Source organism: Schistocerca americana, chromosome 8, assembly GCF_021461395.2.
Source record: "Schistocerca americana isolate TAMUIC-IGC-003095 chromosome 8, iqSchAmer2.1, whole genome shotgun sequence".
Classification (NCBI taxonomy): Eukaryota; Metazoa; Arthropoda; class Insecta; order Orthoptera; family Acrididae; genus Schistocerca; species Schistocerca americana.
The window spans coordinates 513,671,130-513,959,487 of NC_060126.1; the positions used below are offsets into that span (position 1 = coordinate 513,671,130).

The 288,358-nt window shown below is 41.6% G+C and overlaps 2 protein-coding genes across 6 annotated transcripts; one reads left to right on the top strand and one right to left on the bottom strand.

Annotated features, from left to right (window-relative positions):
- The first annotated feature begins 371 nt into the window (after positions 1 to 371).
- Positions 372 to 35,485, top strand: LOC124544743 (histone deacetylase 3). Its single transcript, XM_047123403.1, has 2 exons — positions 372 to 1,836; positions 33,807 to 35,485. Exon 1 carries the CDS (start codon positions 467 to 469, stop codon positions 1,763 to 1,765), a length of 1,299 nt encoding a protein of 432 aa, XP_046979359.1. The 5' UTR covers positions 372 to 466; the 3' UTR covers positions 1,766 to 1,836; positions 33,807 to 35,485.
- Positions 35,486 to 47,795: 12,310 nt separating this feature from the next.
- LOC124544671 (myotubularin-related protein 3) lies at positions 47,796 to 232,991 on the bottom strand. 5 transcript variants are annotated; one of them, XM_047123292.1, is made up of 14 exons: positions 232,935 to 232,991; positions 199,004 to 199,314; positions 195,590 to 195,961; positions 183,839 to 184,091; positions 181,462 to 181,652; positions 168,851 to 169,046; positions 168,421 to 168,606; positions 159,380 to 159,541; positions 156,424 to 156,731; positions 156,005 to 156,236; positions 143,710 to 144,189; positions 137,881 to 137,988; positions 74,625 to 74,815; positions 47,796 to 48,198 (listed from the first exon to the last, which is right to left on the bottom strand). In XM_047123292.1, exons 1-14 carry the CDS (start codon positions 232,974 to 232,976, stop codon positions 47,883 to 47,885), a joined length of 3,348 nt encoding a protein of 1,115 aa, XP_046979248.1. In that variant the 5' UTR covers positions 232,977 to 232,991; the 3' UTR covers positions 47,796 to 47,882. The 5 variants fall into 5 exon arrangements, with proteins under 5 accessions (XP_046979248.1, XP_046979247.1, XP_046979250.1 ...); XM_047123291.1 differs by having other exon boundaries at positions 143,710 to 144,192; XM_047123294.1 differs by lacking the exon at positions 232,935 to 232,991 and adding an exon at positions 212,828 to 213,004 and having other exon boundaries at positions 143,710 to 144,192.
- Between the last annotated feature and the right edge of the window lie 55,367 nt (positions 232,992 to 288,358).

Sequence of the window (288,358 nt, forward strand, 5' to 3'; positions counted from 1 at the left end):
TTCCGTTTCCGTGTATCATAATTTTCATCGTTTGTTAAAATTCCATTCTTGCTCATTTAAATCGGAATACTGTCTATTACTGATTCGTTCTTGTGCACGTGGCAGTCCTACCATTGCGTATGGCACGTCCTATCATCTACCTTGTGTACATCATTCCGTTTTCGTATGTCATATTTTTCGACACTTGTTAAAATTACACACGACGGGGTATGTATTGAAGTCACCGGCTGGCACTGAGTAGTATTGTGATTATTGAGCTCACTCGTTTCTACTCAACGGCTACCACAGACAGTATATGTCTGTGATGGCAACGAATTGACATTTTACGTCAGAGATAAAGTTATTTGTTTATTATGTTACAATATCTTTGAATGTGTGGTTTTGTGTTTGTGTTCGTATTTGTTTATGGTTTGTGATGGATAAGGAGGCTACGTTGTTATGAAAATTTTGCTCGATATTTTGCATAATGTCGAAGAAAGTAGTGTCGTACTTTTACAATCCAGATGTGGGCAATTTCCATTATGGACCAGGACATCCCATGAAACCACACAGACTTTCTGTTATTCACAGTCTTGTTCTGAATTATGGACTTTATAAAAAAATGCAGATTTATAGACCATACCGCGCGTCAGCACATGACATGTGTAGATTTCATTCTGATGAATACATAGACTTTCTCCAGCGTGTGACACCACAGAATTTGCAGGGCTACACGAAATATTTAAGTCACTTTAATGTTGGTGATGACTGTCCAGTTTTCGAAGGACTGTTTGACTTTTGCTCAATGTATACAGGAGCTTCATTGGAGGGTGCAATGAAGCTGAATAACAATTGCTGCGATATAGCAATAAACTGGTCCGGTGGTTTGCATCATGCCAAAAAATTTGAAGCTTCAGGTTTTTGTTATGTGAATGACATTGTAATAGCAATCTTAGAACTTCTGAAGTATCATGCTCGTGTGTTGTACATAGATATTGACGTTCATCATGGGGACGGCGTGCAGGAAGCGTTTTACTTGACAGATAGGGTGATGACAGTTTCTTTTCACAAATACGGAAATTATTTTTTTCCTGGTACTGGTGATATGTACGAAATAGGAGCTGAAAGTGGTCGTTATTATTCCGTGAATGTACCCTTAAAGGAGGGTATCGATGACTCGAGTTATTTTCAAGTGTTCAAACCTGTTATCTCAAGTGTAATGGAATTCTACCAACCTACTGCCATAGTTTTACAATGTGGTGCAGACTCTCTTGCAAATGACCGCCTTGGATGCTTCAGCTTAAGCACGAAAGGTCATGGTGAATGTGTAAAATTTGTGAGGGATTTAAATGTGCCTCTTTTGGCAGTTGGAGGAGGGGGCTATACATTAAGAAATGTTGCTAGATGTTGGACATATGAAACATCACTCCTTGTAGATGAACAAATTAGTAATGAACTACCATATACTGAATACTTAGAGTACTTTGCTCCTGATTTTACATTGCATCCAGAGGTTGTAACCCGTCAAGATAATGCAAATAGCAAGCAGTATTTAGAAACAATAACAAAACATGTGTATGATAATTTGAAAATGTGTCAGCATTCTCCCAGTGTACAAATGCATGATGTTCCAGGAGATGCCTTTCCATCCCAAGATGAAGTTGGACATGATGAACCAGATCCTGATGTGCGAGTAAGTCAAGCAGAAGAGGATCGGAGGATTGAGCAAAAAAATGAGTTTTATGATGGAGATGAGGATCAAGATAAGGAGAATTTAGGTCCATGAGATTCCTGATCAGGAGACATATGCATGTAGAATCATCTTTTTATAAGAGTGATCATCATACAAACTTAGATGTAAGGCTAATTGTATTTTTAACTTTTATTTTTAGTAGAAATTGAAAGAGATTTTGCCACTAAATCTTATTAACTTCTGGCAGCATTCTATTTTTACGTTTAATGTTTAGGGGTAATAACTAAAGAGATAAGGTTACTTATTATCTGACAGAATTGTTAACACATTCATTGTGTTGAGATGTGCCAGACTGTTCTTCCATTTCAGATATTCGTTTCATATTTCATGAAATTTTCAACAGTTATACTGTATAGATAACTTACTAATACTACATCAGTTTTTCAATCAAGTGCCCTCTAATGGTGTAGCAGTGGTACTTTTTGTCAGTGTGCATAAGCTGTGCTTGAATATAGCCTATAAAATTAATTTATGATGCAAACTACTAAAAATTGCTAACAGACTTAGTGTGACTCTTTAGGCTAACATTCAAAAAGATATATTTGTTTTGGTCTTACTATTTTGTTACTTTGCTTGTAGGAGGGAATGTGTACCTCTAATCAGTTTATTGTGAAGATTTTCACAAATGTTAATTTTTTGTGTGTATTTCAGTCACGTATTTTATAACACCAAACATACCAATAGGGAATTATCACAGAATGTTCACATTCTGGATGCATCTTTCAGTGTAGAATTATAAGTTAATAACATAATTCATATTCAGATAAAGGGAAAAGTGTGCATGAGCTTCCATATGTGCATTATTGTGTTTATGTACATATGCGTGCTCAAAAGTGATAAAACTTAGTTTAAAAAAATAATATATTGATAGTAACTGTACAGTCTTTCAGCAAAATACAGACATAGTCACATCAAGTAGAACACAAAAGGTCTTCCGTTATTGGCACATTATAAGTTTTAACACTTTGTTTTCATAGTACATAGCGTAATTTATTTCTTTTAGAGGTTAGAGCGAAAGCATCATCACTACCAGCAGTTTGTTTGTATTTGTGTTATTATTTTTGTTATTATTATTACTAGTACTGCTATTATGATCATCATCATTGTCATCAACTCTCAATTTGTGACAGTACGCACCAGTGTGCCTCTGATGAAAAATAATCAAAACTACAGATTTTGAGTTGTGGTATGATAGAGCTTTTGCTACAGCTAAATCAGTATAAAACAAATGTTATAGCGACACTTTTAAAATGTTCAGAATAAACATTAGAATAACATTTTAAGAAACTTCCAGGCAGATTAAAACTGTGTGCCCAGATCAAGACTCGAACTCAGGGCCTTTGCCTTTTGCAGGTAAGTGCTGTACCACATGAGCTACCCAAGCACGACTCCGACCTGTCACCACAGCTTTAATTCTGGCAGTACCTTGTCCCCTACTTTCCAGACTTCACAGAAGCTCTCTTTGCAGACCTTGGAGAACTAGCACTCCTGAAAGAAAGGATATTGCAGAGACATGGCTTAGCCACAGCCTGAGGGATATTTCCAGAACAGTTGTCTGCGAAAGGCGAAGGTCCCGAGTTTGAGTTTCGGTTGTCTTGCCTGCTTCACTGTACCACTGTGTTTGTATCATTGGACAAGAGTTCAAATATTGTAAGACTAATGTCCATCATAAATTTCAGACATATCCACAGATTCATGCTACATAATTGCTGTGCTCATACTTTGTAAGAAAGAGTACATCAGGGGGAAAACTGAGTAGAAGTAATAATAACAACAATGATGGGGTTGACAGAAGCGTCCGATCCCACGCGTCGGCTTTGACCCGTGACGTAAGGGTGTTCTCGTGTGTGACGTCATGACGGCGCGGAGTTTGGTTTGAGTGTGGCTGTCTCCAGTTCTGTTTTATCTTATTTTATTTACTTTTCTGATCTGTTGGTTCTATCTCGTGAGATTTTTTTTTAAATTTAAAAACACTTATTACTTATTTTAATTATGTTTCCTCCAATTTCTGTTTTAGTTTATTATATTTATCTTTCTGATCTGTTCATTCTATCCCGTGAGATTTTTTTTTTTTAAAGACAAAAAACACTAATCAGCTATTGAAGCATCTTTATCTTCTATGGGTTGCAGGTGTTACGACCCCTGGGGAGGTGGGTGGGTATTCATGCATGGCTGTCTTCACTTACACGTTGTAGCTACGCAAGACGTCTAAATTTGTTTGTATTTCGTTTGCCCCCCACCCAAAACACCCCATTTCCCGCGCTTGTCCCTTTAGTGTCATTAGGCTTCTTGTGGAAAGTGTGTGTGTTTGTTTTTGTTTCCGCCATATTTGTGACGTCATGGGTCAAAGCAGACGGGCGGGATCGGACGCTTCCGTATTTCCCAATAATTATAAATATCTATGTCTTTGTCAAAAATAGATTAATATTGTTCTTGTGAATGATCAATTTGGGAGCTACATGTTCAAGTGCCATAAATGTTTTAATTTTATGTATGACCTAATGCTTGGATGGAATTTGATTGAACAACTGTTAATAGAAAAATTAATTTAATGCTTGCATCCTTGAATATAGTCATTCAGATCATGCAAATTTTTAGTGTTTCCTGGAATGCATACATTTTACTTAGTCAAATTCTGGAGCTTTTAATACTCTATAATTTACAGTGAATGAAAGATTTGGGAAGTTTCGTGCAGATCTCAGAAGTTTATTATTTAATCATTAGCAAAGATTTGAGAGAGCAGATTGCTCTTAAAAATGTACTTATTTTGAATCACTAGTTAAGCCTGTGTTCATATAGCAAGTTATTTTGTTTGGACTCGATACTGTGAGGCGGCATGATGTGAATGTTAAAGGCCACAATTCTGATCAAAAAGTGTGTGGTAGAATCACATGAACAGATTAGGCTTGTATTTAGCATTTAATGGGTGTTGCGTAAGAATAAATACAAATTACAGCAGTAATGTGATGGCATATAATATTGTTTCAAGTGTTTTAAAAAAATAATAAGAATGAGAACCTAAATTTATTAAGATAAAATAATAATTTTTGCAGATCATATCACATATTTTCTATGCTTCTTAAATATAATTATTTAATTACCAGGTTAAAGAAACTTTTGTAGTATCCACTTTGTTCTTTTCATTACCAGTGTTGGCTCAAAGGAGGCAGTTTTATCATTCCTAAGATTGCATATATTCTGCGTTGGGTTTTACCCAGTCATGCTTGAGATTACTGATCTTCTTTCTATCCATACATTCCACTTCATTATAGCAGTTAATTTGAATACTGGGATATAAAATTTGTTATTAAAATAAAATTTTTATTTTCAACCTACAGACTTTTATTTAATTTGTGCAGAGATGTAATCTAACTATGACAAAAAAATTAATTGCAATATTTTTTTGAAGAATGTAGAAGACTTCAGTTTTCTTGAAATTTGGGTATTAATGAGTAAAACTGTGTAACATGTAATGTGATTTATTCATCTTGTTACGTACAATTTTCAGATCATTTTATTTGATTTATAGGAGACATTGAAGCTTAACACTAACATTTTTGAAAGAACTACAAAAGTGTATATAATTTTATATACTTTTTGAGATACCTCGTTCAAACTGTGAAACTGTCCTCAGTGAATTCTTCAGCAGAATAATTGTTTTTCCACTAGAAAAGTAAAGAGCAATCTCTTCAGTGAACCAAATTCCATGTTAAATACACTATATTACTGCCTTTTATTTTAGTGTAAATTTTTAACTCCATATACTTTGGGGTTCAGGTGCAGTATTTTAAATGATGTGTCTGAAGTTTAAAATTCTCTCTGTGGTGATTGATGTAGTTGTGATGAATATGGAGAGTGTGAAGTGTATGTTAGTTTTTGTGTAAGAAAATCAACACCTCAAATATGTTGGCCTAGAAGGAGGGGATGGATCATGTTTTTAAATTTTTTAATTGTGGGTGATTGGATACTTTTTGTTTGGTAACCGACAAGTTCCTAGAATGAAATTTTTCACTCTGCAGCAGTGTGTGCACTGATATTAACTTTCTGGCAAACTAAAACTGTGTGCTGGACCAAAACCTGAACTTGGGACTTTTCCTAGCCTGTACTACTCAAGCATGAGTCGTGACCTGTCCTCACAGCTTTCCTTCCATCACCATCCAAACTTAACAAAAGCTCACCTGCAAACTCTGCAAGACTAACATTCGTGGAAGAAAGGGTACTATGGAGACGTGGCTTAGCCACAGTCTGGTCTCAAGTTTGAGAATTGGCCTGGCACACAGCTATTGTTAATCAGCAGGGAGTTTGACATGTTCCTAACTATTTCGTTTTGTAATATTAGGAGCCTTGTGATGTTTGCTGAATTTCTCCAGAAGATTATGCTGTAACATGTAACTGACTCAGAGTAGCAATGGTAGACTAACTTATTGGCCTCTTTGTTTGTGTTACCTGACGAAATACACATTGCAAATGGCAAGCTATTCAGTTTATTTGATAAGTAAAGTGTACCTTCCAATTTAAATTTTTATCAAAATTTAGGTCTAGGAACTTGACATGGTTTGCTTCTGTGATATCCTGATCATTGAAATTTATTTTTATTTCACTCTGTTCTGATGATCTGATTTCAGATTGCATCATTTTGGTTTCAGCTACATTTAGTCCATTTTGACAGAACCTATATTCAAGCTTTCCTAAAGTATTTTGACACCTTATGGATTTTTTCAGGCACTTCATTTTCAATTAGAACTTATATATCATCAGCAAATAAAACAGATTGGATGTCAGTAGCAAGTGGCTGGTCATTTATGTAGAAAAGGAAGAAATATGACATGATATTGAACCTTTTTTTAAAAAAAATCACAAATATAGCTATTCCGAGGCAGTGAATGTGACATTTGTACATCACATAAATAAAGTATATTCCTAGTGTTATTATACAGCAAACTGCTATGGAGCAAACACTAAATTTACCTTTATACTATTTCTATAATATGTTGTGTTTTGCACTACTGGATCAAGTGTTTACATTTAGTGATACGTCTTGAGAATGGACTGATATCTTCTGGAAAATTTTTCCATTTCTTTACTTTTCTATAATCACAGGAATAGTTACTTTCTTTGTCATTCTATAATTACACACTTATACTGCACTGATGTGTCATTTCTTCCCTTATACGTCTTGAGAATGGACTGATATCTTCTGGAAAATTTTTCCATTTCTTTACTTTTCTATAATCACAGGAATAGTTACTTTCTTTGTCATTCTATGATTACACACTTATACTGCACTGATGTGTCATTTCTTCCCTTATACGTCTTGAGAATGGACTGATATCTTCTGGAAAATTTTTCCATTTCTTTACTTTTCTATAATCACAGGAATAGTTACTTTCTTTGTCATTCTATAATTACACACTTATACTGCACTGATCTGTCATTTCTTCCCTTATATAAAACATCAGAGACCAGTCTTATTTCCTATTTCTTCTTAAGCATTCTCACCCATTTATGCCCACTAAACAGCACCATGTCTAGCTCTTGCCCTCGTTTGTGCGAGACTTTCCCATTTCAGTTTCTTAATCTCTCGATGCCTGCTAGATAAATTTGCTGGAAATTACTCTAAGCAGTGCTTGCTTAGATGCCACACATTTTTCTTTCTTTTTTTTTAAATTTTAGTCTTCAACCAAATTATGGGTATGTGACAAATTTGGCACATTGGGCAATAAGGGAAATTGAACTAATTTTAGGTAGAGAAGATAGTGCTAAATACTATGGCTGTTCAATAAAGAATGATCACAATTTTTTATGGTCATAATTTCTCTCGCTAAAATTAAATCTTATGATGTTCTGTTAGCTTCATGTGCAACAAGCATGTTGTAGTAGTTTACGAGAGGCAGGCAAGTTCAGAAATGTTCAGTATCACCTACTGCTGCAATGGAGGTAATGTGCAAGGAACAATATGTGGCTTTGAAATTGTGCTTTTGTCTCAACAAATCTTCAGCTGCGGCCTATAAAATGTTACAGGAGGCCTATGGAGAGTCTATTCTTCCCTACAGCACAGCTCAAAGGTGGTTTAAAATGTTTAAAGAGTGGAGACAATCGAATTTAAAGGAAGGTGGACCCGTTACCCCAGTTACTGCTCTTACGGAAGAAAACATCAATACTGCTGCTGTCATTGTGAGAGAGGATCAATGAATTACCTTAAAATCACTTCCTGAAATACTGAACATTTCATTGTGTGCCACCTACACGCTGGCGACAGAAAAATTACAAATGACACGTGTTTGTGCGCGATGGGTTCCAAGACTGTTGATTCCCGAACAAAAGGACATTCGCGTGCAGGTCTCCATGCAGTTAAAGGTGATGTTAGAGGAAGATCCGGAGTTTCTTTCAAATGTAATGACTGCTGATGAAACTTGGTTACATCATTTTGATCTTGAGAGCAAACACCAAAGCTCAGGCTAACTAACCTAAGGACATCACACACATCCATGCCCAAGGCAGGATTCGAACCTGCGACCGTAGCGGTCGCTCGGCTCCAGACTGTAGCACCTAGAACTGCACGACCACTCCAGCCGGCCAAAAAAGCAAAAGTTGTTGCTTCTGCTGGGAAAGTTATGGTCATCTCATTCTTTGATATTCGTGGAATGGTTTATCAGCATGTTGTACCTGCACACACATCAGTAACTGGACAATACTACAGGGATGCCCTGAAAACATTGAAAGTCCATATAAGGGGCAAAAGACCACATTTCTGCGAAGCAGGCTGGATGCTGCACTTCAATAATGTGCGGCAACATATTGCCAATGTTGTTGCTGAATAGCTTATAAAAATCAGCATGAAGTGCATCCCTCACCCTCCCTGTAGTGCCCATGTGACTTTTTTCTATTCCCTAACATGAAGAAACGCCTTCGTGGGAGGCAGTAGTGAAGGCTGAGGAGGGGATTTTGAAGGACCTCTCAAAAAATGGTTTCCAGCATATATTTGAAGACTGGCAGAAACGCTGGGACAAGTGCATCGCATTCATGGGAGACTACTTTGAGGACCATCAAAATTATCAGGATGAGGAAAGGTATGTTGTCAAAAAAATTATGATCATTTTTTTATTGAACAGTCCTCATATATAAAATGTAGAATGAATATGGTAAAAGAGATACACAAATGGTTAAAACTGATAGTTCACTTCTTTAAACTGACAACTTATTTAGAGTAAGAATTCACAAAAAGTTATAAGTAGATAAATGTGTATTTTACAAATGGAAATTCACAAAGCAGTTCTTTCCTTTTTTGAGACACAAATTAAATGCATTTCTCGCACATACCAGAGGATTTCTGCTTGCAGAAGGGGTGCTTGCATCATACACATATATGACCTAGTAGATAGTGTCGGAAGTTCCATGCGGCTTTTCGCGGATGATGCTGTAGTATACAGAGAAGTTGCAGCATTAGAAAATTGTAGCGAAATGCAGGAAGATCTGCAGCGGATAGGCACTTGGTGCAGGGAGTGGCAACTGACCCTTAACATAGACAAATGTACTGTATTGCGAATACATAGAAAGAAGGATCCTTTATTGTATGATTATATGATAGCGGAACAAACACTGGTAGCAGTTACTTCTGTAAAATATCTGGGAGTATGCATGCGGAACGATTTGAAGTGGAATGATCATATAAAATTAATTGTTGGTAAGGCGGGTACCAGGTTGAGATTCATTGGGAGAGTCCTTAGAAAATGTAGTCCATCAACAAAGGAGGTGGCTTACAAAACACTCGTTCGACCTGTACTTGAGTATTGCTCATCAGTGTGGGATCCGTACCAGATCGGGTTGACGGAGGAGATAGAGAAGATCCAAAGAAGAGCGGCGCGTTTCGTCACAGGTTTATTTGGTAACCGTGATAGCATTACGGAGATGTTTAACAAACTCAAGTGGCAGACTCTGCAAGAGAGGCGCTCTGCATCGCGGTGTAGCTTGCTCGCCAGGTTTCGAGAGGGTGCGTTTCTGGATGAGGTATCGAATATATTGCTTCCCCCTACTTATACCTCCCGAGGAGATCTCGAATGGAAAATTAGAGAGATTAGAGCGCGCACGGAGGCTTTCAGACAGTCGTTCTTCCCGCGAACCATACGCGACTGGAACAGGAAAGGGAGGTAATGACAGTGGCATGTAAAGTGCCCTCCGCCACACACCGTTGGGTGGCTTGCGGAGTATAAATGTAGATGTAGATGAATACTTTAATTGTGAGTATCTTTTTGTTGTACATGTCTGCGACTCGGCATCGCCTCTGTGTGGTGAGTGGCAACATTCCCTTTCATAATATTGTTACATTCCATCCTGTATTTTCCATGTTTGATTTTTTTGATAAGGACGTTATGAAATATGAAATCTCTGCTTGTGTTGTGTATATGCGGATGGAGCATTTACCTGGGTTCCCTTGTCTATGGCCCTCCGAGTCTCGTGGACGAATAGCACGAGCTGGGTTCCACACGATTGTCTTTTTCGAAACTTTGGTAATATTAGGTAATAAATTATTATAATTTTCTTGTTAATGGCCAACTTTTGTAGTTTAATTTAGATAAGTTATATTTTAGAAATAAAAAGTAGAATTTAATTGCCACCAAATAAGGCAATCTTGTTCTTTCTGTCATGCTCAGTTACGTAATCTGGGTCCTCATCTGAGTCATCCACCAAACTAGCTTCACTCTCATCAGGAGATGCAAATGATGATGTATTGTGATGACTCCTTAGTTGACAGTGTGACATCTGAAAAGTGTAAACTTCATTGTACAAATTGCATGTGATAATTCTTAAATGTCTGATGTGTCACTTTTGGCACAAACTAAAAATACGGAGTTTTACAGTTGACGCCCACTGTGACAAATTTTGTACAAACCTAAAAAAACTCATAAAATGTAAACGGAACTTGCCTTACAAACTGAATCTACTGCAATACATAGACTATGTAAACAAGAGCATATTTTACAAAAGGTACTTACCTTCATTTTGATTTGTACAGCTGTAAAAACTTTGAGATTATGAGCAGCAAATGCTTAACTCAGATGATGTTAAGTGCTCACTGGCTGTATTCATTAAACTGCCTACATGCAACAGCACAATATGGTAGATGGTTGAAAACTGTGCAATATATGGCACTATGGGCTAATAAGTTGTTACTTCAATATTAAAAACTGGGCGCTGATGACCATGCTGTTTAGCACCCGAAAACCTCAAACCACACACACAATATTAAAAACACGTACAAATTGGGTACATGCCAAATATGGCAGTAAGAGAGTAATAATTGCTGTGACACAACTTACTTTTCTGTAGTCTCTGATTACATACCTTGCTATCCTCTGTTGTACTCGTATCTGCTCTGATAGGTATCCAGAATGCTCCAACTGGAGTCTCGCAAGGGGCGTGCAGGCTTTCCTCTTTGTGCCCACCCATGCATGAACTCTATGTGTAGGCCCCGGTGTGGCTTCCCAGCTCTCACTGCCACACACATGTACTGGCATTATGACGATGTCAGGTCCCAGCCTGTACTCGTATCTTACAGCGCTGTTGCTACTTGTGAAGGTGACCATTTGACTCGTCTCCTCTTTTGCCAACATCCCATTTCTCTGAATCCAATTTCTGATGACTTCTAGGGCTGTTTGCAGAATCTCACAGCCTCCTCTATTTTATTTTTGTTTGCTTCATTGTACACAACTAGCAAATATCGTAAAATTTGCGTACCTCCTCCCCACCACCATTGACTTAAATCAGAGAAAAACAGTGGCCCTAATTTGCTCTCTCCATATCATCACTACCTCTGAAGTGAAGTTTCCCACCTCTCTCCCTCTGTCTTCCGTCATGCAGATTTGTTGTCATCCAGAGCATTACTCTTCCGTCAAGCACCAGCCCTTGCAATTTTGTTTGTAGTACTGTGTTTTGCCCTGTCAGAAGCTGTGGGGAGATCAATGGCTATATGGTCAAAATGCCCTCTACTGTCGATCACTTCTGATATATTCCACTGAACAGCAGCTACCTGTGACTGATGTGAAAATTCTGCCCTGAATCCATGATGATGCCTACACCACCAACTCACTACTTGCAAACATCTTTTTCAATATGAGGTGTGTTTCTTAAGCGAGTACCATTTTGAAATAAAATAAAACACATAGCCTTTTCATAGCAATTTTATTTTTACATGGAAGCCTGTACTGTAATGTACTTTGCTGTGTGATTCCCACAAAATTTGGCACATTTCTTTATTTGTTTGTGAGTTTTTGAAATGCTTTCTCCTATTGGGAATCTTGCTGACTATGAAATATGTGCTGTGATTAATTTTGTTTGTGTTAAGGGTGTGAAATAAGTTGAAATTCATCATCAGATCCATAAAGTGTATGGAGAAAACATTATGAGCAATGGGGTGGTACAGAAATGGGCGAGGTTTTTTAAAGAGTTCCATTTGAATGTTCACAATGAGAAATGAAGTGGCAACCTTCAGTCATTACTGACAGTTTGGTGCAGAAAGTTGATGAAAACTGAGAGAACACATACTTTATGGTTTCAACAACATTATGTGATGAGTTTCAAGTGTCAAGAAGTGTGCTTTAATGCAGTTGTCTAATCAGGTGAAAGACTTATACAAGGATGGTATTCAAAAGTTGGTTGTATGATACAGTGGGAAGTAAATTAAAGTAAAGACTTAAAAAATAAAATTGCTAAGAAAAGTGTACTTGTTTTATTTTTATTTCAAAACTATACTTGCTGAAAAAAAAACCTGTATTTATCAACGACTCCTTCAAATGCTTTACTTACTGTACAGGTAAGTCTCCATTGCTCTTTCTCTTTTGTGTACAGCTATTACTACTGCTTCTTCCCATTCCTCAGGGAGCACACTCTTTTTCATAAAGAAGCCAAACAGGAATAGTTGGTGGCAAGGAATGGAAAAGTTGCATAGACCACAATCGTACAATCCAAAAACTCACTAGCAGCTAAGACATCTGGGTGTGAAAATGTTCCTTGTATGATCAGATAGGAATGCCAGGAAAGGGACAGTGTTCCAATCCATGATTTTTAAAATTCTCCACTTATTGTGTCCATCTTAGCTGCCTTACTCCTGCCTATTGTTTTTATAGCTATGTATCTGTCCCTGTTATGAAATGTGAGCTGTTTGACAACATCCTACTCTTATCCCTTAACTTCTCCATTCACTTTCCTGTCCATAGCCACTTTTATACTGAATTGCTGATTAAATAGCTCTCCTTTACCTGTACCCCTTACGTTACTTCCTTCCCTACATGAATGTTTGGAATTGACCTTTGTGTTCCTTTATGGCTTCTTATAACATGCTTTGCTTCACATTCTGGTATAATCTGCTTCAGTTGTGACCACAGTGTATGTGCATACTTTCCTGTATTTCCGATTACCTTAACTAAGTATTTTTCTGTTTCTGCCGTGCTTGCTTTGTAGTATTCAGAAACGTTATACTTCAACTACTACTGCAGTGTCCACACTTATTCCCTTAATTATGTCTGTTTTCTGCTGTATGTCACCCTATCAAAAAATATATCCAGTAAATAGTAACCCCTTGTATTTTCTGTGGGTCTTTTCCCAGATCAGCATGTCTGCTACAAGTTCATCCATTCCCTGTGAGTTGATTTTTCCTTCCCACACTCCTTGCGTGGTTGGGTCTTCCCCATTTATTACTGAGGAAACGGAAGTATTTCCCACAGCTAATAAAAAAGAACCTCAGCAAGGTAGTTTATACAAATAAAAATTCTGCCTAACACTGTGGGCTTGCTAAAAAATGTGCAGTGTTGCAGCTGTATCAGTTGATTTGTCATAACAAAATGAACATGTAGCAGTAACAAAATCCACAGCTGACTGACTCAGGCTATCTGTTTTGGTCTCTGTACACTGTAATATTGTGTGCCACCACACAGCCAGGTTGTTTTCTTCTCTTCTGTGCAGTTTATTTATTGTCATTGACAGTTTTAATTGCAGACTAGGCATTAAGTTTGCAGTTTTGTTATTAGAACCCATATAAAGTTGACTGTGTTGTTAGAAGTAGCAGGAATTCAATACTTCATCCTCTTCCATTTGGATATTCAACAAGGAAGAACAGCTACATGTATTCATCCACGTGCAACCTAATATTTCACCATACCATACTCTCACATTACTAATATGTCTTATCTTATTATCTTGCTCCTTGCGCGAGATTTAAAATGGAATCAGCAGAATTCTTCCACTGTTTATATCAAATGCTGGTTTCACAAATTTACCCAACAGTGTGCAGAGTCCTTGTCAGTTTCATTATATTGTTGTGCTGTATGAAATCGTTATTGGGCTGGATTGACAGAAGACATCTGAAGAGGTGGAAGTAGAGTGTCTCATTATGTACTGTTGCAAAATATGGATAAGTAAGTTATGATAGCAATGATTCAAAGAAATGCATTTTTCATTGTGGCATAATATTCTCAGAAAATTTCTTTCAACGGTTTTCTTCTTCGAAGTGCTGAAATGTTTTATTACCTCCCACTACCTAGAGAGAAATGAATGTCACAATAAACTAAGAGAGATCAAAGCTGATAGATAAGATTTAGGTACTCATTTTTTTCACATGCTATTTGACAGTGGTATAGTAAAAACACGGTTCAACAATGGTGTCACAGCACCTCTGCCAAACACTAAAATGTGAACTGCAGTGTAATCATGCAGATGTAGATGACAGCATGGTAACGTAACAGTCTAAGTGTGCTGCTGATCCTGTCTGACAACTATGAAAAAGAAATAAAAAGCATTGCTCGCATGTGAGTTAAAAACTTATAGCAGTTCCTTTATGATACATAATTTTTAATTTTGTTGGAACGTTTACCATCCACTGTAAGGCACAGGCTCTGTCATGAGGAAGTCATGTATTGGAGAAGATACCACACAGACCTTGGTTATCAGTTAACAATGTGATAGTGCTATGCTAATAGAGGGATTACAAATTGTAAAAAGTAGAACATCGAACAAGAGCTAATCCTTCCTTATTAACTGCTTTGTACAGGAATGACATGATATACATGAGTATTTTTGGGTTTGAAAAAATAGTCTGCAATGAATCTTTCCTCAGAGAGACCTTTCTTTCTTCATGACTCAAATGATGAAATAAGTGCCATGAAGGATTTCAAATCTGCCAGATCCATAAAGTCATATAAATCGATTATTTCCCACAACATGAAGAGACTGGACTTAAAACACCTAAATTTGTAATTAAAATTGAGGTCAATTGACCAACGGAAAACATACGGCTTGCTGTATTTTACTCATTTATTTATTGACCATGTGGGTTACAGAATTAAATTTTGCACATACATACATTAAATTGATACAAGATAAAATGAAGTAATGTACCCCCCCCCCCCCCCCCATCCCCCTCTCTCTCTCCCTCTCTCTCTCTCTCTCTCTCTCTCTCTCCCTCCCTCCCTCTCCCTCACACACACACACACACACACACACACACACACACATAATCAGGAAAGGAAGCTGGACAATTGGCAATAGCTAAAAGAAGCTGAGATATCCGTTTTCCTTCGTAGTTCGATACAAAAGATTCCAGCCAGTATATTGGTGCAGGTGTTACATCTGCAAAGTTTTTCCGAGTACCCATGAATTTTCTTTTTTGGCAGTTGTGCAAAATGAGGTCCAGTGTTTGTTTCAACTTTCAGCTGTCGCATTGGTCATCATCAGGTCATTCGCTATTTATGTAGCATTGCTGAGATCATGGAATGGCCAGCTCTTATACGGTAGAGTTGGTTCTCACTACTGGGGTTGGATGGTCAGATCTACTGTACCTATCTTCTCATGACCATAGTCCACTGATTAAATGGGATCCCAGCCATACGAATCAGAATTATACAAATTTCTCCCAAGATTGCCTGAGAACTATCTTTTCAGGTAAATACCTATGAAGGATAACACTGCAATCAGTCACATTTTTATTGATGAACATGTTTAATTTTTGTGAAATTAGTATTGGACCTAATACTGTCTCCAAATAGTAGCAGAAGCCATCAAAACACTCAAAACCAACAAAGTAAGTGATCATCGTCTTTGTTTCGCCTCTATCCAACATCTCGTCGGGTTGGGGTATCGCCATTTTACTCTCTTTCCACCATTCTGCTTCCACAATTTGATTCCATAGCAGGTTTCTCCTCCTTAAACTCATCTTCATTGTATCAATCCATCTTGTTCTCAGTCTGCTTCTTGGCCTCTTGCCCTCAATCCTGAACTCCATCATTCTTCCTGGTATTCTTCCCTCTCCCATCCTCTTCACATGCCCAAACCATTTTAATCTATTCTTTTCAATTTTCTCAGTCAACTTCTCCACCCCAATTTCCTTCCTAAAATCTTCATTTTTCACTCTGTCTCTCCTTGTCCTCCCTAGTATACTTCTCAGAAACTTCATTTCACTGGATTGTATCCTACTCTCTTCTCCTCTCTTCTAGTCATAGTCCAAGTCTCTGAGCCATAAATTAGTATGGGTGTGAAGTAAGTCTTGTATAGCACCAGCTTGCACCTCATTGGCACTTCCCTTCCCCACACCAAGCCCCTCACACACTGGTGAAATGTACTACTCTGTTGTATTCTTTTGCTGATGATGAAGACTCCATTACAGTGGAATTATTGAAATGGATAGGACTAAAGATTATAAGTGATCTACACTTGCATTTTGAGAATATTTGCAAACAGAACAGGTTCCCAAAGAGCGGAAAATAACATTAAACTGCCCATTACATCAAAAAAGGGAGACTAACTAACTGTCAACAATTACATCTACATCTATGCTCTCCAAATCACTGTGATGTGCATGGCAGTGGGTACACCCCATTGTACCAATCATTAGGGTTTTTTCATATTCTGTTCACGTATGGAGTGTGGTAATAATGATTGATTGAATGCCTCTGTGCGTGCAGTAATTATTCCAATCTTATCCACATGATTCCTGTATGAGTGATGCGTAAGTGGTTGTAGTATATCCCTAGAGTATTAATTTAAAACTGGTTCTTGAAACTTTGTTAACAGACTTTCTCAGGATAGTTTACATCTGTCTTCAAGAGTCTCCAGGTTCAGTTCCTTCAGTATCTCTCAGATACTCTCCCATGGATTAAACAAACCTTTGACCATTCATGCTGTCCTCATCTGTATACGTTCAATATCCTCTGTTAATCCTGTCTGGTACGGGTCCCACACACTTGAGCAAGATTCTAGGGTGGGTCGCATGAATGATTTGTAAGCAATCTATTTTGAAGACTGATTACTCTTCCCCAGTAGTATTCTACCAATAAACTGAAATCTACCACCTGCTTTACCTGTGACTGAACCTACATGATCATTGCACTTCATATCCCTATGAAGTGTATATGAATGAGTTAGCCATTTTCTGATGTGCAAATTTTATATTTCTGAGCATTTAGAGCAAGTTGCCAATCTCAGCATCATGTCGAAATCTTATCAAGATCTGACTGAATATTAATGCAGCTTCCCTCAGACAGTACTTCATTATAGATAACTGCATCATCTGCAAAAAGCCTGATTTTCCTATTAATACTGTCTGCAAGGTCATTAATATACAACAAGAACAGCAGTGGTCCCAATGCACTTTCTTGGGGCACACCCAAGGTTACTTCTTCATCTGACGATGACTTTCCATCCAAGATAACATGCCAATGCACTTTCTTGGGGCACACCCAAGGTTACTTCTTCATCTGACGATGACTTTCCATCCAAGATAACATCCTGTGTCCTCCCTAGCAAAATGTCCTCAATCCAGTCACAAATTTCACTTGATACCCTATACGATCGTACTTTTGACAATAACTGTAGGTGCGGTACTGAGTCAAATGCTTTTTGGAAATCAATAAATACTGCATATACCTGGTTGCCTTGATCCAAAACTTTCAGTATGTCATGTGAGAAAAGTATGAGTTGGGTTTCACATGATCACTGTTTTTGAAATCCATGCTGGCTGGCAATGAGGTGGTCATTCTATTCAAGATAACTCATTATGTTTGAGCTCAGAATATGTTCTAAGATTCTGCAACAAATTAATGTCAAGGATATTGGAGGGTATATTTGTGGATCACTACTACCCCTCTTGTAGATGGGTGTGGCCTATGCCTTTTTCCAAGAACTGGGTGTGGTTTTTTGTTTGGGGGATCTATGATAGATTATAGCTAGAAGAGGGGCTAACTCAGCAGCAAATTCAGTATAGAATCTGACAGGGTTTCCACTGGTGCCTGGAGCTTTGTTCAGTTTTGACAATTGCAGTTCTTTCTCAACACCATTGACACTAATACTCATTTCATTCATCGTTTCAGTGGTACAAGGATTAAATTGGGGCAATTCTCCTGGGTTTTCTTTTGTAAAAGAACTGCTTCCCTCAATTTCAGTTCCTGTCTCATTCGCAATGGGCTGGACGCTACCTTTGGTGCCACTAACGGCCTTTACATACAGCCAGAATTTCTTTGGATATCACACATTGCTCACTTGACAGCCAAACACATTTCATTCCACATCTCTCTATCTATAGCCCTATGCTTTGTTTTAATCCTATTATGCAGTAATCTCTGTTTCTTTAGAAGTTTATGTACAGTGACTGTACACCATGGAGGTTCCCTCCCATTATGTTGTGTTCTGCTGGGTACATATCCATCCAATGTGTGGTCAACTATTCTTTTAAACATGAACCAGAGTTCCTCTTACGCTTGTCATGTATGCTGAAAGTTTCAAGTTAAGCACAGAGATATAACATCACTCATTTTTTATCTAGGTTACTGAACCTATATATCATTCTGCTTCTTTTAGTTGTCTTTTGTACTTTGGTAATCATTGTTGTCACAACCGCATCATGGTCACTGATACCAGTTTTTGCCCACCACTAACAAAACTGTGATTTTCCCAATTAATTGTTGGATGATTAAAGTATCCACTGATGATTACAGTGTGATTGGGGAACTTAACGTACAAGTGAACTGAGGGTTTCTCTGAGCAGGGTGGTGGTACTTCTGCCAGTGGTGTACAGAGTTGAAGAAACTTAAACAAACAACTGAGAGAATGTCAGGGTGATTCTCGATAGGAAAGATCCAGCACAGGATAGATTTTTAACTTAAAATCAGTAATTCGCCATAGAATGTTAACCAGCAAGCCTAAAATAGTATAATTTATTAATTTAAAGAGTGCATTTGTTCTGTACATAGAGAAGCAGTAGATAAAATAACAAGAGGATTTGGTGTTAAAGCAAAGAATTAGTGAAACTCTAACAAATACAATATGTCAAATTAAATTTATGGGAGAAGTATGTGAGCCATGTTAAAAACTGGTGATAGAGAAGAGGGTGACTTTATCATTTTTGCCGTTTAGCAGCATTTAAGAAAAAGTGGTGAGGATATGAAATTAGGAACTCAAAGGTCACAGAATTGAACCAATAATTCTGAAAAGGGAATTAAGATAAACTACTTGGCTTTTGCAGATAAGTTTCCAATACTTTTAGAAAACCTGACAGAAGCAGCTCCTCAAATAAATCTTGTGAAAACAATAGCCAATAGAATCAGTCTCAAAATTTCAGCTGAAGAACACAAAATCCTTGACAAAAAAAAAAAAAAAAAAAAAAAAAAAAAGTAAGTCCCAAAATGCACATAAACACAAACAGGTAAAACAGAGTGTGTTAGTAAATTTAAACAACTTGGAGAAAACACACAGCAGAATGGACTAGAAAATTTTGTAATAGATGTAAGAGTTAATAAAATGAAAAGAGCATATGATTTAACTAAAAATATCTACAACAAGAAATGTGTATCTAGTAAAAGAAACTAAAACACTATACCACAGTGGGGTGACCAGACTGCCTTACAGAATAATGTTCTCAGTAACTCACACTTAGAAAGATCATATTGCTTACACAAAAGTGAGCAGTAAGAATAATATGTAGTGTTCATCTTTGGTCATCATGTAGATACTTCTTCAAGGAGTTAGGCATTTTAACTGCATTGTCTCAGTACATATATTCGTTAATGACATGTCTCATAGATAATCCATCACAATTTGAGAAGAATGGTGATGTCCGTACCCACAACACTAGAGGAAAAATGACCTTAATCACCAGTTACTAAAGCTGTCAGAGGCTCAGAAAGGAGAACGATATATATGAGCAAAAATATTTGATTGCCAGGTAGGAAAACAAGTTTTAAATCTAACCTTCCAATCCATGGACAAATTTATGTTTAAAAAATGGTGGTCTGGGGGACCATCGCTTGTAAGTGCAGTTGCATGAATAGGTCTAACAAGGAATATGTTCATTAATATTGACACTTATCATGTATACATAACCAATGAAGTGACTTGTTCCACATAATTTCAATAAAAGAATTGTTCAAATGATCTCTCGAACATGTACCTGGCTAACATTTGAATTCTTAAATAAGAAACATAAACTGGACAGACTAGAGACAATTGAAAGATGAATTATATAACAAATCTGTACCTTAGGGTCTTCTGTTGAACAGTAGATGACAATGCATCCTCTCATTAATGAACCCTCCAATACCATTGATTTTTTAACTATGTTTCTTCGGAAACGGCATATCTAATGTTCATGAAGAGAGCTTTAGGGATATATTTTTTATTTGGAGATGTGTATCTGAAATTTATTTCTTCCTTTATATGTTACTTCTGTAATGTTTTGGAAACCTAATTCTTTCATTTTCTGACTTTTGAGAACATTAATTATCCTATACTATTCCAGATGTTTCTCACATCAGTAACTGGCAGATATTTAAACATTTAACTTTATTTAGACACCAAAACTTCATCACAATATTATGAATGAGAATATATAACTGTTTTATATCTATAAAATTTGTTTATTACATGAACATTATTCCCTTGGTAAATATTAAGCATGTAATAAATATGCATTGTTGGTGTTTTGCATCAACAAGTTGTGATATTCTTTGTTTTACTTTAGTTAGAGAGAGTTTTTTGTAGAATGCGGTTGTGCACAGATGGTAAAAGAAAGAACTGGGACATGCTTGTAAGCAAGTAGAAGTGTAATTCTATCAGGTGTACCGACCATGATGAAAATTCCAGAATGAGATTTTCACTCTGCAGCGGAGTGTGCGCTGATATGAAACTTCCTGGCAGATTAAAACTGTGTGCCGGACCGAGACTTGAACTTGAGACCTTTGCCTTTCGCGGGCAAGTGCTCTACCAACTGAGCTACCCAAGCACAACTCACACCCTGTCCTCACAACTTTACTTCTGCCACTACCTCGTCTCCTACTTTCCAAACTTTACAGAAGCTCTCCTGCGAACCTTGCAGAACTAGCACTCCTGAAAGAAAGGATATTGGTAGATTCCTGGAAAAATAAACTGAAAATAGTGTAGATTATAGAAACAGGATAAGTACCTGAAAGAAACAATCTCTAAGAATTGGAAATAACAAAAAGAAATCTTTTTATGAATAAAATATTTAATTTAGAAGGCTTTCAAGGCAGAAGAGAGATTGAATGAGAACAATGTGGACAGAAGAAGGAAAAGACAACATGAGAGGAAAATGAAGGAGTACTGGAAAAGCAGGAAACAACAGCAAAGAAAGAAGACAAACTGAAGTAGTTAAATTGTCCTAGTTGGTCAGTATGAAGATAAAAACAATAGCACAGAGTGCAAATGGTTGCTGTATGCTGTGCTGAATCACAAGACAAATTTTATTTTCTCTGTCATTCCAGTAAGATAAATAATTCATTGAATGGAAAGTGTGGTCGCTTACAGTATTTTTTCTCATTGGTATCTCCCCCAAATGTGATTTAATTATTTTTGAAATGCTCAGTGTTGACTTGTTAGCATGTTTAAATTCGTATAACATTTAATATGACAACTCAAGTAAAATGAGATATTTTGTATTATTGGGCCCTATGTCCAAGGATACAAATTATTCAAAGTTTGAATTGAATTCTTGTGTGAAATGTATAGTCAGTAGGAGCACTGAGTCATTGATAGGCACAAAAAAAGGAATGAAAACTTTGCTAGCTTTCAGATGAATTCTTTATAAAGAACTCGAGTTCACATTTGACGCTTCTACTGTTCGGTGAGTCATGTCCTTTATTCCTAAATCAGTAGTATTTACATTCTGCCAGAACTTTTCTTACAATAAATGTGAAGTTAAAATACTTTATTTCCTGTCATCTCTGTCCACATTCCTTATATTGGGTCGTAATCATCTGGAGTCGTAGCGCCCAGTCTGTTTACATGTCTCAGCTGACTCCATTTGATTTTCAATAGAGTCATAGTTATGTCTTCTCCCACAGTTTGTTTGGTGCCCCATTTATTTATTTTTCTTCTCTCGTACAAATTCTCAACAGGTATTTCCCCATTGCCTGATGAGCAACATTCAGATTTTGAATGGTTTTCACATCAAAAGTCCCTGTCTCATTACCATAAAACTGTTGGAACTGGCTGTAAACTTCCCATTTTAGATGAATCAAAAGCTGCCTTGGAATCCTGTTTAATTTACCAAAAGCACACCAGGGCATTTTTACTCTTCTGTTTCACCCCCCCCCCCCCCCCCCTCCTCCCCAACCTCCATCCAGTCAACCTTGTCATTGTCTAAAACTAGTCCAAAGGACAACATTGGTATTTCCAGTGAGTTAGCTGTGCATTATTTTAGTCTTCATGTAATACATTTTTAAGCATATTAGACTTGCTAAGTTATGTTTCTCCACATGTTATTCACATTACTCATACTGGAGTCAAACCATACAATATTGTTGTTGTTGTTGTTGTTGTGGTCTTCAGTCCTGAGACTGGTTTGATGCAGCTCTCCATGCTACTCTATCCTGTGCAAGCTTCTTCATCTCCCAGTACCTACTGCAGCCTACATCCTCCTCAATCTGCTTAGTGTATTCATTTCTTGGTCTCCCTCTTGATTTTTACCCTCCACACTGCCCTCCAATACTAAATTGGTTGTTAAGTCCCATAGTGCTCAGAGATATTTGAACATTTGAACCACTAAATTGGTGATCCCTCGATGTCTCAGAACATGTCCTACCAACCGATCCCTTCTTCTAGTCAAGTTGTGCCACAAGCTCCTCTTCTCCCCAATTCTATTCAATACCTCCTCATTAGTTATGTGATCTACCCATCTAATCTTCAGCATTCTTCTGTGGCACCACATTTCGAAAGCTTCTATTCTCTTCTTGTCTAGACTATTTATCATCCACGTTTCACTTCCATACAAATACTTAAGAAACGACTTCCTGACATTTCTACGGGATGTTAACAAAATTTTCTTCTTCAGAAATGCTTTCCTTGCCATTACCAGTCTACATTATATATCCTCTCTACTTCGACCATCATCAGTTATTTTGCTCCCCAAATAGCAAAACTCCTTTCTACTTTAAGTGTCTCATTTCCTAATCTAATTTGCTCAGCATCACCCGACTTAATTCGACTACATTCCATTATCCTCGTTTTGCTTTTGTTGATGTTCATCTTATACCCTCCTTTCAAGACACTGTCCATTCTGTTCAACTGCTCTTCCAAGTCCCTTGCTATCTCTGACAGAATTACAATGTTATCAGCGAACCTCAAAGTTTTTATTTCTTCTCCATGGATTTTAATACCTACTCCAAACTTTTCTTTTGTTTCCTTTATTGCTTGCTCAATATACAGATTCAATAACATCAGGGATAGGCTACAACCCTGTCTCACTCCCTTCCCAACCACTGCTTCCCTTTCATATCCCTTGACTCCTATAACTGCTATCTGCTTTCTGTACAAATTGTAAATAGCCTTTCGCTCCCTGTATTTTACCCCTGTCACCTTCAGAATTTGAAAGAGAGTATTCCAATCAACATTGTCAAAAGCTTTCTCTAAATCTACAAATGCTAGAAACGTAGGTTTGCCTTTCCTTAATCTTTCCTCTAAGATAAGTCATAGGGTCAGTATTGCCTCACGTGTTCCAACATTTCTACGGAATCCAAACTGATCTTCCCCGAGGTCGGCTTCTACCACTTTTTCCATTTGTCTGTAAAGAATTCGTGTTAGTATTTTGCAGCTGTAACTTATTAAACTGATAGTTCGGTAATTTTCACATCTGTCAACACCTGCTTTCTTTGGGATTGGAATTATTACATTCTTCTTGAAGTCTGAGGGTATTTCGCCTGTCTCATACATCCTGCTCACCAGACGGTAGAGTTTTGTCAGGTCTGCCTCTCCCAAGGCTGTCAGTAGTTCTAATGGAATGTTGTCTACTCCTGGGGCCTTGTTTCGACTCAGGTCTTTCAGTGCTCTGTCAAACTCTTCATGGAGTATCATATCTCCCATTTCATCTTCATCTGCGTCCTCTTCCATTTCCATAATATTGTCCTCAAGTACATTGCCCTTGTATAGACCATCTATGTACTCCTTCCACCTTTCTGCTTTCCCTTCTTTGCTTAAAACTGGGTTTCCATCTGAGCTCTTGATATTCATACAAAAGGTTCTCTTTTCTCCAAAGGTCTCTTTAATTTTCCTGTAGGCAGTATCTATCTTACCCCTAGTGAGATAAGCCTCTACATCCTTACATTTGTCCTCTAGCCATCCCTGCTTAGCCATTTTGCACTTCCTGTCGATTTCATTTTTGAGACATTTGTATTCCTTTTTGCCTGCTTCATTTACTGCATTTTTATATTTTCTCGTTTCCATCTGAGCTCTTGATATTAATACAAAAGGTTCTCTTTTCTCCAAAGGTCTCTTTAATTTTCCTGTAGGCAGTATCTATCTTACCCCTAGTGAGATAAGCCTCTACATCCTTACATTTGTCCTCTAGCCATCCCTGCTTAGCCATTTTGCACTTCCTGTCGATTTCATTTTTGAGACATTTGTATTCCTTTTTGCCTGCTTCATTTACTGCATTTTTAAATTTTCTCCTTTCATCAATTAAATTCAATATTTCTTCTGTTACCCAAGGATTTCTACTAGCCCTCGTCTTTTTACCTATTTGATCCTCTGCTGCCTTCACTATTTCATCCCCCAAAGCTACCTATTCTTCTTCTACTGTATTTCTTTCCCCCATTCCTGTGAATTGTTCCCTTACGATCTCCCTGAAACACTGTACAACCTCTGGTTCTTTCAGTTTATCCGGGTCCCATCTCCTTAAATTCCCACTTTTTTGCAGTTTCTTCAGTTTTAATCTACAGTTCATAACCAACAGATTGTGGTCAGAGTCCACATCTGCCCCTGGAAATGTCTTACAATTTAAAACCTGGTTCCTAAATCTCTGTCTTACCATTATATAATCTATCTGATACCTTCTAGTATCTCCAGGGTTCTTCCATGTATAAAACCTTCTTTCATGATTCTTGAACCAAGAGTTAGCTATGATTAAGTTATGCTCTGTGCAAAATTCTACCAGGTGGCTTCCTCTTTCATGTCTTAGCCCCAATCCATATTCACCTACTACATTTCCTTCTCTTCCTTTTCCTACTGTCGAATTCCAGTCACCCATGACTGTTAAATTTTCGTCTCCCTTCACTACCTGAATAATTTCTTTTATCTCATCATACATTTCATCAATTTCTTCATCATCTGCATAGCTAGTTGGCATATAAACTTGTACTACTGTGGTAGGCGTGGGCTTTGTATCTATCTTGGCCACAAAAATGCGTTCACTATCCTGTTTGTACTAGCTGACATTTCACACTCCAATCCATAGAACGCCAGTTTTCTTTCTCCTGATAACAATGTCCTGAGTAGTCCCCGCCCGGAGATCCGAATGGGGGACTATTTTACCTCCAGAATATTTTACCCAAGAGGACGCCATCATCATTTAATCATACAGTAAAGCTGCATGCCCTCGGGAAACATTACGGCTGTAGTTTCCCTTTGCTTTTAGCTGTTCGCAGTACCAGAACAGCAAGGCCATTTTGGTTAGTGTTACAAGGCCAGGTCAGTCAATCATCCAGACTGTTGCCCCTGCAACTACTGAAAAGGCTGCCACCCCTCTTCAGGAACCACACGTTTGTCTGGCCTCTCAACAGATACCCCTCCGTTGTGGTTGCACATACGGTACGGCTATCTGTATCGTTGAGGCACGCAAGCCTCCCCACCAACGGCAAGGTCCATGGTTCATGAAGGGGGGGGGGGGGGGGGGGAACAATACAATATCATCATGAAATTGGATGTGGTTGAGATATGTTCCACTTGCACATATTTCTTCTTCATTGTTTTTAAAACTTTCTGTAGAACAGCTGGTGTTATTTATGCTGATATTGAACTCCTTGCTTGAATCATCTATTAATGGTGAATTCCTCATTATCCTGATGATGTCTAATGAAGATGTACCACTGACATCTTCAGTATACTAACACATTAATAGTTTTGTGGTCCTCAGTCCAAAGACTGGTTCAGTGCAGCTCTCCCTGCCAGTCTATCCCTAGTAACTCTCTCCATCTCTGCACAACTAACCACTTGAACCCATTTACAGCTGTCGAGCCTTGTTGCCCCTCTGCAATGTTTATCCCCAACACTTCCTCCCATTACTAAACCAATGATTCCCTGATACCTCAGAATGTGTCCTCTCGACCTATTTCCCATTTTACTCTAGTTCTGTTGCAAATTTATTTTCTTCCTGATTTGATTCAGCACCTCCTCACTAGTTATCTGATACATCCACTCAATCTTCAGCTCTCTTCCACAGTATAACATTTCAAAAGCTTCTATTCCCTTCTTGTCTGTACAGTATATCATACAGTTCCACTGATATACAAGGCTACACTCGAGAGAAATTCTCTCAGACAAGAGTTCCTATCACTACAATTTATGTTCAACGTGTGTCTTTTAATTCCGTCTGCAACTTAATGTGTCAGCTTTACGGTAAGTATCAGTCTATCATTTCCTTACATTTCTGAAATTCCAGACTGGAGTGTCCATTGTTTGATTTTACTTTAGCCACTGACAGTTATATTGCTGGTCAAACAGCAAAGCTGGTCTACTGCTTATTTCCTTCATATTCCTTAATACTTTATTTAACAGTCTTGCCTGTTTTGTGTATATACACTTTGCTGCAGCTACAGGTTATTTCATTGCATCTGTTTTCACTCAGAAAAAGTCTTTACGCTTTGACTCAAGAAAAAGGCCTGTATCCCATCTTTTTTGTAGAATTCTGCTTAGGCTGTCAGTGAACCACGAAACAAATGGTATCATAATAGAGCGAGAAGGTAGTTCCTCATCATTCCTATTAGCATAATTAATATTCCATTCAAAAGCCCTGTCTGTGGAAAAACTATCATAGTCATTGGCCTTCATTATCGTAAGCAACACAACTCCGATTCCTGGCGGTTGTCGTCGTCAACACAGGAGGAACGTTAATACAGTGTGTTGAACACTGCTTGCTTTTGCTGCTGGGCTGGGTGGTGGTGTGAACTGGCACCTAAATACCTATTCGTGTTTACAGGCTTCGTATACACTCCGTATCTTAGTGTTGTCGGATCTTCTGTATACCAACACATCTAAAATTGGGAGACTGACCTCACTCTCTGCCTCCAAGGTGAAGTTGTTTTTGGGTTAACCTCATTCAAGAAATTGTGTAGCATATGAAACTCTTCTTTGCTGTGTGGACATATAACAAATGTCAAACAATGGAAACTCCAAAATGTCAAACAATGGAAACTCCAGGTAGGAATATCGACAAAAAAGGGGGGCAAAAAGGAGAGGAGCTTTTTTCTTCACCCCCCTGGCCCAGAACCTCTTGACACTGTACCTGTTGACATTCTAGTCCCTGCACACTCCACCAGACAGCATTCTTCTCTCTCCCCACCTGTACACCATCCCTTCCACTTCCCTGCCCCCTCCAGATTGCTACTTGCATCCCACGTGATGTTTCATTCCGGCCCAAGATTCTGGAGTTGGCAGTCGTGTCTGCGTGAGGTGTGTTTGCATGTGTATGTGAATGGTGTGTGTGTGTGTGTGTGTGTGTGTGTGTGTGTGTGTGTGTGTGTGTCTCTTTTACTGATGAAGGCTGTGCCCAAAAGCTATATGTAAGTTTCTTTTAATTGTGCCTGTCTGCAAATTGACATGTCGCCTTAATGGTAAGTGGCAATCTGTCTTTTCCTACATATAACAAATGTGTCATCCCCATAGCGGAGCCAACAGGAAGGCTTTGAAGCAGCATCACTTAATACCTGTTGCTCAAAATGTACCATCAAAATGTCAGCTGCTACTGGAGACAAGGGTGAGCCCATAACAATACTGTCATACTGTTCATAAAATTCACCTCTACATTTGAAACAACTCCAGCAAAGACATAATTTGGTTAAGTTGCCATTCTTTATACCTGATACTGCGTTGTTAGTAAACAAAGATTTCACAATGAAGCTTACAAGGATGTCACTTGCAGAAGTCTTCACCTTGAATGTAATTTCTAAAATATGTTTTGAACCTTTGACAAAAGTATTTGTTTTTCCAGCTAGATGTCTCAGTTTTTCCAGATCAATAACTTGCTAAAAAGTAAGTTGGCAAGTTAATCTACTCACTATTGGTCTCAAAGGACACAAATCATTGTGTATCTCGGTTAGGTCATACATTCTGGGTGATAATAGAGCTATTTGATAACAGATTTTTCACCTTACGAACAATTCTGTTCATCAGGTTGCTTTTTAACTTGCAATACACAAGGTCAGCTAATAGTTGTTCAATTTCTTTTGGTATTCCAAAGTGTCTATAACAACTGTAGCGTTCCCCTCATCTGCTTTTGTCACTACAGTGCTTTCGTTTCTCATGAGGTCATTGAGAACTTCCCTTTCCTGTGCCAATGTGTTGCTTTTGTGTGGTTTCAATTTCCGTAGAATTCTCAACACATCTACATCTACATCTATACTCTGCTAGCCACCAAGTGGTGTGTGGCAGAGGGCACAATTCACGCCGAAGTCATATTCCGCCAACCCCTCTGTTCCACTGGCAGATCGCGAAACGACTGTCTGAACGCCTCAGTATGAGCTCTTATTTCCCTTATCTTTGAATAGTGATCATTGTGCGATTTGAAAAGTTGGTGGTAATAATATACGCTCTACATCCTCGGTGAAGATCGGATTTTGGAATTTAGTGAGCAGCCCCTTCTGTTCAGCGCGCAGTATATCTGCAAGTGTGTCTGTCCTCACTTATTTGGTCTGATCCTTTGGAAGAGAAAATGAGGATGCTTCAATAGCACTGATAGCTTCTTGAATGGCAATTCTCTTAGAAGTAGTAATGAAATTCAGATCTCTGCCTAGAACTGAGATGGCTGCTTGAATTGAATTTTATTGGATCTTGTAGGATTACATGGCGTACAGTGAATGTACATGTAAAATAACACGTCAAATATAGAAAACACTCATTATCACATACTTCCTAACCATTTTTCTTACATTCTAACATCAATGATTATAAGTAACAATACTTACAAATTTAATATGTTAAATACTCTTCAGGACTGTAAAATTCCTTTTCCACCAGATATTCTTTGAGGTTCTTCATACATTGATGTGCAGTTTTTTACGCGTACTTCATAGTAATTCGATACCTGAATACAGGGGATCTTTTTGAAGCATTTTCTGTTGGTGGTGTGTGCTTCGTATGTCATTCTTCCTTTGTGTGTTGTGAATGTGTACACTAGCACTTGTAGTCCACTCTGCACTATCTTTTGTGACATATATTATAGTTTTACACTGTATGCGTACAAGGATGTAAAAGTATATCTAAAAACAAGGATGATGTGACTTACCAAACGAAAGTGCTGGCAGGTCGATAGACACACAAAAAAACACAAACATACACACAAAATTCAAGCTATCGCAACCAATGGTTGCTTTGTCAGAAAAGAGGGAAGGAGAGGGAAAGACGAAAGGATGTGGGTTTTAAGGGAGAGGGTAAGGAGTCATTCCAATCCCGGGAGCAGAAAGACTTACCTTAGGGGGGAAAAAGGACAGGTATACACTCGCACACATACACATATCCATCCGCACATACACAGACACAAGCAGACATTTTGAAAAAATTATGAAAATAAATTTGAAATAATGTCTGCTTGTGTCTGTGTATGTGCGGATGGATATGTGTGTGTGTGCGAGTGCATACCAGTCCTTTTTTTCCCCTAAGGTAAGTCTTTCCGCTCCTGGGATTGGAATGACTCCTTACCCTCTCCCTTAAAACCCACATCCTTTCGTCTTTCCCTCTCCTTCCCTCTTTCCTGACTAAGCAACCGTTGGTTGCGATAGCTTGAATTTTGTGTGTATGTTTGTGTTTGTTTGTGTGTCTATCGACCTGCCAGCACTTTCGTTTGGTAAGTCACATCATCTTTGTTTTTTGATATATTTTTCCCACGTGGAATGTTTCCCTCTATTATATTCAAGGATGTAAAAGTTAAGATGTCCAGTCTTTTGAAGCAGTTTCTGCATATTTCAGAAGTCTTTCTTCTTAACATGATCCTGATTGCTTCTTTTGTAATGTGAACACCCTTTTTATTTCTTGAATGTTTGTGTTTCTCCACACTGTCACTCCATACTGAAGGTAGATTCGAAGAGTCCGTGGTATATACTGTGCACAGAAGCTATTTGTCTGCATACTGTGATAGCTGCTTCATTACAATATGATGGAGCTGAGTTTCTTACAGACAGAATTAATATGCTCCTTTCATTTCAGCTCATTATCCACAGTAACACCTAAGAATCTAGTGGATTCTACTTCTTCCAGTCTTGTTTCTTCCAGCTTCTAAACTCATGTGCACAGCCTTCTCTTCAGTTCTGTACACTGCACACATAGTCATTTTTAGGTTTATAACAGGTCCATTTTCAAGGAGCTGTTGAGCTGTGGTGTTTGCAGATGTGTATGCTCATCACTCAAGCTGTACCATCCTTCTTTTCAAGACCGATGTCATTAACAAACAGATTAAATAGCAATGGCCCCATTACAGATCCCTGTGACATTCCACATTTGATGGCTTTGGTTTCTGACTGATAAGCATTCCCTGTTGATACATGTTGTTTCCTGTTGCATAAGTATAATTCTCTCCACTCACCTGCTTGCCCTCAGATAGTTTTCCAGTTTCCTTATCAGTATATCAGGGTCAATAGTGTCAAATGCTTTGGAGAGATCCAGTAACATTGCAGATACAACTTGTTTTTCATCTAAAGACTGTATAGTATATTCTGTAATAACCTTCGTGGACTTTAAAAAAGCATATGACTGTATCCATAGACCTTCAATGTTGAATATCTTAAGAAATTTTGGGCTCCATACAAAATTAATCAAATTGACAGAACTCACCTTAACCAACACTGTACCAAAAGTCAAGTTCAGGGGGGAACTCTCTGAGTCAATCATCATAAAAACAGGTTTAAGACAAGGAGATTGCTTGGCACTCCTGCTGTTCAACTGTTCTTTAGAATACAGAATGAGGGAATTGTACAAAATTAACCCAAAGAACATCCAAATTGGAAGACCCAAAGACAACATAGGTTTCAATTGTCTAGGGTTTGCTGATGACCTCGCTCTCTTGTCCGTCAGTATTCAGGAAACCAAACAACAAATTATCTCACTACAGGAAACACCACAGAAAATTGGTCTTGGAATATCCTTTGAAAAAACAGTCATCATGTTAACTGACCCACCACTCATAAACAAAATTGTAGATAAATTTAAATATCTGGGAGAAATCATAACATATAACCTCAATGAAAAGCCAACATGGCATAACAGAATAAACAAATTGATTAGAGCATAATGTATCACTAAGAACACCTACAACAAAAAGAGCCTGTCAATAGCAACAAAATTAAAACACTACAAAACAGTCACTCAACCAGAAATAGCGTACGCAAGTGAAACCATCTTCAAAACAACTAACACTGCACAAATAGACAAAATACTCGAAATAGAGAGAAGACTCATCAGAACGTGCATCAACAAATTGTACCAGAAAGATGGACACTGGAGAGTAGCTACAAATGAAACAGTCTACAAGGAAATAGAACCAGTAATGAGTACAATCAGGAAGTAACACATTTCATTTTTCGGACATCTAATCAGAACACCAGAGAACAGGATCATCAGGAGAATAATAGAAAAACTGTGGAATAGTAAGTGTAGCATTAAGTGGATTACAGAAATCAAGGAAGATATGGATGAGCTAAAGATTACATTGGAAGACCTAAGAAACAAAACTGACAAAATCAGGAAACTCACAGGCAAACAAACCAGATTACAAACGAGAATCACCAAACAGACAGTAGGAAGGGTGATTTCCTATGGAGAAAGAAGGCTGAGATCTGAGAGAATGAAGTAGTACTGGGCTGACAGGAAACTGAAAAATTCTTTGTATAAAGTTGGCTAGAGTGATCCAATGAAGGCCATAAAATGTAAATAATAATAATGTTAATAATATTCTGTCAGACTGGCAATCGCTGATTCTGTAGATTTCCTCTTTCTGAAACCATGCTGTGTTGGTGTAAGAACATTGTGTTTGTCCAGATAATCTATCACACATAAGTATATCCAGAATTTTTGAGAAACCTGCTATCAGTGAAAGTGGCCTGTAGTTGGGGGTCATTCTTATCGCTTTTCTTGAACACTGGTAGCACCTTGCTAATCTTCTGTTTCTCTGGAAAAATTCTGTCTCGGAAAGAGCTGTTTGCTATGTCCAGCAATGGTGAGATTATTTGCTGACTTACTTGCTTTATTATATGATCTGATATTTTGTCATCACCAGCTGATTTCTTGGACTTTAGTGTTTGTATATTTTTCCTCAGTTCATACTCTGTGACTGGTTTCAAGAATATGGTTGTGCTTGATTTTTTTGATAACTTAGTAACCTTCTTTTGTAGACTATTTCTTTCAAGTTTTAAATCCTCTACTGCATTTATATTGCATTTATACTGCATTGAGTATGTTAGCTATCTCACTGTGTTATCTAGTTTCACTGACCTCATACGAGGGTTGGAATTTAAATTGTGGGAACTATTTATTCACAACAGATACAAAAAGTGTTACATGTTTGCACCTGTTACTGTTCTTCAAAGTAGGCACCAGCATTGTGTAGAGCTCATTGCTAGCAATGTGGAAGGCATAGTATACCATTAGCAGAGCCTGTTCTGTTGATGGTGTGAACATGGGTTTGCCTTTCTTCAGTCTGTATTTTAAGACATAGGGTCAATACTGTTACGTGTATACCTTCCTACCCTTCTCCACATCTGAGACTCATCAATGCTGCGGTCAGCTTCTACCTGTTTTTCCAATTCGCCTGTAAATAATGTGAGAGAGTATTTTGCAACTGTGACTTCTGTAATACTCTCACCTGTGAACACCTGCCGTCTTTGAAGTTGCTGCAGTCTTCTAGCAGCTTAATTGTATTTTGGCTTTCTGATACACACATCTTCAAAGTGTGGACCTCACAATGTGGTGAGACGACTTACATGCATCAGTGATGCAGGCAGCTGATGGAACCATATTGGAGGGTTATCTGTGGAGAGGCCAGACAAATATATGGTCCCTGAAGTGGGATTGCAGCCTTTTCAGTAGTTTCATGGGAAACATCCAGGAGGACCGTTAGATCTAGCGTTGTAACGTTAACCATGAAACCCTAACAGTACTGTGGGGAAAACTTAGGCCAGATTACGTTCGGTCGTCCACACATCGTGTTCTGTCAGTCTTTACCTGAGGGAGCCTTGGGGAACACAGAATGAGTCAAGTTGTGCATCAGCAACTGGGAGCTGTTGCTTCTTTACGGTATGCTAGTGAAGAATTATGATCATTGCTAACCTACTAACACAAAAAATTGTCAACATTCTTTCTTGATTACTTCGCATATGTTTAAGGGGCAATCAAATGAAAACAAGACTGATGGAAAAAGTAAGTAAACTGTTTATTATATAAAAAGTAACCAACATAAATGTTTATTCATTTATGCCACTGTGAGATAAGCAGGTCAATGCTTTCATCGAAAAATGTTAGCGATTGCTTTCAGAACCGTGAGTGTACCTGGCGTGCAGCTTTTCGTCCAAAACAAATTGACAGCCACAAATTTCTTTTTCAGGACTGCGGAGATTGAGACTGTAAGGAGGATGTATAAGGGATTCCCAGTGAAATTTATGCACTACAGACAAAACAACCTCTGCAAGATGTGGATGGACATTATTCTACAACAGAATGGCGCTGTCAATCAGCATTCTTCGGTGTTTGGACTTGATGGTGCATTTCAATTTTTTCAATGAGTCCACATACCAATGTATGTTAATCGCGGCACAGTGTCAAAGTCAATAAGCAGAAAGTCAGTAAGCAATGGGGCCTTGCGGTCAAAGAAAAAGGTAATCATGACTTTCTCAGAGATGGCGTGCACAGCTTTGGCCTTTTTCGGTGGGGGGCAAATCTGTGTGCTTCCATTGCTGAAAGTTGCTTTCTGGCTCAGAATGGTGACCCCACGTTTCATCTTCCACAGCAATACGGGATGTGAAATGATGGACTTCATCGTGATACCATTTCAGATGCTGCAGTGATGTTGACATTATGTTAGACTTCTGCTCCTCCATCAAGTAGTGGGGAACTCACAGTGCAAAGATTTTCCAGAACTTCAGATGCTCTGGCACGATGGCACGAGCAGTACCGTGACTGGTGCCAAACATGAGCTGAGTGTCTTCCATAGTCTGCAGTCGATCATTTGTGATGGCAACACCCACTGCTGTAATGACATGATGAACCTGACCTGGCTTACTGCTGTCTTTCAGTGATGCCCGACCACCTCAAAATTGATTATTCAATGCTAACACGTGCACATGCGACATACTGAGTTCGCCGTATACGGCAGACATTCGGGCACGAATTTCACTTCCCGACACTCCTTGCATAATCAAAAACTGCACTACACCTCGCTGTTCCCCTTTCCCTGAACACATGACTCACTGACCTCACATCGAGCACATTTGACAGACAATGACACAACAGAATATTTGTGCTGTTCTTTCCCAATTTCCAATAGAGAACACTTCTAGACACACACGTACCTGTGTTACCAATGTCTATGCTTGCCTGTTATGTAATCTGTCTTAATTTGATTGCCCCATTATATATTAGAAGAAAAATAACTGCTTGCTTTTTTTCCTGTACTAGTCAGCTGCCGTTTTCACCCAGCACGCACTTCAAACAAAGCATTTACAGTAGAATCTCATGAATCCGGCCTCGGATGATCCGACTCTCCACTTAGTCTGACCACACCATTTCTGATGTTCGCTTACATGCACAGGCCGCTGCTACAGTCAGGAGTGGACTTTTCGTCCATGACTCATTGTAAGCGATTGGAAATTGAGCCCAGTGACACGAGTGAGTGGATCAGCACAACTCACACTGGCTGCACAATGGAAGCAGAATTAACTGACGACAAACTCACTGATGCTGTAACTCGAACAACCAATGTGAATGAGAAAGAAGATGAAAACAACAAAATACAATGAACATATGGCTTGAGTATCACATGTAGATGCTAAAAATGCATTTGATATAGCCCTTCAATACATTGAACAAATATCTACGTTTACCACAACAGACATTAGGTAATGCTGGAATGTCGCAAAAAATCTAGGTTGTCATCTGGTAATCTAATGAACATCCCAGTCTTTTGTCGTTCTGCTTAAGAACAGAACATTTTTTTACCGTGTGATTTCTTGGGTTTTAACAATTAAGTGCAAATCAGTTGTGTGTCAATGCAGTACTGTAATAAAGTATGTACAGATGTTAAATTTTTACTCACAGTAACAATATCTTACTGTACAATACAGACGTATTTTACAATACAGACACTACTGTACATTACATTCCAATTAAAATTTTTTAGTATGTGAACATTTTCTTTTTGTTTTGTTACTGGAATATGGAGTAATATTTCAGATAGTATTTTCAGTTGAAAACTAAAGTTGTACTGTACCATATTGTGATGTTATGGGTCAATAAAAGTGCTCCTCTGATAATCTGATTGTCTGTTTACTGGAGTCAAGATCTATCTGACACAGCTATTAGACTCATCTGCACACTGCACCCTGAATTCGAACAGTCTGATAAATTGTGGCTAATGAGACATACCTTTCGTTTGGTTTCGAATACCTGGGGTTCGTTCGGTGTTTGACTGGATGTCTACTGGCAGCCTATTGTGGACTTCCGCACCAAACTATAAAACTCTATTCTGAAACCCAGAGCTGGATGTGTAGTTGGCACAAAATTATTTTTACTTCTAGTACCGTGATTATGAGCCAACAGCCTTGCCGAGGTGGTCACACTGGTTCCTCACCGAAGTTAACTGCTGTCGGGCTTGGCGAGCCCTCGGATGCATCACCGTACGGGTCTGCTGAGTGCTGCTGGCAAGTGTGGTGCAGTCAGCCCTTGTGAGGCCAACTGAAGAGCTACTCGACTGACAAGTAGCGGCACCTGTCACAAAAACTGACAACGGCCAAGAGAGTGGTGTGCTGATGACCATATGCCCTTCCTGATCCGCACCCGGTAACACCTAAGGGCTGAGGATGACATGGCGACCGGCTAGTACTGTTGGGCCTCTGAGGCCTGTTCAGATGGTGTTTGTTTGTTTTATACTGTGATTATGAATTAAAGAGTCCATTTCAAGTTCAATCTTGTTAGCAAATACAATTAAAAAGTATACACAGCGGCAAAACAGAGTAAGAACCCCTAGGTTGCTGCACCTTGTTCAGTTATCAACTTAAATAAGATTTGTAACGCACACTCCTTTACAATAAATCCTTCACTCAAGTTGGCTGTACTGCCTTAGAACATTATGCCATAGGATGTTACTGAGTGGAATTACGGTAGGGATCCTGCATCTAGGTTAAAACAATGAGAGATTTCTAAGTGGAAAGCAGACAGAACTGATCTTTTTGATTGACTTAACTTCATTCTGGTGACACCTCAATTTATCATCAATCTGAAAGTTCAGGAACTTCATACATGGAGCCTCATCCAATTATATGCCTACTGATCTACACCCCTGTGACCTGTAACCCATGTCAATTTGTTTGCATCTGCATAATACAAGTTTCTGAAAGATTAAGGTTTAAGCTATTGACTGTGAACTACTTGTAAGCCTGTTCCATTATGGTGCTGCATGCAATTGGGCCTTTATCAGAACACTTGTCAACAGCAAATATTACAGCTATTGAATCATCCGGTGCGACAGGTAAATCATTTCTGCAGACCAAGAACTCATGCCAGTCTGGCACTGAACATTATGGCACACCATACTTCACTCTGAATTCGATCTTATTCCTGTTGTGTCATTTGCTAATTTCACCCTCATTTTCTGTTAAGATAAGAAAACATCCATTCAAGGGGAAAACCTTAATCATCATATGGCACCATTTTGGTATCCCTACTGGAACTTTATAATTACACACACAAAGTCTTGGCAAGATCACAGGAAATGCCACCATAATAATTTTTCATCTTGACTCAGGTGAATACAGACCGTAATTAGACACTTTTCTCCACCAGATAATGAAATATTACACATGTTGTGTGACAATGGCATTGCCACAATGAAAATGCAATGTTTCTGGTTGCTTTTCCAAAATTGTGGCTGAAAAACTGTCCAGCGCAACCAAAAAAAGGAGTGATCCTTTTCGTGGAAGCACTCTGTCAATGGCTCTCGATTGGTACTGACTCATTTTGGAGTACACGAGCAGTCAACTGTTCTTAGTTTCTGGCTCGTACAAATGTATCTAATTGTTGTCTTCTTATTGTGTGTTGTGTACGAATTTTTCATTTTCTCAGTCACATTTTTTGAAGCCTGGTCAAACTATTCAGGATCTGCTAGGAACAGATCTTTTCAGAGCTAAGTGTTAATGAAAAATCTAATGTAATGCAGTCTCTGATAAGCCTAAGGCTGGCAGTAGGTTATACGGTGATCCCCTCGAATTGTGGTGCGTTTGGCACTGCTATTCTGGAGCAACAATTCTCCCACTGGCTGGGTGAAAGAGTGATAGTTATTTACTGTGGCTCTGTTTATTATTGCGTTTTAAAGCAATAATTAATATGGCGACAGTCCCCAATGCTAAAATCTATCTAGTGGAAGAATAAACCCACAAGTTTCAAAAATGTTCAAATGTGTGTGAATTCCTAAGGGACCAAACTGCTGAGGCCATCGGTCCTTAGACTTAGATACTACTTAAACTTACTTATGCTAAGAAAAACACACACACCTATGCCCGAGGGAGGAGGCGTGCAACCTGTGACACGGCGCCTCAAACCGCGCGGCCACTTCACGTGGCGCCACAAGTTCAATGCTAACAAGCTGCGACAAGTGAAACACACTACTCCAATCATCTGACCCTGTCTTGGAAACATCTATTTCAATGTACGAGTTCCTACTCAAATCAGTATCATTTTGGCATCCTGCATATATTCTAAGAGATTTAAGGAACGTTTAGGAACATGTACTGTAAACTGCAGTTCTGGCAAATTAATAGGAAATGCATTTCTACATACACTCCCTCCACACTGACATCTTTCAGCTCTAGTATTGCTTCCTAAAATTAAAATTATTCACAGGGCATAATCAGACAAAATGTGTAAACCCACAGTTTCTTCCTTTGCATCTTTGACTACAATCATTTCTGTTCTGCACCCTTACAATCTTGGTTTGCTGTTTCACAGTTGTCTTCTGCTTTATTATTCAGTGATATACAACACAAATTGTTCGTTTCAGGACCGATCACAGGAGCATCACATATCAGTGAGAATATGCAAGGACTGCGACTACCAGACTGGCAAACGGTACTCACCGTACATCATCTGGTGGCTTGCAGAGTGTGGCTAGAAGTTGCAGATATAACTGTAGATTTCATTAACAAGTAATAATGAATTATATATTATCATCTTTCCTTTAAATACTACGTGTTGGAACTTTTAAATAAATATGGAGGTGAGTTCAAACTTGAGTCTTTAGATGCTGTTCCAGTTTTGGAAATTTTTCTTGGAATTACTTTTTAGAGGATCAACAAGAATACTGTGACTGCAACAGATGCCAATAGTAGTAAAAACTTGCCCATCCATTAAAAATAGTCAAACACAGTTTAGTTTCACTCTGCCTTGGTTCCTATTAAATTTATCACAGGTTTCTGAAATTACTATATGATATTAATTTATATGTAGGTGGTAAGGAGTTCCAGTCATTCTGTCATTGCTGGTATATCACTGCCTCACCAATGGTCATTCTTTGATTTTTTAAATGAGATGTAACAATATTCGGTGGCTACTCTATAAATTGCATGCAAAAACTCAGTTTTATTATCCATACTTAACTATTCAAAATGTTATCCTGTACATACATTTTTTTATATTCTTCAATGATAGGTGCAGCATTAAAAATACCGAGTGAAGGACAAAAATTTACTTGCACACACTGCAAGATATTTTATTTGCACTTCTAAATAGGCTATGGTGTCCTGTAACTGCCGATGTCGTCCAAAACCCTGGAGAATATTTTTAATAAATAAAGCCATTCTAAACAAATCAAACAGTGGAGAAAAAAATTGTCAGCTCTTCTGCATTTAATTCACTAGTGCAATGAACACCACTGAGAGTGCCATCCTTTGTAATAATGATTCATATGTCAGAAATAACTAGAGCTGCCAGGCAGTACTCACAGCAGAGGCAAAGTGGTGAAGCGTGTTGCACTGCAGTACCTGCATAGCTTCCAGAATGAGCAGTTTCTTCATCAGTAAGGAGACTGGGGCAGTTCTGGGAGGGTTAGAATGAAGGAGCACATGGTGAGGGGAGAAACCACCCCACTGTAGTCTGTTGGCAGTGCAACACATTTTGCCACCTGAAGGCAAATAGAGACCAGCCGTTCTGTCTCATAAATTTATAACTTTAACCAAGTGAATATAGACTGAAACGTTCGTGAATTCATTGTAGGTGGTGCAGACAGGCAGTCTTGTGGGGTATTTCTGAAGTTTCATGAAAATTGCCTTGAGCAGCTAGTTCCAACAACCCACATGCAATGGAAATATTTTAGACCTTGTAGATATTAAAAGGCCAAACATTGACAATGCCAATTCAGAGTGACCATAATATCATTTCAGGGTTGGTTGCTAAAGATAATAAAGCCATCAAGAAATCTAGGAAAATATTTATGCTGGAAAGAGCAGATAAGCGGTATTAGCATCCTATTTAGACAATGAATTGACATAATGTAGTTCCAATACGATGGATGTAGAGGAACTATGAGAAACATTTAAACTGATTGTAAGACATGTCCTGGAGAAGTATGCCTCAAGTAAGTGGAATATGTTTGGAGAAGACCCATCACAGTTTAATAACAAAATTTGGAAAATGCTGAGTAAACAGAAGCCATTGCACACTCACAAAAAAAAAAAAAAAAAAAAAACACGATGAAGAAGAAGAGGACGCAGAAATGTCAACAGGCAAAAGTCAGTAGAGATTTCTGCATCTACAAAAAGATCGTTGTGGGAAGCATACAGCTTCCACCATTATACCTCAATGAAAGGTCTTGTTGAGATTCTGAGTAATTCTGGTCCTACGTAAAGTCACCAAGCAGGTTGAAGGCTTCTATCCAGTCACTGATCATCCAGTCTGGTGTGGCAACGAAAGACAGGAAAAGGAAAGCTGAAATTCTAAATTTTGCTTTTAAAAAATCATTCATACTGAAAGACTGTATAGACATACCATCATTTGACCATTACAAAGCTTCCTGTATGGAGGACTTAGTAAAGAGTTCAAAACAAACGAGTCGTCAAGTCTGGATGGAATCCCAATTCTGTTTTACAGACAGTACTCAATGTGACTGGCCTGTTATTTAGCTTGCATTTATTGTGAATGCCTCGGCATATGAAAAGTGTCAAGTGACTGGGGAAAAGTGCAGGCGACTCCTGTGTATAAAGAAGGGTGAAAGAGTGGACCTACGAAATTACGGACTGATATCTGTAACGTCAGTTTGCTGCAGGATTACTGAACATATTATAAATTCAAATATAATAAATTTCCTCGAGACAGAAAGTCTTCTGTGAGCAAATTGACACAGATTTAGAAAGCATTCTTCATGCGAAACTCACCTTGTGCTTATCTCATCCTGTTAACCACAGGTGAACGGCAAGAGGCAGATTCCATATTCCTCAATTTCCATAAAAGGTTTGACACAGTGGCCCCCTGCAGACTGTTCAAATATGAGTGTATGGGTAAGGTTCCTGAGTATGTGAGTGGCTCAAAGACTTCTTAAGGAATGGAATACAGCAGGTTTTCATCAATGGTAAGAGTAAATCAGAGAGAAGGGCAGCATCTGGAGTGCCCCAGGGAAGTGGGATAGGACTGCTCGTTATGTATATACAAAAATGACCTGGCAGAGCGAACAGCAATCTATGGCTGTTGCTAATCACACTGTAATGTACAAGATATTGATTAAATCACGACTTTAACGTTGCAAACCAACATAAAATGGAAACAGCACATAAGGATGGTAGAACGGAATTGTACACAGAAATGGCTATTATGCTGAGCTAGGGACACCGCCACAAAACTGCCGAGTGAGAGACGCCAACTTTCTGCCACAAAACCATGAATGGGAGGACCGGATGCCGTCATGCAAAGTAGCGGCCACAACAGTGGATCGTTCTCTCGCCTGCCAGCTGCTTTACCCTCTGGACGTGTCCACCAGTCCTTCCTATTGAGGGTGAAATGCTCTTTCTGACCCATAAACAGTTCACTCGGCAGGCGTAGCCAGTTTTCGTGAATATTGTATACCTTAGTGGTAGTTCTTGGGAATAAAACCCATTTTTCTCTAAATTCTGGCATTTCTCAGTTTATGTGTAGGTGAAAACTCCCCGGATGCCCACCTGAGCTCCTGATACCATCCTGACATGTATGTAAGGCAAATTATGACTTCAGAGAAGTGTAGCTCATCTACGAAGAAGACTAGATATAGAACACTAGTGTGTCCCATTCCTGAGTACTGCTCAAGTGTTCAGGATCCTCACCAGGTAGGATTACATCTACATCTACATCTACATCCCTACTCCACATGCCACCTGACGGTGTGTGGCGGAGGGTAACTTGAGTACCTCTATCGGTTTCCCCTTCTATTCCAGTCTTGTATTGTTCGTGGAAAGAAAGATTGTCGGTATGCCTCTGTATGGGCTCTAATCTCTCCGATTTTATCCTCATGGTCTCTTCACAAGATATACGTAGGAGGGAGCAATATCCTGCTTGACTCTTTGGTGAAGGTATGTTCTCGAAACTTCAACAAAAGCCCGTACCGAGCTACTGAGCGTCTCTCTTGCAGAGTCTTCCGCTGGAGTTTATCTGTCATTTCTGTAATGCTTCCGCGATTACTAAATAATCTTGTAACGATGTGTGCCCCAACTGGGACATGAACCCGGGATATCCTGCTTACATGGCAGACGCTCTATCCATCTGAGCCCCGAGGACACAGAGGGTAAGGAGTCATTCCAATCCCGGGAGCGGAAAGACTTACCTTAGGGGGAAAAAGGACACGTATACACTCGCACACACACCCATATCCATCCGCACATACACAGACACAAGCAGACATTTGTAAAGGCAAAGAGCTTGGGCAGAGATGTCAGTCGAGGCGGAAGTACAGAGGCAAAGATGTTGTTGAAAGACAGGTGAGGTATGAGCGGCGGCAACTTGAAATTAGCGGAGGTTTAGACCTGGCGGATAACGAGAAGAGAGGATATACTGAAGGGCAAGTTCCCATTTCCGGAGTTCTGACAGGTTGGTGTTAGTGGGAAGTATCCAGATAACCTGGATGGTGTAACACTGTGCCAAGATGTGCTGGCCGTGCACCAAGGCATGTTTAGCCACAGGGTGATCCTCATTACCAACAAACACTGTCTGCCTGTGTCCATTCATGCGAATGGACAGTTTGTTGTTGGTCATTTCCACATAGAATGCGTCACAGTGTATGCAGGTCAGTTGGTAGATCACGTGGGTGCTTTCACACGTGGCTCTCCTTTGATCGTGTACACCTTCGGGGTTACAGGACTGGAGTAGGTGGTGGTGGGAGGGTGCATGGGACAGGTTTTACACCGGGGGCGGTTACAAGGATAGGAGCCAGAGGGTAGGGAAGGTGGTTTGGGGATTTCATAGGGAGGAACTAAGAGGTTACGAAGGTTATGTGGACGGCGGAAAGACACTCTTGGTGGAGTGGGGAGGATTTCATGAAGGATGGATCTCATTTCAGGGCAGGATTTGAGGAAGTCGTATCCCTGCTGGAGAGCCACATTCAGAGTCAGATCCAGTCCCGGAAAGTATCCTGTCACAAGTGGGGCACTTTTGTGGTGGTTCTGTGGGAGGTTCTGGGTTTGAGGGGATGAGGAAGTGTCTCTGGTTATTTGCTTCTGTAGCAGGTCGGGAGGGTAGTTGCGGGATGCGAAAGCTGTTTTCAGATTGTTGGTGTAATGGTTCAGGGATTCCGGACTGGAGCAGATTCGTTTGCCATGAAGACCTAGGCTGTCTGGAAGGGACCGTTTGATGTGGAATGGGTGGCAGCTGTCATAATGGAGGTACTGTTGCTTGTTGGTGGGTTTGATGTGGACGGACATGTGAAGCTGGCCATTGGACAGATGGAGGTCAACGTCAAGGAAAGTGGCATGGGATTTGGAGTAGGACCAGGTGAATCTGATGGAACCAAAGGAGTTGAGGTTGGAGAGGAAATTCTGAAGTTCTTCTACACTGCGAGTCCAGATCATGAAGATGTCATCAATAAATCTGTACCAAACTTTGGGTTGGCAGGCCTGGGTATCCAAGAAGGCTTCCTCTAAGTGACCCATGAATAGGTTGGCGTACGAGGGGGCCACCCTGGTACCCATGGCTGTTCCCTTTAATTGTTCGTATGTCTGGCCTATATATATATATAAAATAGAGGGAAACATTCCACGTGGGAAAAATATATTTAAAAACAAAGATGATGTGACTTACCATACGAAAGCGCTGGCAGGTCGATAGAAACACAAACAGACACATACATACACACAAAATTCAAGCTTTCGCAACAAACTGTTGCCTCATCAGGAAAGAGGGAAGGAGAGGGAAAGACGAAAGGAAGTGGGTTTTAAGGGAGAGGGTAAGGAGTCATTCCAATCCCGGGAGCAGAAAGACTTACCTTAGGGGGAAAAAAGGACGGGTATACACTCGCACACACACGCAAGTCTTTCTGCTCCCGGGATTGGAATGACTCCTTACCCTCTCCCTTAAAACCCACTTCCTTTCGTCTTTCTCTCACCTTCCCTCTTTCCTGATGAGGCAACAGTTTGTTGCGAAAGCTTGAATTTTGTGTGTATATATGTGTCTGTTTGTGTTTCTATTGACCTGCCAGCGCTTTCGTATGGTAAGTCACATCATCTACACTAAGATGGTATCTGTTCTTTCGGACATGTCTAAAAGAACAGATACTATCTTAGTATAAACACAGCATTTACCTGGGAACCCTTGTCTATGGCCCTCCGAGTCTCGTGGATGAATAGCACGAGCTGGGTTTCACACGATTGTCTTTTTCGAAACCCATGCTGATTCCTACAGAGTCTAGTCTCCAGAAAAGTCATTATACTCGAACACAATACGTGTTCCAAAATTCTACAACTGATCGATGTTAAGAGATATAGGTTTATAGTTCTGCACATCTGTTTGACGCCCCTTCTTGAAAATGGGGATGACCTGTGCCCTTTTCCAATCCTTTGGAATGCTATGCTCTTCTGAGACCTACGGTACATCGCTGCAAGAAGGGGGCAAGTTCCCTCACGTACTCTGTGTAAAATCTAACTGGTATCCCATCAGTTCCAGTGGCCTTTCCTCTTTTGGGTCATTTTAATTGTTTTTCTATCCCTCTGTCACCATTTTGATATCTACCATTTTGTCATCTGTGCGACAATCTAGAGAAGGAACTACATGCAGTCTTCCTCTATGAAACAGCTTTGGAGTATTTTGGGCTTTATTCTGTCATCCTCTGTTTCAGTACTATTTTGGTCACAGTGTGTCTGGACATTTTGTTTTGATCCACCTACCGATTTGACATAAGCCCAAAATTTCTTAGGATTTTCTGCCAAGTCAGTACACAGAACTTTACTTTAATGGAAGGCATCAAAGCAATTCAGATGTGTGCTGCTAGATCTGTTACTGGTAGGTTTGATCTACATACATGCATTACAGAGATGCTTTGTGAATTCAAATTGGAATCTCTGCAGGGGAAACAATGTATTTTTTGCAAAACAATATTGAGGAAATTTAGACCAGGTAAGAAAATCAGGGCTTGCACAGAGGTGTGTGTGTGTGTGTGTGTGTGTGTGTGTGTGTGTGTGTGTGTGTGTGTGTGTGCTTGTGTGCGTGGGCGGGGGTGTTTGTTTCTTAGGCAACATGCTCCTTTCTATGGGTATTCAATGAGTGAACCTCATGAGCTACTGAACACTCCTCCAACTTATTTAGTGAGTAACAGAAGAGAGAACAAAATAGAATGTTGTGTGGAACACGAATTTAGGTATTAGTTTTACAAAGGCAAAAACATTCAAGTTTCTCTTCACAACAAAATCAAACATAATTTCTCTAGTACAATAAGTTTATTTACACTAATAATAAGTCACAAACTCATACATGAGCCACATCACATTCATTTTCAGTATGTCTACATTATTGATGCAGCACTGCTACGTCCTTTCCGCTTATGTACAGAGTAATGTACAGTGACAGTCTTTTACATATTGACAGCCGCTTTCGTGCTCAGTCCAGCAAGAACAAAGTTGTACAGTTTATCACATTAAATTCCATCACATTTCTTAATTGAAGCCCATTCACAGAAATTTACATGACAGAATAATTACATTTTGTATCATTATTCAGTCATCATCAGAGAGGGGAAAAGGCAGCTGTTACACAGTAAAGCATCCTCTTATATTATCATATGAGGGTAAATATTAAATTACAGCCTTAGATTTTTTTTGTAATACAGCTCTGCACAATGAGGGCTTATAATGCTAATGGAGAGGTCCAACAGCTAAATAACACTGATAAAGAGGTTTCCTTTAACTTACACTTACGACTAATTACCATAAGTAATATCACAAAACCACCAAACATTTTGGTATTTGGGAAGAACACAGCAATGAATAAATCTAAAAAAGCTTTACAACACTTTCTAAAAGATTTTGAACACTGGGAGCAACTGTTCCATGACAACTATTCTTATTCAAAATTAATGGATAACAAATGAATGGTGAATTAAAAAAATAATGTTTTGCATTAAAATACTTCGACATTAAGGAGACAGATTCTGTAGCACACCAATACAGACATTTCCAAAAATGAAACAAATGAATAAATAAATGAATGGTGGGCTCCATGTGGTTCGCAAGTCGTGCAGCGACCATAAACCATAAAATTACCAAAGATGCAGCAACCAGTCACAAAATCATGTTTTATTTATTCACTTCTGCAAATCGATTTCAACTGATTAACAGCCATCATCGGTGCTTTCAACAAATATGTGCCCTGAGTAAGTAACACCTGTGCTTAAGACAGTATTACTACTCAGGGCACATATTGGTTGAAAGCACCGATGATGGCTGTTAATCAGTTGAAATCGATTTCCAAAAGTGAATAAATAAAACATGATTTTGCGACTGGTTGCTCCATATTTGGTAAGAATAAATACATGTTAAAATGGAGGGTCTTTAATTTGAAATACTGTTTGGTAAGCTCATCATAAAACTCCTGCAGGCGAAATAACTGCATTCCACTTTGCTAATGATAGGACTTGGACAATTTACATTTATATATGAAATAAAAGTAGAAAAATACTGATATACCACTTACTGTATTTAAAATAGAACCATATTACTGAATATTTATTGCTCGCCCCACCCCCCCTCCAGAAACAGCCTACTGTAATACGAATTACACACTCCTTAAACTTCAATTTATTATCACATACATTACCACAGCAACCATTGACCTCAACTCTGAAAAATTTGCGAGACACGAGGCACATTACTATGACAGATGCATCAGTATTTTCTTCAGAATGCATCTGCCGTAGCACATTTAATGAAGAATGAAGACCAGCTAGATCTTAGTGATGAAGGTTTTACACAGTAAACTCACGGGCATATAAAGTTTACAATTAACAATCTGTCATTTTCAATCAGATCAGCATGTAAATATTCATATTAGAGGCATGCAATATTATCTAATCACAGCAAATACTGCTACCTTAAAATATAAAATTACTACAAAGAATTCTTGCATGTTTATAAAATCTTTTCTACAAGAGGCTGTTTATTTTATCACACTTGGGAAAGCTTCAGAATAAAAAGTGCCTGCACCACTAAATGTGAAAGGGCACACTAGACAATGTACACATATAACAACGGCATTATATTCTGTGTCAACTAAATGCTTTTACAGCTAACATACCAAATATAATTTCCACAGGAACTGAAACAACAAAATTAATGTTATAAATAAGACAAAAAAGTTTTCTGATCCTTTGCCTGTTTCTGAAACTACACACAGGAATAACTGCAACTATAGTACCTCTCCAATGGAACAAAATGCTGCAGCATAAAAACCAATTGTGTGATAAAAAATACTTTGTGTACACATTTTTTTTTTACATTTGAATCATGACAAACATTCCCATCTTTAGCACCCATTTAATAGAATACTTTCATTTCGGACTGTCGGAAATGCTATTCATTTAATATTTACTTCTGTACAGAAAGGGCTTTCCCGAAGTAATATCGAAAATGGTACGACCTTTAAATATAAAATGTCATGTTACTTAAATGAAAAATACATTACTAGAGATGAGAAAATATATGTAATTCAGCAGTACTGGCATAATGTGCTAATGTGGCACAGAAAGAGACTTTCAGGAACTATATACTCTGTACAAATGTGTAAATTTTGCCCCTGCCACATCACACAGCTGCAAGATCAGTATCAAAAACTGAATGTACAGCAAAGGGGAAAACTTTTACAGAAACACAGGCATGTGTTATTGCACAGAAGTTTTTTTTTTTTTTTGCCTAGTTTGTGCACAGTGAGCCTGGGTCACAATGGAGGAAAAATTAAAAAGGAAACAGTGCGCCTACGTGGACGCCGCCGTCACAGCCGACTTGGAGCACTTGGCAACGTGATCCGAAGCCGTGGCCTGCTTGCAGTTCTCTGCAGGTGGCCCCGGTCGCAGCGGGTACGCCCCACTCTCGCTGCCCAGAGAAATACCCTGCTGTGGCCTGGCCAGAGAGACTTGCGGCAAGGCAGTTCGCGAAGATGGCTGTGGCACTGCGGTTTCTTGCAGACGTGCAAAGCAGCCTGTGCAAACTCGCACGGGGTCGTATAATTGTTCATTTGGCAGAGGCATCACAAATTCTGAGCAGTCGTAGCAAAATATCTTCCCGCAGTTCCTGAAAAAAGATTAATTCTTATGTAAATACAGCAATATCAGTGAATGTAAAAGTGAACCTATTGATCAACTTGGAAATAATGTGGAAAACATGTACAATAATTCCAATTTCCTGTTTTGGTGTACACGTTTTATTTGAGAATGTTGAACACTTAGGACAATCCTGTGGAAAGTGTGATTAATGGTCAGTCTGATCTAAAACTGCCCAAGTTCTACAATGGGTTTCTTCAGTTACTTGATTTATTGCATTAATAATGCATGAGCAAAATAACTGCCACACAAGTTATTTTATTAATATTAATAAATTAGTATATTTTATGGCAGTTGTTGTCGCTCATGCATTATTAATATAATAAATTTAGTAACTGAAGAAACCTCATGCAGAACTTGTTCCTTTTAGAAAAGATTGGCCATTAACCACATTTTAACCGGGATTGTGCTAAGTCTGCGTGTGCGTGAGAGAGAGAGAGAGAGAGAGAGAGAGAGAGAGAGAGAGAGAGAGCACCATCCAAATGTTTTTAGAGACCCTCCGTGTTATATGGAAGAATTCTCTGCACAGTGATAGACAATTCGAAGAGCCAATGTACGTACGTAGGTTTAAAGAGCAGCAGAGCCATCAGTATTTGTAACACGTGTGAGACTTACACTATGTGATCAGAAGTATCTGGACACCCCCAAAAACATGTTTTTCATATTAGGTGCATTGTGCTACCACCTACTGCCAGGTACTCAATATCAGCGACCTCAGTAGTTATTAGATATTGCGAGAGAGCAGAATGAGGCGCTCCGCAGAATTCACGGACTTTGAACGTGGTCAGGTGATTGGGTGTAACTTGTGTCATAAGTCTGTATGCGAGATTTCTACACTCCTAAACATCCCTAGATCCACCGTTTCCGATGTGATAGTGAAGTGACACATACAGCACAAAAGCATACAAGCCGACCTCGTCTGTTGACTGACGGAGACTGCTGACAGTTGAAGAGGGTCGTAATGTGTAATAGGCAGACATCTATCCAGACCGTCACCCTGGAATTCCAAACTGCATCAGGATCCACTGCAAGTACTATGACAGCTAGGCAGGAGGTGAGAAAACTTAGATTTCATGGTCGAGCAGCTACTCATACGCCACACACCATGCCGGTAAATGCTAAGCGATGCCTCGCTTGGTGTAAGAAGTGTAAACATTGGACGATTGAACAGTGGAAAAATGTTGTGTGGACTGATGAATCACAGTACACAATGTGGCAAACCGATGGCGGGGTGTGGATATGGCGAATGTCCAGAGAACATCATCTGCCAGCATGTGTAGTGTCAACAGTAAAAATTCGGAACCAATGGTGTTATGGAGTGGTCGTGTTTTTCATTGAGGGGGTGTGCAACCCTTGTTGTTTTGTGTGGCACTATGACAGCACAGGCCTACATTGATGTTTTAAGCACCTTCTTGCTTCCCACTGTTGAAGAGCAATTTGGGGATGGCAACTGCATCTTTCAACATGATCAAGCACCTGTTCATAATGCATGGTCCGTGGCAGAGTGGTTACACGACAATAACAGCCCTGTAATGGACTGGCCTGCACAGAGTCCTAACCTGAATCCTGCAGAACACTTTTGGGATGTTTTGGAGCGCTGACTTTGTGCCAGGCCTCACTGACTGTGCGAAGGCATGGCTAATTATGCATATAAAACTTTTTTCGTAATTTTCTTTAGATTTCTATTGTTTTTCCTTTGTTCATATGGGCATTTCTAATTGTGATTATGTAACATTCTACTGTGGTTTTTAAATGTAAAGATGTAATTGTGATTATTTCGTTTCCCAATGGATAAATATGTTTCTTGCTTTGTACCTGTGGTAAAGTTTGTAAAGTTCTCTTTTGGAATATTATTAATTGTGAAAAATACAGTCTATAACATTTATAAAGATGTAAGTAATTTACGATAACGATATAACATCTATAGACAGGGGACAACGATAGTGATATCGATAGTCGAAAGGTTGTTTTGTAGTAGGTGGGATGACGGATGGTGTGTCTGTGAAGCGTGCGCAGAAAAATAGTACTGTGTTTTAAGGAAAGCATACGTAATTGTACGGACAGTGATACCGAACTAACAGATTGTTAATTCTCTTTACCACTGCGGTATGTAATGCAATCATCAGCGAACTTTAAGAGCAAATAAACCGGACTGTGAAAGTGCCGCTAACAATACTTTGTTGTGGCCGACTCGAACAGTGCTTTTATGCGAATGGACTTTGCTGGTATTGGATTTGGGTGGTGGAACTGTTGTCTACCACATTCTATCAAGCCGTGAAAGTGAAGACTTTAATTAACTGTGCAATATAAATGACATTTAGTGACATTGTCGAAGTTTGAAACGCGAGAACAGAGTGGACGTTGTTTATGGTGTGCTTCACACACAAGAACAATTCTATGAACTGTGTATTTGTGGCTAAGACTATATGAATGTGACGAACTGTGTAATTATGAACGATAGCGTCATGGACAGTGCATAAAGTGTAAAAACGAGCGATGTCTATGTAATGTACTTTGAAAGAGAGGACATGTCAACAACGGTCATATACTGGCGTCTTGTGGTTTGTTAATCACCATGGGGTTAATGATACAGCTGTGCCGTAACTTTATTTGCGTTTGGCCAGAGAAGATTAACCAGCGGAACTGCCTGTATCCTGCTCTCATCATCGTAACCCGCCGACATCGTGCTGCCCAACGCAACGCTTCGTATGCAACAAAAAGTTAAGAGATTTCGCCGAACGGTATCCCCTGACCTAGAAACTTTCTTTCTCTATTAAAAGTATAAGAATTACAGACTCTATTCAAATAAATTCTTTGTTTAGTTTATGTTTGCTTTCTGCTAACGAAAATAAAATTACAATCAGTGAATTAAAAGTTGCCTGGTAGTCATTGTTGAAACACCAGTAAATATAAACTTCTTCCTCTCATTAGAACTAATTCTCCTCACATGCCAAAATTACTGTAGTTATTTTATGTAGTTTTATGTATTGTTATGAGACTAGATATATGACAGTGACTAATAAGATTATTTTGTCGCAAAATATGGCGTCGCGCGAAAATTACGGCGACCGCCATAATTGCTTGCGTTCTGACCAATAACGTAAAACCTTCTATTCCCGTATTGGTGCATTTCCTGACGTGAGTGTGAATTATAAATGTCAGCTGTCAAATCATGTAGGGACTGTTTACCCAGTAATAAAAGTTTTTGATATTGTATTGCTACGAGTCATAGTATTAAGAGACACTGGTTATACTCAAAATTGGGTAGATGTATGGTGAACCCCCCCCAGTGTTCATGCAATTATTAACAGTATTGTGTGTGTTGCACGAAATTTTGTCACTTTTTCTAATTCCTTTCAGATATTGTCTTAGATGTCTTTGAAGTTTCACAGAATATATACACAATTTTGTTGGGTCAGGTTAATTTCAGACCAGTTTCTCGTGAATATTAGAGTTTTCAGTTCATAAACAAAGTGGGATCGTGACCAATTGAGAAGCATAACAAAGAGTGTGGTTTTCCAACTAGAATTTTGGATGACTTAACAGTTCAGATTTTGATAATTATTTTTCCTGTGGGTTGAGGTCATCACATAGATACACCTACATCTACATCCATACTCCGCAAGGCACCTGACACTGTGTGGCAGAGGGTACCTTGAGTACCTCTATTGGTTCTCCCTTCTATTCCAGTCTCATATTGTTTGTGGGAAGAAAGATTGTCTGTATGCCTCTGCATGGGCTCTAATCTCTCTGATTTTATCCTCATGGTCTCTTCGCAAGATATACGTAGGAGGGAGCAATATACTGCTGGACTCCTCAGTGAAGGTATGTTCTTGAAACTTCGACAAAAGCCTGTACCGAGCGTCTCTCCTGCAAAGTCTTCCACTGGAGTTTATCTATCATCTCCGTAAAGCTTTCGCGATTACTAAATGATCCTGTAACGAAGTGTGCTGCTCTCCGTTCGATCTTCTCTATCTCTTCTATCAACCCTATCTCGTACGGATCCCACACTGCTGAGCAATATTCAAGCAGTGGGCGAACAAGTGTACTGTAACCTACTTCCTTTGTTTTCGGATTGCATTTCCTTAGGATTCTTCCAACGAATCTCAGTCTGGCATCTGCTTTACCAACGATCAACTTTATATGATCATTCCATTTTAAATCACTCCTAATGCGTAGTCTCAGATAATTTGTGGAATTAACTGCTTCCAGTTGCTGACCTGCTATTTTGTAGCTAAATGATAAGTGATCTATCTTTCTATGTATTCGCAGCACATTACACTTGTCTACATTGAGATTCAATTGCCATTCCCTGCACCATGCATCAATTCGCTGCAGATCCTCCTGCATTTCAGTACAATTTTCCATTGCTACAACCTCTCGATACACCACAGCATCATCCGCAAAAAGCCTCCGTGAACTTCCGATGTCATCCACAAGGTCATTTATGTATATTGTGAATAGCAACGGTCCTATGACACTCCCCTGCGGCACACCTGAAATCACTTCGGAAAACTTCTCTCCATTGAGAATGACATGCTGCGTTCTGTTATCTAGGAACTCTTCAATCCAAACACACAACTGGTCTGATAGTCCATATGCTCTTACTTTGTTCATTAAATGACTGTGGGGAACTGTATCGAACGCCTTGCGGAAGTCAAGAAACACGGCATCTACCTGGGAACCTGTGTCTATGGCCCTCTGAGTCTCGTGAACGAATAGCACAAGCTGGGTTTCACACGATCGTCTTTTTCGAAACCCATGCTGATTCCTACAGAGTAGATTTCTAGTCTCCAGAAAAGTCATTATACTCGAACATAATACGTGTTCCAAAATTCTACAACTGATTGACGTCTATAGTTCTGCACATCTGTTCGACGTCCCTTCTTGAAAACGGGGATAACCTGTGCCCTTTTCCAATCCTTTGGAACGCTACGCTCTTCTAGAGACCTGCGGTACACCACTGCAAGAGGGGGGCAAGTTCCTTCGTGTACTCTGTGTAAAATCGAACTGGTATCCCATCACGTCCAGCGGCCTTTCCTCTTGAGCCATTTTAGTTGTTTCTCTATCCCTCTGTCGTCTATTTCGATATCTACCATTTTGTCATCTGTGCGACAATCTATAGAAGGAACTATAGTGAAGTCTTCCACTGTGAAACAGCTTTGGAAAAAGACATTTAGTATTTCGGCCTTTAGTCTGTCATCCTCTGTTTCAGTACCATTTTGGTCACAGAGTGTCTGGACATTTTGTTTTGATCCAGCTACCGCTTTGACATAAGACCAAAATTTCTTAGGATTTTCTGCCAAGTCAGTACATAGAACTTTACTTTCGAATTCATTGAACGCCTCTCGCATAGCCCTCCTCACACTACATTTTGCTTCGCATAATTTTTGTTTGTCTGCAAGGCTTTGGCTATGTTTATGTTTGCTGTGAAGTTCCCTTTGCTTCCATAGCAGTTTTCTAACTCGGTTGTTGTACCACGATGGCTCTTTTCCATCTCTTACGATCTTGCTTGGCACATACTCATCTAATGCATATTGTAACATGGTTTTGAACTTTGTCCACTGATCCTCAACACTATCTGTACTTGAGATAAAACTTTTGTGTTGAGCCGTCAAGTGCTCTGAAATCTGCTATTTGACACTTTTGCTAAACAGAAAAATCTTCCTGCCTGTTTTAATATTTCTATTTATGGCTGAAATCATCGATGCAGTAACCGCTTATGATCGCTGATTCCCTGTTCTGCATTAACTGTTTCAAATAGTTCAGGTCTGTTTGTCACCAGAAGGTGTAATATGTTATCGCCACGAGTCGGTTCTCTGTTTAACTGCTCAAGGTAGTTTTCACATAATGCACTTAAAAAAATTTCACTGGATTCTTTGTCCCTGCCACCCATTATAAACGTTCGAGTCTCCCAGTCTATATCCGGCAAATTAAAATCTCCACCCAGAACTATAACATGGTCGGGAAATCTACTCAAAATATTTTCCAAATTTTCCTTCAGGTGCTCTGCCACAACAGCAGCTGAGCCTGGGGGCCTATACAGACATCCAATTACCATGGTTGAGCCTGCTTTAACCGTGACCTTCACCCACATTATTTCACATTTCGGATCTCCATTAATTTCCTTCAATATTATTGCACTTCTTATCGCTATAAACATGCCTCCCCCCTTCACTGTCCAGCCTGTCTCTGTGGTATGGATTCCAATATGAGTTTAGAATTTCATTACTGTTTACATCTGGTTTCAGCCAACTTTCTGTCCCTAGTACTATGTGGGTGTTGTGGCCGTTTATTAATGAGAGCAGTTCTGGGACCTTTCTATAGACGCTCCTGCAGTTTACTATTACCACATTAATATTGTTATTCCTTGTTGTGTTTTGCCTACGACTACCTTATCGCGTTTCAGGCGTCTTGTCGGTCCTAGGGAGGGAATTCTCTAACCTAAAAAACCCACATGTGCACTCCGCACATACTCCGCTACTCCTGCAGCCACTTCCTGCGTGTAGTGCATGCCTGACCTATTCAGGGGGACCCTACATTTCTCCTCCCGATAGCAGAGGTCGAGAAATTTGCACCCCAGATCTCCGCAGAATCATCTGAGCCTCTGGTTTAAGCCTTCCACTCGGCTCCAAACCAGAGAACCGCAATCGGTTCTGGGAACGATACTACAAATAGTTAGCTCAGATTCCACGCCACGAGTGAGGCTTTCCGCCTTCACCAACTCTGCCAACCACCTGTATGAACTGAGGATGACCTCTGAACCCAGACGGCAGGAGTCATTGGTGCCGACATGTGCAACAATTTGCAGTCAGGTGCACCCAGTGCTCTCTATCGCCGCCGGCAGGGCCTCCTCCACATCTCGGATGAGATGCCCCGGCAAGTAGACAGAGTGAACACTGGCCTTCTTCCCCGACCTTTCCGCTATTTCCCTAAGGGGCTCCATCACCCGCCTAACGTTGGAGCTCCCAATCACTAATAAACCCCTCCCACCGTGTGCCTGCTCAGACCTTGCTGAAGGAGCGGCCACATGTCCACTCACAGGCAGAGCGGGCGATGCCACACGGCCAGCCTCCACATTGACCCTCCGCCTCGTGCGCCGCAAACGCCGCTGAACCCGCCACTCCCCTTGGGGAGAGGGTGGCCCAACCGCGCCCGGTACCCTAGAAGATGTCTCGACAGCAGGGACAGTGGGTGAAGCATGTAACACCTGGGGTGTACCATGCGACACACCAGACTCGCCAATGCCTCTACAATCCGAGGCAGCAGCCTGAAGACGACTGACTGCGGCCATCAACACGTTCAGCTGTTCGCGAACAGTGGCCAGCTCCTCCTGCGTCCGTACACAGCAGTCACACATCCTAAGAAATCAATTTACTGTAGAGAGTTAATCAACTTTTAACTAGACTGCTAATTCACTAAAGGCGGCTGATAGTTGACTAAACTGTGGTTACTAGACACTTCTTGTAGAAAATAATGAAAATAGCACTACCTGTCTCTGGACTGCATTCAAAACAAACACCAGCACTACTGGCACTATGGCTGACTAAAGGGACCTGTCTCTGGACTGTATTCAAAACAAACACGAAATCTATGGAATACTATTACTAGCACTCGACAATTAAAGCTTCCTAAAAGCAAAAACACACGGAAGAAGAAGTGACAAGTAAGAAAAATACAGTTAATACTTAAATTAACGTAGCTCGCTGCACAGTAGACATGACACAAACGGCAGTTACGATGACACTGTAAGTCATTTTCAGCCAAGTGGCCAGATATTTTTGATCTCGTAGAGTACTTTTTAATGGACACATCTTGCACTGTGGCATTATGCATGGGAAGAGAATAAAGAGCTTTGAAGCTGTGAGAGCATCTGGAGATTTCTAAAAAAACTCCTTTATAAGCAATGGCCATTTACTGTGATAGATTGAATGCTTAATGAATGCAATCCCTTAAAAAATAGGCCAGATACCTGTGAACATTTGAGACGACTGTCTCATGTCATACTCTATACTGTGTCCCATCCTGAAATATAATGCGCACGCATGCGTGGGCACACAGCTTTGTCCTTTAATTAATCCGATATGCCTTTACATTGCCTAGAGGCTGTGGAGGAATGTCACATTAATTTTTAATGAGGAAAGTGGGGAGGGGACATCACAACTTAATTTGATACTTTTCATGATGCGCAAAGCATTCATGTTGTTCATAAATGACAAAAGAAGATTACACACTAGTAGGAGAGAATTTCAGAATCGTGATTTACTTAATACTTATAGAACAAAGGCATAAAAATGGGATAATACTGACAGTGATTGTAATTTATTAATGACTGACACACAAATAAAACTGCAGACATTGAAAAACTATAGTATTACGAAGAAGTAGGACGTACAAATCATGAGAGTACGTAAAACATTATGTACCTGAAAGAGTTATTGAATGAGGTAATCAGTGCCCGAATACCACATACCACAAACACAGTAGAATGTCAGCGAACACTAGAGCAGGCTAAAGGATGGACACGTCAGCAACACAGAAATTTACGTGCAAGGGAGAAACTGGCAAAAAAACCATAGGCCACACAGGAAATGATTCCTAAGTTTCAAAACAGGAGGGAACTCAGAGTCAAGAATAATGAAGAATTAAAGGAAAATAGATAGAAAGCCAAATAATGAACTCTGCAAGAAGGTGAACAACACAGAAGGAAGTAAACTGAAGGATAATGCAAGGAAACTGAGGGAACTATAAAGGGGAGGTCAGTAAGAAATGTAACATGGTATAAATACGCATGTGGAAATCTAACTATGGGAATTCTTAGCAAATATGAAAATAAAATGTACAAAAATCATGAGTAAGTCCTATAACGATGGAGAGAATATTTACAAGAGCTTCACTAACACAAACCTATAATGCTAGAACTGTAATCTTTGGATTATGTGGATAAAGATGACAAAATATCACCAATCTTAGTAGAGGAAGTATAGTCCACATCAGCTCCAATAAAGATGGGAACGTGACGAGATCGTCCCCCGCAAAATACAGAAATGCCTGTATCGAAAAAGAATAAGGGAAATTAATAGACTATGTAATAAAACAGGTGATGGCCAGAAGGTTCTCTGGGTACAGTAATAATCCAAACATCAAAGAAACAGGATAGCACAAAATGAAGTGAGCAAAGAACCAACTACCTAATTTCTCATTATGTTGAGAATTACAAGAAAATGACTGGAAAGAAAAATGAGAGGAAAAAATGGCTGAGGAGTAATTTGAATTTAGAAAAACTGGAGAGACAGGGGATACATCACTCAGTCTTAGAAAGATTTATTAAGAAGGAAAATGGGTTTTATATATATATATATATATATATATATACAAAGATGAGGTGACTTACCGAACAAAAGCGCTGGCAGGTCGATAGATACACAAACAAACACAAACATACACACAAAATTCAAGCTTTCGCAACAAACTGTTGCCTCATCAGGAAAGAGGGAAGGAGAGGGGAAGACGAAAGGAAGTGGGTTTTAAGGTAGAGGGTAAGGAGTCATTCCAATCCCGAGAGCGGAAAGACTTACCTTAGGGGGAAAAAAGGACAGGTATACACTAGCACACACGCACATATCCATCCACACATACAGACACAAGCAGAAGAAATATGTCTGCTTGTGTCTGTATGTGTGGATGGATATGTGCGTGTGTGCTAGTGTATACCTGTCCTTTTTTCCCCCTAAGGTAAGTCTTTCCGCTCCCGGGATTGGAATGACTCCTTACCCTCTCCCTTAAAGCCCACTTCCTTTCGTCTTCCCCTCTCCTTCCCTCTTTCCTGATGAGGCAACAGTTTGTTGCGAAAGCTTGAATTTTGTGTGTATGTTTGTGTTTGTTTGTGTATCTATCGACCTGCCAGCGCTTTTGTTCGGTAAGTCACCTCATCTTTGTTTTTTTTTTATATATAATTTTTCCCACGTGGAATGTTTCCTTCCATTATATATATATATATATATATATATATATATATATATATATATATATATATATATATATATATATATATATATATATATGTGTGTGTTTTACAGTCTCAGATTAAGTTATGTGAAGGTGAATTGGAAAACATTTGTGAATACACTGAAGGGAAAATTAGTTGATAGCTTATTAACTCGCTGTCTGAAGTGAAAGGTTTCAGTACGACAAAAAAAGGACATAATACTACCTGGAAAATTAGAAAAAGTAGCAGATAAGATTGTAGTCTGTTACCATTACAGAAAGATGTAAAGGTGTATTTTTCCCACATGCTGTTAGAGGGTGGAACAGTAGACAAACACAAGTCTGAAGGTGGTTTGGAGGACCCTCTGCCACGCAATTAAGTGTGAATTGTAGAGTAGTCTCGTAGAGGTACAGTGTCGCTCAAAAATATTTCGTAGATATAATAAATTCTGAACACATATTCTTTAGGAGGAAATTTAAATGAAAGAACTTAATTAGCAAATCTTTATATTGTCTACTTTACTTCCTTACACATATTGTACAATTCTAATCTTTTCATTAACGATGAAATGTAAATGAACAAATTACATAGGCTCAACAGGATTCTGTTAAAATTAAACGAAAGGAAAACAATAACGAAGTCTTGACCCACGACGTTCTCGGCTTAATGCTCGGTCGCATAGCCCTTTGCGTGTGTTACTCAAGCACACCTGAATGGCATACAGTCCACGAGTTTGGCCAATCAAGCCTGAAGAATCTTCTACGGCTGCTCACACAATTCTTTGTAGAAAGCCTTTTTGTTGGTGAACGTGTCTATCCAGCTTGCCATGAATATGTTCTATGGGGTTTAAAAGTCTGGACACTGGCTCGGCGATCTGAATACCTTGACTTTGGGCTGCTTCAAGCTGTCTTCATATGGCAAGAAGTGTGCTTCAGATCTTTGTCATGCTGGAACTACCAATTACGAGGCATATTTTGTCTTCTGTGAGCTACCATACAGTCTGTTAATATTTCACCATACTTCAGACTATGCATTACCATATGAATTTTGACGAGAGGACCAATACAACTTTGTGGCAAAACAGCCCCACACCAACGTACTTCCTCCCTCCTCTGTGCCTCACGGTGGGTATTTGGTATTTTCTGTCATTCCTCTTGTTGTTCGCCCTTTGAATGTACCGTATTCTGTCTGACGAGAGGAGATTAAACTTTCTTTCATCACTCCATAGAATTTTTAACAGTCTTCAATTGTCTACGACGCATATTTCTTAGCAAACTGTAGTCTGGCCTTCCTATTTTTTACACTTATTGTAAGCTTTTGAGAAGAGTGCCCGCCATTCAGATCTGTAGCTGCTAAGCAATGTTTACATATTGAAAGATGGACCTTCATGCAGTGCCGTGTTCTACCTGCAGGTCATCACATATTGCATGGACTGATATTTTGGGATCAGCCACCAGTTGCCTTTGGATGATCCTGCCTTCTTTTTGGGTGGTTCTTCACTACCGACCACAGCGCTGCAGGTCGTTGAGAGATGCCAAACACCTCCGCAATGAAGGACTGAGTTTCGCCCTGACTCAGTGCTGTTAATACATCTTGTCTGAAATCTACTGACTCTTCTCTAGTTTTCAAGTTGCCGTAAGTAAATAAGAATATTAGAACTAGATCCCCTTTGTGTAGTTAGGTTTGTTGCAGTCTTCCCATCCCCCACAATACTTATGAACCCATTGAAACCCTGTTTATGGCTAAGTCCACACTTACCTGCAGTCAGCAATCAATACACATAACAGAGGGCAGGGTTAAGCAGTCTTCTGTCGGAACAGCCAGTTTATTTTGATTCTGCATATAGATAAACATGTCGGCCAACCTACTAGTTCAACTACAAAATACTTTTGAGTGATAATGTACCTTGTAACGGAACATATTAAAGGCTTTACTTTACCGAAGTATGCGATACCCTCCAAATTCAACCAGTTTAACGAGTATTTATGATTATAGAAAAGTTATTGTGTATGTTAACAATGATGTCTCCATAAACAGTCAACCCATTAAATTATACTGAATAACTGACCCACACAAAAGTTAATATCACTTGATCACTGATACAGCAAATGTCATCATGTAAAAACACTAAGTTCATCTTAAATAATTAATATGAAGTACGAAAAATAGTGGCCAACTTAGGTATTTTGGATCTCCTTAAATAAAAATCACCCAGTGAAACCTATTTGTTCACTAGGAGTGTTTTCACTCAGTATTCACGTAATCAATCCTATTTTAGACGAAAACCAATGTAATTCTTAATAATTCATGTTATTTACTTATTTATGCAAATTAGAGAAGTCAATTGACAAACTTCCAAAAACGGCCTTTTTGTAACAAAGAATTTTTCTATCAAGTCAACAAATCTGTCTGTCATTTTAATAACATGTTAAATTATGTCACTCGATGCAAATTAATAACTTTTCTGCACAAATTATGATAACAGATGTACATGTGACTTATAAACTATATCTCTTTTTAGTAGTTCTTTGACAAGGTTATAAATACGAGCAGCAAGAAGGGTTGAGGAGACAGTCGGAATGTCACTTTGGTAAAGTGTGTTTGTGTGTTATTGTTAGTGGTGGATAAACAATGCAAAGAACATGTAAAGGAAGTAATATTTTGTGTTGTGTCATGGTCTTTGGTGGACAGTGGATTTAAGATGGCCACCAGAGTAATAAATATTTGAAGTTTACATATTTGTTGGTTTCGCTCGTTCTTTATCATCAAAAGCACATAAAAAAAAAAACACGGGACCTCATGTTTTTACCCTAGACAACCAGATTTAGAGCCAGCATCAGCATCAAGACATAGCAGCGATCCAGCAAGCAGCAGCGATTACTACAATGCATTTTAATGGCGCCAACCTAACATCAAGTGCTAACAAGCTCCGTAAATTGGAGTGAAATAGTGCGATTATAGCAATTAGCAATATCTACGACTAGGCGACCATTACAACCTACATATTTCAAAGATATGACTGAGTATTGTTTATTAATGGACAAAGAAGTAAAAATCTGTAGCTAAAGAATATGGTGTTTTAGATTTGCACACAGTATGATTTCTCCAGCTAGGAATGGGAAAGAGCTCCAAAAATGATAAAGGAAACTACTGCGAAAGATTGCAGAATGAAACTAAATGTGAAGAAAATAAAAATAACAACAACTAGAATAGATATAAAATTTTAAATACTTAGGAAGGAGAATAGAAAGCAACTAGAGATGCAGGACAGACACTGCACAGCACAGAAACTGAGGCTGGTAAAGCAATTCTTCTATTAGTACACTAAACTCTCTCTAATCTGATCCGAAACTCTCGCTAATCTGATCCTCAGCAGTCCAGCCTCTAGTCGTTCAAGCAGAAATGACGTCCATAACAATGAATTATTGTACACAACACTATTATGTTATACATATCTGAAATTGTGGCTTTCTTTACAGCTCAATGTCATGGCTTCTAAAAGGAAACAAATTATGCTAGAAACTCCAAATTTTAAAAAAATTGAACCAAAGTTCTTCACAGAAAACCATTGCTGCTTAGTACAATGTTGGACAGCGAACTATTTTTGAGAAAGAAGATGATATTTAACAGTACACAACCCGAAATGGAGAGTGAGTTGGGAAAATGGAAGGTTATGCAAAAGAGTGAGAATGAACTGACTGTAGCTGCTTACAGATAGTTCGTACAACAATGCAGTAGAGGATTTTCAGTGATGGGCCTGATAATAATGTGTAGTGTGACATATTGTGAAATTTCGAACATTCACAAGTGTCACAATAAAGTCATATTGTTATCATCAATTATAGACTTAAACTTAATTGTGATCTTTAAATTTTTTTTTGAGATTAGTAGGCCTTTTCTTGTTCAAAATAATTATTCTCTAATTTCATTGAACAATTACGTGAGAAACAGGTTATTTTTTTGAATTTTCAGACGCTTAAAAAACTATATTTTCTCAAGTTCCCAGTACGAGTGTTTTGGATATGTAATTTATTTCGTAGCAGATCAACATTTGTGATTCACAGTTCTGCCAAATAGTGCCCCAGGGAAGTGTGATACGACCACTGTCATTCTCTATATACATACATGATTTGGCGGACAGGGTGGGCAACAATCTGTGGTTATTTGCTGATGATGCCGTGGCGTATGGTAAGGTGTCGAAGTTGGCTTTAAAATGGTTTAGCTCTTACCTGTCAGGTAGGAAACAAAGAGTAATTTTAACTTCAAATGGAACCAATTATTCATCAGACTGGAAAACAGTTCCCCAAGGAGTCCCACAAGGTTCGATATTGGGTCCCTATCTGTTTCTTTTTTACGTAAATGACCTACCACTTGCTATTGATGTTCATTCAGTCTTATTTGCTGATGATACATCAGTTCTAATTGAAAATGAGGTATCTGAAAATATTCCAGAAAAAGCCAAAAATACTTTAGAAAAACTTGAATCTTGGTTCTATCAAAATGGACTAAAACTAAATGTAACTAAAACCAAAATGATGCAATTTGAAGCTAAATCAGTAGAAAGGAGTGAAATAAAGATAACTTGCAATGATCAGGATATCACAGAAGCAAACCACGTGAAGTTCTTAGGCCTAAATCTTGACAAAAATTTAAATTGGAAGGTACACATAGATTACTTAGCAAATAAACTGAACAACTTAGCATTTGCAATGTGTATTTTGTCGGGTGCCACAAACATGGATACCAGAAAGATAGTTTATCACTGCTACTTTGAGTCAGTTATTCGTTATGGCATAATCTTCTGGGGAAATTCAGCAAATGTCACTAGGCTCCTAGTATTACAAAAGAAAGTAATTAGAAACGTGTGTTGCAAAAAAAAAAACGGGAATCCTGTCGACCACTGTTAAAAAATTTAAAAGTACTATCTATCCCCTCACTTTACATATATGAGATGGTGGTGTCCCTATATAGAAATCAACATACACTAGACAATTTCCGTTTCGACCACAACTACAGCAATCACCACAGAGATAACTTCAAACTTCCAACACATCGTTTAAAACTTTATGCCCAAACGCCCGAGTATATGGGGTTAAAAATTTTCAATAAAATAAAAGGCAGTAATATATTTAAAATGGAGATTGGTTCACTGAAAAGATTGCTCTTTACTCTCCTGGTGGAAAAGTGTTGTTATTCTGTCGATGAATTCATTGAGGACAGCTTCACAATCTGAACACAGGGATTGTAATACATTTATTATTTTATGTACATGTGTAGCTGTAACTTAGAAATGTAAAATATAATGTAAACTTTTGTATTTCTCTTAAAAAAAGTGAAAAAAGTTTCTTTTGTAAACCTTGACATGTCTCCTGTACATCAAATCAAATGATTTGAAAATTGTATGTAATGAGATGAATATAACACATAACATAACATAACTGACTGTAGGAAGATGCAAGATGACTTGGACAAATTTTCCAGATGGTGTGATGAATGGCAGCTAGCCCTAAATGTGGAAAAATGTATGTTAATGCAGATGAGAAAGAAGATCAAACCTGTAACAATAAGATACAGTGTTACTAGCATCCTGCTTGACATAGTCAAGTTGTTTAAATACCTGGGTGTAGCATTGCAAAGGTATATGAGGTGGAACAAGCATTTGAGAACTGTTGTAGGGAAGGGGAATGGTCGACTTTGGTTTATTGGGAGAATTTTAGGAAAGAGTGGTTCATGTATAAAGAAGACCACATAAAGGATAATGGTGTGACCTATGCTTGATTACTGCTCGAGTGTTTGGCATCTGTACGAGGTCAGATTGAAGGAAGACATCGAAGCAGTTCAGAAGCGGGCTGCTAGATTTGTTACCGGAAGGTTCGAACAACATGTAAGTGTTATGGAGATGCCTTGGGAACTCAAATGGGAATCCCTGAAGGAAAGGCAACACTCTCTTCAGGAAACACTATTGAGAAAATAGAGAACTGGCATTTGAAGCTGACTGCCGACATACATCGCATGTAAGGACCAAAAAGATAAGATACAAGAAATTAGGGCTAATAAGGAGGCATATAGACAGTCATTTTTCCCTCACTCTATTTGCGAGCGGAACAGGAAAGGAAGTGGCTAGTAGTGATACAGGGTACCTTACGCCATGTACTGTATGAATTTCATTTATATCATCACAAATAAACGTGCACTTTTGAGAATTTTCGGCAGCTACCATTTTCCTTTGCATAATCCACAAGCGATTTGTAGTAAAACTGCATTTGTGATTTATTTACTGTAGCAGATATTCTAACTAACACACGGTGTTACATCTAGTTTTCCCTTAAACAGGGGTAGCCCTATACATTTTTTTCATCTATCGTAAATAACTCTGTATTCGAGTTTGCAAACAACTATAATTAACCTCAAAACATTTTAGGAAACTATCAATTTTTACCACAGGTTTGTGTGTTGCCTTAATAGAAATTTCATTTTCTATATTTGCTTCAATTCTTATAGGGAATTAACAACTTTTTAGCTCAACAGATTAAATTAAAAGATAATATGCAGGCTTAATTTAAAATTATTTTTTCACTGCTTTGTACTACATTGCACCAGCCAAAATGCTACCCCACTGTGGAGCTGACTCACTCGGGAAAGTCACACAATTAATGAAAAGAATGCAGAAGATTTTATAAAGAAGGTAATAGAACTGTTGACACCTTGTACAAAACTGGTGAAACCGATGCTTTCTTTGAAAACATTAACTGCGAGGAATTAGAAGGAAGATCGTGGGTACAGATAACAGAATAAGCACAGAACAGTAACAGTGTGTTGAAATGCAAATGGGAGCCATAAATGCAGACATCCATATTGTTTTCAATTCAGCAAAAGGAATACACTATCAGTGCCATATTGGGCTCAGAAGAAATCACAGATGGGCACATAAATATTATCTTGGCAGTTTCACGAAATGTTTGTACCAGTTGTGAGAATAGAGCTGAGGGAGAAAAAGCTTTATGACTGAAAGTTCTCCCAGTCTTCCTTCCGACGTGTCTCTTACAGTCCAGTGGTATGCAAGCATTCTTTCTTCCATCCAATGTGGCAGTCCTGATTCAGCCCATCGACCAGGGAATTTTGTAATCAATTAAACCCCTTTTTCAACATTAACTTCTTGTCTCCTTGCTGAATGAATGTAAAAATGACTATCAAAGTTGCATTGAAGGTATAGAAACCAGTAAACTATGTAATGATGTTTTCCAAACAGCAGAAGCACAAGATAAAGTGGAAAAGGCAACCATAACGAAAATCTGGAGGAAAGTGTGGCCATCCATTGAAGCAGAGATCCATATTTTGAGCCAGCACTAGCTGACAGCAAGAGCCAGTCAATTCAGCATCATCAACTGCTGACACTTTGTACACTGATACGACCTACAAGCTTACAGGAAGAGGAGAAATTTATGACGATGATGTTACTAAGTTAATCAGGAAAACTGAGAGTCAGATCAAACTTTAAAATAGATAGGAACTACAGAAATGGAAGGTGATAAAGAAGAGGACACAGGCGGAGAGATCATTAAGAATTTTCACACTGCTGGCGCTGAAGCTGCAGACATGTTCCTGAAGTACATTACACAACAACCAGATACATGCATTACCAATGTAATGCTTGTAAAGCCACTGTGTGTAAAGCATGTTACTGCCGCATATCGTCATTGCGACAACTAAAAATTGGGACATTTCATAATGAGTGGTACTAATGTATACAGGGTGTTAAATGAAAAATGTTAAATATTTTGACAGCTGGTAATACCACCGAAACAAGAAAAAAAGTCCAGTAAATATGGGATCAAAAATTCGTATCTTGAGAGATATGAACACTTGTTCAGTAGAAGAGATGTGTTTCACAGTAGCAAAGATGAACAAGTGCTCCTAACTCTGAAGGTATTTATTTTAGCGCCAGTGTTTACTGACTCTTTTTCTTATTTTGGTAGGTACCTCTCAAAATAATCAACACTTTTTTTTAATACCCCGTATGTACACACTGAAGGACTTAGTTTTCTGAAAATGAATATATCTTTGGATTTAATAAAGTATAGCCCCTTTGTGTTTACATTAAATTTCAGACACACTTATGTGCAAGATTAGCGAGAGGGTAGCGAATTAAGTCATTATGAATATTATAATAATAATAATAATTATTATTATTATTATTATAGTTGAAACTTCCTGGCAGGTTAAAACTGTGTGCCAGACCGAGACTCAAACTCGGGATGGGCAAGTGCTCTACCAACTGAGCTACCCAAGCACGTCTCACTACCCATCCTCACAGCTTTAATTCCGCCAGTACCTCGTCGTCATATTACAGTTATTACTAACATTATGAAATTATCGATTTTCTTACACACTTAAAATTTTTTCCAATAGCGGCGGCTAAGAAATATGGCTTACAACTAAGTAGACACAAAGGAGACTGTTGACACTTTCCAGAATGGCGTTCCAAACCCCAGTTTGCAGACGAGACCTCTTCTGAAAACGTGAAATCAGGTGACGGTTTCATGAAATTTGGACGTGGTATAGACCAACTTGCGGAGTTTGTGGACCAACTGGAGTGTCACACATACTGCTACTTGGATTTGGCAGGAGTTGGATTTGGCAGGAGCAAATGGGATCACAAACAGATTTAAAAACAGCATGGCAGGAAAATAGTGTTATTACAGCTTCGTGCCTGGGCATTCTGAATTATCTCTTTGCCAAACAGGAGCTACTTCAGCAGTTACAGCACTCGGCTTCAACAAAGAAACCATTTTCAGGCTATGCAGACATTCAATATGGACAGGACTAGGTATCCACAGCAGAGAAACTTTGAAAGATCACTGCACGAACACGGAAGCACCGAGTGGAGGCTATAACTAGTTCAGAAAGGAGGAGAAACGCCACATGTGTCTGCTTTTGATGGCTTCTGTGTGCATGTGCCTCTAATGCTAGTATTTAAGAGAAACAGATTTTCTGACAATTTAAAATTGAAGCTCTACCTGGCACCAAATTTGCTGTTTCAGCCAGTGGTTGGATGATTAGTGAATTGTTTATCCAGTGAATGGAGCACTTCATTGAAACTGTAAAATCTAATTCTAACACAAAGGTTTATGCAGCACATAAGCCACTAGACTTTGCATTTTAAGCCACTCACAGCTTATTACAACAAAACAGCTGACAAATGGCTTCGCACAAACCCTGATAGCAATATTAGTCGCTTCTCCAAAACTGGAATCTGGCCATTGGATCCACACATATTTTTCAGGACTCTTACTTCATGGAATCTAAATGAAATCCAGAATCAGAAGCTGGAAACGGGGAAGAAGAAATGATTGGACTGGCAACGAAAAGACTCCCAGGGAATCGAGACAAACTAAAGGAAATTATGTATTCCTGAATCTTTCAACTTCCACAAAACAAACCTGCAGTAGATGAGTGTCAATAGGCCTGCAAGATATCCGCCCTTTCCCAACTAAAAAATGTCTTCACTTCGAGCTGGTTCTGCATGATCTGCGAAGTCAATGAGGACACTGAAGTGATTAAGCTGACAAAATGCTGTGTAAGATTCTATACCCTGTGTGCAAAAATAAGTGTGAAGAGAAAAAAAAGTATTTTATTGTGACAGTTGAATCGCTGACTGAGTAGCTATTGCAGAAACTACTCAATGTTAAGTCCAAAAGTAGCCTAATATTTTAGACAACGAATACATATTAAGAGTTTAAATTTATTTATTAATGTCTTAAAATTAAAATAAATATAAGTCATACCTATCAAATTTCTATATTGCCTGTTACAGTTGCAAAAATCTTTAATGGTGTAACTGATAAACCTAGTGGTACTATTTAGAAGACCTGCTAATAAATTGTACCACTTTGCACCTCTCCACGTAATGTCTATTCTTTTAAATTGCAGAGAATTTATTTTTGAAACTTTTGCTATGTGTGACTGAGAGTATGGGCTACACGTTATTAATATTATAATCAAACAATGCAAAATTCAAGATCGAATGCAAAAATATTATGCAAAGGAAAATTACTACTCATCACAAAGCGCAGATGCTGTGTCGCAGATAGGCACAACAAAAAGATATAAGCGTTTGGCCAACAAGGGCTTTGTCAAAAATAGAAAACACACACACACACACACACACACACACACACACGACTGCAGCCTCTGGCAGTTGAAGTCACACTGTGTGGCTTCAGCTGCTGGAGGCTGCAGTCATGTGTCTGTCTGTCTTAGACGCACAAACAAACACAACACACACACACAAAATTCATGCTTGCGCAACCAACGGTTGCTTCATCAGGAAAGAGGGAAGGAGAGGGAAAGACGAAAGGATGTGGGTTTTAAGGGAGAGGGAAAGGAGTCATTCCAATCCCGGGAGTGGAAAGACTTACCTTAGGGGGAAGAAAGGACAGGTATACACTCGCACACACACCCATATCCATCCGCACATACACAGACACAAGCAGACATTAGTAAAAGCAAAGAGTTTGGGCAGAGATGTCATCCGCACATACACAGACACAAGCAGACATTTGTAAAAGCAAATAGTTTGGGCAGAGATGTCAGTCGAGGCGGAAGTACAGAGGCAAAGATGTTGTTGAAAGACAGGTGAGGTATGAGCGGCGGCAGCTTGAAATTAGTGGAGGTTTAGACCTGGCGGATAACGAGAAGAGACGATATACTGAAGGGCAAGTTCCCATCTCCAGAGTTCTGACAGGTTGGTGTTAGTGTGAAGTATCCAGATAACCTGGATGGTGTAACACTGTGCCAAGATGCACCAAGGCATGTTTAGCCACAGGGTGATCCTCATTACCAACAAACACTGTCTGCCTGTGTCCATTCATGCGAATGGACAGTTTGTTGCTAGTCATTCCCACATAGAATGCATCACAGTGTAGGCAGGTCAGTTGGTAAATCACGTGGGTGCTTTCACACGTGGCTCTGCCTTTGATCGTGTACACCTTCCGGGTTACAGGACTGGAGTAGGTGGTGGTAGGAGGGTGCATGGGACAGGTTTTACACCGCGGGCGGTTACAAGGATAGGAGCCAGAGGGTAGGGAAGGTGGCTTGGGGATTTCATAGGGATGAACTAACAGGTTACGAAGGTTAGGTGGACGGCGGAAAGACACACTTGGTGGAGTGGGGAGGATTTCATGAAGGATGGATCTCATTTCAGGGCAGGATTTGAGGAAGTCGTATCCCTGCTGGAGAGCCACATTCAGAGTCTGGTCCAGTCCCGAAAGTATCCTGTCACAAGTGGGGCACTTTTGTGGTTCTTCTGTGGGGGATTCTGGGTTTGAGGGGATGAGGAAGTGGCTCTGGTTATTTGCTTCTGTACCAGGTCGGAAGGGTAGTTGCGGGATGCGAAAGCTGTTTTCAGGTTGTTGGTGTAATGGTTCAGGGATTCCGGACTGGAGCAGATTCGTTTGCCACGAAGACCTAGGCTGTAGGGAAGGGACCGTTTGATGTGGAATGGGTGGCAGCTGTCATAATGGAGGTACTGTTGCTTGTTGGTGGGTTTGATGTGGACGGATGTGTGAAGCTGGCCATTGGACAGGTGGAGGTCAACATCAAGGAAAGTGGCATGGGATTTGGAGTAGGACCAGGTGAATCTGATGGAACCAAAGGAGTTGAGGTTGGAGAGGAAAATCTGGAGTAGTTCTTCACTGTGAGTCCAGATCATGAAGATGTCATCAATAAATCTGTACCAAACTTTGGGTTGGCAGGCTTGGGTAACCAAGAAGGCTTCCTCTAAGCGACCCATGAATAGGTTGGCATACGAGGGGGCCATCCTGGTACCCATGGCTGTTCCCTTTAATTGTTGGTATGTCTGGCCGTCAAAAGTGAAGAAGTTGTGGGTCAGGATGAAGCTGGCTAAGGTAATGAGGAAAGAGGTTTTAGGTAGGGTGGCAGGTGATCGGCGTGAAAGGAAGTGCTCCATCGCAGTGAGGGCCTGGACGTGTGGGATATTTGTGTATAAGGAAGTGGCATCAATGGTTACAAGGATGGTTTCCGGGGTAACGGATTGGGTAAGGATTCCAGGCGTTCGAGAAAGTGGTTGGTGTCTTTGATGAAGGATGGGAGACTGCATGTAATGGGTTGAAGGTGTTGATCTACGTAGGCAGAGATACGTTCTGTGGGGGCTTGGTAACCAGCTACAATGGGGCGGCCGGGATGATCGGGTTTGTGAATTTTAGGAAGAAGGTAGAAGGTAGGGGTGCGGGGTCTCGGTGGGGCCAGGAGGTTGATGGAGTCAGGTGAAAGGTTTTGTAGGGGGCCTAAGGTTCTGAGGATTCCTTGATGCTCCGCCTGGACATCAGGAATGGGATTACCTTGGCAAACTTTGTATGTGGTGTTGTCTGAAAGCTGATGCAGTCCCTCAGCCACATACTCCCGACGATCAAGTACCACGGTCGTGGAACCCTTGTCCGCCGGAAGAATGACGATGGACAGGTCAGCCCTCAGATCACGGATAGCCTGGGCTTCAGCAGTGGTGATGTTGGGAGTAGGATTAAGGTTTATTAAGAAGGATTGAGAGGCAAGGCTGGAAGTCAGAAATTCCTGGAAGGTTTGGAGAGGGTGATTTTGAGGAAGAGGAGGTGGGTCCCGCTGTGACGGAGGACAGAACTGTTCCAGGCAGGATTCACTTTGGATAGTGTCTTGGGGAGTTGGATCATTAGGAGTAGGATTAGGATCATTTTTCTTCGTGGCAAAGTGATACTTCCAGCAGAGAGTACGAGTATAGGACAGTAAATCTTTGACGAGGGCTGTTTGGTTGAATCTGGGAGTGGGGCTGAAGGTGAGGCCTTTGGATAGGACAGAGGTTTCGGATTGGGAGAGAGGTTTGGAGGAAAGGTTAACTACTGAATTAGGGTGTTGTGGTTCCAGATTGTGTTGATTGGAATTTTGAGGTTTTGGAGAGAGTGGAGCTGGAAGTGGGAGGTTGAGTAGATGGGAGAGACTGGGTTTGTATGCAATGAGAGGAGGTTGAGGTTTGCTGGAAAGGTTGTGAAGGGTGAGTGAGTTGCCTTTCCAGAGGTGGGAAACCAGGAAATTGGATAGTTTTTTGAGGTGAAGGGTGGCATGCTGTTCTAATTTGCTGTTGGCCTGTAGGAGGATGCTCTGAACAGCCGGTGTGGATGTGGGAGAGGAAAGATTATGGACTTTTATTAAGGATAGGAGTTGACGAGTGTGTTCATTGGCTGAGTTGATGTGTAGTGAAGGATTAGGTGGGTGAGGGCAATGGATTGTTCAGTTTGGAACTGGTATAGGGACTGATGGAAAGAAGGGTTGCAGCCGGAGATGGGAACTTTAAGTGTGAGGCCTTTGGGGGTACTGGCAAATGTCAGACAAGCCTGAGAAAATAAAATATGCGAACGTAATCTGGCTAGGGTGAAGGCATGTTTGCGGAGGGAATGTAAATAAAACTTAATGGCGTCGTTGTGGGGATATTGTGAAGGTGACATGGTATTAGAAGGTGGAAAGTGTAACATGAGGTTGAAATGAAAATGAAAATAACTGGAGAAAGTAACTGGAGATCTCTTGTGAAAAAAGGCGAAAAAGTGTTGGATAAAGCTGGGCTATGTTGATCCTGTGGTGAACTTGGGTTGGTAGACAACGATGTGCACAAAGGTTAGGTGGTTGTGTTGCCGCCAAAACACGTTAAAGGATGGAGAGATTCGGGAAAATTTCGAAAAAACTGCGTGTAAATATGTTAAAAAGAGTGGTTTTGTGGTGGCAGATTATGAAAATGAGGCTAACAATTGTCTGGCGAAGAAATAATGATGTTAAAACCTGTGGGAAGCGGCTAAAAATTATCAGTGATGTGGGAAAAATGGAAATGGAAATAAAGCGAAAGTTATGAGAACTAGACAAAATGGTTGTTTAATAGGTGAAAGGAACTGTTTGTGGACTAGAAACGGCGGATTTTATAACAGCGGTAGTGTTGAAAGCGGAAAAAAATTTTTTGGTTATGGTTTGGAAGTGGGTGATGTATTATTGAGTATATATAGGTGGGATAAAATTGTATAGTAGATTACAGTAAAAAGGAGAAGGTGAATACAAAGTGAAACTACTGGCAAAAACAAAAAGAGAAAATAAGACGACAGGAAAGATTTCGAAATGCAACAGTGACAATAACAAACGTAATTGTTGGGTTCAAATTAATGATATGAATTAATAGAGAGAAACATTCCACATGGGAAAAATATATATAAAAACAAAGATGATGTGACTTACCAAACGAAAGCGCTGGCACATCGATAGACACACACAAACAAACACAAACATACACACAAAATTCAAGCTTTCGCAACAAACTGTTGCCTCATCAGGAAAGAGGGAAGGAGAGGGAAAGACGAAAGGATGTGGGTTTTAAGAGAGAGGGTAAGGAGTCATTCCAATCCCGGGAGCGGAAAGACTTACCTTAGGGGGAAAAAGGACACGTATACACTCGCACACACACATATCCATCCACACATATACAGACACAAGCAGACATATTCAAAGACAAAGACTTTGGGCAGAGATGTCAGTCGAGGCAGAAGTGCAGAGGCAAAGATGTTGTTGAATGACAGGTGAGGTATGAGTGACGGCAACTTGAAATTAGCGGAGATTGAGGCCTGGTGGATAACGGGAAGAGAGGATATATTGAAGAGCAAGTTCCCATCTCCGGAGTTCGGATAGGTTGGTGTTAGTGGGAAGTATCCAGATAACCCAGACGGTGTAACACTGCACCAAGATGTGCTGCCCCTGCACCAAGGCATGTTTAGCCACAGGGTGAACCTCATTACCAACAAACACTGTCTGCCTGTGTCCATTCATGCGAATGGACAGTTTGTTGCTGGTCATTCCCGCATAGAATGCGTCACAGTGTAGGCAGGTCAGTTTGTAAATCACGTGGGTGCTTTCACACGTGGCTCTGTCTTTGATCGTGTGCACCTTCCGGGTTACAGGACTGGAGTAGGTGGTGGTGGGAGGGTGCATGGGACAGGTTTTACACCGGGGGCGGTTACAGGGGTAGGAGCCAGAGGGTAGAGAAGGTGGTTTGGGGATTTCATAGGGATGAACTAAGAGGTTACGAAGGTTAGGTGGACGGTGGAAAGACACTCTTGGTGGAGAGTACACGATCAAAGGCAGAGCCACATGTGAAAGCACCCACGTGATTTACCAACTGACCTGCCTACACTGTGACGCATTCTACGTGGGAATGACCAGCAACGAACTGTCCACTCGAATGAATGGACACAGGCAGACAGTGTTTGTTGGTAATGAGGATCACCCTGTGGCTAAACATGCCTTGGTGCACGGCCAGCATATCTTGGCACAGTGTTACACCGTCCAGGTTACCTGGATACTTCCCACTAACACCAACCTATCCGAACTCCGGAGATGGGAACTTGCTCTTCAATATATCCTCTCTTCCTGTTATCCACCAGGCCTCAATCGCCGCTAATTTCAAGTTGCAGCCACTCATACCTCACCTGTCATTCAACAACATCTTTGCCTCTGCACTTCTGCCTCGACTGACATCTCTGCCCAAAGTCTTTATCTTTAAATACGTCTGCTTGTGTCTGTATATGGGTGGATGGATATGTGTGTGTGTGTGTGTGTGTGTGCGCGCGAGTGTATACCCGTCCTTTTTTCCCCCTAAGGTAAGTCTTTCCGCTCCCGGGATTTGGAATGACTCCTTACCCTCTCCCTTAAAACCCACATCCTTTCGTCTTTCCCTCTCCTTCCCTCTTTCCTGATGAGGCAACAGTTTGTTTCGAAAGCTTGAATTTTGTGTGCATGTTTGTGTGTGTCTATCGATGTGCCAGCGCTTTCGTTTGGTAAGTCACATCATCTTTGTTTTTAGATATATTTTTCCCACGTGGAATGTTTCCCTAGAGAGAGAGAGAGAGAGAGAGAGAGAGAGAGAGAGAGAGAGATATTTCTACTTTCAACAAAGGCCTTGTCAGCCAAAAGATGATATGGTGACAGTCTTTTGTTGTGCCTATCCGCAACTCAACATCTCCACTGTATGGTGAGTAGTAACTTTTATTTTCATAATATTATTCATATTACATTTAGATAATGTATGTTAGATCTCAGTAATTTCAGAAAAATGCTGAAAGTGGTACAATTTATAAGACTTTGCCCAACCGGGGCATGTTAACAGCATTTCACCTTAATATTTGGCACAGTTCTGACAGAATGAAATTTATATGGCTGCTTCATACATTGTTGCACCTAGATTCCTTCCCACGACCCCCAACTAGCTGAAGCTATTTATCTATTTACAGTAAAACATATTGATTCTACAATACTTATTTCTTACGTTTTCTCTGAAATAAAACCAATTCCATTACTGATTTCCGAAAAGTTATTAGACAGCGACTCACCTGCAGTGATGTTTGCGACGGCCTAGCCAAAATTCTGTGTCGCATCCCATGCACCGATTAACAGCGTGGTCGGGGACCCACAGGGTGGGCCCTGCATCGCGCTCCTCCAGGTTCTCCCACGAGACATCAGAAGGCAGGGACTCTCCTGCTGATGGCTGTTCTCCACTGCATACCGACTCTGGCAAGGAGCCCTGCACACGAAATGGACAAGACTGATTTACAAATAGTTTTTGCGAGAACATTACAAGACATACGGAGATGATCCCGTCAAGGCAAATTCTGTATATATTTTCCATTTTAAGAAGAAAGGTAGTTGCTGGTTAAACTGGAACGAGTAACTACATAAAGCATGCACAAAGACCATGAAGAGAATATACGGCAGGATTATTTCGGAGGAATCCACTGAAATTTTTTGTTTTCAATCCAACAAAATAAAAATCATCTCAAATGTATAAATGGAACCGTATCTACCTATATACATTCCGTTACGTAAGTAGACTCAAATAGAATATCTGACATTGCAAGTTCTCTGTCAACCCACAGGTACACAAGAGCAGACATCTTAGGTAACAGCAACAACATGTGCCCAAATTGCACAGACCAAAGATGCCAGTTATTCCAGAACAAATAATGTTGGTCACATCTTGTCCTCCTGTAACTTCCTTTTCAGTTGGTATTACAATACCGATTATCCATCACAATTACATACAATCTGGCTACATATACAATAAAAATACAACAGATATACAATAAAGAGTTTAAAACTAAACTCTGAAGTTATTGTTTTACAACTGGGATTCTTTACAGAAAGTCACTGGCAATAGCCCAATTGTTGCATTTAACAAAGACAACAGAGAGGATTTGTTATGAGTGGTAAAATGGGGAGGTCATCATTAGTAACAGATGATACAAAGTGGTTGTGAATCAACAAAATATGATACAGTACAGAGAACAAAGCTCTTGCTCCAATAGCACTGCTCTTGACAAAAAATATTCACCCTTGACAGAAAATATTCATAGTTACAACACAAATTACTTATGACATTTGAAAGCTGAATGCAGTCACAGGATCCTATTCCTTGGGATACGAGTCCACTCTAATGGGAATGAGAACAACTACAATGTTCCTTTAACCTATTAATTGTCTAACTCTTTTTCCTTCAATCTACATTTATTTCTGGGTTGCCTAATTGACCTAGAGACTGGGGAGAGGGGGGGGGGGGGGGGGAGAGAAAAAAAAAATCCTTGTGATAAATGCTACATTTTAGTCGATCCCCAAATGGGGATCATGGCATAATCCACTCTCTTTTTACAGTTTCTTTTTTTTTGTGCCAGGAAACAAAGCATTCAATACAGAGTCCCACACTGCACACAGCACACTGCTTCCTTGCATTTTTAATTTCACATTCTCTTTCTTTCCCCAATGTGATGCATTCAATCGAGTGTCTGGTTCGAAAAGTCCTGAATTCAACTGGAACAAGTGACACAGATGCCTTCGGCTGGCCGGCCGCGGTGGTCTAGCGGTTCTAGGCGCTCAGTCCGGAACCGCGCGACTGCTACGGTCGCAGGTTCGAATCCTGCCTCGGGCATGGATGTGTGTGATGTCCTTAGGTTAGTTAGGTTTAAGTAGTTCTAAGTTCTAGGGGACTGATGACCACAGATGTTAAGTCCCATAGTGCTCAGAGCCATTTGAACCATTTTTTTGCCTTCGGGTACTATGGACATCTTCCCCATTTTGGATGAGGAGCAGCAGATGATTGAGCAGAATATGCCCTTGCCACCATCCTTCTTAACTGGAGCAGCAGAATATTTTGATTTGTGAACCAGTAGATGGCAGGAACAGTATATGACCCATTATTGGAATCTGTATCTGATTCGTTTCCCACAAATGAATTGTTTTAGATAATAGTGTCCATAATATTGAACCATTTTCTCATCAATGCTCAGTCTGTCAAAAATCTAAAATTTCATGAAATTCTTATCCAGCAAGACCATCATGAGAAAGATTCTGAAAAATTTATCCCTTTCTGTTGAGATGTGCATTATCATTGAAGTGAAGGTGGCACCTGATTTTCAGATACCTGTTGCGGATCATACAGTGTCGTACACACATCCAAGTCCTCATCTTCATTCCAATATAACTGTTCCTGTGGGAGACCATGCTATCCAATGAAGGCCAGTATGTCTAAGAACTGTTTTATACATTCATTGCATCAAAGGTGTGATTACTGTTCTGTGTAGCATACAGGACACTTTCAAGGGCACTTGAGTCCAGTACTCGTTCATCAAAAATCTCTTCAAAGCAATCAACTACAGACTTTACTTTCAGTGGCACTACCAAATGGCATTATGGTGTTCAATATCTGCTACGTCAGGGTAGGTTTTACAGTAAGATTCTAGTTTAGCTGTTCAACTAGAAGTGATATTAGCTTTCATTTTTCTCGTCCTACCTTTCTTCATTAATACGATATTCCAAGCTACCTGGGACATCAGCTCTGGAATCATTTCTCAATAGATTTTCGTCGATACCATCACAGTCAGACATCTCACCTATGCGATCTGGAGGGAGCTTGACGTCAAAGGTCTTATTCACTTAACACTTATCACCAGAGAACACCAAGAATTTGGGTCATTTACAATTTCTTCAATTTCCCTAACAGAAAGTGCTTTATAGGGACTCATTCTTGTGGAGAAAAGAAAAACAAAATGTTGTTTCAGGCAGGACACACCATGAGCCACAAACAGGGGGGGGGGGGGGGGGGGGCGAAAGTCAGCGAACCATCAAGGGAAAGCAAAATAAATGCCGAAAATAAACAATCAATAAACATATTCTAAAACCATTTCAGAAAATGCCAGCACACAGAAGAAATTATTTACTTAATAAAATAACTCATGCTGTTTTGAAAATGTTCAACTCTTGTAACTCTGAAAAACTTTTATTTCTTCACACAAATAATTCTGTACAGTTCACTTCTTTAAAAACTGACTATCAGTGCAAAAGCTTCACAAAAGTCTAGATAACCACGAAAAATATAGTAACAATTGCCAGTATAATGAAAAATGCAAAATTTCCTTTACAAATCCCCAAATGGGGATCATGGCAGTTAATGCGTTAATACTATACATTGACTGAAATAACTTTGTCAGTAAGGTTTCAACAAGTTGAGTGGTACATGCAGCTGATCACTGTTCCTTATTGAGTGCCACGTGCTCACTGCACCGTGCTGTTCTGCCACCTTTGCAGAGTCACGTTGAGCACGCCCAGCTACACACCAGTGTCAATGCTACCACCGCCTGCTACCACACACTGTCTATCACGAATTACTTTACTCGAGTTACAGTTTTGCTTATATTCAACTATTGAGGATTTTTCACTGTAATTACTTGAGTTTCTATTTGACTACATACTACAATATCATTAACTGACCACTGCTGCTCTAGTCATTCTCTCTCTCATAAGAAATCTATTACACAACATTTTTAATGGAAATGTCTAGGACGGACTAACAACAATACTATGATGAGGATAGATTGCTACTCACCATATATAGGAGACAGTGAGCTGCAGTCAAGCACAACAAAAAGACTGCTATACATTTAAGCTTTCAGCCAATGGGCCTTCTTCCGAAGTAGAAAACAGCACAGATACAGACAAGCACAACTCGTACACACATGACCAATGTCTCTAGCCACTAGGTGGTGGTATTTGGGGCGGGGGGGGGGGGGGGGGTGAAAAGTAGGTAAGGTGAAAAAGACTAGTTTGTGTATTAGTAAGGTAGAAGGACATTTAGTGCTGCAGTGGGAGCAGGGAAGGGAATAGGTGGCTTGAGGCTAGTAACTAGCAAAGACTGACACCAGCGGGGTTATAGGAACGTAGGATATATTGCAGGAGAAAAGTTTATGTTGGAAGGAAGGATCCAGACGGTGCAGGCTATGAAGCACATTTTGTTGGATGCGTGGTCAGCAACTGGCTGGTCTAGCTGTCTCTTGGCCACAGTTTGGCAGTGGTCATTCAGGCAAAAAGGCAGACTGTTAGTTTTCATGCCCGCATAGAAAGTAGTACAGTTGTTGCACTTAGTTTGTAGATCATGTGCTTACTTTCACAGGTGGCCTCACGTTTCGTGGGCAGGAGATGCACGTGACAGGACAGGACTGGGGCAGGCTTTGCATCTAGGTCTATTGCAGGAATATGAGCAGTGAGGCAAGAGTTTGAGAACTGGGGTGGAGTAGAATTGGACAAGAATATTGCTAAGGTCCAGCTGCTGGAGGAATACCACTGCGCAATGTGTGTAAAAGATGGTGGGTAGGATACTGCTCGTTTCAGGGCACGATGAGAGGTAGTTGAACCCTGGCAGAGAATGTGATTCACTTGTTCTGCTCCTGGGTGGTACTGAGTCACGAGTGGACTGCTCGTTTGTGGCCAGACAGTGCATATGTAGGCAGTGACAGTTAACTGGAGAGACAGGGCACAGGAAATATGTTTCTACACAAGGCCTCAGTGACACCCTTTGTAAATTTGGAAAAGGTCTGTTTGTAATACAGATGCAATTACCTTGGATGGCTGGGTGTGTGGAAGGGACTTCTTGGTGTGGAAAGGGTGGCAGCTGTTCAAGTGGTGGGAATTGCTGACAGTTGGTAGGTCTGACATGGGTGGAGGTACTGATGCAGCCATCCTTAAGGTGGGGTGAACACTGAGGATGGTGCCTTGTTGGCTAGAGGAGGAACAGGTGAAATAAAATGCGAAGGTGGTGTTGGGAGTTCTGGAAGAATATGAATATGGTGTCCTCACTCTCAGGTCAGATAACAAATATGTCATCATTAAATATGAACCAGGTGAGAGGTTTTGCATTCTGGAGGATTTCTCTAAATGACCCCTGAATAAGCTGGTATAGGATGGTGCCCATCACAGTACCACAATTTTTTTTGTAGGCGAACCCTTCAAACAAGAAGTAATTGTAGTTGAGGATATAGTTGGTCATGGGGACCAGGAAGTTGGCTGTAGGCTTGGAGCCAGTTGGGTACTGGAAAAGATAGTGTTCAATAGTGGTAAACCTACAGGCATTGGGAATGTTCGTGTAGTGGCATCAATAGTGATGAGCAGGGTACCAGGTGGCAAAGGAACAAAAACTGTGGATAATTGGTGGAGGAAATTGTTGGTGTCCTTAATATAGGAGGGTAGGTTATGGGTTATATGATGAAGGTTTTGGTCCTTGACAGCAGTGACTCTCTAAGTGAGGGCACAGTATTTGGCCACAATGGGGTGCCCTGGATGGTTGAGTTTATGGATTTTAAGAAGCATGTAGAAGATATGTGTGGGGGAGGGGGGGAGGGGGGGGGGAGAGAGGGGGAGAGAGAGAGAGAGAGAGAGAGAGAGAGAGAGAGAGAGAGAGAGAGAGAGAGAGGGGGAGGGAGAGAGAGAGAGAGAGAGAGAGAGAGGGGGAGGGGGAGAGAGAGAGAGAGCGATTTGGGGGAGAGGTTCTGTGGGATGGGAGAAGGGACTGGAAATCCTGTTGGATTTATGGAATGTGATTTTGTGTCAGGGTACATAGGAAGATTAATCTGACACCAGGCAGAGCCGTCTGCCAAGAAATCCCTGCAATTCAAAGCCACAGTGATGGAGGCTTTGTTGGGGCAGGGAGTATTATACAGTCGGGATCAATTTGAGGGTGAGGGAAAAGGGGAAGGTGGTGGGAGGGGGAAGGTGGTGGGAGGGGGAAGGTGGTGGGAGGGGGAAGGTGGTGGGAGGGGGAAGGTGGTGGGAGGGGGAAGGTGGTGGGAGGGGGAAGGTGGTGGGAGGGGGAAGGTGGTGGGAGGGGGAAGGTGGTGGGAGGGGGAAGGTGGTGGGAGGGGGAAGGTGGTGGGAGGGGGAAGGTGGTGGGAGGGGGAAGGTGGTGGGAGGGGGAAGGTGGTGGGAGGGGGAAGGTGGTGGGAGGGGGAAGGTGGTGGGAGGGGGAAGGTGGTGGGAGGGGGAAGGTGGTGGGAGGGGGAAGGTGGTGGGAGGGGGAAGGTGGTGGGAGGGGGAAGGTGGTGGGAGGGGGAAGAGGGGGAGAGGGGCAGAGGAGGTGGTGGGAGGGGGAAGAGGGGGAGAGAGGCAGAGGAGGTGGGGGGAGGGGGGTGAGCGAGGTAGGAGCGGGTGGGGGGGAGATAGGTAGGAGCGGGTGGGGGGGAGATAGGTAGGAGCGGGTGGGGGGGAGATAGGTAGGAGCGGGTGGGGGGGGGGGAGATAGGTAGGAGCGGGTGGGGGGGGGGAGATAGGTAGGAGCGGGTGGGGGGGGGGAGATAGGTAGGAGCGGGTGGGGGGAGATAGGTAGGAGCGGGTGGGGGGAGATAGGTAGGAGCGGGTGGGGGGAGATAGGTAGGAGCGGGGGGGGGGGGGAGAGATAGGTAGGAGCGGGGGGGGGGGGGAGAGATAGGTAGGAGCGGGGGGGGGGGGGGGGGAGATAGGTAGGAGCGGGGGGGGGGGGGGAGATAGGTAGGAGCGGGGGGGGAGATAGGTAGGAGCGGGGGGGGGGGGGGGTGATAGGTAGGAGCGGGGGGGGGGTGATAGGTAGGAGCGGGGGGGGGGGGGGGTGATAGGTAGGAGCGGGGGGGGGAGATAGGTAGGAGCGGGGGGAGATAGGTAGGAGCGGGGGGGAGATAGGTAGGAGCGGGGGGGGAGATAGGTAGGAGCGGGGGGGGAGATAGGTAGGAGCGGGGGGGGGAGATAGGTAGGAGCGGGGGGGGGAGATAGGTAGGAGCGGGGGGGAGATAGGTAGGAGCGGGGGGGGGGGGGGAGATAGGTAGGAGCGGGGGGGGGGGAGATAGGTAGGAGGGGGGGAGATAGGTAGGAGGGGGGGAGATAGGTAGGAGGGGGGGAGATAGGTAGGAGGGGAGGGGGAGATAGGTAGGAGGGGGGGGAGATAGGTAGGAGGGGGGGGGAGATAGGTAGGAGGGGGAGGGAGATAGGTAGGAGGGGGGGGGAGATAGGTAGGAGGGGGGGGGGAGATAGGTAGGAGGGGGGGAGATAGGTAGGAGGGGGGGAGATAGGTAGGAGGGGAGGGGGAGATAGGTAGGAGGGGAGGGGGAGATAGGTAGGAGGGGGGGGGAGATAGGTAGGAGGGGGGGGAGATAGGTAGGAGGGGGGAGATAGGTAGGAGGGGGGGGGAGATAGGTAGGAGGGGGGGAGATAGGTAGGAGGGGGGGGGAGATAGGTAGGAGGGGGGGGGAGATAGGTAGGAGGGGGGGGGAGATAGGTAGGAGGGGGGGGGAGATAGGTAGGAGGGGGGGAGATAGGTAGGAGGGGGGGAGATAGGTAGGAGGGGGGAGATAGGTAGGAGGGGGGGAGATAGGTAGGAGGGGGGGAGATAGGTAGGAGGGGGGGAGATAGGTAGGAGGGGGGGAGATAGGTAGGGGGAGATAAGTAGGGGGAGATAAGTAGGGGGGAGAGAGGAGGGGGTGAAGAAGAAGACCAAAAATATCAGCAATTTATTAATTACCAAGATTTGTAAAATAGCACTGGTTAAAATTAGTTTTTAAGGTCAGACTTTTTAAAATGTGTGTCTCCTCCGTTTACAAGCATTCCGAAAGGCCTGAACTGTAAGAGACAGCATTTTTGTAGTTATTTAATAAGGTGACAACTTAGTAAATATGTTTAACAGAGCACTATAAGAAAACTGATGTATTACCTGAAAGATAAACTTGCACTGTCACTGTTGTTGTTCTGTAACTGAGGTATTTCGTAACAGTTATTGCATTATGAAGTATTAACCTTTTTGCAATTAGCTATCTGTGTATTTACTTGACTAGATGAAGTAACTGTACATATTTTGTTCTAGAAGTACTGAAGGATGAAATAACAATTCTACACTTATTCCAACCAAAATGTAACCAGTATCAGGCATTGTGACTAATCTATGGTAGGTTGGAGTTTTATACTAATTTTTATTGGTATCTCAACTAATTGTATTGGGAACACTTCCCATCAAGACAAGAACCAAGCCGAGATAGTTTTATTTTCTCTTTGAATTATGGCCTACCAATGCCCATCTAAGACTCTGTGAAGAGTGTAAGCATGTGCAATGCACATTAAATATTTTGTTTGCAACTGATCACTGCGTGATTGTACGGAGGTATTTCAAATAAATTCATCATAATACGTTGGCACACCTGTTAAGTTAGTTGCAGTAGCAACATATGTCAACAGAGATATTTCTGCTAATCATTTCATTAGCATTAATGAGTTGTTATCAATAACTGCACTGCTCACAATTTTTTTTCCTTGAAGTCTAAGATCCACTTTTTAACTGGATATCTAGCATTGCCCATAAATGACTTTAAGACCACTGTCAACATCATGAAATGAAAATCTGCACTGATTCTATGTATATAGTGGAAATCTTGTATGTTTTGTATTGTCGTCTGTTTTTTAATCTGAATATTTTTTCTCTCTTCTTTTTACAGTAAACTCGATCTCTTATCACTACATATTTGAAACACATTCCCTTCTTCATCACCATCCCCTTTCATTCTAGACCATCATTAATTTCCAATGCAAGTCTGTCAGTGTTGGATAAATAACAAATTTCTATTGTCACAAGAAGCTGTCCAAGGGGTGTTTTCAATGCACGGCAGCTTCCCAGCCTGTCACGCACACGACACGACAAGACGTGGCACGACACAGTCACACGTGCTGTTGCTCCTCTGGGCAACCAGACTTATCACATTTTAACCCAACCTCTGTACTGTCCTCCAATGGCACCCAGCAACTGCTTCCTCTTTCCTCAGATTTAGTGGCACACATTTCCAAAAAGATGACAAAGCGGTTTATGAGGCAGAATGTTTCTCGACAGTCAAAATGCAGACTCCTATAATTGTAGTTTATGCTGAGCCATCCATCACTGGGATAAATGTATTGCATCAAAGGGCAAATACGTTGAGGAAGACAGACATGGTCACAGAGTTTCACATTTGTAGCTCTAATTTTTTAGTGACTGCCAGTTATCCCACAACATAAATTAATGCAATGCAATGCAATGCGATGCAGGGGGAAAAAAAACCAATACTACTCAACTATGGAATCAACCACTGATCATGAAGGTGCAGTACCTAGAGTAAGAGTCTGTCTCTGTGCACACTCAGTGTGGAGTGATGGCATAAATACAGCTGTGTGAATGGCTCTGAGCACTATGGGACTTAACATCTTAGGTCATCAGTCCTCTAGAACTTAGAACTACTTAAACCTAACTAACCTAAGGACATCACACACATCCATGACCGAGGCAGGATTCGAACCTGCGACCGTAGCGGTCGCGCGGTTCCGGACTGCAGCGCCTAGAACCGCAAGACCACCGCGGCCGGCAGCTGTGTGAAGGCAGATTCAAATTTACTGGAGGAATCCTAAGGAAGTGGCATTAGGTGTGAGATGCAAGATGTAATCGACAAACAATAAGTTGCTTACAAGACCCTTGTTTGACACATTCCAGAGTATTGTTTGTTTATCTGGGATGCTTACCAAGCAGGACTAACAGAAGAGACAGTTGAGGGGGAGGAAGGGAGGGGGAAGCAGGAAGAAGAACAAAAAGAAAAGACAGTTGAGGAGGAGGAGGAGGAGGAGGAGGAGGAGGAGGAGGAGGAGGAAGAAGATACAAAGAGGAGCTGCACCCTTCATTACAGAATCACTTCTATTATTTCCTCCGTCACACATAAAAGACTGAAGATAAAATCAGTAATATACAGGCTTATGCAGAAGCATATACACAAGTTTTATTCCTGCATTACATCCACAAATGGAACAAAGGAAGAGGGTAAAACGAATCTGGTGCAACATGCACCTAGCTCTCCATCAGGTGTCATACAGTGACCCGTAGAGCACACACATTGCCTACATATCAATAAGATTTGCAACAGTAAGAGCACACAGCAAAAGAACAGAAAGGTCACTTTCAGCAGAGAGCTCACTTTTCAGTTTCTGTCAACAGATAATTGATAGGTTTATATTGGACAGTTAAAAACTGGCATTCAACACTGTATCTGACAGCAAAATATGGCTGCCCAGTGATGAATGAATTGAAATATCTCTCTTGCTGGTTTAGGATTTTATGTAGCTGCTGGCTCACTCCTTGAAGTTGAAGCTGAGTCAGAACACTTCACGAGATCTGTCACCTGAAGTAATTTTGACATCATTATCTTTCTACGACATTGCAGTGCTGGTGTCATACTGATGACGATGCACTGCGGCAACCACAGCCATTACAAAACACATCCGATGAATTCGCAATTGCGAACAGTGACTGCCATCAACTGTAGAGTGAAATGACGACAATCAAAATTCGTGCTGGCCTGGAACTCGAACCCAGACTTCCCGCTTATCGCGAGCGGTCACCTTACCATTTGGCTATCTGTGCACGACTCAAGGCACTGCAATATTGTATTTATTTGCTGATACTGGGCATGTGACTTTGAAACACAATGTCTGATTTGTACGCATAGTGGATGTGCTAGTACAGATCATAGACGTATGATTGACGACATATGGAAGTTTGGGTCTGGCTGTGAGTTGTGCACGGATAGCCAAATGGTAAGGTGACCGCTCGCGATGAGCGGGAAGTCTGGGTTCGAGTTCCAGGCCAGCACGAATTTTGATTGTCGTCATTTCACTCTACAGTTGATCGCAGTCACTGTTCGCAGTTGCGATTTCATCTGATATCTGTACCTTTTTATTTTAATCTGGTCACCTTAGTGGATTCTCTCGAAGTAGAGGTCCTGTTTGTTAATCAGTGCCTCTGAAATACTGTTTGCAGCTGAGGAAAGGCTTGACTTCTTCATGTACTGCAGCTGGTATTGGAGCAAAAGATGATAACTTCTACTTGTATCATGAAAAAGCATGTTGACTACTTTCCTCTTACAAACATATATTTCCTTGAATGGGTGTATTTCCTTGAATGGGTGTACAGATCATGAGAGTGACTCCTGAATTAGAGAGGAACACAACTTTTCATACTACGGACACCTCGAAGACTCAACACGAGTCAAAATTACAATATATTTAATTTATCACAAAACCATCATGTCTCGTTTTCATTTTTGGGGAGTGCAGTTGCTCTTTGATGGTCAAGCCACTGCCAAACCATGACACCAAAATATGAAAGGCTCCATCCACAGCAGGTGAAGCCATTTATTTGTTGTCACATCTTGTAGTTTTCTTATATTCGAAATTTCCCATTTAATGTCTGCGCATACGAAAATAAAGACGCACACACAGTTTATGTTCTGTGACTTACTCCCTACTTAATTTTATTGTCATGATCATCCTTCCTTGTACTACACAAGGAATGTGAATGTTGTTTGCCTTAATGGCTTATAACACTTCAGCATAGTCTTCCAATAACTAAGGTATACCTAAACCTATTCATTGCAAGGTTTCTCTGAGTCTGTGGCGGAGGGTACATAATGCAGCACCATTCCACCTCCTTAGGGGACAATAAATAAATATGTATTACAGTATGTTGATAATTTTTACTTTTGGACCATCTAATTACAACCAATTTAAACACAGTTTTCTTGCCATATGCATTCCACCTTTATTCTTTGCAAAGAATCTTCAGCGGCCTGGAACTTGCACATATTTTTGCTTATATTTAGGATGTTGAATATATAGGTTAGAAACAGTTCTGGCAGTTTGCTTTTATATGATATAGTAATAATTTAAAGTTTTACTTACAGGATTCATGGATCTGTTTCTACATGTCGTGTTTTTGTTCATATGTTTCTGAAATAAAATGTTTTACAGCAATAGTCCCATTATTTTATAGCCACTCCTCATATGTAACATGTTGCACAATTTTTCTTGCAACATAGTTATCTGATATTTAACAAGGAGTGTGTCTGGCTCGAACAGTGATTCAGTTTTTGTATATAACATGAATGGCATCCCAGATGGTTCGATGTGGGTGCGTTACTACTCTGCTGGTTACATATAAATAGTCTCACGTTGCTGAACTCCAAGTAATTATCTTTGCTAAAAGTGAAAGTATCATAACAAAGCACACCACAGATACAAAAACAGAAGTAATGATAGACGAAATTATACTAAACTTACTGTTGGGTTTCCTGTATAAGGATGATCACTTAATAAACTATCTGTAGATATACGTATAACTTTGATAATAACTGAACAGGGGGGAAGGCAATTTATAAATAACATGCCAAAATTACTTGGCGAGCATGTAAGAACTTTTATCTTATATTCAACCAATAATTCAGTAACTTCTATTCTGTATGCAAGTTCGGGATTTCGTGATTACCATGTCAGAAAGTTTATTTTGTGTGCTGCTACTCACATGAAATAAGCCTTTGGAACAAATCTGAATGCAGACATACGTATGTATTCCACAACAGTGTGCAGCAGCTTCCACATTTGGTGAACAACTTTAAAGCAAGATTTCACAAATGTGATACATGGACCAGTAAAGTAACATATACACTACTAGCAATTGCTAAATATGCATCGGAACTGGCCATTTATTTCCTAATATGGGGTATCCCGACAACTGTCGGGATGCACACTTCGGCTTCTTGTCGCGACTTCACACACCGAGTCAGTTTTGATTTTTTTGTACACAATACAATTACAAAACTTCAGAATATGCAACATTTATTTTTTGGATACAGTATGGTAAGAATATGAAACAGTTTTCTGAAATGCCAGTTCAAAAGGGCAACATAAAACTTTCCACTTGAGAAACGCTGATTGTAAATCAATTCCGATGTACCCGAATGCCTGACCTTGAGTCTTCTTTACTGTTAGTACAGACAAAACACCAACCCGCTTAAACTGAATGGCTAAATTGACTGGGATTGCTGGTGCACAGGGTGTGTGTGAGAGGGGCCTCCCCAGCTGCCGGATCTGTGACTGTACTATGCTCTGATGACATTATTTTGCAGTTTTAATCTGCAAATAGGTAACATTGCAAAGTTTTGTACAATTGTGGAGTAATATTCTCACAGACTAATAAGCCATAAATATAACTGCTAGGAAGAAAATTAAACCACACAATTTCACAGCACAGCAGAGCACTTTCTTTCTTGCAATCTTCAACAGAAACCAGCATGTTGCCATTTAGGAAAATATCTAAGCCACATCCATCTGCTCCTTCATTAGAGTATTATGTAAGAATTGAAAGTAAATCCATCAAGAACTTTGAATTTTTCCTAAAAATCTCTCTCCTTTTTAATATTAGTATAGAATACTGCATCTTTACTTCCCTTGGGGGTATAATTTTTTTTTCTGCACAATTGTTCATTTCCATATCAAAGTAGCATCAAGTCACAAATAGTAGAGGTACTATTTATTCCTACAGTTATATTTGCATTCTCTAAAACTGTTTAAAGCTGTATACTACCTATTAACATCAAATGCAAGTAGTGAAGTAAATGTGTAAACAAACTGTAACCACATGCCAAGGAGAAAGTAGTGTTTTTTTTTTTTTTTTTTTTTGGGCGCACAACTTCAACGCTCATTAGCGCCCAGACTACGTTAGGAATGCACCGCGAGTCACAAGTTCAAAACAGCAACGAAACGGAAAACACGATAAAAGACAGACTGACAGGCACAGGATTAAAAAAACGCATAATCAAATGTCCTTAGAGAGGGTTGTCAAGTTGATAAAATGAAGAACACGAGCAGCTGCTCGTGGGTCATCCGCTAAAATGGCATCTAGAGTACATGGCAGGCCAAGATCAAGACGCAGTGTGTTAAAATCCGGACAGGATGTTAAAATGTGGCGGACCGTCAGCAACTGCCCACATGGGCAGAACGGCGCCGGCGCAGCCGTCAGCAGATGGCGATGGCTTAACCGGCAGTGTCCAATTCGTAACCGGGCCAAAACTACCTCCTCCCGCCGAGAAGGGCGTGAGGAGGACGTCCAAGCCGCGGGAAGAGGTTTCAAGGCTCGAAGCTTGTTGTCTGTAAGTGCAGCCCAATCGGCATGCCACAGCGATAAAATGCGCCGACAAATGACCCTCTTACAATCTGATGAAGGGACACAACAAGAAGCTGTCCGAGGCTGGAGGACCACAGCCTTGGCCGCGGCATCTGCAGCTTCGTTCCCAGGGATACCGACATGGCCGGGAACCCACATAAAGCTAACCAGAGAGCCGACGTCCAAGGAGAAAGGTGTGCTCATATGATGTTAGGCAGTGTGACTCTTACGGAAGATGGTCAATAATAATAATAATAATAATAATAATAATAATAATAATAATAATAATAATAATAATTATTATTATTATTATTATTATTATTTCATGTTGCTCAATGGCCTAGTGCAAATTTTTTTTTTTTCCTCTTCAATTGGACACCACTTAATCAATCATTAACAAACATTCATATCACTTGCTTGACAAGTAAGTACCACTGTCCGTGCATACAGTTACTTCCTTTGCGTATTTGTCGTAAACTGACTATTTTCAGTCGATGCAAGCAGATGCAGTTGAGAGTAGAGTGTGTGCGCAAAGGTGGGATTTAATTTCGTTGACTGCAAGGGCATGCACAGCCAAAGGGCGGGCAGGAGATATGAACTGTTGACCAAAGGTTTCACAAACAATTTGTTATAGGATATACACTTCAGCCCATTGAGGTAACAACTCCCCTTTCTCATAACATGACCAAATTACTCCTTGACAAGTACCAAATTACATTAGAACACTCATACATTCACCAGATTTGACTGCAACAAATTTCATTCTCTGATTTAGAGAGAAAGGAACGTTTGTGGGTATAATTTTCGACTCAATGGAAGGAGTTGGGCATGCTTATGAAGCATTCTTAAACAATGTTCCCTTGGAGGTGTATCATTGATGCTTATTTTGTGGTTAGAGGGGATGCACTGGTGGCAATGATGATAGTGTTGTGGTCTTTAATCCGAAGACTGGTTTGATGCAGCTCTCCACGTTACTCCATCCTCCATGTTACTCCGTCCTGTGCGAGCCTCTTTGTCTCCGATTAATTGCTGCACACTATATCTATTTCATCTGCTTACTGTATTCATCCCTCGGTCTCCCTGTGCACTTCTTACCCCCATGCTAATCCTCCATTAACAAACTGATGATTCCTTCACATCTCAGGATATGTCCTATCAACTTGTCCCTTCTCCTAATCAAGTTGTGTCGTAAATTCCATTTTTCCCCAGTTTGAGTCAGTATCTCAATGAAAAGTTATTTGATCTACCTATATAATCTTCAGCATTCTTACATAGCATTACATTTATATAGTTTTGATTGAACTGCTTACTGTCCTCATTTCACTTAAGTATAAAACTACATTGTGGACAAATACCTTAGGAAAGCTTTTCCTAACACTTAACTTTATATTAGATGTTAACGAGTTCCTCTTTTTCAAAACCGCTATTGATGCTACAGTCAGTCCGCATTTTATATTGTGTTCTATACTTTGGCCTGTTATTTTACTGCCAAACAGCAAATCTCGTCTACCACTATCAGAATCTCATTTCCTAATCTAATTCCTTTTGTACAACCTGATTTAATTCATCACCTTATAACTTCTTTTCAAGATACTATTCATTCCATTCAATTGTTCTTCCAAGTTCTTTGTCATCTCTGACAGTATTTCAATGTCCTTGGCAACCATCAAAGGTTTATTCCTTCTGCCTGAACTTTAATTCCCTCTCCAAATTTCTCCTTGATTTCCTTTACTGCTTGCTCACTGTACAGATTGAATAACATTGGGGATAGGCTACGAGCCTGTCTCACTCTGTTCTCAACAACTGCTTTCATTTCGTGTCCTTCAGTTTTTGACTTCCATTACTGTAGTCTGGTTTCTGTACAAGTTGTGAATTAGCTTTCACACCTCGTATTTTATTTCTGCTACTGAGGTGCAACCTGTAGCTTGTCCAGAAGTTCCACTAATTTCTTGATGTCAGAAAAAAGATTGTTATGTAATAGCATAAGTGGCTTAGTAACAAGTTTATATGCAAAAATGTGCCATGCCACCACTACTTGTATGTGTTTTGGACATCTCAGAGAAGAAGACAAAGTTTTATAAAAACGAAAGAGGACTGAAAAATGATTTGTTCATTCAATGCTGAGTTGAACTTTGGCCTCTAGACGTGAAAAATACATTTAGCTACGTGTTGATGTAACGACTTGGCAATTCGAGATCTGTTGCAGTATACTGTAAGACTGTTCAAGACGATTTAAAATACAACAGTTTTGTGAGCATGTTTAACTATAATTTTGTAGCTGCTGGGTGTATTTAGAACTTTCTTCCAGTCTTGACACCAACAGCATTGGAGAAGAGCCATAAACAGTAACCAGTGGCTTTGATAAGCAAATGCACATCATCAGGAAATTGTCAGAATGTGACTGTAATTGAAAGTAATTCAAGGTAGAACTTGGGCAAGCTACCAAAAAGTGACAGAACCTAAACAACCATTATTAGTCACAAGGAGAAACAACACACTACCTTCAGAATTTCAAGGTGTGTATTCCAATCAACACAGTCAAATCTTTTTCCGAGTCTACAAATGCTATAAACATGGGTTGGCCTTTTTATAACCTATCTTCTAAAATAACTGGTAGGGTCAGTACTGCATCACAATTTACATTTCTCCAAACTGACTTTCCTCAAGGTTGACTTAAATGAGTTTATCCATTCTTCTGTAAATAATTTGTGTCACTATCATCCAGACATGATTTATTAAACTGATGATACAGCACATTCACACCTCTCAGTGCCTGTCTTCTTTGGAATTGGTGTTATTATATTCATATTTATGTCTGAGGATATTTCGAATTTCTCATATCTTACACACCAGGACGACTAGTTTTGTCCCAACAACCTCTTTAATTCGGAGACAATGTCCTCTGCTCAAGGGGCCTTATTTCAACTCAAGTCGTTCAGTGCTTTGTCAAATTATTCTTGGTGTAGTTTATCTTTCAACTCATCTTCATCTGCTTCCTATTTCCTTTGTACACCCCTTCTTTAATTGCTTCTACCTTTCAGCTTTCCCTTCTTTGCTTAGAACTGGTTTGCTATCTGATCTCTTGGCATCCATACAGTTGCTTCTCTTCCTCCAAAGGCTACTTTTACTTTCTTACAGTCAGCATCCCCTAGTTATGCATGCTTCTACATTCTTGCACTTCTCATCTAGCCATTCCTGCTTTACTATTTTTTTTTTTTTTTTTTTTTCAACCTAATTGGTTAAATATCTACACTCCCTTTTCCCTGTTTCACTTTTGTATTTTATCTTTCATCAATTAAATTCAATATCTCAAGCATTATCCATAGATTATTACTGGGCCTCATCTTTTCACCAATTTGATGTTCTGTTGCCTTCAATAATTCATCTATCATAGCTACTCATTCGTCTTATGGCGTCTTCCTTTCCCCCGTTTCACTCAATTATTGTCTAATGCTCCTTCTAAAACCTTAACTATCTCAGGTTCTTTCAATCTGTCTAGGTCCCATCTCCTTAATTTCCTACCTTTCCACAGTTTTAATCTGTAGTACATAAACAATAAATTATGGCCAGAGTCTACATTGCCCCTGGAAATTTTCTGCAGTTTAAAAGCTAGTTTCAAAATATTTCTTACCGTGTCATCAGCCTGAAATCTTTTAGTGAGCCTAGTATCTTCTACTACACTACTTTCTCACATGATTCTTGAACCACATGTCAGCAAGAATTAAACTATCCTCTGTGCAAATTCTAACACATGTGGGAGCCCTTTCATTCCTTTCCCCCAGTCCATATTTTCTACTATTATTCTATCTCTCTTCCTTTTCCTACTGTCGATCACAAATTATTGGCTCCTTTAGCTACCCAAGTAACTGAATTCTTTCAATTTTTTCAGCTGCACAGCTAGCTGGCATATAAACTTTTGCTATTGTTGTGGGTGTTGGCTTTACATTTATCTTAGCTTCGATAATGCGCTTTATTGAGGTTTACCCGATTACCAATCTTCTTAGTCTCTCTTTTCTTATTACTATTAGACCTATTCCTGCATTAACTCTATCTGATTTTGTATGTATAACCCTGTATTTAGCTGACAAGAAGTGCTGTCGATCCTGCCGCTGTACTTCACCAATTACCACTATATGTAACTTCAACCTGTCGATTCCCCTAACCAAGTAAATGATCTACCATTCTCTGACCTGTAAAACATGTATTTTTTCTGATGATGACACCCTCCTGATCAGTCCCTGCCCAGAGATCTGAGTGCAGGACTATTTTATCTCTGGAACAGTTTAGCCAAGAATATGCTATCATCATCAAGCCATACACTAGAGCTGCACATTCTTGGGATGGGGGTGGGGTTAGGGGTATGGAATGATACATGCCACTTTCTCCGTTATTTTAGCCTTTCGCAGTACCATATTGGCAATGCCATGTTAGCTAATGTTAAGAGGCAAGACCGGGCAATCATCCAGACCATTGCATCTGCAACTACTGGAAAGGCTGCTGCTCCTCTTCAGGACCCATGTTTGTCTGACCTCTCCACAGATAAACCTCCATTGTGGTCACATCTACGGTGCAGTATCCTGTATTGTTGAGGCTCTGGTGTATGCTACTAAAAGAAGAATACTTAAGTATATATGAAGATAATTTTTCTGGAAATCACAATTAAAATATCTTTTTCAAATATTTGTTCTGAAACCTTTACAGCCTGAATTAGCGTTACAACATACAGGAAAACTGGCTGCCATTGTTCACAGAGTCAGTTGCCTCAAGTGGAAGATGTGCTTGAAACAGAGCACACTTTAACGTCCCATCTGTTTGTGTTGCACGCCTATTAATAATTATTTTTACTCATTTTTAAGTTTTTATTTGAGTACCTATGAAATACATAAGTAATATGTACCTGAATTTATCAAAAATTGAATCCAACATTGCCTCACTTAAATTCATTATTCTGACTTTTCTTTTCATCATTCTGATTTCATTACTGTCAGTAATTTTGATGAAAACTGTCTTAATTACAAATTGTTAATAACTGAAAACTTTACTGGAGTATGTAATATGGAACTTTGACTGAGCTGAACAGTCGAGTTGAGCATGCTGACAACTATTAGAAACACTGGAATTATGACCTTTGAATAACCGATTTCAATATTTGTGAAACTAATAAACTTATGAAATAACCAATCAAAATTCAAATAACCTAAAGTTACTTTTACAGTCTGTACCATTATGCCTGTTACATTACAGATTTTACTACTGTACTTTTGTTCTGTCTTTTTCTGAATAAGATCACACCTTTCCCCAATTAATTAAGCCATTGAGAATTTGCATCAGGGATCATAAATATAAAGATGGGACCCGTATTCATAAATGGGTTATTACTAACACAAACGTACAGAATGCTTCCTTTATCCTTTGTGTCTTCCTAAACTACCATACATTTATAAACCAGCTGGCTGTTGTACCATATAGCCCATTCAAATTGACAAGATCTAACCTAGCCATTTTTCAAACCAAAATGAAGTTTCCAAAATTACAAACCGTTCGTATGACAGCTATTATATAGCACACCCCCCTGAAAGTGAGAGTCCTGGCTTGGAAATTATTACAGTAACATCTATGTGAAACGCTGTTGTTAGCCATCACCATGCACAATGTCCATGAAAGTCTGGGCTCAGATATCATGACAGTAATACCTACGTAAAAAGTCTGTGTCCAGTAATCGCACTACTAACATCACTTGGAAAGTCTGCTGTCTATGCATCACTATTTGAACATCTTGTAATTTTTCATGTTCTGAATCTCTCTGGTCAAAGTTCAGTTCACACTTAAACATTAACAGTGCAGTACTTCCAGATAACTGTTAGTTTATATTCTGTTTGTATATTGTATTCATTTTCTGGAAGTATTTGTATGGAGTGTAGCCATGTATGGAAGTGAAACGTGAACGATAAATAGTTTAGACAAGAAGAGAATAGAAGCTTTTGAAATGTGGTGCTACAGAAGAATGCTGAAGATTAGATGGGTAGATGACATAACTAATGAGAAGGTATTGAATAGAATTGGGGAGAAGAGGATTTTGTGGCTCAACTTGACAAGAGGAAGGGACCAGTTGGTAGGGCATGTTCTGAGGCATCAAGGGATCACCAATATAGTATTGGAGGGCAGCGTGGAGGGTAAAAATCGTAGAGGGAGACCAAGAGATGAATACACTAAGCAGATACAGAAGGATGTAGGTTGCAGTAGTCATTCAGAGAAGAAGACGCTTGCACAGGATAGAGTAGCATGGAGAGCTGTGTCAAACCAGTCTCTGCACTGAATACCACAACAACAACAACAACAACAATGTTGTATTAACTGCTCAATGTTAAGCAAATTCATTTATGTGCATTTTTATATGTCATCTTACCGTGCCCAGTAACTGTGTTATTTGAAACCAACTCTGATACTTATCTGTGATATTTTGGATGTAAAAGAGCACTGTCGATTGTCTTGCCACAGTCAAACAGTTTTGTAGGAATGTGTGGAAGTGTCTAACTGTAAAAAACTAATTCATGGAAAAACTGGAACTGGTCATCATACTACTTATAGTGAGAAAAAGGTTGGAAAAGTTGCTGTAGTTAAAAACTATGTTTTGAATACTATTAAGAAGTTTTCCTGTAATACAATGGACTTTATTAATGTTTGTGGTTTTTACTATTTAGAGTGGAATAACTGAAGCTACAACATCTTTGGCACACTTGTAAAAGATATCATCAAATTAGCTACATAAAAATTTTAAACATTTGACTTCCGAGTGTTTCCTTTGTTCAGAAGTCTCCACGTGCAGATAAATCTATCCCAAATTCTAAATTACTACATTTTACAACCAAACTAAATGTACTGTCAGCACCACTTCACTGACTGTACAAACACATATGTCACGACATACAGTGCAGTTTTCGAAGGTTATGAGTACCCTGCAAACTTCGTATTATAGTGTCAGTAGCAGTCATCTTGTTCATTAAATCCTTCTGCCCTAATATCAGTAACTTTCTGCAAGATTAATGGTATATTTTTGAGAATTTTGGACGCTTACTTAAATTGTGGTTAATATAACTTGTATTACGGTAAATCGAGATACTGCTGCATATTAAACAAATTTTGCCAGCAAAATGTTGTTCATAAAGTCATTTCTCATAATAGCGGTGATGATTAGTGCAATATCTCGACTTTTTCCCATCAATGATCAGTTTGTTCTAGGAGAGCGTTTGAAAGTTGATGACAGTGGTGTAGCACAGCTCTTAAGAATTTAATTGCTGTGGCAATTTTATGTGTGTTCTGCACATATTACAACTGTCAAAGTGTTTTCCATTTGGGTTCTGCTTTCAGCATGTGACGAAGCAAGCCGGGATATTTTTACTTCCCCTCGTTTTGCCATCTGCCTAACTTCCATTAACATAAATGAGTATAATATGCATTTTCATAAAAGGGAAATGTTGGCCCTCAGTTTTAAAGAATTTAACATCAGATCTAATTTTGTGCTTAGTTTTATGTATGTAACTGATTTTCTAATTTATTTTGACTATGCCTAGTTAGTATCTTTTATTATAGGGTGTTTTGTAACTTAAATTCTATTGTTGACGTTTAAGCAAATATAAATTCTGTACTTATTATAAGCACTTGGAGGAACAACTGACAGTATTCTTAAAGGATCTATTCGAAAACATGTTAGCAAAGGCAGCCCTTAATTAAGTCCAAAGAAATTAACGGTGATGTCAAAAGTATTGTTTGTGTAACGATATTTGTTTATTTCATGATTTGAACAAATAATTTGGCTTAACCCTCGCAGTAGAAGAAACTTTTGAAAAGAAGGAAGTTTTCGATATATCCAATTAATTTAATGAGTTAAGTTTTAATTGTAATTTCTTAAATTTAACTTCAAATAGTTTCAGAACCTATTACTGTGAGGATATATAAGGGTCCAATTTTTGGTCCCGAGACAGTCAGTCCACGGCCAAGTTTCAGGCAAGAAACCTGTGTTGGTTAGATCAACAACAATGCATCAACTTGACTGTGAAACAAGCGTTACACCAACTGGCCATGTGTTAAAACAATGACAGTGACTGTTTAATTTATTTGAAAGACTGAAATGTGTGGTTAGGTTTTTACTGCTCATAGATGTATAACAGTAAACTATTGTAGCAGTATGTGGATGTTTGCCGGCAGCCTATCAATGAGGCTTATGGAAAGTTAAACAATAGTGCATTGGCCATATAACTGTGTATTATTGGGGGGTTGTGAACAGTGAAAGTAAAGAACAGTAAAACGCAAATGTGCACCTGTCGGGCATTAGTTATAGTAGTCAGTGTCAAAATTACAAACCCCATTTTTCAGCCAGTGTAGCAATGCAGTATGTTGACACCAAGGACAATCGACAAAGAAATAAAGCAGCCGAACGTCACATTTGGTGCCCCGGGTGGGGACTATTTTATGTGGGCACCAAAAACTAGGACTCATGAACTTTGACAGTGAACTTGCGTGGTTTACAGTACAGTTTTAAATTGAGGAAGATGCAACAGCCAAAAAGGGCTGGGGTTTCTTGGCCACAGTAGGACAGCAACCAATCAGTGAGCGGGTTCTATGGAAGCAGCCATTGAGTACAGGAGAAGCCAATTAGCAGGCAGGTGGACACAGCTGCCTGGGTTAAACAAGACACCTTGCCGACAGAATTACAACTTGCAGCAGCCGTGCAGATGACAAATCGAGATGACAGCAACAGCAGCAGCAGCAGAGTGATTAAAAACAAGGTAATTCATAGCGGAGGCCGTTTTATATTAAGTGGCCATAACGAACAAGGCAGTGTGATGGGAGACAAGGGATAACAGGAGACTGGTTCTGTAGACCACGGTGGTTATAAATCAGACATGAATGTAACTTTGAATGATGGGGACGAAAGTCTTATAGTAGGTGAAATGATTAAAGCGTCATCTACACTGTGTGGTGATGTGAGCGAAATGGACAAAAACAGTACTGAAGTGGATGTAATCATTAAGGTTAAGAGGAAGGAACCTAATAGCGAAAGTCAGCAAGGGCAAAAGTTTATAGCAAACGAAAAACTGGAAGCGATGTTAAGGCAAATTATGAGTGGTTTGAGTAGTATGTGTATAAAAGAAGACATTAATAGGATGGAAAAGAGTATGAAAGAAGACATTAATAGGGTGGAAAAGACAACTGACAGCATTAGAACTGACATGGTTAGCTTAAAGGATGAACTGAAGAAAGTAGTTAAAAAGGAGATTCAGGTAGTCAGCTCTCATCTTTCAGAATTAAATAATAAGGTTGAGGCAGTTGTGATGAAAAGATAAAGAAGGTAGTATATAACATGAATGAAAAATTAACATTGATGAGTAGTAAATATGCAGGGGAGAGAGAGAGAGAGAGAGAGAGAGAGAGAGAGACATTGTGATGACTATAGTAGGAGGGTGGAGGCATCTGAGAAATTTGTGCTGGAATTAGAGTTGAACTTGAGAACCAAATCAATTACATTAAAAATGATTCAGAAGCTGAGGTAGAAACCAAGAGTGCAGTAATGGCAGAGGAAAAACCGGTAAAATTAAATGAAAATGTAGATTCAAAATTGACTGAAATGGAGATAAACATGGAAGACGTACAAAATCTAAAGCATAGAGAAAGTGACAGAGGGTCTGATTCTGACAGTAGCTGTAATGATGACAGCAATGACGAATCCAGTAGTGTTGAGAATGGGGTATTTGAATTTATAATTGATAATGAGGGCAATGTGTTAAGTAAAGAGAGAATTAATGAGGATTTGTTGTATGAAGAAGACCACATGGTAAGCAAAAAGGAAGTGTGTAACCCTGTAATAACAGCAAGTGTACAAGGTATACATGTTCAGTGTTTAGTGGACAGCAGTAGTGATTTGAATGGCATTTCACAGGCATGTTTTGAATCTATTAAGAACACAGACGGTATAGTGGTGATGCATGTTTCTGGAATAAAAATTATTGGTGCTACTGGTAAGTGATCACAGAGCGTGACACAAGAGGTACTATTAACTGTGCGGTCTGGGAAACTCTACAGTATGATATTTTCCATATATCCACCATGCGTAGCAATAATATGGTCTAGTCTCTGAATGAAATTACCCGAAACCTTTGACAACGTGTCTGGCGGAATGGCTTCACATGCAGATGAGATGTACTGCTTCAGCTGTTCAATTGTTTCTGGATTCTGGCGGTACACCTGGTCTTTCAAGTGTCCCCCACAGAAAGAAGTCACAGGGGTTCATGTCTGGCAAATAGGGAGGCCAATCCACGCCGCCTCCTGTATGTTTCGGATAGCCCAAAGCAATCACAGGATCATCGAAATATTCATTCAGGAAATTAAAGACGTCGGCCGTGCGATGTGGCCGGGCACCATCTTGCATAAAACACGAGGTGTTCGCAGTGTCGTCTAAGGCAGTTTGTACCGCCACAAATTCACGAAGAATTTCCAGATAGCGTGATGCAGTAATCGTTTCAGATCTCAAAAATGGGCCAATGATTTCTTTGGAAGAAATGGCGGCCCAGGCCAGTACTTTTTGAGGATGCAGGGACGATGGGACTGCAACATGGGGCTTTTCGGTTCCCCATATGCGCCAGTTCTGTTTATTGACGAAGCCGTCCAGGTAAAAATAAGCTTCGTCAGTAAACCAAATGCTGCCCACATGCATATCGCCGTCATCAATCCTGTGCACTATATCGTTAGCGAATGTCTCTCGTGCAGCAATGGTAGCGGCGCTGAGGGGTTGCCGCGTTTGAATTTTGTATGGATAGAGGTGTAAACTCTGGCGCACGAGACGATACGTGGACGTTGGCGTCATTTGGACCGCAGCTGCAACACGGCGAACGGAAACCCGAGGCCGCTGTTGGATCACCTGCTGCACTAGCTGCGCGTTGCCCTCTGCGGTTGCCGTACCCGGTCGCCCTACCTTTCCAGCACGTTCATCCGTCACGTTCCCAGTCCGTTGAAATTTTTCACACAGATCCTTTATTGTATCGCTTTTCGGTCCTTTGGTTACATTAAACCTCCGTTGAAAACTTCGTCTTGTTGCAACAACACTGTGTTCTAGGCGGTGGAATTCCAACACCAGAAAAATCCTCTGTTCTAAGGAATAAACAATGTTGTCTACAGCACACTTGCACGTTGTGAACAGCACACGCTTACAGCAGAAAGACGACGTACAGAATGGCGCACCCACAGACTGCATTGTCTTCTATATCTTTCACATCACTTGCAGCGCCATCTGTTGTTGAAAATTGTAACTACTGTAATTTCGAAAGTTTGTCCGCCTGAAAATGTACTGTTGTCCCAAGCATATTGCAACAAACGGTGTAATTCTATCGCTGCTCGTTTAGTTTTTATTGCCTTTTCAAATATACTGGTCATTTTTGAAACACCCTGTATCATTAGCATTTGTTGTAATTTCCACTATTTCTTAGTTTGTTACTATATACACTATAAACTAAAATTCCCCACCATGGTGTTCTGCCCATCTGTGCAGGCTAATGTCAGGAACTACTGTAGTGTTTCTGATATAGTTTCCGCTAAGATACAGACTGATTCACAAGGAAGGCTTGTGTATATTAATTTGTAATAATAGTAATGACAAGTGTGTAACGTATGTATTGTTACATATTTCATATTTAATTGGGTTTTGGAGTGGCAATGATGGGAGTTACAAGCAGGTAAACTAGAGAGACAGTATCTGGCAGGAAAGATAGACCAGAAACTATACATTATAAATTTAAGTCTGACACTGTGCTTTTCTATCTGTAAGGGTAATCCAAGGAACTACTGTAAGTATTTTAATACAGTTTCACTAATAGATAGATTTATTTGCAAGTATAGATTTGTGTGTATAATTCATTACCATTATACCGGCCAAGTTGTTTGTCCGTTTGTACTTAGTGCTAATCGTGCAGAGCTGGTGTGGACTGCCAGTGCAAGTCTTTATGAAAGTGCCTATGTAAATGAGAAATGAACCCAACTTCAATAGTAATTTTGTGGAGAAATGAATTTACGATTACAGCAGTGTTGAATAAGGCAACAGGAATGCTCAACGTAAAGAGTGGGAAAAATTCACATGCGAAATGTCAGACACACACACACACACACACACACACACACACACACACAGTTATTGGAATTCATTTCATTTATTTGTGGAAGAGATACAAGCTGCACGACTTTATACAAATACATAATATGGTCTTCTGCAAAATATGTTAGCAAAATGATGCAGTGATAAGCTAAATGTAATGTAATACAATCCCCCCCCCCCCCATCAGTCCCATGTGCGATACCAGGGCTGCACTCTACCAGAAATCACACTGACAGTCCAGTCACTCGCTTGCATGTGAGAATTTACTTTTTCAGTGTAATAGCAGATTCTTCAGTATGTAGCTACATACGAGGGTGAGTCAGAAACTAAATCGCAAATGCCATAATCCCGGATATTGTATTAAATTTCTCGCCTGCACCTGTCGAGAACGTGGTAGCACGTCACATGAAAGGAAGGCGATACACTGTATTTTGTGGCCGACGCTTAGTGGTCTGCATTTACACAAGGTCGGCACGTGTGCTATAAGTGTGTACTGCCTAGGACAACGAAATTTTTGTGTGCCAAGGGATTGTCTGCAGATGCATTTGGTGCAAAATTTGTCTTGTGTATCTTTAGGACCACATTTCGTGGAAATTTTTCAACTGGAAACAGGAATTCAGCAAAGGACAAGAAAAAGTCACGAACAGGGTGTGTCCTGGCCGCCTTTGTTGTCCAGTGATACCACATCGTTTCCACATTTAGGGCTATTTTGCTATCTCCAGGACACATCAGCTGTGTGGGTAGCAACAATTTAAGGAACCAAATAAACGTGTTATGGCCCATGAGATCACCGATTATATCCGAATGTTCATCACATGAATTCTATGCTGTAGGCTTTTAACACCTTGTCACCCTATGGGGTAACGGTTTAAGTTTGGAGGGGGATTATGTTGAAAAGTAAAATAAATTTCAGGCCGGTAGAGACCGCTTATGTCTCTACTCCAGTTTGCGACTTTTTTATTGACTCGATTCTGAATATACTTCGTTCTGCCAAAACAGTGCTCCTCTTGGGCTAGGAAAGAAACTATAGAGCCGCTTTCAAAACTCAGTCGTATTTTTTGTAGGTCACAATCCCAGGCTTTTATGCGAGTTCTCAATAGGGTGGCCTACACTGTGCTGCATAAATGACAGTGTGTACACTGTTATGAAACCATATGAAGTTATGCAACACACAAGTAACTTTAAGTTACACATCGATTTTGCTCACGTCACAGTTTAAGTAAGTATCCAAGACCTGGAACTTTGACAGTGAGGTACCAAAAGAACATACTATAGCCCTTCCCTCTCTAGATAATCTGTAATTAAATAGGCATCTTTCAGCAGTTAACTGTCTATGGGGGTATGGTCTCCTCACGTGATTTGTTAGAGGAAAAGCTTGATATGCAGCAATATAATAAGGAAATTTGCAGTTTTCTTGCATCAAAGTTATAATTTCTGGAAGCTAACTTCCACATTACACTCAACTGAAAGAACTTTCTCTTGCTGCTGTCCCACGTCGTTGCGGCCACGTTCCCCAAAGTTCATTGATATAAAAGTAATGAATCTGCATCTGAAATAGTTAAAAAGACTATGGAAGGAAAGTCATTGTAATTACAAATTATTTATGCAGATTAAGTAGGAGCTTTATCTCTGAAACATTTTCTGTCTATGCTCCCAATGCAGTTCGGTAGATTCCACAGTCCCCACTAAATCACCTGTTTATTTCAGGTTTCTCCAGTTGGTCTTGGCAAATATTCAGGCTGCAGATGTTCCCATATTGTCTCAACCAGAACTCCTCAAACAGTAGTGTCTCCTCAGAATAAAATAAAGGGAAAGCAGGATATGTATTCAACTGTCGAACTGCGAGTAATGGCCCCGTTAACAAAACCAAAGTGGGAAATGGGAATGATCACCTTGTACACTTTAGGTGTGTGCCATGAGGTGGGGGCTCATATGACATACTGAAGCTGCTGTTCTAATAGCCAGACATAACAGCAGCAACCAGCTGTAGATTGCATTAATTGTTGGAGCAAACACCACCCGTCATCTGAGGTTTGATTGTCTATTCTGAACATTCTGGTGAGTCACGCAGAAGGTCGAGAAGCCTGCCCCCTCACGTGCTTTAACAGAGCCCACATCAGGCAACACTGTCCCCAGAGCTAACTGCGGTCCCCTAGTTCCGAGTTCAGTCGAGGGCTTCCAGCACAGTCTCTGCACATTCTGTGACAAGCTAGGCTGCAGCTACAGGCAGCTCTTATTCTTAAAGTTTTATTTTTTTTCCTTGTGCTACTCCCAATTTGGTTCTGTTACACAAAAAAATTATTGTGTATAATTTGGGAACAATAGGAAAAGAGGAAGGAGTGGCTCTCAACCGCTGGAAGTGTGGAACTACACAAAAATCTCATTTTCATCTCAAAATTTTGTTCATAAGTAGCTCATTAATCAATAACTATTACTTTCAACTCAGCTTTTCATGTTGCTACAATAATTTCAGTAATAGAATCCATTACGCAACAATCTGCAACACTTCTGAGGCAGAGATGACAAGAAAATCGGAATATTTGAAAAATGGAGACACTGGTTCAATTACTCATTTTCTTTGTAAATTATTCTATGAGCTTTCTCATCATAATCATTTACCATTTTCATACTACAAATTAAGACAAACTTTCACACAGGTATGGAGACGTGATGACATCCTCATCTTTAGGAAAATATCCCTATATCCCTGCAATCAAATCTCGTAAAATACAAAATACTCTTAACAATAATATTATGAAAAGGACGGATTGCTGCTCACCATATGGAGGAGACACTGAGTCACAGACAGGCACAATAAAATACTGCTGCGCATTTAAACTTCAAGCCAAAACACCTTCTTTTGAGAGGTCAAAAAATAAAAATAAAAAAAATAAAAATAAAATTAAAAAAATATCCACCACTGGCTGGACTGCGACTGTGTCTGACAGGGACAGCAGTGTATGGGTGGGGAAGGTGTAGTGGTGCTTGTGGGAGCATACAGGGAAGTGGTGGGGGCATGATACAGCTGCTATGTGAAGTTGGGATGTTTGGGGTGAAGTGGGCCTGAGGGCAGAGGGGAGGGGAAGGAGGAGAGTGGAGAGAAGTACAGAAGGTGAGAAAGACAAGTGGGTGTATTGGCAGTTTAGAAGGCTGTGTAGTGTCAAAGAGGGAGTGGGAGGGGGAGGGGGGGTGGGGAAGGTAGGTGGGCGGCATGGAATAGGAGAGACTGAGGCCAATGGAGTTCAGGAGCAAATGATAGGTTGTAGGTTGAGTTCCCACCTTTGTAATTCAGAACAGCTAGTGTTGGTAGCAAGGAGCCGGATCATGCAGGCTCTGAAACAGTCATTAAATTGAAGCATTTGCTAGGCAGCATGTTCATCAACTGGGTGATCCAGCTGTCCCTTTGCCATTCATTTGGACGGACAGCTTCTTAGTTTTCATGCCCACATAGAAAGCAGAACAGTGGTGTACCTTAGTTTGTAGATCACATAACTACTTTCCCCGGCAGCTCTGCCTTTCATGGGATAGAGCATGACTGTCACTGGACTGGATTAGATTGTGGTGGGGGGGATGTATGGAACATCTCTTGCATCTAAGTCTATTGCAAGGAGATGAGCCATACGGCAAGGGTTTGAGAACTGAGATGAAGCAAGGTTGGACAAAGATATTGTTAAGGTCAGTGGGTGATGGAATACCCCTGTGGAACAGGTGTGAAAGATGGAGGGTAGGCTATTCCTCATTTCAGGGCATGACAAGAGGTAGTCGAACCCTGGCACAGAATGTGATTTACTTGCTCCATCTGTGATGAAGCAAGCTGGGATAATTTTTCTTCCCCTCTTGTTTTTCCATCTGCCTCCTTAAATTCATTTCATTACTTTTAATTATTTACCATTAGCAAACACTAGTATAATCTGCATTTTCATAAGAGAGAGATTGGCCCTCAGTTTTAAAGAATATAACATCAGATCTAATTTTGTGCTTAGTTTTAGGTATGTAATTGATTTTCTAATTTATTTCGATTATGCCTAGATAGTATCTTTTGTTATAGTGTGAAATTAGTAACTGTTTCGTAACTTAAATTCTACTGTTGATGTAGAAATAAATATAAATTCTGTACAAATTATAAACATTTGGAAGATGAAACAATAGCAATCTTAAAGTATTTATTTAGCCCTATTCGAAAATATATTAGCAAAATGAGTCCTTAATTAATTCCAAAGTAATTGACAGTTTTGTCCAAAGTATTGTTTGTGAAACTATATATGTTAATTTCATGATTTAAATAAATAATTCAGACTGACTCTTGTGGTAGAATAAACTGTTAAAAAGACAAAATTTTTCGATGTATTCAGTTAATTTAATGAGTTAAGTTTTAATTGTGATTTCTGTAAATTTAACTTTGAACAATGTGTAGTTTCAGCACCTATTATTGTGATGATATATAAAGGCCCGATTTTTGGTCACAAGACAGTCAGTCCCCGGACAAGTTTCAGACAATAACAGTGTAATAAGTGTTAAACAATTAGGCCATGTGTTGAAACAGTGACAGTGTCTGCTCCATACTCACCTGAGTATTCTTCAAGAATTGTGGAGTTTGTGGTTATGTTTTTATTGATCATAGATGTTCAACAGAAAACTACTGTAGCAGTATGTTGAGGTTCACCTGCAAACTATTAATGAGGCTTATGGAAAGTTTAAACAATAGTGCACTGCCCATACACATATAACTATGTATTATTAGAGGGTTATGAAAAGTAAAATTAAGGTATTGTGAAACACAACTGTGCATCTGTCAGCTACGTTATTTACATAGTCAGTGTACAAATCACAAACCCCAATTTTCAGCCAGTGTAGCAACACAGTAAATTGACACCAAGGACAACAAACGAAGAAATAAAAAGCAGGTGGGACCGTAAAATGGTTGGTCTCTCTCTCTCTCTCTCTCTCTCTCTCTTTCTAATTTAGGAATCATGAATGAGGTAGGGGTGCCAGGATTCACAAGGTTGCAGGAGGGGGGGGGGGGGGGGGGGTTTGGAGGAATGCAAGGGGGAGAGGCTATGGAGTAAGTTTTAGTATGCACCTAAGGATTTGAGGAGAGCCTGTTGGATTTCTGAAATGGGGTCCACTGTGGCACGAATTGTACGTGGTGTTTCTCAGCCAGGTAAGCCTTGTGGTTCAAAAACCACAATGGGTGAGCCTTTGTTGGCAGGTAGGATTATACAGTCGGGATCAGCTTTTAGGTGGTGGACTGTGGTTCCTTCTATGATGTGAAGTTGGTTTCCGTGTTGAGGGGTTTGGGAAACGATGGTGGGACAAAGTTTTGAGGTTAAGTAATTCTTGAATGTTAACTGGGGATTATTGGGGGTGGTGGTAATGGTGGTGGATCACGGTTGGATAGAGCAGAGTGAGTCAGGTAGTGTTCAGTATTGCTTTTGGGTTGATTCCGATTGGTGAGGTTAGCAGTGAAATAGCGTTTCCACTGTAGGGACCAGGAGATGGAGAGAAGGTCTTTAGTGAGTCCAGCATGATTCAGTTTAGGAGTAAGGAGACAGGTAAGACCTTTGGGAGGGACTGATACTTCTGTGTGACTAAGGCTTTTGGAGGAAAGGCTCACAACTGTGTTTTGGGTCTGCTGAGGTTCTGGATTCTGTATTACGGTAGGTGGGAGTTTCTGAGGTAGTGAATGTAGTGAGTCTGCAAGGCAGGGTTTTTGAGGGTGTGGCAAATGTAGTAGATCTGAGAGACAGGATTTATAGGCAACAAGGGGATGCAGGGGAGGTTTGATGGGAGCCCTTGCAGAGGTGTTGGGTTGTGGTAGTCCAAGGCACGAGTAGGTCAACAGGCTGGACAAATTGAGATGGCATTGCGTATGCTTTCTCTAGTTTCTGGAGGGCCAGTGTTTTAATGTGAGAGATGGGATGCAAGATTGCAGTGTACGAGAATTTAACAGATGGAAGGGAGGTATTGCAAGGAGGTTTTTTGGACTTGGTTTACATGGTTTTGCAGTACTAGATTGGTGACAGCTATGAATGGAATGAATTTGAACAGCCAGAGGTCAATGGGAAAGGAGGGGTTGCAGACAGAGATAGGCGATTTGCTGGTCAGGGCATTTGGGTGGATTCTGTGAGCTAGACAACAACTCTGGAATACAATGTTGGATTGGACTTTGGGTAGGGAGGGAAACTTATCTTTATTGGTACAGATGGAAGAAGCAAGCACCCACAGTGAAAAAAAACTCTCACACACGCGCAAATACATGATAAAAATTCACAAAAAGGATGCAACAGATGAAGTAGGGGGGGGGGGGGGGGAGGCAAAACCTGAGGGATAGGGCCAATAGGGGAAGTTCTTTTTGCCTTTCAGTATTGGTCCTACTGCCTCAGGTTTTGCCTTTTTTCCCCCATACTTCATCCGTCCTTTTTTGAGAGTTTTTCCTGGATATTTTTATGCAGTGAAGATACCTTTGTGAGTTTTTCCCCATATATTTTTATTCTCTACTATGGATCCTTGTTCCTTCCATCTGCACCAACAGAGAAAAGTTTTCCTGTCTCTGCCCCTGCCCAAAGTCCAGTTCCGCATATCATTTGTGCATTGTTGTCTAGCTCATGGAACCTCTCTCTCTCTCTCTCTCTCTCTCTCTCTCTCTCTCTCTCTCTCTCTCTCTCTCTCTCTCTCTCCCCCTCAATCCTACCACTCCCTGCATTCTTATCTTCTACTTGCTTCCTAAAGACCATAAAGCTAACCAACCCATTGTGTATATAACAAGGGTGGAAAAATGGACGACCAAAATTACCGGCCAACAGATTTAACATCAGTTTGCGGCAGAATCTTTGAGCTTTGCTGTCCTTGGGACAGAAAAGCTTGTCCACAAAACTGCATGATTTCAGAAAGCATTGGTCTTTTCTAATATGACATCCTGTGGACTATGGACAACATGTAGATTCAATATTCCTAGACTTCTGGAAAGTGTGTGAGATGGTGCTCCATTGCAGAGTGTTAATGAAGGTTTGAGTATAGGGAATAGTTTTCCAGGCAAGTGAATGGCTCAAAGACTTCTTAAGTAATAGAACCCAGTATGTTGTCCTTGATGATGAGTTTTCATCAGAGACAATGGTATTATCAACAGTAACCCAGGCGAGTGTGACATGACTGCTCATTTTCTATATACATAAATGATTTGGTGGGCAGGGTGAGCACACAATCTACAGCTGTTTGCTGATGAAGCCATAGCGCACTGGAAGGTGTCTTCATTGAGTGACTGTAGGAAAATACAAGATGATGTATACACAATTTCCAGCTGGTGTGATGACTGGTAGCTAGGTTAAAATGCAGAAATACTTAACAGATGAGTAGGAAAAACAATGCCATAATTCTCAAATAAGATGTTGGCAGTGTGCTGCTTGACACATTCTGGTCGATTAAATATCTAGGCATTTCAAAAAATATGAAATGGAACGAGCATGTAAGGATTGTGTTAGGGAAGGCAAATGGCCAACTTCAGTTTATTACGAGAAATTTTGGAAAATGCAGTTCATCAGTAAAGGAGATTGCATATACAGGACACTAGTGCAACCCATTCTTGAGTATTGCTAGGGTGTTTTGGACCCCACCAGGTCCGCTTAAGGGAAGGCTTTGAAACATTTCAAAGGTGGGCTACTACATTTGTTACCGGTAGGTTTGATCAAGATGCAGGTATTATGGAGATGCTTCAGGAACTCAAATGGTAATCCCTGGAGGGAAGGCAACATTCTTTTTGAGGAACACTAGTGAGAAAATTTAGAGAATTGGCATTTGAAGATGACCGCAGCACAATTCTACTGCTGACAATGTACATTTCACGTAAGGACTATGAAGATAAGAGAAATTAGGGCTCATTTGGAGGCTCTATTTGCAAGTGGAACATAAAATGAAATGACTACTAGTGGAATGAGGTACTCCCCACCATGCACCACATAGTATGTATGTATGTATGTATATGTAGAAGCAAATTGTGGCCAGTTAGTGTACTCTCACTAAGAAAACCTCTGCTGTCATGGCACATCACCTTCAGCCTTTTACCTGTAGCCTACCTTTCAACATAAATGACTCTCCACAATTCTACTTCCTTTACCACATGGCACCCAGCTCTTAACTGTCGAGGCCACCTCTCTCTACACTAACATTTCCAGTGCCAAAGTCCCAACACTCTCCATCCTTGTCACCACAACCACCTACGTCCTCATCTACAATTACTTCTCCTCTGAAGGCATCATATGCAAACAAATCTGTGGTACAGCAGTGGGCACACACATGATACGATCCTATGCCAATTTAGCTATGGGCCACAAAGGGGAATCCTTCGTAACCACCTAGAATTCCAAACCCACATCCGATTCAGATTCATTAATGGCATCTTCGTCATTTGGATTGAGGATAAGGACACCTTATATAAATTCCTCCGGCATCTCATTACCGTCTCCCCCATTCACTTCACCTGCCACTTCTCCACCCAATAAGCCACTTTAATGAATGTTGCCTCCCCCCATGAACCATGGACCTTGCCGTTGGTGGGGAGGCTTGCGTGCCTCAGCGATACAGATGGCCGTACCGTAGGTGCAACCACAACGGAGGGGTATCTGTTGAGAGGCCAGACAAACATGTGGTTCCTGAAGAGAGGCAGCAGCCTTTTCAGTAGTTGCAGGGGCAACAGTCTGGATAATTGACTGATCTGGCCTTGTAACATTAACCAAAACAGCCTTGCTGTGCTGGTACTGCGAACGGCTGAAAGCAAGGGGAAACTACAGCCGTAATTTTTCCCGAGGACATGCAGCTTTACTGTACGATTAAATGATGGCGGCGTCCTCTTGGGTAAAATATTCCGGAGGTAAAATAGTCCCCCATTCGGATCTCCGGGCGGGGACTACTCAAGAGGACGTCGTTATCAGGAGAAAGAAAATTGGCATTCTACGGATCGGAGCGTGGAATGTCAGATCCCTTAATCGGGCAGGTAGGTTAGAAAATTTAAAAAGGGAAATGGATAGGTTGAAGTTAGATATAGTGGGAATTAGTGAAATTCGGTGGCAGGAGGAACAAGACTTTTGGTCAGGTGATTACAGGGTTACAAATACAAAATCAAATAGGGGTAATGCAGGAGTAGGTTTAATAATGAATAAAAAAATAGGAGTGCGGGTTAGCTACTACAAACAGCACAGTGAACGCATTATTGTGGCTAAGATAGACACGAAGCCCATGCCTACTACAGTAGTACAAGTTTATATGCCAACTAGCTCTGCAGATGATGAAGAAATTGATGAAATGTATGACGAGATAAAAGAAATTATTCAGGTAGTAAAGGGAGACGAAAATTTAATAGTCACGGGTGACTGGAATTCGAGTGTAGGAAAAGGGAGAGAAGGAAACATAGTAGGTGAATATGGATTGGGGGGAAGAAATGAAAGAGGAAGCCGCCTTGTAGAATTTTGCACAGAGCATAACTTAATCATAGCTAACACTTGGTTCAAGAATCATGAAAGAAGGTTGTATACCTGGAAGAATCCTGGAGATACTAAAAGGTATCAGATAGATTACATAATGGTACCTGGATAAACTGAAAGAACGAGAGGTTGTAGAGAGTTTCAGGGAGAGCATAAGGGAACAATTGACAGGAATAGGGGAAAGAAATACAGTAGAAGAAGAATGGGTAGCTCTGAGGGATGAAGTAGTGAAGGCAGCAGAGAATCAAGTAGGTAAAAAGACGAGGGCTAATAGAAATCCTTGGGTAACGGAAGAAATATTGAGTTTAATTGATGAAAGGAGAAAATATAAAAATGCAGTAAATGAAGCAGGCAAAAAGGAATACAAACGTCTCAAAAATGAGATCGACAGGAAGTGCAAAATGGCTAAGCAGGGATGGCTAGAGGACAAATGTAAGGATGTAGAGGCTTGTCTCACTAGGGGTAAGATAGATACTGCATACAGGAAAATTAAAGAGACCTTTGGAGAGAAGAGAACCACTTGTATGAATATCAAGAGCTCAGATGGCAACCCAGTTCTAAGCAAAGAAAGGAAGGCAGAAAGGTGGAAGGAGTATATAGAGGGTTTATACAAGGGCGATGTACTTGAGGACAATATTATGGAAATGGAAGAGGATGTAGATGAAGACGAAATGGGAGATAAGATACTGCGTGAAGAGTTTGACAGAGCACTGAAAGACCTGAGTCGAAACAAGGCCCCCGGAGTAGACAACATTCCATTAGAACTACTGATGGCCTTGGGAGAGCCAGTCATGACAAAACTCTACCATCTGGTGAGCAAGATGTATGAGACAGGCGAAATACCCACAGACTTCAAGAAGAATATAATAATTCCAATCGCAAAGAAAGCAGGTGTTGACAGATGTGAAAATTACCGAACTATCAGTTTAATAAGTCACAGCTGCAAAGTACTAACATGAATTCTTTACAGACGAATGAAAAAACTGGTAGAAGCGGACCTTGGGGAAGATCAGTTTGGATTCCGTAGAAATGTTGGAACACGTGAGGCCATACTAACCTTACGACTTATCTTAGAAGAAAGATTAAGAAAAGGTAAACCTACGTTTCTAGCATTTGTAGACTTAGAGAAAGCTTTTGACAAAGTTAACTGGAATACTCTCTTTCAAATTCTGAAGGTGGCAGGGGTAAAATACAGGGAGCGAAAGGCTATTTACAATTTGTACAGAAACCAGATGGCAGTTATAAGAGTTGAGGGGCATGAAAGGGTAGCAGTGGTTGGGAAAGGAGTGAGACAGGGTTGTAGCCTCTCCCCGATGTTATTCAATCTGTATATTGAGCAAGCAGTAAAGGAAACAAAAGAAAAATTCGGAGTAGGTATTAAAATTCATGGAGAAGAAGTAAAAACTTTGATGTTCGCCAATGACATTGTAATTCTGTCAGAGACAGCAAAGGACTTGGAAGAGCAATTGAACAGAATGGACAGTGTCTTGAAAGGAGGATATAAGATGAACATCAACAAAAGCAAAACAAGGATAATGGAATGTAGTCAAATTAAATCGGGTGATGCTGAGGGGATTAGATTAGGAAATGAGACACTTAAAGTAGTAAAGGAGTTTTGCTATTTAGGGAGTAAAATAACTGATGATGGTCGAAGTAGAGAGGATATAAAATGTAGACTGGCAATGGCAAGGAAATCGTTTCTGAAGAAGAGAAATTTGTTAACATCGAGTATAGATTTAAGTGTCAGGAAGTCGCTCCTGAAAGTATTTGTATGGAGTGTAGCCATGTATGGAAGTGAAACATGGACGATAAATAGTTTGGACAAGAAGAGAATAGAAGCTTTCGAAATGTGGTGCTACAGAAGAATGCTTAAGATAACGTAGGTAGATCACGTAACTAATGAGGAGGTATTGAATAGGATTGGGGAGAAGAGAAGTTTGTGGCACAACTTGACTAGAAGAAGGGATCGGTTGGTAGAACATGTTTTGAGGCATCAAGGGATCACAAATTTAGCATTGGAGGGCAGCGTGGAGGGTAAAAATCGTAGAGGGAGACCAAGAGATGAATACACTAAGCAGATTCAGAAGGATGTAAGTTGCAGTAGGTACTGGGAGATAAAGAAGCTTGCACAGGATAGAGTAGCATGGAGAGCTGCATCAAACCAGTCTCAGGACTGAAGACCACAACAACAACAACAACAACAACAATGAATGTTGACCTCTACCTCAAGGTTGGCTACATCAGTACCTCTGCCCCTGTCAAACCTAATAACCACCAGCAATACCTGCACTTCAGCAGCTGCTACCCATTTCATACAACAGTCCCTCCCATACACCCTAGCCAGGCATAGTCATTGCATCTGTAGGATCGTGCAGACTTTCTCAAAATTTACCTCGAGTCTCACTGATGCCTTCAGGGCCTGAAATCACCCTCTCAACCTCGTATATAAACATATCCCCTGTGCCCTCTCTCTCGTCACCTAACACTTCCCACTTACCCACTGTCTGGCCGCAAAGGAGCCCTTCCTTTGTGACAGAGTACCACCCTCGACTGGAGCAACTGTATCACATTGTCTGCCAGGACTTCAACTATCTCTTGTCATAGCCTGAAATAAAGAATATCCTACCTACTATCCTGCCCAACCCTCCCGCAGTGGTATTCCCCTGCTCCCAACCCCTGGCCTCATAGTTCACATCCCTGCAACAGACCTACTTGCAAGGACCTGTCCCACACATTTCTCTTATCACCCCTCCTCCAGTCTGGTCACAGGCATTTCCTACCCCATCAATGGCATGGCTACCTGTGAAAGTAGTCATGTGGTACGCAAATTATGCTGCAACCGCTGTGCTATGTGCAAACTAACAAGCTGTCTGTCAGCAAGACTGGCCATAGACAAATGTGGCCAAGAAGCAGCTGGTCCACCCAGTCACTGAACATACAGCCCAATACAAAGTGCTTCACTTTAACGACTGCATCAAGCCTGTGTCATCTGGATTCTTCCTGCGAACACCAGCTTTTCTGAACTGTGCATTTAGGAACCCTCCCAACAAAATATTCTCCGATCCTGTAATCCCCCTCAGCCTCATCCTTCCCTAGTTCCTGTCCTCCGCCTACATATAACTTTCCTGCTCCCACTACAATAACACACATTCTTTCTATTCTGCCAATGCATCGACCAATTTTTTCCCCCTTCTCTACTTCTCTCCTGTCCCTTCTACTTTCCCCCACCCACACCTAACCAAAGAAACGGGTACAGCTGCCTAACATCGTCTGCCCCTGCCCCCCAAGCACACAGAAATGCCACGACACAACATGGCATGGACTCGACTAATGTCTCAAGTGGTGCTGAAGGAACTGACGGCATGAATCCTGCAGGTCTGCCCATAAATCTGTAAGGGTACAAGGGGATGGAGATCTCCTCTGAACAGCACATTGCATGGCATGCCAGATATGCTCAATGAGAATTTGGTGGCCAGCGGAAGTGTTTAAACTCAGAAGAGCGTTCCTGGAGACACACTGTAGCAATTCTGGATGTGTGGGGTGTTACACTATCCTGCTGGAATTGCCAAAGTCCATTGGCAAGCACAATGGACATGAATGGATACAGGTGACCAGGAAGGATGCTTACACAAGTTTCACCTATCAGAGTCATATCTAGACCTATTGGGGTCCCATATCACTCCAACTGCACATGTCCCACACAATTACAGAGCCTTCACCAGCTTGAACAGTCCCCGGCTGACATGCAGGGCCCAGGGATTCATGAGGTTGTCTCCACATCTGTACACACCCATCCACTCAATACAATCTGAAACCAGATTCGTGCGACCAGGCAACATGTTTCCAGTCACCAACTGTCCAATGTCACTGTTGGCGGGTGTAGGCGAGGCATAAAGCTTTATGTCATGCAGTCATCGAGGGTACACGAGTGGGCCTTCAGCTCTAAAAGCCCATATTGATTGTTTCGTTGAATGGTTCGCACGCTGACACTTGTTGATGGTCCAGCAATGAAATCTGCAGCAATTTGCGGAACGTTGCATTTCTGTAATATTGAATGATTCTCTTCAGTCGTTGGTTCCGTTCTTGCACGAGCTTTTCCCAGCTGCAGTGATGTCAGAGATTTGATGTTTTACCAGATTCCTGATATTCACGGTACACTCATGAATGGTCGTGCAGGGAAATTTCCACTTCATCGCTACCTCGGAGATGCTGTCTCATCGCTCATGCACCGACTATAACACCATGTTCAAACTCGCTTAAATCTTGGTAACCTGTCATTGTAGAAGCAGTAACTGATCTAACAACTGCGCCAGACACTTGTCGTCTTACATAGGTGTTGACAACCGCAGTGCTGTATTCTGCCTGTTTACATACCTCTGTATTTGAGAATGCATGCCTATATAAGTTTCTTTGGTGCTTCAGTGTATCAATCTTTCCTCTTCATAATACTGTTAGTTATTCCACCCTGGCTTTCCACTGTTTAAAAGTATACTCTTATTATAGTCAGTCAGTTTTATTCAATTAATGATATTTTCAGAAATTTTATCAATTCCTACATAAATCTTATCAATGTTTTCATCTGACTGTTCTGCCTCACAGTTCAATGCATTTAACATTTCCATTTTCTTTTCATTTCATTTTTTCAAAAATAGTCAAGGTGACAGAATGGGAGGCAGGTACCATAAATGATATTCCATTTATGTTACAACACACTAGGTTAGCAACCTCCACTGAGAATTCAAAAGAGTCTTTGACATTTCTTCTTGAGTCACCAGTCATCTGTACATGAAGATGTAGATCTGTCTGGTTTGGTGCGGCACACCTCTTTGCCTCGCAGTAGTATGTGCACCCAACATCCTCAATTATTTGGTAGAGGTATACCTATCTCAGTCTTTCCCTGCAGTTTTTCCCCTGTACAGCTCCCTCTAAGAGTACGGAAGTTGTCCTCTGACATCTTAACAACATCTTGTACTTTCTTGTCAATGTTTTCCGCATGTCCTTTCTTCACTGATTCTGCCAAAAACCCCATCATTCCTTCTCAGTCCACCTAATTTTCAACAACCTTCTATAGCACAACAATCCAAACACTCTGATTTTCTCCTTTTCCAGTTTTCTCACAGTCTGTGATTCACTACCATACAAACGTATGTTTTCTCAGAAATTTCTTCATCAAATTAAGGCTGATGTTTGATACTAGTAGACTCCATATGGCCAAGAATGCCCTCTTTGTCTGCACTAATCTGCTTTTTATGTCCTCGCTTCATTCACTGTGTGTTATTTTGCTTTCGACGTCGCTGAACTCCATAACTGCATCTCCTATACTCATTAGACTCTTTATTCCACTCAACATGTCCTACTGCTCTCCCCCCTCCCCCCCCCCCCCTTCACTTTCACTGAGGATGGCAATGTCACCAGCAAATCTTATTGTTAATATCCTTTCACCCTGAATTTCAATCCCACTCTTGAACCTTTAATTTATGTGACTTCTTCTTCGAAGTACAGGCTAAACAGTAGGAATAAAAACTACACCCCTGTCTTACATGCTTTTTAATCCCAGCACATTGTTCTTCGTGTTCCATTCTTAATGTTCCCTCTTGTTTCTTGTAAATATTGTACATTATCCGTCTTTCATTATGGCTTACTCATATCTGTCACCGAATTTCTGACATCTTGCAACATGTTTGAGTGGTTGCACTTCCCCCAATGATTTTAAATATTCTCAAGCAATTTTATCCAATCTCCTAAGTCTTCCATATCAACTCCCACTACTTCTACTATCGTGTCATGACACCGCTCATAGACACCTTCACTGTGCTCTTTCCACCTATCACCACGCCCCCTTTGCATTTAATAGTGGAATTCCCCTTAAACTCTTAATGTCGACTCCTCTGCTTTTAATAGATGTTCTGACTTTTCTATACGCTGAATCAGGCATCCGACAAGTATTTTTTTATCGATTCCTTTAAATTTTTTTCTGTAATGATTTCACCCTGGCTTCGCTGCACTTCCTGCTTATTTCATTCTTAAATGAGACAGTTCTGTAGTCCTGAATTTCCCTAAACATTTTTGTACTTACATCTACCATCCATTGATTGAAATATTCATATTTTTTATCTCAAGGTTTCTTCCCAGTTACCGTACTAGTACCTATATTTGTCAGCTCAATTTCTATGATTGTCCTTTTTAGAGATCTGCAATCCTCTTCAACTGAACTGCCTACTGTAGTATTTTTATAATCATAAGCAAACTACACATGTAGCACAGTGAATTGGTCATAATAAAAATTCTTCACAAACAAACATTTTCAAGCAATAGTTATCATGTAAGATGGATAGCCCCCTGGAGCACTGAAAATTCTAAAACTTCAATTAATCCACCCTAAAATGCTAGTCTCTAAAAGAATCTAGAACATAATAAATTACTTGATGCAAGTTTTCCATTACCCATCTATGTTGAAATTTGTTTGGAATTTATTAACGTTGACAGCGACATGGAAGGCATAGTATATTATTAGCACAGCCTGTTCTGTTGATGGTGCGAATGGAGCATTCTACTTCCTGTCGAATCTCTGGAACAGTTCCTTCATCTTCGGAATCAAATCAAAGTCACAAGGACTTGGGAATATGGTGGTTGGTACAGTACTTCCCAGTCCCATCGACCGAAGACAGCAGCCACAGCTTGCACTGTACGCGTCTGCGCATTCTTGTGCAAAATGATGGGTGGGTTTGGCAGAAAGTGTTGCCGCTTCTTTCACAAAGTTGGTAGAGGTGACGCTCCAAAAACGAACAGTAGTACTATGCACTGAAGGTCTGCTTGAAGGAAAGTAATGCGTTAGGATAACACCATTAAAGTTGTACACGAGAATCACCATAACTTTAGACTGCACCATCAACAGAACAGGCTCTACTAATGGTATACTATGCCTTCCATATCACTGCAACGGGTTATACACAATACTGGTGACTACTTTGAAGGCTAGTAACAGGTGCAAACATGTAACTCTTTTGTATCGGTTGTGAATAAGTAGTTGCCACTATTTAAGTTCCAACCCTCATACATTTGAATGTAAGAGTTAGGTTACACGTACATGCTCTCTTTGATCTTTAAGACTGCTTTAGGTCAATCATTGAAGCTACTCTATCCTGGGCTGTCGCTACATCTCTGAATAACTATTGCAATCTACATCCACTTGAACCTGTTCACTGTATTCACCCCCTGGTCTCAGTCTACAATTTTTACACACCAGGCTTCCCTCCAATACCAAATCGACAATTTGTTCATGGCTCCCCAGGATCTGTTCTATCAATAGATCCTTTCTTTCAGTCAAGCTCTGCCATAAATCCCTGTTTGACTGACTTTATCCGTTTTTGGGCAGCCACGCCCCGCATCTGCTTGAAGTGAGACGTCACATGTGGTCACCCTCTGGCTGACACTCCATCCACTTGAACACAGTTTCAAGACTGGCAAATGGTTCACTAGTTGCTTCAGTTTCTACATTAAGGTCATCATCTTGCTCGACACTTTTTTCTCTCACACTTTCAATAAGTTCATCATCATTTAGAATTTGAAAACCACCGTCTGGCAAATCACACACAATCTATTCTGCTATATCTTCAGCACTAACTTCTTCTCAAGTGACACATCATCCTCATCTTCTCCAGTCTCCTCCATTTCATTTTCTTTAGTTTCTTTTTCATTTTTCATCTTTTCCTTCTCTTCTTCAAATGGTATGCCTTTCAACCTTTTCCATGCACATTTTAATGTGATCCATTAACCAAAGTCCACTCTTCTGCCACCATGTAAGCGCAATCTTTCAAAGTGGTTTTTTCTTTTTTCTTTCTTTTTTGTGGTTACTCAACACACCTTCGTCTTAGCACTCTACCAAAGGATTCCTTAAAAGTTACCTTTTATAAAGACATGTCATGGTTTCGATAACAGACTCTTCCAATGGTTACAACAAGCTTGTGACATTTGGCGGTAAAAAGATTGTTGTAAACTGGTCATTCTCTCTTTCCAACAATTCTTCAGTGGGATGAGTTGTGGCATTAACAACAATAAAAAATACTTTATTGTCTTCGTTTATGAGAGATTTTGTTGATTTTACGCAAGGGTGAAAATTTCATATCACATCACTCAGTAAATAATGCTGCAGTCATCCTAGCCTCGGGTTGGTTTTTATAAAAGAGGGGAAGCTTTCTCAGATTTTGAAATGCTCTTGGGTTTTTTTGACTTCCCTATCAACAGAAGTGGTATTTCACGGCTTCCCGCACAGTTTGCACAGGTAAGCACCATAACACGGTCTTTACTAACTTTATGTCCTGGAGCACTACACTCCCTTTTAGATACTGAAGTGGTTTTAGACAGAGCTTTCCAAACGGGCCCGGTTTCATCAGTGTTGTACAAAAACTCAGAATCGTAGGAGTCTGCTACAACTTTAAATTTTTGAATAAAATCTGCATCTTTGAATTCTGCTGATAACTTCCTGTCACTTAAATCTAAAACACGGACACCATGCCTGCACTTAAAATTTGTTAGTCACCTGTTACTTGTTTTAAAGGCTGAACAATCAAGATTCTGAGCTAAGGTCTTAGTTTTTTTCACAAAGAATCAGAACTGAAATTGGGTTTCCCATAGAATCTTGCTGCAAAAACCATTCTTCTAATTTTTTGTTTGTTGTTGCCTTCATTGTTTTTCTTGAAGAACTTCCAGCTTCGTTTTCATGCACCGACACAAAGTTTAAAAGTGTAGGTTTGCTCCTTTTAATGTCTCAAATCATTGCTTGTCTCAGCCAACTGTTTAACCATAACTCCTTTATCTGAGTTATCTACAATTTTTAGTTTAGCCCCTAACAATAACACAACACGTTTTCTTTTGGAAGCCACGGTGAATGACACAATGCGCTCACAAACAAAACAACATGTACAGTCAGCAGGTCTGTAACACACAGACTGGCTAGCAATCAAAAGGAAGTTACAGGTGGGGATGGGTCAGCCATCTGCCGACAGTGACGCACCGTCCCAATAATGTTCACACTGCACCTATACTAGCTTCTTGGAGAGAAGCACAACGGCGCACATAGACAGAATCATTATTTTGCAATTCAGATAATCAGCATTTTGGACAGCCAGAGTTAAGATATTTGGAGTTCTGCTGTACTACTATTAGTGTTTCATTTCCTAATCTAATTCTTTCAGCATCACCTAATTTAATTTGACTACATTCCATTCTTGTTGTTTCACTTTTGTTGGTGTTCCTTTTATAGCCTCTTTTCAACACACTATCCATTCCATTCAAATGCTCTTCTAAGGTTTTTTGCTATTTCTGACAGAATTACAATGTCATTGGCAAACCTCAACCTGAACTTTGATTCCCTCTCCAAATTTATCCTTGTTTCCTACACTGCTCAATCACTGTACAGATTGAATAACATTGGAGGTAGGTTGCAACCCTCTCTTACTCCCTTCTCAACTACTGCTTTCCTTTCATGTCCTCCAGTCTTCGACTCTGTACAAGTTGTAAATAATCTTTTGCTTCCAGAATTTTATCCCTGACACCTGGAGAACTCCAAAAAAATTATTCCACACAACACTGCTGAAAGTTTTATCTAAATCTAGAAAAGCTATAAATGTAGATTTTCCTTTTTCAGTCTATCTTCTAAAGTCAGTCATATTATCTGACATCTTCCCAATTTGTCAGAAATTCCAACACCTTCCCTGAGGTATGCAACTGCTTGTCTTTCCATCGTCCAGCAAATAATTCTTGTCTGTATTTTGCCAGCAGGACTTAGTAAAAAAAAATGGTTTAATAATATTAAAACTTGTCAGCACCTGCTTTTTTGGAATTGGAATTATTATATTAGTTTTGAAATCTGAAAGTATATCGCCTGACTTACATATACTGCATATCAAGTGTAACAGTTCTGCCATAGCTGGTCCTCCCAAAGAACTCAACAATTCTGAGTGTGTCCTCAAATCCAGGGGTCTAGTTAGACTGAAGTCTTTCTGTGCTATGTCAGATTCCACTCACAGTAGTGTATTTCAATACTTATTGTTGGCTGGCCATTTGAGCTCTTGATATTCATACAGATGTTTGTCTTTTCTCCAAAGGTCTCTACAATTTTCTTACCGGTGGCATCCATTATGCTCCCATTTATGCATGCTTCGACATTCTTGCATTTTTTGCTCAGCCATCCCTGCTTTGTCATTTTGCTCTTCCTATAAATCTCATTTTTTAGACATCTGTATCCCCTATTGCGTGGTTCGACTGCTGCATCTTTATATTTCTTCCTTTCTTTAATTAGACTCAATATCTCTGGTACTATCCGAGGATTTCCAGTGATCACTGTGTTTTTGCATATACACTCCTGGAAATTGAAATAAGAACACCGTGAATTCATTGTCCCAGGAAGGGGAAACTTTATTGACACATTCCTGGGGTCAGATACATCACATGATCACACTGACAGGACCACAGGCACATAGACACAGGCAACAGAGCACGCACAATGTCGGCACTAGTACAGTGTATATACACCTTTCGCAGCAATGCAGGCTGCTATTCTCCCATGGAGACGATCGTAGAGATGCTGGATGTAGTCCTGTGGAACGGCTTGCCATGCCATTTCCACCTGGCGCCTCAGTTGGACCAGCGTTCGTGCTGGACGTGCAGACCACGTGAGACGACACTTCATCCAGTCCCAAACATGCTCAATGGGGGACAGATCCGGAGATCTTGCTGGCCAGGGTAGTTGACTTTACACCTTCTAGAGCACGTTGGGTGGCACGGGATACATGCGGACGTGCATTGTCCTGTTGGAACAGCAAGTTCCCCTGCCGGTCTACGAATGGTAGAACGATGGGTTCGATGACGGTTTGGATGTACCGTGCACTATTCAGTGTCCCCTCGACGATCACCAGTGGTGTACGGCCAGTGTAGGAGATCGCTCCCCACACCATGATGCCGGGTGTTGGCCCTGTGTGCCTCGGTCGTATGCAGTCCTGATTGTGGCGCTCACCTGCACGGCGCCAAACACGCATACGACCATCATTGGCACCAAGGCAGAAGCGACTCTCATCGCTGAAGACGACACGTCTCCATTCGTCCCTCCATTCACGCCTGTCGCGACACCACTGGAGGCGGGCTGCACGATGTTGGGGCGTGAGCGGAAGACGGCCTAACGGTTTGCGGCCCAGCTTCATGGAGACGGTTGCGAATGGTCCTCGCCGATACCCCAGGAGCAACAGTGTCCCTAATTTGCTGGGAAGTGGCGGTGCGGTCCCCTACGGCACTGCGTAGGATCCTACGGTCTTGGCGTGCATCCATGCGTCGCTGCGGTCCGGTCCCAGGTCGACGGGCACGTGCACCTTCCGCCGACCACTGGCGACAACATCGATGTACTGTGGAGACCTCACGCCCCACGTGTTGAGCAATTCGGCGGTACGTCCACCCGGCCTCCCGTATGCCCACTATACGCCCTCGCTCAAAGTCCGTCAACTGCACATACGGTTCACGTCCACGCCGTCGCGGCATGCTACCAGTGTTAAAGACTACGATGGAGCTCCGTATGCCACGGCAAACTGGCTGACACTGACGGCGGCGGTGTACAAATGCAGCGCAGCTAGCGCCATTGGACGGCCAACACCGCGGTTCCTGGTGTGTCCGCTGTGCCGTGCGTGTGATCATTGCTTGTACAGCCCTCTCGCAGTGTCCGGAGCAAGTATGGTGGGTCTGACACACCGGTGTCAATGTGTTCTTTTTTCCATTTCCAGGAGTGTATTTTCCTGTGCTGCCTTTACTGTTTCATATCTCAAGGCTATCTATCCTTCTTCAATTTTATTCCTTATACCTGTTGCTGTCAATTGTTGTCTAATGCTCCATTTGAAACTCTTACCAACTTCTGGTTCTTTCAATTTATTCGGCTCTCGTCTCCTTAAATTCCTGCCTGTCTACAATTTGATAGATACATAACTCATGAAACTGATCCTCTGCTCACTCAGAAACACACTTTCTCTGTAATTGGTGATCAATTTCATGCATGAATCTTGGTTTATCTTTCAAAAGTATATGATCAAAAACTGGCTATGTTCTTCAGCGCACTGAGATGTGTTATGTCCTCAAGTTTCTAAACAAAATCTAGTTTTTTTTTTTTTTTTTTTTTTGCTTAAGATCCTACAGTATATCTACATTGTTAATGCCAATTATCAATAAAAAAACTAATTCTTCAAAGGCTGTATCAGAATTCATGATTTTTCCTGATAATCATCACGTCTCATACAGCTAGGGTAACACTCTCATGCACAGTTAAATTACACGCTGGAAAATTTTAAATGAATAATATTAAGTTTTGTTTGACAGATGATGTTTAAGACAGTTATTTAATGCAAGTAGTACTTGAGAAAACAAATTTTGTCTTGTAAACAAACTGTATACCAAGACATTGTTTGGTGGTGTCCAGGAATGGCTCAGCAGCTCTGACCCGTTGTGTCACTTGACCACTGCTGTCTTTTGACATAATGGATTCGAATAAGAAAACCTAAGTACCCACCTACATTAGGTAATAAATTAAGTTATCAAGCACGAGTAATGTTTTGCAATGTTAATATTTTCTTCTGGATTTTCCAATTTTGAACATCCTGGTGCACCACTTTCCCTTATTCTACAGAGCTCTAATCTCTCTCAGCTTATTTTTACATGATGTGGAACAAAACTGACTGGCAGCCCAAAAGAAGTACTGGGAATTTCAAAGAGCACCGTGTAAGAGGCACCCTAGTGTGACTTCCCAGGCTCGGGCCATGGTGTCAGGAACTGTAGGGTCCCTCCTAAATGATTCAACTGTCTGCTACACATCAGACACTGCTAATCTGATAGCTGTCTGCATGTGGGGTGCACACAGGTGCAACTTTCCATCCAGTCTGGATAATGAAAACTACCCCAAAATACAAAGAATAAGGTGCATATGTGTTAAATGCTAAAGTTCTTTCCTTTCCATTTCAAGCTCAGTACTGCTTTAGTTCTAATCCATTTAAGAGATCAGACCACAATCCATACACCATTAATAGATGTTTTACAACTGAACATAATCAAGGAAAAGGGGAAATCAAGTGATCAGACTCGGTAGGCAGGTACTGCTGGTCAAAAGGCTCTTCAACAGGGACTCTGGATATTTCACACTCTTATGTTTTAGGCTGTCACGCATGAGGCTGTGAGCATATAATCTTGTCTGCCATAAATTTTAGTAACTACTCATCACATAAGCAATTATAAACACCCTGTCAGTATGAGAACACAAATTCTGTAACTTACCAAACGAAAGCGTTGGTACGTTGACAGAGACAATAACAAACACACACACACACACACACACACACACACACACACACACACACACACAAATTTCAAGCTTTCGCAACCCACGGTTGCTTCGTCAGGAAAGAGGGAAGGAGAGGGAAAGATGAAAGGATGTGGGTTTTAAGGGAGAGGGTAAGGAGTCATTCCAATCCCGGGAGTGGAAAGACTTACCTTAGGGGGAAAAAAGGACAGGTACATACTCGCACACACACCCATATCCAACCGCACATACACAGACACAAGCCGACATTTGTAAAGGCAAAGAGATTCGGCAGAGATGTCAGTCGAGGCAGAAGTACAGAGGCAAAGATGATGTTGAAAGACAGGTGAGGTATGAGCGGCGGCAACTTGAAATTAGCGGATGTTGAGGCCTGGCGGATAACGAGAAGAGAGGATATACTGAAGGGCAAGTTCCCATCTCTGGAGTTCTGACGGGTTGGTGTTAGTGGGAAGTATCCAGATAACCTGGACGGTGTAACACTGTGCCAAGATGTGTTGGTCGTGCACCAAGGCATGTTTAGCCACAGGTTGATCCTCATTACCAACAAACACTGTCTGCCTGTGTCCATTCATGCGAATGGACAGTTTGTTGCTGGTCATTCCCACATAGAAAGCTTCACAGTGTCGGCAGGTCAGTTGGTAAATCACGTGGGTGCTTTCACACGTTAGACAATTGTTAGCCTCATTTTCATAATCTGCCACCACAAAACCACTCCTTTTAATACATTTACATGCAGTTTTTTCGAAATTTTCCCGAATTTCTCCACCCTTTAACATGTTTTGGCGGCAACGCAACCACCCAACCTTTGTGCACATCGTTGTCTACCAACCCAAGTTCACCACAGGATCAACATAGCCCAGCTTTAACCAACACTTTTTCGCCTTTTTTCACACCAGATCTCCAGTTGCTTTCTAGTTCACCTTTATCTCTCCCCACATATTTTTATTTTCATTTGCATTTCAGCCTCATGTTACACTTTCCACCTTCTAATACCATGTCACCCTCGCAACACCCCCACAACGACCCCATTAAGTTTTATTTACATTCCCTCCGCAAACATGCCTTCGCCCTAGCCAGATTACACTCCCATATTTTATTTCCTCAGGCTTGTCTGACATTTGGGCATTACCCCCAAAGGCCTCACACTTAAAGTTCCCATCTCTGGCTGTAACCCTTCTTTCCATCAGTCCCTATACCAGTTCCAAACTGAACAATCCATTGCCCTCACCCACCTAATCCTTCACCTACACATCAACTCAGCCAATGAACACACCCATCAACTCCTATCCTTAATAAAAGTCCTCAATCTTTCCTCTCCCACATCCACACCGGCTGTTCAGAGCATCCTCCTACAGGCCAACTGCAAATTAGAACAGCATGTCACCCTTCACCTCAAAAAACTATCCAATCGCCTGGTTTCCCACCTCTGGAAAGGCAACTCACTCACCCTTCACAACCTTTCCAGCAAACCTCAGCCTCCTCTCATTGCACACAAACCCAGTCTCTCCCATCTACTCAATCTCCCACTTCCAGCTCCACTCCCTCCAAAACCTCAAAATTCCAATCAACACAATCTGGAACCACAACACCCTATTTCAGTAGTTAACCTTTCCTCCAAACCTCTCTCCCAATCCGAAACCTCTGTCCTATCCAAAGGCCTCACCTTCAGCCCCACTCCCAGATCAACCAAACAGCCCTCGTCAAAGATTTACTGTCCTATACTCGTACTCTCTGCTGGAAGTATCACTTTGCCACGAAGAAAAATGATCCTAATCCTACTCCTAATGATCCATCTCCCCAAGACACTATCCAAATTGAACCCTGCCTGGAACAGTTCCGTCCTCCGTCACAGCGGGACCCACCTCCTCTTCCTCAAAATCACCCTCTCCAAACCTTCCAGGAATTTCTGACTTCCAGCCTTGCCTCTCAATCCTTCTTAAAAAACCTTAATCCTACTCCCAACATCACCACTGCTGAAGCCCAGGCTATCCGTGATCTGAAGGCTGACCGATCCATTGTCATTCTTCCGGCGGACAAGGGTTCCACGACAATGGTACTTGATCGTTGGAAGTATGTGGCTGAGGGACTGCGTCAGCTTTCAGACAACACCACATACAAAGTTTGCCAAGGTAATCCCATTCCTGATGTCCAGGAGGAGCTTCAAGGAATCCTCAGATACTTAGGCCCCCTACAAAACCTTTCACCTGACTCCATCAACCTCCTGACCCCACCGACACCCCGCACCCCTACCTTCTACCTAAAATTCACAAACCCAATCATCCCGGCCGCCCCATTGTAGCTGGTTACCAAGCCCCCACAGAACGTATATCTGCCTACGTAGATCAACACCTACAACCCATTACATGCAGTCTCCCATCCTTCATCAAAGACACCAACCACTTTCTCGAACGCCTGGAATCCTTACCCAATGTGTTACCCCCGGAAACCATCCTTGTAACCATTGATGCCACTTCCTTATACACAAATATTCTGCACGTCCAGGGCCTCGCGGCGATGGAGCACTTCCTTTCACGCCGATCACCTGCCACCCTACGTAAAACCTCTTTCCTCATTACCTTAGCCAGCTTCATCCTGACCCACAACTACTTCACTTTTGAAGGACAGACATACCAACAATTAAAGGGAACAGCCATGGGTACCAGGATGGCCCCCTCGTACACCAACCTATTCATGGGTTGCTTAGAGGAAGCCTTCTTGGTTACCCAGGCCTGCCAACCCAAAGTTTGGTACAGATTTATTGATGACATCTTCATGATCTGGACTCTCAGTCAAGAAGAACTCGAGAATTTCCTCTCCAAACTCAACTCCTTTGGTTCCATCAGATTCACCTGGTCCTACTCCAAATCCCATGCCACTTTCCTTGACGTTGACCTCCATCTGTCCAATGGTCAGCTTCACATGTCCGTCCACATCAAACCCACCAACAAGCAACAGTACCTCCATTATGACAGCTGCCACCCATTCCACATCAAACGGTCCCTTCCCTACAGCCTAGGTCTTCGTGGCAAACGAATCTGCTCCAGTCCAGAATCCCTGAACCATTACGCCAACAACCTGAAAACAGCTTTCACATCCCGCAACTACCCTCCCGACCTGGTACAGAAGCAAATAACCAGGGCCACTTCCTCATCCCCTCAAACCCAGAACCTCCCACAGAAGAACCACAGAAGTGCCCCACTTGTGACAGGATACTTTCTAGGACTGGATCAGCCTCTGAATGTGGCTCTCCAGCAGGGATACGACTTCCTCAAATCCTGCCCTGAAATGAGATCCATCCTTCATGAAATCCTCCCCACTCCACCAAGAGTGTCTTTCCATCGTCCACCTAACCTTCGTAACCTCTTAGTTCATCCCTATGAAATCCCCAAACCACCTTCCCTGCCCTCTGGCTCCTACCCTTGTAACCGCCCCTGGTGTAAAACATGTCCCATGCACCCTCCCACCACCACCTGCTCCAGTCCTGCAACCCCCAAGGTGTACACGATCAAAGGCAGAGCCACCTGTGAAAGCACCCACGTGATTTACCAATGACCTGCCTACACTGTGAAGCTTTCTATGTGGTAATGACCAGCAACAAACTGTCCATTCACATGAATGGACACAGAGAGAGATCTGGATACTTCCCACTAACACCAACCTGTCAGAACTCCAGAGATGGGAACTTGCCCTTCAGTATATCCTCTCTTCTCGTTATCCGCCAGGCCTCAACCTCCGCTAATTTCAAGTTGCCGCCGCTCACACCTCACCTGTCTTTCAACAACATCTTTGCCTCTGTACTTCCGCCTCGACTGACATCTCTGCCCAAACTCTTTGCCCTTTGCCTTTACAAATGTCTGCTTGTGTTTGTGTATGTGCGGATGGATATGGGTGTGTGTGCGCGAGTGTATACCTGTCCTTTTTTCCCCCTAAGGTAAGTCTTTCCACTCCCGGCATTGGAATGACTCCTTACCCTCTCCCATAAAACCCACATCCTTTCGTCTTTCCCTCTTTCCTGATGAAGAAACCGTGGGTTGTGAAAGCTTGAAATTTGTGGTTTTTTTTTTTTTTTTATTGTGTCTATCTACCAGCACTTTCTCGTTTGATAAGTCACAGCATCTTTAGGAGTGCATCTAGAGCACAGTAAGAAAAATACCACAGTGGTGTGTATAGAAGAGTGTTGTGAAAACATAAGAAAAGCATAGTGCTGCAGAACAACTAAAAATTTGACAAAAATTATCAGTGTCTAATGCAGAAGAGCAACAATGTGCTAGCAGACGGCATTTCCCGATGTAAGCGATAAATCAACCGAAAAACCGAAAATCACCACCACAGATGATGCTTTACTCAATAAAGCAAAAAAGAGAGAGAGAGAGAGAGAGAGAGAGAGAGAGAGAGAGAGAGAGAGAGAGAGAGAGAGAGGGAGAAATCAAACATTTTTGTACTTGCAATGACAGAATAAGAATACCCTCAAAGGAGAAAATGAGCTGTAACATGGAAACAAAGTGGTTCTGGACCCATGATCATATAACACAATTTCTTCATCTACATGTGAGGGATATGTCCTGCAGTTTGTGCCACACACACACACACACACACACACACACACACACACACACACACACACACACACACAACCTGTTGCAGAGCATGATCTACAACATGAACAGCTGTTACTTTGGAGCCTGTTTCATCACACATGCCATTTGGATTCTCTCTCCAGACACCAGTTTCTCAGCACCCTGCAGATGGAAACTAGCATTACTATGTGTCCTTGATTCTCGCCACCCACCTGGCCTTAAACTTCTTTGGCTTCAGCATTTCTGCACAGTAATTATTCCTTTCTTCACTCCACTTAATTTTCTACACCGAGGTGACAAAAGTCATTGGATACCTCCTAATATTGTGTCACAAGTCCTTTTGCCCAACATGGAGCAGTAACTTGATATGGCAAGGACTCGACAAGTTGTTGGAAGTCCCCTGCAGAAATACTGAGCCATCCATAATTCCAAAAGTTTTTTTATGTCAGATGATCTGAGTGGCCCAACAACGACAATGATATGATTTCCAAATAATGGAAAGAGTAAAACTAACTATTTATGTGAAGGTGAGGTATCGAGCAATTCCCCCCCCCCCCCCCCCCCCCTCTCTCTCTCTCTCACACACACACACACACACACACACACTCACTCACTCACTCACTCACTCACTCACTCACTCTGTGTCTATGTCTCTGTCTCTGTCTCTGTCCCCCTCCTCAGTTCCATATATTCACATAGCTGCAAAAAGACTAATACAGAAAATGGAAATCTACCTATCTGAAGTGTTACACAGCAAGTTATAACAAGGAGATTGCTTCAAATTTGCACAGGACATGACCATGAAGATTGTGCGACACTAAAACTTTGAAAGAAAAAGGGAACTGTTCTATTTACAACATTTGTAATTATTACACTTCTTACTAGTTTTTGTTCTTATCATGACATAATCTATTTTGTTCATTTTCCCTCCAACATCCTCAGAATCAGAGTAAAGGGGAACAACAATAACAAGAACAACAACAGTAAAATAACAACAATAAAATAAGGCAATGGTACTGTTAGGTTAAGGAAAAAATTCTACATAAAATCAGTTTCCACACTTGAAATTTCGTGCAAACAGCAAATGCAACTATTGTCTGACCTGATTTGGTATAAGAACAAATCGAACTATAGTATTCAGATCAATTTCAGCTATAAATAAGTGACTGAACAGAAAAAGAAAGAATATTACTGATGACTAATTCAATTACCTTGTAAAAGAGGAGTTGTAACTAAGTTTCAAAAGCAAACTTATTGCTCTTCTTGATGGAGATGTGAAAAGACCAATAGAACATGGGCAATGAAAGAATAGGGTATAAAGGTAAAATAATCTAGAGTCTTGCCAAGAAAAATTGACTCCCAATGTCTAGATGCACTTCAGGAATATATCAAACATTCTATAGATGTCATTTCAGCAGTGTATCATCAAAATGCAGAGTATATTTCATAGAAGGCATTAATAATGAGCTTAAAACCAAATGCAATAAAATCTTTTCTGTATTAAAAAGTGGTTTGTTGTCTACTTGAGAAAAGTTTTCCCTACTCATCTTATTCTTCTAGTAACTTTGTATGGGTTGTAAAGTAAAATAAAATCTCCGTACTTGTGTTTGGTTTGACACCTCAGTTGGTGTCACATTACCAAGTCCTTTCTTTGTGTGTTCTATACTCAATTGGTACTTTGTCATAATTTTTTTACGTAACTGCCCAGTTATGCCATAAATATGACAAAACCACATAAGTTGCGCAGTCACATAATAAATATAATAAAGCAAAATGATGTCATAGTTCACAAGTAACCTTAAAGACTCCATTAAGGTAGTGCTTTAAAAACACAGAAAGAACACACACACACAAACACACAGGCACCTGTTACTTAAATTTCCCCCACTGGTAATTAATATGACTTCTACCCGTCAAGGAGGATAAGGGAACACCACCTCCAGTAAAATCATGACTGATAAATAAACTGATTCAAATCAATCCACAGATTACAGGCTGCTGTACATATGATCTTTTTATGGTCTTAAATGTTCATTAACCAATTTCCCTAATTTTTTAACAGTCTGGTGGCAACACATGGCAAGATATAATTTGAAAAAAATTATCTGGACCTGTCTACGTTTAGAAACATAATAAGTTTTGTGAAACATAAGAATTGGTAACTGATATGAGCAAGTTGGGTAAAGTTAAAAACCACACATAGTAATGGTCAGTCATCTTTTGGACGTTACAGCTGTTCTTAATTTCCATGGTTGTGAAGAAAAATTGGTGAAAACTGCTGCCTTACCACTGTACTTGACATGTTACTTTGAGATGTTACAAAAACTTACTTTTTCCACAACTGCTGTTTTAATTATTCCACACGCACGCTAATGAAATGTAAGATGACGTCGAGTTCAGATGCGAGTAATATTAACATGACTAAAAGTTAGTTACATTGTAAAAAACAGTGTTTGAGATAAGTGTAAATGTGAAATTGAGAAGTCTGAAGAGCTTCCAGAAAGTTGTTGATATTCAGAGGCAGCAAAACACTAATATTAGAAACAAAAACTGTGAGTCAGAAACACAGTTTTCAAGCAGTATTTGAAGCAGTTTACCAGGTAGAAAAATGATATGGGAAACTACAAATGGTATAAAACGTTTGTGCACGAGTGGTTACAGGGCACTAGTGGAGAAAAATTGCCAGAAGTGTGTAAACAATTCAAACTTTCTTCCCAGTGTCAACAACAGTCAAACCTGTGCAAATAATTCAGTAACACTTCCCAGTGAAAACAATAGACAAAAGTGTGTAAACAATTCAAACACTCTTCCTATTTCTCTAGAAATGCCTAACCAAGTGATTAAAAATTAATGTAAATCTAATGTCACATGAACAAACAGGTTTAGCTTGTTCATGACACTGTTTTTGTTTGAGTGTGAGCAGATGCAGCACAAACCTCGCACACTATTTTCTCATGTCCAAATTTTCAGATAATATGCGATGCACCACACTTTTTGAAATACCTACTACGTCTGCTACCTCACAGACTTTCAGTCAATGATCATCCAGTACTGCTTTGTGGATTTTCTTCACCATTTCTGGAGTCATCTCCTCATTTGGTCGACCACTGCACTGCTCATCTTGGCAGCTCGTACGACCACATTTAAACTCGGTACCCAATATTTTACTGTTGACAACGAAGGAGCAGACACTCCCAAAGTAGAATCTAGCTCAGGTTTAATATTGGCTGCAGTGAGGCCTTTAAAAAAAAAGTATCACATAATGATGACCAATTTTCTCCATCTTCACAAGTCCACTCACAACATTCACTATTGATGGATGCCAAACAAATACTAAACAATGTGGCATCTTCAAACTTGAAACATATGCTTCGTAGATCATATACTTTCTAATCCAGAGATATTTTTCAATAACGAGTGCCATCTCTCAGTCAGGCCTGGTACTTACGGGACCACCCTCGTAATTCTCACTTTATCGAACTTCGGGCCCTGACGAGACAGAATTTTTAGAAAAAGTAATACTTTAATACAGTACTTGTCCAAATATAAACAGCACAAAATTATAACTGTAGGTGATATTAACATTGATATAGGGGCAAGAAGAAAAAATAATTCAATCTGTATAGTTAATTCTTCAAAGCCACTGAACTATTACCGTCTCAATGAAAAGTCCACCAGACTAAATTCGTGTCTTGACTGGTAATACACAGACACTCTCTTGAATGAGATGTTATAGAATTTGGAATATCAGATCATGAAATGCCATAGCTTCAAACTGAAAATTAGCTCTCGATATTGGATGAAGGGAAGTGACATATACACTACTATGAGAATCCAATGTAAACCATATGATAGGACAGTTTATCTCCTAAGAGAGATTAAGTGCATAGTAGAAAAGATGTGCCTCACTGTAATCAAAAGATGTGCCTCACTGTAATCAAAAGATGTCATACACATAAGCAGCAGCATACCAACAAGTGGTACACTCCACAATTTAACAAACTCAGGATACCACTATTAATTCTGAAAGCTAAGTCCCATAAAACTGACCAGGCCAAGAAAAACTACATAAATACATGAACACTCAACAGATCTAAAATAAAAAAAAAAAATGCTACGTGCAGTGCAAATGATTAGTATATTTTATATCCCAAAAATAAATGTAAAGCAGACTCAAATGTCATCAAAAAGGAAATTAACACTATAAATCAAGAAAACAGTATCAATATTGACAGCGATATATTCATGAATATTCTGTAAATAGTGCCAGTGCTACTGCTCCAGTTAACAATCCTACGTTAGGTGCAGAAGCCCTATTAACTTGTGCAAAACAAACATGTGAGAAATTTACATGGCTTCTAATCACATTCAAGAATCAAATGTACAATCTAAGGAAATCCCCAACAGAAGACTATTTTGGATTCAGTAATTTCATCATACAGTGTGCAGCAAAGGAAATCAAAATGCCACTTCTCTCACAGTGTAAAAGGAATTTTTCTGGAATGCCGCAAGCTCACAGTTACAGTAAGCCTCCAACATAACTACAGACCTGTTTCAATAGCACCAATCATATCCACGATAACGGAAAACTGTATGTGTAAACAGATACACAGCTATTTTGAAAGTAAAAAAATATTAAATGGGCAATGATTCAAATTCAGGTCTCACCTATTAACTGTAAAAGAAGCCGACACTTTGTGAATATTGTTTATGAAGGGTATGAAAAAAGGTTATGTATGTCTGGAACACTTACTGATTTAAGCAAAGCATTTGACTCAGTTTTATCATTTAAGCAATAGTATGCAAATAAGCACAGATCATCCATACTCCCAATTAAAAAGTACCACATCACGGCTCTGTTTTGGGCCTTTCCTGTTTATTGTCCACATTAATAACTTTCTAATAAGAGTATGCTATACGCTGATGACATGACATTAATAACCACCAGTGAGAATTTACAAAGTGTAGAAGCTAACAGCAGATAATTGATGCAAATGACTTATCATCATTGGTGTCAAGTCTGTGAGCTGTGCATAAACCAAATAAAAACACAACAAATAATTTTTAATCTGAAGGTAACTAAAAATGAAAATAAAAACAGTAAAACTACTTTGACTGTTCATAGACCAAAAACTGTCTTGGGAAGAACACACAAATTATCTATGTAGCAAACTAGCTCGTGTACTTTTTTTATTCTATACATTAAGGAACAGTGTGAGCAAACAATTGTTGCCCCACTTTTATTTTGCTTTCTTTCATTCTCATCTGCAGTATGGAATACTGTTCAGGGGCAATTCCCCAGGAGCTCTAAATGCATTCTCAGACAGCAAAAGAAGACAAATATTTAGTAGGATTATCACCCAGACAGCCGTAATTTTTCCCTAGGACATGCAGCTTTACTGTATGTTTAAATGATGATGGCGTCCTCTTGGGTAAAATATTCCGGAGGTAAAATAGTCCCCCATTCGGAACTACGGGCGGGGACTACTCAAGAGGACGTCGTTATCAGGAGAAAGAAAATTGGCATTCTACAGATCGGAGCGTGGAATGTCAGATCCCTTAATCGGGCAGGTAGGTTAGAAAATTTAAAAAGGGAAATGGATAGGTTAAAGTTAGATATAGTGGGAATTAGTGAAATTCGGTGGCAGGAGGAACAAGACTTTTGGTCAGGTGATTACAGGGTTATAAATACAAAATCAAATAGGGGTAATGGAGGAGTAGGTTTAATAATGAATAAAAAAAATAGGAGTGCGGGTTAGCTACTACAAACAGCACAGTGAACGCATTATTGAGGCCAAGATAGACACGAAGCCCATACCTACTACAGTAGTACAAGTTTATATGCCAACTAGCTCTGCAGATGATGAAGAAATTGATGAAATGTATGACGAGATAAAAGAAATTATTCAGGTAGTAAAGGGAGACGAAAATTTAATAGTCATGGGTGACTGGAATTCGAGTGTAGGAAAAGGGAGAGAAGGAAACATAGTAGGTGAATATGGATTGGGGGGAAGAAATGAAAGAGGAAGCCGCCTTGTAGAATTTTGCACAGAGCATAACTTAATCATAGCTAACACTTGGTTCAAGAATCATGAAAGAAGGTTGTATACCTGGAAGAATCCTGGAGATACTAAAAGGTATCAGATAGATTACATAATGGTAAGACAGAGATTTAGGAACCAGGTTTTAAATTGTAAGACATTTCCAGGGGCAGATGTGGATTCTGACCACAATCTATTGGTTATGAACTGCAGATTGAAACTGAAGAAACTGCAAAAAGGCGGGAATTTAAGGAGATGGGAGCTGGACATATTGAAAGAACCAGAGGTTGTAGAGAGTTTCAGGGAGAGCATAAGGGAACAATTGACAGGAATGGGGGAAAGAAATACAGCAGAAGAAGAATGGGTAGCTCTGAGGGATGAAGTAGTGAAGGCAGCAGAGGATCAAGTAGGTAAAAAGACGAGGGCTAATAGAAATCCTTGGGTAACGGAAGAAATATTGAGTTTAATTGATGAAAGGAGAAAATATAAAAATGCAGTAAATGAAGCAGGCAAAAAGGAATACAAACGTCTCAAAAATGAGATCGACAGGAAGTGCAAAATGGCTAAGCAGGGATGGCTAGAGGACAAATGTAAGGATGTAGAGGCTTGTCTCACTAGGGGTAAGATAGATACTGCATACAGGAAAATTAAAGAGACCTTTGGAGAGAAGAGAACCACTTGTATGAATATCAAGAGCTCAGATGACAAACCAGTTCTAAGCAAAGAAGGGAAGGCAGAAAGGTGGAAGGAGTATATAGAGGGTTTATACAAGGGCGATGTACTTGAGGACAATATTATGGAAATGGAAGAGGATGTAGATGAAGATGAAATGGGAGATACGATACTGCGTGAAGAGTTTGACAGAGCACTGAAAGACCTGAGTCGAAACAAGGCCCCGGGAGTAGACAACATTCCATTAGAACTACTGATGGCCTTGGGAGAGCCAGTCATGACAAAACTCTACCATCTGGTGAGCAAGATGTATGAGACAGGCGAAATACCCACAGACTTCAAGAATAATATAATAATTCCAATCCCAAAGAAAGCTGGTGTTGACAGAGGTGAAAATTACCGAACTATCAGTTTAATAAGTCACAGCTGCAAAATACTAAGGCGAATTCTTTACAGACGAATGGAAAAACTGGTAGAAGCGGACCTCGGGGAAGATAAGTTTGGATTCCGTATAAATGTTGGAACACGTGAGGCAATACTAACCTTACGACTTATCTTAGAAGAAAGATTAAGAAAAGGCAAACCTACGTTTCTAGCATTTGTAGACTTAGAGAAAGCTTTTGACAAAGTTAACTGGAATACTCTCTTTCAAATTCTGAAGATGGCAGGGGAAAATACAGGGAGCGAAAGGCTATTTACAATTTGTACAGAAACCAGATGGCAGTTATAAGAGTCGAGGGGCATGAAAGGGAAGCAGTGGTTGGGAAAGGAGTGAGACAGGGTTGTAGCCTCTCCCCGATGTTATTCAATCTGTATATTGAGCAAGCAGTAAAGGAAACAAAAGAAAAATTCGGAGTAGGTATTAAAATTCATGGAGAAGAAGTAAAAACTTTGAGGTTCGCCGATGACATTGTAATTCTGTCAGAGACAGCAAAGGACTTGGAAGAGCAATTGAACGGAATGGACAGTGTCTTGAAAGGAGGATATAAGATGAACATCAACAAAAGCAAAACGAGGATAATGGAATGTAGTCAAATTAAATCGGGTGATGCTGAGGGGATTAGATTAGGAAATGAGACACTTAAAGTAGTAAAGGAGTTTTGCTATTTAGGGAGTAAAATAACTGATGATGGTCGAAGTAGAGAGGATATAAAATGTAGACTGGCAATGGCAAGGAAATCGTTTCTGAAGAAGAGAAATTTGTTAACATCGAGTATAGATTTAAGTGTCAGGAAGTCGTTCCTGAAAGTATTTGTATGGAGTGTAGCCATGTATGGAAGTGAAACATGGACGATAACCAGTTTGGACAAGAAGAGAATAGAAGCTTTCGAAATGTGGTGCTACAGAAGAATGCTGAAGATAAGGTGGGTAGATCACGTAACTAATGAGGAGGTATTGAATAGGATTGGAGAGAAGAGACGTTTGTGGCACAACTTGACTAGAAGAAGGGATCGGTTGGTAGGACATGTTCTGAGGCACCAAGGGATCACCAATTTGGTATTGGAGGGCAGCGTGGAGGGTAAAAATCGTAGAGGGAGACCAAGAGATCAATACACTAAGCAGATTCAGAAGGATGTAGGTTGCAGTAGGTACTGGGAGATGATGAAGCTTGCACAGGATAGAGTAGCATGGAGAGCTGCATCAAACCAGTCTCAGGACTGAAGACCACAACAACAACATCACCCAGACAGTCCTGCATAAACCACTTTAAATGTCTTGGCGTAATGACATTACCTACCCTGTAAATGTATAACTGTTTGATATAAGCCAGAGAAAACCTGTAAAAATTCAACAAGAAATGTGATGTGGGTGTACACAATATCAGAAATAGTCACTTATTGGATTTGCCTTCCTCAAGACTTGCCATGGTCCATAATAACTATAAATAACTGAGCATAAAATTTTCAATGAGCTACCGTACCCAGCTTGTACAGTACCATTAAATGAATATAAAATCTTATTACAAACTTGGCAAAAATACAGTGAATTGTATTCAACTGAAGAATTCCTACAAATTAATCATTACAATATATATTTTTTCTGCATAATAAAATATCTATTAGTTCTTAAATAAACTAGTTATTTTCTGTATATGTAACTGATTATTGTACCAAACTTGACACCACTATAAATTTTGACAAAGCCAGTTGTATGAAAAATTCTGAAAGGCAAATAAAATATTTTAATCCATTCTATACAAGTGGTGGTGATAAAAACACTGAAGATAACGTGAAGTGCTGAAACGTGTGTATAAGAACAATAAATGTATTATATCTTCCATAATGCTGTAATGTTAGTTTTTTTTCATGAATAGAGTATTAACGTACCTGAAGAAGTGTAGTTCTATCATTAATTAACATCAGCTATTGGAGAGTAATATACAACAATATATACATCAAATTATTCCCCATGGAACAAACAAAACACGCATTACAAAGAGAATTAGAGTGGATGGTACAACACCAAGTCATAGTAATTGGATGCAGCTCATATGACATTTAAAAAATGTCCCCAAGAATCAAAAACATGCAACCTAATGTAGTGGACTTCAGAACCAAAAATAAAATGAAATCTTAAATCATTAATGGATGCTTTCAATTTTCATACTACTAAGGCACAAAATCAATCATTACGGCATGCCTTCAAATACAATTTACTGAAAACTTTAATTTACATACAGGATACTGGGTCAAACTGAAATAGGAGACAGTAAAATTCACACCAAGAATGTTTAATGTAAGGATGAGTTGTTAAATTCTACAACATATGAAAGAGTTAAGAGAAGATTATACACAATCATCAGGCAAGGCACACAGAAATATCCATACAAGCAATCCAAAATTAAAGAAAATTATGGCTCATAACTGCTTCGTACAAGCCTAAATGACAATGGCCAATGCATAAAACTAATGTATAGAGACAATATTATTGAAAAGTACATCTAGCAAAATTACGTATTCTTAAGAGAAACATCTGTGTGGCACCCATGATTGTGTTATTAGCAGAACAAAAAAGATATACGGCTAAATTATTCAGTTGACTTACTACATCATCCGGCCTCTCTATATTGGTCTGGTTGCATTGATGACAGACTTGCTGCATTAATGCTAACCTAGTTGTGTGCAGTTCCCTTTGTAGTGATTCTTCCTTTGCCTGCACAAAATGTACCATGTTCCACGATATGATTTTGTTATAGGAATGCAAAGTTATTAAAATGTAATGAACTCTTAATTAACTGCATAAGTAATATTTTCATTAAACTTGTATAGTTTAAAGCATGACTTAAATTTCATTTTTAAATATGAGATATGAGTGAGTTGATATGGACACTGATAGTCAACTACTTATATATATTCTGTTTGTTTCAGAGTGCTCATCATATTTGGAAGACAAACAGAACAGTTTTATAAAATACACAATTCTATTAACTGTACTTAAACAGACTGCAACATATGTGTGCCTTAATCTCAACTGATTATGCTCACGTCCAGTTAACTGGTTCAAATGCAGAGCTATCTAATGATACACCCACTTTTATTTCAGTGATGTTTGATACCTTCAGACAGTGACAAAATAGTGGAAGCTCATTCATTTGAACAAAATAAGTTTCTAAATACTATGACATGTCAGTATTATATATATCTACAAAGGGAACTACAGATAAATAAGTTAGCGTAGTCCCCCATTGCAACGAGTTTTTTTGCCTTCAATTTTACGCAACTACAGACTCAACTTACACTCAAATGAAATCATAACTTTTGAGAATGAAAATGTATGTAATTATAACTTTTTGAAAAAGTTAAAAAGATAAATTGCCATAATTGTTAAATCAGCATTCCCGTCCTTGTTTCTTGGGCAGTGTAACAAAAAGGATGAACAATGACTACGAATGAGATGAAGTGCAAAAATTATCATGAAAATTGATGGGGAGTGATTAATTAGGCAAAGGTGGTGATAAATTTAACTTGATAAAGGATACACCTCTTAACACACTTGGTGTCACCATCTAGTGAATGAGCTTACTCACACTAATCATTTTCAAAATCATCGGACAAACATTATATTGTAGTCTCAGCACAACACTATTTTATTAAGGATGCTTATGTATTACATGCTGTATTTCTGAGGTGAGAAACAAGCAGAAATACATACAAAAATATAAATGAAGTCTACTTAAACATTGCAAATTAAGAACATTGTGCCCATCCAATGTCAGTTTGAATCTTTGTGAATACGCCCCATTCAATTTCTGTGTTGAACTCAAAGATTTTCTTTTCTGCACAGTTTGTTTACTTCCTAAGATTCATTTACAATTTATTGGTCTGCAGTTTACACGTCCTATGGTGACTATTTAACTCACTCAAAGTGTTTCACAGCCAGCAGGCTATTTACTGAAGTAACATGAGTTCTCTAGAGTAATTTCAGAGTAATATTTAATTCATTTATCTGGTCAATGCATAATTTCCATTTCTGGCATGAATTCATTGTACTTATTTACTGATCACATTTTGGTCACCCTGCTCTTCTTTTGTTTTCCATTTCAAGTCTGTTCTCCTATACTACTGACATCCAACTTACATCATGTTTGTTTTCCCCTTTGGCTAATATGCAACTTACATCATGTTTGTCTTCCCCCTTTGGCTATCGTAGCTTTATGAGCACATTTTGCAAACTCCACTCGTGTAAATTCTACACATGGATGACTTTTTTCCATTCCTCCTCAGTGCTTCAGCATTTATGAATACACTGTTACAAGAGTTTTGTTCCTAAATCGGTAATAATAGACCAATAAAATTAATTGACCATTGCCCAATTTCCTTTATAACATACTGAATCTCTAGCCATAAACACCCAATATAACAAATTCGTCAATTTTTTCTGTCATGCCAAATGTAAATTATAGGTCCATAAATGTATTTCATTTGATATGTACTGAAGAAATGGCAGTTTGGCTCTCCAAAGAACTGTGGATTCATCTAATTATACACAATGCAACTAACCTCTTGCTAAAATATTGAGCCAATTCACAGGTCCTAGTTTGTGTGTGTCTTAAAACCTTCTCAGTCATTAGTGAGATTTATCGACAACCAAAGAGCGCACTTCTCTGTCACATTCACTGGAGTGCACTAATCACACAGCCGTGCTCCGTGTATGACCACAGAGTGCTCCGTGTACTGCCATAGATCCCCCTCTCGTTTACTCCATTTCAAAATGCTACGAGGGAAGAATAACCGAACAACTACACAGACGAGTTCAAAGTTATCCTAGCTTACTGTTGTCGTCGTCATTTCGTGAAAGATATATGGGAGGGAGTGGTATGCTGCTTGACTCTTCTTGGAAAGTACATTCTCAAAACATTCACTGTGATGCATAACAACACACTCGTGTTACCGGGCACTAGTCTCTATGAGCACCTGAGCGCATCTATGAGGAAAGAGGCCATTATTCTTTTGACTCTATCTACCTCTTCTGCTGATGTTATGTAAAATATCTGACTAGTGAGCAAGTCGAGAAAGCTAGCTCCCTCACAGATGAATTACAATACCTCAGCGACATTTTTCCTTCCATTATTGTTCTGTTGTTTCTCCACTCCAAATTGCTCTGGACACATATTCCTAGTTATTCAACAACTACCACTCATTTATTGTGCAAGTAAACAATAATGGGCTTTCCATCTATGTAAACACAAAATGTTTATGCTGCGGGTAAAACATCATTTTCTGCATTAAGCACCTCTCTGTACGTCCTTGTGCATTTCATTACAGTTTTCCGTCACTGCAATTTCGTTTACTTGTGACAGCATCACCGGCATACACACACATATGCACAGTGTAAATGATAGCTGTTTACAGTGTACCACAGCAGTGTAGCAGTGCAGGGGGAGTCGAGACACTGAGACAGACAGCCTGACACAGGACCCTCATGGCCCACAGAGCAGGTAGGTAGCCTAGACTGGCCTACAAGGGCTCTCTAAGCTACAGCACATGCACACCATGCGAGAGTTTTAATATCGTCTCGTGCCACTGGCTTACTCGTGCACTTACAAATTGTAAAATTGACCTTTGTGTAAATATTATCTCATAATGTTGTGAATTTTAACGGATTAAAATTAATAATTGTATAGTTTTGTTTCTCTGGTCATTTTACTACAAGACAACTGCACATAAAGGTTAAGTCTAGATCAAATTGGAAACTTAGTTTTCGCATAACATGTTCAAAAGTCTTTTCCTTTCATTACCCTTACAGGAAAGGTTAACTCACTAATGTTATCAAAAGTCGGTGAGAGGATGTTAAAAATCTCGCACAGCATGCGTGCAGTGTAGCTCCTGCACAGTTATCATTTACAGGGTATACATAATGAACAGTCACTGTTGCATTACACTCCCCCTGAGGTCAATCCAAACAGAATCCCACATCTGACAATGTTTCCTCTTTTTAAGACTAATGTGCTGAGCTTTAACTGCCAGGAAATCACCAAAATAGCCATAAAGCTGGTCTGACATTCTGTTAACTCATAAATTATTCACTAATTGACAATGCAGAACTGTATCTGACACCTTTCAGAAATTGAGGCAAGCTGCATCAATTTGGACAGCACTATGTATTGTCCTCTCACGGCTTCAAGAAATGTAAGGGGAAGAGACACTGAGAAATTGGGGGCAGAACACGCACAGAATTTGGGGACGATGAAGGAATTTGGGTGATGGGGCAAGCAGAGGAGACTGTGAAGGGAAATGACAAAACTAAGGTGTAAACAGAGTGGCGGTGAGGAGAGTGGGCAATAAAATAATCTGAGGATCAAGTTAGTATTATCTTCATCTCACTTTCTCCAATAAGTTATTGGATTAATTTCACTGAATTTCAACAATAATTAATCATTAATTTCCTTATCAAATTTCAAACTTATATTACTCAAACATTACATCTGTAAATGCATTCCTCATCTTAGATATTAATTCTGGGGTTACTACATCAAAATTCATTCTGTCTTTAGTCATACACATTATTTATAACACATTTTGAAAATGTATTTTTTTTTTTTTTTTTTTTTTTTTAATTTTGAAGATCTCTGTTTACTTCTTCTTAATAGTCAACTGAATAAACAGTATTGTGTTAAAGGCTAGACATCACAAGAAATAAACCTGGCATGCTTAGTATTCAGAAGGAGTAAAAGAAAGCTACAGTGAGGGCGCTGGCAAGTACAATACACACACACACACGCACGCAAAACAGCATGTCCAGTCTTAAAAGACATATAAGATTTGCTGATAATTACTTGAACTACTAATACGTTCACTACTTTTCCACACAGCATACCACAAATTAACACAAAACCTTAAATAAAACTTTACTCTGTTACAGTTTGAATCATACCAACTGGAACATTAGTCTATCAACCTAATGTGACAGAATTAACGTCTCCAATATGCTCTGTCAACTTCTCTACTCAGTCGGAGAAAAACTACATTTGAAGAACAAACAAGGCACTCTGAATTTACCTGTAAATGTAGGAAAATCTGTCTAAAACCCACCTCTATTCTCCCACAACAGTCTTGAATTTAACTACAGAACATTTGAACTGGGGGGGGGGGGGGGGGGGGGGTAGGGGGGGGCGGTCGGGGGGAATCTACTAGTCAGCATAACAGCTATTATAGACTAATAAATCACACATCTTTCAAGCAAATTTTATAGCCTTCTGTTACAGAACTGTAATCTCTGAAATGGGCACTGAATTACAGGAACTATACAGTATGTAACTTAACGAAATGTCTGGAAAAAAAAAAAATAGAAATACAAAGCAAAATTGAAGTCAAAGGGGGAAAAAATTGACAATATTTGTGATCCAGTTGTCCTAGAGCAGTAAAGTGGAGAATCCCAATTGCAAGATCTGAACATCTCTTTCAGTACTCAACAAATATTCTTGTTAGTAAATAAGACTTCATAGTTACAGTATATAGAGAAATTTTTCTTTTGCATGTATTGATACATGTATTTGCATGAGAAATACGCAACAGTATGCACACAGGAGTTGACAGTATAAGCTGATGAAGGAAGGTTCACTTTTATCAAGATATCGATTATAAACCAATTTAAATACAAACAGCATAAAGAAATTAGCCCTGAATCATCAGTTATAATTAGCAGTTTGAATAACATAGGGGCTGCTTATAGTTGCCATTTACCTCAGCTAAGGTCTACTCACAGTCCACATGCTTGAAGATTTCCTTTGTTCTATTATCAATTGAACACGATGTAAGGACATTAATGTCTGAAGTGCAGTATGGTGTAGTATAGAAAACTACATTAAAATATCATTTTCGAAGTGGGTCATAAAAATAATGCTACAGTGACATAATGACTGTGAGCAACAATGCCAAAAGTACCGGCGGTAATGAAATGTTTAGGCCTGCTGCAGAAAATTGGGGCCAATATAATCTAGGGTAGGAAACTGACGCCAAAATTAGTGCTAACCATGCTAGTCATTCCTGCAACATTAATATGAACAAGCCACCCAAGTAAGTAATACTCAAGAGAATACAGATGACACGAAAATAGAAATATGAAACTAGTATTAATTAGATTTACATCCACAAGGGCCTATATAACAGAAGTAGGAAAGCAGCCATTTGAAGCCGAATATCATCTGCTTGACCTCACTATGAGATTCCATTCCAAACTAAACTTCCATAAAAACCGTCAACAGTTGTTAAATGTGTAAGAATAATTTCTTCTCGAAACTATGTAAATGGACAACATGTGTCAATAACAATTTTTACTATTTCTTTCAGTTCCTCTTGTTTGTGAAAGATACTATTACTTATTGAATAAGGAAAATAAGTAAGTTAATACTGAATAAACGATTCAGTTAAGTACCTTGTGGTCAGCTATGATCTGCTGTAATCGCGTCTGCACTTCGTTGCGGACATGGGCGAGCCCGTCCACATCGTCCAGTCTGCAACCCGGTCCCGATGCAGTCCCGGATATTCCCGTTCCAGTATTGCTCTGAGCCGGCCTGCACTCGTCCACTGGTGTAGCTGGATATCCTGAGCTAGGCGTTCTCGACAGAGATGAACATGGCGGAGGTGTGGAATAACGAGACGTCTTGCCACTACCGCTGGCACCCGTTCTGGCTCGGCACGACTGGCAAACGTCAGCAGACAGGTGGGGTGGTGTTGACGAGCCCGAACTGCAGGGGGTGGGTACCAGAGCTTCAGCAACGAGTGTCTCTGTAGAGCTCTCTGCAACTGCTACAGCAGTACTGCCTGCAGCTTCAGATGGAAGTGCAACGTTCAATGCGTCTGCTGACTCACATGCTGACTCCTGCGATGGTTCTGGTATGGTTGTCGCGCAAAGCTGCTAAAAATAAAGTGTGATTATACAACAAAGCTCAGTAAAACTGATCTGTGGTATTTTGTATAAAAACAAACCTAAGCAAGGACAGACAGCTAAGACAGACAGCTATTCAGCTGCAGGCAACTGACATATGGCATGAGAAAGGAGTCTTTAGCTTGGCGCTCACTCAGATTGGGGTTTTGGGAAGGGCACCTAAACTTTTACAGGGAGAAAAAAAGAGAGCAGTAACTTTTAAAGCAAGTGACATTTTACCGTGCTGCTGCATATGCCTTTGTGCCACTCAACAACCCTTGCAAAAACAAACATAATGTCTGATGGGATACCGCTATCACCAGTTATACAATATTACTTATAATCCACCTTGATTGCAAAAATGTTTAATCACATGACCGGTTTCGGTTCCTCTAGAACCATCTTCATCCAACTTTTCCATTGTTTGATAACGCCTATTTTAGTATTTATGACGACTTACTGAAATGATCACTGTTGCGTATAGAAGTCCAAGCCGAAGGATGAGAGATGATGCACCGGTGAAACAACTGGAAGATGTGTGCAGCACCTAGCGTTGTTGACGGGGTCCTCCAGCCCGGTCCTCTTACCCACAGCGATGGACATCAGATGACTGAATGGCTCGCGGCACAACACCGAAATAGCGAGAACCATGGAAGCAGACCATGGAGGAAAACAAGTCTACACCAGCGCCATGGATATAGAAATCGCCCTTTGTTTTCGATCAAACAAAAATGATAATTTTATTATGTATTTTAATTTTGACAAGTACAGATTTTAACCTTGACAATTACAGATTTTAACTGAGTATTTTTAGAGATAAAAGCAAATTAAATCTACTTAATACTGTATGTGCATATGTAATGTAACAAATGTACCAGACGCCACCTGTCGATGTGAGTTTTATAATCAATATAAATGACGTGCATTCTGAAAACCAATTTAATGTAACGCAGCATGTGGAGGTTGCTGTGTGTGGACGGGTTACTCCTGTAACCAAAATTGCAGGTACATTTTAGTACATTTGATGTTGATTGGATAGGATGAAATAGGTTTGCATTTGTGAAATAGTAAATTAATATCATTGTCATTTCAGATCTGAAGATGGTTCTAGAGGAACCGAAACCACTCATGTGAATAAATATTTTTGCAATCAAGACTGATTATAAGTAACATAATACTCAACAATCCGATGCAGGTGAATGGTTGAACATCATTTATGTTTGAAGAAACAGTTGGTGTTACACGTCAGGAAGATATACATGGGAGCTATGAAACATTTTATGAACATGATCAATATCCTGAAACAAGAAACCAATAACCCCCCCCCCCCCCCCCCCCTTGCCAAATGAACGAATCAACAGAATAATGTGCTAACAAAGAGGGATAAAAAAGTAATGTGAATTTTTGCTTTTCTTAAAAAGTCTTTATTTATTCATCAACATCAACTTTGTCCTGTTCAAAGTAATTACACTCAGATACAACACAATTCCAATCGTGGAAGCACTTCTGGAACTCACTTTTCATTACGGTTTTCAGCTCTTTCAGCGACTGTGTTCTTATCTCATCAATGGTGGCAAAATGATGCCCTTTCATGGTTTTCTTCGCCCTCTGGAATATAAAGAAGTCATAATGGGCTATGTTCGGCGAATACGGTGGCTCAAGTATCATAAAAGTTTTGTTTTTTGTAAAAAAATGAACAACAATTCAGGTGTGACTGGGAGCATTATCATGAGGCAATTTCCACGAGTGGTTATGTGACAATTCTAGTCTTCTTCACACGTGATTGAACTTGTCAAACTTTTTTTCGGTCTTGGTTATTCGGGCAGTATCCACTGGGGCAACTGGCCCTTAGTTTCGATTTCATACCCATATACTCGTATTTTGTCACGTGTTATAATTTTCTTTGGAAGTTTTGGATCATTGTACACTTAATTCAGCAATTCCTGAGTGAAGTCTATCTAACGTTGTTTATGGCTGAAACTCAATAATTTTTTAACAAACTTCGCTGCTACATATTTCACCTCCAAAACATCTGAAAAAACTGCTTGGTATGAGCCAAAAGACATTCCAACACCATCAGCAATCTCTCTGATGGTGATTAACTGATTTTCCAGAATCATTTTCTTTAGTTGTTCCAAATTGTTGTCAGTTATCAACGTGCTAGGGTGTCCAGGGTGGTCGTCATCTTCACTGCCTTCTTGACCCTCTCTAATCGTTTATACCCCTCTGAACCCCGTCTTATTCATATCAGATTCTCCAAAAGCCACAGTCAACATTTTAAATGTGTTGCTGCATTTAATTCCATTTTCAAGCAAAATTGAATGCGTATTCTTTTATCTGTCTTTCTCAGAAGTAAAAATTTGCAGATCACTCAAAAGCACTAATAAACTTTTCAACTGTCAACAATAAATTAAATATTCAAAGCAGCTGAAAGTGCAAAGATACATCAGGAAAACGTGCACCAACAAGATTAAAAAAGAAAAAAAAAATTGAAAATCATATGTATAAAGGCCTTCAAATTGCAAATTCTCATTACTTTTTGATCACAACTTGTATGTCGATGACTTATAAAATGAGTCAGCATGTGTAAGCCAAAAGTAAAGTTGACACACAGCACAATATATAATTTAAACCTGTAAGACAAGTTATGACATAATTAGAAAAAACTTTTACAGAAATAGAGATCATACAAGCAATACAGTAGAAGTAGTATGGGTAGCTTTGAGGGATGAATTAGTGAAGGCAGCAGAGGATCAAGTAGGTAAAAAGATGAGGGCTAGTAGAAATCCTTGGGTAACAGAAGAAATATTGAATTTAACTGATGAAAGGAGAAAATATAAAAATGCAATAAATGAAGTAGGCAAAAAGGAATACAAACGTCGCAAAAATGAGATCGACAGGAAGTGCAAAATGGCTAAGCAGGGATGGTTAGAGGATAAATGTAAGGATGTAGACGCTTATCTCACTAGGGGTAAGATAGGTACTGCCTACAGGAGAATTAAAGAGACCGTTGGTGAAAAGAGAACCACTTGTATGAATATCAAGAGCTCAGAAGGAAACCCAGTTCTAAGCAAAGAAGGGAAAGCAGACAGGTGGAAGGAGTACATGGATGGTCTATACAAGGGCGATGTACTTGAGGACAATATTATGGAAATGGAAGAGGATGTAGATGAAGATGAAATGGGAGATACGATACTGCGTGAAGAGTTTGACAACATTCCATTAGAATTACTGACAACCTTGGGAGAGCCAGTCCTGATAAAACTCTACCATCTGGCGAGCAAGATGTATGAGACAGGCAAAGTACCCTCAGACTTCAAGAAAAATATAATAATTCCAGTCCCAAAGAAAGCAGGTGTTGACAGATGTGAAAATTACCGAACTATCAGTTTAATAAGTCACAGCTGCAAAATACTAACACGAATTCTTTACAGACGAATGAAAAAACTGGTAGAAGCAGACCTCGGGGAAGATCAGTTTGGATTCCGTAGAAATATTGGAACACGTGAGGCAATACTGACCTTACGACTTACCTTAGAAGAAAGATTAAGGAAAGGCAAACCTACGTTTCTAGCATTTGTAGACTTAGAGAAAGCTTTTGACAGTGTTGACTGGAATACTCTGTTTCAAATTCTAAAGGTGGCAGGGGTAAAATACAGGGAGCGAAAGACTATTTATAATTTGTACAGAAAACAGATGGCAGTTATCAGAGTCAAGGGACATGAAAAGCAAGCAGTGGTTGGGAAGGTAATGAGACAGGGTTGTAGCCTCTCCCTGATGTTATTCAATCTGTATATTGAGCAAGCAGTAAAGGAAACAGAAGAAAAATTTGGAGAAGGTATTAAAAATCCATGGTAAAGAAATAAAAACTTTGAAGTTCGCCGATGACATTGTGATTCTGTCAGAGACAGCAAAGGACTTGGAAGAGCAGTCGAACGGAATGGACAGTGTCTTGAAAGGAGGATATAAGTTGAACATCAACAAAAGCAAAATGAGGATACTGGAATGTAATCGAACTAAGTCGGGGGATGCTGATGAAATTATGTTAGGAAATGAGACACTTAAAGTAGTAAAGGAGTTTTGCTATTTGGGGAGCAAAATAATTGATGATGGTCGAAGTAGAGAGGATATAAAATGTAGACTGGCAATGGCAAGGAAAGCGTTTCTGAAGAAGAGAAATTCGTTAACATCGAATATAGATTTAAGTGTCAGGAAGTCGTTTCTGTAAGTATTTGCAGGGAGTGTAGCCATGTATGGAAGTGAAACATGGACGATAAATAGTTTGGACAAGAAGAGAATAGAGGCTTTTGAATGTGGTGCTACAGAAGAATGGTGAAGATTAGATGGGTAGATCACATAACTAATGAGGAGGTATTGAATAGGATTGGGGAGAAGAGGAGTTTGTGGCACAACTCCTAGAAGAAGGGATTGGCACGTAGGACGTGTTCTGAGGCATCAAGGGATCACCAATTTAGTATTGGAGGGCAGTGCAGAGGGTAAAAATTGTAGAGGAAGGCCAAGAGATGAATACACTAAGCAGATTCAGAAGGATGTACGTTGCATTAGGTACTGGGAGATGAAGCAGCTTGCACGGGATAGAGTAGCAGGGAGAGCTGCATCAAACCAGTCTCAGGACTGAAGACCACAAAAACAAGAACAACAAATTTGGAGATTCAGAGTTTGATCAGTAGTAGCTTCTGCGTCGTGTGGATGGGGAGGGGGAATAGGAGAGGGGAGGGGGAGAGATAATCTGGAGACAACATGTCATACCAGATGGCTGAACTGTTGTTCAGCTTTTGGGATGCAACCTTCCTATCACCCCAGCTGATTTGATTCCCTCCTCCGTAGCATCTGAATCCCATAATTTTAGGTAACTTCTGGTGTCTAATTCACTTTTATCTTCTCCAAAAATGTCCTCAGCCTTATTTCTATCACTCTCTTCGCACCTTACATTTATTTATTAATTTAATACAGTCCCGATCTCTCTGCACGCAATTTCCGTACTTCTAGAGCCCTGAAGAAAGATATCTGTACCTGTCAATTTCCTTAGCATGAAGAGGCGCATGCCTGGGTACAATTCTCATTCCTTAGGCAACCACAGACACTTTTCTGTGAATGCACTGATCATTTTGTCACACACTGTGGTGACTGTATTAACAGTCATGGTGATTATTTTTGAACTAGTAGACTTTTTTTATCTGATTGCCCCTTATATTTAATATACACAGTTTTATCTAACCCTTTAACTGAGAAGCAGCAATTCAGAGTTGGAACATAACAAACTTTCTCAGTTAGTAGAAGTATTACTTAAAAACTAATGGGAACTCTGCAGAATAATATATAGAAAACTGGAAAAAAAAGAGGATATAACAGACGATCAGTGGGGTTGCAGGAAAAGTAAAGGCAACACCACAGGGCAGTAATAACACTACACTTGATAACAGAAACAAGACTTAAGGCAAATCAAAGGCATGTTTACAGGATTTGTGAACTGACAAAAAGTGTTTGACAATGTGAAATGGTGCAAGATGTTTGAAAGGCTAAAGAGAATAGGTATAAGTTTAGGGAAAGACAAGTAACACACAAAATTTACCGGGTACTTGAATTAACTCTCACTGTTTGTTGGACACAAAATAAATTTTTATTTTAAAAGAATGATAATTTATTGAAAGTAGTGCCCTTAGCAGCTAAAACCTTTTCCCAATTTTCGGGTACCAAATGGGTACGGATGAAAAAGAATTGAGGTTCTTTTAAGGTGATGCACTCGTGTAGCAAGTTAGTTAGTTACCGTATTTACTCGAATCTAAGCCGCACTTTTTTTCCGGTTTTTGTAATCCAAAAAACCGCCTGCAGCTTAGAATCGAGTGCAAAGTAAGCAGAAGTTCTGAAAAATGTTGGTAGGTGCCGCCACAACTAACTTCTGCCGTCGAATATATGTAGTGCTACACAGGCATGCTTTGCAGGCACAAAGATAAATACTGGTGCCATAACCTCTGAGCCAGTAAATAAATTAAAAGAAAAAAAGGTGGAAGACGAGCTTTTTTTCTCCACCCCGAGTTTCGACCACTGCATTTTCATACATTATCCAACGAAGTAAATACAAATTCTGTATTATTCATCTTCGAATGTAGCAGCATTTCGATGTACTATGAAAATCCGACTGGCAAGACTGTTTGGGATGTGTTTGTCAATATGGCCAATATGCTCTGAATTTTTTCCTACCTGTGAGAAGAGATGGTTGGTAATAGGAACTTTTATGAATTGTGAATCACATGCAGTATTCTCTTCACCATAAGAATAATACGAATATAAACATTTTGCCATGTATTCTTTCGTGTGTGCTGCTATCTCATTTAAATGCTGTCTGCCCAATAAACTACAAAACTAGTGTGAGACAACAGCAAATGTGGAAGAATATACATATCATGTCATGTTTATATTCATATTATTCTTATGCCTAATAGCGATACAGTCAGAAATGAAACACGGCAATTGACTAGATTTTTAAATCTAAGATGACTCTAATTTCTGTGCAGAATGTAATGAACAAAAGAGGCGTCTGCAAAGATTTTCAAATGGCAAAAAATTTTATCTAAACTCTCGTTCAGAACATCTTCTATCATACGCAGTCTATTATTTGGTTCTTGTTGATCATTATCAAAGAAAGCAGCAGTGTAAGTAACAACAAATAGCAGTCTCTTGCCATTGTTTCACTAATGAGACAATTCCTCTCTTTTTTTATCGTAAGCGGCGGTAGCGCGCACAGAAGCAAGCCATGCCGCAAGCGGTGACAGGTCATAAACACACATTATCAGAATGCGATAAACAATGCATGACACAGTACAATAATGCATTTTCAGCTTAGAGTGACGTAAACACCTATAACAAAGAGAACGACACTTATCAGATCAAAGAAAAATAAGCAATCCATTCAAACCAGACGAAGCACGTGAAAAAGGAAGGGTTCCCATATAAATACGGACGGAGCGCCTGACGCATAGCAATGGCTACCTGGTAAAGCTGAACTGCTAAGCTTATGACTTGAACCAAACTACTGTAGCTGTATCGTCATTCATTCCACCTAAATTGTGTCTCATATTACAATGGACCAACTTTGTTTCGATTTGGAGGTGTGGCCTAAAACTTTTCTCTCCCTTTAATTTCGAGTCTCAAATTTCAGATGCGGCTTAGATTCGGGAAAATTTTTTTCCCTTGATTTCGAGTCTCATTTTTCAGGTGCGGCTTAGATTCGAGTAAATACGGTAGTTAGTTTGTTTCAAATTCATCGACCATTTGTATGATAAATCGTAATAATGTTGAACAAATCATTTTACGTACACATCACAACTTAATTTGTAAATATGGTTACATGCTGGGGAAAAAAAAATAATAATAAAAATAAAAATTTATATATAATAATAATAATATTATCTACAGATGTGTGTTAGTAATTTCTACCCACCACCTTTTACAGATTACACTAATAGAAATTATTCTATGGAATAGAAGAAGCTGTCAAGGAAAAACTTTCTTAGGTTGATTTCAAATTTTACTTTGCTGTCTGTCTGACATTTTATATTCCTTAGTAAATTATCACAAACATTTGTTACAACATTATGCATCCCTTTTTGTGCTAATGTATATCATTTATTCTTCTGGTAATGTAGTTATGTAAACAATTGTTGAATAAACACATTGTGAAGCAGCCTCAGGATGCCCAACTCTTTATACATATGTCTACAAGATGATCATGGGTATCCACACCTCATTACTCTTGCAGTGCCTATTTATTTATTTATTTATTTTAAGCAATGAAAACTAACTTTCTTCAAGAAGAGTTACTCCAGAACTTTATCCCTTATGACATTGAATGAAAATATGCAAAAAATGCCAACTCATTGCTGTGTCTGTCTCCAGGATTTACAATATTTCTAAGAGCAAATGTGGCTGAACTAAGTTGTTTTAAGAGTTCCAAAACATGTTTTTTTTCCAATTTAAGTTCTTGTCAATATGGACCCCTATGAATTCTGAAGTTTCCATCCTTTTTATTCCCTTGCCACATGTTACTTATCATTGGTGTAGTACCCTTAGATGTGCAGAACTGAATATGATGCATCTTTTTAAAATTGAGGGTGAGACTACTCACAGAAAACCAGTCAATGATAGAATGAGATTTTCACTCTGCAGCGGAGTGTGCGCTGATATGAAACTTCCTGGCAGATTAAAACTGTGTGCCCGACCGAGACTCGAACTCGGGACCTTTGCCTTTCGCGGGCAAGTGCTCTACCGCACTTGCCCGCGAAAGGCAAAGGTCCCGAGTTCGAGTCTCGGTCGGGCACACAGTTTTAATCTGCCAGGAAGTTTCATATCAGCGCACACTCCGCTGCAGAGTGAAAATCTCATTCTGGAAACATCCCCCAGGCTGTGGCTAAGCCATGTCTCCGCAATATCCTTTCTTTCAGGAGTGCTAGTTCTGCAAGTTTCGCAGGAGAGCTTCTGTAAAGTTTGGAAGGTAGGAGACGAGGTACTGGCAGAAGTAAAGCTGTGGGTACCGGGCGTGAGTCGTGCTTCGGTAGCTCAGTTGGTAGAGCACTTGCCCGCGAAAGGCAAAGGTCCCGAGTTCGAGTCTCGGTCGGGCACACAGTTTTAATCTGCCAGGAAGTTTCAGTCAATGATAGTTTTACGAACACTATTTAAGATTTAATATACAATATACTCCTTAATTTGAGGAAGAATTTTCTAAGAAGGTACATTTGGAGTACAGCCTTGTATGGTAGTGAAACATGGATGTGGGAAAACCGGAACAGGAGAAAATCAAAGTATCTGAGATGTGGTGCTAAAGACAAATGTTGAAAATTAGATGGACTGATAAGGTAAGGAATGAGGATGTTCTGGACAGAATCGGAGAGGAAAGGAATATGTGGAAAACACTGACATGGAGAAGGGACAGGATGATGGGACATCTGTTAAGAAATCAGGGAATGATGTCCATTCTACTAGAGGGAGCTGTATAGAACAGAAACTGTAGAGGAAGACAGAGATTGGAATACATCCAGCAAATAATTCAGGATGCAGGTTGCAAGTGCTACAATGAGATGAAGAGGGTGGCACAGGAGAGAAATTTGTAGCACACTGCATTAAAACAGTCAGAAAACTGATGACATGGAAAAAAAAATCTTCTGTTTCTGTATGTATGCTTGGATTGACTACAACACTAGTGTCATCTGCAAAAAGACCTGATTCTGCTTGTTGTATATTAGACAGAGGATTGTTTACACATGTCAGGAACAATAGTGGACCTGCTATACCATCAATCCCATGAAACTCCAATTTATCTAGGTGAATACAGCGATTCATACAGTCAAATGCCTCAGACAGATCACAGGAAATGCCAACTGCCACTATTATATTATTTAATGCTTGTAAAATTTGGTGAGTGAACATGTAAAAGGCATTCTCAACACAGCAATTCTACTGAAACCCAAACAGTGATTTGCTGAGGATGTTATAGCTGCTCATGTGAGAGACTGTCCTAGAATACATCACTGACTTAAAAATTTTTGAAAATGTCAGCAGTGAAACAGGTCGGTAGTTATTGGCATCTCTCTTGTCAACTTTCTTACAAAAGGTTTTGACAATGGCGTATTTCATTCTCTCTCCAAAAATATCTAGCGTTAGTGTCGCATTAGAAAACCAGAGATTGTTAATAGATGCGAAGTGCTGTTTAGAAAGCCCATGCTGCGCAGACCGAAACAAATGGTAACTGGAAGTGTCAATGCCCTGTGAATATGGCGTGCGAGACTAGACGTACTATCGATGTCTCTTGCAGGTTTCCCTCCCTCAGTTCGCAATACGCAGACTGGCACTGTCATGAAGCGAATGACTTTTGTGACATCTCTGAGCATATTGTAGACGATTGTTTTTAAGCGCACGATTCAAACTGAGTATCTGAGCACTGTGGAACCCAGCATCCACTGTCTGAACCAGCTGCATCAGTTCATGGTATACCACAGCGACCAGGATGCATTTTGCCACTCAAAGCAAAACAGTTGTCTTTAAATCACCAAAACCAATCTCTGTATGCTGTTTCTGACAGAGGATGTTCTGCATATGCTTGCACCTGCAAACGTTGACTTTCTGCAGCAGATTTCTTGAAAGCAGATGGGCAACACTTCCCATAAACAGTGTTCTGACTTGTTCAAGGCATTAAATAGGCAAGTTGTTTGCACTCCACTCAAAGTCATACACAGATACGACAGTGTAATGTCTGTACTGTCAAATAAGTCCCGTGTCGCTGTCCACCACGCTGCATTAGTACAATAGTGCCTTCTCTTTGTCAACAGTGAGAATAAATTTGAGACCAAGTATGATAACCGAGCAGAACAATAAGAATGGAAGACCGGGAATGAAGTGCTCAGATTGAAAAGCACCCAAGTCATGGATGCAGTCTTTTGCCACTATTGTGCCATCTGTACACTGAAGCAGCATTGATCAAAATAACAAAGATTTAGGAGTGGGATTAAAGTTAAGGGTGAAAGGATAATGATGATAAGATTAACTTATAACATGGCTATCCTTTGTGAGAGTGAACCTGTTGAATGGAATGGTTAGTTTAATGAGCAGATAAGATTGAGCCACGGTAAATAATGAGTAGAACAAATGAGATTAGCAATAAACTTAACTTCAAAATTGGTGACCAAGATGTGGCTGAAGTGAAGGAACTTGGCTACCTTGGAAGCAAAATAACACATGACAGATGGAGCAAAGAGGAAACAAAAAGTAGACTGGCACTTGTGAAGAGGACATTCCTGGTGAAAAGTTGTCTACTGGTATCAAACACTGGTCTTAATCTGCGGAAGAAATTTCTGAGAATGTACTTTTAGAGCACAGCATTGTATGGTAGTGAATAGTGGACAGTGGGAAAACCAGAAAAGAAGAGAACTGAATTGTTTGAAATGTGATACTAAAGACAAATGTTGAAAATTAGGTTGAATGGGCGGTTCTCCACAGAGTCATTGACGAAAGGAACACATGGAAAACACTGACAAGATGGTGGAACATGTGCTATGACATCAGGGAATAATTTCCATGCTATTGGTGGGGATCTGTAGAGGTTGAAAACTGTAGGGGACAACAGAGTTTGGAATACAACCAGCAAATAATTGATGGTATTGGATGCAAGTGCTACTCAGAGAAGTAGGTGTAGGCAGAGGAGAGGAAGTTGTGGGGGCCACTCCAAACCAGTCAGAAGATGGACAGTAGTTACCGCAGATTTGTACTTTTGGAAGGAATATAGGAGTCCAGTGCACACTAAGACAGTATAATGAACGATGTTCACTGTCACGCAGTATGTTGATGCAGTTGTAACCAAAAACATATCAACAAATGTTTAGTAAATAAATACTATCGGAAAATAAGAAAAAGGCTCATGAGACATTAACAATGGAATTAACAATTAAACCAACAGTTTGCTCAAATACATATTGAAGCTTTTGTAATCCATCAACTAAGTGTGGACTTTGTTGTCTTCTGTACAAATTCAGAGAACAGTCTTATCATGTTTAAGTGATGTTGCAGTATCTAATGATTTTGATAAGACTATTTGCAAAAATAATATAGAAATGGGTAGGGGGTGGGGGTGGGGATTGCAATACATTTGATGTCCCCACGGATGAACCACCGAACCTCCTGACAACTTTAGATTAAAATTGAAATTTCTTAAAAGTAATAAATACCACAGCTTTTTACATCTTGCTAGTCTCCTTGTAAGAAGAGATGAGAAAACTGAACGAGCATTACTAACCGTTGCCTCAGATCTGGACTCTGTTGTAGATTCTTCATTTTCATCATCCTCGTCATCAAAAGCTGCACGTGGTGCATCGATGAAACCCGGGTCCGAAGTGCTGTCCGAAGAGTCTTCATCTCCCAGACACAAGTCGTGCATAATTATCTGCTTCTGTCTGTTGTCAGTTTTTGACACGGCGGCAGCCGAGACATCTTCTGCAGTTACCGCATCATTCAGTCCTTCTAGTTTCCTGGGGAAAATGAAACATACTACTGTAAGTTTAAAAAAAGCTCCAATGTCATCATCTAAAAATAAAATTATTTTGTCTTTGTTATTTTAATATTAAAACAGTAAATAAATAAAGCATTCACACCACCACTGTTTGAATGTCACAAAGCATTGGTGAGAAGTAGGAAGTAAAATTGAAACTGACTCACAAGAGATCAACAGCAATACTGGGGTCACTGGAACGTCTCTGGGAACGGTGGTCTGCAGCTACCATCAAGTCCCCGTAAGAACGTGTTTTTGGAAGAGGAGAAGTAGGCACTCCCGAGTTGGCTCCCGATGAATGTCCACTGTCACCTTGGCTCGTTACGTCTGCTCCCACAATCATTCCCCCAGAAAGTGGTACACTTGTTGAGGTAGCTTCAGATCCTGCATGAGGTGTGGCTGTGGACTCTGATGTACCAAGATACACCTCACTCCACAAAACTAGGTCCCGCACACTGAAAGATGGCCACAGTGGCTGCAAATGTGTAAATACATTTCTTTGTAATTGGTACACCACAGGTACAGACAGGAAACAATAATTAGGAGTATGTACTGATTAGAAATTAAACTGGATCAATCATATCCTAGAGCTCCTTAAAACAAGTAGTATACTAGTGTAAGTGTAACTGAGCTTAAGCTTATCACTGTACAACTGAGTGGAGCAAGAATAATAGGCAGGGTTGTTATATTACCTTTTAGACATTTTGACGACAGCTTTACACAACATTTTCTCCTACATATTTCATTGTAAATAGTCTGTAATATAATTTCCGTCACACAAGTTGCTGTACTTCACTGTCCGATATTGTGAAGACAATATTTACAGTCAGGGGAAAATCATTACCTGCTGTAAAAAGATACTGCTTACCACTAGATCTGAGCATGTTTTGGAATGATTAAGGAAAACTGTAAAAAAACTTAAATCTGCATTGCCAAATACGAATTTGAAACCCGCTCTTCCCAAATATGAAACCAGTCCATTGACCACACCCACTTTGAGAGGCAGCATTAAAATAGTTACATGAAATATTATCGAGACATTCATTTCTTTTCTCTTAACAATGCACAGAGTTCATCATAAAGAGCCCATTTTAAGCATTATACGAGGGCTGTTCAATAAAGAAGGATCATAATTTTTAATGGTCAAAGTTTCTCATGCCAGAATTTAATCTCATGACATTTTACTACCTTAAATTGTAACAAACGCTAGTGTTTTTTGAGGGCTTTTGTGGTGTAACAGCTCCACAAAACATCACATACAATACATCACCCTGATGCTGTTCGTAGTAAGAGGTACCTTATTCAATACTGTGGGTCACCTTCACGTATTGTCTTGGTGCTGTAGTCCTGGTAAGCAATGCCCTTAATTTTAACTGGTAAATTTCATCTCCATCTTCAGAGGGTCTCTAGTAACTCGCCACAAAATCATGTAACCATCATTTAAGGAACTCATCTGTATTTAACTATTCTCATAACTCGTTGCAACGCAGAGTGGACACATGACTTATTAGAACGTGCTCATAGCTAATCTCTTCATTGCATGACATATAGATGGTATGTAAGTAAGTCAGAGATTACTTTAGCAAGCTTCTTTTGTTCTGGTGTGAAACCATTGTTCTCCAGACCTCTTCTCTGGAGTCCACAGCATCCCCAGGCCGCTACAGCAAAGTGTAAAAAGACTTTTCCATTGCCGGTAAAATCACTTCTTTGTCATCATGTCTTGTTAATTCACTTTCTCCCTCCATATCTGCACATAAATCCAAAAAATGCGTACACATTCCACTATTAATAACTACTCGAATATGTTTTCAACTTCCACAAACAACTTTTGTTGGCCTAGGAGGATAATAGTGGAGCACACTTTTTCAGAAAATCTCATGTTACACTACAAAACGTGCCTTACTAATTTCATTGTCAGCACTCCTGTTTTACATCTGTGGAAGGCGAGCAACCTGAAATACATTCAGAATCACCTACTGCAACAATGGAGGAGATGCGCGCTGAACAATATGCGGCTTAGAAATTCTGCTTTCATCTAAACAAATCTTCAGCTTAGGCCTATGTAATGTTGCAGGAGGACTATTGAGATTCTGCTCTTCCCTACCGCAAAGCTCAAAGATGGTTTAAAGTGTTTAAAGAGTGGATATGATCAATTTAATACGAACGTGGGCCCGGCACTCCAGTTGCCATTCTTACAGAAGAAAACAAGCACAAGAGTGTCACTCCACTACGTAGCAACTGTTATGCTACGAAGTGGCTATTCTGGAAGCTAGTAACAAAAGCTAAGCACACAGTACCTAAAATGTTCTTTGTTTATATAGACCTTTGAAAGAAAATAAATCTTATCAGTCAACACAGAATTGCTGAGAAAAGCTGGTTGAGTGTCTATCACCTCCAGAAGTTTTGAACACATTATTTTGTGCACCTCCAGATCTTTGGAAAATAACTGCTGACCAGCTGCATCTCACTTCTTCTCTGTATCACTTCTTAATCAAATTCAAAATCTGTTGCAGATTTTTTGTACAATACATTAAGAGCTAGCAAATGCCAATGAACTGATCAGCCTGATTTTGGCTCGAAAGCAACTCTCACTGTAACAATGTTTTCTGGGGGTGCGAACGATACTTAGCCAGTCAGATGGTTCCTTGTACAAAGCGGGTGCCGTCAATCTCAACTATATCTCATAATCACCTTCCACAATGGAACTAATCTGTCCGTTTAGCTGATGTGCACATGATCCAGGAATGAACTACGTGTTCCTACAACATAATCATTGTATTTGAAAAACATTTCATCTGCAAAACAGGATGTTCACTCGCCTAGTCCTCTGTACTATAGTAACGTATGTGATGCTGCGGGGCAAATAACTGATCACAATTGCTGAAGTTACCTCACAGTGCTTTTAAATGCAGCAGCTACATGACAGCTTGACCAACAACGATGTGAAGTGTTCTTTCAAACATTATACACTTACAATATGTAGATCTAAGCTGTTACACTTAGACGTAACACTGAAAGTGGGTCACTGTTCACTAAACATTTTTTATAAAGCTTCTTGCACTATAGTATGCAACAGAGGTACAACATTATTCAACAAACGAACTCCACTAACAAGTTACTAACCTCATCTTTTCTCGTGTACAGATGGTTTCTAAAGTTTGGAGATTTTAAAAATTTCCAAACTGAGAAAGTTCTGCCGTATACATTTGCTTTTTCCCGTTCTTGAGCTGTATTGCAGAGGAAGGTCCCAAACAGATTTGAGTACGTATGCTGAGCCAGTTTCACCTAAAACAGAAAACAGAATATGTCAGCAACACAAATGTAAAGTTGCAGTACATGCACCTAAGTATCTTCTTTAAAGAAAAGTTCATTGGTGCAAGTAAAACAAATTTATTTTTCTTTATTAATTTGTAATCCTGAACATCTAATGGATGGCAGGTGCCTTTTATATGTCTTAGCAAACAAGTCGTGTTTCAAATAGTTTATCTTTGGTCTGAATGACATAATATGTTGGCAAGATTACAGACAACAATTAACAGTTTGGCACACTGTCATTACTGAATATTCAGTAATACTGCAAAAGCTACAACTGAGTTTTCTTTTGGAAGGTAAGGTATTTCTTTCTTCAAAATTGTTTAAAGTGGACATGAGTTTGTTTTATTATGTAAGATACTTCTGTCCTTTACTTACAGCATATATTCTGTATTCTCTGTTAGAAGCAAAATAACATAATCTGATGTCAGCACAAGTGATTAGAACTTTGACTCAGCAATTCCCAAAGGCTTGAAGATTAAGCTCATTTTCCATCAGGAAGATGGACAGTGATTCAGATACTCATGGTCCATAGGATAATTAATATGCATCTTTTAGCATTTCAAGTTAAGATAGACTACAGAAGTGCTGATTTCTTTATTGGTTGTGATTGAATTCAGTGCAGTAAAACACTGTCACCATGCAGCCGAATTCAAGTGCACAATATCTGAACATTCCAGCTGAACCAGTAAGACGTAGTGTAAATGTCACTCTAAGAACGTACAGAACATTTGACCCTGCAAAGAATGTTACAGGAAATAGTGCATAGTAGTAATTTCGAAGGTAAGCACATTGCTAGCTGTGTTCTTGTTGGAGTCTTAACAGAGTCTGAAGACTGGTCTGATTCAACTCTTCCGCGCCACTCTGCTGTGCAAGTTCTGTGCAAGTCTCTTCATCTATGAATACCAACAGCAACCTACATCCATCTGAACCTGCTTTCTGTATTCATCTGTTGGTGTTTATCTACAAATTTTACACTCCCGCCACCCTCCACTTCCCTCCAGTAATAAACCAACTATTCCTTGATGTCTCAGAATGGGTTCTATCAATTAATCCCTTCTTTTAGTAAAGTTAAGCCACAAATTTCTTCTCTTATCAATTCTATTCAGTACTTCCTCATTACTTGCATGATCTATCCATCTAATCTTTGGCATTCCCCCCCATAGCACTACATTTCAAATTCTTCTCTTCTTGTCCAGCCACAGAGTAGAGCACCATGCCCTCAGGAAAAGTTAATGGTTGTAGTTGCCCTTCACTTTCAGCCATTATTCACAGTACCAGCACAGTGATGTCATGTTGGCTGATATTACATGGCCAGATTAGAGAATCATTCATACTGCTGCCCCTGCAACGCTGCAAGTACGGGAAAGGCTGCTTCCCCTCTTCAGGTAACACTTGTTTGTCTGACCTCTTCACAGCCAGCCTTGTGTTGTTGTGGTTGCATCTAAGGTACAGCTGTCTATATTGTTAGGGCATGAAAGCCACCCCACATTGGCAAGGTCCATGGTTCATTGGGGGGGGGGGGGTGGAGGGGGAGGGAGGCAGTGCAACGGGGGTGGAGGGGGAGGGAGGGAGTGAGTGCAACGGGGGTGGAGGGGGAGGGAGGGAGTGCAACGGGGGTGGAGGGGGAGGGAGGGTGGGATCTAGAAAAAAGAACTTACAGAATATTATGTCTCAGGAAATGAATGTATTTTTTGGATCAGACAAAATAAATCAGTGTTGCTTCCACTACAGTATAGACACTTAACGAAGATGTTGGATGGAACCTCAACAAATATTACAATGGATAATGATTTCACAAGTTTTCTGTCATTTGAAGAACGATGTACAGCAATGGGAATTTTGAGACAAAAGAACATGGAAATTCAACAAGAAATGAAAGCTTCCAAATCCACAGAAGTTTTATTCTCCACATGTTGTTTTGAGGACAATTAGACAACTGTTGGTTATGTGCCCAAAAAGAATGTCACATTATTCAGTTCTCTGCCTCACAGCACATGAAGGATGTGAAAAGAAGCCACAGAGAATATTAATTCAGGAAATGATTCTCTTTGGCAGAAGGAACATACATACTTTTTTAAGATGGCACAGATCGCATTAGTAGGTGTCCGTCAACTGCACCAACAAAAGTGAGGTAAATAGTGGTAATAATTGTAAGTTTTGTTATAAAAACTGGTCCAAAATAAATATAAAATTGATAACTATGAACTAATCATGGTTGTCTGATGCTTGTGTAACAGAAACATGTAAAAAAACGATTTAAACACTATCAGAGACCAGGACTCAAAGTCGAACATTGCAAAGTGACAGAAGCATTACATGTGAGAAGTCCTCACCTACAAAACTAATGTAAAATTCTTGGAAACAGAAGTGGACAAAATTAAGTATTTTGCAGCATTTAGATCATGTGCATCAAGAAAAGCGTTGGGTCTGAAGAAATACAGAAAGACAATTCAGAAAAATATGCAACAAATGGAGAAGAGAAATAATGCCCTACAAATATCCAAATTTTAATCAGTGAAAAGTCTGTAGCAGAGCATTTAGAAAATGGCCTTGATTTGTTAAAAATCATCTAAAAACGGATACAAAAACTGTGTAAAGAACAGTTGTGTAACCACACTTTTGATTCTGTGGAATCAAAAGTTCAAATATTTAGAGACAGCTACCTGCACAATTTTTCAAACTTGGTATCAGACTCTGCTAAAGATATCACGAGTGTGTCAGCTATGAAGGGGGAGGGGGGAATGAGCTTGTTATCTTGCAACTGCTGTTGACTACAAATTTGATATTGACAAATTTACTGATGAGATTTTATCTGGAAGACTGAATTGCCTGAATAATGAAACTGGGTGAATGAATGAAAATTAAAACACTTCTGTTCCAAGTTTACAAAACTTTAGACTTCCTGACACCAACAGATAAAAAAAAAATTAGTTTCACAGTGCATGGACCACATCTAAATTGATCTATTAATAAGAGACTTGCATCAAATACAAAAAAAGCTCTTTAAATAAAGTGTGAAAGCAGTGGAAACTAGTGGAAGGAGCCAGTTCCAACCATATCTGGCAAGTATTAACAATCCAGAACAATTATCCAATACATCATCAAACTAGTTTTAAAGATGTATTACCTGCTAATGTACCATATTTACCCAATTATCAGACGAGGTTTTTCTCCCAAAATGTATCATTCGAAAAATATGAGGAAGTCTTATATTCACAGATTAAACTATTGCTGCCGAGGTCAACATTTTTACACTGCTCAATATATTAATAGCATTTGTCTTACATTTACAGATGAAGCTTTGGCTATTGAGGTTTTGTACAAATTTATTTTGAACAATTCCAAATGGTAGGACATATCACACAATAATTGCGTTCAAATAGGCTAGAGATTTAATGCTGACACACTTGATAATGTGTCGACCTCGCTTGAACAATCATGAGAAATTTACCTCATAGCACTAGTGCAAGGAATATGTGAGAACTACGAACTAGCCACTGCTACAATCTAACACTCTGCTTAAAAATTAACAATTTTGTGAAACACAGCAGGAAATAATATAAACTTATAAACTTTTGTTGTATTTGAACTGGTTTGCATGAACATGTGTGGATACCATTCACATACATTTATACTGCTTTTTAAGTAAAGATAACATTCAAAGGCATAAATCTTGCCCTTCAAAAACCTTTACTGAATTCTGAACACAAATCAATATTTTGTTTGGTTATGAAAAACTAATGATTTACAAAATGGGTTGCAAATGAAAACTTCCGTCACTGTACATGTATTAGAATACTAGAGAAAATTGTTACCAGCTTTTAATTGGTTTTAGAACAAGATAGTGACATTCAGACGAAATGAGACAGAAAATTAATCCAGAATCAAATGTCTAACAAACAAAATAAATCATACGAAATTGACAGGAATTGTCGCAAGAATAAATTACAGTGGAAAGACCCATTGTGGAGATAGTACGAACGGATGCCACTAGACTGCGGGATGAGTGAAAGTTCCGGAAAAGGAATGAATATGATTATGATCTTTTAATTATGTATTAGTTGCTGTTCTTACACATGAGCTGCACCCTAGAAGATATTGTCATCCATGTATCACTGTTGCTCAAGCACAGCACTGTGGGAAGTTGGAGGGAGAACAGTGACATAGCTAGGCTGAGAACTTGGATGAGTGCGGTGAGGAACATGTAGAGCACAGTTTACTCGAATCCACTTGCACTCGGAATTGAACTCACTTTAAAACTGGACAAATTCTCAAAAATAGTATTCATTTCTGAAAAAGATGCAGAAAATCTAGATGGAGGTCAGTGGCGTACTCAGGTGTTTTGAGTAGCAATACTGCGTATGCTACTGGCGTAGTATTATACTGAGGGTCGTCTTATACTCGGGTAAATACTGTGCTCAGCAGTAATTTCATTATGCACTTGAACACTGGAGGTCCATTTGGAGGAATGACTAGCAGTTTTTATGATATGCAAATTCTGTTAGAAAGTATGAAACCATATACATGTCTAAGTGAACATTGACTTCCCACTGAAATCATTAATCTCCTCAAACTTATGGGCTACAAACTTACTACCACTTTTTATAGAGCTACCAGGTATGGAGGCTCTTGCCTACCACTTCATTTCCCAATAATGTGACAGAATTTTAGCCAAGAACTTCTTACATCTGAAAGTTGTCTTAAAGAACTTAAAAGAATATGATGTTAATCTCAGTGTGTATTGCATCCCTGGTACCATTAAAGCTCTGTATTCATACGTAAATTTGAAACATTGATACATAAATCAAAAACAGAAAAACTGCAGAAGAAAGCATTTGTATGTGCTGACTTCAACACAGATATACAAAGATGATGACAAATTTGCTTCACTTTTAAGAAACAATATAGCCACAAATAGATTATATAATATTATTATATAATGGTAAGACAGAGGTTTAGGAACCAGTTTTTAAATTGTAAGACATTTCCAGGGGCAGATGTGGACTCTGACCACAATCTATTGGTTATGAACTGCAGATTAAAATTGAAGAAACTGCAAAAAGGTGGGAATTTAAGGAGATGGGACCTGGATAAACTGACTAAACCAGAGGTTGTACAGAGATTCAGGGAGAGCATAAGGGAACAATTGACAGGAATGGGGGAAAGAAATACAGTAAAAGAAGAATGGGTAGCTTTGAGGGATGAAGTAGTGAAGGCAGTAGATCAAGTAGGTAAAAAGACGAGGGCTAGTAGAAATCCTTGGGTAACAGAAGAAATATTGAATTTAATTGATGAAAGGAGAAAATATAAAAATGCAGTAAATGAAGCAGGCAAAAAGGAATACAAATGTCTCAAAAACGAGATCGACAGGAAGTGCAAAATGGCTAAGCAGGGATGGCTAGAGGACAAATGTAAGGATGTAGAGGCTTATCTCACTAGGGGTAAGATAGATACTGCCTGAAGGAAAATTAAAGAGACCTTTGGAGAAAAGAGAACCACTTGTATGAATATCAAGAGCTCAAATGGAAACCCAGTTCTAACCAAAGAAGGGAAAGCAGAAAGATGGAAGGAGTATATAGAAAGTCTATACAAGGGCGATGTACTTGAGGACAATATTATAGAAATGGAAGAGGATGTAGATGAAGATGAAATGGGAGATACGATACTGCATGAAGAGTTTGACAGAGCACTGAAAGACCTGAGCCAAAACAAGGCCCCGGGAGTAGACAACATTCCATTAGAACTACTGACGGCCTTGGGAGAGCCAGTCCTGACAAAACTCTACCATCTGGTGAGGAAGATGTATGAGACAGGCGAAGTACCCTCAGACTTCAAGAAGAATATAATAATTCCAGTCCCAAAGAAAGCAGGTGTTGACAGATGTGAAAATTACCGAACTATCAGTTTAATAAGTCACAGCTGCAAAATACTAACACGAATTCTTTACAGACAAATGGAAAAACTGGTAGAAGCCAACATCGGGGAAGATCAGTTTGGATTCCGTAGAAATGTTGGGACACATGAGGCAATACTGACCCTACGACCTCTTAGAAGCTAGATTAAGGAAAGGCAAACCTACATTTCTAGCATTTGTAGACTTAGAGAAAGCTTTTGACAATGTTGACTGGAATACGCTCTTTCAAATTCTGAAGGTGGCAGGGGTAAAATACAGGGAGCGAATAGCTATTTACAATTTGTACAGAAACCAGATGGCAGTTATAAGAGTCGAGGGGCATGAAAGGGAAGCAGTGCTCGGGAAGGGAGTGAGACAGGGTTGTAGCCTCTCCTCAATATTATTCAATCTGTATATTGAGCAAGCAGTAAAGGAAACAAAAGAAAAATTCGTAGTACAAATTAAAATCCATGGAGAAGAAATAGAAACTCTGAGGTTCGCCGATGACATTGTAATTCTGTCAGAGACGGCAAAGGACTTGGAACAGCAGTTGAACGGAATGGACACTGTCTTGAAAGGAGGATATAAGATGAACATCAACAAAAGCAAAAGGAGGATAATGGAATGTAGTCGAATTAAGTCGGGTGATGCTGAGGGAATTAGATTAGGAAATGAGACACTTAAAGTAGTAAAGGAGTTTTGCTATTTAGGGAGTAAAATAACTGATGATGGTCGAAGTAGAGAGGATATAAAATGTAGACTGGCAATGGCAAGGAAATCGTTTCTGAAGAAGAAAAATTTGTTAACATCGAGTATAGATTTAAGTATCAGGAAGTCATTTCTGAAAGTATTTGTATGGAGTGTTGCCATATATGGAAGCGAAACATGGACGATAAATAATTTGGACAAGAAGAGAATAGAAGCTTTCGAAATGTGGTGCTACAGAAGTTTGCTGAAGATTAGATGGGTAGATCACATAACTAATGAGGAGGTATTGAATAGAATTGGGGAGAAGAGGAGTTTGTGGCACAACTTGACGAGAAGAAGAGACCGGTTGGTAGGACATGTTCTGAGGCATCAAGGAATCACAAATTTAGCATTGGAGGGCAGCGTGGAGGGTAAAAATTGTAGAGGGAGATGAAGAGATGAATACACTAAGCAGATTCAGAGGGATGTAGGTTGCAGTAGGTACTGGGAGATGAAGAAACTTGCACAGGATAGGGTAGCTTGGGGAGCTGCGTCAAACCAGTCTCAGGACTGAAGACCACAACAACAACAACAACAACAACATAGCCACAAATCATCTAAGTTTAAATTTTGTCCAATGTACGAGAATAACAGCAACTGCTTCAACATGTACTCTTAATATTGTACACAGTTATAGTGTAATAAAAAAAAATCTAGATGTAGAAGTGCCATGCAGCAATATTTGGATCACTACAAAAATTAAATTCAGCCTGCACAACCAAAAGATGTACGAATTTCAGTCAACCAAATGTGGCGGTATTTATTGAAAAAACTAAGCCTTATTATGTGGTTAATCAGCAAACACACTTCATCAAATTACAACTACAATAACTTTTCAACTGAATTAATGAATGCTTTCCTTTTGTAACAGTATGGACTATGTCTCATAAAAGTAGATCACAGTAGCAAAAGGAATAAAGCGTCTCGCATTCAGAAGAGGAAACTGCGTCTGCACAATTTAATCCAAGCCAAGCTTTTCTTAAAGGCAAAGTACGTAAACCAGCAAAGGATACTGACTGACAAGAGATTCATTAAGAAAAATTAAAGGTTGTTTGATCTTTTATGAGAAGCAAAGTTGTCAGTGAAACAGGAAGAAAATGGCCCTATAAACTAAAGATAATGATAATAGCTATTACAGATAGCTGTGTATATGTGAATCGTTTAATGACTGCTTCATAAATTATAACAAAATTGCTGATTGCTCACCACCAAACACAAATTCTAGTATGATAAGAAGTAAATTTCTCATATTTCAAGTTTTCCCATGCTTCTAGCTCTGATACGAAAATTAGTGATGTAGGAAAAATGTAACAGATACCACAAACAATATGGCAACCATAACGCGATGTTATTGATGATTTTTTCAAATAGGCTAAACTAAAGATCACTATCACAGGTTTTTTTTTTAGTATCATATTCACTGGCTTCTCTAACGCTCAATCAAACTGTCACCTTCTAACCTAACCTACACTTGACGCAAAGCTCCAGACCTGTCTGTCACCGCAACCAGGTTTTCTTAGTGTCACATTTGTTGGCTTTGCCAACTCACAACCAAACTGTCACCTTCCAACCTAACCTATACCTCACGGTAAGAAGCTACAGATCAATGTGTCACTACAACCAGTTCCCCTCCCCCCTCCCCCCCTGGCAAGAGTCCATTAAAAATCCATGCTGCATACCGCATTCACTTGTAACTGAAACATTTTTATTTTGAACTCTTTGGATACTAATGTGAATTATGGTTGTATTAATATAGTTCCAGCAAAAGATAGCATTTGTGTGGCATAAACGAATGTGCATCAGAAAGGTGTGTTCGAAGGGTGTGGTACTTTTGTTCCATCTGAAATGTTTGTTTAATTATATTTGGTAGAAGTTCCAATGCAATACAATGTTTGGGTAACACCAGGTATTTATAACAGAACTTAATGTCATGTACATCAACAAATAATGATTAACATTACTAAGGTAAGAATGAAGTAAAGCTCGACAGCTTCAGTTTACACGACTGAACAAATGAGAAGTTCTCACAACCACACTTGAAGGACACCATTTGTTGTTAAACTTCAACTTGGTCTGAACCCACCTGACAAGATATGTACATATATGTGTGGACACATAATCTGTGCAGTTATAAACATACCCTAAGGTAGCTAGTTTCAAATGGTGTGCAAACAGTTTGAGCAGCTCCATAACATTACTTTTAACATACCAAGTATGAATGAGAAAACTGGAAATTGCAAGGATTTTGCAGCAGTATCTGATGTACACAGTCGAGCCACTGCAAGAAAACAGGACACCGCTCATTCTGGTCGTCGACTCCAACGGTGTGGCCACATCTGTCTGCAAACTTGTGCCCGAAATCTAGCCACTCCCGTTCACAAAGAACTTGAAAACCCTAAGCAGAAAGACACATCCGATTAGAACATTATTCTACATTTTGTGAACATAAGCTATGTACACTATAGCTAACATAAATAATACAACAATGTAACTAAATCTGATCTCGTCGCAGACTCAGCACTCGCAATATATATACTAGTAGAAAAACATACTGGATGTGAAATTAGGAAACCCTATTACAACACCGGATTTAATCTCAAATACAAATCACAAAAGAGAACAACCGATCGGCTACTCACGTCCAGGGTGCGGTAATGGGGGTCGAGCAGCAGCTCCGCAAGTGCGACTATCTGCGGCGTGCGGTCCCACCCGTCAGAGCAGTGCACCAGCACGGGTCGCCCGTCCACGTGCACGGCCGACGCCACAGTCACCGCCGCCCGCAGGAGGCCCGACATGTGCTGCAGCCAGCGTGTGCCTTCTAGGAGGCTGTACCAACTGTAAAGGTAGCAAACTGCTGTTAGATGGCGCAGTTCAAAATTAAATGTACACCCGATTGTGAAGGACATTAGGCAGAATGTTTTCTTGTTGATATTGAAACCCAAACCTCATATTCTGGCAACATAAAGGAATTTCGTGTACTGCTTTTGGCCTCCTGACAGACCAAAACTGTCCAAACAACTGTAATAGAAGAAAAAGTGCCTCTCTGACATAAAAAACAGTCAGAATTATCATCACTGTCCAACTAGAGACTGTCAAAACCATTTAAAGGAATTAACTCATTTTTAACTGTAGTCACTATATTCCGAAATTCTGAGCATTTGTCATATTATATGAAACCAAGCTGCTGAAGAGCTAGTTTTGGGTGGAGTTGTATTGTCAATGTTGATGTAGCTACTTTTATGATTATGATACTAGTGGAAAGAAAAAAATTTTCAACCAAGCACAAAGATAACTTTGACAACTATAAAAGTTTTGTTTCTCCAACACTGGTACATAATTTGCAATAATGTTTGTCAAACAGCAACTTAATCTGTGTAGTAGTTCTTGTTATATAGCTTTTCTACATGCAGCTATGTTGTGCTTTATTTATGAAGCATGTTCAGAAAGAAATATTGTGACCATGATGGGCTGTTTCTTTTTGGCGGGGCAACCACGGAGTGATTGAGGGAAAAGGGGGGGGGGGGGGGGAGAGGGAGGGAAGGGTCTGCCGATCAGAGCAAGGCTCACAGGAAGAAAGGACTATGCAGACTTACATTGTAGTGCCCAAGTGCAAGCCATGTGGTGTGATCCACTTCTCCGTTGTGGAATGAGGTAACACCTACCAAAAGTTTTTCGTGAATGAAAACGGTTTACGGCAAATGTGCTGGGAGCAGACCGAGTGTGTTTTAATGTTGTAAGGAGTTTAGTGAAGGCAGAACAAATGTTCATGATGAACACAGGAGTGGAAGACCTCCCATTCTGGCTGACTAGTTGGTGGTGGTGGAATCAAGGAAACAGCTGACATAGCAGCACAAGAAAAATCGGGTCAGTAGTACCAGAGAGTTTCTTGAGCAACTCGATATAGAAAGTGAGAATTTTATGAGCTTTACTGTGACTGGAGATTAAACGTTCATGGCTCACTGCACGCCTGAGACAAAAAAAACAGCTGTCACAGTGAGTGACGTTACACCAATCCCCTTATGCCAAAAAATTTAAAACACGATTTTGGGGGAAAAAGTCTCGGCATCAGTGCTTTGGGACTGAAAAATGCATAATTTTGGTCGAATTTTTGCCTCATGAGGAACCATCAATGCACAAAAATATTATGAGATCGTAACAATATTATCAGAAGGAGAGTTGCTACTTGCCATATAGTAGAAATACTGAGTTGCAGATAAGCACAACAAAAATACTCTCACAAAGCTTAGCTTTCAGCCATTGGCATTCGTCAACAATAGACAAGCATGTGCACACACACATGCAATTCACACACACGACTGCAGTCTCAGGCAACTGAAACCACACTCACAGTGTGTGTGTGTGTGTGTGTGTGTGTGTGTGTGTGTGCGCGCGCGCGCAGTCCACCACCAGTATTACTGGCGCAACTGGTCTTTCGGTTTCTGGAGCGGCCACATTAAAATACAGTGTGATTCAGCAGAGGCTGTTGGAGTCCTCTGGCCAACTTAAAACATATTTTGCAACACTTAACATACAAACATCCTTTTGCTACCAAGTAAACTTCATAAATTGGGATATAAGTGAAAAGAACAAAAGATTGAAATTTTGAGACTTCAAGAAACACAAATGACAGACAATAACACTATGGATTTTGGCAATTATCGTCTTTTTAAAAGTAAAACTAATAAAAGAATACTCCCAAAGCAACTCTCACACCTGGGAGTTGCTTTTGCAGTCTCCAAAAACATTTTAAATTCAATAATGAAGGTAGAACCCATTAACAATACACTAATGACAATTTCTCTTAAATGTGCAAATACAGCATACACTTTAATTAATGCCCATATGCCAGTCAATGAGGATAAGTGTAAAAAAACCTGAAAAGTTAATGAAGCTCGGGAAATGTTAGAAAGCATCATCACGAAAATTCCCTCAAACCACGTTAAAATTTTAATGGGTGGTTTTAATGCTCAATAAGCTAAAGAGAAAAAATTAAAGAAAATCGTGGGTGGATTTCCTGCGCATAAATGGACAAACCAAAATGACAAAATGTAGAAACATGCAAAAATTATAACCTTAAAATCATGTTAACACATTTTAAAAAGAAACAAAAAGCTTGGAAAGCACCCAATATACTTTCATGTCAACACATTTTAAAAAGAAACAAAAAGCTTGGAAAGTACCCAATACACTTATTGTGGAATTTCAAAGTTCATACCTGAACTACAAAGAAATTTTACATGTCCAAGTTAGGAAAGGGCCTAATATTGATTCTGATCATTATTTAACATGAATAAAAGTAAAAGTTCAACCTCAAAAACCCTTCAAAACAAAAAATGTTAGCCTAAAATTTGACTGCTAAAATACCCCAACTCTAATATGCACACTTGAGAAACACAGTCAAACAATTGGCAAAGCCTAAAAGAAAAGTTCATCCCAACAGCACAAACTTTAACTCCGCTGCGAAAGAAACAAAAAGACCCTCAGCAGAATGCAGCTTGTGAAACATCATTTAAGCCCTGGCATGAGGCAAACAAAAATTGGAAATACGTACAACACCTTTCTAACTGTAAGAAAAGAAACATCTAAATTAATCCAACCGATTGAAAGAAATTACGAAAATATCCAACTTTTAGAAATCAAAAAAGACATCCAAAAGAACAATACAAGAAACATTAGTAAAACATTCAAAACAAAACTGACAGGTTACCAACCTCAAAGTCTTTACTTCAAAAATGAAAATGACAGCTTGACTCTTAACAACCAGGAAAACTGTACGGTACTTTCTAATTATTTTGAAAAACTATTAAACTGTCCAGAACCAGCAAATAAATTCCAACCACAGCAAATTAAAAACACCAACCCTAACTCTAAAGAAAAATATTATGAGAAGGAAAGTTGCTACTCACCATAAAGCAGAGATGCTGAATCGCAGATAGCAAGGCCTTCATCAAAAATAGACCACACACACACACACACACACACACACACACACACACACACACATGCGACTGCAGTCTCAGCCATTGCATAAAAGACAAAAATGGTTTCTCAATTTAAATACTTTGGGGAAATTGTACAAGGAAACAGTCTGGAAGAAGTTGCAAATGAAGTTCACTGTCAAAAAATGAGAACTGTATTCAGATTAACATAAAATATTTATAGTAAAAAATAACTTTCTAAATTCGGTAAACTTAGGCACTACAACACTGTAATAAGACTGAATGTATTTATGCAGCAGAAACTTTAATTTTAAATAGAAAGAGGGACACTGAAGTAATATTATTAGGAAAATATTAGGCCCCAAAATTACTTACGGAGAAACTCATAGGCTGAGAAGTAACAAGGAAATAGAAGAATACACATACATACCGGGTGATCTAAAAGTGTTCTGTTAAGTCTGCACATTGTGCTGCCCTCTGCAGCGGATATATTTGTACGATAACTGTAAAATGGACATGTGTGAATAAAGGTGTGTGTGAGCAGAAGTTTTACTGTGTCCTTGATTTCACTAGTGTGTAGCAACATTTTGGTGCCGAAACCCGGGAGAACATGAAGAGATAGAGTGCTACTACACATTAAAGAGGACTCGACGCCGGCGGAGAAGGTTTTGAGCGACTTCAATCTCAAAATCCGGTCACGTCACGCCACGTTCAGCTCACACAGATAAGTTGTGGCATTGCTCTGAAACTGTAGCAAAGGACACTGCGGGGCGATTGATTTGTATGTGATGTTACTTGATGCATGTTTGTTGGTGGCAGAGCAATAGAGGGCAGTTGGCGTGTTATTTGCAAAGCACAAAGGGGACTTGCTGAAGTATTGGTAGACTGCAGCGCCATCTGTTAGCAACAGCGACCACTACTAAAGGTCGCGGAGGTTGAAAACTGCACGGCCGCGCCATCTCTTGAGAACTACAAACATCATTAGGGGCTGCTAACGGTTCACACTCCAGGACAGCGCCATCCCTTAGCGATAGCATCCAACTGACGGGGTGTCTTGACCTTGAACGTACTCTCGCGACAGAAAGCAAAACCACCAACTCACCATGGCAGAAGCAGTAGCTACGAACTTGGGGAGGCTGCGCCGGAAGCGGACGACCTTGCGATCGAATGCGACGCGTTTCGTCAGCCAAATAAACGCCTTCGATGGTTCTACAGCTGCAGAAGAAGTAGAACACTTCCAGGAACGCCTACAAGAAACATTAGAAGAGTTGACCCGACTCAACGATACAATACAGGACTTGCTGGATGACTCTGAATACGAAGCCGACACGGAAGCTTGTGAGGAATATACCGATAAATGCAAACGCGCCCTCTGAAAGGCGAAAAGCCTTCTAGGAGGAGCGCGCTCAGGAGACGGAAACGTGACGTCAGCGGCTCAACAACACACCTGTATGGACATAAAATTGCCTACTATCAAACTGCACGCATTCTCAGGGGATATAGAAGCTTGGCCTCGATTTTGGGAGCAATTCACAGCTTCCATAGACGAGAATCCGATGGTGTCAACAATGAACAAGCATGTATTCCTCCGTGGTTACCTTGATGGGGAACCTAAGGACTTGGTCGATGGCATTGCTGTTACAGCTGATACATATGAGCAGACTAAGCAAATTTTGAAATCCAAATATGGGGATAGGAACAGAATTATCCAAAGTCACCTGGATTTCTTGGAGAATCTTAACACTTTGACTTCAGGCAGTCCAGAGGCTCTCAATTCCACCTACATTGAGTGCCATAAGCGCATCCAAGCACTACGAGCACTAGGAGAAAATGTCGATTCTTATGGGAGAGTGCTTGCACCCAAACTTCTTCGAGCCTTTCCTGAAGAAATTTGCAAAAATTGGCTTGTTCATGCCCGAAGGCAAAAGATTGAAGAAGGAAACCTCACCCACCTTATGGAGTTCTTAAATGAAGAGGTGGAAGGAGCTATCAACACACGCAAAATTCGTGGAGATACTGTACCACACGAAAATTACGTACCAACAGCATCTGCCTTCCACGTAAAGGTTAAAACGAAGAGGGACAAGAAGAAACAACAGAATTCAGAGCCCTTCTGTGTGTATTGCGGCGAAAGAGGGCACTGGGGCCAAGACTGCCAAAAAGATTGCAAGCTTGCAGGCAAGACTCGACGCCCTCAAGACAATGAACCGTTGCTTTCTATGCCTGAGACGTGGCCACAACAGAAATCAGTGTTTCAAACGGGGAAAGGCGTCCTGTGCGAAATGTAAGGGGGAGCATCACATTTCTATCTGCAGTAGCCATACCACAACAGTAAATAAAATTGAAACTATGACTTCTAACTTCACATACCTGCAGACTGCTCGTGTGAGTATCACAGGACCCGCTGGTAAGAGCAAACAGACACGTGCCATCCTGGACACAGGGAGTCAATCGAGTTTCATTCACCATTCACTGATCGAATCTCTCCAACTAAGTGTCATTGGAAGCACTACTCTCGAGATAACTACTTTCGAATCCAGTTACAATTCATCATTCTCAAGGAAGAAGGTGCAGTTTAATATGATGGGGTGCTCCACTAATTCCCACATATCAGTAACAGCCTTTGAAAGCACAAATAATTTTTCACAGCAACCAACAGTGCCACAAGATGTAGGAGGTATGGCCTTGAGGGGTGGTACACCACTCGCAGATCCTAAAGGAGACACTGAAGATCTACCTATTGAGATCCTGATTGGAGCTGATTATTACTGGAGAATCGTGACTTTGGAACAACCAATCAAGGTATCACCATCATTGGTTCTCCTCCCAACAATCTTTGGATATGTTCTCAGTGGAAACAGATCTAGCACCACCGTCAACAGAGTAACTGTCAACTTTATTCAGGGCAGCTGCAGTGATATATCTGATGAGTCAGTGCGCCGATTTTGGGACCTGGAGACAATCGGGATAACAGAACATCAAGAGCGAGCATTAAAACCCGTGGACCACCCCATTTATCAGGAATTCCGAGAATCATACTGTGTGGAATATGGCCGCAGAGTTGTATCTCTGCCTCGAAAGAAGGATATGCCTCTCTCCTGCAACTGAACAAATGCTGAAGCACGTCTTCGCTCCTTACAAAACAAGCTGCGAGGGAATGAAGAGCTGAAGGTCATTTACCACGAGACCATGTCGAAATATATTGAGAAGAACCAGGTAGAGGTAGCACCTGAGGACTGTACTGCTGAAAACACTTTCTACCTGCCACACCACATTGTGAAGAAATGCATTAGTGGAAGTGTGAAGTATAGAATAGTCTTCGATGCATCCTCACATGAGCCAGAGTCTCTATCGCTGAATGATGCCCTCGAAAAGGGACCAAATTTACTTCCGGATATTCTAGCAATCTTATTACGATTCCGCACACTTCCAGTGGGATTAGAGTGTGATGTGGACCAAGCTTTCCTGCAGTTAACGTTGAAAGAAGAAGACAGAGACCTCACGAGGTTCCTTTGGTATCGTGTTGAGCAAGCTGCAAGTGGTGCCTACATGACCACAAATGACGTGATTACATATCGCTTCAAACGTTTGCCATTTGGACTTGCACCAAGCCCATTCCTGTTGTCAGCTGCCATAAGGGAGCTAGCAGTACTAAATAGTGAAAAATATCCACTATCCTCAGGACTTATAAACAAGTCAGTGTTCATGGACGATTTCGTAGCCAGTGTTAGAGACAGCGACACCGCTGCAACTGTTTACCACGAACTGACAGAACTTTTCCAGCAGATAAGTCTTCCATTGTCCAAATGGGCGACTAATTCGAATGATCTGAAGGCAATATGGGATGTCAAAGGCCTTGAAACAAAGACCACAACCCAAGTTTTAGGAATTAATTGGAACACAGAAGATGACTCTATCTGTAGTGACTACGAGAAGATAGCTGAAAATCTAATGGACAAACTGGCTACCAAGAGAAATGTTCTTCGAGCAGCTGCTCAGTTTTATGACCCCCTGGGTGTGTTCACTCCTGTTGGGATCGTTTCAAAGATAATTTTCCAAGACACATGGCTGAGGGGTCTTACATGGGAGGAAGTTTTGCCCACAGATCTTGCATGTCGTTGGCACTCCTGGGTCTCAAAGTTTCATCACTTGTCATCGCTACATATTCCTAGATGGATAGGGGCGCTGGGCACAGGTGGCTCTTCAGAGGTGCATGTATTCTGTGATGCATCTGAAAGAGCCTACGGCGCTGTTTTGTATATAAGGACATCTACTGAAACTGGATACACTGTGCACCTTGTCTGTAGCAAGAACAGACTGGCTCCTATCAAGAAGGTAACTCTACCCAGGTTGGAGTTACTTGCTGCATTGGTCGGATCACGACTCCTTCATTACTTTTGCCAGGAAACAGGGTTTGATGCCAACAGAGCTACCTTGTGGAGCGACTCAACAGTCACTTTGGAATGGGTACGGAGTGATCCAAACAAATGGAAAACATTTATCTGTAATCGTGTGACAGAGATATTGACATACACCACACCCTCCAATGGAGGCATTGTCCGGGAAGCCAAAATCCTGCAGATCATCTCACGCGGGGACTAGAAGCAAATCTGCTAGCCACTCTTGATATCTGGTGGGGTGGCCCACCATGGCTTTCAGAAGACAAGCAGTTCTGGCCACTGGAAATCTCAGCCCCACCTCCATCAATTCCAGAAGCCAAAACGAGAGCAAATGTCACTCTGATCACCATCACTGAACCACTACTGGACATTGCAAGGTTTAGTTCATATTGGCGAGTACTGCATATAACTGCCTTTGTATTTCGATTTATCAGCTCAACAAGAAACAAAAATAGAATCTCTGGCAGTTTTAGTGCTTTGGAATTACAAAATGCCCGGACCTACTGGATCAGATGAGTTGAACTATTCACTAGTGAACTGTCTGCATTGCGTAAGGGAGAGCAATTGCCCATGGAATCAAAGATTGCTCGATACAATCCCTTTATATCGGATGGCATCCTTCGTCTTGGTGGTAGGCTGCAATGTGCTGCACTGTCACACTCAGAGAAGCATCCAGTTATATTGGATGGACGTCACCATTTCACTAAGCTCTCATCAGACACACTCATGTAAGACTGCATCATCTCGGTGTGCGGATTGTGTTAGGGGAACTGCGAGAAGAATTTTGGATTCTGCGAGGACGACAAGCTGTTCGGAGAGTTCTTCACTCTTGCCTGCCATGCAAGATAATACACAGTCGCCGGTATGAAGAGATGGAGGCCCCACTACCACTGGACAGAGTTCAGCCTTCAAGACCATTTGCAGTAACAGGCATCGATTTTGCCGGACCATTATATGTCAAATCTGGACATCAAACAAAAAGGTCCTACATGGTCCTATTCACATGTGCAACAACACGGGCCATTCATATCGAACTTGCAACTGACATGTCCACTGACAGATTTTTGATGGCCATGCAACGCTTTGCAGGACGTAGGAGCCTACCAGTCACTGTCTACTCAGACAATGCTACAACATTCCATGCAGCCAACTCAGAACTGGCAGAGCTTTTCAAAACCATGCAGCATACTGACGTACAGCTCTACTGTGCCCACCATGGAATCACTTGGAAATTCATACCACCACGTGCGGCTTGGTGGGGAGGCTGGTGGGAACGCATGATAGGATCAGTCAAGCGCTGCCTGAGGAAAGTTCTTGGTCGCTCCCAGGTGGATGAAGAGAGCTTAAACACCACCTTGATCAGCATAGAAGCCGCAATAAACTCACGACCCATCACTCAAGGAGAGAGCGACACTGCACTGACGCCAGCTCACTTTCTGAATGGTGGGAAATTAGTAACAATTCCATGTGGGCCAGAGCCAGCAACTAGAAAGGACCTTGCCAAGGAGTTCCGACTCAGACAAAAGGTCAATGACGAAATCTGGCGCAGGTGGAAGACAGAATACCTCCTGCTGCTATGACAATATCATGAAGTGAAGGGATATCCTTCGCAAAGGAAACCGAGAATTGGAGAGGTTGTTCTGCTCCAAGAAGACGGCAAACCACGGCACTTGTGGAAGAGGGCTGTGGCAGAAGAAGTGCGGCATGGCAGAGACACTAAAATACGGTGCATCATCCTCCGCCAGCCAGATGGTATGAAGATCTGTCGACCGGTCCAGCTGGTCATCCCCCTCGAGATGGACCAGGGTGGGGAGGATGTCGGGGAATGAAGACTCCTACGCCATCTGTTGGTGTTCTGTTAAGTCTGCACATTGTGCTGCCCTCTGCAGCGGATATATTTGTACGATAACTGTAAAATGAACGTGTGAGAATAAAGGTGTGTGAGCAGAAGTTTTACTGTGTCCTTGATTTCACTAGTGTGTAGCAACAAATGGTGATGTGAGAAAATGAAGACTTGAATTTTATGGGCACATTAAAAGAATGGCACCCACTAGGTTGACAAAACAAATAGTAGAATTCTACAAAAACAGAAGTAAGGCCAAAACTGAGCTAATTAAATGAATCACTGTGAATAAGATGGATCTTGAAGTAGCCGATATAACTCGGGCAAGAGAAACATTCAGACAAAAGGTATGTCATGGGGAAGTTGGTCAGAGGGCAATTAGAAAATGGACTGGAACACCATGGTCTGATGAAAGAAATAAACTTCATTCTGAAAGAATGAAACAAATTTGGACACAAAGGAAGGCCAACCATCAAAAGCGACATTGATTGATTGTACCTCGCTTGGTCCCATTGGGCCCATAAGTGAATAATAATAATTATATATAACCAGAACTATTCTCAGTAGTCCTAGAAGAATCAATAATGTATGTCCTAATTGAAGACATATACGCCACTTCCATTTTGATGACAGTGTCCTACCATTTGTTTGCCTTTACTGCAGATAGACTTCAACATGTAAGGGAATAACCCAACACAGTGAATCTGAAAGTAGACCGAAAAACCAAATAGAAGTTAACAATAACGTAAAATCAACACACAGGGAGATTATTGTACAAACTAACAATGAAATCATAGAACCCGTTGTTGAGTTTTTTTTACTTGGGACAATGACATCTGGGTGAGCAGTAAAAAAATTAAAAGGATTTCTGAACAGAAAGTTTACAAACTAAATGTAATACTGGGCTAAGTTGTGGCTCAAAAACATGTAACTTTACTGTGTAAAGTATTCAAAAAACAAAGCTGCTCTGCAGGCAATGGAGAATTTCATCTCCGGAATTACTAGAAGGCAAAAGAAACTAAAGTAAACAGGGAACATACTGGAGTTGAATACTTTAAACTATGACTGTATATAAAGTGAAATAGGATGGGTCATGCAGCCAGAATAATGGTCGGGGGAACTTCGCTGCCAGATTCTGAGACACGAGATGATGACCCGATAGGTGGTGGGCCAATCACAGAAGCAGCTAGACTCGCTGACAGCCGAAGGTTGGACGTGACGTGAGCATATACCCAGAGTTCATTATATGGCAGCGGCTGTGGCTGTCAAGCGGCTAATATCGACGAAAGCTTGTGGTGTAAACTCAGTAAGGTGGTTTGGTTTTCTAGATTTTCTTCAGATCAGTAAAGTTTTACTCCATGTTTGTTTAGTGACAAACCTAAATTTATGAGCATTTTTACATTATTTGAAAGATGAAATTCAATTGGTGTGAGTAAGTAGTTAACTGGTAGAGCCAGATGCCTAAATCTGCAACAACTGGACTACTCAGCAGCCAACTCCATGTAAGTGTTCATGCTACTGCTCTATGGCTTAAAATTACAACCCAAGTGTTCACAATAGACAGAGAAAGTTAGTGATGACTTCAAATCAATTTGCCAACATTCACAAATGTTTCAGCTATTTTATTACAGTGTCTGCTCTCTAACATTTGACAGTTACAGTTGACCAAAAGAAAATACAAAAATGAATTTCTCAGCACTGTTTGAGCAATTTTAATATTAATTAAAGAGAGTTTCTGTGAAAATCGGGTACTGTGGATGGGACATAGGTCCTTCACTACCCGTCCAAAATGAAACACCAATTAAAACACCGGGTAATCTCTCCATATCAAAATATGGCAATGATTACCTCCTGTGTGTTTTTGAGGGTGCAAAACTGATGTCTTCCAAACAGTGAAATAATGCTGAATGAATACAACTCTCCTGAAATGATGGGATAAAACAAAGGGCAAGATTTTGCAAGACAAGAAACAGGCTGAGGCTCTTTTATAATAATGAAATGAACTTTGGCAATGGAAACACTGAGGGATCTGAAGTATAAATTGGTGAGAAGATGTTTACCCCCATTCAACTGGTTTAGAATACTCCGACTTCCATATATCCCCCCCCCCCCCCCCCCACACACACACACACACACACACACACACACACACACACAGAGAAAAAATTGTAGCTGAAAAATTTGTAAAAGGTTTTAGATTCTTAAACTGGCTTTTTGAAGACCTTCCACTCTTAAAATGTAATACTGGAATTTAATAACAGGAAAGAACGTTGAGCAAAGTATTTCAACATAAAATAAGAGAAAGTCAGAATATGAGTGCAATGTCCTATGTTTACTGCACCACCTCTTAACAGAAACTGTGTAACAGCTAACCTAAAACTTTTAGTATTATCTCGAACTCTTGCTTATACTACACACATAACAAATGCCTACAGAAGCTGATTGTGGGTTTTTGCGTGGCATCTCATAGTCTCAATTTCTAGTACACAGCAAAAACAGTGCGATAATATTTTTCCAGAGGAAGTAATGGAGCCATCACTTCACAGGATCTTGCAGGTTCTCGGACACGACAAGATATTACTACAGCAGATAAGCAAGTACCAGGCACAGCAGCTTGTGTAAGTAGTCATCTCCGCATTTCACTAATGGCAGCATTAGTGAGGGCAAGACATTCAAAAAGCAAAAATCTACGCGACAAAGCTGTTTATTATCAAGAGTATTAATGTTTAATAAATAATCTACACAGCAAAAGTGAACAGTGGGAAATTTCCACAAAGCCATTATACATCGCAACCACCATAATAAGATTAAAAAAAATAAAGAAACACTAGAAATGATAATAAGAAGATAACATAAGTGAAGTAATGACTGACAGATTGTGTGTGCATATCTCTCTCTCTCTCTCTCTCTCTCTCTCTCTCTCTCTCTCTCTCTCTCTCTCTCCCCCCCCCCCCCCTCCCCCTGTGTGGGTGGGTGTTGAAGGGGGCACGGCGGCTAGTGATTATAGAGACATGCACCTATTTACGTACACGCATTATGACACAATGGCAGAATAACATTTCACTCACTTAGGTTGATCAGCTGCAGTAGCACAAAGATTTCTGACAGCGTGGAAGCTCTTGCGAATGGAGTGAATGTTGGCGAGATTCATGAACTGGATGTCACAACTCGGATAGTACTCTGGGCATTCACATCCTCCACCACGAGCCCTGTTAGCCACAGCTGTAGTGTAAGATCGTGCATCCATTATCAGTACCTTCTGCAATACAAAAACACACAATAGGTACTTTAATATTGACCAGTGGCAATAACAATTCTAATACTAACTATTAGAAGCCACAATCTTCTGAAAATTAAAACACCAAAAAAAAAAAAAAAAACCATGTGTAACTAATAAATTATTTATATGGTTATAATAGAGGGAAACATTCCACGTAGGAAATATATATCTAAAAACAAAGATGATTTGACTTACCAAATGAAAGTGCTGGCAGGTCGACAGACACACAAACAAACACAAACATACACACAAAATTCAAGCTTTCGCAACAAACTGTTGCCTCATCAGGAAAGAGGGAAGGAGAGGGAAAGACGAAAGGTAGTGGGTTTTAAGGGAGAGGGTATGGAGTCATTCCAATCCCGGGAGCGGAAAGACTTACCTTAGGGGGAAAAAAGGACGGGTATACACTCGCGCACACACACACACACACACACACACACACACACACACACACACATATCCACCCACACATATACAGACACAAGCAGACATATTTAAATATTTAAATATGTCTGCTTGTGTCTGTATATGTGTGGATGGATATGTGTGTGTGTGTGTGTGTGTGTGTGTGTGTGTGTGTGTGCGCGCGCGCGAGTGTATACCCGTCCTTTTTCCCCCCTAAGGTAAGTCTTCCCGCTCCCGGGATTGGAATGACTCCTTACCCTCTCCCTTAAAACCCACTTCCTTTCGTCTTTCCCTCTCCTTCCCTCTTTCCTGATGAGGCAACAGTTTGTTGCGAAAGCTTGAATTTTGTGTGTATGTTTGTGTTTGTTTGTGTGTCTGTCGACCTGCCAGCACTTTCATTTGGTAAGTCAAATCATCTTTGTTTTTAGATATATAATAAATTATTTAATAATAGTAATGTGAATGTACCAGATACTATGAAAGGCTTGGGAAATAATGATTTAATAGTTGACATGGCAACAGAGAAAACAACAAAACATCCAATATGGCAACAACTCTAAGAATGTGCTCTTGAAGTGTGTTTTTTCTTCATCTTTTGCACATGCTCAGTTCATATGGGAGCTTCATTTCCCAGTTTTAAGTATATAGTGGCAATTAGTTTCTTCTTAACAGCTATTTTTATACAATTATGTTACAAACTTTCAAGAGAATGCAAGACTAAAGTTGTTGATAGGTATACACACTCATATAGCACCTGTCTGGTTTTGCACAAGCTTGTCACGTATCCTCTGTGTTTCATAGTCTATAAACTACATACAACCACAGTTCAAAATTTTCAGAAAGTAATAAAGTTTTTTTCTGCACTTTCCTTTAAGTTTTATCGAACACAGCACACCCTCAATGGATGTCTAAATGATGAGCATTCTGGAGGAGCTGTTCAGGAACACTCGGGAGGGGACCAAAATGAATTCTCAAGATAGTTTCTTATACTTTTGAGACGAGCATGAAATCACACTGTGCTCTATCATGACTGTAGAGTGACCTTGATTAAAGACTCCTCAAAAAATGCTTCCAATCACTACCAATTATCAACTGATATTCGAACTGGGAGTATTATCCAAGGCTGTACTCAAGTTTGTTTTTAACATTTAACATTACTTATGTGACCATTTCAAGAAAGATAAATTTAAATCTCATATTCTACTTTCATACTTCAGCAGAAATGAAGAACTCTTTCAGTCATCCTGTACAAGATTCTAGCAGATAAAATTTGTCACTGATTGCTTCTAGTCTTTTTATGGCGGTAAACGACACGTAACAACTTCAAGTTAAGAAAAAAGGAAGCACCCTAGTTGATAAAATAGACACAGGGCTACACTGACAACAGTTTAATCTTTATATTCTTCATCATAAAGTAAAATAGTAACCAAAAGTATTTTACCAAATATCTGCAGAATGCTCACGTTAACTCCATTACAGCGTGAGTGCGACACACACACACACACACACACACACACACACACACACACACACACACACACACACAGAGAGAGAGAGAGAGAGAGAGAGAGAGAGAGAGAGAGAGAGAGAGAGAGAGAGAGATTCATATATTGTTTTACATACATAAGTGGCAACTTAAAATGTTTTAATGACATACAGTCTGTGAATGAATCAAATCAAGAACAGTAGTCACAGCACAAAATGACTACAAGCATCAGAGAGAACTTAATCTTATATGAGAGGCTTTCCTGCATGTGTACCTTTCCAGGTTCATTAGGACTGGTGCTTTCCACGTGGTTACTGCTACCATCACAGTCATTAGGAACACATGCCGAGCCATTTTCTGTAGGTGTCGACGTGCCACCCAAGTCTAGCATCGTTTGTCGGCCACGATCGTAGGCACACGCATCTGCGATAGCCTTTATCAAGTCTTCATCTTCAGCTGAACGCCACCCTAACCACCCAACCTCAGGTTGACTGCAACGAGCAATGACAGCTCCGTTTCCAGTATGCCTGAAAATTTATTAAATTACACTTATGTCCAGCATGGCCACCATTCACATAGTTACTAATGTTTCACTGGGCATATTCATTTGATTAATTCAAGAGACTCCTTGATATCTACAAGTCAAAACAATACATCAACCTTTCATCTACTTAAGACTCACAAAATTGCATATAGGTTGTTTCAAAAAGGAAGACCCAATTTAAAAACCCCATACTTATTGATAAAAATATTCTACAAACACAGGATGAATTGCAAAATACAAAATCTTAAAGTTTTAGCTATGCTATCACAAATGCTCCAGCAACAGAAAGAACAGCATTTAGAAGACAGCTAAATTCGTCACAAACTTTACATAATGAATCTGCTTTTACATAAGTTATTGCGAGTTTTATTCTGTTCTTCACTTCTTCTATATCACAATGTAAAGGGTAGTTGACTACACTTTCCTTCAACATCCCCCCCCCCCCCCCCCACACACACACACACACACACACACACACACACACACACAAAAGGCACGGGGTCACATCTGTTGATTTTGGAGGCCAAGGCAGTGTCTCAGGGTCTTGCACAACCTATACATCATAGGCACAGAGTGTCATTGAGAAACTGATGTGCATTGTTGCCAGTGTGGTGACACTCCATTCTGTTCGAAAATGAAATCTTTGAAGTCCTGCTGAAGTTGTAGAAGAGACCATTCGAAGATAGCTCAGCACTGGGCAGGCCACACGGGGAGCCCGAGACACAGCATCACGTTCTCGGCCTCCGAGATCGACAGACAGGATCCTGTGTCATTTTCTCTTGTGGGAAAGTGTGAAGGGAAGTGTGTTCGTCTCCCCTTTACTTCGTGACCCAGAAGTGAAGACCAGAATAACAGCTGCCATACTATCTGTAAAAGCAGATACACTGTGTAAAATTTATGATGAATTTAGGTATTGTCTCGATGTCGTTCGTGCTACTGCTGGTGGACAGAGAGCATTTCTAATGGCATAGCTAAAACTTTAAGATTTTGTGCATATTTTGCAATTCATCCTGTGTTTGTAGAATATTTTTATCAAAACAAATGAAGTTCTGTAATAAGGTCATTCTTTTTGAAACCCAAAGTCTTTGAACTGAATGTCTGTGTGTGGTAAATCACATCATGAGTAACAACTTCTGTTGGAAACAAAAATGCTCACCAAAACATCCCAGTGAAGCTGGGCATCCCTTAGTGTTTGCTGGCCCTAAGACGAGATTTCACTGAACTAGCAGAGTCTACTGACTAGGCATGCTGCATACTACCTACCCTAGTAAATTGACAGTGTTTATAAACAAGAAAACACTTAGAATGAGTGTCTCTAAGCCAAGATGAATATTTTAGAAGTGAATCAGGAACTTTAATTGGCTTAACTTACCCCCTTCTATGCACGGCAGACGACTGGATGATAAACAATACCCTTTGAAAACAAACGTCACAGACAGCCCAAAGCCTGCTGCCTCTCAGAGGCATAACCAACACAAAAACATGCTTAATGTTGCCAGGAAATGTCAGTGAAAATTATATCACAAATAATTCCCATCATTTCATATATTCATCAATAAAAATAATCAATTTTTGAAAATATCTGCTCACTAAGTGGTGACAGTAGAAAACACATATTAAGGTATTTAAATATGCAAGCTTCCTGAGCCAGTGGCTCCTCCTTCAGGCAGAAGGGGTGAAGGAAAAGGACATGAGGTTTAGGAAATTTGTAGAGTTCAGAAAAGTTGCAAATAACCCCAGCTCAGGGAAACTTATTGGACAGAATGAGGGAAGACTTATCAGATGAGATTTCAAAGCCAGAGAGAGCAAAGCTCGAAGATAGAGTAATACACAAGGCAAAGTTTACTGACAAAACTTCCTGCACCAATTAATAAGAGCAGAAAGCTAACTGCATTGTATGTCGTAGTATGTGGTAGAGATGGTGGGTGGGAAAAAACTGACAGTCAGAATATGGAAGATTTAGAAAACTAAAAGGAAGTGCAGAAAGGAACAGTTATTCTGAAGAAATGCTGAGACCAAAGCAAGCAACGTAAATCGAGGCCAGTTGGGTGGCGAGAACTAAGGACATGTTGGAACACCGGCACTGTTCTGGAAATCTGGTATCTTTGGGAAAGAATGCAGGTGGTATATTTGGTGAAACAGGCACCGAGGTCACAACTGTCAAGCTGTAGAGCATGTTCTGCAACAGGATACTGTGTGTTGCCAGTATACACTCTCTGCCTATGCCCACTCATCCTAACCAATAACTTGGTGGTAGTTGTACTGATGTAGGTAGGAGGGTGCATAGGGCAAGTCTTACAGTGGGGACTGTCACAGGGGTAGGGGCCACAGGGTAGGGAAATGGTGCATGGCCATGCTCCTGATCCGTTTGTTTGTTTTTCATATGTTTAAAAACTGTGACACTGCAAATGTGACAATATTTTCCAAAGATTTTGGCCGCAATATTTCCTCTTATGTTCTCCTGTGTGGAAATATCTTGCTTGGCACAGGGATATACTGAATTAGGTGAAACATAAGTCTTGGTTGGATTGGTCTGCTATAGTGATCAGAAACACAATATTTATCTATTTGTTTATTTACTCATTTATTTCAAACTATTATCCTCACCCATCACACTTACTTTAAAGAACAGAAGAGTTTTCACAATGTAAGTACTTCTTACAGGTGGACCACAAGGAATATTAAACAGAGGTTTGTGTGAGTGTCTAGGCTTGGATCCACTTTCTTTTTCTTTTTTTTTTTCAATTTGAATGTGCTGACAGCTGCCTTAGAGTTTCCCCAAAATTGTGGCCCCACAATTAAGGCAATAAGGAAACAGGCATGATGTGCACCCTTTGCTGATTTCTCACCACAGCAGGATTTTAGTGAGCAAAGGCTTTTGTTCAGTTTTGCAGTTGGTTACTCCATTTTACATTGCTTTTCAGCCATAATCTTAACAATTTGCTTTCTCCACTGTTACCAACTGGTTCATCGATTATCGAGATCAATGGGATGTACATATACTTGTCACAGCATTGTGAAATTTTAGTGCAATTTATAAAAACTGATTACTCTGTACACAATAGCTAAGTTGTTTTATTGCAGTGTTTACTTATTGCTGCAATTCTTCATTACTTTCCCCTTTTAATAGAATTGTGCTGTCACCTGCAAATGAACACCTATGTTTAAGCTTAGACAATTAATGTACAAAAGGAACAGATGTGGTTCCATTACTGGTTCTAGAGTTACATCATATTTAATTAGTAGGGAAAGTTCCGGCAAAATGCATATAATTTAGCAGAAAAGGTGATCTCTCATCGAATAACGTATGTGCTGATGCCAGGCACACACAAACCAGAAAGAAAACTTGCTAGCTTTTGGCATAAACCCTCGTGCTACAGTAGAAAAAAAACAAATACACACACACACACACACACACACACACACACACACACACACACACACAAAACGCTGTGCCGGCTGGACACACGCTGCCAGTATTGCATTTCAGCAGGTGGACTAGGGTGGGGAGGGGGGACAGGTAGAGAGGTGGGCAGTAGTAGAAGGGGTCAGGGGTGGGTAGCTGGCAGCGCAGAGGAAGGTAGCAGGTTTGCTGGCTAGGAACGCAGGCAGGGAGGGGTGGCAAGTGCACCGGCCAGGCACATGGTACACGGGTACCACAGCCAGTAGGGTGCAGCACACGACAGTGGCATGGATTGGCAAGAGGTGACAAGACAGAGGAAGCGGGAACTGGTGTGCAGTGGCAAGAGGTGACACGACAGAGGAAGCGGGAACTGGTGTGCAGTGGCAAGAGGTGACACGACAGAGAAAGCGGGAACTGGTGTGCAGAAGGTGTGGGGACACTGATTTAACGGAGATCGAGGCCTGGAAGATTATGAGAGCAGTGGATGTGCTACGAGGGTAACTCCCACCCACACACTTCAGGAAAGCTGGTGCTGGAGGGAAGGATCCAGACTGTCTAGGTTGTGAAACAGTCACCAAACTTGAGCACACCGAGCTCAGTTGCACGTTGTGCGACTGGGTGGTCAGCTTTGTTCTCAGCCACAGTGAAAAGTTGTACAATGAGTGCAGCAGAGATGGTATATAACGTGGCTACTCCTGCCTCTGATGGGATAGGATGATCTTGTGACAGGACTGGAGTATGATGCGCTGGGCGATTGGACAGGTCTTGCACCAGTGGATGGAAATCCACTTCACCCGGTCCTACTCCACTATTGCGTCACCTTCTTGGACACTGACTTCCAGCTCTCTGATGTATCTGCATTTCAACAACTGTCACCCTTCCACACCAAAAAATCACTCCCACACAGTCTGACTACCCATGGATTCCGTATCTGCTGTGACAAGAATTTCTTTGTCCAGTATGGTGAAGACCGAAGACCTTCCCCTTCAGGCAGGCACTACGCTTACACCTACTCCACAAGCAGATATCTTGTGCAAATCCGGCCAACACCCTCTACCTACCAGTTTCACCTTCTTCCTCTGCCCTGTCAACCCTTGCCAACCCAGGTTCCCAAGTCACTTTCGTCGTGCACTGCACGCTGTCGGCTCCAGTACTTGCGCATCGCGTGTGTAGCACGAACACTTGCCACACCCCCCCGGCAAATCCTTAGCCTGCAAACCTGCTGCCTTCCTCTGAGTTGCTAAATACCCATCCCCAACTCCTCTTACTATCTTTGGCCTTTTATTGGTTTTGTTGTTTTGTCTTGGGTGACAGGGCTGATGTACAGTGACTTTCAATATGTGTTTACTTTATACGAGAGCACAACAGAAAGTAATGCCTCCATATTTTTCATATGAGAACTGAAAGTTTTTTAAATAAAACAAAATTCATTACATTCTACATCTTTATTCTTCATGTCTACATATTTATTTCTCAGCACAGTCACCCTGGCGATGGACACATTGCTCCCAATGAGAGACTAGTTTATTGATACCACAACTGTTGAATGTTAGACTTAGTTGGCTTAGCCAGAACCACACGTCTGCTTGCACTGCTTCATCATCATCATCATCATCATCAAAGCCAAGTTCTCAATGGTGCTTTGTAACTTCTGGAAACAGATGAAAATTGAACGAGGCCAAGTCGAGACTGTACAGAGGATGATCGATGACAGTTAACCTGAGGTGTGTGATTGTTATGTGTGTTGCAGTTCTCATTTGGACTGGTATTGTCATGCTTAAGGAGAGGGTAGTCCGTGTGTGAATAAACAATTTTCCCTGATGAGTTCATAGGGTGTATATGGACGGACGGACGGACGGACGGCCGGACACACACACACACACACACACACACACACACACACACACACACACACACCTCCCGGGTTTTTCCCAGTTAAAAATACATTTTTTTCTGGGTGCAAAGGCACTTTTTTATTGGTGAAAATACACTATATGATGCATGAAAGTACATCTTTTCCGTATTAAGTGACTATATACTTTCCCTCGGAGCTATAAAATGTATCAATTGTTTGAGTGGCAAAGGTTTTATGTACAGGCACAGAATTCCCGGCACTCCCAGCAAAAAGCAACACATTTTGGAACGATCTTAAATGTGCGGCAAATGTACACTGCATATTTTGGTATTACAAAAGTATAAATATGAATTCAGCAAATAGAGTATGGTAGTTTCCCAACACCAAAATATAAGAAGTGCGATGCCCATGTACAAAATGGAAATGGAGACAGTAGAAGCGCTCCGAATGGCCTGGCAGTGAACTTCAAATTCGGGAAAATACAGGGTGTATCAAAAAGAATAATTCGATTTTAAAAAATCAGAACTATTATGTCATTTGAGATATGTGCATCAACAATGTACTGTTGGAAAGAGCATTCTCTTGAGTTTTACATGGTTCCTGCTATGTAGCAGCATTGTGCACCCACATCAGTTCTAGTAAAAATGGTATTGGGACAACAAAGTGTTTTGTGTTCTACTTTTTATGCAGTGTGGGTCAGTAATAACTGTTCAGCATGACTTTCGTACTAGGTGTGGTGTGGATCCTCCTACAGCACAGAGCATCAGACAATGACATGAACAATTCCAATATACAGGTTGCTTGTGAAAAGGCAAATCGCTGTCAGTCCCCCAAGTGTCCGAGACAGATGTCTAATGCATTCTCCGTATTTTCACAAGGAGTCTGCAGTTCAACATGCCCCTGATGTTCATCTGGCATGTGTTGCTTCGACATTTTCACATGACATCTTACAAAATTCAGCTACTGCAAGCTCTTTGTGAAGGTGACAAACGACAATGTGTGGCATTCTGTAATTTTGTTCTTGGCAAGATTGATGATGACAGTTTTCTTCCACGCTTAGTGTTTAGTGACAAGGCAACATCATAATGTGAGTATGGAGTACGGAACAACCATATGAAGTTGTACAACATGAGAGGGACTCTCCAAAATTTAATTTGTTTTGTGCAGGTGTATGGTCCGTTTTTCTTTGCCGAGAACACTTTTATAGGAAGCATATATCTCAATATGCTTGAGAACTTTCTTTTCCCACAGTTGGAGACTGATTCGAATGGCTTCATTTACCAACAGGATGGGGCACCACCCCACTGGCCTATGGAAGTGTGGAAATTTGAAATCAACTGAATGACAGATCGATCACAAAGGACCAAATGAGTCAGCCTTACATTACTCGCCTCCAAGGTCAACGACGTGACTGTATGTGATTATTTCTTATGGGGGTTTATGAAAGAGTCTGTTTATGTGCCTCAGTTACCAACAACAATGAATGAACTGAGACATCGCATAACAGCAACTGTGGAAGCTGTATCTCGAGACATGCTTGCTGCAATGTAGGAACAATCTGAATATTGCATAGCTTCTGACGAGTGTGGTGGTGACCCGGAGAGATGTCGCATTCTTCCTAAGTTTTGGAGATACACAGTGGTGCTACTCCTGGCATCAAACGGTGGTGAGCCATTGGGTACGACTTCAGGTCACCGTTTGTAGTGATTGAGGGAACTCCAACAGCACAAAAATATGTCAGGAACACCACAGGTCTTTACATATTACCTCTGAAACGACTGTAGCACAGTGCCAATTTTGAACACGACAACATTCATGGACACACGGCACATGTCTCTATAGACAGTCTGCGTGATGTTGATGAGGCACTCTTGTGGCCAGTAAGCTCCCCAGATCTGTCCCTGACAGCACACGCGTGGCACCAGCTCACACACCAACTCTGCCCATATGTGGGACATCGAGGACAGATTATTGCAGCTACAGGGAAGGTCGCTTGAGGAGAGGCCGATGGTGTTATAACACCCTTCCTAATCAAATCTGTGTATGCATCCATGCCATAGGAGGATGCAACATACTACTAACAAGGAGAAGTCCCCAGTGGCGGGATCGCCTTTACGAAACAAATGTAGGTTAAGGTCCTAGGTACCACACTCTGCAGCCATTCACCCAGGTGGGGCCACGTTTGCGAGTAACTGACGAAAAATAATTCAGAATTTTGTGTGATGCTCAATATGTTACAAAAGTCTTATTACATTGTCTGGTTATGTGGTGTAATAGATGGGATAACAGCTTCACATGTGAGATGGTGTGGGTTCGAATCTCGTCAGGCCCGGTGATTTTTTTTAATTTTTCAATCTTTATTGAAATTCAATTAACTGGTTTTAATGTAATTTTTTGTTTCTATTTCTTTGTCACATCATTTTAATCACCGTATCAACTTTTTCATTTGCATTCTTTTTCCAACTGGAATTTTTGTGAATACAAATTTATATTTATGTATTATAATATTCAATTATCCAAAAATTTTGATCTATCAGTTGCAAAACAAAAGATGAAATAATCCATTTATATTGACTGTACAATGGTGTGGAAAATGTATTTTTTTCATTACCAGATGTGCATTTTTTCATGGTAATTGTCATACAAACATTTAAAACATAACCTAAATACCCACTGCACTATGGACAAAATAATGCAGTTGAGAATTTAAATGAAAGAAGGGTTTATGAGTAAGATGAAATTCAAGCAATAATGTGGATGAAAACCAAGGTTGATAAAACAAAAGAAATGAAATCAATATTAATTAATAAAGTTAATTAAAAAACATGTGAACACAGACTTCAACTCGAGAATGATTGATAGGACGAAAAATGAGATTAAATGAAGAAGTTGATATGATTAAAAAGATGGGACAAAGGGATGGAAATAAAAAATTACATTTAAATCAAATAACTGAATAAAAAATGACGATCAAAGTAGTTTCAATAAATATTTAAAAATTAAAAAATTGACTGCACCTGACAAAATTTGAACCCACAACGTCTCGCATGTGAAGCTATTATCCTATCCATTACACAACGCAGCCACACAATGTAATACAACTTTTTCAACATTATTGAGCAACACACAAAATTCTGAAATTTGTGAATGGCTACAGTGTGTGATACCTGGATCTTAACCTACATAACCATACTGATGGCTCCAAGAAGTTGATCCCACCCCTGGGGGACTTCTCCTTGTTAGTTTCCATTTTGTAATCACCAACACATCACACACCCTCCCAACCTGTCAAGTCTCCTGTATCCTCCTCGCCTTCTGGGTGGTTCACTTTCCCGTCTGTCAGTGTAACAGTCCACAGTCCTTACTTCTTTCACTTAAGGACAGTCATTTTTTGCTCTCTGTGTACAGTTCATTGCAGTACTTCACTTTTTTTAAATTTTCGCCACACGTATGAAAGTGGAAAGCCTATTGCAAATGTGAACCTTTCCTCATCTGTTTAGCTGCAGACCGTGAACAGCATATTCGTTTCTTTCCAGCTGTACAAATTCAAAGTTCATCTCTTCCTTCATAAATCTGAAACAGTACTGATTTTTTTTCCTATCATGAAGTAATTCACAGACTTGATTTCGCCATTCAGGTCTTGGGTGTCATGTCTGAGAGATTGATACTGTATGTTCTTGATATTGTGTTAGTTCAGTGTGATTTTAAGAGAATTATTCTTGTTCCCCGAATTCTTTCAAATGCTCACCAATGTCATTTGAGCCGCTAATAATTATTAATGCAGCCTTCAATAAGAAGTTCTTAGTTAATTTGTCCACATTCTTAACAATTTCCTTGAATGGTGCGCAATAAGCTAATTACCTATCAGGTCCGGCAGTAATTTTCCACAATACCATATCTGACCATTTATGATAAGAAATTTGTCTCGTCAAGTATTTTTCAACAGTGCACTAAATTATTGCTTCCTAACATTCGACAAATGATACAGATCATCACACAAATTATTAGCACTTCAAATTTATCGTGTATTGCAATTTGTTTGCTACGTTCTTAACTAGTAGTTAATTTAGCCCTAGCAGCAGACACATTTTCACACGCATCATAACTTGAATTTTTCACTACAGCTAAACCCTTCTTTTTTGCAGCAGGACACTTATTTTTGTAGTATTTTCACAGTTTCATTTTCACTTATCACTTTTTACCACTTATCAGAAAACTGATATTTCTGGGCAGAAAATTCTGTGTATTTTGCTTCATTAGTGATTCACATTTTGCTGCTGACTGTTTATTAATATCCATTTCGAGCACACTTGTGATGAATTGTAGGTTGGATACACATTCACTTAGTATCAAAATCACATCCTTACAATTTGAACACACTTTCTCTTTGTCAGCAATATTCACTCCCCCTAAAGAGATGCATGATATACTTTCACATTGGCTGTCACCTTGTTGCCAAAATAAAATCACTATTATGACACAATGTCAACTGAGGTTCACAAAACAAAGAACATAATCAAATGCGTACATCAATCAGTGACAGACTAAAGAAATATTTAAAAATAGTAGTTGTGTTAGTCTTTCACTAGCACTGCTCAAAACAAACAGGATATTAGTCAAGATATTTATACACAATATGGGGAGGGAGACTGGACTACAACAGTTCAGTGATGGGGCACGAAATGAGAGAATGCATAGAATGGTACAAGTGGCATACCCATTAAAACCGGAATCCAAAAACTGCAGTGGTCAGACACAACATAGAGGGGCTGGGGAGAAGTTGATAGTAAAAACGCTGCAGTCTCCACCAAATAACTACAGAGGTTCAAAGTAAGGGTGCGGGAAGCTGCAGAACTGAAATTAAAGAAAAGTGTGTGACGGGCATGATGGCGTCACGTTGCCTGTGAATGATTCACAATCTTAAGGAAGTTAATGAGGATGGAAGCTGTCACAGGCAGCCTAAGAAACCGCAGACAGCACAAACACATATACAGAAGACAACTCGGCAAACGGGAACACCAACATAAACAAGAGTCAAGATTTGCAGTATAGCTTTCGGCTATCAAACACAAAATAGTCTCTACTGATTTCTACAAGGAATTATCTAAAAAAATCGTTCAAATGGCTCTGAGCACTATGGGACTTAACATCTGTGGTCATCAGTCCCCTAGAACTTAGAACTACTTAAACCTAACTAACCTAAGGACATCACACACATCCATGCCCGAGGCAGGATTCGAACCTGCGACCGTAGCAGTCACGCGGCTCCGGACTGAGCGCCTAGAACCGCTAGACCACTGCGGCCGGCGAATTATCTAATCAAAGAATCTCATTTATAGATAAAAAACAGGTTTCTCATCTAATACAATGGGTACAGTTTGACAGAGCACAGTATTGCAACCAACTAAAGTTCCGGAAAGTGACTACACATGTTTGGACACGTGTTGTAGAGTGCAGGTCAAGAAATGATGCGAAGACATCAAAACCCACAGAATTGAATTAGATACTTTCATTCCATCTCTGAAACCGACAGCTTATTTGAAATACACGAAGACCATTTGATAAAACCATCTGTCATTCGCTTCTCATATTCTGCACCTTATGGTTGCCCATTGCATGACACTATAACTCTTCACACACTATCAGTTTATGTTTGTTTTTGTTTGCCTGTATGTGACTGGCAACTGCTGTTTATCTTCATGGTGGTGTTATAGGTTTACTGGTGAATAGCTTTTCAATTGATTGACACAAATCAAACAATGGAAAGTCCAGGTTGGAATATCAATAATATTATGAAAAGGATAGATTGCTATTCACCGTAATAACAACACGTTGAGTTGCAGGAAAACATGACAAAAGGACTGATACATATAAGTTTTAGCTCAAAGCCATCTTCAGAGAAGAAAAACAGTTGCAGTCACACAAGCAAGCACCCCTCACACATACGACTGCTATCTCCATCCGCTCCTGTGTGTGTGTGTGTGTGTGTGTGTGTGTGCGTGCATGCACGCGTCAATGTGTGTTCTTCGTTTCTGAATAAGGCTTTGGCTGAAACCTTATATGAGACAGTCTTTTCATCATGCCTGTTTTCACTTGACTGGGTAAACCAAATTTATTTTCTCACGTTTTGGACATTACAAAAAAATATTACGAGCCAATGTAAGCAATTAAATAAGTAAGTAAGACACTTCAAAAAGTACGTTGCAAATCACTAGGCTCCTACCTCCAGACGACTGCCGGGACACGCCTCGCACTGCGAAACCGTGCAGCACCTTCTAGCGTATCGTCAGATATGCACGCAGGCACGAGAAGTTGTCGAGGATATGACGGACACAAAGAATGATCTGCATTCGCTTGGGAGATACGCCATGCGCCGTGCACATCAAACTGAAGCCTTTCTACTTCAGCACGAAAGGTGCAGCTCTGCGACGGAGACGGCCCGCCGAGGCGTGAACTCGTTTCCTCCCCTCCGGCCTCGTGAGCCCAGGCGTAAAACGCAAAGGCGAAGAACTGTTCTATGTTCTTCGGTGGGGACGTCAATCTGTGTAGACGTCGGTACCATTCCAGACAGTGTTCGTTAGTAGAAAAAGTGCACCTGCAGAACAAATTTTAAGCTATAATCATCTGGAAACTAAGACAAGCTGTATAAGACATCAAATACAGAAAAAGAATACAAAGTCAAACAAAACTGAATAATTCACAAAGAGACAGATGAGCAAGAGTCACAAACCTTCAGGAGCAACAGTTCTCAGTACAGCCAATGAAAACACTCAAAAATGTATAATGCTAGTTCCACCTTTCTAAGCTCCAAGTTTTATCTTTATGGAGGAAACGGGTATTGATAGCGTGAGGGTAGACACAGTGGGCAGATGCGAGACATGTTACTAAAACACAAACTAAAAGGAATCCACTGTGTACAAGGGGAAAGAGAGCCCAGGATGACATTCACCGGTAGAACGTGACAACATTCACATCGGGGTCAAACACATCGTGCCAACACAAAGATACTTTCACCACCAGGTCTCTGAAAGTGCCCTTTTGGCAAGCGACACTCACTGTCTCTCGTAGTCTTCAAAATACTCTTACCCTGCCATCATCTTGCGCCATGCCCCAAACATTTGATGCCAGTCTTGCTAGGACCTTGCCAATCTCTGTGGCCTGTGACACGGGTGAGCAGAGGCACATATGCAGGGTGCCGAATTCTGTACCCCACAGTAAGTGCCCTATGTGGGTGTGGTTGGTAATTTCACTGTCGCTATCATCCCAACTGAACTGGTGAGCAATTTTCTGTACTGTGGTCTATCTCCTCACTGTTACTATCCACAGTAGTCAATGGTGGCTTCTGCCAACAACAGTTTGTTTCCCAACAGAGAAGATTACTGCAATTAAGGTTTTCCCCAAGCCCAGGTATGTACAGAATACCCTTTACATGGAAGCATGTGAAATCTCCAGTACTTGCTCCACCTCACGGACACAACAGATGTGCTGGGCACCTGTTATCTGTCTGCAATCAAATTTCCTGATTACTGACATCTTAACGGTACATGGACTAACAACATCTCACTTGTGTGGTAAGCCAAAATTATTCCATTTGTCACTGCTACAGAAATCTCTCACTGGCTTAATACGTATTATGCTACAGCCTAAATTCTTTCATGGTAGTAAGATAAATTACCCCAAAAAATGGTATGTCATTAAAATGCTTTCCAGTACATCCATCTGCATCTCACGCTCCAAGAAAAATGTTATACTTAAAAGCTTCTTCACAAGAACAAGAGGATAACATTAAAGTCAAAGCTGCTATAATACGGCACATTTACAGAATTGATGTTTAAATTGATGTGTGTTATGATGTACAGCTAATATAAAAAGTAAGATATTCAGCAAAAAGGTTTTTTGTAGTCCTACGAAATTTACAAATTAACAATATATTACATATGACACAGTTTTACTTACAAGAAGCCCAATGAGTGCGAGGTCGCAAACTCCTTGGTAGTTACAAACCATGCATGACATTCAGCTAGGCATACACTCTTAAATAATGCATATAGAATCGTAGTGGTGTAACAGTGTGATGACAACTGATGGAATATGACAGCATGCAACTGAATGCAAAACAGTCTGTCGTGAAGGGTATCATGAAACAGACTGTCCTTTAAGGTGTAGCTGTAAATAGTGTGTGTGTGTGCGCGAGTGTATACCCGTCCTTTTTTCCCCCTAAGGTAAGTCTTTCCGCTCCCAGGATTGGAATGACTCCTTACCCTCTCCCTTAAAACCCACATCCTTTCGTCTTTCCCTCTCCTTCCCTCTTTCCTGATGAGGCAACAGTTTGTTGCGAAAGCTTGAATTTTGTGTGTATGTTTGTGTGTCTGTCGAGCTGCCAGCACTTTCATATGGTAAGTCACATCATCTTTGTTTTTAGATATGTAAATAGTGTATGTTTTATAGGGGGGGAAAAAATAATCCAGAGGCGAAATTTATGCAGTGGCTCCAAGTGGTACGAACTGCAACGTCACATACTTTTCTGGAGGGATAGTTTGCTCTAAAGGAGTATGATTCTTATACACAGACCAGGAATAAAGCAAAAGCAAGTTATTCTGACCAGCTATTGGCCAAAAGCAGCACTCATACCATAGTTTGAGTTCTCTTACACCCATTTTCTTACTCTTGCTTGCCGTGACGTAAATATTCCCTACTGTTCTTGCAAGATCACGTACATGAGAACGAAGCATTGCATGCAGAGCACCTCCAACTTCACACTGCAAAATAAATAACTTGCCAGCCAATTTACCATCCAGATTAAGAGTCAGCATAACTGTGTAGGAATGCATTAAGATACTGATGTTAGTTGATCGTGATACAACTCTCTTGGTACCTCTAATTTCCATGGTTCATTTCATATGCATTTCTTCTTCTAATCCTGTTTGTTCGGAGATGGAAACAGATTCCTTACTGAATGATGGGATGTTTGATTATATCATTCAAAAATTTTCATGCCAATACCGCTTAACACCCATTTCAATAAAAAGTTACACTTGTTAAGCAAGTATAGTTGTCATTGTACTCCTCATGTACACTGCCTGCACAGCTGAGCATATAAAAAGCCACACATTTTGCTAACTTGTCTTGCAGAAATACTAATATTTCATCCGCCACTTCTTTTTCACTCTACAAAGTTCCTTGGCTTCTTTTCTGGTAAAGCGTCAACTTTGACAACTGCTGTTGTTGATATAATGCAATGTATGTTTTGTTTATCATTGCCATAGCAGGCTTTGTACCAACACCACAAGCACTGTAGCAGGGTTTTGAGTTACTCCTCGACTACATAGTTCAACAACGGTCCATAGCTTCGTGCTGTTCTCATCATTGGATACTTCCACTCCCGCCCCATTGCCATTAGCTGCCCATAATGTGGTTGCACAGTAGACAATACCTGGGGCACCAAATGCTGTAAACATAACTGAACTTCTGCAACATAGCACTCAAGAGGCTCCTTGTTAAAGCTTATGTACTACTTTTCACAATTTTCTTTTACAATTTTTCAGCGTAGTGTAAAATATTCACAAAGTCACCAGTGATTGGTACCTAGCTGAGAGCAAGGTATAATTTACAATGTCAACAAAACTAAATAACTTACCTTACTGAACGTGCATCTTTGCACGCTATATGTAGGAAAAATATGTCTCTCACTTCGAGGAGTTCAATGAGTCCAAGTGGAATGTTATAGGAGGTGTCTTTAAGCTGTAGATATATTCGGTAGTTAGAGAGAGCTAATACACCCTCAGTCGTCCGTCCAATATATTCAACTGATTCGCCACAGATGGGTTCGTACGGAACAGTCAGTTTCTCGTCCTCAATTTCTGGAGAGGACTTGGGAAAAAGCTCACAAGCTCTGACGTGACAGAGAGACTGCAGGCTCGAGGGCTGCTCAGAGCCATCCATTGCCACCTGCTAATGAGAAACAATGCATCATTAGATACACAAAGCAAACTGCCACACCAGTGAATAATCCGCTATTTTGACATTGCTAAATTAGTTATTCCACAAGGTACCCGTTTCCCTCAGAAAAGAACTGACTTTAGTTATGGACAGTAAAAAGTACTCGTGCTATCTAATGGCATAATCTGCAGGAGCAATGCAGCGAAGTTCAAAAAAGTATACTTCGCAGAAATATTCAGCAACAACATAGTCGTAAGTCTAATAAGGAAGTTTGCAGAAGCTTCTTTGGGGACCTCTGGGTTCTTACACTCTATTGCCAACTCCCTCGTGCAATTTACAGTTAACAAATTCACAACCACAATACTTGAATCAAAATAATTTCCACACAGGATGAGACATTTTTAGATTCTGAATGGTGTTTTACATTCTGGCGCAAAACTCCATAACATGTTGAAGGTACACCTTAGGAAATACCAAATATTCAAATGTAAACTAGAAAGAGAACCTGATCATCCAATCCTTCCACAAGTTAACAGGATATTTGGACTTGGGGTTGTAAATTCTAATTTCAACTCAGATTAAACAGGTTTTAACTTTTCTAGTACATAAGCACAGAGTCAGGAGGCTGTGCTGGATGGGTGGAGTGGAAAAGGAGACGAAATAAGGAGTATTTAGTGCGGTAGTGGGACCATTGATAAAATTCTCCTGCTCTGTAATTCCAAATTCCTGCATCCTGTCACCCAGATTGAAACTCTTGCCCTCCAGGAACTACAGTAGCATGCACACCACCACCTCAGAAAACTCTCCTAACTGCTTAGCTCCTGCACCTGCATTGGTCTGCCACTATCCACCACTGCTACGAGAGCCTAAGCCAAACTTTCCCCCCTCATTCTCTCGTAGCCGACAAACCTTCCCTCGCAGACCTACTACAATTACCACAACCTTGGAAACTCACTCTCACCACCATTCAGACTCCGGAAGCTAATCGGACCTGAAACACTGTCATGAACCTTTCCTCCACAAGTCTCAGACCCACAGAAGTGTTAGTTCTTTCTAAGGGCCTTAACTTGTGCCCCCACTCCCAAATTCAATCATGTTGGACTTGTTAAAGATCATCTCTACCTGTCCCAGACCCTACAGTGGAAACACTTATTCTCCACCAACCCTACCAATCTGACTCGATCCAAAACTAATATTGAACCCTGCCAAACTCAGTTCACTCTTCTATTCAACCATGATATATCCCAACTGCCTACAAATCACCACCTGTTAACTATCCAGAATTTCCTAATTTCAAACCATGTCACACCATCATTCCCCAAATTCTTCAACATGGAAACCAGCCTTACAATCACAGAAAGAACTACAATCTACAACCTATAAACTGAGCAACCCTTATTATCCTGCCTGCCAACAAAGGTCCACCATTGTGGTTCATAGCTACAGGGGTCACCTGGTGGAGGAGCTCTGCCAGCTGTCAGATTTATCCACCTAAAAAACCTTCCACAATTACCACATTCCAGAAATCCATCAGGATCTCAGAGTACCCCTCAAATCCTTAGGTCCATCCCAGAACCTCTCCCCTGAGCCTTTCCCTCTCTCCTCTCACGACTCCCCACATTTCTTCATTCCACATCCTACAAAAAGTCCACAAACCCAACCGCCCAGGACACCACACTGGCCCACATAGGGAATCGCTGCTCTCATGGATCATCACCTCCAGCCTACACCTTTAACCTACCCTCCTATATAAAGTCACCACAACCAGTTCCTCCACCAACTCTCCACAGTTTCTGCTCCTGTTTCTTTCCAATCTGGCACCCTGTTGGTCACTGTCAATGTCACCTCCCTCTACACATGGCCTTGCAACTACTGAACACTACCTTTCCCAATGCCCGACTGACTCCAAACCTATAACCTCCTCCCTCGCCACCATTACCAACAATATCCTCACCCACAATTATTTCTTCTTCACCACCACAAATAGATAGTACAACGATTGACATCCATATGGCGCCATCCTATACCAACCTGTTCATAGGCCATTGAGAAGAATCCTTCCAATCACATACAATCCCAAAATACTCACCTGGTTCAGATTCACTGATGCTATCCTTGTGACCTGTACCAAAGGTGAACTCAACACCTTCTCAACCATTCATTTCATATGGTCCTCCTCAACCCAATCAGCCACCTTCCTAAATATTGATCTCTACCTCGAGAATGATTACATCAGTACCTCCAACCATATCAAACCTGCCAAGCACCAGCAATACCTCGACTACAGCAGCTGACACACACTCCATCCATACCAATAATCTCATTCCATACAGCCTAGTCACCCAAGGTTGTCTCATCTGCCAAGGGTCTCATTGAGGCCTTTAAGAGACCGAAATTACACTCTGAACGTTATCCAGAAACTGTCTCGTGCCTAGTCTACCCAGCCATCTACCGCCTCCCACATACTCAATGTCCGGCCACAAAGGAGCATTCCTCTTGTGACTCAGCAGCACCCAGGACTGGAGTGACGAATTCTCGTCATGCCCTGAAATGAGGAATATGCTCCCCAAAATCCTCCCCAAACATTCTACAGTGGCATTCAGCCACCAAGGAGACCTATGCAATATCCTTGTCTGTGCCTGTTCCATGCCTGTTGCCTTCCCCTGGCCTCGTGGCTCTCTAGTTTTTGTAAGTTGTAAATTCATTCAGTCTGTAGTACAGGAGTCACTCATTTGTTTTGTTTTGAAGACTACTGTCAATTCATTTAGTAAGCCAGTTAGTAAGGCTCCATCTCTCAGCTGATACACATCTACAGAGTAGAAAGTTACATGTTTATCTTTTCATGCCTTTTCTTCTCAGTATATTTCTAAAACTTCGTTTGTGTTTCCATTCAAGAAAGGTAAGCTCGCATTTTGGAAGTATAGCTTAAGAAATCTGCAGTACAGTTTTCATTTCTTCTGAATAGCCAGCTACATAATTTACTGAGGCATCAGCATCCATTAGTGACAAATCAGGAGGTTAGCAAGTTGCATATCTAGGATTTGTCTGCGCCTATAGTTTACTTTTTCAGTTAGTCTTAGTTTACATTTTTGATCTTTCTACAATGGGTAGGATGTGTGCATGCTGTGTGCGCACACAGGAAGAGCTGATCACATTTCACGAACAGCTGAATGCGCTTTTGGCTATGGTAAGTCACCTTCAGGCTTCTGCCTCTTGAGTGTAGCGGTGGCAGAGGGTCTGGTGCATCGCAGCGGACACCTCAGATGTCACTTGGTTAGCCCATGGGCTCTGCTACTGAGACACCTCCTAGTGTACCCAACGCTGTGGATCTCCCTCACAGCAGAGTGAATGTCAGGTGCTAACATGTTCGCATCACTCGAGGTGGAGGGGCAATGCGAAGACTGATCGCCTGGCCTTGCCCCTTCACTCTGTGAGTGGACAGGTGACTACTCCTTCAGCAGGGACTAAGCAGGCACGCAGAGGGAGGGGTTTACTAATTATCAGGAGCTCCAACATTTGGCGCGTTATGGAGCCCCTTAGGCTGATAGTGTTCACGGCTGGAAAGAAAGCCAATGTGCACTTGGTATGTTTGCTGGGGGTTTCATCCGAGATTTGGAGGCAGCCTAACCTGCGGCTATCATGCATGCAGGGAGCAGTCATCTGCAAGTGGTCACTCACGTTGGCACCAACAATGCCTGTCGCGTGGGTTCTGAGGCCATCCACAGTTCGTAAAGGTGACTGGCAGAAATAGTGAAGATTGCTGGCATCATGCGTGGAGTGCAAAAAGAGCTCACAATCTGCAGCATTGCTCCCATAATTGACTAGGATTCTTTGATTTGGAGCTGAGTATAGGGTCTCAACCAAAAGGATTTGTTGATTCTGTGACAGCCTTGGCGGCTGCAGATTTCTGGACCCGAGTTATCTGTTGGAGATTTGCAGGACTCCCCTTGATAAGTCATGGGTCCACTACAAAAAGGAGGCAGCAACTTGGGTAGCAGAGTACTTGGGGAGTGCACATGAGGGTTTTTTTGGTTACATGGTAGTTTGATGAACACACACCAGTTGATACACAGCAGCAGAAGTCACATTGCATTCTTAGTAATGACACTTAAGACTGTCAAAATTTTATCAATCAATTGTCAGAGTATTCATAATAAAGTTCCCAAATTAATTACCCTCCAGAAAAGTTCTCGTACTCAAATTATTCTCGGGATCAAGAACTGGCTGAAATCCAAAGTGGAAAGCTCCGAGATATTTATTCAACCATGGAATGTACATCGGAAAGACAGATTAGAGGCCGTAGGAGTGGGAATGTTCATTACAGCTGACGAAAACACTGTCTCTATTGATGTCAAAGTTGAGTGTGACTATGAAGTTATACTGTCATGTACATCACGTCTAAGTGAAACCAAGTTAATTGTTGGATGTTTTTATTGGGCACACAATTCTGCTGTCAGTTCTAGTCATTCACTGAACACACATAGTCAGATGCATGTAAATACCCAGATCATGCATTGCTAGTTGAAGGCGACTAACCTACCAAGTCTGACTTGTCCTTGATGGCAAATGTTCATCAGAGATAAGTACATCATCAGGAGTGCCCCAGGGAAGTGTGATAGGACCAAGAATATAAGATACAAGAAATTAGGGCTCATACAGAGGCATATAGACAGTCGTTTTTATCTCAATCTATCTGCAAGTGGAACAGGAAAGTAAATGACTAGCAGTGTATAGGATACCCTCCGCTATGTGCCACAAGGTGTAGAAATCCCTGCAATAGATCTACAAAATATGACCCATATATCTTTCTCTGACACCTGCTCCAATCCTGTCGTATCCATCTCCTATCCCATTACAGACAGGGTCACCCGTGAAAACAGCCACATGATCTACAAATTAAATGCAACCACTGTACAGCTTTCTATGTGGGCACGAAAACAAGTTGCCTGTTCGCATGAATGGCAATTGCCAAACAGTGGCCAAGAGACTGCTGGACCCCCCCTCCCCCCCCCAGTTGCCGCACATGCTGCCAAACAAAATGTGTTTCACTTCCAAGACTGTTTCACAGGCTCTGCTATCTGGGACCCTTTCAACAAACATCAGCTTTTCTGAACTGTGGAGGAGGGAACTCTCCCTGCAATAAATCCCACGTTTCCATAACCACCCCTCGGCTTCAAGCTTCACTAGTCTGTTTCCACCTATCTATGTCCTTCCCGGCTCCCACCCAAGCACTGCACGCACCTTCTATCCCACCAGTGCACCTACTCGTCTTTTCCCCTTCTCTACTTCTATACTCTCCCTCTCTCGTCCTCCTCAGCACAGCCTCCCAATTCTGCACCTAGTGACCCATCCTGTCTCCACTACATCCCTACACATTCCCGCAGGCAGCAAGCGTCTTTCCCCCATCCTACCCTGCTATCCCTTCCACTCCTGCCCCATGCTGCCTTTTTATCCCCACCACAAACGTCAGGAGATTGCTGCTCTCATCACATGCATTGATCCCTATGCCCTGAGACAGGGCCGTGTGTGTGTGTGTGTGTGTGTGTGTGTGTGTGTGTGTGTGTGTGTGTGTGTGTGTGTCTGCGCGCGCACGCGAGTGCTTTCTATTTTGAAATAATGACTTTTTTGTTTGAAAGCTTAAATGCTTAACAGTCTTTTCACTGTGCCTGTCTGCAACTCAGCACCTCCTCTATATGGTGAGTAGCAATCTGTCCTTTTCATGTGTTGTTATTCCATCCTGGACTTTCCATTTTTTAATTTTTTAATATTTATTAATAATGTTTAGTTACAGAGACGTAGATGCACGTAGTGTCAATTACAGACAAGTTGTCTGTAATTACAGAGAATCTACTTGTAACTGACACTTCACGTATTTACCTCTCCACGACCCAACATTATTTATAAATATATTTTTGAAACTGTGTTTTTAATGTAACACACATACCTACATAGTTCTTGCAGTTAACAAACATTCGTACTTGATAGTGGTCTGATTGAAACGGGTCACACAGTAAAGAATGAATTGAACAGCAGCTTAATGTGTTACATGACGTCACTTATACAATTCATAAAAGGGTGCAGAATGCAGTCAACAAAAAATTTTTGACATTACTGTATTTTCATTAAACACATATGATAAACTATTTTAAGTGCTACAGTTCTCTCCTCACTGTAAAATTTGTTTGTGAAGTATGCTTGTATAAAGGCACTTACCTACAGGGTGAACCTGAATCCAAAATTTTGGAGCTTGTTTTGGGATATTTTCTGATCACTTTGGAACAAAGGACCTGTTGTCTCAAGTGGATCACTAGACAATAATAACATAATTACGACGACTTGGTTTGTTCCCCAAATTACCTTTGCTTTTGTGAAAATACATTCACATCACTGAAAAAGCATGTCATGTGCAATCATCAAAAGGTAGCATACAAAAAAACAAAGTAATGCAACAATCCTCAGATGCCAAAGAACTACGATGTGGTTGCCATCGCTGCTACTTATTTTTCTAGTTCAGAATGTATAAGAAATATAGTCCATTCTGAAATCGACACTGTCTGTGACACAGTGCCACTTGGAAAGTAAGTCCACACATCACAGCATTGGGGCAAATCCAAGCAGCCTTTAATTACATTCCATCTGACAATAGAGAAGTGTATAAAAGGAACAAATCATTCACACTCGAGTCTATTTGTTTTTGTAGTTATGAAGTAAAGTTGCGTGGTGTGTTGATTTGCATTGAGTAGTGCACTTTAATGGAATTTTGTCATACCTAAAAAGAAATCATCAAAAATTGGTCCTTACTGGTAGTGAATTGGGGAATAGTAATTTCACAACTGATAGCCACATAATATTTAATGGAGGCTGTCAGAAACAAGTAAGCAAACACTTTTATCTACCTGTCTTCTCGCTAGTCTTCTTTCCTTGGATTTTCAAATTGAAATTTAAACGTGCATAAGCAATTCAACTGAAGCTGACATACTACGTGATCACATTCTTATTTTTTGGATACTGCCACCTGCTTGGTGTTTTTTGTTTTAATTTTAGGTAAACCATGATCAAAAGCCACATTTCCTTTAACACAAAGCCTCTGCAGCTCACATTACAAGAATCACTAGGAAGAGGAACAAACAGATTCAACCATTAATTTCCTCTAAGCAGGTAGTGTATGAGACAGCTTTAATTTATAATTATGTGAGACCTCAGTGTCAGCTAATGTGCTGTGGATAAAGCTAAAGAACCCCACTTCTAAGGGTTTCCTGGAGAGTATCAGCGGCCACAGTGCGCCAGATGATTAGACACTGCAGAAAAATTATTTGAAATAGGTATATGAAACGATTATTGCTGATACTGAAACAGATTTGGTGACAACTAAATCTGGCTTTCAGTTGACAAGACCACTGCCAGTTGCGGCAGATTTACAGCTAATGTCATGTTGGAGAAATTAGATTTCATGGCACCAGGAAGCCCCATCTATTCCTGAGTACAGGATTGGAGGAGACGAATCACAGTACTGTGGCCCACACTGCCAGGGGTTCCCTACACTCCGATTGCCAGGAGAAGAAATTTTTGTTGTTGGTGACACACTGTGCTGCCCATATGTTAAAAGCAGGGAGAAACACTGATAGAATTATATATCAATTTGGTAATTGCACCTGCCACGATGATGATTACGGTTTGTGGTGCACGTAACGTCGAGGTCGTCAGAGCCTGTACGAGTATCCAATCTTTTCAGTTCCAATCTCGCCACTTCCCGAATGGTGACGAGATGATGAGGACACCACAAATACCCAACACCTGGGCGGAGAAAATCCCTGACCTGGAATCGAACCTGGGGCCCCGTGATCCAGAGGTAGCAACACTAGCCACTAGACTACTGCACCTGCCATGCTGATGGTCTACATCATATAGCATCTGGCTCTTGGCAGCTTTATATTATACCAAACACTACCAAAAAGTCAAAGAGTTAGTAGATACAATCAGCTCTAGTGACTGAACATTTTCAATTAAAGCCACGACAGCCCTTAAGAAATAATGAGAATGTTGCACCCTTGGCATTTTTAAAAGCTCACTTTCAGCATCTACCTGTTGCAATTCAACACACAGAGTCCACATCTCTACCAACGAAAGATGCTGCAGACATGATCTCTGAAGTGCAGACGTATCTGATGGAAATACCTGGCTCAAAGGATACAGCACATCACTAAATTGAGGAATATTCTTTCAAGGAATCTCGGGTATGGAGAAAGTGTCGGTCAGGAGCAGAAATTGAAAGCGGACTGCAATGCGTCAATGAAGTACACACCACTGATCTCTTCTGCTGTAGAGAGATCTTTCTTGGCCTACAAAAATGAATTGAGCCAGAACAGAAAGAGTTTTTCTATACAACGCTTACAAATTTGGTTAACTGTGTACTGCAATACCAAAAGCACCATAAAATGATTTGTTAGTTGTAGCATGGATTATGGTTATACACAGGTATACATCTCAAGTGTGTGGTTTTTATGTATCATGCAAAAATAATTTTTCAGTAAAAGACTTTTCATAAAATATCAACAAAAGAAAATAATTGTAGCACACGGGTAAATATCTCCATTGTTTATGCATTTTTTCAAGTGCTGATACAAGAAACAGTTAACTGTTTATTTTGCATGGAGAACTAGTATAAATGCGTCAAAATTTTAATATTGCTTTCTATGTTGATATGAGTGTTCACTATAACATTCCAAAAAGGCTAAGTAGTTTCTTTAAACCTAACAAGGGCTACTTCAAGAAAAAAAAAAGTTAAAATTCATTTTACAGTGTATTACCCAATGTTGTCGATACAGTCATACTGCACAGAATAGCAAATTTACAGACACACAACTTCCTGAATTACACAAAACATAGTTTTCAAACAATCAGACCTAACAGGATAGCAGTGGAACTTGTCACGTATATTATGTAAATGCATAAATCCTTGTACTTTCTTATAATTTCTTAGTGTTTTTGTTCAATACGATTACAATGCATTGCTAGGAGATTGTTTACTACCCTTCATCTAATATCTGTTATCTCGAGCTTAGTACTTTAAATTCCCATTTCATATAGTGTGGCAAATAAGAAAGGAAATATACACTTCTGATGTATTGCTGTTTTTTCAAATCTGTTATGGGAAGAAAGATGGTTGAGATTGACATAAACCAGTGTATTAACTATGAAGAGATTAACACCGCAAAATGCCTGACAAGAATTGACTACTCCTGAAAGGCCATATTAATGCGTACAACTCATTATATTCAGCACAAATGTATAAATTTTGGTAGGGGCTTCCCAAAAATCTGAATCTATGATAACCAATATCTGGCAAGCTGAGAATAAGAACAGATTATTAATTGTGAACAGTTAACCATTGTACAGTATCTGCATTCTACAGACAAGATTTAACAATCCAGTGTGTGTACTGGGCACCCCATAAAAATGAAAGGGGGAAATTTGTGAGCTGTCCTAGCCCAGATCTATGAAGATGATAAAACTAGTGGCTTTAAAAAGGGATAAAAAAAGAAAAAACCAACGGAATGCTTTGGCAAAGGTTACATCCCTTAAAAAATTTATGAGCATTCAAAGTTGCGGCATTATAAAGACACAGTGAGCTACAAAATGCTTCCATAATTAAATTACTTCAGTGCTGTTGCAAGTGATAAAAAAGTTGTTAATTAAATACCAAACTATGAGATATCTTTAGACATGGCACTCAAACTATTATAGGGTTGGGGGAGGATCAGAGATAATTCGTGATAATACATTATGATTATTCAAGCAACTCACATGAAAACTTTTGCAGTGTTCAAAAAAGCAGTATAATAATTTTTCACTAATCCAAAATGAAAAAGTTATGGCACAAGAGTGAAAGCATCTAATTGTATAACAACCATTTACTGAGAACAGAACATTTTGCAACGATCCCGAGCCCACAGCTGCTATGAAATTTCTGAATGACTCCACGATGCCTGCAACTGTTAATTTTTGTTTTATTTTTGTATGGTTGGAAATGGATTAGGGCTGAAAACTTGTAATAGTATGGAAATAAAGCAAAAAGTAATAACTCCAAGCATTGTGTAGTAATTATACAATGAGTATTTAAGTTACTGCCAAATGGTTATGAGGTGTCATTGTATGTAGACTGGTATGCTGTTACACTTCTAACAACAACTGACATGCTAAGACACTTGACTCCATGTCTGCAACTGTAAAGCCTGGCCAAACCCTTACATTTTTAGCATTAATAGAAATTTTAATCCTTCTCAAATAAGGGTTACACTTATAGCACCAGATGATTGCTGGTATCCAACTTGTTACACAAATATTGCAATATACACATGTGTATTGTGTAACAGATTTTCATGCAGTATAAAGAGCATTAAAATACTGGCAGATATCAACTACAGAAATACGTTACATCATCACGAACACTCAAACCATCATTGCAGGTTAAGAGAGAACTTGGAAGTTGGTAAATAAGGGATGAAATATTGGGTGATAAAATTCAAAGAATTTCCTAAATCCTTTTTTAAAATATTTTCTCTACTAATGACATATGAAAATAGAACCACATGATTACTTTAGGGAAAACTGTGGTTATTCCTGTCTTTTTACTCAGTAACTTACTTTTTTTCCTAACTGTATACTTGTAATATTGTGTAAAATGTAACATTCTATTCTTAACCTATTTACCAACATTAATTTTAAAAATAATAATTGTTGTTACTGAAGTAACTCTCCCTCATGTGTGATCTTATTGAAAAGAGCTGAAAGGATAAACAAATGACCAAATAACTGTTCTCTGGTTTTGGTACTAGGGATTCTTGCCAGCCCTGTCTTGGATACCACACAACCACCCCTTTTGGCTCAAAGAATTCATTACAAAAATAACCAAAGTGATCTCTTCAAAAACCAGTGTCTGCACAAGAGTTTCATAATGAACAGCATTTTCATTTAGACACCTGAATGTAATACAGGCAATGCACAATCACTGCACTCTAATGCCCCTCCATGAGCAACTACTGACACTGTTACGGTTCGTGGTGGAACAGCACTCTGAAGAAAAACATACAGAAAGTCCAGGATGGAATAACAATAATATGAACAGGCAGATAGCTACTCACCACACGAGAAGGCATTGAAACACAGACAAGCTCAATGATTTACTACTACTACTACTACTACTACTACCACTACCACTACTATCATCATCAATATGTATTCCCAAAAATCAAATGTTCTATGATTTTATTCTCTTATCATCAAATTTCATTAATAATAATAATAATAATACAAAGAGACACAATCGGTTTCTGGAGCATTTTGCAATTTCTCCTTACTGTACATTACTCCAAGCATTTAGCACCCAGCTCATGTACACCCCTAATATGAACTTTAGTGTAAAGGTTGACCAAACATTACCCTTAGCTTTCCAAATTTCTTCCATTACTAACTAACTCTCTTCAAATAGCTCTTTCCAGTCCAAGGAATCATCTGGACAGTATCCGTTGTTATAATTAAGTATATCTCCACTTGAGACAGCAGGCTATACCTGCCTTTTTCCTGAACATCTCTATTTCTTGTTAAATTTATTTCTTACTGACTTCTTGAAAATAATATATCTTTCACCAAGTAGCACAATTCACAGATTCAATACTATGATTAAGAACAAGATGCATAAAGACTTAAGGGTAATTATTTTGGTCCAGACAAAGTACATTAGTCATGAAGACATGTCAATAAATTGTTAGAACCATGAAAGTTATGCTGCAGTTGAAACACAGTTTAAGAGGAATCTGAAGGGCTTACTAGTTGGCAAGTCTACTGCACTGATAAGGCTGTTTTAAAGCAAAAACAACTGGTGGATCATGAATAACATCAAGTAAGGTGAATGCAATATAATATTCAACTACTGCATGCCTTAAGTCAAATGATATCAGTATTTATAAATAATGTATTTTTCACATCTGATAATGCTTGGTTATAATAGCTTTGGTATTGTTTTATGTTCTTAATACATATGACAATGAAGGGTGTCACTTTGATAATGAAAAGGATTTTTAATATTTACTTGCCCCATATTCTTTAGCACAACTTAGCTTAGCATCTGTGAAACGGTCATTACGTCTAAATGCCGTAATTATTGTGGAAAATACATACTGCATATGTTTTTCTGACATTGCACAAGCAGAAAGCTCTAGCTCTCCTTACTATGGGCCTATGGAACTAAAACATCTAATAACTTCTTGGTTTAGGGAATCTATATTTTTTGCCAATACTCTTCAACAATATAAACTTAATCAAGAACACGTATAGTAAACTATAGTGACAATATGCTGTTTCAAAAGCTATATTTCTGATCAAATTCCAATTAAAGCCACTCAATATTCCGCCATATGCATAGGCCTACTTAGTAAATGAAACAATATGTACGGATTTACATGTTTTGAAACAAATATTTCGTTGATCAAAACTACGTCAAACGTGATGAGTCTTCCACATCAAAGACACCATAAAATTCACAAAATTTATTTGTTTACCGCAGTTACATTGCTTCATATACACTATTGGCACACTCCATTATGCATGTTGATTAACAATTACTGCATCGTGCAGGGCTAGTTACTTGCAACCAAGTACTCCTGATGCGTACTAGAACGAAATAAGATTTCGTATCTTATACAGATAAAAATGTTAATCTGATAGTTGTTTTACCGGTGATGCGAACTTTCCTCCTGTTTTGCTATTATCATACACGCCAAGCGTCCTATGAGTCCAACGATTACAACTATCAGATAACGTATACAGATAATTATCTAAAAAGGAGTACCTGCTGTCCACTAATCACCTTCATCCTTTTAATTCAAAACATGCTTCAAACTGGATATAATACGGCACCAAACATAATCCACTATGAACACAAACTCAAGTCCAGATGTATGGCTGTAGTTCAAAACCTAAGGCCTATACAGTGCTTCTAAAAATACGTATCAAACACAATATGTTCATACATACGAAACTCACTCTCTGCGTAAATGTACTTCTCCCCAAGAAACTGTCCAGCAATTTTAGTGTATTTATGCTGTCAATTATCTATGATCGACCAAAAACGTTCACCCACGAATACCCATACTATTTATCCAGCAACGCCGGCAACGTCTATCAAGTGCTTCACTCTGAGCGCTAGCATACGCAACATTGCGAATTGGGAAAAACCTACCTTAATAGAAAGATAAATAAAACAATGCAACCAATGTTATTGACAGGACCTGGCAGACACGCCTACTCGATTGTAGTCCCACTAACATTGAAATGTCATCTACAAATACTTTTGTAATATAAGGCCACACTTGTTTTCTTTGAGCATTACCGCAGCAACGCGGAAGGACATTTAATCATAGACTACAAACTTTTTTAAAAAACTTCACATTCACTAGGTAACAAGTAATGTCCTACATTTCCGAAACGTCAAATCACTTCGCAGAGCCACTCAGAAAGTACTTACTCGTAGCGAATGTTGAGCTTGTAAACTCCTATCCGCTTGATACAATCTCCAGATGCCTTTGAATGCGTATATATAACAAAATAATTCAAACAGTAATCACATTTCATGAAAATTTACAGCTGATTTTACAATGAAGTTGTTATAATGGCGGACCATCGTGACGTCAGCTGATTATGGTGGTTTCGATACTTTCAATCGTTGTATATCGATATAAGCTTTTGTGATTTTCCAGAAACGAACGGTGTCTGCAATGAAGTAGCATATTCTAAATCGAATTTCATCTGTCTGATTTTGATTAATAAATAGCCAACTTTTTTATGTAAGCTATTTTCGGCGGAAAAAGAATTTCTTTCAGTACTTTAACCTGTTACATTACCCAGTTCAAAGCTAAGAAGGGAAAGCAGATAGGTGGGAGTATATATGTCCTTGAGGACAATATTATGGAAATGGAAGAGGACGTAGATGAACATGAAATGGGAGATATGATACTGCGGGAAGAGTTTGACAGAGCACTGAAAGACCTGAGCCGAAACAAGGCCCCGGGAGTAGACAACATTCCATTAGAACTACTGACGGCCCTGACAAAACTCTACCATCTGGTGAGGAAGATGTATGAGACAGGCGAAATACCCTCAGAGGAATATAATAATTCCGATCTCAAAGAAATCAGGTGTTGACAGATGTGAAAGTCACCGAACTATCAATTTAATAAGCCACGGCTGCAAAATACTAACACGAATTCTTTACAGACGAATGGAAAGAAGTGGCAGACCTACGTTTCTAGCATTTGTAGACTTAGAGAAAGCTTTTGACAACATTGACTGGAATCCTCTCTTTCAAATTCTGAAGGCGGCAGGGGTAAAATATAGGGATCGAAAGGCTATTTATAGTTTGTACAGAAAACAGATGGCAGTTATAAGAGTCGAGGGGCATCAAAGGGAAGCAGTGGTTGGGAAGGGAGTGAGACAGGGTTGTAGCCTATCCCGATGTTATTCAGTCCGTATATTGAGCAAGCAATAAAGGAAACAAAAGAAAAATTCGGAATAGTAATTAAAATCCATGGAGAAGAAATTAAAACTTTGAGGTTCGCCGATGAGATTGTAATTCTGTCTGAGACAGCAAAGGACTTGGAACAGCAGTTGAACGGAATGGACAGTGTGTTGAAAGGAGAGTATAAGATGAACATCAGAACATCAACAAAAGCAAAACGAGGTTAATGGAATGTAGTCGAATTAAGTCGGGTAATGCTGAGAGAATTAGATTAGGAAATGAGACACTTAATGTAGTAAAGGAGTTTTGCTACTTGGGGAGAAAAATAACTGATGATGGTCGAAGTAGAGAGGATATGAAATGTAGACTGGCAATGGCAAGGAAAGCGTTTCTGAAGAAGAGAAATTTGTTAACGTCGAGTATAGATTTAAGTGTCAGGAAGTTGTTAGTGAAAGTATTTGTATGGAGTGTAGCCATGTATGGAAGTGAAACATGGACGATAAATAGTTTGGACAAGAAGAGAATAGAAGCTTTTGAAATGTGGTGCTACAGAAGAATGCTGAAGATTAGATGGGTAGATCACATAACTAATGAGGAGGTATTGAATAGGATTGGGGAGAAGAGGAGTTTGTGGCACAACTTGACTAGAAGAAGGGATCGGTTGGTAGGACATGTTCTGAGGCATCGAGGGATCACCAATTTAGTATTGGAGGGCAGTGTGGAGGGTAAAAATCGTAGAGGGAGACCAGGAGATGAATACACTAAACAGATTCAGGAGGATGTAGGTTGCAGGAGGTACTGGGAGATGAAGAAGCTTGCACAGGATAGAGTAGCATGGAGAGCTGCATCAAATCAGTCTCTAGACTGCAGACCACAACAACAACAATTACATATTAGCGTCAATGGTCCTGAAAAACAGATGAAGTCGTTAAAATTGAACAAAGCCTCAGAGCACGTTGCAATCCCTGTCAGAGTCTATGTCCCACTCGTGGCTGAGCTACCCCCTTTCACTACGTTTACATGGGACACATCTTCCGCAAGACGAAAACCGAATTTCGGAATCCGCTTTTCGGTGTCGTGCTAACATGTTAAGGTTTTAAGCGGATTTGCTAGCCCACTTAAATACGGCGTTCAGTTAGATGAGGTGTAAAAAGGTTTAGTCTAATTCATTTTATTGGTAAAATGCTAGAGTAATGCAATGTGATCCAGCCCAGAAATTGCTCAAGGGTGAGGGACCCGTAACAAATAGGAACCGCAGGGGATATTTGATGTACACAGAGAAGAGCAGCACGAATGGTCACGGGTTTGTTCGACCTACGGGAGAGAGTTACTGACCTGATGAAAGAAATGAACTGGCAGACTCACGAAGATAAACCGTCCCGAGATAGTCTACTGACGAAATTTCAAGAACCAGATTTTCATGAAGACTCTAGGAATATACTACAACTACCTACATATTGGTCCCATACGGGATCGTGTGGATAGGAGTAGATTAATTACAGCACGCACAGAGGCTTTTAAACAGACATTTTCCCCGCGTTCCAAATGTGAATGGAACGGGAAAAGCCATAATAAATGGGACATTCCCTCTGCCGTACACTTGACAGTGGTTCACAGAGTCTCGAAGTAGATGATGTATATGTAGATATTATACTTCCAACCAACCATTGATCTCTGTAACCATCAACTAAGCAGAAAACACTTTCGAGGACACTTTCTAATAACATTTATTGTTTGGTGAAACTTGGTTCTAAGTTCATCAAAGATATATTTGAGACATGGGCATCACTGCCATGGAGGGGGTAGGGGACGATGGGGGGGGGGGGGGGGCGGGGGGAACGTGTCCCGACCAACGCTCAACATTTTCTGAAAAGTGGTTTCAATTTTTTCTGTCCTAGTCGACAAGAAATGACATTGTTCAACAAATATATCCAATTTAAACGGATTGCACACACTAAAAGTTGTTTTGTATTGAAAATCAATGGTCTTCAAGATTTACTAATGTGCCAGTAAATCAAATTCATTTATATTATCCAGTAAAAAGATAGTATCCAGCTTTTAATGAATTGTGTTGGTACGACTATAACTGATGAAGGAGTGGGGTAGGTAACTACGAATTTGTTTAGTTTTGTTGTAAGTTTGTAGAACGGTTGGTCAGGAGACAGATGGCTAACAACCAAACGCCTCGCGACATTCACTTACAGTCCAGTTATAGTACCATAATGCCTACAGCCTTGCCACAGTCGTAACACTAATTCCCATTAGACCAACGAAGTTAAGCGCTGTCAGGCTTGGCTAGCAGTTGGGTGGGTGTCCGTGCAGCTCTCCCAAGCGTTGGAATCAGGGTGCACTCAGTCCAAAACTGGCAACGATCAGGAGAGCAGTGGGTTTACCACATGCCTCTCCATGTCTGCATCCAGTGACGCCTACGGGCTGAGGATGACACGGCGATCGGTCGATACGGTCAGGTCTTCTGAGGCCTCTTCAGATGGAGTTTAGATGAGTTTTTGTTTGGTGCAGTAATAAAGTTATGGTCACTGCACGGATCGAGAGGAAATGCTATGGAGAGAGTTCAAGGCAATTCGTCATTATTGTCTTTTTTATAAGGCAAAGGAATGATGGTATGTACATATTCATTACAAAATAAATTCCAATTTACTCAAATTTACCACTACAATGTAGTAGAAAACCTAGTTCATAGGAATTTGTCAACTCATGTAAATATAGTGCACAGCCTCTTTAAGTTCTACACACACGTTACTAGTTCTGCACGCATTACTTTTCCTTGATTCTTCACCACAAAAAGATTTATAATGAACTGGCAATTTACTCAGCACGTCTTCGAAAACTACGTTTTGTGAATTTTTGGAGAGTACTCTGGGAAAGTAGTAGGTTTCCAGTGTTCTCTAGGTTTTAAAAGCGTAGATCTGTACTTTGAACCACGAACTACACTCAGATGGCAAAACTCATGGGATAGCGGTATATATAGCTGTCGTTTGTACTCAGGTGGGTCATGTGAAAAGATGTCCAACGTGATTATGGCCGCACGACGACAATTAACAGAATTTGGACGCGTAATAGTAGTTGGGAGCTAGATGCATGTGATATTCCATTCCTCAGATCGTCAAGGCAATGCAGTATTCCGAGATCCGCAGTGTCAAAAGTGTGAGGAGGATGCCAAATGTCAGGCATTACCTCTCAGCACGGACACCGCAGTGGCCCACAGCCTTCACTTAATGACCGAGAGCAGCGGCATTTGCATAGTGTCGTGAGCAGTGACAGAGTTGCAACACTTCGTGAAATAACCGCAGCAATCAACGTGGGACGTATTCGTTAGGACAAAATTTGGCATTGATGGACTATGACAGCAGAGGACTGACGCGAGCGTCTTGGCTAACGACACGACATCGCCTGCCGCGCCTCTCCTGGCCTGGTCACCATATCGGTTGGACCGTAGAAGACTGGAAAAAGCGTGTTCTGGTCAGACTAGTGCCAATTTCAGTTGGTAAGAGCTGATGGTACGGTTAGAGTGTGGCACAGGCCCCACAAAGCCATGGACCCAGGTTGTCAAGAAGGCACTGTGCAAGCTGGTGGTGTCTCCGCAATGGTGTGGTCTGTGTTTACATGGAATGGACTGGGTGCTGTGGTCCAACTGAACAGATCGCTGACTGGGAATGGCTACGTTCGGCTACGTGGAGACCATTTGCAGCCATTCGTGGGCGTAATGTTTTCATGGCAATGCGTCGAGTCACTGGGCCACAGTTATTCACGAATGGTTTGAAGATCATTCTGGACAATTTGAGCGAATGTCTTGGCCAGCCACATCACCCGACGTGAATCCCGTCGAACATTTACGGGAAGTAAGCGAGTTCGATTTTACACAGAGTACGCGAAGGAACTTGCCCCCCTTCTTGCAGCGGTGTACCGTAGGTCTCTAGAAGAGCGTAGCGTTCCGAAGGATTGGAAAAGGGCACAGGTCATCCCCGTTTTCAAGAAGGGACGTCGAACAAATGTGCAGAACTATAGACTTATATCTCTAACGTCGATCATTTGTAGAATTTTGGCACACGTATTATGTTCGAGTATAAGGACTTTTCTGGGGACTAGAAATCTATTCTATAGGAATCAGCATGGATTTCGAAAAAGACGGTCGTATGAAGCCCAGCTCGCGCTATTCGTCCACGAGACTCAGAGGGCCATAGACACGGGTTCACAGGTAGATGCCGTGTTTCTTGAATTCCGCGAGGCGTTTGATACAGTTCCCCACAGTCGTTTAATGAACAAAGTAAGAGCAAATGGACTATCAGACCAATTGTGTGATTGGATTGAAGAGTTCCTAGATAACATAACGCAGCATGTCATTCTCAAAGGAGAGAAGTCTTCCGAAGTAAGAGTGATTTCAGGTGTGCCGCAGGGGAGTGTCGTAGGACCGTTGCTATTCACAATATACATAAATGACCTAGTGGATGACCTCGGAAGTTCACTGAGGCTTTTTGCAGATGATGCTGTGGTATAGCGAGAGGTTGTAACAATGGAAAATTGTACTGAAATGCAGGACGATCTGCAACGAATTGACGCATGGCGCAGGGAGTGGCAATTGAATCTCAATGTAGACAAGTGTAATATGCTGCGAATACATAGAAAGATAGATCCCTTATCATTTAGCTGCAATATAGCAGGTCAGCAGCTGGAAGCAGTTAATGCCATAAATTATCTGGGAGTACGCATTAGGAGTGATTTAAAATGGAATGATCATATAAAGTTGATCGTCGGTAAAGCAGATGCCAGACTGAGATTCACTGGAAGAATCCTAAGTAAATGCAATCCGAAAACAAAGGATTTAGGTTACAGTACGCTTGTTCGCCCGCTGCTTGAATACTGCTCAGCAGTGTGGGATCCGTACCAGATAAGGTTGATAGAAGAGATAGAGAAGATCCAACGGAGAGCGGCGCGCTTCGTTAGAGGGTCATTTAGTAATCGCGAAAGCGTTACGGCGTTGATAGACAAACTCCAGTGGAAGACTCTGCAAGAGAGACGCTCAGTAGCTCGGTGCGGGCTTTTGTTGAAGTTTCGAGAACATACCTTCACCGAAGAGTCAAGCAGTATATTTCTCCCTCCTACGTATATCTCGTGAAGAGACCATGAGGATAAAATCAGAGAGATTAGAGCCCACACAGAGGCATACCGACAATCCTTCTTTCCACGAACAATACGAGACTGGAATAGAAGGGAGAACCGATAGAGGTACTCAAGGTACCCTCCGCCACACACCGTCAGGTGGCTTGCGCAGTATGGATGTAGATGTAGATGTAGAGGTCAGTTAACGCACGAAGTCTTGCTCTGACTGTACTTTGGCAGCTATGGGCAGCTATAGAGGCAGCATATTTCTGCCGGAGGCTTCCAATGACATGTTGGGTCCATGTCACATCGAGATGATGCACTACGCCGGGCAAGAGGCGGTCCGATCCGGTGTTAGGAGGTAGTCCATGGCTTTTGTCACCTCAGTGCACAGTGAAGGCATGCTAGAGGATTGTCGCCGACAGTGGGGTGTTTGGGCGCGATGGAGAAAGTGTGTACGTGCCTGTCTGTTTCAGAAAGTGTGCTGTCTCTCTCTCTCTCTCTCTCTCTCTCTGTGTGTGTGTGTGTGTGTGTGTGTGTGTGCCTGTCTGTTTTAGGAAGTGTGCTGTCTTTCTCTGTTTTCTCTGAGATGTATGCTGTTTCACCTTTACATGGTCAAGGCTTTTTATTGCTACCGTATACAGAATAACTGTTGTGAATAATAAAATTTGTTATAGTATTTGCTTCTATGGCCTCAGTGGCTTCCAGTCTCGGATCCCCATGTCCTCTTCTCACATTTCGGTGGTAGCAGGTAGCGTGGTTATCCAGCTAAGTGGGCCGTGATTTACGCCCTGGTAGTAACCAAGTACTTTACTATATTTGATGTATTGTCACAGTGCTTGAGTATCTATCGTATTGCAAGCTTGTACTGTTTCAGATTGTACAGGGTGTCCGAAAAGTCTTTCCCTGATTACATAAATTGATAAATCAGGCTAGAAGTAAGATACAAATACGAAACTGGTGTGTAATTGTGTACAAACTATCAAAGATTTTTTTCACACATCAGTAAACTTCCACATGAGCACCCTTGGTAGCACGTGGCACATCTAGGCGATATTCAGTTTCCGTCCACACATTAGCCAACATCACTGGAGGGATCGACTCAACGACTGTGGCCATCCGTTGTCGCAGGGTTTCAAGGTCTGGTACACGTGTTCGGTAGACCTCGTCCTTGACATAACCGCATAAAAATAAGTCTAATGGGGTTATGTCAGGAGAGCTTGGAGGCCAAACCGTTGGCCCATCACTACCAATCCATAGCCCAGGAAAGATCATATCGAGATAAGCACGGACGTCCAAACCCCAATGAGGCGGTGCACTGTCTTGCTGAAACAAGACATCGGGGTGTACAGAAGCAGCTGAGGAACAGCATACAGTTGCAACATGTCCAGATACTCTGCAGATGTGATGGTAGCCTCAGCGAAGAAGAATGGCCCGATAATTCGATCGTACAATAGGGCGCATCAAATGTTCACCTTTGGACTGCCTCTGGTGCACTCCGTGACCTCGCCAGGGGGTTGTGAACCCCAAACGCGCACATTATGGCGATTCACTACTCCACTGTCAAAAAAGGTCGCTTCGTCGGAAAAGGCAATTCGTCTGAGCTAACTATCATCGTCCTCAATACGTGTTAGCATTTCAAACGGAAAGTCATATCGACGTGTACTGTCATTGGGCAACAAGGCCTGAATGATTTGCACTTTGTATGCACGAAACAATAAACGTTTGAGTAAAATGTCATGGAGAGAGCTTTTTGGCATCTGTAATTCACGTGAGGCCCTGCCCACCGATTTCTTCGGACTTCGCAGAAAAGACTGTCTTACAACTTCCACCATGTCTAGCCGGCCGGAGTGCCCGTGCGGTTCTAGGCGCTACAGTCTGGAGCCGCGTGACCGCTACGGTCGCAGGTTCGAATTCTGCCTCGGGCATGGATGTGTGTGATGTCCTTAGGTCAGTTAGGTTTAAGAAGTTCTAAGTTCTAGGGGACTGATGACCACAGCAGTCAAGTCCCATAGTGCTCAGAGCCATTTGAACCATTTGAACCACCCTGTCTGCTGAGGTTCTTGGTCGACCAGACCTCGGAAGTTCAGCAACCGATCCTGTGTTCTTGAACCTCTTGACATCAGGTAGATTCCTTCCAAATGTTGTCTGGAAGTGTCTCTGCACTGTTGTTGGTGATCGTATCTCATGGTACCACAGGACACACTGTGCCTTCTCCTGATTGGTTAACATGGCTTCTTGGGCACTGCACCTCATCCACTACTTACGTACTGCGAACCTAATACAAAAAAGAACTTCGATAGTTGTAAACAATTCGACACAAGTTTCATATTTGTATCTTACTTCTAGCCTGAGTTATCAATTTATGTAATCAGGGGAAGTCTTTTCGGACACCCTGTACATTGTGGGAGTAAGAAGTGTACTGGGCGCGACTAATATGAGGAAACAGTGCCTCCAGTAAGAGTTACGAATTAGACAGCGGGTCGAGGGGATGAGTGTAGCCGAGTTGTGCCAAAGTCCGTGGGCTGCCTCGAGCGTACCGGTTAACGCCACCGCCCCACCCACTGGGGACGTAAGTTGGGCATGCTCGTCGAGTAGGGCGCTGCTCGCAGATGTGCAGGAAGATGTTGCTGCGTTTAGAAGTGAGTTTGCCTGCCGTAAGCAAATTTTCCAACTACAAGCTGTATTAGACTGTCTGGCTCATAGGGTATAGGATGTCCGTTTAACTAATAGCGGTCTCAGAAACTGTCTGAAATTCAAATGTGGCAGGAGGAGGTATTATCTGTTCTACAGCAAGCGTATTTCCTTAGTTGGCAGGACGAGGACGACAGAGGACAGGCGGGCGTTAGCGATGTGAATCAGAGATTTGACTAAAGTGAACAATTTTGGAAGTTACCTAACCCATGCCCTGCTGTTGTTCAGGGTGTTCAGCGGCTGTCAGTGGAAGGCACCGAACAGGTGGTACAGTTTTTGTGGTCCGTGGCTAAACTACAATTGCAACCTGAGCTGTTGCAAGTTTCCTGTAGTGTTATTTTCCAATTACTTTGCCATTAATAGTTGGTAGTGGAATAACTTTGGAAACCTTGCAGATGTTTCTTAAGAAAATTGTATCGGAACATGTAGAAACTCGTAGGAGGAAGTAGTTGACTGACCTGCTGTATTTAGACCACAAGCATGTAGTGAGTCACTGGGTGAATACGTTGACAGTGTACGGGTAGCTGTTCCGGCCCTCTGTGTTGTGGTTTCTGAGAACGATGATGTGGGCAGTATTCTTGATGGCTTGTGTTCGGATAACCGTTTTAGGATACTGTTTTCCGATAGTCTTTCGCTGATCTGGATAAGTTGGTAGTGGAGACTGAGAATATCTGACACGGAGATGAAAATGTGAGCAGTCGGGGAGCTAACTCTTGGGAAGTAAGTTGTGTGGTAGGATCGATTGACCAAACTAAGGGGCAGGGCGTTCCGTATGGAGCGTGTTTTCGTTGGGGAAAACAGGAGCATTTTGTACAATACTGTTGGGTGCCACACGATGGACACCCCAACAGCTGGCGCCACTGAACAGGGCACGGCCGTGTGGTCACGCATCTCCACTCTTAGGCTGTCACACAGCTTGCACGCAGTGGGTGAGTTGCGTTCACACTACGTGGGCGCTGATCTCGGCTCTGAACCTGTGTGCACTCTGTTTGATTCTGGAAGTAATGCTTCGTTGGTCGATATACTCTGGTATTGTAGGTTCCACCAATCAAGGGGATCCTTGATTTGCCAACTGTTAAGAAGAAAAGTTTGTGGCACAACTTGACTAGAAGAAGGGATCGGTTGGTAGGACATGTTCTGAGGCATCAAGGGATCACCAATTTAGTATTGGAGGGTAGCGTGGAGGGTAAAAATCGTAGAGGGAGACCAAGAGATGAATACACCAAGCAGATTCAGAAGGATGTAGGTTGCAGTAGGTACTGGGAGATGAAGAAGCTTGCACAGGATAGAGTAGCATGGAGAGCTGGATCAAACCAGTTTCAGGACTGAAGACCACAACAACAACAACAACAACAACAACAACCAAAATTGCTGGTCAGTGGCTGAGTATCCAATATAGGAGATAGGGCAGGCCCGATTTAAAGTAAATATTTGTAAGTTAGCAACGCCAATAATGGTTTTGGTGGTAAGTGGGTTAGGTATGAAGGTGTTGTTAGGCTGCATATCAATCCAGTAAACTGTCAGAGTCCAGTGTGCCAGATGCTCTACAGACTTTCACTCTCTAACATCGAAAAACTGCGCAAAATTGTGAACCAGTTGCTGAATGATGCTGTTGTTAGACCGTCGGTGTAACCGTATGCGGCTCCGATATTTTTGCTCCCGAAACCGACTGGGGAGGGGCATAGGCCTGTGGTGAGCTATCGTGTGTTAAATAAGGTGATTTTGAAATCTGTAACACTGTCAAAGTTACACATGTTTTACCTAATTCGCAGGAGCCGAGATGTTTACTGTGTTGGATCTTTACTCTGGTGGATTTTAACTGAGCGAGCTATCAGACACTCCTTACTGAGGAGTTCAAACTAGTAACAGCATTTTGTACAGATTACAACCTATCTGAATTCAACAGTAACAGGTGCATGTGCTGTCTCATGTGTTAGACTCGGTTCTGGGGTACATGAAGTTCAATTTCATGTACAGTTATCTGGATGATATGGTCGGGCATAGTAAGGGTCTCGACGAATACTTGGACTATCTCAGGCAAGAGTTGGGCGTCTGAGAGAGGCTGGACTTACGGTTAAGTCCTCAAAGGTTAACCTGGCCCACTGGGAATTTTCCTTTTTGGGACACTTGATATCAGCCGAGGAGTCCAGAGTGATCACACCTACCACAGGCTATCTGTAGGTTGTTAGATCTTACGACAAGAAAGGCATTTCCTGGGTTATTGGGATGGTAAATTTCTTTAGGAGCTTTAACCTGAATTTTACTCAGACGGCAGACCCTCTCATTCAGTTACAGAGAAAAACTGAAAGGTTCATTTGGGGTGTCTCACAGTCTGCGGCTTTTAACGCATTAAAGCGATCACTGAATATGCTCCCGTATTGGGCAATCCTAGTTTTAATTCTCCTTTCATGTCACGGACCAACAGGTCGAATCCAGGCCTTGAGGCAGTTGCCCTTCAGGAGCTTGACGGAGAGTGGAGGCTGGGCGTTACGTTGTGTTGGAGTCAGATACTTGGTGTACGAGTTGGAAGCTCTGGATGTCCTCTTTGCACGGGAAAAATTCAAGTTTTACTCAGGGCACAGCAAGTTCCGCCTGGAGACTAATGACTAAAAAATGTTCAAATGCGTGTGAAATCTTATGGGACTTAACTGCTAAGGTCATCAGTCCCTAAGCTTACACACTACTTAACCTAAATTATCCTAAGGACAAACACACACACCCATGCCCGAGGGAGGACTCGAAGCTCCACCGGGACCAGCCGCATAGTCCATGACTGCAGCGCCTTAGACCGCTCGGCACTAATGACTAGGCTGTGTTGCACCTGGGCTATGCAGATAAGGGTGTTTCAGTTTGAGGTGGTAGATATTGGGAGGGGTGGGGGGGTGGGGTGGAGAGAACCAAGTGACAAATGCAAATGCGTTGGGCCGGATGTTTCAGGAGGCTTTCGATACAGCCATACAGGATGAGGCAGCTGAATCTCTCGTGGTCTCTGTGATCCTTGTTGAAATACCAGCTCTGCTTGCCAATGTAAATCAGAGGGAAAAGGAAGGTTCAAGGTTAGGTGGAATTTGGACTAAGAGCGAGCAGGGCGACAAGCTGATTGACTACCCACTCACTGGGAAGAGAAGATTTGTTTACAAACGAATTATGGTGGTAAACTAAAGGTTTGTCTTCACTTTTTTCCGTTTTCCGTCGTTCGTTATTTGCTTCAAAATTCATGTAGGTATGTTCCCTCTTTGCAACTGAATGAAATGCATTATTTTTTGCCATATGTTGTATTAAATGTGGATGAAGAAATACCGGATATCAACCAGCTGGAGTATGGGGACCGAATGAACACGTCTCCTGGAACACACACATGGACTGACAACAGCGGAAATCGTTAAGTAACACCAAACGATACTTCAACCTCACGCAATTTATGCTACGAAAGTTGTTCTATTATGAAAAAAACATTAGAAAAATAACATAGTAATATATTGTAACTAGTCAACAAAATTCGTCTGGGTTTGAGGGAGCATTGTCAACTATAAAATTCCGACGTTTCGGCGACTGTTGCAAGGCGCCGTCCTCAGGGTGTATTGCCGGTCGGAATTTTATAGTTGACAATGCGGCCTCAAACCCAGAAGAATTTTATTGACTGTGACAACGTCCGCGGAAGCCTACGTTTACATATTGTAACTACTACATAAATCTTTCATTATACGTATAAAAAGAAACACGAATTACAAGCCACTGAAGATACTTCATAAATAAAATAAGCGAAACGTGTATGCAAAAAATAAACTGCCTTTCATACGGTTGCAGAGAGGAAGATACGCACCCAAATAAAGGTTTGTCTGCTGGAGAGCCTGGTGTCAGCTGTTCTCAAATATTTTCACTGTTCGTTGTCTGGGGGTCACCTTGGCTTCCACAAGGCGAGATTCACAATTAGGGGAGAGCTTTCGTGGAAAGGTATGGACACTGTTGTTCAGAGGCCGGCAGCGCAATGAGAGGAAGGGTAGAAACCTCAGCAAAACGCGGAAATTAAGCGGGATCCGTTGCAGTCTACCAGCGAGTACCAGCCGATAAAAGGGCCACCTATTGATTGTTTAGGACCCCTGGCCTGTAGAAGAAATGTTAATCATTTCACAATTGTGGTGTTTGACGCCTTTAGTAGGTTAATACCTTGTAAGGGAATGACTGCGGCCAGTCGGCTGTTTAACGACGGCCTCCCCCTCCCTCCCCCTGGAGGTACGTGCTGCCAGCACCCCTACCCCAGCGTGCTTCGTTATGCTCTGTTCCTCTGCCAGCGCTGACCAGGAGTCACTGGTGTCTGTCAGGGGCATCCAGCCGAGTGTACCCAGCTCCACATTGCACACGCAAATGTTCAATCTCTGCCAGCTCAACTCGATGACTTCTACATCTACATCTACATCTAAATCCATACTCCGCAAGCCACCTGACGGTGTGCGGCGGAGGGTACCTTGAGTACCTCTATCGGTTCTCCCTGCCATTTCAGTCTCGTATTGTTCGTGGAAAGAAAGATTGTCTTTATGCCTCTGTGTGGGCTCTAATTTGAACTTTGTCCAGTGATCCTCAACACTATCTGTACTTGAGACAAAACTTTTGTGTTGAGCCCTCAAGTACTCTGAAAACTGCTTTTTGACACTTTTGCTAAACAGAAAAATCTTCCTACCTTTTTTAATATTTCTATTTACGGCTGAAATCATCGATGCAGTAACCGCTTTATGATCGCTGATTCCCTGTTCTGCGTTAACTGTTTCAAACAGTTCGGGTCTGTTTGTCACCATAAGGTCCAACATGTTATCGCCACGAGTCGGTTCTCTGTTTAACTGCTCAAGGTAGTTTTCAGATAATGCACTTAAAAAAATTTCAAAATTTCACTGGATTCTTTGTCCCTGCCACCCGTTATAAACGTTTGAGTCTCCCAGTGTATATCCGGCAAATTAAAATCTCCACCCAGAACTATAACATAGTCGGAAAATCTACTCGAAATATTTTCCAAATTTTCCTTCAGGTGCTCTGCCACAACAGCTGCTGAGCCTGGGAGCCTATAGAGACATCCAATTACCATGTTTGAGCCTGCTTCAACCAAATTAATTCACTTTTCGGATCTCCGTCAATTTCCTTCGATACTATTGTACTTTTTATCGCTATAAACACGCCTCCCCCTTCACTGTCCAGCCTGTCTCTGCGGTATACATTCCAATCTGAGTTTAGAATTTCATTACTGTTTACATCTGGTTTCAGCCAACTTTCTGTCCCTAGTACTATGTGGGCGTTGTGACCGTTTATTAATGAGAGCAGTTCTGGGACCTTTCTATAGACGCTCCTGCAGTTTACTATTAGCACACACGACTTACATACCACTGTGGTCAGATTAGCCGAACAAATTAGCTTCAGGGGCGTCAAATTCAATCATTCAAGCCTTCAGAGAAAATTGTGTTACATTATGCGTCATCACTGATTTCAGTTACGCAGCCGAATTATTTATTCCATGTGTGTATTTTGTAGTCTTTGCTGTTGCACATGTCAATAGGACGCGCTATATATCCGCTAACAATACGAAGCTGACTGAGGCTATTCTATTTCCTGTGACGTACTGAATATAACACACGGGTTGGACAAAATAACACGATCATCTGCGAAATGAAGGAAATCGTAGACTGTTGCCCCCCCCCTCCCCCCACCTGCCCCCGGCCGCCCGCTCCCATCATATATTTCAAGATACAGACATCCATGTAAAACTTCCGTTGGAAGCCTGGCTCAAACCAAGTATTCTCACCTAAATCTACATCTTTCTAGGACGCAACAGATATAACAGACGAGGGGGTAGAGTAGGGACGTACACGCACTCCGATTTGTCGCCTACTGTGCTATACAGCCGGCCGCTGTGGTCGAGCAGTTCTAGGCACCTCAGTCTGGAACCGCGTGGCCGCTACAGTCGCAGGTTCAAATCCTGCCTCGGGCATGGATGTGTGTGATGTCCTTAGGTTAGTTAGGCTTAAGTAGTTCTACGTCGAGGGGACTGATGACCTCAGATGTTAAGTCCCATAGTGCTCAGAGCCATTTGAACCATTTGTGCTATACACATGCCTCAATAATGAAGACAAACTAGTGGAATGCATGTTCGTACACATCAAATCCCGCAACAGAAAGTGCTCGATACACGTCCTCTACAAATCTCCCACAGTAGATCGATTTCCCTGCTTCGAAGCTCCTCTTTCAAGTCTCGAATCGACATACGAGCGTACAGTTATAGCTGGTGACACTAACATAAATTTTCTATACAATAATTCTTCCAGTGTGGAAGTGGGCGCTTTCTTTTAATAACATGCCTCTACTTCAGTTTACTACTACCCATTGTACGAACAGTAGTCAGACTCTCATAGATACATTTGCAGCAAAACCCCCAGGGTAGAAATTACTCTGCGGGTTTTGCTGCAAATATATGTATGAGAGTGCGACTCAAATTTCTCCACTTGACATGTCCGCCCATGATAATTTTCGTGACGTACTAGCTAGAATGTCTCAGAAAGAAACCGCGACTGACTATATAACGAGACTTGAAACACATTAATTTATCTGAACTTGAAACTGAGGTGCAGGAAATAGTTTGTGGGACGTCTTCTATTCGCTTCCCGGCCGTCAATGAAAGGCTTCGTGGACTTACCAACAAACTTGCTCAACTATATGTGAAATAAGCTCCCCTAAATACGGGAAAAGTAAGAAAGAAAGCTGCACCTTGGCTAACCTGAAACAGCTCCTGAATCTCAGAGACGCTGCATATCTGACATACAAACTGCGCCCCATTCCTGAAACTCATGCGACTTACAAGCAAAGCGGAACAGCGTCATTCGAGCTGCCAGAAATGCGAATTTCAGGCGTGCCCACACATTAACCAACAACAGAAGCAGACGAGCTGTCTTCTGGTAAAAACCTACGTGGACTTGGAACAGGCAAAGTAAAAGCTGCGGCTGATCCAACAGTCACAGTTGAAAAACGGAAATGGTTCTCCCCATTACCTACAACCACAATATAACCACAAACGAAACAGAGACACATAGATCACTCCCTGGGGCTAAACGACCGTAGCCACGAAAAATTCTGTCTTAAGCGTGTTACTTGTAATACCATCAAAAAGCCCTAATGAGTATCGGATCGGCATCGGACACGATGGCACCACACAGTCCAAATGATGAAGCGTATTATTGACCCACTACTGTCCAGTATATCTTCAAACATTTCCTAACCACAAGTGTTTTCCCTGAGGCCTCGAATCACAAACTAGTTACGCCACTACCTACAAAGGATTACGTAGCTACTTGCATTCTTCCTGCACTGTCCAAGGCTTTGGGATATACAGTCCACGACCACACAAAAAGCTAGCTACTACAAACAGCCTATTAGACGAATACGAACCGGGTTTCCATAAACATCGCAGCAGAATTTCTGCCTTAATAAAGGTAACAGATAACCTGAAGCATGCCATGGACGAACAAGAGATGACTTCTTAGACTTCAGGAAGGCCTTGACAATGACGACTTCGACATTTTGCTTGTCAAACGTAGCAGCCTAAATTTCTAGCCAAGATTAGATTAGATTATATTAGACTAGTACTTGTTCCATAGATCATGAATACGACACTTCGTAATGATGTGGAACGTGTCAAGTTAATAAAAGGTGTCTATACAAGATATTACATTAGACAAAATATTACATGACACCCAATAATATTTTATTTTTTTTGTGGAGGTTGGGAAATCACCCACGTACTATATCCAAAAATTCATCTAATGAGTAGAAGGAGTTGACATTAAGAAATTCTTTTAATTTCCTTTTAAATGCTATATGGCTATCTTTCAGACGTTTGATGCTATTAGGTAAGTGACCAAAGACTTTTGTGGCAGCATAATTTACCCCTTTCTGAGCCAAAGTTAGATTTAACCTTGAGTAGTGAAGATCATCCTATCTCCTAGTGTTGTAGCGATGTACACTGCTATCACTTTTGAATTTGTTCGGATTGTTAATAACAAATTTCGTAAGTGAATATATATATTGTGAGGCTACAGTGAAGATTTCTAGCTCTTTAAATAAGTGTCTGCGGGATGATCTTGGATCAGCTCCAGCAATTATTCTGATTACACGCTTTTGTGCAATGAACACTCTTTTACTCAATGATGAGTTACCCCAGAATATGATGCCATACGAAAGCAGAGAATGAAAATAGGCGTGGTAAGCTAATTTACTCAGATGTATATCGCCAAAACTTGCAATGACCCTAATAGCATAAGTAGCTGAACTCAAACGTTTCAGCAGATCCTCAGTGTGTTTTTTTCCAGTTCAACCCCTCATCAATGCATACACCTAGAAATTTTTAATATTCTACCTTAGCTACCGATTTCTGATCGAATTCTATATTTATTAATCGGGTCATTCCATTTACTGTGTGGAACTGTATATACTGTGTTTTGTCAAAGTTTAATGAGAGCCCATTTGCAGAGAACCACTTTTCTGAAAAACATCGTTTACAATTTCACCAGTTAATACTTGTCTGTCGGGTGTGATAGCTATACTTGTATTATCGGCAGTGGTTTCGCTAGCGCCTGATCTCTCTCCAGCAACGCGTTACGTCCAGCACCATAAAGTCACAGTGAAGGCCAGTGACATTACGCGTCTCCCACGGCTTGGTATTGGGTCCTCAACCAGAAGACACCTGTCGAGAATCTCAATACCGACCTATGTGAAGTATCAAAATGGGCGTAGGATACAGGGTTAAAGCTCAACCCATCCTAAACCCAAACGGAACTGGCTCATAAATCTAGGCTCATTAGCCGATATTATCAGCAATCCTTAAGAAATTTTTAGCCTTAATGGGAGAAAAATCAGCAGCTCTCCTTCAATAATGAGTCTAGGAGTAATGATGGAGGAAAATCTAAATTGGACTGAGCATGTAATTGCAATGTCCAAGAAGGCACCGGCATCTCCCCATGCCATGCAAAAATGTGAGAAGCTCTTCGCTTTTGACGTGAAAGAGAATCTTGTACAAACACAATGTTCAAACGTGTGTGAATTCCTAAGGGACCATACTGCTGAGGTCATCGGTCCCTAGACTTACACTCTACTTAAACTACCTTAAACTAACTTACGCTAAGGACAACGCACACACACACACACACACACACACAGCCATGCCTGAGGGAGGACTCGAACCCCCCGGCGGGAGGGGCAGCGCAATCCGTGACTTGGCGCCTCAAACCGCGCGGCCACTCCACGCGGCTCAAACTTCCAGTTATTGATAACAGCGATGTTATCCTGGAAAGGCCTTTCTCAGGAAAGCTCACGGCACCTGGAACTGGTTAGAATGCCTGTGATCGTTACATCTGATGTCCGACTCTTTGATCACATTTCACCAGCATATGCACCACTGTCCCGGCTGGTGCAGATAAGAGCACATATTTCCATACCCTGTCTCTCTTCTCTGTCTCGTCAACACTGTCCCCCCGATCTTAACGCTCTTGTTTGAACAACATGGCAGAAACACCCATTCCAACAAAAGCAAAGTCCTTTTTGTCCCAGTCCATCTGTAAGGTGTCAGGCAAATCCAACACCGTCCATGAAAACCCTGACATGATAGCAACTCCGACAGTATGTCACATAGTTCCGAATAAATCCTGACATTAAAGTAACCAAAGTAATACGATCAACGAGTGAGCAAATGGAGTACCACAGACTAACACAAGAACGCGTAAATGAATGTCATACCTTCCCACCGTGAAACAGACGCAGTTCCGAGGGAAGAAACGAGAACAGAAGTCGAGAACAGAACCGTGTTAAGCTAGAAGGCCCTACGATAAGGAACGGACACCCACATCGCCGGCTGACCGCCAGGACCACCCCCCAGCCCATGTTAAAAGATAGAGCCCTCCAGAAGAACAGTATAGATCTTACGATAACACTAAAAGAGCCACACCAGCTGCAAGTTTTAGCGCGAGACTTTTTCGCGTCTCTGTTACGTTGCAAACGTTAATAACATTGCCCCACCATGAAAAGCATAACGTTTCTCATTAGATAGACAGAAGTTTTGTAGGCGAAGCTTAAGGTTAACATTGAGACCCTGATTGGTCAGTTGAAAACACAACCAGATAGCTTTTTTAAACCAACTTCGGTAAATTGTAGTAAGGAGAAGTTAGGGGAGAGTTGCTACCGAGACAGTGAGGTGTGGAGCTGCGCCGCTCGCCGCCCCCTGACGCTGCCTAACCAACGACAAGGTAATGAACGCACGTGATGCCGCATAACAGCGCATAAAGCTTCACTCAGAACTGCAGAAGTCTCATCTGTTACATCCCCTTTTTACGTAATACTAGTGTCGATCGTCAATGAAATCTCACGGTGTTCACATTTGCTACTTGAAGTAAAAATCTGAAACGCGATGGTTTTTCTGTTATATAATTACTGAGAAGCCACATCAGCCACTGTAATTTACGACAAATTAGATAAGTAATTAAAGATAACGGTAGACCATTTTGATAGTTTTCTCTTTTATAAAACTTAACTTAAACCTAGATTATAGATGTGATATGGCATAGGTCATCCTTCAATCCATTGTAGAACTTGGAAACCCATTCAGGGAATATTCGTTCACATTTTTGTTGAACGAAGTTGGTTTTTATCATCCTGAATTAAAATATTTCCCTTTATCAATAGTGCAATTTATAAACAATGTTTTGTGAGTAGAATAAAATTTCCAATGGTAAACTTAACTGCTTTTTCGACGTTATTTTACCAGCTAACTAAAAATAGGAAAGCCTTGAACCCCTTCCACTAAATTTAGTTAGTATTAAGATTCTTTTACAGGAAGTGGGGTGGAGCTGGCGCTGAAATCATTAAGTATTTGATTATATCATCGCTAGTGTCACTGAACTCTTCTGAACTCTACATGTCATGTGTGGTCTGGCGTTACCAGCAACGGGTCCCAGGTTCAAACTAGTCAATTCCCTAAAAAACACGGTGAGAGCGTCGCTGCGCGAAAGTGGTAGGGAGACACAACAGACACCACAGACAAACGGACACCACGCAGAATGTTAGACATAATTCAGTTCTCGAATTGGTCAATAGCAGGAGCCCGACTCAGAAATAAGTGCTCGCAGATTGTTAGAGAACTGAATAACATCTCCACCTTCAGGAGAGATTTAATGGCTGGAATGTGGTAAGAGGACTTGCGGACCTGGGAGTGGAAACCACTGAGCCCACAGGAGAAAACACGAAAGCTGTAGTGTCGCCAGCACAGCGCAGCACGCACCACAGCCGTCGGTAGGTCGACGACGCACTCCAGAGGCGGCATACAGCCCAGCGAGAAGTGATACGAGCTGGCGCTGTAGCAGAGCGCGAAGTTCCAAGCCAGTTCGACTACGGTCAAGACCGTCTGCTTCTAGCGTGTCCCCACCAGCCCGGACTCACTGAACACTCTAGTGGGAACTGTTAGCTTCTGGAACAGTAGTTGAACTTCAGGTCCTGCTGCTCGAGCCCATTAGTACAAAGTTGAGTATGCCTCAATAAATGTGCGTGTTCTCGCCACTAACCGTTATCAGTGTTTCAGTGTTCTCCTCGTTCTCCTCTCGCAGTGTTTCCCTTAGCGCACAGTGGCGGCAGTTGAGGGTGGCGACGTGTAAAATCTGCTTCTGTGGCTGCATCAAAAGTACGATACAACAATAATAATACTTATTTCTCACAATAAATACTGCGCATACGGTAGCAATACGTACTCTAGAGCATCTACAGGTGAAACAACATATATACTACTGGCCATTAAAATTGCTACACAACGAAGATGACGTGCTACAGACGCGAAATTTAACCGGCAGGAAGAAGATGCTGTGATATGCAAATGATTTGCTTTTCAGAGCATACACACAAGGTTGGCGCCGGTGGCGACAGCCCCAACCGATTTTTCATACACAAACAGCAGTTGACCGGCGTTGCCTGGTGAAACGTTGTGATGCCTCGAGTAAGGAGGAGAAATGCGTACCATCACGTTTCCGACTTTGATAAAGGTCGGATTGTAGCCTATCGCGATTGCGGTTTATAGTATCGCGACATTGCTGCTCGCGTTGGTCGAGATCCAATGACTGTTAGCAGAATATGCAATCGGTGGGTTCAGGAGGGTAATACAGAACACCGTGCTGGATCTCAACGGCCTCGTATCACTAGCAGTCGAGATGAGAGGCATCTTATCCGCATGGCTGTAACGGATCGTGCAACCACGTCTCGATCCCTGAGTCAACAGATGGGGACGTTTGCAAGACAACAACCATCTGCACGAACAGTTCGACGACGTTTGCAGCAGCACGGACTATCAGCTCGGAGACCATGGCTGCCGTTACCCTTGACGCTCCATCACAGACAGGAGCGCCTGTGATGATGTACTCGACGACGAACCTGGGTGCACGAATGGCAAAACGTCATTTTTTCGGATGAGTCCAGGTTCTGTTTACAGCATCATGATCGTCCCATCCGTGTTTGGCGACATCGCGGTGAACGCACATTGGAAGCGTGTATTCGTCGTCGCCATACTGGCGTAGCACCCGGCGTGATGGTATGGGATGCCATTGGTTACACGTCTCGGTCACCTCTTGTTCGCATTGACGGTACTTTGAACAGTGGACGTTACATTTCAGATGTGTTACGACCCGTGGCTCTACCCTTCATTCGATCCCTGCGAAACCCTACATTTCAGCAGGATAATGCGCGCTCGCATGTTGCAGGTCCTGTACGGGCCTTTCTGGATACAGAAAATGTTCGACTGCTGCCCTGGCCAGCACATTCTCCAGATCTCTCACCAGCTGAAAACGTCTGGTCAATGGTGGCCGAGGAACTGGCTCGTCACAATACGCCAGTCACTACTCTTGATGAACTGTGGTATCGTGTTGCAGGTGCACGGGCAGCTGTACCTGTACAGGCCATCCGAGCTCTGTTTGACTCAATGCTCAGGCGTATCAAGGCCGTTATTGCGGCCAGAGGTGATTGTTCTGGGTACTGGTTTCTCAGCATCTATGCACCCAAATTGCGTGAAAATGTAATCACATGTCAGTTGTAGTATAATATATTTGTCCCATGAATACCCGTTTATCATCTGCATTTCTTCTTGGTGTAGCAATTTTAATGGCCAGTAGTGTATTTCAGAGGAACCAACAAGTAATGACCGGCTTTAAAACTTTATACCCTGTTGCAGACACACGTAAATTAATTCATTAATTAATGCTTTCTGATACAGCAACCCCATAATCATCAATTACTTAATGGGGTTAATACCAAAACTGTTCAGTTAACTCTTTGCACAACTGCAGCATCTTCAATAACCAGAGCCTAACCTTTACGTTTAAAAACCAAAAATCGCTAGCAAGGTTGAAATAAATTATCCATACAAAGAACACCACGGGCAAACCAACTAATATATCACGAACAATGCGACAATGAAGGTGACCGTCGCTCACCCCTGGGACTCGGGTGGTCCAACTGGCGACCCCGGTGGGCACCACACTACGAACAGGCCATCGCCCCACCGCAGAACTGGAGCGTAACGACACGACGAACACAGCACACTTTCTAAAACAGAGAAACACCATTCAGTTTCTACGCTGGTGACACGAGGGTAAAACACATACATAAATGTCCTCGCACCCCTGCCTTTTAAACATCTATAGTTGATGTACTCTTTTCGTGTACGGCGAAAATTTCTGCTTTGTTACATTTACTAATGGCTGGCGTTTGGCCTTTGCCTTCAATGAGAACATTAACTACAGGAGTACAACTATTGACTGCACGAAAAGAAATATTCCGCAGTTAATTTTGCTAGAGACGAACCTCTTGCGCGCCGGCCGCGGTGGCCGATCGGTTCTAGGCGCTTCAGTCCGGAACCGCGCTACTGCTACAGTCGCAGGTTCGAATCCTGCCTCGGGCATGGATGTGTGTGATGTCCTTAGGTTAGTTAGGTTTACGTAGTTCTAAGTTCTAGGGTACTGATGACCTCAGAAGTTAAGTCCCATAGTGCTCAGAGCCATTTTGAACCTCATGCTTTTAGGAAACACTGTTACACTTACGTCGATAAGGAGTAGGTTTATTTTAAGTAACTGCGTATCTGCAATTTATGAAGTGTGCATTCTGTGTTGTTTGAAGTTCTTGATGTATGGCAAGAAAATTTGAGTTTTGTAATGTATATATGATAAAAGCAAAAGAAATGTTGAAAGTTTAAATTATTGTAATATGAATATGTTTATGAAAGAAGTATGTTTGTTAAAAGCTGGTCCATGCTTAGGGGACTGGCATTTCTAACTTGTAAACGCTGTAAGGAAGTCCCTTCGCAACGAAAGTGGCATGGCGCTATGTAAAAGGCGGGTTTGGCGGTCGAACTGAGCGGCTCCCTTGTGTGAACGGCACGCAGTGTGTGTGGCTAGCCTTAGCACGGTACACTTCGACGGTGCTAAGAGAGGCAACTGGAAGCTGCATTAGAAGGGCTTTGCCTCGGATGTGGATCTGGCTATTGTTTAGTATTCACGGAATAATGGAATGGCTCCAAAATGTTGAAAATCCGACGCCAAGAAGAGATTTTGTAGAGCATTCGCACAGCAAGAGCCGTGAGTACAGTTAGCCGCCATTTCGCCTGCCACTAATCTTCGCCACTGCTTCACAGACTACATACATTCAGTTACGAAATGTGTATTGGCATGGACCAGTTAATTTGTGTGTTGTTTCAATAATAATCACATAAAACGTCAATTCGTGTTCGAAACCATAACTTCAATCCTTATCACGAACCTTCGCAGGGTCCTGATTTAAATGAACAATTCTGGCATTCATGAGTTTAAAAGTGATTTAGTAAAAGGAGTAGCAAAAGTTAAAGCAAGAGCAAAGCTTGGATGCTTTGTTTATGGACTACTCCAAGTGAAATTGTTAACGTAGGAAGTTTAAGTACAAAAATTTAAAGATCAGTCAATAGGAAAATGAAAATCTTAATTATGAAAAATCTAACACCATAAAAGTGAAGTTGGATTGGATTTTGCTAAAGTACCCTTAGTTTATTATAAAATATAGTATCTTAGGATTACGGTGCAACATTGTGTAAATATTATTGCCAAGAATACACTGCTTCACAGGTGATTAAAGTACAAGTACACATAAATCTTTAACGAACCGATTTGCGGTAGTACTATTAGAAGTGAAGTTATGCACATTTCCAAAGATATTGTAGTTTTTGTACCCATAATGATTGGTTCCTTTTGAAGTTAATTAAGCCCAGTGTTGCATTTTATTGCCTTGCAAAGTAATTTAAATGAATGATTAGCTTTTACAGATAGTCTTTACTTTTGTGATATTCAAAGAACCTTGTCTAGTGAAACTATACCAGTTCATGGGTCCCCATCATCCTGTCCTATCTTTATTTGTGTTATTCATCTGAGTCAGAATAGGAGCCCGTCATGTCCAAAATTAGTTCTGCGCTTCATGCAGTGATGTTTCAGTCTTTTGATTAAGTAATGCTATTGATTGTGGCCGTCACTCGTATGAGCTCGGTGCAATTTTGCTCCCCATAATTTACTGGTGAGTGTGAGTGTGTTATTGGTAACTGCTGCTATACACAGTACAGAGTGCACTTGCCAGTTTGTTTGCTACTTAAAGGGAAATTTCAACAAAAGTAACTTCAATAACTAATTTCAAATTTTATTAAATATATATTTCCGAATTAATTTGCCTAATTGGGCTGGCGACCGTTTATTACTTTTTTTATTCACTTATAATTTTACCACTTCTGTTAACTCCCAAGGTTAAGGCCCGTTTGGTTTTACTGTCAACTGTACAAAATTCGAAAGTATAGTCCGATACCCTTTTCCATTAGACACACGCACGGTCGAACTTTGAAATCCTCTCAGAGGGCAGCATTGCGTGTTTCACGGCACGTTAGTGTTTTACGTAGCTTTTCCCGCGACAGAACTAAAGGTTCAGTTATTAGGGAATAGTGTTATAACACGAGCACCGATTACCTCAAAAAACACCACCTTTCACAGCACAAGAGGTATCGCATAATTAAACATTACAGGTAAACGACTTCCCTTACAACTACCACTAACCTTCATTTAGTAAATCGACACAGTATTCAGTGACCCAGTAGAAGCGCTACAGGTTTTAAAACATAAAGAACAACGCAAATGAAGACACGTTGTCAAAGAACCGCCTTTAGAAGTCTAAGCCATTAATAAGCCACAACAGTTCGGCGAGTACAGATTAATAGACGCACCACACATCACTGATAGCCTGTTACCGCACTGCCGAGAAACTTGGGGCACATTTTGACGAGGGTGCTCACCGTTTCTAACTGTGAAGTCCATGAGCGCTGGTACGTCCGTAGATGAGTAACAGGAACGCACACACTTACTCGATCGCGTCCAAACACCCCAATGTCGATGAGAATTCACTTGTGTTCCTCAAGGATGCCTTCCCCACACACCAAACAGGTGGCGTCTCTGCGGTCATTCCACTTTAAGTCACTCCGAATGATTGCTCGTAGGTATTTTTCGGGAGTTACTATTTCTGGAGATTTGTCGCCATTAGTATAATCGAACAGCAGAGGGTCTCTATTTACGGGCAGTATGTTAACTTACAGTATTAACGTTCAGGATCGACCGCCAGCCAACACACCAGTCGGCAACGTCTACAGGCCTTCCTCCTTTTCGCTACGGTCTTGGGGCATTTCAGCCTTCCTGTGGACAACATTATCGCCAACGAACAGCCTTACGGAGCTTCGAAAATTATCCAACAGAGCATTAATATAGATTGTAAACAGTAGCTGCCCTACAGCACTCTCTTGGGGTACTACCGAAACAACCTTTACATCTGTCGGTTTTGTTCCGTTATGAACGACGTGTTGAGTTGTGTCTCCGAGGATGTCCTGTATCCTACCACAAATACTCGATAAGTTCGTATGTCGTTCTTTAAACAATAGCGCGGAAGTGTATCGAATGTCCTCCAGAAGTCGAGTAACATGGCGTCAACACGCCACGCCCGACCCTGTCTGCGGCGCTCTGGATTTCGAGGGCAGTCGGAACGACGCGAGCTCCACAGGATCTCTGGCTGCGGAATTTTGCGGATTTTTCTAGAGATTTTCGTTCTCCACAAACATCAAAATGCCTTAGCACAAAACGTATTCCTTAACTCCACAGCTGATTGACGTCAGCAATATGGACATATAATGATGATTCCGTGATGATGTTACTAACTTTCACGGGTGATGGAGAAGAGTAAGTTTATCAATATGAGGTAAGGGGCCCATGGTCTGGAAATGACAGAGTCGAAAGCAATAAGCGAAAACTGTTATGGTGCCTCTGACAGTGGAATACTTGCACCGATACTGTTGTTACTAAGTTCAGAGGTCCCAGAATGAGATTTTCACTCTGCAGCGGAGTGTGCGCTGATATGAAACTTCCTGGCAGAAGTAAATCTGTGTGCCCGACCGAGACTCGAACTCGGGACCTTTGCCTTTCGCGGGCAAGTGCTCTACCATCTGAGCTACCGAAGCACGACTCACGCCCGGTACTCACAGCTTTACTTCTGCCAGGAAGTTTCATATCAGCGCACACTCCGCTGCAGAGTGAAAATCTCATTCTGGAAACATCTCCCAGGCTGTGGCTAAGCCATGTCTCCGCTACATCCTTTCTTTCAGGAGTGCTAGTTCTGCAAGGTTCGCAGGAGAACTTCTGTAAAGTTTGGAAGGTAGGAGACGAGATACTGGCAGAAGTAAAGCTGTGAGTACCGGGCGTGAGTTGTGCTTCGGTAGCTCAGATGGTAGAGCACTTGCCCGCGAAAGAGGAAGGTCCCGAGTTCGAGTCTCGGTCGGGCACACAGTTTAATCTGCCAGGAAGTTTCATATCAGCGCACACTCCGCTGCAGAGTGAAAATCTCATTCTGGAAACATCTCCCAGGCTGTGGCTAAGCCATGTCTCCGCTACATCCTTTCTTTCAGGAGTGCTAGTTCTGCAAGGTTCGCAGGAGAACTTCTGTAAAGTTTGGAAGGTAGGAGACGAGATACTGGCAGAAGTAAAGCTGTGAGTACCGGGCGTGAGTCGTGCATCGGTAGCTCAGCTGGTAGAGCACTTGCCCGCGAAAGGCAAAGGTCCCGAGTTCGAGTCTCGATCGGGCACACAGTTTTAATCTGCCAGGAAGTTTCATATCAGCGCACACTCCGCTGCAGAGTGAAAATCTCATTCTGGAAACATCTCCCAGGCTGTGGCTAAGCCATGTCTCCGCAATATCCTTTCTTTCAGGAGTGCTAGTTCTGCAAGGTTCGCAGGAGAGCTTCTGTAAAGTTTGGAAGGTAGGAGACGAGATACTGGCAGAAGTAAAGCTGTGAGTACCGGGCGTGAGTTGTGCTTCGGTAGCTCAGATGGTAGAGCACTTGCCCGCGAAAGAGGAAGGTCCCGAGTTCGAGTCTCGGTCGGGCACACAGTTTTAATCTGCCAGGAAGTTTCAAGTTCCGAGGTGGTAGTGTGGACAAAAACAAGAAAAAAGTCTAGTAAACGCGGATCCTAACATGCATACCTTAAGGATTATGAGCAGTTGTTCATCTTCAGTACTGTGGACGACATTCCTTCTACTGAAAAACTGTCCAGAGGTGTTAAGGCATGTATCTTGGAGCCTATATTCACTGTTTTTTATTCTTGTTTTAGTCGTTACAACCTCCTCCACAAATATGGAAACCAAAGACCTTGCAGTACAAGAGATGTGTTTCACAGTGTCGAATATGAACACGAGCTCAGATTCCTTAAGGTATGCATTTTACTGTCCATGTGTACGAGACTTTTTTTCTTGTTTTTGTCCCTACTACTACCACCTCTGAAAGTCGCCTACCCCATAGTCTTAGTAACAACACCATCGGTACATGTGCTCCATCCGACTCCGTCGTTTCTAGAAGAGTGTCCCTTACCTCAGGCTGGTACGTTTACCCTGCTCCATCGCCTCTGAAACTCTCTAACAAGACACTAATATTGCGGTCCCTCAAGGAAGTTTTCTAGGCTCAGTATTGTTTCTGGTGTATACAAATCATTTCCCACACCATATCAGCCATGGAGAGAAGATATTGTTTGCTGATGACAGCAACACAGTAATCACCAGAAAGACACCAGCACAAATGCTGGAAAATTCTACTGAACTGCTGGGGGATGTTCCCGAATGGTCTCAGGAAAACAAAGTAACTCTTGACATAAAGAGAACAAATAGAATATGTTAGAAATTGAATTTATATTCCAAACCATAGTGTACATCAAGAAAAATATAGAAAATTATAGCACAAATAGCAGTTTTCAAAACTATAATACAAGAACAAGTCACTGTCTTCACCTAGACAGGAAGAATAAACATAAGACTCAAAATAGCTTTTTGTATGAAGGTGTAAAACTGTACAATAAACTGTCGCAGAAAATAAAAGAAATAGATAACATTTACTGCTTTAGGAAAGATCTTAATTTGTTTTTGCAGGAACACTGCTTTTACACTGTAAGTGAATTCCTTAGTACAGAATGATTGTAAATAACTTTTTTTCACAATATTTAACTATATGTAACGTTTCGATAAGGAGCAAAAATGATTGTAAATAACTTATATGTCGCAATGTTTAACAACATGTAACAACAAACTGTATAAATATATGAATGTACACAAACTGACAACATCCATACATTTTAAAATGTCCACGGATGGCTAAATAAATAAATAAATAAAATAATAATCACGGAATCTCCCTGTCATTATGTGCATCTCTTCCTATTAGATGCCACACGCACCTCAACCGTCCTCTTACTAACGACCAGTTGTAGCTGATTGGACTGTAGTTTGAAATTGCGATCTATGTCACTCACTTTCTCTATTCCCCCACGACACGTTTCGACGTCTTACGCCCTAATCTTCTGTTCGAACAGTGGATTACATTACACTTTTGTTTGATGAATATAACCAATTGTCTGTTTTAAATTACATTTCGCTACAAATAAGGTACGATGTACACATTTTATCGTAATATGGTACTGTTGTTGTTGTGGTCTTCAGTCCTGAGACTGTTTTGATGCAGCTCCCCATGCTACTGTATTCTGTGCAAGCTGCTTCATCTCCCAGTACCTACTGCAACCTACATCCTTCTGAATCTGCTTAGTGTATTCATCTCTTGGTCTCCCTCTACGATTTTTACCCTCCACGCTGCCCTCCAATGCTAAATTTGTGATCCCTTGATGCCTCAGAACATGTCCTACCAACCGATCCCTTCTTCTAGTCAAGTTGTGCCACAAACACCTCTTCTCCCCAATTCTATTCAATACCTCCTCATTAGTTATGTGATCTACCCACCCAATCTTCAGCATTTTTCTGTAGCACCACATTTCGAAAGCTTCTATTCTCTTCTTGTCCGAACTATTTATCGTCCATGTTTCACTTCCATACATGGCTACACTCCATACAAATACTCTCAGAAACGACTTCCTGACACTTAAATCTATACTCGATATTAACGAATTTCTCTTCTTCAGAAACGCTTTTCTTGCCATTGCCAGTCTACATTTTATATCCTCTCTACTTCGACCATCATCAGTTATTTTGCTCTCAAATAGCAGAACTCCTTTATTATTTTAAGTGTCTCATTCCCTAATCTAATTCTCTCAGCATCACCCGAGTTAACGCGACTACATTTCATTATCCTCGTTTTGCTTTTGTTGATGTTCATCTTATATCCTGCTTTCCAGACACTGTCCATTCAGTTCAACTGCTCTTCCAAGTCCTTAGCTGTTTCTGACACAATTACATTGTCATCGGCGAACCTCAAAGTTTTTATTTCTTCTCCACGGATTTTAATTCCTGCTCCGAATTTTTCTTTTGTTTCCTTTATTGCTTGCTCAATATACAGATTGAATAACATCGGGGAGAGGCTACAACCCTGTCTCACTCCCTTCCCAACCACTGCTTCCCTTTCAGGTCTCTCGACTCTTATAACTGCCATCTTTTTTCTGTACAAATTGTAAATAGCCTTTCGTTCCCTGTATTTTTTACCCCTGCCACCTTCAGAATTTGAAAGAGAGTATTCCAGTCAACATTGTCAAAAGCTTTCTCCAAGTCTACAAATGCTATAAATGTAGGTTTGCCTTTTCTTAATCTAGCTTCTATATTAAGTCGTAGGGTCAGTATTACCAACTTACATCAGTAATGAAAGATACAGAAAAACTTGTAATATAACTTTTACATTTTTACAAACATAATCGTTGTAAAAAACAAAATGGGAAAACCTGTAAAACTACATCTCAGAAGTTTGTTTGTTAAAGTTTTGGTTTTATGATTTGTGAGTTGCTTTTGTAATTTGGGACACTAAAGGATAGTACACTTGAGAGAGTTCTCAAAAAGTTCATTGCCACTGTCTCAGCTTTGTCATTGTTTGCTGCACATGTTTCCTGTTGCGAATAAAAATTTCAAGTTCTTCATAGAGGTTCAGTTTGTTGGTTTTGTTTAATTTATGAAATATTGTTAGATTATTGTCCTTGGTATCAAAAAAATTTGGAAATTGAGTTCTCCTTGAGGATTTCTTGTGCCTCATTGCCAGTGTCTGTTTAATGTTTGGCAGAAGACTTGGATGCGTCTCGCTGTTTGAGTCTCGTCCCACAGTTTCCACCACAGGAGGTGCGTCTGCTGCTCGCTTGTCGTACATACCTACACTTTGTGAAGTTCTTCTTTCTTCAGCAAAATAATACAGACCCGCTACCGGGAGATCGAGTAAACGTATCCCAAGCATTACCTGCAGTGCCGCAGCTGACACAGTACCAGCAGCTGCCGCCCCCTGAAGAGCTACCGCGTGCTGCACCCTGTCATCTACCCGCACGAGCAGAGGTCCTTACACGTCAGGACTCGCACAAGTAGCATACCTTTGGCGAGTCTGGGACTCTTGGTACACATTTGTGACGTCACCTGACTGGGGCGTTGGCCTAGTGACGTGATTACCCTTATCAGTCGCGTCATCAATGTCATCATCGCTGTCAACAGTGACATCATCATCCTGATCAGTAACGTCATTATCATTATATATGTCAAGCCACACCTCCCTTCCCCCTCCCCTCCCTTTATCACCAGCCAATAATAACGCAGTATTGTAAGTCCAAGATGACAGAAATAGTCCAACAAAACAACTCCCTTCGCCCTCCCCTCCGTAATCACCAGCCAATCATAACGCAGTATTATATGCCCAAGATGATGGAAATAGTCCAACTGCGTAAGTAGAAAATTTAAAAAGTCGCCCCCCCCCATTTCCAACCAATTATGCAGTGCGCTAATAATTCTTTTTAGGCAACCATAGTTTGGGAAAATCTAAGAGGGCAAAAATAGCCCAGTTGCGGTAATGGGAAATTAAAAGTGCCTACCAATATCGCCAGCCTATCATAGGGCTGTAAGTTTGAAACGTGTTTGTTAGGGCTATTATCTTAACAGAAGATTACCAAATGAAAGTTAAACATTAGGTTGTTACTACAGTTCCTGAAGGCTGACGCTGAATGAAAGGCTTTTGCGAAGTTGGCATCATCTCTCTGACTTTGGTTTACTTCCTCGCGTCAGCTTCTTTGCTTGTTCCTCATTGATTAGCACGAACAACATAAATCACAGCGAAGTAAAACAGTAATCTAATTTTGAGCAACGGTATAACGACTGGCAAGCGACCTGATGTAGTGTATATAGCATTCAGATGTGTTGCACGTAACTTAATTCTGACGTGATTAAACACTAAACAGACTTGCCGTACAACACCTCCGTCTCTTTCTCATATACATGCTGTGGTGCGGGGAACAGTCACAGGAATGCTTGGGATCTTTTTGTGTAAACATTGAATTTACTAATACAATATTGTCACGTAGAAGAAGGTGTAATTAGATAAATGGCGAACACTAACTTCACTTAACGAAGGTTTGTTCAGCGCTTGCACCTACAACAGCGCGGAGCGAACTTCCTCCGGCCACAACACATACGGTATATATAAAGTTCCAGAACATGCCAGTACAATGATTCTTGACATTTGTGAACTCGAACCGAATATAGAAATTAAAATTTTACAGTACAGGTGAGTTTTGAACTCACGACCCTCCATGCAACAGTCTAGTAACATAAACACTATACCACAGTCACTGTGGTGAACCGACTACCTGCAATCTGCTGTCCACTTGCTGACGTCTCAGCTACTGTGTTAAAAAATAACTAACTGTTGAGTCAGGGGCGACGAAAGTCTTGTTTTGAATCAGGAGATGATGCTTCCTTCTGTTCACAGTTGTGTAGTGAATGTGAATTTTCCAGCGTCGGACAGGTCCTCTTACATATACCGACGCGAGAAAGCGTTACGACGGCCAGCTCAGCAGCGCATCGGTCCACGTCTGGAACTCAGTACAGCGGCGATCCTGCGTGGGCACGGATTCGGTAAATGCCCGGCGCAGACGCGGTATTCAACGGGGCAGTTGTTTCTGGGCGTGGAGTCGGCTGCCGACAGCGTCCAGACGTCTTCCACCCCGTTCAGATCAGGTGAATCTGGTGGCAAACACGTCAACGTGACTGTGTAGCATAGAGTACAGGAAGAGTATACTGCGAGAATCGGGGTCTCAGATACGTAACAGTGTTGTTAATAAACTATATCGATCTGTCAAAATTGAGTTTTCTTCTCTGTCCCTGTCCTCAGACAGTATCTTGACCCCTGGCTCCTCTCTGTGTAAATGCAGTAGTTACGTAATCAGTGGCAACGCGCTGTGGGGCCGACGATTTTGGCCGCCATGGCTCTGCGGCAGGACGCCCACTACAGCACTACTTCTGTAAAATATCTGGGAGTATGCGTACGGAACGATTTGAAGTGGAATGATCATATAAAAGTAACTGTTGGTAAGGCGGGTGCCAGGTTGAGATTGATTGGGAGAGTCCTTAGAAAATGTAGTCCATCAACAAAAGAGGTGGCTTACAAAACACTCGTTCGACCTATATTTGAGTATTGCTCATCAGTGTGGGATCCGTACCAGAGGAGACAGAGAAGGTCCAAAGAAGAGCGGCGCGTTTCGTCACAGGGTTATTTGGTAAGCGTCATAGCGTTACGGAGATGTTTAGCAAACTGAAGTGGCAGACTCTGCAAGAGAGGCGCTCTGCATCGCGGTGTAGCTTGCTGTCCAGGTTTCGAGAGGGTGCGTTTCTGGATGAGGTATCGAATATATTGCTTCCCCCTACTTATACCTCCCGTGGAGATCACGAATGTAAAATTAGAGAGATTCGAGAGCGCACGGAGGCATTCCGGCAGTCGTTCTTCCCGCGAACCATACGCGACTGGAAAAGGAAAGGGAGGTAATGACAGTGGTACGTAAAGTGCCCTCCGCCACACACCGTTGGGTGGCTTGTGGAGTATAAATGTAGATGTACTACGATTCTGGCCTTGTGACAATGATTGTTACCCTGCTGGAAGATGGCGTCGCCGCCAGGAAAAACATCACGCATGAGGCGATGCAGGTGGTCGATAATAATGCGGACGCAGTCCACAGGTGCCAGAGAGTGGTGAACGTCCGTCCCACGGCGTCCTCACCGCAGATCGCCGGCCGCCCTACTTTGCAGGGCGGACCAGCCCCCGACCGTCGCGTTGTGCTGTGTGTCGAGACGCGGCCGATCTACATCTCGCCGCTCATCGTCGTTTCAGGATCCTCTGGCCACTTTCCACAGACGCTCGCGACGACAGCTCGAGATCAGCCGACCAGTCTCGCCGTTTCTGAGACGCTGTTAATGTTACGTTTCGTATATTCTTATATGTCATCGATGGAATCGTCTGGGGTTATCAGCCGAGTCACGTCGTCGCAACGCTTCGACGGGTTTCCCACTCGTCATCTTCAGCAGGCAAAGTGTCTGGCTCATGTGCAGTTCGTTTGTCTATAGCTGCTGCAGTGGCGACTCCTCTGCTGACGCCCCGACGCGAGACCCAATGGCGAAACTGCGGAAGGGACGCGACGCCCGGAGAGTGTGTATTGTTGCGGGGGGGGTGGGGGGGGGGGGAGGTTGGTCCACAGTGGCCTCGAGCCCCTGTTCTGCCCGTCTGTCTGTCTGTTTCACCCATTGGTCCCACATCATAGCCTTCCTGCCTTTTGATTACTAACGCCACACCCCACGTGGAACTCAATCGGAAAGCGCTGTTCTGCTTGACAAAATCTCCATACACTCGTATTTCCACTACCTATTAATGTCCGAATCCCAGAACCCGTTGGCGCAGCACGGCGCCTTTCTTCAGAAACACACGTGCGACCTTCGTCGGTGCTCCGCTCTGCCATCTGACACTTGTCCGCTGCGAGCTGAGCTGCCTGGCCGCTTCACCGCCCGCCACACTCGCAGCTGATGCTGTAGGCGCCGGGAACTCGCGGCCGTAGCTGCTCACTGGGTGACCCAGGCACGTCCCTGCTTTTAAACGTGCAGCAGAAAAGTGTCGTGCCTCTCCAGTAGCCCGACAACACTGGCTGCGCGCAGAAGGAGCGCCAGGCGCTCGCTTTGGTTTCGCCTTCTGGATCGTTTTCCTTCTTCTTCTTCTTGCTCGGCTCCAAAGCGCGTCTTATTTTTGCCTGCGAGCAGGCGCTCTCGCGAGAGGTTTCGCGCAAGTGCCGTAGCTCGGTAGGCACTGTGTGCTCATCACCCGCGGCTCGCGCGATGTGAATTAAAAAAATGTTCAAATGTGTGTGAAATCTTATGGGACTTAACTGCTAAGGTCATCAGTCCCTAAGCTTACTCACTACTTAACCTAAATTATCCTAAGGATAAACATACACACTAACGCCCGAGGGAGGACTCGAGCCTCCGCCGGGACCAGCCGAACAGTCCATGACTGCGCCCTAGACCGCTCGGCTAATCGCGCACGGCCGAGCTGTGAAACTGGCTTATCAAACTCGATCAGACGAGCTGCACAACAGGTGGGAATAAATCGGGAGACACTGCGACAGCTCGTAGTTGAAGACTTCCATCTCTTCCCATACAAAATTCAAAGTCATCAACCGTTAAGCCCCAGGACAGTGCAACAGTGGTTGTGTTGCGCAAACACCATTGTGCACAGAATTGACGAACAGGACTTTGATGTGAATACGGTTTGGTTTAGCGACGAAGCCCACTTTCATTTAGATGCGTTCGTCGATAAGCAAAATTGGCCGATGTGGCGCACTGAGAATCCGCATTTCGCGATCGAGAAGTCTCTTCACCCTCAACAGGTGGCTGTGTGGTGTGCAGTGTCCAGTCACGGAGTAATCGGTGCCATATTTCTCGATGGCACAGTGACTACTGAACGGTACATGAAGACTTTGGAAGATGATTTCATCTCCATTATCCAAAGTGAGCCTGATTTCGACAAGATGCAAGACGGAGCTCGAGCCCATCGAAGCAGGAGAGTGTTTGATGTTCTTTTTTTCGAGGACTCTGGGGACCGCATTCTGGTTCTCGGGTACCCAGAGGCCTCTGGCATGGGCCTCGATCGGACGGCATATTCTCCGGACCTGAACACATGCGACACCTTTTTGTGGGGCTGTATTAAAGACAAAGTGTACAGCAATAACCCCAGAACCATTGCTGAGCCATTCAGGAGGTCTTCGACAGCATCGGCGTTCCGACACTTCAGCGGTGATGCACAATTTCGCTGTTCATCTGCGCCACATCATCGCCAACGACTTGATGCATATTGTATGTGTCATAACCTAAATCCGAATATCTGTAGTGACGTTTACATGTTGAATAAAGTGCGTGCACGCCGTAGATTGTAACTAATTAACGACAATTGAAAGTAAACAGCCCTCGGTCACTAATTTTTAACGTATTAACCGGGTTTCAAAACTCCTAGGAGTGTCTTCCTCAGAATTTAAGTCAAAGAATGGTCTATAACATGGTCACAGAATTATGACTAAAAACTTATGATGCAGAGTATAAGTAAGGAATCATCGTGAAAGACTGGCAGTACTTATATGTCATTCATAAAATAATAAATATGCCAAAAGGGCATTAGTCACAAAGATATTTAAGATAAAGAAAATGTCATGGCGAGCCACTAAGGGTTGCTCGTTACTTGCGTGGTGCAGGTTGCAATTTATCTCCAATATCTTTGTGACTAATGCCCTTTTGGCATATTTATTATTTTATAAATGACATAAGTACTGCCAGTCTTTCACGATGATTCCTTACTTATACTCTGCATCATAAGTTTTTAGTCATAATTCTGTGACCATGTTATAGACCATTCTTTGAATTAAATTCTGAGGAAGACACTCCTAGCATTGTTGAAACCCGGTTAATTCGTTAAAAATTAGTGACCGAGGGCTGTTTTCTTTCAATTGTAACTATTCACGGTCTCTGAACGTGCAGCCACGTACAAAATTTTTTAACTAATTAACGTTTTTTTTTCAGAGTTCAATAATTGTCACCGTGTAGCTTTGTTCAGTAACTGTGCCAGTACCTTCGCACGTATTGCGTTACTCTTGTTATTGCATTTTTGACCTTTGTTTCCATACCATCGATGCAGATGTTTTTGTCCAATAAACGTATTATATCCTTGATATCGTTTGCTGTGTTGCGGAGCGCGACATTTCAATTTCGTAGCCTTACCTCGCGGTTAAGATTCCGACACTGCACGTGTCACCTAGTGGTGGATTACTGGCCCGTGCCTCGGCTCAATCCGTTCCGTTGTGCGAGACGAACTGCAAAGTGACTCCCTGCCTGGCAGACGGACGGCGTCGAAGAGGCGCCGACCTGGCGTGCGCTCACGAGTCGTGCAGTCAGTTCCAGGTGCGGCGTGGGCGGCGGGGGAGTTGTTCTGTTTGTACTCGGCCGCACCGACAGCGCAGTCCGGCCCACAGTGCCGAGGCTATAGCTGCGACGTTAACTTTATCTTCCAGCTGCGGAGGCTGGACGAGTAGGCTCCAGTCACTGCCGTTTCAGAGTCCAGCCCGGGACGGAAGAACGCGATCCGCAGGACTTTCAAGGCCTGATAGCTCAGCACAATCTCCAGAGTCAGGCGATCAGACCATTCAGAATAACACGCTCGGCATTGAGCCGTTTTGCTGCTGGCGTCGGTGCCGTTGGTAGGTTGGCGTCGTGTAATAGGGATAGTGGCGTCTCGCTTTATTCTTGTGTCTACTGGCGCCACTACGTTTGCTACCGTTGTCTGTCCAGGAGTGGCAGCAGCAGTAGTTATCGATATCTAGTACGGTGGTACTATCTTTGGAAGGACGTCTAGTGTTTTCCGGGTCGGAGTGTGTCGGAGAGTTCGGTTGGGATTGAGGAGCAGTGAGATCCGGCAGCGGCGAGGACATGCCGGGACCGCTGGCGGCAAGCAGGTACCGCCGGATCAAGGGGCTGCAGCTGCGAGGGCCACAACCCCGTTGTGCACCACACCCAGGACGTTTGAGTTGAGTCAACATTAACCCAGTAGTGAAACCTCCACTATTTTGGGATCACGCCGTTTGTCCATGTGTTGCTGCTCGCCGGGTCGCTGAGACGAAGAGCAACGAGTGGAGTGTTTGAAGTTGGCGGAATTAAACAGCCATCCTCCACTTATTATTGTTAATCATTGAATTCCTTGTGCTTATAGATGAAGTTCAACCAGCGATATTTTTCTGCGTAGTGGCCGCTAACGCCCGAGTTACCTGCCCTGGAGGTTAGCGTATTTTCGCGGCAGTTCGACAGCCTCCTTGATTGTGTTTCAGATATTTGTTTCTTTTGGACTACTTTGGTCGTAGTGGTTCGTTCTGCTTCTGGATGTTCTAAACACCGGATTCTCAAGATGCAGTGCTGTCCGCCGGTTCTGCCTTGCCTGGGTTATTCCATCGTGGTATTGGTTATCAGATGTTAGGTAGATTTTGCAAGAGTGTTGGTCTGCGTTTAAACTGACAAAAGTTTGAGTTGCCATCCGGTTAAGTGAATACAACTCTTGGCTGCCTGTCTCATGGTTTATGAAGTTGAGCAACTTCCCAGGTCGATCGTTGGACCACTGTCTGAGGCCCACTTCTCTGTTGATGTGGTCAGATTCTGATGATCGTTTTTTTAAATACGTTTTTATTTGAATTATTACTATTGGGACCTTTAGCCGAAAAATAATTTGAAGTTCTTGTCAATAAGGCCTTCAGCCGTGAATGCAATTTGTCGTACGAATTTTAATTAGATATTGTCTTTTAATAGTGAAAATTTGATGATTGTCTTTTTTTTTAAATTTAGTATCTCCTGGAGAAGTTTAAATGGTTCTTAAGAATTTGGTATCCAGGGCTTCAGCTGTCAAATTGTTTTTTGTGTTATTACTATTGGGGCGTCAGCCGACAAATAATCTGAATATCTGGTCAATAAGGCCTTCAGCCGTGAGTGCAACTTCCTTAAGAATTCTTTTTTTAGACATTCTGACTTAACAGCCAAATTTTGATAATTGTTCCTTATTTTCAACCTTATTTGCAATTGTTCCCAAATAAAGTGTACGTGATTAAAAAAAACTGGGCAACTAACGGCCCAGTCCACGCCGAATCCCGCCTTCCCTTAAGTCCAAGGTCTCAGGCATTTATCTAAATTCCTATGGGGGAGGACGTTTTTGGCTGGAGGCTTGGTTCTGGGTGCACTTTCTCCCTTAGGCGAGAGGGAATCTGACTGGTTCTTTTGCTCTTGCACACGGGGGTGGCTGCTTAAAGTTTATTGCATGACGTCGAGCTAAATTCGCTCTAACATGGATGGAGTGGAGAATCGAACCCGGTCAGGTGGTGCTGATCTTCTGCCTTTCCCTTCTTACGTTGTCAGAAGTGCGTGGTCACTCGTTCAATGAAACAGACTTGCCAGATCGTGTGCCGCGTTTTTTGGAGCCACCAGACTGTTGTACTTCCTTAACTCGGCCACGGTCTTTCTGCATCTACATCTATACTCTGCAGACCACTCTGAAGTGCGCGGCACACGGTACGTCCAATTGTACCGGTTATTAAGGTTTCTCCCCTCTCGTTATATGTGTGGAACGCTGGAAGAATGACTGTTTAAATGACTCCTCGAGTGCTGTTTTTTATCTAATTTCGTCCTCAAGATCCCTGTGTAAGCGATTCGTACGAGGTTTTTCTATACTCCTAGAGCTGTCATTTAAAACCCATTCCTCACACTTAGCTTTCTCGTCATAGTTTACATCTCTCCTCAACAGTCTTCCAGTTCAGTTCCTTCAGTATTTCTGCGACATTCTCCCACAGATTACACTAACCTGTGGCCATTCGTGCAGCCCTTCTCTGTATACCTGCGACATTCGCGGTTAGTCCTAGTTATTACGGGTCCCACACACTTGAGTAGTATTCTAGAACTGGTTGCACGAGCGATTTGTAAGCAATCTCTTTTTGTTGACTGATTTCGCTTCCCCAGTATTCTACCAATAAACCGAAGTCTGACACGTGTTTTGCCTACGACTGAGCTTATGAGGTAATTCCATTTCATATCCCCACAAAGTGTTATGCCTAGGTATTTGTATGAGCTGGCCTATTCCAGCAGTGACTCACTGATGTTATCTTCATAGCATAGAACGTTTTTTTTTCGTTCTTGTGGAGTACAAAGTTTTACATTTCTTAACTTAAAGTCAAGTTACCAATATTTGCACAACTCTGAAATCTTATCAAGATCTGACTGAATATTTATGCAGTTTCTTCCAGACGGTACTTCATTATAGACAACTACATCACCTGCAAAAAGTCTGAGGTTACTATGAATATTGTCTGCAAGGCCATTGATACACAATATGGACAGCAAGAGTCCCCATACATTTCCCTGGGGCACAAACGAAGTTATTGTACATCTGACGATGACTCTCCGTCCAAGATGACACGCTGCGTCCTCCCTACCACAAAATCCTCAATCCAATCACAAATTTCCCTTGACACCCCATACGATCGCACTTTTCACAATAAGCGTAGGTGTGATACTGAGTCAAATGCCTTTGCTAAGTCAAGAAACACTGCATCTACCTGGCTACCTTGATCCAAAACTTTCAGTATGTCGTGTGAGAAAAGTGCGAGTTGGGTTTCACATAATCTATATTTTCGGAACCCATGATGGTTGTCATACAGGAGGTCATTCTGTTCGAGATACCTCATTATGATTCAGCTCAGAATACGTTGTAGGATCTACAACAGATCGATGTCGGGGATACTGGGCGGTGGTCTTGTCGATCACTTGTACTTTCCTCCACTAGTTACGAGTCAATGTCAGTTTGTAACCGTTTCTCTCGATTGTTAAGTTTGCATGATTCAGTGGATCGATCCCTTGAGACTGATTGTTCATTAAAAGGCATGCGACGCTTGTGGCACCCCAAATTTTGTGTCATTTGATAGAGTAAAAGACAATAATCTGAATCATACTTCTCATTCAATACTTTTGATTTCACCTACATTATTGTCGCTCCGTTACCATCCACCATAACCTAGTCCAAATGGTTCAAATGGCTCTGAGCACTATGGGACTTAACATCTGTCGTCATCAGTCCCCTAGAACTTAGAACTACCTAAACCTAACTAACCTAAGGACATCACACACATCCATGCCCTAGGCAGGATTCGAACCTGCGACCGTAGCGGTCGTGCGGTTCCAGACTGAAGCGCCTACAACCGCTCGGCCACTCCGGCCGGCCACTATAGCCTAGTCATTACGGCCATATGAATTAACAATTAATTCACACGGCACTAAGTTGATAGCGTTTCGTCTTGCGTTGCACACCTGTGAGCGCTGGGTTCTTGGGGGGGGGGGGGGGGGGCTGCATCGCAGGATCCAAAGAGACGGGGACTGAGACTGGACGTGTCGCGTTGTCTGGCGGCCAGCAGCGTCCGTGGTTTCAGGTGCGTAGTTCTGAGAGCCGTTTCCTCAGAAAGTACCTCAGGTAGGTTAGTGATACCTGGTGCTAGAGGGAATCGCATGGAGACTGTGTCTACTTCTTCACAGAACTTTCGACCACGTTGAAAGCTGGTGGAGAGTGCGTGTCGAAACAGTTTCACTGTGACGTCGTCGAAATGTCTATCCAGTAGTCATCCAGCGGTACTTGTGTGAAGCGAGGTGTGACTTCATAGCTGATCAGGGGATCGCTCTTCTCCAGGCGCAAGTGTCAGTAGCTGCGCCGAATGTTCGTCTATGCCGTACTTTGGGGAATTGACAGTGTTCACTACCAGACGTAGTGGATCTCTTTCTCTGTGTATTTCTGGTGGTCATAAAAGCCGTGGTGGGACCGGAGCTCTGTGGTCTGGCACAGCATACTGACCATATCCTCGTGCAGCCAAGAGTCGCTAAGGAGTGAGATGGTCTTCTTCATCGCAGCTGGTGTGGGATCCTTCTCCACGTGCTAGAACGTCTGATCCTGTATTAGTATCTCAGTACAAGGCCAAGAGTCGTCTGACTGTGACGGCACCATGGCACCGAATTTGTCAGCTGCTGGGACGGCGGTGTCATTGTCCTCAGGAGCGGCATATACACAACTGGCCATTAAAATTGCTACACCAAGAAGAAATGCAGATGATAAACAGAAATTCATTGGACAAATATATTATACTAGAACTGCCATGTGATTACACTTTCACGCAATTTGGGTGCATAGATCCTGCGAAATCAGTAGCCAGAACAACCACCTCTGGCCGTAATAACGGCCTTGATACGCCTCGGCATTGAGTCAAACAGAGCTTGGATGGCGTGTACAGGTAAAGCTACCCATGCAGCTTCAACACGATTCCACAGTTCATCAAGAGTAGTGACTGGCGTATTGTGACGAGCCAGTTGCTCGGCCACCATTGACCAGACGTTTTCAATTGGTGAGAGATCTGGAGAATGTGCTGGCCAGGCAACAGTCGAACATCTTCTGTATCCAGAAAGCCCCGTACAGGACCTGCAACATGTGGTCGTGCATTATCCTGCTGAAATGTAGGGTTTCGCAGAGATGAAATGAAGGATAGAGCCACGGCTCGTAACACATCTGAAATGTAACGTCCACTGTTCAAAGTGCCGTCAATACGAACAAGAGGTGACCGAGACGTGTAAGCAATGGCACCCCATAGCATCACGCCGGGTGATACGCCAGTATGGCGATGACGAATACAAGCTTCCAATGTGCGTTCACCGCGATGTCGCCAAATACGGATGCGACCATCATGATGCTGTAAACAGAAGCTGGATTTATCTGAAAAAATGACGTTTTGCCATTCGTCCACCCAGGTTCGTCATTCAGTCCACCATCGCAGGCGCTCCTGTCTGTGATGCAGCGTCAGGGGTAACCGCAGCCATGGTCTTCGAGCTGATAGTCCATGCTGCTGCAAACGTCGTCGAACTGTTCGTGCAGATGGTTGTTGTCTTGCAAACGTCCCCATCTGTTGACTCAAGGATCGAGACGTGGCTGCATGATCCGTTACAGCCATGCGGATAAGATGCCTGTCATCTCGACTGCTAGTGATACGAGGCCGTTGGGATCCAGTACGGCGTTCCGTATTACCCTCCTGGACCCAGCGATTCCATATTATACTAACAGTCATTGGATCTCGACCAACGCGAGCAGCAATGTCGCGATACGATAAACCGCAATCGCGATAGGCTACAATCCGACCTTTATCAAAGTCGGAATCGTGATGGTACGCATTTATCCTCCGTTCACCAGGCAACGCCGGTCAACTGCTGTTTGTGTATGAGAAATCGGTTGGAAACTTTCGTCATGTCAGCGAGTTGCAGGTGTCGCCACCGGCGCCAACCTTGTGTGAATGGTTTGAAAAGCTAATCATTTGCATATCACAGCATCTTCTTCCTGTCGGCTAAATTTCGCGTCTGTAGCACGTCATCTTCGTGGTGTAGCAATTTTAATGGCCAGTAGTGTACACACAGTCCCGCCTTGCGCCGCTCAGCGACCCTTCTTCAACGTTTTGAATTTTACGTGCAACACCAGCACGAGTTCTACTGTTATATCTGGAGCACTGCTCTCGGAGAAATATACAAATAGCAACTGTTTTATACGCAGCTGATTCAAGTTCGGCGCTCATTTTTGCGTATACCGCCTAAAGCCTGTGCAAAAAAATGTTGCCACGTTAGGCAACACTTGAAACATTAGTACATTTCTAATATATAAATGGCGCGTTCTCTACACTGTGCACATATGTTTCTTACGTCTATGTGATTTGATAGTCTGAACAAAAGTACAGTGGTGTGCGAAGCTCGAGGAAGAAAGTAACTCGTATCCTGTGTCACTGCCGAGGAACGTAGCTCGATGAAACGTTCACCATACAAAGAAAGAACTTTTACAGCGCAGCAGAGGAGGTAACTGAAAGAAATACACAGTGAGACGCGCAGAAAACGTGCTTTTATTCGAAGACAATAATTACGTCGAACACACGCAGTTCATGATGGCCCACTGGAGAACAGAAAAGGCAGCACACGGTTGTTAATTGGGTGTGTGATCTCGATCAGTGCCTGCCCTGCAACATGGTCCCACGCTGACCACAAGGTTGGCGAGGAGTTCTTACGGCAGGGCGCAGTAACCCCATACGAGCGCGGCTCACAACTGCTTCCGAGCAGGCACACGGGGGAGGGGTTTATTAGTGATTGGGAGTTCCAATGTTAGGCGGGTGATGGAGTCCCTTAGGAAAATAGCGGAAACGTCGGGAAAGAAGGCCAGTGTTCAATCTGTCCGCTTGCCGGGGGTGGGAGGGGGGGGGGGGATCTCACCTGAGATGTGGAGGAGGCCCTGCCGGTGGCGATAGAGAGCACTGGGTGCACCCGACTGCAAATTGTTGCTCATGTCGGCACCGATGACTCCTGCCGTCTAGGTTCGGATGTCATCCTCAGTTCGTACAGGCGTTGGCGGAGTTGGTGAACGCGGAAACCCTCGTTGGGGGGGGTGAAATCTGAACTAACTATTTGTAGTATCGTTCCCAGAACCGATCGCGGTCCTCTGGTTTGGAGCCAGGTGGAAGGATTAAATCAGAGGATCAGACGATTCTGAAGACATCTGGGGTGCAAATTTCTGGAGCTCCGCTATCGGGTGGAGAAATGTAGGGTCCCCCTGAATAAGTCAGACGTGCACTAAACGCAGGAAGCGACTACAACGATAGCGGAGTACGTGTGGAGTGCACATGTGGGTTTTTAGGTTAGAGAATTCCCTCCCTAGGACCGAGAAGACGCCTCCTGAGACGCGACAAGATAGCAGCAGGCAAAACGCAACAGCGAATAACAATATTAATGTGCTAATAGTAAAGGAGCAGGAGCGTCTATAGAAACGTCCCAGAACTGCTCTCATTAATAAAAGGTAACAATGCCCACACAGTACTAGGGACGGAAAGTATACCGCAGAGACAGGCTGGACAGCGAAGGGGGAGGCGTGTTTATAGCGATAAAAAGTGCAATAGGATCGAAGGAAATTGACGAAGATCCGAAATGTGAAATAATTTGGGTGAACGTCACGGTTAAAACAGGCTCAGACATGGCAATTGTATGTCTCTATAGGCCCCCTGGCTCAGCAGCTGTTGTGGCAGAGCACCAGATGGAAAATTTAGAAAATGTTTCGAGTAGATTTGCCTACCATGTTATAGTTCTGGGTGGAGATTTTAATTTACCAGATATAGACTGGAAGACTCAAACGTTCATAACGGGTGGCAGGGACAAAGAATCCAGTGAAATTTTCTTAACTGCATTATCTGAAAACTACCTTGAGCAGTTAAACAGAGGACCGACTCGTGGCGATAACATGTTGGACCTTCTGGTGACAAACAGACCCGAACTGTTTGAAACAGTTAACGCAGAACAGGGAATCAGCGATCATAAAGCGGTTACAGCATCGGTGATTTCAGCCGTAAATAGAAATATTAAAAAAGGCAGGAAGATTTTTCTGTTTAGCAAAAGTGACAAAAAGCAGATTTCAGAGTACTTGAGGGCTCAACACAAAAGTTTTGTCTCAAGTACAGATAGTGTTGAGGATCAGTGGACAAAGTTCAAAACCATCGTACAATATGCGTTAGATGAGTATGTGTCAAGCAAGATCGTAAGAGATGGAAAAGAGCCACCGTGGTACAACAACCGAGTTAGGAAACTGCTGCGGAAGCAAAGGGAACTTCACAGCAAACATAAACATAGCCAAAGCCTTGCAGACAAACAAAAATTACACGAAGCGAAATGTAATGTGAGGAGGGCTATGCGAGGGGCGTTCAATGAATTCGAAAGTAAAGTTCTTTGTACTGACTTGGGAGAAAATCCTAAGAAATTTTGGTCTTATGTCAAAGCGGTAGGTGGATCAAAACAAAATGTCCAGACACTCTGTGACCAAAATGGTACTGAGGATGACAGACTAAAGGCCAAAATGCTAAATGTCTTTTCCACAGCTCTTTCACAGAGGAAGACTGCACTGTAGTTCCTTCTCTAGATTGTCGTACAGATGAAAAAATGGTAGATATCGAAATAGATGACAAAGGGATAGAAAAACAATAAAAATCGCTCAAAAGAGGAAAGGCCGCTGGACCTGATGGGATACCAGTTCGATTTTACACAGAGTACGCGAAGGAATTTGCCCCCTTTCTTGCAGCGGTGTACCGGTTTTGTTGAAGTTTCGAGAACATACCTTCAGTATGTTGCTCCCTCCTACGTATATCTCGCAAAGAGACCATGAGGATAAAATCAGAGAGATTAGAGCTGACACAGAGGCATACCGACAATCTTTCTTCTCACGAACAATACGAGACTGGAATAGAAGGGTTCTATAGAGGTACTCAAGGTACCCTCCGCCACACACCGTCAGGTGGCTTGCGGAGTATGGATGTAGATGTAGATTTCGTGGAGAAATGCACTTTTGAAAGAATGCACATCGGGAAGAAGCGCAGTATACAGTAACACTGACTGGTGCTTGAACTCTGTTCAAAAATTTCGTCAGTGCGCCCACGCAACATAATGCCGTGCCACACCATAAAACCTGGACCAACGAAACGATCCGATTGCGCTGGACGTACCCTCATGTGGCGAGGTCAGAACACGTAACGCACCCACCAAAATTGTCGAACAGTAGCGTTTCGGTGTGGCGAGGCATAACGCTGCACGGATGTGCTGACCTTCACATCTCGAAGACGAGACAATCACCAGTGAGCGTTACTTCCTCGTGGACGACTTTTGAGGGACTCACTGGGCCACCTCTTCACTTTCATGGATGAAACTGCGCGGCCACATCGAACAGCGCACATAGAGGAACTCTCGGAATGAGAGGATATTCGGCCAATGGAGTGGCCTGCCCGTTCCTCCAGCTTACATCCCATCGAGCACACCTACCATGCCTTGGGGAGACGTACTGCAGCATGCTCCCTCCCTCCCCCACCCCCACCCCGACTACAAGAACTGCTTAACTGCTTACCAACCTCATGCTGGCATAGGCTGGCACCAGCACTCCAGGTGGCAAAGAAACTGCGAGAGGATCGATAATAGACGCCAAAGCAAGAGAGCCTGTCAGGAGGGAGACCAACGACAGACTCGCAAGAAACGGGCCGCCGACGCCCTGTCGACCGCCAGTATTTAGATCGCCGCCGTGGACCAGAGGGCCAGTCAGTCAGTCATCCAGTGAGTCACCGAGTCTTCAGTCGCAGCCCAGTTGGAGTCGCAATCGCAGTTAGCTCTGCCTCTAGCTCAGAGTCAGTCAGTCGCTAGCGACCAGAGCACTGTACGTAGGGACTTGTACTTCACGAGCACTGAGGCTAACGTGGACTATTACGGAAGAGCTTGTACCACAACATCTGGACTATCTTTACTAACTTCTTGCTCTTATGAATGAACAACCCTGTTAATGAAAAATGGTTTAAATGGCTCTGAGGACTATGGGACTTATCATCTGAGGTCATCAGTCCACTAGAACTTAGAACTACTTAGACCTAACTAAGCTAAGGACATCACACGCATCCATGCCCGAGGCAGGATTCGAACCTGCGACGGTAGCGGTCGCGAGGTTCCAGACTGAAGCGCCTAAAACCTCTCGGCCACACCAGCCGGCCTGTTAATACATGCGAGCAAATTTGTGTTATAGAAAGAGGATACCGGCAAACGAAAGAACGTCCTCTCCTTGCTTCCATGATACAGTGAAAACGTGACGACACAAAAAAGCTTCTGGCCAGCATGCAACCAGATTGCAGGGCACTCACTGCCGTCCGTGGTGGTGACACCTCCCCCCCCCCCCTCCCCCCTCATATGGCACTGCAGTTCCTTCTCTAAATCCTCGCACGAACGAAGAAATGGCTGACATCGAAATAAGTGTCCAAGGAATAGAAAAGCAACTGAAATGACTCAACAGAGAAAAGTCCACTGGACGTGACGGGATGCTAATTCGATTCTACACAGAGTACGTGAAAGAACTTGCCCCCCTTCTAACAGACGTGTACCGAAAGTCTCTAGAGGAACGGAAGGTTCCAAATGATTGGAAAAGAGCACAGGTAGTTCCAGTTTCAAGAAGGGTCGTCGAGGAGGTGCGCAAAACTATAGGCCTATATCTCTAACGTCGATCTGTTGTAGAATTTTAAAACATGTTTTTTGCTCGCGTCTCATCTCATTTCTGGAAGCCCAGAATCTACTCTGTAGGAGTCAACATGGATTACAGAAACAGCGATTGTGTGAGACCCAACTCGCTTTATTTGTTCATGAGACCCAGGAAATATTAGATACAGGCTCCCAGGTAGATGCCATTTTCCTTGACTTCCGGAAGGCGTTCGACACAGTTCCGCACTGTCGCCTGATAAGCAAAGTAAGAGCCTACGGAATATCAGACCAGCTGTGTGGCTGGATTGAAGAGTTTTTAGCAAACAGAAGACAGCATGTTGTTCTCAATGGAAAGACGTCTACAGACGTTAAGGTAACCTCTGGCGTGCCACAGGGGAGTGTTATGGGACCATTGATTTTCACAATATATATAAATGACCTTGTAGATAGTGTCGGAAGTTCCATGCGGCTTTTCGCTGATGATGCCGTAGTGTACAGAGAAGACGCAGCATTAGAAAATTGCAGCGAAATGCACGAAAATCTGCAGCGGATAGGCACTTGGTGCAGGGAGTGGCAACTGACCCTTAACATAGACAAATGTAATGTATTGCGAATACATAGAAAGAAGGATCCTTTATTGTATGATTATATGATAGCGGAACAAACACTGGTTGCAGTTACTTCTGTAAAATATCTGGGAGTATGCGTGCAGAACAATTTGAAGTGGAATGATCAAATAAAATTAATTGTTGGTAAGGCGGGCACCAGGTTGAGATTCATTGGGAGAGTCCTTAGAAAATGAAGTCCATCAACAAAGGAGGTGGCTTACAAAACACTCGTTCAACGTATAATTGAGTATTGCTCATCAGTGTGGGATCCGTACCAGATCGGGTTGACGGAGGAGATAGAGAAGATCCAAAGAAGAGCGGCGCGTTTCGTCACAGGGTTATTTGGTAACCGTGATAGCGTTACGGAGATGTTTAGCAAACTCAAGGGGCAGACTCCGCAAGAGAGGCGCTCTGCATCGCGGTGTAGCTTGCTGTCCAGGTTTCGAGAGGGTGCGTTTCTCGATGAGGTATCGAATATATTTCTTCCCCCTACTTATACCTCCCGAGGAGATCACGAATGTAAAATTAGAGAGATTCGAGGCTTTCCGGCAGTCGTTCTTCCCGCGAACCATACGCGAGTGGAACAGGAAAGGGAGGTAATGACAGTGACACATAAAGTGCCCTCCGTCACACACCGTTGGGTGGCTTGTGGAGTATAAATGTAGATTGTAGATTATAACCCATGCCCCCTCCGTTGTAATGCCCAGGGGACCTTTATAAATCGCAGTGACTTCAGTGTAATTATTGTCGTTGAGTAAAAGTGTCGTTTCCGTTCGTCTCATTGCATATTTCCTTCAGCTACCTTGTGGAGCGTACTGTAGCAGTTCTTTTCACGTAAGCACCGACTTCTATAGAACTCGATGCTTGGCAGTGATACATGATGTGAAAATTACTTTCGTCCTCAAATTTTGCGCACCAGTATGAAACTTTCCGGTTTTCACAGAACATAAATACTTCGTTTCTCCTTTTCAGCATTTTCTTCCGACTGAAAATATTTTATAATTTGCGACTGGCGTCGGCTGCACTGGCAAAATCCGTCAGAGTTGGCTGGTCGGTCGTAGCAACAGAGACAGAGGCTTTGCCGATGACCGCCTCAGGCTGCTCTGCAGCCGTTCCCAGCGTCCGCGGTGAAGCACCTCACACGGCGACGTGAGGGAAGCTGCAGGCAGAGCCGCCAGGGCGCGAGACGGCTGCGCTGGAGGGAACCGAGACCGGCGGACCCGACCCTCCGCGGAGCGCCTCGCTGGCACTGATCCGGCCCCCTATCCACTCTCGCGAGGTCCTCCGAGTGACGCAGAGCGGCCCGGGCCCGTGGCCTGGCCCCCGCACGCCCCTCGTCCTTGGCGATGGACGATCGACCTGTGACGTAACTCGCTGGCCGTCAAACGCGGAGGCAGCGCGGGTCAACAGCCCGCTGGTCCGTCTCGTATGTACAGCGGCCGGTGCGGACGAGGCGGGATACGACACGATCTTCGCACACGTTCCACTCAAATGGTTCGTCCAAAAATTAATAGGAACACTGAGGTTCTGCTCAGTGACGTCAACGAAAGGCATCTGATCTGAGTTTCGGCTACGTCGTGCCAGAGGTCGGCAGCCAACGTAGGTTACAGCGTATATAAATTTTAACGGAACTCATTCGGATTGTCATTGATTGATGGAGTTGCTGGATGTCCTCTTGAGGGTTGTACTGCCAAATTCTATCCAAGTGGCGCCTTAGAGCGTCATAATGCCGAGAAGGTTGGAGCACCCTGCCCATAATGCTCGAAACGCTGTCAATTGGCGAGAGGTCCGGTGACCGTGCTGGCCAAGGTGAGATTTGGCAAGCACGAACACAGGCGGTAGAAATTCTCGCCGAGTGCGGGCGGGCATTATCTTGCTGAAATGTAAGCCGAGGATAGCTTGCCATCAAGGGCAACAAAACGTCGCCATACCACTGTGGTGTAAGGGTTGAAATAAAACAGCCATTTTTTAAGGATAAATGAAAAGCACCAGTTTGCTTTTGTTCTACGATATTACTTTTATTGTAGACCGGTTTTCGCCTTACAAGGCCATCTTCAGACATTTTTGTTTCACATTTCTGCTTTCAAAGCTCTGTAACTCGAATGGTATCTATTAAGTGATTTCGTGTAATATATTAAATCTCATAAAATTTATGATCCCATTTGTGTACGGTAGGTCAAGCTTGTCCAATTTATGTTCGCAATATTTTTCATTTACAAATGAAGCCATAATTAAGAAAATTTAGGTTAGCATTTTTATCTTTCAGTATTTTATATGATGTGATGTATATCCTATGTAAAAGTATTTTTTTAAATTGTATCCGCCAGTGTCAGCATAAAATAAGCAAGGTTTTTGTGGATAGTTACTCATAAAATTGTTAAATTTTAATTCTTGATTTAATAAATTTGCATTGTAGCTTTGTTGACTTGATTGTTAAGAGACATATAAATAGTAGGAGCACAAGGCTCGAGAGGGGTCAGTTGGACACAGTTTTCAGGCGCAACCACTGTACTGTACGTCTGTGCAATAATCTGTTGTAATACAGTATTGTGAGTATGTAGCCTGTTATGTGGAGTGGGCTCCCACTAAGAAGAAGTGGTGCAGTTTGTCGTAAATAAACCAATTTAAAACGATTTGGTACCTGGATTATTTCGTGGAATTCACACAACTTGATCCCGTTAGCAGATGAAATGGACCGAGGCAACGACTGTTTCAGCACCAACAACAGTAGCGGCGTCAGGAAGCAGATTACTCCGAGTTACACCGAACTAAGATACGTATAAGAAATCAACTAAACTATATACTTGTCACTGCAGGACTAATTAGTAAAGTGTAATGTCTTGGAAACTGTTCTAGCAGTAAACATTTACATTTGTCTCAAAGTAAGTCTTTGAGTGGTGGAGGACAATGTGATCAGTAAGAAACACCCCGATGATGACACGTTTCTTGAATGTCTATGAAACACAAGAATAATTTTTGAGGTTTTTGAGCTTAAATCAAATAATCTCTTTTCGATGTTAAAAAATTTCGCCCCAGCAAAATTTCACTGCCTCCCCACGTAACGTAACAAAGAAGTTTCGTTACAGGGTGCCGCGCATAACAGCCAATGTGGTCCTGCTATGAAAAGAAACGGCAGCCCAGACCATTACTGCTGGCTGTGGTGGGCGACATTCAGGTGAGTCATCCCCCGCCGTCCAGAACGTCTGCGTACACGTCTATTGCCTGGACTCTCGCTGACTGGAGAACAATTGTGTCCAGTGACGAGTCGCACTTCGAAATGAGCCCCGATCACCAGCGAGAATCTGCCTGGAAGAACGTCGGCCATTGGTGGAATACCAGCCTGTCCATCTCGGACGTTATTTTATTCTCTCATGGAAAAGCTATTCTGGAGTAATTCCAACAGTTTCTTCTTTCCTTCTGGCAGTCTGTGGCTTGTATTCTCATACGAGTTGTTAAATTGTTGATGCCGTTATTGTCGATGTAAAATAGCAAGCAGTGGTCCGTCTAACAGGGAAGGCAGCAGACCGGAATTGAAAATTAGAGCACTGCAACCTCGCAGATACTCTGTTCATAAGTCATAACGAACTTCCTCTACACAAGAGACTTTACGACTAGACTCGATTTATTGTGTAGAGCCCAACACGTGTCCCACTAAGCCGCCTGGTTCCTTTTCAGATGCGGAACAAGACAGAGAGACCCTCTGCCACATTTTCAGTTGTTTTGTTACGTCGTGTTGTCTCGCTACACACGGTGGTGGAAGTATCGTGTTAGACATCCCAGCCAAACTGGTTCGAGTTACTTCAAAGTACTTTTTCGTAGGAAACAGGGCGTCTTTCGTGAAAGCACCCCCACATTAATTGTGTGCGCGTATGTATAAGACCCTCGATACCAGCTGAACACACGAGCTACACGCAGTGCTACCTCGATTATGAGCTTTCCAGTTTCTAGACGACAGATTAACCAGAACTGCGCATTTGAATGCGGCGCACGACAGTTTCAGACACGACCACGTTTAGTGGTTCAAATGGCTCTGAGCACTATGGGACTCAACTGCTGGGGTCATTAGTCCCCTAGAACTTAGAACTACTTAAACCTAACTAACCTAAGGACATCACACACACCCATGCCTGAGGCAGGATTCGAACCTGCAACCGTAGCAGCAGCGCGGCTCCGGACTGGAGCGCCTAGAACCGCACGGCCACCGCGACCGGCCCACGTTTAGTGTAGTGGGCAGAGTACACCAGTGCAACTTAGTAGTGACCAGGTGTCGTCTGCCGTGTTCCTGCTCGCTGCACGGTTTGCGAACTGCCACTTTGAGGTATTTGCTAATGCGCATGTGCTTCCGCCCAGCCCCAACCACAAACAGCCGCAGGCCGCGGCGATCGTCTCTGGTTGCGGTAGTAAACAACACGCCTGCCAGCGAAAATACGCCGAGTCACTTATTTGCGGTGCGAAAAACTGGGGGCTTATCACGCCTCCTTGAGTACCGCCCGGCGTTAACGCCTTCACGATAACCTCTCCTCATCTAACTCTGCGCCACCCCCCCCCCCCCCCCCCACGACCCATCAAAAGCATGGGCAGCAAATTATTTCCTCACTATCTCGGTTACTTTAAGCATGCCTCGTTCAAATGGTTACGATTTTCTGTATAGCGAGAAGCATAACGTACGACTAGGCATGACGCGCTTTTGTTAATTCCCGAGACAAAGATTTTAGAACATAACTGCGGCACCAAAGTACGCAGCGACAAATTGCAGTCTGTCGTGAAAACGGCAGCCGTGTACGAGGGACATTCAATAATTGAAGAGAGGAAGTGATATAGACGTGGAATAGTTTATAGGCGGAATTTTGTGCTTTTATGTCGTTAGATTGGCATCACTGGGGCGAGATGGCACCGGCTGACGGATAAAAACTGTTTTGTTGATACTGTACTGTCCTCTTGAAGTTTCTACATTAGACGAACGAAGTTCAGTTATCCATTTTTTTTGTTTTTTGTCCTTTTTTTGCCTTTCTGAATGCGAAAAACCGGCTAAAATATTTTCTCGAATGAACGGTAGCAATTTTTGTAAGCGGGTAGAAAAATTCGAACCTCAGTGGGTGAAGACAATGCTCGCCCGAAAAATCATGTTGACTCTCTTTTGGGGTGCGCTAGATGTTGTCTTTTCTGACTCTTTTGAGAGGATCAGCGTACAATAAACAGCGACCACTGCTCAGACGTGGCGATGAACAAAGCCAGCGAGGAGAGAAAGAAGTCGTGGATCTCAGACAAAAGGCGCCGTGTTGGTACACCGCCCAGGTGACCCGAGAAATCACTGGAAAACATCACCGTGCCCAGAGTCCAGACTTGGCTCCATCGGATTGTGATTCGTTTGCTACCCCCCCCCCCCCCCCCCCCCCAAGCAGACATTTAGTGGGAACAAGGAGGAGATCAAAGAAATTGTGGAAAAGTGGCTCAAACAACAACACTAATACTTCTTTGCACGTGGTATAAAAAAACTAATTGATTGTTGGACAAGAGTATTAAAATCGACGGGAATTACGATGAGAAGTAATAGAAGTATCGTTCTGTGAAAATGCACCCTTTTTACATCATTGTCTCTCTCGTTAATTATTGAATGTCAGTCGTAACTAGTACCACTCGGAATTTGTTTTTCAGTTATTATTAAAAACTTCAAGGCTTTTAAGTTTCGGCAGACTGACTGATGTATCAGGTTCGCCTCTTCCTGAAGCGGGGTTCCTGACTGGCAGCAACTGGCGACCGAACCCGAGGTTCACTCCCAGCAGGGGCTCTGCACAGTCCAGGCGGGGGTTCGGGCAGCTCAGCCACGACCGTACGTGTGTCACAACACGACTAGTACACGATGGACCCGAGCTCCACTGATGAAATTTCGGTGGTAGTTGAGGGATGTCTTCCGAGCATTTTGTTATAATGGAGCCACGGTCTATGGTGGCTCGTTACGGAGTGAAAATGCTGTGACGCACACGTAGGCGGGTGAGTTACTCGGTGGCACGGGGCTGGTGTGGTGGGGCAAGCGACGGCCGGCCCGTAGGGAGAGGCGTGGTGCAGGCGGGCAGCGCGGGGGCAGAGTTTAGCGCAGTCTGGAATGCGACTACTTAGAGCTCCTAGAAATTCAATAAAAAACCGCACTCACAAACCTGAACACACTGGCGATCTCAGAAAAATGAGCCACATCTTCATATCTACTCTGCAAACCACCACGACTTGCATGGCAGTGGGTTATGTCCCACTGTACTAGCAATTAGGGTTTCTTCCCGTTCCATTCACGTATGAACTGCATGCAGAATGATATTCCGAATGCCTCTCTGCGTGCGGTAATTATCCTAACTTATCTTCATGATCCCCATGTGACTAATACGTAGCGGATTGTAATACATTCGAACAGTCATCATTTAAAGCCAGTTCTTGAAACTTGTAATATTTCTGGCTTATTCAGCCATCATATTAGGCTCCAGGAAGCTATTCCCAGGGCAGTGGAGATGCAAGAAGCATAGAGATGACGCAATGTGGGATGAGCTACCGGTGACAGATGTCAGATTCGGTACCATTCCCGTGAGAAAGACCGCCTGCATGATGCTGCTGCTCTGTGATTGGCTGCTGTGTTCGGCGGTAGGGTGCCAAAACGTTAAACTTTATTTGCTCTTATTAATTAAACCTGTCATCCAAATTACTCCATTTTATTAAATAAACATCTCTCAACAGCCAGCTATCAATCAGTCATTTCAAAATTATTAAAATCAAAGTATTACTAAAACAAAAGAGTGACGATATTACTGCCGATGCACTTCGGTGGCGTTCGAGTCACGCCTTGCTGTCTCGGCGCGCGAAGTGTCTCGGGCAGTCCGGCTCTCCAGTTCTGACCGTTCCAGTAGACAGACACGTTGTCTGTTATAGCAGTATTTGTTTCTTGCAATTTTATTTACTACAGTTCCGACCGTCGCTAGGTGCAGACATGTTGTCTGTAATAGCAGAATTTGATTAATGTAATTTTATTCTCCAGTTCTGACGGTTCCAGTAGATAGACATGTTGTCTGTGGCAGGATGTATTTCATGTTATTTTACCCAGATATAATGACTGTGGCAAGATATGTTCAATACGTTGTGATCAAGAATAATTTCTCGTGTCTATATCAATAAAAACGCGAGTGGCATCCCAAATGAGTTATAGTTTGTTCGTAGCAGCAGTTCCTTGCGAAGTTAATTTCAGCCTCAAGAAAAAGAATCCACGACCTGCGTGCTGTTTTCTGCGCTGGGGACATCATCATCATCATCATGAAGACAGCAGGTTAGTGAAGTGTACAAGAACTTATGTATTCCACACAGGGCAGTGGAAACAACTAGGCACCTCACGTGTACTGCATGCGCAGTACAAATGTGCTCAGTGACACGCCATCTGCAGTAATGCAGATGAGGTAAAGAAGGATGAAAGTACTAACACTATCTCACTTTTATTCCTTTTTTCTTGCGGTAAACTTTCTTCATAGACTGTCTCCAGATAATTTACGTCTGTCCTCAAGAGTCTTCCAGTTCAGTTTCTGCATTATGGCACCCTCGCACGGATCAGACAAACTTGTGACCATTCGTGCTGCCCTTCTCTGCACCTGTTCAGTATCCCCTGTTAGTCCTGTCTTGTGTGGGGCCCACACACTTGAGCGATGTTCTACACTACTGGCCATTAAAATTGCTACATCAAGAAGAAATGCAGATGATAAACGAGTATTTATTGGACAAATATATTGTACGAGAACTGACATGTGATTTACATTTTCACGCAATTTGAGTGCATAGATCCTGAGAAATCAGAATAACCATCTCTGGCCGTAATAACGGCCTTGATATGCCTGGCCATTAAGTCAAACAGAGCTTGGATGGCGTGTACACGAACAGCTGCCCATGCAGCTTCAACACGATACCACAGTTCATCAAGAGTAGTCACTGGCGTATTGTGACGAGCCAGTTGCTCGGCCACCATCGACCAGAAGTTTTCAATTGGTGAGAGATCTGGAGAATGTGCTGGCCAGGGCAGCATTCGAAAGTTTTCTGTATCCAGAAAGGCCCGTACAGGACCTGCAACATGCGGTCCTGCATTATCCTGCTCAAATGTACGGTTTCGCAGCGATCGAATGAAGCGTAGAGCCACAGGTCGCAACACATCTGAAATGTAGCGTCCACTGTTCAAAGTGCCGTCAGTGCGAACAAGAGGTGACCGAGACGTGTAACCAATGGCACCCCATACTATCACGTCGGGTGATACACCAGTATGGCGGTGACGAATACACGTTTCCAATGTGCGTTCAACGCGATGTCGCCAAATACGGATGCGACCATCATGATGCTGTACACAGAACCTGGATTCATCCGAAAAAATGACGTTTTGCCATTCGTGCACCCAGGTTCGTCGTTGAGTACACCATCGCAGGCGCTCCTGTCTGTGGTGCAGCGTCAAGGGTAACCGCAGCCACGGTCTCCTATCTGATAGTCCATGCTGCTGCAAACGTCGTCGAACTGTTCGTGCAGATGGTTGTTGTCTTGGAAACGTCCCCATATGTTGACTCAGGGATCGAGACGTGGCTGCACGATCCGTTACAGCCATGCGGATAAGATGCCTGTCATCTCGACTGCTAGTGATAGGAGGCCGTTGGGATCCAGCACGGCCTTCCGTATTACTCCACTGAACCCACCGATTCCATATTCTGCTAACAGTCATTGGATCTCGACCAACGCGAGCAGCAATGTCGCGATACGATAAACCGTAATTGCGGTAGACTACAATCCGCCTTTATCAAACTCGGAAACGTGACGATACGCATTTCTCCTCCTTACACGAGGCATCACAACAACGTTTCACCAGGAAACGCCGGTCAACTGCTGTTTGTATATGAGAAATCGGTTGGAAACTTTCCTGATGTCAGCACGTTGTAGGTGTCGCCACCGGCGTCAACCTTGTGTGAATGCTTTGAAAAGCTAATCATTTGCATATCACAGCATCTTCTTCCTGTCGGTTAAATTTCGCGTCTGTAGCACGTCATCTTCGTGGTGTAGAAATTGTAATGGCCAGTAGTGTGCAATCGGTCTGCCCAGTGATTTGTAACCAATCTCCTTCGTACACTGATTGCACTTTCCCAGAGTTCTACCAATAAACCGAAGTCTACCACCTGCATTATCCACGACTGAACCTATGTGACCATTCCATTTCATATCCCAAAGAAGTATTACACCTAGGTATTTGTAAGAGTTGGCCGATCCCAACAGTGACTCACTGACAGTACTAGCCATACGATATTATGTTTAATTTTTGTTTTGTGAAGCGCCCAATTTTACATTTCTGAACATTTAAAGGAAGTTGCCAATCTCTGCACCACTTTGAAATGTTATCAATATCTGTCTGAATATTTATGCAGATTCTTCCAGATAATACTTCATCATAGATAATTGCATAACCTCCGAAAAGCTTAATTTTACTATTAATATTGTCTGCAAGGCCATTAACATACAACATGAATAGCGAAAGGTCCGGCACACTTCTCTGGGGCACATCCGATGTGACGATGACTCTCCATGCAAGGCAACATGCTGTGTTGTCCTATCAAAAAGTCCTCAATCCAGTCACAAATTTCACTTGGTCTCCCATATAATCATACCCTGGCAATAAGTCTAGGTGTGGTGCTGAGTCAAATGCTTTTCGGAAATCAAGAAATACTGCACCTACCTGACTGCCTTAATCCATGGATTTGAGCATGTCATGTGAGAAAAGTACGAGTTGTGTTTCGTATGATGTCGTTCTGTTCGAGATAGCTCATTATGTTTGAGCTCAGAATACGTTTATAAGATTCTGCAACAAATCGATGTTAAGGATATTGGGCAATAGCTTCGTGGGTCAATGCTACTACCCTTCTTTTAGACTGGTGTGACCTGTGCTTTTTTCACGAACTGGGCACCGTTTTTTGTTCGAGCGATTTACCGTAGATTATAGTTAGAAGAGATGCTAAATCAGCCGCAAATTCGGTGTCGAATCTGGCAGAGATTCCATCGGTGCCTGGAGCTTTCTTCAATTTTAGCGATTTCACCTGTTTCTCGACACCACTGACACTAATTTTTATTTCATTCATCATTTCAGTGCTACGAGGATTAAATTGGGGCAAGTCTCGTGAGTTTGCCTTTTTAATTGAACATTTGAAAACGGAGATACGTATTTTTGCTTTTGTTGTGCTCCCTTCACTCACAATCGCTGTCTCATTCGCTAGGCACTCGACGCTAAGTTTGGTGCCATTAAGAGCCTCGACATATGACTGGAATTTCTTTGCTTTTTGTGAAATATCATTTTACAATATTCTGCTACCGAAGTCACTAAAGCCCTCAAGCATTGCTGTCTTGACAGCCAAATGCGTTTCATTCAGCATCTCTCTATCTATGGCCCTACGCTTTGTTTTACACCTTTAATGCAATAATCTCTGTTTCTTCAGAAGTTTCTTTACAGTGACTGTATACTATGGACGTTCCCTCCCATTATGAACTTTTCTATTGGTTATATGTCTATCTCGCGCATGGCCAACTATTCTTTTAAACTTGAGCCATAGTTTCTCTACATGCTCCTGCCCTGTGCTGAAAGTTAGAAGTTCCTCATTGAGATACGACACTACTGATTTTTTTATCTAGTTTACTGAACATATATATCGTTCTACTTGTTTGAGCTGTCCTTTGTTCTTTGGTTATCATTTTTGGTACAACCGCGTCATGGTCACTGGCACCAGTTTCGATGTGGAACTCCTCAAAGAGGTCAGGTCGATTTGTTGCATTAGACCCAATAATTTCCATCATAGGTGTGGTTCCTAACTATCTGTTCTAGGTAGTTTTCAAAAAGGCATTTAGTAATAGAAGGCATTTATTAATGTCTCACAGGATGTCTTATCGCGTCAACCATTAACAAAAGTGGAATCCTCCCAATTAACTGTTGGATGACTAAAGTCTCCGCACATGATTACACTAGGGCTGGGAAACTTAACTAACGTACAACTGAACTGAGGTTATTTCTAAAGTTTTCGGTTACATCAGATGTTTCTGGTGGACGATAGAAGGATACAATCACCATTTTATACCAATCCCTGATACTGAGTCTTGCCTAAACAACTTCAGATGCAGCTTCTATTTCTATGTCGGTCGATTTGAGTTGTTTGTGTACTGTGACAGCCGGCCAGAGTGGCCGTGCGGTTCTGGGCGCTACAGTCTGGAGCCGAGCGACGGCTACGGTCGCAGGTTCGAATCCTGCCTCGGGCATGGATGTGTGTGATGTCCTTAGGTTAGTTACGTTTAATTAGTTCTGAGTTCTAGGCGACTGATGACCTCAGAAGTTAAGTCGCATAGTGCTCAGGGCCATTTGAACCATTTGTACTGTGACAAATATACCAACTCCACGTACCATTTCCTATCCTTTGGATATACACTTAGATTTTCCCCAAAAATCTCAGTGCTATCAATGTCAGGCTTCAGCCAACTTTCTGTACCTAGTATTATGTGACCTTCACTGTTTCTCATCAGCACTTCAAACTGTGGCACTTTGTTGCGGTTGGTTCGGCAATTTACTATTAGGATTTTAATACTCTCACGTGTGGGAGGCATTTCTTTCGATTTTAAGACTGATACTTCCTCGTTTCTTACAGCTATCGTTATCTGTGTTGGATGTCGAGTGACCTACTCTAGAAAACCCTTGTGTGCACCCCGCACAGCCAGTTACCTGAGTACCAGCCTCTGATATGTAGTGCGCACTTGACCCATTTAGGGGGAGCCTACAGTTCTCAATTCTGTGGCACAAGTCCAAGGAGTCGCAGCCTAGCTTGTCACAGCCTCTTCGAAGTCTCTGGTTCAGTCCTTCCACTCGACTCAGAACCGAAGGGTCATGATCAGTACTGGGGACAATGCTGCAAATTGTGAGCTTCGCTGAAACTCTGTGGGCCAGGCTGGTGTTCCCAATCTTCTCTGCCAGTCTCTGGGATTACCCAAACATGAAATCGAAGCACAGACGACAGGAATTGCTTGTTCCAACATACACCAAAATCTGCCGTTGATTGCACCATATTCCCTCGATGACTGCCGCAATAGCTTCTTCAACATGTTGAATGAGGCTCCCACTGAGTGCAGCTGGTGTCCTTTCCTGTCCGTTTCTGCCAAATTCCCTAAGAGGCACCATCATTTGCCCTACGTTTGAACTGCCGATGATTAATAGAGCCCTACGCTTTTGCGTTTGCCTCCTCTTGACAACGGATCTAACGGATTTCTACAAAACAGGAGAAGTGAGTCCCACTGCCTCAGTTTGTAAGACGTTGTGGTCTCCTAACCTACATTGCTTACATATTCCGCCATCACAATCATATTCCGCACATCAAGACGCTTCATTCGAACCGAAACTCGATAAGATAAAGTCAATGTTGTATGAATTAATGTAAACGGTATGCAAATAACAAGTAAGCGCACCGGGGTTGAAATACTCGAGGCTGGCGTACACGCATACATTCCAGACACGACGGTCACAGGAGCTTTTAGTTCAGGAGACGCAAACCGCACAACGGGACGCCGGTCCCTTCAGAGGACGAGTCAACGCCAAACGCTGAGGTGACCGCCCGTGAAGTGGACAGCAGGTGCCCGAGTGAAAGGGGGAACGCCCCCGTGTTTGGCTTAAAAGCAAATTCCGCTACATTGTGTAGGAGTGGCCAGCCAACGCATTCTTTACACATAGCACGCAGTTTCAGACATTTTCACAGGGAGACAGCAAACGCCAAACGCCAATGCTACGGATTTCCGGATTGGTCGTCTTAAATGAAACGTCATTCTCCCGTTTTAGAAGAGCAATGCTGATTGGCAGACGATATTTCTGACGCCTTGAGCTGAAGGAGTAATGGAAGAGACCGAAAGATATACCCCTTCATGTCTGGCATGGAGAGGCGCCGTTCCGTTGTCGCTCTTGGAGCGAGGAACAAGTCTCTCCTCAGTACCTCACTGGGAGAGCACCTCTGTTGAGAGCGAATCGAAGTGCGACTCCATATTGAGTCCTTGCGATTAAGCGTTGTTCACTGTGTCGGCCGACACACTTATTGTGCGGTGTGAACGGACAGAGTTATAGTTAAACGCCTGCGAGCGAATTTTTGAGTGGCATCGCAGTGGAGTGGTTATCTGACCGGTGTACCACGCCAATAGTTAGACTAGGGGCGAATAGGAGTCCTTGACTTCATCAAGGCATAGGGAGAGTTTGATTGGCGAAGGTCAATCCAGATAGAACGAGAGTTATCTTATTTGTCAGCAGCGAGCGGCGCAGACAGCAGTCATCGCAGCTTACGGTATTGTGCGCTACAGCTACTGCGAGCCTCCACAACAGTACACTTCACTGCATTTCACAAGCGACAGCCTCGACCGTACCTAGCAACATTCTAAAGGATGATTATTCAAGTTGAGTAGGCGCGCCTCTCAGCCATTCTGCCGAGTCAACAACCATCTTAAACTTTGTATAGAAATTTCATTAGGAGAATCCTATCCTTGAGAGGTACCTTCACATTCCGCAAAGAACAAGGATATAACTTGTTCAGTTCATAAGTAAAAGTGCCATTGTGATTTCTCAGAATTTTTGCAAAATAAATAATAACTTTCGTTAGTTTCATGTTTTTCTTAGACTAACTAGCACTGCTCCAGTACCCAAGTATCCCACTAGTTACGTAAGAAATTTTGTGAATTTTTGTGTCATTTCCTTACAGCGGACGACTCCAGAAGATATTTACTGCTGAAAGTTTTTCAGGCATTTCTCTTTAGAACGTTAGGAGCGTCTGTCTGACTTCTGTAGTAGTGTGGGGGTGGAAATTGCATCTTGCAGGAGCCACAGGATAAAGGGTACATCTCAGATTAATCAGTTGCGCAGAATAACAGAATCTCAGATCAACCCCACGCACCACAGAAGTTTCAGTTCCAGTGTAAGACAGCACCTCAATGAGCGTGTCGCCGGAAAGGGGTGAATCGCAGAGCTGGGAGTTTGTTTGTCCGGCTGATGCTCACGTTGCCTTTGTGCAGGAGACAACGCTCCTGGAAATGGCACTGTGTCAGTCATCTTAAGGATGGCCAAGCTGCAACTCCTTGAGATTCGACAGTAGCTCGTATGAAATATTGATGCGTCTGCGTTCTCATAAATGGGGCACATCCAGTGACACAACAATATCTCAATGTCTTTAAAACTACAGAAGTTAATATCTCACAATGAATGAACATTTTCATAGTGACCCTCTGAATTAACAACTGTTGATCGCTTCATGCGATCTCAACAAACGTTATCTCAGATGACAGCATTACACTGTAGTTATCATCTCTGAAATCTACGTCTCTGTATCTATTTTATTTGTTGATTTACTACGCCTTTTACACCTTTGTCCCTATGTAAATTTTTGTCAGTACACCGTGTACTCCACATTTACACAACAAATGAAATACAATACCTCATACTGTCATACTTTTGTAGATTTTTGATGAAGCATTACTATTTTGCCAGTAACTTTATTTAAATGTTGATTGCAAGTGGTATTATTTAAAAGCGGTCGATCGGTTGTGTTAAGTGACACCACTATTGTAGAGAGTGCCAAAAGACGCTTCTGTCAGGGCGGCATAAATATGGCTGTTCTGCTCTGTAGTCATCTGACGTGAGCGCACTTCCGCAAGAGTACTGACTTATTTACTTATGAACCAACTACTGCTTGCATTTTTTGTAAATGATCTGTGTGTAACAGAATGTATATGAAATTTCTTTACTTAAATACTGTTGTGATTTATTAGTCTAGTCTACGAACTGGTCAACCTGAATCACATCGTGACTGTAGAGCTTGAGAATGACGTATGTTTGGTGGGGATGGCCTTCAGCCAGTGAGAGATAGACAGTGGTGGAACACCGCTGGAGTCCAGTGGAGATGGAGACCTCTCGAATGAGGGGCTGAAGGAAGCGATTCTGACACTTTTACGCGATTTCTGGAAGGATCAAGAACTGCCTGGGATAACGGGTGTCTGAGTCTGGGCAGTGAACGGCTGTTGCCGTACTTTAACTTCTGAAGGGACTTTATATTTCGAAAAGTCTGCATGTGCTCCAGAGTAGGGCTCTAACTATTTCCACTTAATTTACGGAATTGAAAATTCTTTGTATCGCGTGAGTGAATCATCATGTTGAACTCAACGTAAATTTATTGCATTTGATACGGGTATTGTCTGTCTGTTTTTGAAGTGAATATCCTACGACCACTTCCCGTTTATCTGAGATGTTCTTTCTTGAATAAACATTATTCAGCATAATTCTCTTTTGACTACATCAATTACAGACATTAGAATAGAACTCTTGATATTAAATTATTCATTTAACTTTTATTTAATATTTCTGTGTATTTAATTAATTGGCAGTTCTAGCCAATGCATAGACCGTTGTACTGCAAGGCCACAGCTGCAGGTTATTATTTTCCACGAATTAGCTGCGGGGCACGAAAGTAGACGTGCGCGACTCGACTCTACGGCTGCATCGAGCTGTTCTTTTAAACAGAGCCGTACACAGCCCAGGTACCTGAAGCACGAGAAACCGCAGGTAATGACGCAACTCAGCAGCAGTAACAGGAATAGTCGTACACCTCTGCTTATATCACTGTCTAGTTCATAATCCACACACGAATGAAACAATAATTTTTTAATATCTAAAAAACTACAAAAAATAATATTTTACAGCGTCTAAATATTTTGACCACGAACTTTAGATTTAACAACTTTTAAACACTTGATCAGATTTCAACAAACGGTATCTCTGATGATAGCACTGTTTTGCATCTGTCTTTCCTGAAAGATACGTACCTGTAACTATTTCATTTATTGATATCTTATGTTTTACATCTTATCCATCATGGAAACGTTTCTCATGAAATCGTATCCTCCTCAGGAACAGAACAAGTGAATGCAGCATGGATGCCTCATATCTTGTCATTCTTGTATATTTATTAGTTTTGCCAGAAGTTTTATTTAAATGTGATTACAGTCAGTATTTAAAAAATGGTTCAAATGGCTCTGAGCACTATGGGACTTAACTTCTGAGGCCATGAGTCCCCTAGAACTTAGAACTACTTAAACCTAACTAACCTAAGGACAACACACACACACACATGCCCGAGGCAAGATTCGAACCTGCGACCGTAGCAGTCGCGTGGTTCCAGACTGTAGCGCCTAGAACCGCTCGGCCACACCGGCCGGCCAGTATTGAAAAAGCAAGGTAATTAAAAAGTGTTCGGATGCAGGTGTTAGCTGACACCGCCATTGGAAAGAGAGCCAAAACACCCAAAACACCCTTCTATGAAGCAGACATAAGTAATTGTTTAAACAATATGTTAACAACATTTTGTACTCACTTAATGTGAGTGGACATGCGCAAGACTGCGCGAGACACATGCGCTGGCTCTTTATTTATGCACAAACTAGTATTTGTATTTATTGTAACTGGTGTGAGAGTGATACAAAGTCTGTAATATTTTTTTTGAGATAAATAGTTGTATCTTCGTCATAAGCTGCATTAAGAAGTATCTCTTTTATCTCTTGCTGCCAACTAGTTGGGATCCATACGTCCACTTTCTAACCATCCGTATCGTAACTGTGACAATACAGGCGAAAGCCTACGTACAAAAATTGCACCTGCCGTGACTGAGAAGGGCCACAGTGCGGCATTGAACGTCGCTGCAGGGGCGGTTTTTGTACACAGGCTGTCGCCTGTGTTGTCACAACTATGGTACGGATGGTTTGAAAGTGGACGTAGGTGTCCGGAACCAGTATCCATCAAGAGATAGAAAAGATACGTCTTAATGCAGCTTATGATGGAACTGAAACCATTTATCACAATTATAAAACAAGTTACGGACCTATTTTCCACCTGCAGCATACTGGAAGTTCAGTCATAATACACTAGCGGCCATTAAAATTGCTGCACCACGAAGATGTGCTACAGACGCGAAATTTAACCGACAGGAAGAAGATGCTGTGATATGCAAATGATTAGCTTTTCAGAGCGTTCACACAAGGTTGGCGCTGGTGGCGACACCTACAACGTCCTGACATCACGAAAGTTTCCAACCGATTTCTCACACACAAACAGCAGTTCACCGGCGTTGCCCGATGAAACGTTGTTGTGATGCCTCGTGTAAGGAGGAGAAATGCGTACCATCACGTTTCCGACTTTGATAAAGGTCGGATTGCAGCCTATCGGGATTGCGGTTTATCGTATCGCGACATTGCTGCACGCGTCGGTCGAGATCCAATGACTATTAGCAGAATATGGAATCGGTGGAGGCAGGAGGGTAATACGGAACGCCGTACCACTAGTAGTCGAGATGACAGGCATCTTATCCGCATGGCTGTAACGGATCGTGCAGCCACGTCTCGATCCCTCAGTCAACAGACAGGGACGTTTGCAAGACAACAACCATCTGCACGAACAGTTCGACGACGATTACAGCAGCACAGACTATCAGCTCGGAGACCATGGCTGCGGTTGCCCTTGACGCTGCATCACAGACAGGACCGCCTGCGATAGTGTACTCAACGACGAACCTGGGTGCACGAATGGCTAAGCGTCATTTTTTTAGGATGAATCCAGGTTCTGTTTACAGCATCATGATGGTCGCATCCGTGTCTGGCGAAATCGCGTTGAACGCACATTGGAAGCGTGTATTCGTCATCGCCATACTGGCGTATCACCCGGCGTGATGGTATGTGGTGCCATGGGTTACACGCCTCGGTCACCTTTTGTTCGCATTGACGGCACTTTGAGCAGTGGACGTTACATTTCAGACGTGTTACGACCCGTGGCTCTACCCCTCATTCGATCCCCGCGAAACCCTACATTTCAGCAGGATAATGCACGATCGCATGTTGCAGGTCCTGTACGGTCCATTCTGGATACAGAAAATGTTCGACTACTGCACTGGCCAGCACATTCTCGAGATCTCTCACCAACTGAAAACGTCTGGTCAATGGTGGCCGAGCAACTGGCTCGTCACAATACGCCAGTCACTACTCTTGATGAACTGTGGTATCGTGTTGAAGCTGCGTGGGCAGCTGTACCTGTACACGGCATCCAAGCTCTGTTTGACTCAATGCCCAGGCGTATCAAGGCCGTCATTACGGCCAGAGGTGGTTGTTCTGGGTACTGATTTCTCAGGATCTATGCACCCAAATTGCGTGAAAGTGTAATCACATGTCAGTTCTAGTACAATATATTTGTCCAATAAATACCCGTTTATCATCTGCATTTCTTCTTGGTGTAGCAATTTTAATGGCCAGTAGTGTACATTGCAGCAACATTCATGGCCCCACTTCTGCGGTCCGTCCCTGCAGTAACATATGGCTCCTGCAGATGAGCAGTATCAAAAGAACGAGACTTCACCGGCCAGAACGTTGCAACATTACTTGGGAGTTTTGGTAACTAACAAATACTGTGACGTTAATAGTTAGTTGAGATCAGTCTAAGTACCAGGGGGCGATCATACTACCTCACATTTTCGTATGAATCATCTGTAAAATTTAGGGATTCGGTTGAGCACTGCTGCTTTAAGCCCTTATACAAGCTTCGGATACTCATATGGCCTGCCTAATGGGCAATCAGTCAACATCTTATAAAAGTGTTACAATACAACGTCAAATAGAGGAAGTAAGAAAAGGATCACTGCTTACCCTAATGATGTGCCCCAACCAGACACGGTTAATAATTAAGGACAGAACGCATACGAGATTAGTTAATTGACCTAGCAGAGAAAGTGGGAGTGTTCGCGGACGACGACGACGAATATAAGCCAGCGGCGTTGCGCAGTGCACTCAAACTGTGTTAAATTCCTCAAACTGTGTTAAATTGCTAATGGTCAGTTAGTTGAACCAAGAGTATGTACACTATGGTACAGAATCGCGAAGTTCAGTCACTGACAGCTATTGTTGCACTTGCTGTTCAAATATTTTTCAAGTCCCAGATTATTACACTACAAATATTACCAAGTCATGAATAGGAGCACACCGAAATAATTCTACCTCTGAACTAGGATGTGAGCACGCGGATATCGCTGGCTACTCATTCCTTGCTGACGACCTTCACCACACAGACATGCTCACTACAAGACCATCAACCACGCTCCGTTCGCCTATCTGGAAGTTCCGTCCCGTTACAGGATCGCCACTCACCTCCCTTTGTGACGGGAACCATGGGGTACGTAAAATCGCCCAGAGCTGTGGCTTCTTCATAGCGAGCAAGAAAAGTACGACAAAGCAGGACGCGTCTCCGGGACGTGCAGAGTGGCAGGGCTGTTTGGAACACACAGTGTCCACGGGGTGGGTGCCGCCTAACGGGCACAGCCCCTGAGGTACTGCCGCTGTAGAGTCGAACAGGGGCTGCTGAGGTGACGTCTCAGGAAGCGGAACGGGAACACGAAGCTGGGAAAAATGGTTCAGATGGCTCCGAGAACTATGGGATTTAACATCTGAGGCCATCAGTCCCCTAGAACTTTGAAGTACTCAAACCTAACTGACCTAAGGACATCATGTCGCGTCCCAAGCGTGGGTATTGCAAGCGATTGAGCGACGCGGTTCGTGAAAGGGATTTAGCCGGCTGACCTTAGTTAGAGGGAGACTTTTTGATCTGGCTAAGTTGTGGAAATCCCCGGTGTGAAGGTACAAGGCTAGGAATCGGGTGGAATTAAAGGCTTGCTAACTTTAACAAGTTGCAGTTTATTCCGGAGAATTACAGCTCACCCTGACTGCGTGGTGATTGCATTCACAGATAGGCCAAGTCAGATACAGAGACGGTGCCTGATTCCACCGTTCCGACTGCCTACACTAGAAGCTCTGCAATACTTCCTAGCGCCCTACGTCAGAGTCCCGCGGCTACTCCCTAACGCTCTTCAGCGACTATCTGCGGCTGCCTGCCTACAGCCCGTTCCCCAGCCCAAGTCGGCTGCGGCTATCACGCTGACTCGTGTCGCTACCTGGAGCCTAACATCGAGAGACGCCGGAGCGGCGTTCTCCCGAGTTTTGTTAGCTCTGCCCCTCTGACCCCGCCAGCGCTTGGCATGACGTAGCGTCGAAGGCAACTTGTCCTTTTTCGGTAACATTGAAGTACTATTGTTGTCATTGTTCTTCAGAGGCTGGGTGCAGGGACAGAGGCGCCTCTCGCAATATGGTCACGCACTGCGTCCTGGGCCCTTCATCGGCTCCTCATGATGTATTGCGGTCCTCACCAAGAACCAACTTTCTTTCTCTCTCCGATCCCAGACTTCCCTCTCTAACCAGAAGTTTTCCGTTGATATGTCTAATTGCCTACCCAGAGCTTCTTTTGTCTCTTTAAGGAGTCTGTTTCTTTCCCTATCACTCGTAGCTGCCCGACAGTTTGGACTTCCGCCTTGGCTCTCCAGCTGTGTTCCTTTAATGACCCCTCTGCCACGCCCGGCATTTAGCTTACATTTTAACTCACCTAGTGTTTACGGACTATTTCCGTCGCACTGCCTGAGAAAGACTGTATTTAGACTTCGCTTGCTCCTGCGATTACAACAATCACACACATCCATGCCCGAGGCAGGATTCGAACCTGCGACCGTAGGGGTCGCGCGGTTCCAGACTGAAGCGCCTAGAACCGCTCGGTCACAACGGCCAGCTCACGAAGCTGGGACTGCACTGCGACGCGCGACTCGGTGACACCAACGCGAATGTTCAAAGAAACGTAAAGGCGGCTCCTATTGGTTCACGTAAATATCTGAGGGCTGGCAGTATAGAGCGAACCGTATTGGCCGGCACACGAAGGAAGCCAGACATCTCGGAGTCTCGAGACTAACAAGTAGTTTAAAAGATTAACCACGTGTAATTTGACTATTGTACAGAGGTCAGCGTCTTGCAAGAAAACATCTTGCAGATCGGCGCACATAAGAATTAGTATTCCCCCAATCAAACTTACGCAACGCCGAAAAACAAAGAACTCAAATTTCGCTTTTTGGAAGCCCTCTGCAGTTAATCACTTCACTTCCAGATTTCTTCACTTCTGCGCTTCGAGAGCTTCACATCCAGACTCCTTCAAAACTACTGCTCGTTCGGGAACAGAGCCGTGCATCCGGCTGAGTACCGGAGACTTGTCGGTTGTGAGTCAATGGCTGATTCTGCACCCGCTTGCAGATTCAAAGCATGGCGGGACCAGGTGCAACAGCAAAGCGAATTGTAGGGAAAGGCGAATTCTTCGTGGCGACGTTCAGTAATTCCCATCTTCATTTTGAAGACAGATTCACAGTCAGAAGTTTAATACAAGTGCAAGTCCAGCAGCAGATACACACGCATATCCATCAGATTTTCTATCTCCATGTAGTAAACTGCGGCAGTCACGGTATGCCCTCCGTGGGTGTAAATGTTTTCTTCCGATACGCGTTACATTGAACTACCGTACCAGATCCTTTATGCCAGTTTGTCAAGGCATTTATCGATTTCAGTTCCTGTTACATTCGTTTCTTATGAAATTTGTGTACTTATGAATACTAAACTGAGTTCATTGAGATCATTGTTTGATTTAGTAACCAGAGGCATTCCTTAGTAGTTACTTTGATGTGTTATGACTTACTTGTACCAAATACCACCGGGCCAAATTAGCTGATCTCCTTAAAGAACTCCACTCACTCCATAGACGAGAGCTACACACAGTGTACGCTTTCACTATGTTGTGTAAAATGGCAATAGGAATTCGCGTCTTTATTGCGATTTCATCGCTGTCATTAGATTTTCTGTACCATGTCTGGCAGTGGCTTTCGTATTTTTTGCGAGTAGTCTAAACTTTATTAAGACTTATCGCACGAGGCGTTGCGGTTCCATTCCCCCCCCCCCCCCCCTCCTCCACATGGCCCACGCCTCTTCTCGTGGCTCACGCCCGATCCAGCCGCTTACGCCAACCTGTCAGTTGCGTGTTACTCAGTCAGACTTGCCGTTTTTTTAAATACTTTGTACAGCGCACACTCCACTCGTAACGTTACTAAATATTGACAAGAAATACACTACTGGCCATTAAAATTGCTACACCAAGAAGAAATGCACATGGTAAACGGGTATTCATTATACTAGAACTGACATGTGATTACATTTTCACACATTTTGGATGCTTCGATCCTGAGATCACTACCCAGAACAACCACCTCTGGCCGTAATAACGGCCTCGATACGCCTGGGCATTGAGTCAAACGGAGCTTGGATGGCGTCTACAGGTACAGCTCCCCATGCAGCTTCAACACGATACCACAGTTCATCCAGAGTAGTGACTGGCGTATTGTGACGAGCCAGTTGCTCGGCCACCACTGACCAGACGTTTTCAGCTGGTGAGAGATCTGGAGAATGTGCTGGCCAGGGCAGCAGTCGAACATTTTCTGTAACCAGAAAGGCCCGTACAGGACCTGCAACATGCGGTCGTGCATTATCCTGCCGAAATGTAGGCTTTCGCAGGGATCGAATGAAGGGTAGAGCCACGGGTCGTAACACATCTGAAATGTAACGTCCACTGTTCAAAGTGCCGTCAGTGCGAACAAGAGGTGACCGAGACGTGTAACCAATGGCACCCCATACCATCACGCTTAGTGATAGTCCAGTATGGCGATGACGAATACACGCTTCCAATGTGCGTTCACCGCGATGTCGCCAAACACGGATGCGACCATCATGATGCTGTAAACAGAACCTGGATTCATCCAACAAAAAAAAAAGACGTTTTGCGATTCGTTCACCCAGGTTCGTCGTTGAGTACTCCATCGTCTGTGATGCAGCGTCAAGGGTAGCTGCAGCCATGGTCTGCGAGCTGCTACTCCATGCTGCTGCAAACGCCGTCGAACTGTTCGTGCAGATGGTTGTTGTCTTGCAAACGTCCCCATCTGTTGACTCAGGGATCGAGATGTGACTGCACGATCCGTAGCAGCCATGCGGATAAGATGCCTGTCATCTCGACTGCTAGTGATACGAGGCCGCAGGGATCCAGTACGGCGTTCCGTATAACCTTCCAGAACCCACCGATTACATATTTTGCTAACAGTCATTGGATCTCGACCAACGCGAGCAGCAATGTTGCGATACGATAAACCGCAATCGCGATAGGCTGCAATCCGACCTTTATCAAAGTCGGAAACCTGGTGGTATGCATTTCTCCTGCTTACACGAGGCATCACAACAACCTTTCACCAGGCAACGCCGGTCAACTGCTGCTTGCGTATGAGAAATCGGTTGGAAACTTTCGTCATGTCAGCACGTTGTAGGTGTCGCCGCCGGCGCCAACCGTGTGAAAATGCTCTGAAAAGCTAATCATCTGCATATCACAGCATCTTCTTCCTGTCGGTTAAATTTCGCGTCTGTAGCATGACATCTTCGTGGTGTAGCAATTTTAATGGCCAGTAGTGTATTTATAAGAGTGATTCCTTGCTGAATGGCAGCTTGAATGGGGCTTGAGAAAAGTACAGCACGGTGGGTACCTGGTGGGATTTTCCCCCAAGCATCGCTGAAAGGCTTCAACTAAATTACATAAACGCCTCCAAAAGTCCGTCCGAATAGATCTCGGACGGAAGGCCCAACAGTGGCGACCGACCGCCGTGTCACCCTCAGCTGTTAGGTACGACTGCATGCGGATACGGAGGGGCGCGTGGTCAGCACGCCAATCCCCCAGCTGTTGTCAGTTTTCGTGCTTCGAGGTAAACAAGCGCAGAATGTCGTGTCCTGTCACTCACTGAACTGAAACTGCGTCGCGCAAGCCACGGAGTGAGACACTGTACAGATCGATATTCTCCGTGAGTACGTTAGTGTCGCGCACTTGTACAATGAAGCGCCAAAGAAACTGTTACAGGCATGTGTATTCAAGTACAGAGACATGGGAACAGGCAGAATACGGCGCTACGGTCTGCAGCGGCTCTATAAGACAACAAGCAATTGTTACATCTGTTACTGCTGCTACAGTGGCAGGTTATCAAAATTTTAGGTGCTTTGAACGTGGTGTTACAGTCGGTGCACGAGCGATGGGACACAGCACCTCCGATGTAGCTACGAAGTGGGGCTATTCCCGTACGAGCCTACCGTGACTATCAGGAATCCGGTAAAACAACAAACCTCCTGAAATCGCAGCGGCCGGAAAAAGATCCTGCAAGAACGGGACAGACGACGACTGAAGATAATCGTTCAACGTGAGACAGTGCAACCCTCCCGTAAATTGCTGCAGATTTCAATGCTGGGCCATCAACAAGTGTCAGCGAGCGAACCATTCAACGAAACATCATCGATAGAGCCTTTGGAGCCGAAGGCCCACTCGTGTACTCTTGATGTCTCCATGACACAAAGCTTTACGCCTCGCCTGGGGCCGTCAACACCGACATTGGACAGTTCGTGACTGAAAACATATTGCCTGATTGGACGAGTCTCGTTTCAAATTTTATCGAGCGGATGGACGTGTAGGGGTATGGAGAGAACTTCATGAATCCACGGAACCTGCCATGTCAACAGGGGACTGTTCAAGCTTTTGGAGGCTGTGTAATGGTGTGGGACGTCTGCAGTTGGAGTGATACGGGACCCCTGATACGACTCTGACAGATGACACGTACGTGAGCATCCTGTCTGATCACGTGCATCCCTTCATATCCATTGTGAATTCCGACGGACTTGGGCAATTCCAGCAGGACAATGCGACACCCCACACGTCCATAATTGCCGCAGAGTGGCTCCAGGAACACACTTCTGAGTTTAAACACTTCCGGTGGCTACCAGATCCGCCATACATGAACATTATTGAGCATATCTGGGTTGCCTTGCAACTTGCTGTTCAGAAGTGATCTCCACTCCCTCGTAATCTTACGGATTTATGGACAGCCCTGCAGTATTCATGGTGTCAGTTCCCTCCAGCACTGCTTCAGGCATTAGTCGAGACCATACCACGTGGTGTTGCGCCACTTCCGCGTGTTGCGGGGACCCAGCACGATATTAGGCAAGTGTACCAGTTTTTTTGGCTCTTCAGTGTAATTGAGCACACTGTGGATCTGCAATTCCTAGAGAGAAAGCTGACAACAGCACGAGCTGCGACATACAGGGATCTTATCACGACCTGGAGAAATTATTTTCAACTCGAATCGTCATCGACATCACACTATCTCGGAATTCAGCAGTGAGGTGAGCTGCAGGCAAAGCTCATATTCTTGAAACAGCTTAGTTGGATCAGGCTCCCAATTACAAAAGTTGTGTACTGTTTTTTGTTTACAGTAAAATCTGTTCGAGTTTTGATATTGTAATTTGTCGCTCTGCGTGCACGTTTTCACTGCAGCACTACAGACTTGAATGGAGAGTTTGCCCCACGTCCGGCCATTCAATTTTTCTGTTGGGTCTTGAAGTACTGGCGACCATGGGAGTCACCGCACCAAGTTATTGTGGCGGCGCAGGTAACATGGTGTCTAAGCGGCAGATTCGCTTGAAAACAGCTGAGAAAATTAAGACCCGCAACCACGTTTCGGGGCATTCTGGATGCCTCAGACCATGTGTTTCAACGGCACTTAAAACAACTAAAGCGACCCAATTTAATCCTCGACTGAAATGTATTTTGCTATTACCGAGGATGAAGAACTTATGTAAGATTAATATTTAAGTTTACCAACAGCTTGTGTATGATTCTCACGTCCTATGTCCTAAACCACAGTGGAAATTGCTTCAAACTGAATCGTTTCTCCAACTAAATAAAAGCTTCGTTCATGCAAAATTTCGGCTCAGTTGGTTAAGCGAAACAGTGGTGGACGAAGTTCTTTGGCCGACGTTTGTCTGATGATTTTTCTGACGTTTCGCCAGAACGAGTAGAGCTTCGCCCTTCACTGCTGCACCACCACCAGCAATGGACGGCGAAGCTTTCACAATGCCAGCCACTCGTTCTGGCGAAACGTCAGAAAAATCATCAGACAAACGTCGGCCGAAGAACCCGTGACAGAAGGCAACAGGCAGTTTGTCAACAAGTGACCATGAAGGCCTTAACAATTTTGAATAGACGAAGTCCTCTACATTTTTAAATACCGTATTACTTTGATTATTAAAACCAGTTTAAGAAAGTGAAAGTAATCCGCCAAAAAACACAATTTATCTCGTCCTTTAAAGTATAGATCTAAGCTCTTAAAACATGGAGACCACTGGAAACCTATTACTTCACAATAATGCCCTCCAAAACCTCACACAGCGCAGTTTTATTTTCCTGAATAATGCGGGCGAAGCCGCGACCGACGAATTGCTAGTTTACTATAAATCTTTTTGTAGGGAAGAACCAAGGAAAAAAGTAATATGTGTAGAACATTACAGGCTATGTACTATATTTACACCAGTTTAAAAAAGATTGATAAATTCGGATAAACTAGGTGTTCTATACTGTAGTGGCAAAATTGCGTAAATTGCAATACATTTTGTAATAAATATTTGCTTAGTCTCACACTTCCGCCTTCTTTTTAAAAAAGAATATTGATGAATTGTCTTGAACTCTCTTCACAGCGTTTGCTCTTGGTACATGCACTGACTATAACTTTATTATTATATCAGACTAAAAACTAAACTAAGCTCCGTCTGAGCAGGCCACAAAAGGCCAGAAGGATCCTTTATTGTATGATTATATGATAGCGGAACAAACACTGGTAGCAGTTACTTCTGTAAAATATCTGGGAGTATGCGTGCGGAACGATTTGAAGTGGAATGATCATATAAAATTAATTGTTGGTAAGGCGGGTACCAGGTTGAGATTCATTGGGAGAGTGCTTAGAAAATGTAGTCCATCAACAAAGGAGGTGGCTTACAAAACACTCGTTCGACCTATACTTGAGTATTGCTCATCAGTGTGGGATCCGTACCAGATCGGTCTGACGGAGGAGATAGAGAAGATCCAAAGAAGAGCGGCGCGTTTCGTCACAGGGTTATTTGGTAACCGTGATAGCGTTACGGAGATGTTTAATAAACTCAAGTGGCAGACTCTGCAAGAGAGGCGCTCTGCATCGCGGTGTAGCTTGCTCGCCAGGTTTCGAGAGGGTGCGTTTCTGGATGAGGTATCGAATATATTGCTTCCCCCTACTTATACCTCCCGAGGAGATCACGAATGTAAAATCAGAGAGATTCGAGCGCGCACGGAGGCTTTCCGGCAGTCGTTCTTCCCGCGAAGCATACGCGACTGGAACAGGAAAGGGAGGTAATGACAGCGGCACGTAAAGTGCCCTGCGCCACACGCCGTTGGGTGGCTTGCGGAGTATCAATGTAGATGTAGATGTAGACGTCACCGACCTCAGTTTATGGGCATCACTGCATGCAGATATGGAAGCGCACGTGGTCAACACACCGCTCTCCCGCCCGTATGTCAGTTAATGAGACCAGAGCCGCTACTTTTCAGTCAAGTAGCTCCTCAGTAAAGAAAATTTTTGTGGGTTTATGACCACATTGTCAACATGTAAAACTACCGACGATTCGGTCATTGTCGCAAGTAACCTTCTTCAGGGTGTTTTTCTATCTTTTTCTGTGACGTTGGCCGTGGAAGCCTACGTTTATAAGTAGCTCCCCAGTTTGCCTC

Bases quoted from the DNA above. Each gene is read 5' to 3' on its own strand.
- LOC124544743 (XM_047123403.1), top strand. From the start codon at position 467: ATGTCGAAGAAAGTAGTGTCGTACTTTTACAATCCAGATGTGGGCAAT.
- LOC124544671 (XM_047123291.1), bottom strand. From the start codon at position 232,976: ATGCCGCCTCTGGAGTGCGTCGTCGACCTACCGACGGCTGTG. The intron at 181,653-183,838 runs GTACACATGCAG...TTTGTATTGCAG, and splicing joins GTCCTAATGAACCTGGAAAG to AAGGTACTGATAATGGATGC. The intron at 137,989-143,709 runs GTACTTAACTGA...CATTTTGTGCAG, and splicing joins AGATCATAGCTGACCACAAG to GCAAAGGAAGAATCACTACA.